At 38.5% G+C, this 288,358-nt stretch overlaps 1 protein-coding gene across 1 annotated transcript; it reads right to left on the reverse strand.

Annotated features, from left to right (window-relative positions):
- Positions 1-34,255: 34,255 nt before the first annotated feature.
- On the reverse strand, positions 34,256-178,115 carry BMP5 (bone morphogenetic protein 5). Its single transcript, XM_005902648.3, has 7 exons — positions 176,900-178,115; positions 103,905-104,097; positions 81,116-81,264; positions 57,449-57,643; positions 42,365-42,441; positions 40,382-40,492; positions 34,256-36,325 (listed from the first exon to the last, which is right to left on the reverse strand). Exons 1-7 carry the CDS (start codon positions 177,387-177,389, stop codon positions 36,176-36,178), a joined length of 1,365 nt encoding a protein of 454 aa, XP_005902710.1. The 5' UTR covers positions 177,390-178,115; the 3' UTR covers positions 34,256-36,175.
- Positions 178,116-288,358: the final 110,243 nt, after the last annotated feature.

A 288,358-nucleotide genomic window follows, 5' to 3' on the forward strand; every position in this document is an offset into this window, starting at 1 on the left:
TGGGTTGCCATTTCCTTCTCCAGGAGATCTTCCCAACCAATGGATTGAACCTGGGTCTCCCGCATTGCAGGTAGATGCTTTATCGTCTGAGCCACCAGGGAAGTAGTAGGAATAATGAGAAAAGCCCTACACTTTTCTTCCCTTCTGCTGCTGCTGCTAAGTCGCTTCAGTCGTGTCCGACTCTGTGTGACCCCATAGACAGCAGCAGAAGGCTCCCCCTTCCCTGGGATTCTCCAGGCAAGAACACTGGAGTGGGTTGCCATTTCTTTCTCCAATGCATGAAAGTGAAAAGTGAAAGTGAAGTCGCCCAGTTGTGTCTGACTCCTCGAGACCCCACCAGGCCCCTCAGTCCATGGGATTTTCCAGGCAAGAGTACTGGAGTGGGATGCCATTGCCTTCTCCTCTTCCCTTCTGAATGATTAAATTACCTGAAATCAGTACAGGTATAACATGAATGACTATGAAATCACCAAGAGTTAGGAGGAAGTATTAGGCACTCTTAATTTCAAACTATCTGTAAGAAACTCTCTGTAACAGATAAAGGAAAAGAGATGGGACAAGAAAGAAAAATATCTAGCTTTGTACAGACTTGTGAACCACATACTTTTGCTTTTTGAAAACTGCTTTCCACAGAGCTTTTTCCTGTACAAATATTATTAATCATAATTATATGATTAATACAAATATAGACTGGGACTAGAGTTGGATATTTAACAAATGAAGTTTATGGGTGAAGAAAAAAGAGATAAGTTTATCTCTAAACACTAGGAGATGCAATGCTTTTTTTCAAACATGGTGCTTCCCACCAAAGTATTTTAGTACTTTGTTAGCATTTTTAAATGATTTATTAGTAGCATTTACTCTAGATATAGTCAAATCCACAGATACTTCTTATGTCTATATACACAGCATTATCACTGTGAACATTTCAATAATTTACAGATTTTGACTTAAATTAGTTTCCCATTTTTTTAATTTAGAAGATCAGTGACTTGAAATCACACTATATTCATTTCTGCACATTTATATACACACAGTACAAAATGTACTAAATGTAGTACAAAAATACAGACTTGACTATAAATCATGCAAAAGTAGAATGCCCTTCACTGCAATGTCTGTAATCTATATAGATGTGACCTTGTGTTTTAAAATGGCTGTTTCACAAAGGGAAACATAATCTGTGTGTGTGTGTGTGTGTGTGTGTGTGTGTGTGTGCTTAGTCACCTCAGCCATGCCCAACTCTTTGCAATCCCATAGGATTCTCCAGGGAAGAATACTGGAGTGGGTTGCCATGCCCTCCTCCAGGGGATCTTCTCAATCCAGTGGCAGGTGGGTTCTTTACCACTAGCACCACCTGGAAAGCCCTGATCTGTGTGAGAAATAGTCAGTTCACTCTATAATCTAACAGAGAAGTAAGGGTTGTGAGTGATCACCTAATGTTGTCTCAAGTGGGCCTAAAGGAACTTGTTAGGGGGACCTATAGAAAGTCTGGCATGGAAAGGACTGTCAGTTGGACAATCTCATTTGACGTTTTCCTTTCAGATGTACCTCTGTTTATTTTTCCCCAACAAACTAAACTGTAAAAATTTGAGTTAAAGATACTATCTTTTCTAGTCTTTGTCCATTGAAAAGAAAATAAAATGAAATATCAGAAGCACTGGATTTTAGTTTTAGTGTTTGTGTTTATTTTCTGTTGCTGCCATAAAAATCGCCACAAATTTAGCTTCAGTTCAGTGGCTCAGTCGTGTCCAACTTTTGTGACCCCATGAATCACAGCACGCCAGGCCTCCCTGTCCATCACCAACTCCCAGAGTTTACCCAAACTTATGTCCGTTGAATCAGTGATACCATCCAACCATCTCATCCTCTGTGTCCCCTTCTCCTTCTGCCCTCAATCTTTCCCAGCATCACAGTCTTTTCAAATGAGTCAGCTCTTCTCATCAGGTGGCCAAAGTGTTGGAGTTTCAGCTTCAACATCAGTCCTTCCAATGAACACCCAGGGCTGATCTCCTTTAGGAAGGACTGGTTGCATCTCCCTGCAGTCCAAGGGATTCTCAAGAGTCTTCTCCAACACCACAGTTCAAAACCATCAATTCTTCTGCACTCAGCTTTCTTTATAGTCCAACTCTCACATCCATACATGACCACTGGAAAAACCATAACCTTGATGAGACAGACCTTTGTTGACAATGTAATGTCTCTGTTTTTTAATATGCTGTCCTGGTTGGTCATAACTTTCTTTCCAAGAGCAAGTGCCTTTTAATTTCATGGCTTCAGTCACCATCTGCAGTGATTTTGGAGCCCAGAAAAATTAAGTTTCTCACTGTTTCCCCATCTATTTGCCATGAAGAGATGGGATTGGATGCCATGATCTTCATTTTCTAAATGTTGAGCTTTAAGCCAACTTTTTCACTCTCCTCTTTCACTTTCATCATGAGGCTCTTTAGTTCTTCATTTTCTGCCATAAGGGTGGTGTCATCTGCTTATCTGAGGTTACTGATATTTCTCCCGGCAATCTTGATTCCAGCTTGTGCATCTTCCAGCCCAGAGTTTTTCATGGTGTACTCTGCATAGAAGTTAAATAAGCAGGGTGACAGTATACAGCCTTGACATACTCTTTCCTATTTGGAACCAGTCTGTTGTTCCATGTCCAGTTCTAACCGTTGCTTCTTGTGCTGCATACATGTTTCTCAAGAGGCAGATCAGGTGGTCTGGTATTCCCCTCTCTTTCAGAATTTTCCACAGTTTATTGTGATCCACACAGTCAAAGGCTTTGGCATAGTCAATAAAGCAGAAATAGATGTTTTTCTGGAACTCTCTTGCTTTTTCCATGATCCAGTGGATGTTGGCAATTTGATCTCTGGTTCCTCTGCCTTTTCTAAAACCAGCTTGAACATCTGGAAAATAAAGTGATTCCGTGAATAAAGTATTCATGGTTCATATATTGCTGAAGCCTGGCTTGGAGAAATTTTGAGCATTACTCTACTAGTGTGTGAGACGAGTGTAATTGTGTGCGGTAGTTTGAACATTCTTTGGCATTGCCTTTCTTTGGGATTGGAATGAAAACTGACCTTTTCCAGTCCTGTGGCCACTACTGAGTTTTCCAAATTTGCTGGCATATTGAGTGCAGCACTTTCACAGCATCATCTTTCAGGATTTGAAATAGCTCAACTGGAATTCCATCACCTCCACTAGCTTTGTTCGTAGTGATGCTTTCTAAGGCCCACATGACTTCACATTCCAGGATGTCTGGCTCTAGGTGAGTGATCACACCATTGTGATTATCTGGGTCATGAAGATCTTTTTTGTACAGTTTCTATGTATTCTTCTTAATATCTTCTGCTTCTGTCAGGTCCATACCATTTCTGTCCTTTCTTGAGCCCATCTTTGCATGAAAAGTTCCCTTGGTATTTCTAATTTTCTTGAAGAGCTCTCTAGTAATTTAGCTTAAACCAATAGAAATTTATTAGCTCTGAATTTTGTAACTCAGGAGTCTCAACTCCTTTCTTTTCACAGGCTGTAATCAAAGTGTCAGCAGAATAGGCTCTTACTAGGATGCTTAGAGTCTAAGAAAGGATCTGCATCCCAGGTGACACAGATTGTTCCCTGTGGGTGTAGGACTGAGGTTCCCATCTTCTTGCCGTTCATCAGTTGTGATCATTTGCAGCTTCTAAAGGCTGTCCATATTCTCCAGCTCATGCCCTCCTTCCTCATCTTCCAAGCCAGTAAAGCTGGTCAAGGGCTTCTCTTCATTTACCTTCCTCCTCCCACCACCCCTGTCCATCTTCCTCTTGGCTGCATTTCTCTGGGTGCCTCTTCTGTCTCCATCTTCTAAGAGTTCGTGTGAATACCCTGGATACACCTGATAGTCCAAGCTAATCTCCCCATTTTAAAGTCACCTGTCTAGCAACCTTAATTTCATATGCAAAGCCTCTTAACAGTAGTGCCTAAATTCATTTATGATTAAACAACCCAAGCAAGGAAAGCTTGGGAGGAAAACACAACTTTGGAATTCTGCCTATAATAATTTTACTAGGAAAAACTTGTGTGATACTGGGCAAAGAAAGAGCCTTCCCTTAGACTCAGTTTCCTATTGCAAAATTAAGAAATTAGACCAAATATGTGTTAACTTTCTTTCCAGTTCTGTGTCTTTACCTAAAATCTCCTGACTTTTGCACAGGACAAACGTTCAGTTAGTATCCAATAAATATTTGTTGTTTGAGATGAAATACATGGCCATGATTGGCAAATACTACCCTTATATCTGTTTTAGTTGTCTTTTATAAAACTACTATAATATAAAAATTATATTAATATTGGTTTTATATTATGTATATATGATATAATATATACATATGTATGTATATATGTATACAATATATATGTATGTATATATTATATAATATATAATATGTACATATTTATAATATGTATATATTAAATACATATTCCATTATGTATTTAAATAAAATACATATTCCATTATGTATTTAAATAAAATACATATTCCATTATGTATTTAAATAAAAATTCTATAACACTGTAAATGAGTAATACTGGCAACATTAAAAAAAAAAGACAACACTCCATCACCCCATTTCCTACCCCTTGGTGCTTTCCCAGAACTGGCAAATTCTCCAGTTTACATCATCCCAATGTTATAGTTATGACTCCAAATAATATATTTTTCTGTTTTGATGCAGAATGTACTTATTGCTTGTGCCATTGTAAAGAAGGAGGAATTCACCAAAACTGCACTCCATTGCCTCCTTTCACTCACATCCCAAGTGACTGTGGCAAATTTTGTTTTCCAAGATAAGATCTTTCACCCCTTATCTGACAGTGTGATGCTGACTCCCCTTCCTTCCACTGAGGTGTGGGATGTTCATTCCCTTCCCTTGAATCTCACATGCTTGTGAAAACAGCAGAAGTAATGTAGCATGACCTTCAAGGGTAGGTCATAAAAGACAACACAGTTTTCTCACGGTTCTCTTGGGATATTCATTCTTGGAACCCACCCACCAGACTCCGAAGAAACCCTGATGACAAAGAGGGGCCATGTGTAGGGGTTCCAGCCAGCAGACCCAGCTGAGGTCCTCGCTGACAGCCAGGATAAAACTCCAGACACGTGAGGAAGCCTTGGAGATTTTGCAAAGTCCAGTCACCATGTGACAGTCATCACTGAGAAACCCAGAGTAGCTGAGTCAAGTCAATACCCAAACCATGAGAGATAATAATAACGTGCTTGTTGTTTTAAGCCATTAGGTTTTGGGTCAACAATAGATAACTGGGACAATTGTATCTATATTTTATATTAAGTGCTATTGTCTCAGGATTCTGGTCAGAAATTCCATCCTAGTTTTGTTGGATTTGATGAATATTTTTTTCTGATTTTATTTTTTATATAATTTTAAAGATTATATTCCATTTATGGTTGTTACAAAATACTGGCTCTATCCCCTGTGCTGTACAATGTACTCTTGACCCTATCTCACAGCTGGTTGTGTGTACCTCCCACTCCCCACCCCTATGTTGCCCTTCCTATGTCCACTGGTAACCAACCATTAGTTTCTTCTCTATATTTGAAGTCTGCTTCTTCTTTTTTTTGTTATATTCACTAGTTTATTGTATTTTAAATTCCAAGTATAAGTGATTTAATAAATTTGTTATCCTGTCTGACTTATTTATTTCACTTAGAACAATGCCCATTGTTATGTCCATCCATATTCTGCAAATGGCAAAACTTCATTCTTTTTATGGCTAACATTCCACTGTATGCTCAGTTCAGTTCAATTCAGTCGCTCCGTTGTGTCCAACTCTTTGCAACCCCACGAATCACAGCACGCCAGGCCTCCCTGTCCATCACCAACTCCAGGAGTTCACTAAGACTCATGTCCATCGAGTCAGTGATGCCATCCAGCCATCTCATCCTCTGTTGTCCCCTTCTCCTCCTGCCCCCAATCCCTCCCAGCATCAGAGTCTTTTCCAATGAGTCAACTCTTTGCATGAGGTGGCCAAAGTACTGGAGTTTCAGCTTCAGCATCAGTCCTTCCAATGAACACCCAGGACTGATCTCCTTCAGAATGGACTGGTTGGATCTCCTTGCACTCCAAGGGACTCTAAAGAGTCTTCTCCAACACCACAGTTCAAAAGCATCAAGTCTTCCACACTCAGCTTTCTGCACAGTCCAACTCTCACATCCATACATGACCACTGGAAAAACCATAGCCTTGACTAGATGGACCTTTGTTGGCAAAGTAATGTCTCTGCTTTTGAATATGCTATCTAGGTTGGTCATAACTTTCCTTCCAAGGAGTAAGCGTCTTTTAAGCGTCCACTGTATGTAGATGTATATATATATTTATGTGAAAGTGAAAGTCGCTCAGTCGTGTCCAACTCTGTCCGACCCCATGGACTATATATATATATACACACTTCACCCATTCATCTGTTGATAAACACTTGGGTTGTTTCCATATCATGGCTATTGTAAATAATGCTACTATGAACATATGAAAATTGGGATGCTGCATCTTTTGTCATTAGTGTTTTTGTTTTTGGATATATACCCAGGATTGGGATTTCTGGGTCATATGATAAGGATGCCCATACTCATGACTTTTTATCCAACATAGTTTTGGAAACCCTAGCCACAGCAATCAGAGAAGAAAAAGAAATAAAAGGAATCCAAATTGGAAAAGAAGAAGTAAAACTGTCACTGTTCTACAGATGGTATGATACTGACCATTTTCATATATAAAGAATAAAAATAAAATTTAGCATATTAGAATTATATAAATATATCATTGCAGAGGATGACAGAGGTTGAGATGGTTGGATGGCATCACTGACTCAATGGACATGAGTCTGCACAAATTCCAGGAGTTGATGATGGACAGGGAGGCCAGGCGTGCTGCAGTCCATGGGGTTGCAGAGAGTCGGACATGACTGAGCAACTGAACTGAACTGAACTGAACCTTAATGCAAAATTAAGAAATGGACTGAAATGCTTAGAGAAGAAAGTGCATTCCTATGTCACTAAGTCCCTGAAACCCACAGGGGAATGTGCCAAACACCAAAGTCCAACATACTCTTTACTAGGCTTTTCAGCTTCCTCTGGTTTTGATAGTCACCATCCGCTGTCACTCTTATCTGAAGGCATCCTCTTCTTATTGTGCTCTCAAATTTACTTGAGAAATTATATCTTTCTTAGGGACACATGAGCAGAAAATATTCTTAGTTTTAAGTGCGTTTATATTGTCCTCCTACTTTCTTGATAACATGGTTTGGTATAGAATTCTAAGTTGCAAATATTGTTTAAAAGAAATTGAAATCATTGCTCTATTGTATCCTACTGCCTGATGTTATCTTTGGTCCATTGGTTGATCCATTGATTGATCTTATCTGTGTGTAATCAATTTCTTGTGTTTAATCAATTTACCGGCAAGATTTTGGAATGTTTTTCTTCATTGGGATTGAAACTATACATGTGTAGACCCTTTTTCATTCACTCCTTTGGGCAATTTTGGGTCCTTTGAATTTGAAGAACCATGTCTTGCCATAGCTTGGGGACATTTTCTTTTATTGTCTATTTGATTGACTTATTCCATCTTCTTGTCTCTTTCACTCTGCTTCTGAACATGTTTTATTTAATAAATTCCTCCATTTTCAATCTTCTCTCAGATTCCTCTCATGTCATTTTTGAATTTTTCTTTAGCTCTGCATTATATGGAAGTTCCATACTTTTAGATAGATCACTCATTTGGTTTTTTAACCTGAACCATTTTATTCTTTAGCTGGTTCACTTAATGTGTTACAGTTTTGGGGAAAAAGGTATTCATTGTTTAAAATTTCTGTCTGGATTTCTAACTTGTTCATTCTTCAGTAGCAATCAATTCTTAATTTATTTATATATACTCTTTCAACTTTCTATGAATCCTCCCAGTGTTGCACATGAATCAGCCTCCCAGGGGAAGTTTGACAACATTTGCTCATCACAGATGAGATTTACTAACTGATATCTAGTGGGCATAGGTCAGAGGTGTTGCTAAATATCCTACAATTTATAGGAACACCCACTAAAAGAAGTATCTGGCCCGAAATGTCCATAGTACCAAAGTTGAGAAACACGGGAATGTACCTGTTAGAAACTGAAAGTTACCTTTGTTCCATATACCACTTTGAATTCCTTTGGAATTAGTTGTTATGCTTTCTTCCATCTATTTCTGATTTGTGTGTGTATCTGTGTGTGTGTTTTCCAAATATGCATTGATCTTCGTTCCTAGTTCACAGTTATTTCATGGATTTTCTCTTGGGTCGTGTTGTCTATCATCCCAGGAGCTTAACTGAGAGACCTAATTATTGGTTTCTGTTAGAGAGTAGGGTCATATCAACAGGTCAATATACTGTAGAGTGCTTGATTATAGAGCACGCAAACTAATTATTATCAATTTAAAGAGAGTTTTCTCTGGGGATAAAGTAATTTACTGTATTTCATACCAGACTGAGCTTTTTTGTCTCTCTCTCACTCTCTCTTTTTTGGTGTTTTCTCAGTGTCTGATGTAAAGGTCTGGAGTCATTTCAAAACCATCTCTACTTCTCTCACGGGCCCAAATTCATTCTAGAATACCTCCCTAGACAGGTATTAGGTTCTATCCTGGAGGCAAATACTGCTGCTGTCAGTCACTGTATCTGCAGATATGGCAAAGGAGAAGGGAGAGGGAATACGTTTCTTCAGGCCCTGTTGTTTCAAAAGCAGTTATTTAATTAATTAATTTCCCCAATGATTCCCAGGACCCTCTCCTCATCTTTGCATTGTCTCTGATCTTAGAATTTCTCATGGGCTCCATTAGGATTGATTGCTTTCACTTCTGGAATCTTGGCTTCGATTCTTCTGCTCTGTTTTCCCCATTAATTCCATCCCACCTGTTTTTTTTAGCTTCTAGGGTTTGTTTAAACTTTCTGGTCCACTGGTAGCTCTATTTCCTGTTTTCCAACATGATTGTGTTTGGGTGCTTTAATTTAAAATGTTGATTCCAATCATTTTCATGAAACTGTGGGTAGGAGGGGAAGTATTTATGTATACCGGAAGCTTTCCTGAATAAATTACAGACCTTGGCTTTAATAGATATTCATCATTTTTTATTTCCAATTGCCCTGTATTTAGTCATGTTTCCCCAAAACATATCCTTAGACAATGATTCCTATGTAAGTGATTTATTGAGGAAACACTGCTCAGGTGGGAGGGAGCTTGTATGAGAGTTGGGGGCAGGGGACGGTCAAGGACGAAGGACGGCAAACGTGATAAGCAAATAATACCCCTTTCCCTCAAAAACGTCGCATTCCATCTCCGGAGCTTATGAGTATGGTTATATCACATGGCAGGAGGAACTTCACAGCAGTGATTACATTAGGGATCTTGAGACAGAGAGATTACCTGGATTATCCAAGTGAGCCAAATGCCATCACAAGGGCCTTTGCAAGTGAAAGAGGGAGACAGCAGTCGGAGACTGAAAGGGAGCTGACAATGCTGGGAGATGGCCTTGAAGACGAAGATAGAGGGAGGGCTCAGAAGCGGAGAAGCAGGACGGGACCTCCTGGCAGAGGGCAGCACTGTTAACAGTCTATTAGCCCGGAGTGTTGAGCCCATCATGTGCAGCTTGTGTAGCTTTAAGCCTCTGAGTCTGTGGTCATCCGTAAAGGGTAATGAGAAACTCATTCATCAGCACGGGGAAAGCGCAGGGAAGCCCATCAGAGACCATCTCTGGCCTGGCCCCACGGGTGTCCCTGCAGTGCTGGAACCGCCTCACACGACAGGGCCTGCAGCTTGGAGATGTTCGCCTGCCCTTGCTGTTTCTTAGTTCATACATGAATCCCCAGGTACTTCTGGCTTTCTGCCTGATGTGAGGAAAACAGAACTGTAGAAAGGGTTCTCGGATAAGCACTGACAAAATTTACTATACTCCTCTTCACTTCATCATCCTTTTAGACACTCTGCCATTGTGTTTTCAGGATTTCAGAGCAGTAACACCTCTCTAAACATCCATTTTCCAAGTCTCACTCTTCAGCAATCCATTGATTTTCTATGATGGTAATTGTTAGTTTTCAATCTTGAACAGCCTTTTTTTTCCCCCTAAGATGTCAGTTTCTATTTTTTTTGCAACATGAGATTTGCACAACACGGCTGGGAAAAAACCTACAGAAAATGTAAGAAATTTGGTATTGGGCATATGACTGAAATAGGGTAGAAGGCAGCAACAGTCTCATTAATATTTCAAGGTTGGAATGAAACAAATCTCAACGTGAACTGATTACATCTGATTAAATGTGTTATCTAGGGACATCAGTTATCAAGCATCCTATGGAGGCAAAGATCTGGGGGTATACTTAGGTGGGTACCAGGGAACAGTATAAATGGTGTAGAGAAATTAAAGACTAAAACGAGTAATACATTTGGATTTGGAAATTTTATAGAGAAAAAACCCCATGAATCTAAAGACTAAATTATAAGCTTAAAGAATAATTCCAGTAACACATATTCTTACACTGCTCTTTACCTAAAAAGTGAAAAAACCTAAATGAGATAGATGATTCCATTCATTCTTTCTTTCATCAATTCATTGACATCTGAGTGTTGTCTATGATATCTTGTCACCTGGGTAGTTGCTAGAAATAACAGGGATACTTCAACACACACACACACAAAACAGTCTTTGCCTTCTGGAAGCTTACAGTCCCATACTGTAGGACAGACATAGAATCCTAAATATAAGATACACACATATATATATATATACATATATATATACACTTATATGATATTTAATACATTCAGTTCAGTCACTCAGTCATATCTGACTCTTTGTGACCCCATGAATTGCAGCATGCCAGGCCTCCCTGTCCATCACCAACTCCCAGAGTTCATTCAAACTCACATGCATCAAGTCAATGATCCCATCCAGCCATCTCATCCTCTGTCGTCCCCTTCTCCTCCTGCCCTCAATCCCTCCCAGCATCAGAGTCTTTTCTAATGAGTCAACTCTTTGCATGAGATGGCCAAAGTACTGGAGTTTCAGCTTTAGCATCATTTCTTCCAAAGAACACCCAGGACTGATCTCTTTAGAATGGACTGGTTGGATCTCCTTGCACTCCAAGGGACTCTCAAGAGTCTTCTCCAAAACCACAGTTCAAAAGCATCAATTCTTTGGCCCTCAGCTTTCTTCACAGTCCAACTGTTACATCCATACATGATTACTGGAAAAACCATAGCCTTGACTAGATGGACCTTTGTTGGCAAAGTAATGTCTCTGCTTTTGAATATGCTATCTAGGTTGGTCATAACTTTCCTTCCAAGGAGTAAGCATCTTTTAATTTCATGGCTGCAAGCACCATCTGCAGTGATTTTGGAGCCCAAAAAAATAAAGTCTGACACTGTTTCCACTGTTTCCCCATCTATTTCCCATGAAGTGATGGGACCGGATGCCATGATCTTCATTTTCTGAATGTTGAGCTTTAAGCTAACTTTTTCACTCTCCTCTTTCACTTTCAAAAAAAGGCTTTTTAATTTCTCTTCACTTTCTGCCATAAGGGTGATGTAATCTGCATATATGAGGTTAGTGATGTTTCTCCTGGCAATCTTGATTCCAGCTTGTGCTTCTTCCAGCCCAGCGTTTCTCATGATGTACTCTGCATAGAAGTTAAATAAGCAGGGTGACAATATACAGCCTTGATGTACTCCTTTTCCTATTTGGAACCAGTCTGTTGTTCCATGTCCAGTTCTAACCATTGCTTCCTGACCTGCATATAGGTTTCTCAAGAGGCAGGTCAGGTGGTCTGGTATTTCCATCTCTTCAAGAATTTTCCACAGTTTATTGTGATCGACACAGTCAAAGGCTTTGGCATAGTCAATAAAGCAGAAATAGATGTTTTTCTGGAACTCTCTTGCTTTTTCCATGATCCAGCAGATGTTGGCAATTTGGTCTCTGGTTCCTCTGCCTTTTCTAAAACCAGCTTGAACATCTGGAAGTTCACGGTTCACATATTGCTAAAGCCCGGCTTGGAGAATTTTGAGCATTACTTTACTAGCGTGTGAGATGAGTGCAATTGTGCGGTAGTGTGAGCATTCTTTGGCATTGCCTTTCTTTGGCATTGGAATGAAAACTGACCTTTTCCAGTCCTGTGGCCACTGCTGAGATTTCCAAATGTGCTGGCATATTGAGTGCAGCACTTTCACAGCATCATCTTTCAGGATTTGAAATAGCTCAACTGGAATTCCATCACCTCCACTAGCTTTGTTTGTAGTGATGCTTTCTAAGGCCCACATGACTTCACATTCCAGGATGTCTGGCTCTAGGTGAGAGGTCACACCATCCTGATTATCTGGGTTGTGAAGCTCTTTTTTGTACAGTTCTTCTGTGTATTCTTGCCATCTCTTCTTAATATCTTCTGCTTCTGTTAGGTCCATAACATTTCTGTCCTTTATTGAGCCCATCTTTGCATGAAATGTTCCCTTGGTATCTGTAATTTTCTTGAAGAGATCTCTAGTCTTTCCCATTCTGTTGTTTTCCTCTATTTCTTTGCATTGATCACTGAGGAAGGCTTTCTTATCTCTTCTTGCTGTTCTTTGGAACTCTGCATTCAGATGCTTATATCTTTCCTTTTCTCCTTTGCTTTTCATTTCTCTTCTTTTCACAGCTATTTGTAAGGCCTCCCAGACAGCCATTTTGCTTTTTTGCATTTCTTTTTCTTGGGGATGGTCTTGATCCCTGTCTTCTATACAATGTCACGAACCTCTGTCCATAGTTCATCAGGCACCCTATCTATCAGATCTAGTCCCTTAAAACTATTTCTCACTTCCACTGTATAATCATAAGGGATTTGATTTAGGTCCTACCTGAATTGTCTAGTGGTTTTCCCTACTTTCTTCAACTTAAGTCTGAATTTGGCAATAAGGAGTTCATGATCTGAGGCACAGTCAGCTCCTGGTCTTGTTTTTGCTGCATTAGATATATCAATTAAATTCTCATAGGCTACCATTGATAAAAATATAATTCCAGCAGTTTGATCATTAATGATAAATTGGCTCAAGAAATACTATGTTTGGTTCAAGAATTACCTCAGAACAATGGGGCAATCAAAATTTCCAATTTAGGTTCAAATTCCTTTCCACCAACACACTGTTTCTGATTCCACAAAATATATCTAACCAGCTTTTATAGAAAAGCATATTATATATCATCTTCACCAGGTGAGAAAGTAATTGCCTATTTCATTAGATCAACGTGGAACTAAAACATGTAAAGATTTAACCAGCTGCTCATTGTTTCACTCATACTCCATTTCCTTTCTTTTCAATTACTATGGAACTTGGGTAATTGCATAATGGGAATTAAAAACTCTCATTGGTTTTGGAGATGAGGTTTGAAATTAATTTTTCATATTAGCACTTCATATGATCTTAGATTTTAAGTTGTCAATTCTAAAATAAGAATCCCGTTTTCAAAATAAAATTATTTTCCTATCCTATAAACTATACCCATTTACATTCCAACTAAAAAACAATCTCAAATTGTATCTATTTAGTGTGGTTGACTAAATAGAAACTACATTTCTTTGGTTATTAGGATTTTCCTTAAAGATATTCAAAGTTAAATTTTAAATCTAAAGCACTTAATTTTCATGGAGTTTAAATTGTATCTGACAATTTTAAGGTAAAACTGAAGTTTTTGTGTCCTAATAAAATGTTTATAAATCAGCTCTAGAGCTCTGGTTTGTCAGTTCTGTTACATATGCTGAAATCCAGATGCAAGAAATTGTGATTAATTTCATTGATTCTCTGTGAGTGAGAAATTCTGGTCAAAAATTTTAAATTTTAATACATTATTTGTAAAAGACTCTCATCTCAATTAAACTGACTGAGATGCTTGGTAAAGTAGATACATAGGTCAGTTATCGATATCGTCTTTCTTTTCTTGTATTGCGTCTAACACCCTTCTTTTTAGCATGTAATAATATATAAAAACTGTTAAGGTCACTTATTTTTATTGAACTCCCTTTTTCCTGGTTTCATATGGCATACAGAGTTTTTAACTAAGTCTCAATAGTTGAGAATTGCTGCTGCTCTTTTGGAGGTTATTTATTGTTACTGTTGCTGTCAATATTGTTTTTATCCTAGAAAACATCATACACAATGTCATTTTTTTGAACTGGAAGACATTATAGCCAGTGGCTCAAGGCCAATGTTTCAGTGCATAAGTCTCTGAGAGTTGAGCCCTGGACAAGGAAAGTACAGTAAGGCTGCATATGACCCACCTATACAAAAATATCTTCCTCTCTGAGTAGTTTCTGTAATTCTTATTATCACACCACTTCCTTTCATATTGTAACTACAGCTTGTATCTACCAGTGAAATCTTGAGTCTGTGGAAGCTGAAATATATTGCTTGAGCTAGGACGAGACATTAAACCGGTGACAGCACCCTCATGAATTCCCAGACATAAACACAAGAAGAGCAGGACCAAATAAAAATGGTAACCTCTAGTATATGGTATGCAGTTGCTTCAGCAGAACAAGAAAGAGACAAAAGAGGTTTCTGGTATCAGGGACATACACAGGCATGTCTAAACCTATGCAGGCATGTCATGAACTCTTGAGGGGTGTGGGTGTACATATACCTGGGACAGAAGTAACCAGAGCTGAACCAGAACTGGTATGATAGTCTAAGAAGAAGATATTGAGGAAGAGTAATGGGTACAGGTGAAGGGCAAGGTAGTCCTAGTTTATCATATTTCTCAGGGTCGAGCAACTCAGCACAGCAACTACTTTTCTCATGTATGTTATTCATCACAGTATGTTCCTTTGGAACATTTTCTGTTATAAGCATTTCTAAAATGAAATGTTTTTCATATGTATCCTATCAGGGGATAAATAACCATTTTTGTCAAAATATAACCTTATTTTCACTAAAACATATAAGGAACAATAGCTATACAGATGTTCATAAAACAAAATGCAGCAGCTGATAGGAGGCAATATACAAGTATCAGAATTCTTCTACTAGTTGTAATTAAACTACAAACTACCCCCGATTTTCCAATAGAATTTTAATTTAAAAAAAAGGTATTTAAAAATTGTGATTAAGTTATTACTCTCCTGATGGACAGAGATGCCTGATGTGCTGCAGTCCATGGGGTCACAAAAAGCCGGACACAACTGAGTAACTGAACGGAACTGACACTGAAAATAATTTCAACAGCAAGTAAATGGTGTTTGTTTAAAGAATATAATAATATTTACCTTTGTGATTTAATAGTCTTATTGAAAATTATCTGACATGTATAGCAAAAATCAGCTTTGGTTTCTTTCTCTTTTATCACAAGGTAACATGAGATGTGATTCTAAGAGTAAATCTTGAGTTTAATTCCCTTCAAAAAAATAATAAACATATGAGACATATTGGACATTGACATACATTTTAGAAAGGGCAATACAAAACAGATCTCTGGGACTTCCCTGGTGGTCCAGGGGCTAAGACTTTGCCTTTCAAAGCAGAGGATGTAGGTTCTATCCCTAGTCTGGGAGCTAAGCTCCTACATGCCTTGCAGCCAAAAAAAATAAATAAATAAAAACAAAAAAAACCCAAAACATAAAGAAACAGAAGCAATATTGTAGCAAATTCAATGAAGACTTTAAAAATGATCCACATCAAAACGAAAAAAAAAAATTCTTTAAAAAAACAAAGAAACAAATAAAAACCAAAACAGATACCTGCACTTGCCCAGAACTAACATTTTTGGGAAACCAAAGCATAGTGATACTCACACTAGGTCTAATCAACAAAATGTGGTTTCTTCAGTGAAGAGAGAGAGATCTCGGAACAAAACTCCAAATGTTTATAGCTCTGTATCAGTGAGCTAAATTCTAAATAATGCTGTCTAAAATTCACCCACAAACATCTCAACAGCATACAGGAATAAGCATTTATTGACTCACACTTCTGCAGTTCACTTGTAGGTTCAGTTCAGTTCAATTCAGTCACTCAGTCGTGTCCAACTCTTTGCAACCCCATGAACTGCAGCACGCCAGGCCTCCCTGTCCATCACCAACCCGCAAAGTCCACCCAAACCCATGTCCATTGAGTCGGTGATGCCATTCAGACATCTCATCCTCTGTCGTCCCCTTCTCCTCCTGCCCCCAATCCCTCCCAGCATCAGGGTCTTTTCAAATGAGTCAGCTCTTTGTATCAGGTGGCCAAAGTATTGGAGTTTCAGCTTCAACATCAGTCCTTCCAATGAACACCCAGGACTGATCTCCTTTAGGATGGACTGGCTGGATCTCTTTGCAGTCCAAGGGACTCTCAAGAGTCTCCTGCAACTTGTAGGTTAATTCATCTAAACTGGGAAAGACTAGCAGCTCTTTTGGTATTGACTGGGCTCTTTCATGTTTCCATGGTTTCCTAGCTCTCAGTTTCTTATCCTTCTCCTGGTCTTCCTTCGTGGCTCAGTGGTAAATAATCTGCCTGCAATGCAGGAGATGCATGAGATACTGGTTTGATCCCTGGAGAGATAGATACAGGGAAGATCCCCTGGAGGAGGGCATAGCAACCCACTCCAGTATTCTTGCCTGGAGAATCCCATGGACAGAGAAGCCTGGCGGCTACAGTCCATACGGCTGCAAAGAGTGGGATACGACTGAAGTGACTGAGCACGCACCCTTCTCCTGGAAGAGGGAGCTAGCCTAAACACATCCTTAGGGAATTGGCAGGGGGGGCAATAGAGAAAACCCAATCATTCAAGTAGATTCCAATGACGTTTTTTCATATCACATCCATCAATCATCCATTAGACAATGTAAGTTATGGGTTCAAGTTCAAAGGCACTGATTGTAGAAACACACCTCACCTTTTAGTGAGAGGAACCTCACAGTTTGATGACACAAGATGTGGATTCTGGGGTGGTGGTGGTGGTAAGTGGATCTGTTAACATCATCTGCCATAACCCCTGCTGTAACACACGGAAATCTGCTCCAGCTTCTCCTCTGGCTTCCTTCCTCTTCTCTGACTCCACAGGCCTGAGGGCTTTCACATTTGTTACTGCTGGTTTTCATTTGCTTTTAGACATATCATGCATTGCTCAAGCCGTTCACAATTAACTTAAATAGGACCAAACCCTTCTTGATCCATAAAGACACCACTGAGCAAACACTTCTTCCAAAAAGCTTATTTGGGGAAGTGGTGAAGGGAACGTGGTATCTGAGGTTATACACATGATCTCTTAGGAATTCTGTGCCTATCAGCATGAAAACAAGCCTGTGTCAGCCTGGCTAGAGACATAGGCCTGCCCACCATATTACTCTTAGCTGACTGCTGGCACTGACCAAAGGAGCTGGCACCGACCAAGGAGCTTGCATCAACTACCAGACACAAATGAGGCTGTCACAGAACATTCAACCCCGGCAGATTCATAGGCTGACTATAACTGAGGAGTGAGTTCAGGCATGATTAGTAGAACAATCACAGCTGAGTCTATTTGAATGGGCTGATCCACAAAACTGTGAGTTAATAAATCATTGTTGTGTCCCACTAAGATGCAAAGGTGTTCTTTTACATAGCAAAAGCTAACTGAAACACGAAGTATGTATACATTTTTTAAATATTAATGAACTCAGCCATAAATTTGCATGCTAAGGCACTTCAGTTGTGTCCAACTCTGTGTGACGCCATGGACTGTAGCCCAGCATTCTCCTCTGTCCATGGGATTCTCCAGGCAAGAATACTAGAGTGGGTTGCTATGCCCTCCTCCAGGGGATTTTCCCTACCCAAGGATCGAACCCATGTCTCTTATAGCTTGCATTGGCAGGTGGGTTCTTTATCACTAACACCACCTGGAAAGCCCTCAATCATGTATTCATACCAAAAAGTAACATTACAGATGGCTCTATTTCAATTAAAACTACTTTCCCATCCCTTTGGGATAATTATTTTCTTGAATTTTGAATATTTGTTTTACTATTTTCTTGCTATTTAACGTACATATACATATATACACCTACAAATATTTCATTCAGAATTTTTTATTTTGAGATTTATAAAATTTACGTCAAACCAGAGTGTTTTACAATGTACTTTGTTTTTTCAACATTATGTTGGTGAGATTTATCGCTTATTCATTTTCCCTGCAGTACAATACGATTTACCTGTCCATTTTCTGTAGATAAACATCTCTGTGTCCAGGTTTTTAGCTGTAACATACAGGCATTTGGTTATTTATTACTATTTGCTAAAGTAAATAGCTTTGTCACAAAGTCTTCTGGTATAGTTTCCCTTCTCAGTGGTTCAATGGTAAAGAATCTGCCTGCAATGCAGGAGATGAAAGCTCAAATCCTGAGTCAGGAAGATCTCCTGGAGAAAGGAAATGACAACCCACTCCAATATTCTTGCTGGAAAATCCGAAGGACAGAGAAACTTAGCGGGCTATAGTCCATGGGGTCACAAAACAATCAGAGATGACTTAGCAGCTAAACAACAAGATAGTTTCCTAGCTCACATCTCCAAAAGTGTTTCCATGATGAATGTTTAGAAAAGGAATCACTGGGTGGTAGAATATGTGAATATTCTTTATGCGATTCAGCTAGATTGTTTTCAAAAATATTTTTACCAATTTACACTACCTGTAGCAGCATATTGATCCATATTTTTTCCAACAGTCAATGTTAAAACATTTCTTGATAAAATTATTTGGCAATCTGGTGTGAAATGTTATTTCATAGTGGTCTTTATTTATCTTTTGGTAAATAGTGTGAAGCTGAACGTTGTTTCACATATTACTTTGCCATAACTCTTTCCTTTTGGGGGAATTGCCTGTTCAAACTTTTACTCATTTTTCTGCTAGATGTTTCTATACCTTTTCTCAACTATTATTCTCATTTCATTTTTTTTTTCTGCAGAGAAATCCCCAATATTGTATTCTTTTTTTTAATTTTTATTTTTTTAAGTTATAAAAGTATGTTGTTGTTCAATCTCTCAGTTTTGTCCAAATTTTTGTGACCCCATCGACTGCAACACACCAGATTTCCCTGTCCTTCACTGTATCCTGGACTTTGCTCAAACTCATGTCCATTGAATCAGTAATGCCTTCCAACCATCTCATCCTTTGTCATCCCCTTCTCCTCCTGCCTTCAATCTTGCCCAGTGTCAGAGTCTTTCCAATGAGTTGGCTTTTTGCATCAGGTGGCCAAAGTAATGGAACTTCAGCTTCAGCATCAGTCCTTCCAATGAATATTAAGGACTGATTACCTTTAGGATTGACTGGTTTGATCTCTTTGCAGTCCAAGGGACTCTCAAGGGTCTTCTCTAGTACCACAGTTTGAAAGCATCGATTCTTCTGCACTCAACCTTCTATATGGTCCAACTCTCACATACATACATGACTCCTGAAAAACCATAGCTTTTACTATATGAAACTTTGTCCACAAAATGATGTCTCTGCTTTTTAGTATGCTGTCTAGGTTTGTCATAGCTTTTCTTCCAAGGAGCAAGTGGCTACAGTCACCCTCTGCAGTGATTTTGGAATCCAAGAAAATAAAGTCTGTCACTGGTCCATTGTTTCCCTGTCTATTTGCCATGAAGGGATGGGACCAGATGCCAGGATCTTTACTTTTTGAATGTTGAGTTTTTAAACCAGTTTTTTCATTCTCCTCTTTCACCTTCATCAAGAGCCTCTTTAGTTCCTCTTTGTTTTCCGCCATAAGAGTGGTGTCATCTGCATATCTGAGGTTATTGGTATTTCTCCCAGCAATCTTGAGTCCAGTTTGAGCTTCTTCCAGCCCAGGGTTTCGCATGATGTATTCTGCACATAAGTTAAATAAGCAGGGTGACAACATACACGTTTACGTACTCCTTTTCCAATTAGGAGCCAGTCTGTTCCATGTCCGGTTCTAACTGTTGCTTCTTGTCCTGTATACAGGTTTCTCAGGAGGCAGGTAAGATGGTCTGATATTCCCATTCTTTAAGAATTTTCCACAGTTTGTTGTTATCCACACAGCCAAAGGCTTTAGTGTATTCAATGAAGTAGAAGTAGATGGTTTTATGGAATTCTCTTACTCTTTCTGTGATCCAATGAATGTTGCCAATTTGATTTCTGACTCCTCTGCCTTTATTAAATCCAGCTTGTACATTTGGAAGTTCTCAGTTCACATACTATTGAAGCCTAGATTGAAGAATTCTGAGCATTACCTTGCTAGCATATGAATAGAAGATAATTGTGCAGTAGTTTGAACATTCTTTGACATTGCCCTTCTTTGGGTTTGGAATGAAAATTGAACTTTTCCAGTCCTGTGGCCACTGCTGAGTTTTCCAAATTTGCTGCCATATTGAGTGCAGCTCTTTAACAGTATCATCTTTTAGGATTTGAAATAGCTCAGTTGGAATTCCATCATCTTCACTAGCTTTGTTCATAGTAATGCTTCCTAAGGCCCACTTAACTGTATTTTCCAAGATGTCTGGCTCTAGGCGAGTGATTATACCATCATGGTTATCCAATTCATTAAGACCCTTTCTGTATAGTTCTGTATATTCTTGTCACCTCTTCTTAATATCTTCTGGTTCTGTTAGGTCCATACTGTTTCTGTCCTTTATATTGCCCATTTTTGCATGAAATGCTCCCTTGGTATCTCTAATTTTCTCTGAGATTTCTAGTTTTTCCCACGCTATTATTTTCCGGTATTTCTTTGCACTATTCACTTAGGAAGCCTTTCTTATCTCTCTTTGCTATTCTTTGGAACTCTAGATTCAGATGGGTATATCTTTCCTTTTCCCCTTTGCCTTTTGCTTCTCTTCTTTTCTCAGCTATTTTTCTGGCCTTCTCAGACAACCATTTTGCCTTTTTGTATTTCTATTTCTTGGGGATAGTTTTGATCACTGCCTCCTGTATAATGTTATGAATACTCTATCCATAGTTCTTCAGGCACTCTGTCAATCAGATCTAATTCCTTGAATCTATTTCTCACTTCCACTGTATAATCATGAGGGATTTGATTTAGGTCATACCTGAATGGCCTGGTGGTTTTCCCTACTTTCTTCAATTTAAGTCTGAATTTTGCAAAAGAGGTCATGATTTGAGCCACAATCAGCTCCAAGTCTTGTTTTTGCTGATTGTATAGATCTTCTCCATCTTTGGCTGCAAAGAATATAATCAATTTGATTTTAATATTGAATAATGACCATCTGGTGATGTCCATGTGTAGAGTCATTTCTTATGTCTTTGGAAGAGGGTGTTTGCTATGAAGTTATGACAACACATTTATGGGAGACTTGGAAAATACAGAACAAAGTTACACATAGTTCCACTATGTATTATTTTTAAATAGATAAATTAAGATTTTTAGTTGGAGTTTCAATATCAAACTCTCAAAAATTAATAGACTGAATATTCAGAAAAGTAGGAGGACACTCACTTCATTTCTATTATCTTTAGAGTGTGTCTCATGTAAGTTTCATAAGTAGCAACTTAAAATATTCCACAAGAAAAGCTTTTCTTAGACCATCAAGAATGACATATGGTGGCAGCCTAAATGTCTATCAATAGATGAATGGATAAAGAAATTATGGTATATGTATACAATGGAATATTGCTCATCTATAAAAAGGAACACATTTGTGTCAGTTCTAATAAAGTGGATGAACCTATTATAAAGAGTGAAGTAAGTCAGAGGAAAACAAATATGGTATATTAATGAATATATATGGAATCTAGAAAGATGGTATTGATGATCCTATTTTCAGGGCAGCAATAGAGATGCAGACATAAAGAACAGACTTGTGGGCACAGTGGGGGAAAGAGAGAGTGAGATGAATTGAGAGAGTAGCATTGAAAAATATACATTACCATATATAAAATAGCCAGTGGGAGATCAAATCTGATGCTCTGTGACAAACTAGAGGGGTGGGAGGAAGGTTCAGGAGGGAGGGAGCATATGTACACCTATGGCTGATTCATGCTGATGTATAGTATAAACCAACACAATACTGTAATCATCCTCCAGTTAAAAATAAATAAAAGTTTTTAAAAAGACCTAAATAAAAAAGGATGATACATGTCAATTTACACAGCCTTTCAGCACGAGCATTTTTCTAATTTTATTTTTATTTTTCACAGATAAAACTTGGGCTTGTGGCACTTATTTCCAAACAGTTAAAGCATTTGTCCTCCTGATTTGATGGTTTGGTCCCTTCCACATCTTCGTGAGGAGAGGTTTAAAAGGTAAAGAGATAAAACAGACTTCTTCAAAATGTTCATTCTAGTTAAACATTCAACACATTCAGCTAAACTCTTCTAAATCAACTCCCACGATATCACGTAGGATAAAGTAGTTCCTAAGAGAGTTGTTAGAAACATAGAATAATAAAACAAATAAAATACAGAATATATTTTAAAGACTTCTCCAGGCTCTGGATACAAAAGCTGAAGCATTGCTATCTAAAGCTAGTAAAACTGAAATAAAAGCTACCAGCACATATTCAAGAAAGGTATCAGAAAAAAAATCCATATATTCTATTTTTATAATTAGTATTAACACATGATATGTGATTATATCTAGTGGTAAATAACACACCTTAACCCAACAATAATAGTGTTCACTTACAGAATAGTTGCATTAATGCTACAACAGCTAGAAAAAACGGACTGATATTCACATTATTTCCTTATAATATAAATTCTTTGGCATTAGTATATTCAGTTGTATAAAAAACAAAGTTTCTTACTAAGTAGGTCTTAATGCAGAAAAAGTTTCAGTTTTATAAGAAGCAAACAGCTATAAATTTAGTTCTAAATAAAAGTGGGTAAATAAAAGAAATTTTAATAATATACAAAGAAATTTACAGCAAAAAGGCAGAATTGTACTTTGTAAAAGTTGAGAGATAGGGATGATGAAATTCAACAGCAGTTCTATAGTCTTTCAAAGTATTTTCTTGGAGAACCTTTTCAGTGTTCAGTAGAATTTTAAATGCCTCCTTATATCTCTCCTAAACCTTTAATGCTATCACTAAAGCTCTTTCCCCTTGTTATTACATATATAGAACTGATAGAAAATGAATTCCTTAAAAACATTTTTAATTGACGTATAGTTGATTTACAATGTTGTGGTAACTTTTGCTGTATATCAAAGTAACTAAGCTTGTGTGTGTGTGTTTCTTTTCCATATTCTTTTCCGTTATGGTTTGTGCCAGGAGACTGGATATAGTTCCCTGTGCTACACTGTAGAACACGGTTGTTTATCCATTCTAAATGCAATAGCTTGCACCCACTAACCACAAACTCCCAGCCTATCCCTCTCCCTCTCCACTTCTCTCTTGACAACCACAAATCTGTTCTCTATATCTGTGAATATGTTTCTGTTTTGTAGATAGGTTCATTAGTGCCAAGATGCATTACTTTTTAATGTGTCCTTTATTAAGAACTCATATGCATATAGCATTTATATCAATGACATTTTATACCAGTGTTCCAGGATACTGCGCTTTGTCTCACTGCCATGTTCGTGATCCCAAAGCTCCTTGGACTCTTAAATGCACAGCAAACATTATCACAAAATTATTTAAATATGTTTAGTAAATTAATACCTACATTCTATTTTCTGCATAGATTTCAGGGAGTTCCAATTGACTGCAAACAGAGATAATGTGATTCAGAAAGCCCCCTGGAAGCCAGAAGCAGAACAGTGATTGCCTTCGTGTCAATACAGTAAGTCCTCTATATATGACTGAGTTCCATTCTGAGAGTATGTTTCTAAGTCCAACAAAATTAGCCTAGGTACTCAGCTAGCACAATGGCTGTACACCCTTGCTTTTATGCTTGCTTCAGGACATTCAGGTCTTGAAATAAAGAAACTCCAGTACTTTGGCCACCTCATGCAAAGAGCTGACTCATTGGAAAAGACTCTGATGCTGGGAGGGATTGGGTGCAGGAGGAGAAGGGGACGAGAGAGGATGAGATGGCTGGATGGCATCACTGACTCGATGGACGTGAGTCTGGGTGAACTCCGGGAGTTGGTGATGGACATGGAGGCCTGGCGTGCTGCAATTCATGGGGTCGCAAAGAGTCGGACACGACTGAGTGACTGAACTGAACTGAACTCTATATAATGCTGTGCTGTGTTTAATCACTTGGTTGTGTCAGACTCTTTGTGACCTCTTGGACTGTAACCCGCCAGGCTCCTCTGTCCATGGGGGTTCTCCAGGCAAGAAGATGGAGTGGGTTGCCAAGCCCTCCTCCAGGGGATCTTCCCAGCCCAGGGATCGAACCCAGGTCTCTTGCATTGCAGGTGGATTCTTTACTGTCTTAGCCACCAGAGAAGCCCAAGAAAACTGGAGTGGGTAGCCTATCCCTTCTCCAGTGGATCTTCCCAACCCAGGAAATGAACCGGGGTCTCCTGCATTGCAGGTGGCTTCTTTACCAGCTGAGCCACCAGGGAAGCCCTGTATAGTAAGGTACACAAAAGCACAACCAGTTGTGGAGGTTGGATGCACGTGACAAAGTACACCAGACACGTGAACTTACATAACTGGACACAGAAACACATATTCACATCTTTGAAAGGTCACAACTTGAAGATTCATATAAAGGGAACTCCTTGTACCTGATTCCCACAGGTAGACCTTGGGTATGAATGAGCTGTGGGTAAGAAGTTGGGGAAGGGTCTCATTCACAGCAGTGTCTCTATCTGCAGTGGTGATCTCTCTGATCACATGGTTTTATTTTTATTTTTATTTTTTTTTTTATTTTATTTTATTTTTAAACTTTACATAATTGTATTAGTTTTGCCAAATATCAAAATGATATGTTGATGACCTATGGATTTATGTCTGGTCAGCCCTGTCTAGTAATCTCAGGTCTCCTGTTTTTAACTACTTTTCTGGATATTTCACTCAGAAATTAACATGCCCCAAATCACACACTCAAGATCTTGGTGCAATCCATCCTCTGCTGAAGCTCGGGAAATTCTCCCTACCTCCTTTCCCCTTGCCCAGGCTGTGTTCATGGGAGAAAGAATCTGGAGTTCTCTTCCCACGGACTACAGAATTCACTCCTCCTGTCTGTGTTCTCTCTGCTTCTCCTCTGTAGGAACCAGCCAGCTCTTCCTACCTTTACGGAGGTCTTTCTCTGCTCCTACAGTTAAGAACTAATCATCCTGTGGGCTCCTTGTGCTCTTTGTTTTACCAGAGTAGAATTACAGGTTCTGGTTCAAGACAGGTGAGATTCTGAATTTACCTCCTCCTAGGGTGCACTGACGGAGAAGGCAATGGCACCCCACTCTAGTACTCTTGCCTGGAAAATCCCATGGATGGAGGAGCCTGGTGGGCTGCAGTCCATGGGGTCGCTACGAGTCGGACACGACTAAGCGACTTCACTTTCACTTTTTACTTTCATGCATTGGAGAAGGAAATGGCAACCCACTCCAGTGTTCTTGCCTGGAGAATCCCAGGGACGGGGGAGCCTGGAGGGCTGCCGTCTATGGGGTCGCACAGAGTCGGACACGACTGAAGCGACTTAGCAGCAGCAGCAGCAGCAGCAGGGTGTGCTCAATCCACAGCTATGTGGGAACAATGTTCACTGAAAAAGACCTAAAAACTGGTAGAGTAGCCCCTACACATGGGGCAAACGAGAGGGAAATCTCTCCCAAGTGGGTATAAGTGGTTGAGGCAGTCTCTCCCTGACCTCCCTAGGTGCAGGGCCCGCAGTTGGCAGGGAGCTCACACCATGGCTTCCCCAGGAGCAAAGCATCCTCCGCTACACCCAGTACCCAAGATAGGAGCCCATAGAATGCAGGGTTTTAAGATTAAGTGGCTCTTGCACAGAAACCCATGGCCTGTGGTGTGCTAGGACACCTCTTCCAAGCTGCCAAAGACTCGGCCCAGGCAGAGGCAGCCCAAGAAAACCACTCAGATTTGATCCAAGAGATCCAAGTGTTTGCTCATTCTGAAGCAATGGTTTGAGGCAGGGTCCTGCTGAGACTCTCCACGGTGGAGGCACAGGCACGTCTCCTGCTCCTGGGCCACCCTGCAGGGACCATCTCTCTCTGTTTTCTTTCTCCTTTTTATTTTCTGAATGATTTTCCTCTTTTTTTCCCCTCTATTTTCCTTATTCTTCAATTTTTTTCTTTCCTTTTCTTCTTCTTTTTAAACTCTTTTCCCCTTTTTTCATTGAGGGCCATCTTAGCACTGCCCCTCTATTTCCCTCTAGCCAATGGGCACCATCTCCACACCATCCAGAGCTCCGATATCTCCAATGTCTGGTGTCCCAGTTTTTACATCTGGTGACCAGGTATCTTGTGGCTGCCCCCCCGGGGGATGCCCTTTCATCACCTGGCTCTGGAGGCCTGAGTGGGGGTGGTGGTTTGGGGCTTGAGTTCCTGGGTCTCAGGGGACTGTGACAATCTGAAAGGTAGTTCTTGGCCAGCTGCAAACCCAGGGCTGCACAGGCAGAGATATACAGCAGCCTTTCTGAGAAAGAAGCCTCTTTTCCATCCAACAGCATTGGCCTGGGGGGATAGGCTCCTGGTTTGGAGCTCTTCTGAGGAGTCTCTTCTGGAGGTCCCATGAGCTGCTCCTGACCTGGGATGTCATCTCTGTTCTCTGCAGAAGGGAGTTCATCTGATGCTCTGATTGCTGTGGGGGCTTCCAGGGCTCACCTCTGCATTTCTGTTCTGGGTGGCCAGCAGGCTTAGGCTTGAGGGGGGTCCCAGGACTGTAAGCTACCTAGAAGGAGGTATCAAAAATCTAGCACCCCCAGGGTTCAGCAAGAGGCCACAGACGCAGAAGCTGTCTTTAAGTGAATGAAACCTGTTATCCCATTGCTATAGCTGCAGCCTGTGTGGCATTGAGAGGGTAATGGGCAGGAAGGCTAGGGTTCTCCAAACTGAGAAAACGGGCTGCAAGTGTCAGACATTTTTTCTCTCTCTGTTAAGTGGCAGGAGGAAACAAACTACAAGTGTTAGATTTTTTTCCCCCTTCTCTATACAAAGGCAAAAGGAGGTTTCTTTTAAAATTCTCTGTTGTCATGAGGACACCTGGTTCCACCTGAACTTGACTTTTCTCAAACCTTGAGCTAACCAATGCGTTTTCCTTATGAAAGTGTTTTCCTTAAACTATGTTAATAAACTGTGTATTTACCCTAGACTCTGTCTTTCTTCAAGTCGGTTCCACCTAAGACTCAGAACCGATAATAACTCAGCAAACCAGTGTGTTTTACTCATGCAATTGTTCTCCTAATCTATGTTAATGAAACTATATATTTGCTTGGAAACCTGCCTTTCTTCAAGACTCATGTCGATCATTTCATGGCCCAGGATGATTCACCTTGTGCCAGTGTTATCTCAATATGCATGTTGCAGGTGAGGGATCTGGTGCCACTCTCTGAGTTTTGAGACATTTCCTTGCTGTAATTAGCAGCCTGCTGGTAGGTATATAACATACTGCTAAAGACTATCAAGGGGGCACTCTTTCTCCCCCTTCTGATGTCTATGTCAGAAGCTTTGTCTATCCCTTTTATACTTTAATAAAACTTTATCACACGAAAACTGTGAGCGATCAAGCCTCATCACTGGCCCCGGATTGAATTGCTCTCCTCTGGAGACCAAGAATCCCAGCATCTTTCATGGCTCAACAACAGCCTTTCATTAGGCTCCTAATGAAGCACACATCCGAGGGCTGACAGTAAGCCTTCCCCGAAAACTCAGAAGGTGGATACCAATTTCACATCAGCTCCTCTGTCTCAGAACACAACATCTCTTGAACAGGAGCTCGTATATGTCTGGTGCCCTGAGTTTTGCAGCCGCTGCAGGGGATGCATCTACATCGTCTGACTCTGGTGCCCAGGGGGCCTTGTGTTCCCTGGGCTGCATGGGGCTGGAACAGTCAGAGAGTTCTTGACTGGCTTCCACCCCAGGCCAGTGCACAGAGAGCAGCCAGAACACACACCTTCCTTTCTACCTGCTGGTACTGGCTTAACTTGAGGGGCAGGCTTCAGAGTCAACAGACATCTAGAGGCTACAAGAGTGCCCTCACAGAACATGGGCTGGGGGATGCCAGCTTCGCACTCTCCCTCTGCCTCAATGCAGCTCACTCCCAGAAAGAAGCTTACACATTCCTATGGAGCCCAAATTTTTGCAGCTGTTGCCAAGGAATAGCTCCAGATCTCCTGACCCTAGTGGTCAGCAGGGCTTATGCTTCTGGTCCCACAGGACAGTGAATAGTTGCATCCCTTAAGAGCTGCTCCCTGAGTGTCAAGCTGCCAATCTGTCTGAATCTAGGTATTGACTGAGATCTTCCCCTTTGGGACACTGACTATCTTGGCTCACCTTCAACTACTGGGAGCAATTAAAGTAAAATGTGTTGCTTGGGCAATGACAGAAATTTGAGAAATGGCCAAGAGCCAGGGCAGGGCTGAATAACAACTTTCATCTTCTATCCAGCACCAACTCTACAAGACGGGAAGAAGGCGGCTGTTTCATGTAATTCATAGAAACCAGCACAGACAGTCAAGCAAAATGAAGAAACAGAAGACCATGTTCCAAGCAAAAGACCAAGATAAAAACCCAGACAAAACCTTGACAAAATGGAGGTTCAAATGCCCGAAAAGTGAAAGATACTTTAGGGACTGCTGCTGCTGCTGCTAAGTCGCTTCCGTCGTGTCCGACTCTGTGCGACCCCATAGACGGCAGCCCACCAGGCTCCTCCGTCCCTGGGATCCTTCAGGCAAGAACACTGGAGTGGGTTGCCATTTCCTTCTCCAATGCATGAAAGTGAAAAGTGAATAAAATAAGAACTCTTGCACCTTTACCATCTCAATGTTGACAGTAGTGTCTTTATGTTTGCTGTTTATTTCCCAATAAAGTAGTACATTAAGCTATGCTTTTCCAAGTCATTTGTAGAACATCAACTCCAAGAATATCTTTATGATAATTTTTAAGGAATTAATAAATTCCTTAAAATGGATATGGTAAATTTCTTCCTCTTACAATTTAGGAGTATAAGGTTTTCCCAAGTAACTATAGTAACTGGCACAATGAGAGGCATGTCTCAGAAGCAAGAGGGCTGCAGTGGCTTATTAACCAGATCAAACACGTGTGGTTTGGTGTATTTGGTCTTTTTGAAGAAATGGCAAATGAGAAGAGCCCTCAGGAATTGGTAGAATGTCAGTGAGCAGAATTTAGGGAAGATATTTCCCAGGAATGGAAAATTGTTATCAAGGTCCAGAATCTATTTATGTATTGGGAATACAAAAGTACTTTATTTTGACTTAATAATAACCCTAGGAGTTTAGTATGAGATGAGATTCATTGGATCCATTGTAGTCCATAGCCAAGACTTTTCAAATAATCTTTTTTTTTTTTTTATCATAGCATCTTTGGATAATTGCTTATTCATTTCCTAATGCTTTATTTCATGTTCTAAGTAGGATAACTTAGAAAGACTTACTAACATCAGCAGGTATTGAAATTCAATTAATAATATTGAATATTATAGACAAGTAGTTTTCAAATGACGTCTTAATAGCCTTAAGACTATGATACTATATGCCAAACTAAAATCATTTTTCTTTACCCGTTTTAAACTGGCAATTTTAAAAGGCATTCTAGAGACCATTTTATGAGAAAGAAAGTGAAGTCTCTCAGTTGTGTCTGACTCTTTATGACCCCATGGACTGTAGCCCACCAGGCTCCTCTGTCCATGGGATTTTCCAGTTAAGAATATTGGAGTGGGCTGCCATTTTGTTCTCTAATTTCCTTCTCTCATTTTACAAGAAGTTATGTCAAAAGTTGAATAGGCAAAAATGCCTTTATATTTTGCATTTTAGTTATCATTTTATTTCTTTTTACCTCATTTCCTAAAATAATGTTATAATTAAACTTTTGTAGATACTTCTAAATTTAAAAAAAGACGTAGTAATACATCATGATTTTGAAGAATGGAGGAAGCACAAAGTATAATAATGTGTTTCCCATCCTCGGATGGTAAAGGATCTGCCTGCAGTGTGGGAAGCCTGGGTTTGATCCCTGGGTCGGGAAGATCTCCTGGAGAAGGAAATGGCAACCCATTCCAGTATTCCTGCCTGGAGAATCCCATGGACAGAAGAGCCTGGTGGGCTAAAATCCATAGGGTTACAAAGAGTTGGAAACGACTGAGCGACTACTAACATCCTTCTGAAGGAATTTAGTGTGTGTGTGGGGGAGACAGAAAAACAATTATTAGTCTAACAATATGTCCTTATATTTAAAAGAAAAGGAGGCAATCTATCCCCACAGCTGTAATCTTTCTAAGGACATAGTCTCTTCTTTATTTACTTGCACATCTCAAAGAAGAAAGACAAGGAAGAGAGAAATTTTTCCAATATTATTGTCACCAAAGTGATTTGACTTAGGAACCTTATTTTTTAAAGTTGCTTGAAATGATCAATTTTCAAAGATTTTCCATATTTTCTGGAAAATCATGTATATTTTTTAATGTTCTGTACATGTTCATTAGTTAATGTTTGTTAATTGGGCATATCTGCTCTAGCTTCACTGATTATCTTTCCTTAGTATGTCAATTAATCAGAGAGATTTGTTAAAATTTCTCACTAAAAAGGTGAAGTTTTAATTTCTTTTCATAATTCTGTCAATTTTTGATTTATGTGGTTCTAAAACATAGAATTCTCTTACTTATTAAGCTGAGAAATGACAATAGTGATTAAAATCTTACTGATATGCTTTGCTTCTCATTTCCCTGAAGGCTTGGTATGCTTATCCAGTTTTGCTCTGATGGATATTACCTGATACATATTTACTTTCATTTTGCTTTCAACCTTCCTGTGTTATTAAGTTTTAAGTGTGCCTCCTTTGAACAGACTGTAGCTGGTTGTTGACATTATTATTTTAAATCCAACCTGCCAATAGTGATCTTTTTAGGCCATTTACATTTAATATTATACAATTATGTTGGATTTAATTCTATCGTATTATTATTATTATGCAATACTTCCTTTTGGTTATGTTTCTTTTTATCCCTTTCTCTCTTTTTTCTCATCTTGTTGAACTGATTTCATTTTACCACATTGCAATTATTCCCTCTACTGGATTAGAATAGAGGTCAGCAAACAATAGCCAATGAGCCATATCCCACTCACAACTTGTTTTTGTAAATAAAGTTTTATTGGAAGAGATCCATACGTACTAGTGTACATATGGACAATGGCTACTTTCACACTGCAGTAGCAGAGGTGAGTGGTTGCAAACACAAAGCATTAAAATTTATTACCACATTTTTACAGAAAGAGTTTGCCCAACCCTGGTTCAAAATATACATTGTTTATGAGTCTAATTCAATCATCATCATTGAGCAAAACTCAAAAGCTATATTTTCAAACATCTACCTTCCAATACATTCTATAGTTGTACAATATTTCGCTATAGCTGCTGCTGCTGCTGCTAAGTCACTTCGGTCGTGTCCAACTCTGTGCGACCCCACAGACGGCAGCCCACCAGGCTCCCCCATCCCTGGGATTCTCAAGGCAAGAACACTGGAGTGGGTTGCCATTTCCTTCTCCAACGCATGAAAGCAAAAAAATAAAGTGAAATCGCTCAGTCGTGTCCGACTCCTAGCAACCCCATGGACTGCAGCCCACCAGGCCCTTCCGTCCATGGGATTTTCCAGGCTAGCCCTACTTAATTTAACTCTCTTGCTGTTTTAAACCACAATTGCTAGACATTTTTATTCTAATCTACTCCATGTTAATTATTTTCTTGTTCATTATATTTGTATACATTACCATTGGGGGTTAATTTTGGTTCTTCCTGAGGTAAAACCTTTAGCAGTGGCTTTACCATTGATGGTAAATTCTAATTTTTATTTGCCTAGGAATGTTTTTCTTTTGCCCTAATGTTTTGTTGGATACAGATAGAGTTGCTGGATACAGACTTCCAAATGACAGCTATTTATCCTGAGCAATTTGAAGATAGTGACTATCTGTTCACTGCCTTCCAAGTTGAGAAGCCAGCTTTGATTCATAGGTCTGCTGTTTGCCCCTAAAGCGTCCCCAGTTCACTGCGATATTGATTAAATGGATATTACAACTTTGTTAACTTTAAATTCTTTTTGACTTTCCATCACTTTATCTGTTTCAATGTTGTCTTCTGGATAATTCTTTCTTATCTGTCTTTCCACCCACTGTGTTTCCCATAACATATCCCATAAAGTTTAAATTCAGTATTATATTTTTCCTTCATAGAAGTTCTGTTCTTCATTTAAAACATTTTGCTTTAAAAAAAATTTTTTTTTGGCCACACCATCAGCATATGGAATCTTTGTTCCCTGACCAGGGATGGAACGTATGCCCCCTTCATTGGAAGTGCAGAGTGTTAAACACTGGACTGTCAGGCGAGTTCCTAAAACATTTTGCATTCATGTTTTTGTGGGCTTCCCAAGCGAGCCAGCAGTAAAGAATCTGTCTGCCAATGCAGGAAATGCCGGAGACATGGATTGGATCCCCTGGAGTAGGAAATGGCAACTCGCTCCAGTATTCTTGCCTAGAAAACTCCATGGACAGAAGAACCTGGCAGGCTACAGTTCATGGGGTCACAAAAGAGCTGGGCACAACTGAGCATGTGTACTCACACTCATGTTCTTATTCTCTCTTCTTTAAAACAATATGTCTTTATAAATATGTGAGTGTGTGCATTTTGTTTAAATAAATACACTTATTTATAAGTGATTGTGTAATAAGTACGTTTTAATGGAGAAAGAGTAAAGATAATCAGAGACATCTTATTGGCCTGTGGCTCAAGGTAGAAAATTATTTTCCTAGTTTGGGCTTTTCCTATAGGTATTGACAGGAAAATAACCAGTCTAGTTCTTTTTTTTTTTTTTAGGTTGGTTCTATTGTATTTCATCATGTCATCAGAGCCACAATGAACTGGGAAGAAAACACCAACCACACCCCACTGAACCATCAGCTTTGGTCTTGTTTCCAGATGCTTAGTCTGGAAGCTGTTTTTGCAGTGCTTCGTCTCATCCTCCTGTACTTGAGCCGCTGGATTTGAGGCTGAATTGCTTCTCCCCATCCTCTACCCACCGACTGGAGGCTAGCTGCCTCTGTAAAGTTGAAACTAAGATGCAAAGGTTAAAGTGTATGTTTTTCAAAGTCTGAAGTTTCTTTGTACTTTTAACGGCTGGTATGATCCTGGTTCTCCTGTCTTTGAAATCCCCATCTTTCAAACAACCTTTAACAAGTATGACAACAGACTTGGAAGTAATCTTGCAAAACTTGGCTCTTTTTTTTTAATTGTTAACTTGAATAGAGTGTCACCTTTTTGCCTACATAAGAGTAAATACTGTCAATGTTACTTTTCCTACTTTTTCCTTTGGTTAAAAAGAAAGCAAACGATAAAATACAGATGTATAGATAAATACGTAGTGATATATATGCTTTATCAACAAAGGCATCTTCACTTGTAACTTTGAAAAGCACCAGGCTCCTCCCCCAAAAATGCAAAAGAAAGAACACAGAAAAGCAGGTAATCTGAGAGCCAGATTGCATGATCGACCGCACAACTGACTGAATTGTTATGAGACAGTGACTTGTGTTTGGGAATGAGGATTTCTTCTGCCTTGAGTGAAGTTACACTATAAGCTACCTATTTATTGTAAATGTCTTGAGAGATGACATTTGCAGGCTATATAGTTGCCCCTAGATGCTGGTTTAGATTCAACACTGGTGATACAGGAATTATTAAATGACAGTTCTTTACTTGAGAAAAAAAATGTTTTTGCATTTTCTTTTCTGTGTGTGTTTTGTTCTTCAATACAGACAAACTTATTTTTGCCTTAGTTTTAAAAAACAATGAGTATTTGTCATTTTTGCCCTTCTAGTATCAAAAATAATTAGGACCACTTTACAAAGCAGAAAAATTAGAAACATACCAACAGAAAAGTCAATGCATAACTAGCCAAAAAGACCTGAGTAGTTTGGATCCTGTTAAAACAGACCAAATTATTCTGATTTCTTGTAATAGTTTGAGTATTCAAAGTAATACTAAGCATTTTCTCTAACAGTTATTTGAAAATAAAGTGACTGACCATATGCGCAGATATTATATATATATATATGCATACATATTTTGAGAAAATATAAAAATACTCATGCTAAATATCTCCCTTCTTAAATGAAAGAGAATAAATAAGGTCAATTCCCACCCTAATCATTTATTTTTTTGCTATTTAAAAATTTTCCGTATTGTTGGAACAGATTAAGAAAATATTTAACTCATGGATGGTTTCTTTGCTCATTTAATAGTGAATTACTTATCAACAACACAAAAACTAGTTTTGGTGATTAAAATCATGTAATCCACAAACATTTTAGATCTGATATGCTTAGAGTCTCATTTAGGACATACTTATACTTTGTATCCCTCTTAAAAAAATAAAAAGCCAAATCAAGAATCACAATAGAAACTAGCATCACAAGTTTAATATATTTTAAAACATAGAAATATATTTAAACAGCACATTTAAAGAATAATATAATAGACTTTCATTTCTTATTCTTATAATGGTATACCATTAATTCAAAAATATATTACTTAATGTACCCCCAATAGAGTTATTATCAAGTTTACTTTAAGATAATCTGTATTTTAAAACAACATTGCAATATTCCTGAATCATGAACAAACCCATAACATTTTTAAGCTATTTTTGATACAAGTTTTACTTAAAAAGTCCAAAAGGGTGATTAATAAATGATGCTTTATGAGTATTTTAGATGAACTGTAAATAATCCTAGCCGTGGAGCCCACATAAATAGCAACTTATGCACTAAATGTCATTCTTCCAAAAGTCAGTGGGTTAAAGACAAGCCTTAAAAGGCAGAGAGAGAAACAGAGAGAGAAAATAAATTAATTTCAGAGGGAAGAACACACAGGCACATACACGCAACAGAACCTTCCCACTTGGAATTATTTGTGCTTGGAGGAAGGTTTACAAAATCCCCCTCCAAAATAAGGTTTTCAATGAGCTCATTCTCCAAGATATGAAAAATGGATTTCAGCTGTTCTTTCGAAATGGCAATTCTGTCAAAGCCATTCTGGGATTTGGGGTAATTTCCTCCAGTTGAGTTTCAGTGCTTTTACCCTAAATAAAATCCCTTGCATCACATCAATCAGCAAACTCAGTTATAAAAGAGAGCTACAGAAAGCGGCTCTGTCGGTCGCTTTGCTCGGGTATATTTTATGCATGCAGTGACTCTCATCTGAGGGGAGGGAAGGGGAGCACGTGTAAATGTTTCTTTATTTTGGACTGTTTTTAAATCTAAAAAAAAAAAAAAAAAAAACACTGCAGTAGTAGTGTTCTAGATAATAGGCAGACATGATTTATTTGAGGTAAGAAGGTTGTACTACGCTTTTTTAGTGTTAACTTGGAAAATTATGGACACAGGCTCAAGTCTGTCTCCACAGAATTCCTGAAGCTTTGAGCTCTTTGCAAAATCTACAACCGGTGAGCCAAGAAGGAACGCTTTCCTACAGCTAAACCAATTCTGTTCAAGCAAACAGTTACAACAATTACGTGCAATCTTTCAGCTTCTGTGTTCTGCTCCCGTTTATTTACTCAAATCGAGCTCAACATTTCACTTTATCTAATGAAGCAGAAACTCTCAAAGAAAAATTGTGTTCCTCCAAGCATTTTTTTTGGGGGGCTGGTTATTTTTTTAAGTTTCATTCTAAATATCAATAAATATCCTATCAGTTTACATTGGCACAGCATAACCAAATGCATTCAGCTTCCTTCAACAATACTTAACAGTCAAAGGAGTTCTGTCTAATTTCAGAAAATCGTATAAAAATTACATTAAAAATATTGAATTGAATTGGACTCAGCATATCCTATTAAAAATTAGACTGGGCAATTTTTTGCATAATGAAGTGAGCTAAAATACATTTTACTGCAAAGGCATCCACAAAAGAGAATATATACCTTTAAATAAATAAAAGTGACTATATACATGCTCTTGTACATAGGTTACAGAGATGAAATGAGCCAGACTAATTTTATTAAATTCCCCTTTTATCTGAAAGGATATTTTTTATTGTAGTCATAAACCTCCATACAGATCTTTTTTCTTATTACCATTATTATGCACTATTAGTGGCAACCACACGAACGCACGACCATATTTCTGTACTTTTTCAAAATGACATTGGAGCTGTCATCAAAGTACAACACAGAGATGGCATTTAGTTTGGTTGGCGCGCAGCAAGGCTTTGGTACGTGGTCAGGAAACATCAGGTGAACCTGGTTGGGTGGGAGGAAGAAAAGGTTTTACTTTTTAAGAAATAAAATAGATATTTTGTCTGCAGTTTTAAGGTGACATTCTTGTTTTATCACTGACGATCAGGCACTCTCTTAAGTTACCTCCCTCTCTTCTATTTTTGCTCCATGGTGAGGTGAGCTGGGAGCTGGTAGTGAAGGATGTGTATCCTTAAGTATTAACACCTAGACTCGACCCACTGGTTCTAATTACATGTTGGGGCTTTGAAAAACATTCTACCAAGGAAGGAAAACTCTCTCTATGGAATATTCAGTGGAAATTTTCCTGGAGGAAAGAACATGGTAACTAGGACTGGGCTGCTTTTAGTTAAAATGGCCACTTCTAGGTACTTCATGAGAAACACGTAAGTTATGAATGCAAAATCAACAAAGCCACAGCACTCGACTGTAGAAAGATCTGGATCTAAGAATTATTCGTAAAAGGATAACTAAACAATAAATCAACGCATTTTTAACAATAAAATTAAAAGCATGCAAATTCTGCATTTCCTTTGGTAAAGGAAGCATAAAAATCACAGCAAAATAAACTCCAGGTAAAAATCCAATACTTGCTTTAAAGCAATGATTTCAACTCTTCTCCCCATAATGTTTTACCAGATTGGCCAGAGTTTAGCATCCTTTGACTTGCTTTCTCCCCTAGACAAGTGCCCAAAATCAAGCTAAGTTCAATCAGAAGAAAGAAGCCTAGATATGTTACAACTTGAATATACATCCCTACCTCTCCCCCTACAAAGCCTGAAAAGGTAGCTGAAACATGGACAGTGAAATGCTTAAGTAAAGGATTTGTTCTCATTTTCTGCAAACTGGCACGTTTACCTCTGATCTTCAACAATCAAAGAAGGAGCCAGAACTCAGTTCCCCCTTTCCACCCGCCTACCCCGGCCCTTCCCCCAGAGGAGTTTATGGGAAGTCCCACTGCAGAGTCCTCGGGGATCGACAAAGAGAAAATACAGCTCTTAGAATCTTGGCTGCAAACCCTCCTGGCTGAAATGATATAGGAGTCCTGCCTATGGACAGACATGGCAGGAAAAATGAGGTGATCCGACACGGACGTGAAATTTCCTAAGACCTCACAAAGCTGCAAGCTGGATGGTTCTCCAAATTTCAGAGGCAGCCTGAAGCCCTCCTTGGCTTTATCCTCCTCAACCCCCTCACCCGTGATGGATGGATAACCCCCTGCTTCAAGGATCACCTCACCCAGCCATTGTTCTGAAAAAAAATGAGATTGTTCTTCCATCATGTCTCAAACGTGTTCGCCACAAACCTGCTTTCCTTTAACAACAAATGTGCCTGTGTTCTTGTTTCATGTCCGTCACAAAATAAACAGAATGCACAATGCCAGGAAAAAAAAAAAAAAAAAAAAACACCGAACTTCCCATGTTCCCTTCAAGTTCTGTGATGACTTATGCTCCACATCCCAGGACAGCGATACAGACGAGGGGCCTGTTCCAAGTCCGTGTCAGCGATTTAAAAAATGTTTGTTTTTAGACGCTGCCTTCTAGACTACAGTCCTAAAAGCTGACAGTATGTAATTATATATTTATTTTTAAGAAAAGAAAAAAAAAGAGAGAGATAGGGGTATTTGACAGAGGTTTTTCAATAATTAAGCTTTGCAGAGCCAGAGCGAACTTGGATGTGTTAGATGCATATCTAAGGAAACAGCGAAAGCTCTCTGAGTCATTGAAATGACAGTACAAAGAGCTTAATTTCTGGGAAATTAAGTGGCATTTCTCTATAAATAGTGGCTGTGTTCATCTGTGACCCTACAGATGGACAGTGAGGAGGGCTCTTCCTCTAAGGCATGAAATGGAAGCATCCTTCTCTCTGCAACGGGCTTTCAGCTGATAGAAGGCTGGACCCCCAGACATTCATCTTACTGGAGGACATCTGAATATAACAACTTTTCTTATGCTGCATACCTGCTCTCCCTGCCCCAACACTGATACCATATATCAGGACGCGCTTATAGGGCTTCCCTCATGGTTCAGTGGTTAAGAATCAACCTGCCAAAGCAAGGGACAGGGATTCAATCCCTGGTCTGGGAAGATTCCACATGCCAAGGGTACCTAAGCCTGCACACTGCAACTGCTAAAGTCCATGCACGTAGAACCTACGCTCTGCAATAAGAGAAGCCACCAGAATGAGAAGCCTGAGCACCGCAGCTAGAGAGCAGCCCTTACTTGCTGCAACTAGAGAAAACCCAACTGCAGCAGTGCACACCCAGGGCAGGCAAAAAAAAAAAAACGAAATAAAATTTGTTAAAGAAGTGCTTATTTTTATGGATAGCATAAAAACATATCATAGACATAGCATGGACATATCAAAACTTAAAATACCCCTAAGAATTGACTCTATACTTGCATATGGGAGGCTCATTGGTCAAAAATCAACAAAAAGAAGAATATTTCTATGGCATTGGCAGCACAAAGCAAGCATGAAAGAAAATGCTGGTTGAAATTTAGACTCCATTTCTTCACTTTAGACAGTGAAATAAGAGCTGTAGCAACCTAAGGTTTTCTTTCAATTTATATAAATTTTGCAATCAAGGAAGAAATAATAGTTTCTCCCCACACCTATAAGTTTGCTGAGTATGATATATTAAAGAAATTTAGGGTGTAAAAATCAGTGTTAGGGAAGGATAGACATGAGCAAATGTTTTCCATTCATTATTAAAAAGCAACTTGATAATTTTACATGATTGTATTCTGAAATAAATCTCTTCAAACTTGGGGGAGAAAAGAATATTTATAAGTGACTACCTTTCAAAATACATATTTGTTTTAGTTCTCTGCTTCCACTCTACTTCAAGGTTATTTCCAAAGTCTTTAACAAAATCTATGTTCTAGTTGCCACAGAGGTGCATCTCTGTGGTCTAGCTATCCGCTAGTGCCTCTGAGGTCAGTAAGATGCCAACAAAACGTCAAGTCAAGGATTTCATCCGTCAAGGTGTATACACCATTCTTATTCAGAAGGGAACTGGGATGTTATTTCCATCAACTTTAACTTTTCAATAAATTTCAAAAGAAGATAACCTTCTGAAGAGTCAACTCTTCACACATTCTAATAGCTGCTCTTTCTGTTGGTCATAAATAAGCTTCACCCACAAGGATAGATTTTTTTTTTCTACAGCTCCTGCTCTCCTACTGTTATCTACCAAATAACTCTATTCCCATCAGTGTCTTGATTCCAAAATTATTTGTTCTCTTCCTTCTGTCCTGATTACTTATAGTTGAAATGCTCCTGTGAACCCAGTTTTGACGTGGGGTCACATCACACAGCCTATGCATCTTCTAGAACCTCTTCCTCGTCTGCCAGAGGCCGCTCCCCCATCACATTAAAAGGTACGGATGTTGGAGTCGGACTCTCAAGGGTTTTCCTGAGCTCATAAGATAAGTACAATCACTGAGAGACCATGAGATTAACATTTCATTATCTCCTTCATAAAAATTAGCCTATATTAGTAGAGATTAAATCACTTACATTCCTAAGTATGGGAGGGAAGAAATGAAGATTAATTTCCACCTTAATGATTATAAATGAAAAAGATATCAAAAAAAAGGAAACAAATCTACTTGTATTCTACACTGAAGAGCTTCCATGATACCAAAGTATGTTATGGAACATTCTTAAACAAGGAGTTTAAAAGCCATCAGATGAAATTCAGCACAGCTATTATTCAAAGTTTTTGTAATGACTGCTAATGAATGGTTAGGTTAGAAACAGCCCCTGCGTGGTTAATCATATTGTCTACTGAAGAAATCAGTGCAAAATACCATTTTGTGTGATTGCTCCAATTTTCCTTGCTGAATCTTTCCTCATTTTGGAATTAGGATTTTTCTTTAGAGCAGCCTGAATTTCCTGACTATATCCACATTTCTTACTCTGGCACAATTTTTACGTTAGGAGTTTGAGAAGAGAAGAAAATGCATTTTTAACTCCAAATAGATGCTTTTCTTTAAAGTAACTTTATAAGAAGCTTGCATCATAAACCACTTTCTATTCTACCAAAAGAAAACTTACCAGAGTCTGAACTATGGCATGATTGGTGGCATTCATATGGGCATTGAGTGGAAAAGAACATTCTCCATCACAATAAAATGCAGCATATCCTTCTGGCGCTATAATCCAGTCCTAAAAATGCACGAAAGCAGAAGAAATAATATCACCAACATAAAAGCACAGAAAAACAATTCTTACAGAATACTTAAATATAATTAATATAATTCAATATAATATAATATTAAATTAAATACTCTGGATTGGTTTCTCTTTTTGGTCCAACAATTATTCTAATAAGACAGGCTCCCCAAAGCCTTTAATTTATGATTAAGTTAAAGTTTACAACAAAAGTATAAATATTTTCACAAGGAATTGTCCTCTGTAATTTCTCCCAGAGGTCACTACATAAGATATTCCTAGCCTGTATTAGCCCATATATTCATGAATAAAGCTGCAATCGTGAAATAGCGTTCTAAATATTGTTTAAACAGGAAATGATGAACTCTGCAAAGTTCAACTGAACCAGAAAGGAAAAGAAGAATAAACTTAATTGAGATAATTCTCATTACTTCTTAATAACTCAGTCCTGCTTTAGAAGCTTGACAACCTCTTAAGGCGCTAAGATTTGTTCCTTGTCCTGTTTTTCTTTCCAATCATGTGTCAACTTTATAGTCTCTTCAGAAGAAATGAGTTGGAGAAAAATCCTAAGCATTGTATACGAAAGATTTTAGGAAGCTAAAACATTGGCACTTCAGATGGTGGCCCTGATTTTTTTTTCCCAGAGATATAAAACTTGTCACTGATGTAAAATTATTGAACAATTAATGTTGAAGGTTTATCATAAAGTTGAAAATGCTCACATGTGACTATGACTTCTCAATATAATAGCTTCTATTCTGAGGATCCATTGTAATGGAATAATCTAACAATTTAATTTAAACTCTTTTGGCATATGAAAATTACTGTGGTTAAATCTTCCTCCTCACTGTTTGTGAAGCTTATGTAAAACACAGCAATATGATTTCTAAGTAAAAGAAAAAATTTTTTCTCTACGTCTAACTTACCACAGACAGAGTCAAGGATTCTACTTCCTATACCAGTAATTTGTGACTGTAGGAGGCAAATGGAAATTGCTTGAGTTAATCTGAAAAATGGGAACTAAAATGGAAATTTGGGTATATTTAAACAACAGGGCTTCTTTTTTTCACTTTCTAAGGTTGCATTTGTTCTTCAGCATAATTTTTTTTTTACCATAAACTCTATTAATTATGTTTCAATAGTGAAAGGATAATGCAGAAATAAAAATGATGTGGATAATCCTTATATGGAACAGTCAATGTCAAAAATAATTGGTATGTTCATTGCAGCACTGTTTACAATAGCCAAGACATAGAAGCAATCTGAATGTCCATTGACAGATGAATGGATAAAGAAGATGTGGTACATATATACAGTGGAGCAGTACTCAGCCAGAAGAAGAAACAGAATTGGGTCATTTGCAGTATGTGGATGGACCAGAGTTTGTTATACAGAGTGAAGTCAGAAAGAGAAAAACAAGTATCTATATACAGAATCTAGAAAGATGGTCCAGATGCGCCTGTTCCTGAGGATAGCAATAGAGACACAGATGTAGGGAAAGGGTGTGTGAACCCAGCAGGGGAAGGAGAGGGTGGGACAATTGAGAGAGCAGCACAGCCGTATGTTCACTACCATCTGTAGAACAGGGAGTGAGTGGGGCTCAGCTCGGTGCTCCGTGATGACCCAGAGGGTGAGACTGGGGGCAGGTGGGAAGGAGGGCAAGGGGAGGGGATACAGGTACACAGATAACTGATCCACGTTATTTTAACAGCAGACAACACTGTAAAGCAATGATACTCCAATAAAAAATAAAATAAATTATAAAAAATAACTGGCTGCTGTATAGGAAAGATTACAAAGATTAAAAGAGATTTAGGATTGATACAAAGCAGAAAAGAAGCAACCAATTTGACCGACCATTCTTACCTGCCATCCCAGATCCCGGAAACTCACATAGAGTTCATGCTTTTTACAGGCTTGTTTTTGTTCACTGGTGTTATAATCTGAAGGTGAAAATCAGATTGTCAACAAATGGCAGTCTATCGGGTATATTAATATTTCTTTTGTGAGGTCACTTATAAAGTCAAAAGGAATCTGTATTTGAAGTTGTAGAACATGAGTTTGAATCTCAAAGCGAAAGCCGCTTACTAACTATGTGAACTTCAAGCAAGTCACTTGTGCTGAGTTTCTGCTTCTGTAAAATGCAGACCTTGAGGGGTCCGGACGAGGATCAGGTTGGGTCCTTTGTGTTATGACAACAGTAGCCGGATACCTGCCACTCAGTGAGTGCTCATTCATTAACTAACTCAAACCGCAGTTGTGCTTACTATACTTAAGCGTATAAAATATTCAAACGCTATGTTTTGTATTCTTTCACAAGGCAGGCACTGGGAAAGTACCAACTGGGATGTTCCAGAGTACATGTTATCTTAATATGTATCTTAAACTCAGGATCCCCAAAGTGGAGCTGCTGATTGCCCCCCACCCCCAGACCAATTTCACCTGCAGATGAACCAATTTCACCTGCGAGCAACTTCCCAGGCAAAACAAACACTGTAGTCAAAACATACTCTGGCCTCTCACCTCCACAACCAATCTGTCAGGAAATCCTTACTCATTTTACCTTCATTTGAAACTCAGCCACCCTCACCAGCTCCATGACTGGCTCTGGTCCACGCTGCTATCCTCTCTTTCCTGAATCACTGCCACATGCTCACTGCTATTCCTCCTGCTCTGCACTGTCCCCATCCCATCAACACAGCCAAGTGGACCAAGCGTCACGCTCCAGCATAAAGTCTCACAGTGGTTCCTGCATCATCAAGGCTCCCAAGGTTCTACGTGATCCAGCCCCATCACCCTCTGGCCCATTTGCTCTCCTTCACTCTACTCCAAACAGCCTCTGCGCTGTTTTGCACACAGGTCTGCTTTCTCTCACCTTAGTTCCTTTACTTTCAACAACCCCACCCTTCCCTGCAATGCTCTTCCCCTGAATATCTACTTAGACAACGCTCAGAGCTTCCTCAACTCTTAAGCATCATCTTGTCAACAGAGCCTTCACTGACTCCCCTGTTTCATATCCTAACCCCTGCTCTCATATTTCTCACCCCTCCTGCTCTGATTTTTTTTTCCATTTTGCTTACCATCCCTTAATATGTTACACCACTTACTCGTTCACCATGTACACCATTTCTTGTCTGTTTCTTCCCTCTAGAATAGAGTGTCAGCTCTCTAGGGGTAAATATCTTGCCTGGCTCCATTTGGTTCTCTGATACCCCAAATGTCAGAAACAGGGCCTGGCACACAGTAGATACTAAATAATTAAGAACTGAAGAATGGATGCTTCAGAATGTTCCAGGAATGGCTTGAAGCAAAGGAAATACACGCTTTCCGTAACTTATTATGGAATATAATCTGAAAAATCCATAACCTTTGATAATTGTTGAAAAAAATTAAGAATTCCACTTGCATCTGGAATAAAGTAAAATACAAAAGAAAAACAGACCATTACAGAAAATGTCTAGTCATGCTTTATAATGGAACCCTTTTAATTATTTCCAATGCAAAAAAATGAAAGAGGAAAAAATTTAGGGTGATGGGAACTGCGAAATAATTTATTTTTAAAGAAGACAGCTAATGTTTTCTTCTAGGAATAAATACTACTTTCATCTGACAGTTGTCTCTGGCAAATCAACATAGAAGTTTGCTATAAAGAGCAGCCTGTTGTAAGGTGTCACCTTCCAGTTTAATTATCCTCAACCTCTAATGAAAATGAAGTCACATCAAAGATCTAAAAGACCTGTCTTAACAGATCCTGTCATCTGCCTTTCATAGTGACATCAGCTAATTATTTAATTAATGTGAGTCTAGCAAAGAAGGTAATGATTAAATCTGAATGCAGAAATCCTTTTACTTCTAGACCAGTGTTATTCCTATGTGTGACTACCTTCATTAAACCATGTAAAACAGAGAGCCAGTAGGAATTTGCTGTGACTCAGGGAGCTCAAACCGGAGCTCTGTGACAACCTAGAGGGGTGGGATGGGGTGGGGTGGGAACAAGGTTCAAGAGGGAGTGGACATATGTATACCTATGGCTGATTCATGTTGATGTATGGCAGAAACCAATACAATATTGTAAAGCAGTTATCCTTCAATTAAAAATAAATTTTAAAAAATTCCTATCATAAAAACACATCAGTCAAAGAAAACATAGAAAACTTGAGCAAGGAAACTCTGACACTTTGTTCATGCATGCATACAATCATTCATGCACTAACTACATTTAGTAAGCAACTACATGCCAACACTGAGCACAGGAGAATGAATACAATTTCTGTCCTTAAGATGCTCACTGTTTTATTAACAATAAACTAAAAGATCTGAAAAAAATAAATATATAGATAATGACAGAAAATGGAGGAAACTGAGCATTTAGCACTCCTCTTCTTTGGGTAAACTTTTAATTGAAATAGCAAAAAAAGTTAACTTTGCCCAAGCAATGAAGCAGCATAAAGTACAATAAGTATAATACCATGAAATGGATAAGTTTGAATATTATATCATTTTTAGGAAAAAGGAATAACTCAAGTCTGGTATTAGTTTGACTAGATAAACTTCTTGATATTTAAAATAAATAAATAAAAATTTTAAAGTGTCAGCTATGCATTAGAGCAAGGGACAGCAATTTATTTTTCCTCAAAAAGGACAGATAATATATATTTCAGGCTACGGGGTTTCCTTCACAATGATTCAGCGTTGCCCCAGTAGCATGAACGCAGGATTTAGGACGTATTGATAAAAGGATGGATGTGACTGTATTTCAAACAAACTTTGCTTATGGGTCCTAAAATTTGAATTTCACATGATTTCTGCATGAAACAAAATATTATTCTAAGTGTTTTTTACACATCTAAAAATGTAAAAACCATTGTTAGGTCATACAAAAACAGGCAATGGCTTATTTTGCCAAATCCTGCATCAGACAGTCATGGGAATATTTATTCATCCATCCTTGTCTTAATAAAAACCATTGAATGTGAATAAAGACCTTATATCCAATAACACATCTGAGTATATGTGAAAAACTATAACTATGTCTATGGCCATTTGAATTCTGTGTTTATAAAAAAAGAAAGTAAAACTTAAAAGTCAAAATAGATCTGTTCCATCTATGCAGCTTTTCATGCAGGCTAAGTGATGTATATACTGCAACATCACATAAAGGTAACGAGCAATGAAATTTATAACAGAATCTGGTTCCAAGAGTCTGATTTCATAGAGCGTTCGGACCATATGCTTAGTTGGTCAGAAATAAAAATTAATGGATACTGAGTAAATGTTGTACCCAAACCAGCAAAGTCTGTAGTTAGCTTTACTAAATGGTTGGCAGAAAAACCTCTGAGAAGAAAGGCAGAGAAATTAGATTTATATTTTTTAAAAACATTGATCGGCAACCCTTCAAATATGAAAATGAGCTGGACATGACGCTGCTCTTGACAAACCCGCCTAGAATTCAAGAGTGTCACCAGAAACTGCTACACATTCTGAAGTCACAGCCAACACTAGAAAAGCATTCCTCAACCACAAGGCAGGTACCACAGACACAGTATTTCTGTTTTGCCTGTTAATGGCAATAATATTGGAAACCAGTGCCAAAACAATGACTATTGTTAAATACTTGTTGCCAATTTGTTTATGATCAATTTCTGGAAAAAAATGCAAATTTATGTTTTACAAGCTATTTGACTATTTTTTCTTCCAGTTTTATTGAGATGTAATTGACATACAGCACTGTACAACTTTAAGATGTACTGCATAATTGTTTGACTTACATCCATCATGAAATGATCACCACAGTAAGTTTAGTGAACATCCATGATCAAGGACTTACAGCTGAACAAGCTGGGTTTAGAAAAGGCAGAGGAACCAGAGACCAAACTGCCAAACATCCACTGGATCATAGAAAAACCAACAGAGGTGGGAGGGGGGTTCAGGATGGGGAACACGTGTACACCCATGGCGGATGCATGCTGATGTATGGCAAAACCAATACAATATTGTAAAATAAAAAATAATAATAATAAAATTTTATTATTATTTATTTTTTTAATTAATTTTATTTTATTTTTAAACCTTACATAATTGTATTAGTTTTGCCAAATATCAAAATGAATCCACCACAGGTATACATGTGTTCCCCATCCTGGACCCTCCTCTCTCCTCCCTCCCCATACCATCCCTCTGGGTCGTCCCAGTGCACCAGCCCCAAGCATCCAGCATCGTGCATTGAACCTGGACTGGCACCTCGTTTCATACATGACATTTCACATGTTTCAATGCCATTCTCCCAAATCTTCCCACCCTCTCCCTCTCCCACAGAGTCCATAAGACTGTTCTATACATCAGTGTCTCTTTTGCTGTCTCGTATACAGGGTTATTGTTACCATCTTTCTAAATTCCATATATATGCGTTAGTATACTGTATTGGTGTTTTTCCTTCTGGCTTACTCACTCTGTATAATAGGCTCCAGTTTCATCCACCTCATTAGAACTGATTCAAATGTATTCTTTTTAATGGCTGAGTAATACTCCATTGTATATATGTACCATGGCTTTCTTATCTATTCATCTGCTGAGGACATCTAGGTTGCTTCCATGACCTGGCTATTATAAACAGTGCTGCGATGAACATTGGGGTACACGTGTCTCTTTCCCTTCTGGTTTCCTCAGTGTGTATGCCCAGCAGTGGGATTGCTGGATCATAAGGCAGTTCTATTTCCAGTTTTTTAAGGAATCTCCACACTGTTCTCCATAGTGGCTGTACTAGTTTGCATTCCCACCAACAGTGTAAGAGGGTTCCCTTTTCTCCACACCCTCTCCAGCATTTATTATTTGTAGACTTTTGGATCGCAGCCATTCTGACTGGTGTGAAATGGTACCTCATAGTGGTTTTGATTTGCATTTCTCTGATAATGAGTGATGTTGAGCATCTTTTCATGTGTTTGTTAGCCATCTGTATGTCTTCTTTGGAGAAATGTCTATTTAGATCTTTGGCCCATTTTTGATTGGGTCATTTATTTTTCTGGAGTTGAGCTGTAGGAGTTGCTTGTGTATTTTTGAGATTAGTTGTTTGTCGGTTGCTTCATTTGCTATTATTTTCTCCCATTCTGAAGGCTGCCTTTTCACCTTGCTAATAGTTTCCTTTGATGTGCAGAAGCTTTTAAGTTTAATTAGGTCCCATTTGTTTATTTTTGCTTTTATTTCCAATATTCTGGGAGGTGGGTCATAGAGGATCCTGCTGTGATATATGTCAGAGAGTGTTTTGCCTATGTTCTCCTCTAGGAGTTTTATAGTTTCTGGTCTTACGTTGAGATCTTTAATCCATTTTGAGTTTATTTTTGTATATGGTGTTAGAAAGTGTTCTAGTTTCATTCTTTTACAAGTGGTTAACCAGATTTCCCAGCACCACTTGTTAAAGAGATTGTCTTTAATCCATTGTATATTCTTGCCTCCTTTGTCAAAGATAAGGTGTCCATATGTGCGTGGATTTATCTCTGGGCTTTCTATTTTGTTCCATTGATCTATATTTCTGTCTTTGTGCCAGTACCATACTGTCTTGATAACTGTGGCTTTGTAGTAGAGCCTGAAGTCAGGTAGGTTGATTCCTCCAGTTCCATTTTTCTTTCTCAAGATCGCTTTGGCTATTCGAGGTTTTTTATTTCCATACAAATTGTGAGATTATTTGTTCTAGCTCTGTGAAGAATACTGTTGGTAGCTTGATAGGGATTGCATTGAATCTATAAATTGCTTTGGGTAATATACTCATTTTCACTATATTGATTCTTCCAATCCATGAACATGGTATATTTCTCCATCTATTAGTGTCCTCTTTGATTTCTTTCACCAGTGTTTTATAGTTTTCTATATATAGGTCTTTAGTTTCTTTAGGTAGATATATTCCTAAGTATTTTATTCTTTCCGTTGCAATGGTGAATGGAATTGTTTCCTTAATTTCTCTTTCTGTTTTCTCATTATTAGTGTATAGGAATGCAAGGGATTTCTGTGTGTTGATTTTATATTGGAAGTTTTGGCCACAGCAATCAGAGCAGAAAAAGAAATAAAAGGAATCCAAATTGGAAAAGAAGAAGTAAAACTCTCACTATTTGCAGATGACATGATCCTCTACATAGAAAACCCTAAAGACTCCACCAGAAAATTACTAGAACTAATCAATGATTATAGTAAAGTTGCAGGATATAAAATTTTAAAAGAAAGAAAGAAATCCACTTCATTGACTACGCTAAAGCCTTTGACTATGTGAATCACAACAAACTTTGGAAAATTCTTAAAAGGATCAGAATACTAGACTACCTGACCTGCCTCCTGAGAAACCTGTATGCAGGTCCAGAAGCAATAGTTAGAACAGACATGAAACAACAGACTGGTTCAAAATTGGGAAAGGAGTCAATATGTGTCAAGACTATATATTGTCACCCTGCTTATTTAACTTATATGCAGAGTACATCATGGGAAATGCTGGGCTGGATGAATCATAAGCTGGAATCAAGATTGCCAAGAGAAACATCAATAATCTCAGACATGCAGATGATATAACTCTAATGACAGAAAGTGAAGAGGATGAAACAGCCTATTGATGAGGGACAAAGAGGAGAGTGAAAAAGCTGGCTTAAAATTCAACATTCAAAAAACCAAGATCATGGTATCTGGTCCCATCAGTTCAGTTCAGTTGCTCAGTCATATCCGACTCTTTGCGACCCCATGAATGGCAGCACGCCAGGCCTCCTTGTCCATCACCAACTCCCGGAGTTCACTCAGATTCACGTCCATCGAGTTGGTGATGCCATCCAGCCATCTCATCCTCTGTCATCCCCTTCTCCTCCTGCCCCCAATCCCTCCCAGCATCAGAGTCTTCTCCAATGAGTCAACTCTTTGCATGAGGTGGCCAAAGTACTGGAGTTTCAGCCTTAGCATCATTCCTTCCAAAGAAATCCCAGGGCTGATCCCATCACTTCATGGCAAATAAATGGGGAAAAAGTGGAAACAGTGACAGATTTTATTTTCTTAGGCTCCAAAATCACTGCAGACAGTGACTGCAGCCACGAAATTAAAAGACGCTTGCTCCTTGGAAGAAAAGCTATGACAAATCTAGACAGCATATTAATAACCAGAGACATTACTTTGCAAACAAAAGTTCATATAGTCAAAGCTGTGGTTTTTTCAGTAGTCATGTATGGATGTGAGAATTGGACCATAAAGGCTGAGCACCAAAAAATTGATGCTTTCAAACTGTGCTGGAGAAGACTCTTGAGAGTTCCTTGGAGAGCAAGGAGATCAAACCAGTCCATCCTAAAGGAGATCAACCCTAAATATTCACTGGAAGGACGATGCTGGAGATCAAGTCTAATACTTTGGCCACCTGATGCGAAGAGCTAACTCATTGGAAAAGACCCTGATGCTGGGAAAGACTGAAGGTGGGAGGAGAAGGGGAACGACAGAGGATGAGATTGTTGGATGGCATCACTGACTCAATGGACATGAGTTTGAGCAAATTCCAGGAGACAGTGAGGGACAGGGAAGATTGGCGTGGTGCAGTCCATGGCATCACAAAGCGTCGGACACGACTTAGCTACTGAACAGTGATCTCGGATATACACAAAATTAAAGAAATAAAAGATGTTCTTGTTTTCTGATAAGAACTCTTAGGATTTACTCTTTTAACAACATTCATATTAACATACAACAGTGTTAATTATATTTATCATGTTGTATCCTTAGTATTTCTATTATAAGTGGGAGTTTATACTATTTGACTGCCTTCTTCCCGTTCCCCCTTCTCATTTCAATAATACAAATTTAACCTTTGTCTTAGTTTGATTTGTTAAAATTCATTTTATGTTAGAAAAAAGTGAAATGCATGGTAAATAAAACTTCTGAGGTCTACACAGGGCCTCAGTGGTTTGTCCACTAGTCCCTGAAGAAACCACCAGATAAATGGACACATGCTAGGTAAGCTGTGAAGAGCACAAAAGAATATCCAAAAAACTCCACAAACAGGTACAGGATTCTTTGTTTTTTTAAAGTCTGGTGTTAGTGTCTTTGAGGAATAAAATATAGTTAAATCTGTAAAAGAGAAGAAAAAAAAAGTCCAAAATAGAATTCAACATTTAAACAATCAACAGCTTAAACTAGCCAAATAGAACGAGATGCTGTGTCTCAAAACAGAGGAAGAGACATCAACATCTCTTGCTTAATACCCTGGGAGAGGTCACAGACATCAGTCTCCACGCTGTAGGAGTTCATTAATTAATAGAAAATGAAAATGTCAAATGAATGAAGGCATGACGTGCCTATAAAGTGGCAGGGGCAGTGTTACTGGAGTATTCAATAATGTAAATTTTGACATGGCCTTTGGGGTAGAGAAAATCATGATAAATCCCAAATAAATAACACCACTCCCAAAGATGAGGCATTTCAAACGCTACTGCTACCCTGGTTTAATCCCCAAGTCCCACATCCAATGAACCCCTCACCGAACTGACATATAACCCAGTAGGAGTCACAGTTATTTATTTGTGTAGGGATTTGTGTACAAATGTGTGACACAGAACAGACACCACAACACAATAACTGTCTGGTGTGTTCGCTTGACTCTGCTCAGAATGTGTCTTTGTGGATGATGCAGAGGACGTGCTCACCTTAGAGCTTGTTGACATAAAAACCCATCCACAAACCTGTCTCCAAATGCCTGCAAGATGTCTCTGCATGAAAGTTTCTCAAATGCCTCCAACTCACTATTTTGGCTTCTGACCTCATACTCTTTCCATTCCTTCTACTTGGTTAATAGGATCTAGTGGCTCAAGCCAGAAAATTTAATAAATACATTTCTTGATTTTCTTTCATTCTCACTCCTACCCAACATTGAATCTGTCCACACTCCCTTTAAGCGACCACCCTCTAGCCTAGTTAACCTATCAGAGTCCTCTGCACTCTTGGGTACCTCGTACTCCCCCAACATCCTTTCTGGGAACTTGGGCCTAGGATAACCCTTCATCCCTGACTCCTCTTTGCTCTCTGACCTTGAGTCTTTTGCCTTGTTGATGGAATTGCTCTTTTTCTTTTGCCTTTACTTAAAGTACTAATGTTCCCAGTGGAGGATCCATCCTTAATGTTTCTCTCTTACTCCGGTTTCTAGTAAGCACTCAGCTTACTGACTTGTGCTCAGCTTCGAGTCTTGTGCTTCATCTAACCACTGGGGCTCAAGGCTGCGTGCGCCTTACATATTCCACTCACACACCCATCTCTGGAGTCCTGCTAACTCCATTCCATGTATTTTGGATCCCACTTCCCTTGTCTCCAATCTATAATCTTCATTGCTTGGAGGGTTAGACTAGATTCCTAATCATATTTTGGCATCCAGTTTCTCCCTTTGGCATACCATCCTTCTTTCTGATGCCAAATTGAACTTTTTAAAAATGCGTATCTGATGGTGACACTCCTTTTCCCAAATGCCTGCATGGAAATACCACAGTTACTGACCATTATGACTTGGTCCCTGCATAACTTTCTAGCTGATATCACACTGCTCTCATACAAGAATACTAGCGCTCCATGGCCATCAGACACTGCTATGTGGTTCTGTAACTGCATATAAGTTCTGAAATGACTTCACCTCCATTTATGAAAAGTATCTATTTTTTCCCATTGGAATCATGCTCTATCCTTACTGATCCCACACTTCCTTGTACCTACTCTAGTAGAATTGATCTCCTGATAATTACTAGCATGCACGTCTTTGCCACTGTCTAAGGGAATGCCTTTTCAGAAGCAAGATTCTGATGCTACCCATCTTGCATGATCATGTAGTTAATGCTGTGTCACACTGTGACACATTCATTTAACAATGAATAAATATTTTGCAATAAACCACACCCAGACATATCATCTCTAGAATTCTCTCTAGATAGAAACTTGACAATAAGTGATCAGCGGAATGGGTACGGATGCAAAAGTCTGAACTCTTTAGGCACCAGTTCGGAAAAATCAAACCATAATTTGGTAATAATGATTATGTTTAACCCTGAATAAGTATACACAGTGTTCTCCATTCTTTATACCCATTAACTCATTTAATCCTTGCAACTCATGTAATTTTATTCTGTGAGGCAGGTATCATTAATGTTCTCACTTTCCAGATGAAGAAATAGATGTAACATGCCCTGTCCAAGATTACACAGCTACTAAGAGGTGGACCCAGGGTTAAATGACAGAAGGAAAGATAAAGGTACAGATGAATGGGGCTTCCCAGGTGGCTCAGTGATAAAGAATCCACCCGTCAAGCAGGAGACACAGGTTCTATCCCTGGGTCAGGAAGATGCCCCGGAGAAGGAAATGGCAACCCACTTCAATATTCTTGCCTGGGAAATCCCATGGACAGAGGAGCCTGGAGGACTACAATTTCATAGTGTTGCAAAGTCAGACACAACTGAGTGTGCGCGTGAACACACACACACACACACACACAGAGATGAATAGATAGATAAAAAGATGGATCGAACTAGATCTAGGTAACAAGCTAACTATTATTTGAGAAGGGATCTTCAAAATTTTGCATATTCAGAGCTTTTAGTGTTAATTACTATAAAACCATGTGGATTAAAACCATTCTCACTGGTGCAGCCTTGCAGGATTTTTACTGCAGCATTGATTTTGAAAGCCCCAATTTAAAAGCCAAAATGTCTTTTTAAGAGTGACATGACTAAATAAATTCTGACAAAAGGAGTGGCGGATTCATTTTGATATTTGGCAAAACTAATACAATTATGTAAAGTTTAAAAATAAAATAAAATTTAAAAAAAAGGAGTGTTGAATATATTGTAGCAGTATAAAAACATGAAGTCACTAATTTGAAAGATGGTTGAAATATGTTGTTTAAAAAATCCATAAGACCAACTATATGATACCAAGAGTGAACATTAGGTAAACCATAGACTGTAGTTGATTGTGATGTGTCCGTGTAGGTTCATCTTTGGTAAGAAATGCACCACCATGGTGAGTGGTGTTGATAGCAGAGGAGACGATGCATTTGTGGGGTAGGGAGTACATGGGGAATCTATGTACCCTCCTTTCAATATTGTGAACTTAACTGCTCTTAAAAAAGTTCATAAAAATAGGAACCCTCCTAGACTGTTGGGGAGAATGTAAATTGGTGCCCACTATGGAGAACAGTCTGGAAGTTTCTTTAAAAAGTGAAAATAGAACTATCATACCATCCAGCAATCCCACTTCTGAGTGAGAAAACTATAATTTGAAAAGGCACATGCACCCCAGTGTTCATAGCAGCACTATTTACAAAATTGAGACACGGAGACAATTTAAATGTCCAACAAGAGGTGAATGGATAAAAAAAGAAGTAATAAACATGTATTGATACAATGGAATATTACTCAGCCATAAAACAGATGAAATAATGCCATTCGCAGCAACATGAATGGACCTGCAGACTATCATACAAGTGAAATAAGTAAAACAGAGAAAGACAAATATTATGTGATACACTTATATGTGGAATCCTAAAAAAAAAAAAAAAGATACAAATTAACTTATGTACAAAGCAAAGACAGGCTTAGATATAGAAAACAAGCTAATAGTTACCAAAGGGGGCTGGAAGAGGAGAGAGAAATTAGGAGTTTGGCATCAGCAGATATACACTACTGTATATAAGACAGATAAATAACAAGGACCTACTGTACCACACAGAGAGTGATAGCCGGTATCTTATTATGACCTATAAGAGAAATGAATCTGAAAAAGAATATGTATCTATATAACACATGATAAAATCATATTCTCCAAAAGTGACGCATATAGGGAGGAAAAAACTTGGAAGTACTTGTATTATGTTGATAACAGTATATCAGCATAACTTATCTTAAAAGAATTAAGTGATTAAAGAAGAATTTTAGCTTTATTTGTGATTATTTTTAAAAAATAAAATTATGTATTAATTATATAGCAACATACTCTAAACAAATAATTTCAATGGATTGTTCTTTCTGGTTTTGATTAAAATGTTTGTCCAAGAGGAATGACTTTACATTGTATCCATTAGGCAAGATATAGCACCTGTCAGAGTTGGGAGTTGCAGGCAGGGCACCAGTGGTCGTGATACCAAGCTTGTGATAAGCACCTTTTCAAGCAGTTCTGCAGTAAACAAGAACTTGCTCTGTGCCTTGCAAATACTTTAAATTTTGAATGCTCTATTGTTTTTGCATACTGATATAGTCCTTCAAATAGCATCTTGCTCTTGGTAGGTGCTTTAAAATCTTATCAACTTAGTGCCTCTCCAACCCAAAGGGTGGTAACGTTAATATTCAGCTATTGCCTACATTTCCTTTCCCCTAAACCCAAGTTCAAAGGAAAATCAACTGTGGTGGCTCATTGTGAAGTAAGTAACATCTCTCACAAAGTGTCTGCTCAAAGTTCTTGCTAAAAACCTAAAGAGCAGCAAAGACAGAGGGTTTCGGCAGAAAGTCTACGGGCAGTGGTTCTATATATGCACAGCTGAAAAAGGAAGCTAGTTCTCCCAGACGGTGACCATGTTAATTTCCTGAATGTGTGTTGGTGCAGTTGCTGTTTTGTGTTGGACACTGTTCTAGGTTCTCCCACAGGGGCACAGAATAGTAAAAGGGCACTAAGAAGTCAGAAGACAGGACTCTTTGAAAGAAGAAAGGGATGAGGTAAAGACAGCAAGAATGACCTGGGTTCTGCACTGTTGGAGATTTTTAACATTTGAGAATATACTTTGCAAAAAAAAAAAAAAAAAATGCAACCAAGCAAACTTCTAATACATCTCTCCATTCTCCCTACTGACCCCCTTTCTTAGTTACAGCATCTTCACACAGTGTTTCAATCATGGATAATTTTAAAATTTCACTAGCATTTCAAGTCTCCTAAGTATCAGATTTTATGTTTATATTAAACCCCTGTCTTTTGGGTCAAATCCTACGAGAACTTTTCCCGTCTGCTTGATTACTACCTATTGAAAGGTTAAGTCTCATACACACAGACCAACTACTTTCTTTCTTCTTATTATCAAAATATGAACATGTTCCAAAACCACCTACTACATATTTCACAGAAATGGGTGCCAATGACACACTTTTTGAAAAGAAAATATTGGTCTATATTAGAATAATTTTGTACTCTAAATGGTGTTAGGAAACTGGTGAAAAGTTACGTGATTTCTGCTTCATGTGTTTTATTCATTTCTAGTTATAGAAGCACATTTGTTACCTGTGGTCAGGAAGGGAAGATAAATAGATTTCACCAATAGGGAGAAAGACTTAGATGATTTCATTTGCTGCAATGCCTCTGCCAGAGTCATTACCAGCTCTAATAATACGCAGGTGACTTTTCCCTTTGAAATTTTCTCAAAAATTATTTACTGTTCTATTCAAGATTTAACAAATCTTTTTCTTAATGCAATCTGCTACATTAAATTAAAAACATTTCAACCCATTTCAGAACCATTCTATATGAAAAGAAAAATATACAACTTTGACAGGCTAGTATTTACAAGGAAGAAAAGTTCTTAGAAAGTTATTTTTCTCCATCTTTCATATTAAGCAATTAAAATTTTTGCCAAACTAAATATCTTGTGAAGATCTTTATAAAATAGCCTTGTAATAAGGTACTAATATCACATTTACTTTCAAGTGAAAAAGACAGTGAAGCTTATTTGATGGAAAATTATTTTAAAGCATGATTTCTGTGTAGAATGTAATTTACTATAATGCAATTTCATAGAACCCTTCCTTGTGCTTCTGTTGCTAGATACATAAAATAGACTTCTCTCTAACACACTTCTCCTGTGCCTTCACTCTAGGAGGGTTCCAGTGAATTCCACTTAGTATTTTTGCTAAGAGTCCCAGGATCAAAAAAAATTCTATATATTTTTGTTTTATTTATAATCATTAATGGCAAACACTGTGTGGATGTGTCTTTCTGGAAGAGCAAAACATTCGTATTTGCTGAAATACCTATGCAGAGGTCATATCTGTTTTGTTCACCAGCTCATTCACGGTGCCTCACAAGTACACTGCATATGGTGGCCATCGACACAGAAGAAGACGCATTTTACAAATGAACAAACACTTTGTACTAACTAGCGATGTTCTAGGGTAAGTTTTCTCCTTCAAATAGGTTTATTTTTCATAGATAAGACAATTCCTAGGAATAAAATAGCCATCATTTTCATCTAAGAACAGCTTATAAAAATTTGTTTGCAACTGAACTAAACAAGGTACTCATTGGTACAAAGTATATAATTAAACTACTTCAGATTTTATCATGTAGATAAGTTCAGATCAAGTGTATTTTTTATCTATCAATTAATAGATTAAATTGCAAGTACAGTGGGATCAACTGTGCATTTACAACATTTTGTTTGATTTTATATGAGCATGTATATGTATACACACACTCAAAGCAAATTATCCACATAACATCTCTCTAAATAATTAATGGGAATATAAATATTAACTTAATTTTCATACAATCTACCCTGCTTCTTTTGGCAGAAAAATTAAGCTCATGATTCACATGTACTGTTTTAAGTACCAAAGGAATATTTTTATTTTGAATTTACTTGTTACCCATCCATATGTGAGATTCCTGGGAAAGGTCAGCTCACAAGTTGTGGAGTTCAGTTTGGACTAGCTTTTGTTGATGTAGCCATTTAATAATTTTATTATTGCCAGCTTGATTTGAATTTGAATTGCATCTTTCAGCAGATTTAGGTAAGTCCCACTTACTTGAAAATGAATTGCTGAATGATTTGCTAATGAAACATTTGGGGGATGCGAGAAACACGGCTGGATGATTTAATAGACCAAATGAGGGTATACCAGGGGGTAAATTTACTGTGGCTACTTGATTTGCAACATACGACCCCATAACTCTCTGTGCAGAACTGCAGCTCTGGTTTTATCTTACCTCCAACACTGGACATTCTAGAGGAGTCCTGATGAGAGCCGGATTTATTGCGGTTTTGATTTTTTCTCTTGTTGGCTGCTCTCACAGATCGGAGAAGTACCTCACTCGCCTTGAAGAAGGCCACCATGAACGGCTGTTTTGACTGAGGCCCATGTCGTCCCACGAGGCCGGCCGACTTCACGTTGATGCTGTGACCTGGAACCAAGGAAGGGGCACTGGGTTTATTAAGAAGAGATGAAGTTCAGCTGCTGAGGGGTGAGCTCAGAGGGTCCGTGGAAAAAGGTAAATGTTTGAAAACACCATCAGAACCTTTTATTTGCGGGCCAAAGAATCTCATAAACGTGGAAAATGTACTGTTACAGACGATTATCCATTCTTGGCTTTCCATTTCGTATCTCCCTTTAGCCACACAACACCCCCAGGCCTTCACTGTTGGGCTCTTTCTCAGACCTGAAAGTTGGTAACGTTCTAAATGGCTTGACCACCATCAGGCTGGAAATGTCCGTGTTAACCAGTGATTTCAGAAATATTAGCTACAGGCACTTCTGCATTAAATGCCTTATAATTTTCCTTTGTGTGATTAAAGCTGGATAGCTGGCTGGGTGTTTCTACTTTTCCCTGCTTCTTTGGAGACTTTCCAGGGTTGATAAACCCCCTCCTCACTTCGGGCCTGTGCCCAGCAAACTTTACAAAGCTGTGATCCACTTAAAGCACTTCAAAGAACCTTCCAGAGGCCCCTGCTGGGCATGGAGCTTTACTTTAAGCACCAGGTCTTTCTCTATGTAGAGGATTTTGAAGCAAACATGAAAACTTCAAAATTTTCTCTGCGCTTGGACACACTTGAATGATGTTTACTGAAAGGATTTCAGAGGATGCAAATCAAGCCTGGAAATGCTCAGAAAGGAGAAAAATTCCAGATGAGCTTAGTCTAAAGCAGTCTGTGTCCTAGAGCCTTCTGAGTCCACTGCGGTGGGTGTTTATCAGAAAAGGAGTGCGCACAGGGTCTGCGCTATAGTGGGTGAGAAGTCAGCTGCCCTAGAGACTAGAAGTAGATGTTGATCACGTGCTTCTCCCATTGGAGTAGCAAAAATAATACTCATCACTATAACAACATCAAATGCATTTGGAGCACTTGCTATGTACACTAGGTATTCTTTTATTTTTTAATATTTTTATTGTGATAAAAGTCACAAAATATTAATATAAAATATACTATTTTAACCATACCTTGCACAGTTCAGTGGCACTAAGTACATTCACACTGTTGTGCGACTCCAACCATCATCCATGTCCTGAATTTTTCACCTTCCTAAACTGAAACTCGTGTCACTATTAAACGCTAGTCCCCGTCCCCCTTCCCCATCTCTTTCAACACCTGCAGCCACTGGCATCTACCATGATACTTTCTGACTCTGTGATAGGCAATTTTCTTAGTGGTTTCCATGCATTATTTGATTTGATTTCACAAATACCTTAGGAGTTAGGCATTTGTTATACATTTTACAATTCACTCTTGTTATGATCTTCTCATTTAAAATAAATATCCCAGAAAATTATATGTGTGTGTGTGTTTTTATGTATGTATGTACATATATATAAAGAAAACTATTGACCGATAAAAATTTCAGTGAAAATTACCCAGAGAGAATGAAGTATTTAACTTTAAGTTGTACATTTAGTTGAAAATTACTCAAAGCTCATGCAAAAACAAATTCTACTCCAGATACAAAAGTTACCAATCTTTTCAGAGTAATATATCATGTGGTTAGAAATACGTGCATGATTGGCTGTGCCTTGCCCCTGGAGGGATGTGCCAGTTTTCTTAAAATATTTATTCAGTCAAGACTGTGCAGCAGCTTCAGTGCATTATAAGACCTAACCCACCTTGGAAGAAAGAAATCAAGTCCCTGAAATGGCATCAGTGGCATTTTAGCAAATAAACTCTTGCTCTTAACACAATTTATTTTGGCAGCATAAACACTTTAGTGTATACTTGTATCGTGCAGGGACCTTCTACCGTCAGAAAACGAGACTGTGTTAAGTGAGGTGGTGCAGCTGTTGCAAGGGACACAGAAGTCCTTCAAATGTGGAGATATTGGTTGAAAAAATGCATGTGTGTCAATGCAGACAGCATTCACTGGTGTCCTCAACAATCGCTCATTGGGAAAACTTGTTACATTCCTACAAACGTGAAAATAGCCGCTCCCTTCCCAAATGCCACTCCACTCCATCCTAGCAGAGAAAGAACTTCAAAATAATCAGAGCAGTAAACCTTAAACAAATAAGCCTATGGGTTTCTCTTTTAAATGCAAACTTACAGTGGCTCCATGCCAGAGTCTATATTTCTTAGAAAACCTCTATCACTGGCATAAATGAAAGAGGCAGTTTGATTTGTGGTCAGAGTAGTTTCCATTCTACTTCCACTGTAACAAATGTATTAATTCAGCTCAGACTTCCTCCTTCTGGCAGCCCTTTTGCTGTAAAAAGAGAAATTAGAAGTTCCAGCCAAATACCATACCTTGAACTGACCCACCTCGATACATAAACACTTTTACAACATGTTTATTCAGGTGTAGCCCTTGAAATTGGTTTAAGATGTTTCCAGTGACAGAGAGCACAGCAAAAGAAAAAAAGAAAACCAGAACTGAGAAACCTGACTGTGATGGACTAGAATAACTGGCGATCTGTTCTTTAAATTTTGGATTTTTTTTTTTTTTCTGTCCTGGAACACAACATAAAAAGTATTTGTTGAGCTTTGAGTTTGATGTTTTAATGAAGTGTTAATTTAACAGGAACGAAATTTTTTACTTGTATACACGGATAACTGCAGAAATCATTTTTAGTAGATGATCTTTCTAATATTGAAATAGGTTGCCACACGACACAGAAATGGAATACAATACAATCAGTTTTCTATTCATTACAACACACTGACCCTATTCTCATGAAATAGGCACTGAGCCCAAAGTTCCAAATGTCTTTGGTTTATAAGAGGGTACCTTTTGTAATTATTTGAAAGACTTTCAATATTTTGATTTTTATCTCTGGAGAAAGAAGATTGCTCTCAAGATTTATGCTTTGAAAACTATAAAGGTGTGTGTGTGTGTGTGTGTGTGTGTGTGACAAATACGGGTTTCTTGGTCTTTACAAAGGGGGACATTGTGTGTGAGGCAAAGTCCCCTTCAAACAAACGTGAACTCCTTTTAAAATAACTTTTGATATTATTAAGTTTCCTCTTGGTTTCCTTTCCACTTCAGCAATGAGGTGACTATTAAGATTCCATAAGTTAATACTTGCTCAGTGGGTCTTGATCTTGAGCCACACCATGGAAGCATTATTTGGCCTTCTCCTTCAGACACATTACACCTCCACTGATGATGTTGACTGAACCTTTTGAATAGGGCTGAACAGTCGTTCTCCTTAGAAGTGCTAAAGAAATCCAGACTCTATTGCAGGTATTAAAAGTAGGGAATCTTTCATAAAGTCTATTTAACAATGCTGACTTTTACTATTTAAGATACAGGGTGATTTAGATACTGCAAATATATCAGTAAAGAAACCTATGTGAAACATTGTGATTTAGGAAAACCATTATGTACGTGGCGTGTATTACAGTGGTTTTATTTTTCAAAGCTAATCCTCATTTTTGACTTCTCATTAGAAAACGTGGATAGGAAACAAGGTCCTGCTGTACAGCACGTGGAACTATGCTCAACACCCTCTGATAAACCATGATGGGAGAGAATATGAAGAAGAATGTATATGTAAATATACGCATTGGCTCAGATGGTAAAGCATCTGCCTGCAATGCGGGAGACCCGGGTTCAATCCCTGGGTCGGGAAGATCCTCTGGAGAAGGAAATGGCACCCCACTCCAGTACTCTTGCCTGGAAAATCCCATAGACGGAGAAGCCTGGTAGGCTACAGTCCATGGGGTCGCAAAGAGTCGGACATGACTGAGTGACTTCACTTTCACTATGACTATACTATATATAAAGAATATATATATATCACTGAAAAATTAAAATATAAAAGAATATAAACTGGAAATAAAAATGACCTGGGGAAATAAAAAGAGTAATAAAATGGTGATAAGGGACACCAACTTGGAATCCACGCTTAATCATTTTAGGATTCAGACAAGTCTAGGCATAGCTAGAAGATGGGTAAGCAAAACATCAGGCATATATTTGGAAGAGAATAGAAAGACCTAAAGGGAGAGAACTCATCATAAGGAAAAGGTGAAGCCCTAGAGTACAGATTCAGAATAATGTCCCAGTGAGTATGAGGAAGCAGGGATTTTGAGTCTGTAACTCAGTCTTCCTTCTGGCCTTGCTCCAATGTTTGCATGATGAATTCCTTAAGAACCAAGGGGATTCATGGAAATCTAACAGATCTATTTTTACCCAAAGTCCCTATAAAATCCTGAGAGAGCAAGGGAGCCCTACTTTGGCGTTTGGTTAATGATGCAACACAAGTGATGGCCAAAGATTCTTCCTACCTCAGAAAAGTGGTTTCCAAGTAGCTCCACACTGGTACAAGACGGCAGCCCCAGGATGTAGGTGGGTTCAGATGACCTACTATAGCAGCGTCAGCTTCAGAGAGTTGCAGCAGTTCAGAGGTATGCCAAGCAGCAATCTGATGGCTTTGGAGGTTTTAAGGTAGATCCAAAACCGTCTCAAAGTGAGGGGCAGGGCAAGTGATGGGAATAAATGGTCCTAGAACAGGAGGACACTTTCTTTATGTCACATCCATGTCCTGATCTTGTTCACTGGAAAGAGGAAATGGGCAGGGTGAGAGCAAGAGAGGGAGAAGAACTTGATTGTTGGGATTTGTTCAAGTTTAAATTCAGTTGGAATCTCCCACACAAAATGGGAGAGGAGATAGAAAAGCTTCTCTGAAGGATATATCAGCATTCCAGTGATTTCACTGATGGCAACGGGACCCAAAAGAACATGGTGCCCAATTATCCCAGGTTTATGTATCACAGAATTCTTGGATTATAAAATAAAAGGGGTGATCAGGACAAGTATGGGAGTCCAGAGTTATCATCTTTCACATTTGAACAAAGAATGCCCATTAAATCTTTCCATGTGAATTTTTTTAGAACTATTCCTATTTTGGCCATCTTGCTTTCATTTCAAAATTACTGTACAGTATCAAGGGAAGAGGAAGAATTTGAGAAGTGAATATTGGGACATTTCTCAGTTTTATTAACTGCGAAATGAATAAAGATGGAGTTAGGATAGTATCTTCTAAGGAAATAATTATTCTTTTCACACAAGAATCATTAGGAAAGTATGCGATGCTGGAGCTTTAACCTACACATTTTGCCATAACTGAAGATAAAGATTCCAGATTTGCTCCCCTGATCTGTATGACTTTATATAAGTCCTGGGTGTCAGAGTATTGTATTCATGTCTGCCTCTGAACACAACTATTTAAAGTTTGGAATCATGCAGAAGGTACACTGGCAAACCAAGGATCCATCCTCAACTGATTCGTTTTGTATTTCAGACTGTTTTTTGGGGGAAAATGTGACTTTTGAAATGTTTATTTCTTTAGAAACAGGGTTATTAAAGGAGCCTCTGACATAAAACAGCTCTTTAGAGACATGTTGATGTTATAAGGATAAGTGGTTCCAAATATGAGCATTCAGTTTCCTCCAGAATACACAATTTGAAAAACATTCATTTGAGGATTTATCAGAGCCCAAACATTGATATCACTGTAAGATGTTAGCATAAATTCCACTGGGTTTTTTTTCCCCCTATAAACCCACAGTAATTGAATGCTTAACCCAAAACACCTGTGATGAAACTTGTGCACAAATTACCTATTCTTCACTTCAGAAGAGCTCACAGCATCCGCTGTGGGCTAGTTCACAGAAAACAAATCACTGCACTGTTTCTTATTCACATACTCTCTTGCTTTTTGCTTAGTTTCAATCTGTGATTAAATTTGATTTTGGTGCTCTTAAATTATAGTTCCCCGGCTCTAAATTATACTGGAATTGTACCTTTTTTAGAAACAGATGATTTAAAATGTGCAGAATTCTCTACCAGGCATATAGACTAAATCATTTTTATATCCGATTTTAAGGAATGTGGGGGAGATAGAATTTTGTCTACTTAAATTCCATATACATTTTAACTCAGTGAAATCTTAAACTAAGCAAATTGCAATCTAGCTATGAATTTCAACTGTGTTATAACTTGATGAAAAATTTGCAGTTTCTATTTTTATAGTAAAAGCACAGACCTATTGCCAGATATTTGAAGTATCATAAATAGAATTTTACATTCATGCTCAGAATTTTCCTGTTGTGAAGATGGTTTACATTGCCTTGTAATCTCAAACAAAAACAAGGAAAAGCTGGGATTTTAAACTATTTCAGTGATACTTAAAACTCCCAGTAATGTGGTATTAGCAAATTACATATATTCTTGAACTTCAGAGTGCAAGGTGGTTAGAATTTTTAGTGATTCTTCATGGTGATTCTGAGCTTTTATTTAACACTATTTAACAAGCCAGGTGCTTCATGCAATCCCTTTGCTATATTTAAATTTAAAAGAGTAAATTAAAAATAACTACTTCATCTTATATTAAGTATTATATATTAGCAATTATATATATATATATTCATTACTAAAAAGTGTCAACAAGAAAAGAACGGTCAAATGTAATAATGTGTGCAAATAAGGAAAGAATTCTGTGGCTGATGATAAAGAGGAAAAGATAACACTGGAGGTATGACACCCACAGAGGACAGCTGGGGAGCAGCTCCTGAGGAGCCAGCATGAGCTGGGGTTGAGTTATACCGGCAGACAAGAAATGCAGTTGCAGTTTTTGGTAACATTGCAATGGAAGAAATTCATTTTCCTCTAGGATTGGGATACGTGAAGGATAGAGAAGTTTGAAGGAGGAAAAGATTTTTTAAGGAGTTTCAATTCTTTGTGAAAAGTTTGTGGAAGGAATCGTTATCATCTACCTGAGAAAATCATGGAGGTGAGAAAAGAAATTGGGATTCTCCGTTAGAAATATGGGTATCATGGCTCAAGGCAAGATAGGGGGAAACTCAAACAGCTGAGACCTGCAGTTCAAGAGGCTTCTGGAGGGGGGCCGGGGCAGAAGGAAGAAAGGAAGAGAAACATAAAGGAGCAGGGCCAGAGGTTTGTGCCTCATGGGGGAAGCTTTCCAGAACGCGCAAATGTTTTATTGTGCTTAGGGTGGGCCTGAGTGATGGAAAAGGATTAGTCTCCTTCCAGGGACATTGTCTGAAACACAGCGGCTCACCGTCTCAGGCGGGACCAGCCTCACAAATGCTTTTTACTGAAGCTCTCTTTTCAGCTAGTGGAAATATGAATCTCAAACTAGGAATTGTAGTTTACCTTCACATAAGCACTTACTTTTTAATAGCTCTTCTCTTTATATATAGAGCCTTTCCCCTGAGGCCCTAAGAGTTTTACAGACATCATCTGTCACACGCCCCCAAAAGCTTGGTTACAGTTGGTCTTACAGGTCTCATTTATTTTAAGAAAGCAGAAACATTCTTTTCACAAAACCATGGGAAGAGTGAATTATTTTTAGTATCTTTTCCAGTTCTTATGTGACTTTTTAAAATAAGAAACGTGTACACACACATACACGTCTTTCCTTTAAAATCACAGGAGAGTTCAATAAAACTATAATGAAAGCAGGATTTCAGCAGAAATCAACCAAAAAGTTTTTAAAAACTATATATTACTACGTGTTAAGATATCAATGAAGAAAAGCTTTTAGACGTCAAGCCTCGTTTGGGTTTGTTTCATAGCACTGAAATTAATTTCAGACGCTGAATTTTATCTGTAGTGGATGAAAGTGGTCTTTGCAATGAACTTAATGCAGTTACTTGGGAAATTTATGAGTCTCTAAAGGAAACATTCTTTTTTACCAGCTTATATGACAGATTATGCAAAAAGAACTTTTATCATATAGAAAAACATAGTTCATTAAATGTTTGACCTTCCCTTTCAATTTGATACATGAACCTATGAAATGATCATAAGCTACTTCTAGAAGCCTTAGAATAGTGCAGAACTACCAAAATGCAAGAGAAATAAATCATTTTGACGCTTAATAAAAAGAAAGAGTGAAAGGAGTAAAAGATACTTTCCAAAATACACATAGTGAAAGCCTGATACTGGATACCTAATGTATATACCATGATAAGTGTCTACTTTTTGTCAAAAAAGAAAAAAAACGGAGTTAAGATATTTGGGACTTAGTTTAATCCTTCACATATGATGGTTGGATCACAAACCATTCTTTTGAGTGAAGAAAAGTGGAGCCTTACTTACACATAAGGGACCAAGTGAGACCTCATGATTCCATGGTGGCCCCCAGAGCAAAAGCATCCTACTGAGCTGTCTGGAAGCAAAATAACAGGTACTTCCCAGGTGTTTACTTACTGGTCCGCTCGAGTCAGAAACACACCTCAACTGTCATGCTTCTATCATTTTATTACCTCCCAGAGAAATCATGTGAGTACCTCCACTCATAAATAGAGCTGATACCCAAAAGTCATAACCAGCAAGCCTTTCAGAGGGGTCAGGGAAACTGGGAATTGAGGAGAGGAGCCAATTCAATGTTTCTAAAGTTAAAAAGGAAGAAGCAGCTGCCATGTTGACATGTGGTAATTTAACAGTTGTTTTACACACAATGTCTTATGTATTCTTCCCAGTAAAATAATGATTATACTTTTTAAAGGAATAAATAAAGGTCTGAGAAGGGTCATGTTTTTAAGTCATCCCTGCCCACTCTATTCCTTTCAGCACACAGAGTGCCCTTTTGTTAGGGATTCTTTAGGGCTAATGCCTTCCTCTTGGATCTCTGCTCCCCACCTTGAGAAGACTGGAGGAAATCCAAACATCTCCTGGGTCTGGCAGTGACATCTACACTGCATCTGTCAAGGATGCTGTGGTAGCTGCTAGTTTTGTGACGTTTAAGGTAGAGGACAGGGAAGCCTGGCGTGCTGAAGTCCATGGTACCACAAAGAGTCAGATACAACTTAGCAACTGAACAACAACAACACAACTTAGCAACTGAACAACAGCAACAACATCAAGAGGGAAGACCACTCAACACTTCCTACATCCACAACACGGGTGGTCCCCCTACCCCTTTCCATTCCTTTCAAATTAAAACTTGACTAGTTTGACTACAGAGAAATTATAACCCATGTTCAAGGATTAGGGACTCGTAATTTTCCTATTGAAGCATCTTCCCTCCAATTTCAAGTTTTGGTCCTCACTTACAATACTCACTGTTGACTTAGGTGGGTGGATGCTCTGGTTTGTTATGATTTTCCTTCGTTCCTGTGAGTGAGCCAAAGTTTAGCCAGGTCACCAGTGACTGTCGATGCCTTTCATGGACTAAGAGCTCTCTCTTCTTCCTCAGCTCATGAACTCTTTATTGTCAAATTCAGACTTAAATTGAAGAAAGTAAGGAAAACCACTAGACCATTCAAGTATGATCTAAATCAAATCCCTTACAATTATACAATGGAAGTGACAAATAGATTGATGGGATTAAATCTGATACAGTGCCTGAGAACTATGGACCTGTTTGTGACATTGTACAGGAGGCAGTGATCAAGACCATCCCCAAGAAAAAGATATGAAAAAAGGCAAAATGGTTGTCTGGTGAGGGCTTACAAATAGCTAAGGAAAGAAGAAAAGCTAAAGGCAAAGGAGAAAAGGAAAGATATACCCATTTGAATGCAGAGTTCCAAAGGATAGCAAGAGGAGATAAAAAAAAAGCCTTCCTCAGTGATCAATGCCAAGAAATAGAGGAAAACAATAGAATGGGAAAGACTAGAGATCTACTCAAGAAAATTAGAGATACCAAGGGAACATTTCAGGCAAAGATGAGCACAATAAAGGACAGAAATGATATGGACCTAACAGAAGCAGAAGTTATTAAGAAAAGGTGGCAAGAATACACAGAAGAACAATACAGAAAAGATCTTCATGACCCAGATAATCACGATGGTGTGATCAGTCACCTAGAGCCAGACATCCTGGAATGTGAAGTCAAGTGGGCCTTAGGAAGCATCACTACGAACAAAGCTAGTGGAAGTGATGGAATTCCAGTTGAGATATTTCAAATCCTAAAAGATGATGCTGTGAAAGTGCAGCACTCAATATGCCAGCAAATTTGGAAAACTCAGCAGTGGCCACAGGACTGGAAAAGGTCAGTTTTCATTCCAATCCCAAAGAAAGGCAATGCCAAAGAATGTTCAAACTACTGCACAATTGCTCTCATCTCACACGCTAGCAAAATAATGCTCAAACTTCTTCAAGCCAAGTTTCAATAGTACGTGAGCCGTGAACTTCCAGATGTTCAAGCTGGATTTAGAAATATTGAAATATTTTGGAAATATTGAAGGTGGGAGGAGAAAGGGACAACAGAGGATGAAATGGTTGGATGGCATCATGGACTCAATGGACATGAGTTTGAGTAAGCTCCAGGACTTGGTGATGGACAGGGAAGCCTGGTGTGCTGCAGTCCATGGGATTGCAAAGAGCTGGACATGACTGAGTGACTGAACCAACTACTTCTTCCCACTGTACTCCATACTCAAGATGCAAAACCAGCACTGCCCTTATTCTGCAATATGTCTTTAAGAAATACATTCAACAATATTCAACTTATAGGGGAAAGAACGATGGAAGAGACAGAGTTAATTTCTGTGCACGATGAGAAAAGGGTAATCTCATATTCTTCATGCCCCTAAATGAAATATTACCACGAAAATATTTACCCTTCAGATCATCAGTCAAAGCAGAGTTAGGGCCTAGAAAAACTGGAATATGTTCCTGACCTTGGCATTTGTTTGGCAAGATGGGTGCTCCATAGTTACTGTTTTGAATTAGGGAAAATCAAAAACAGGAATACAGATGTCGCCAAACGCTTCCATTTCCCTTTTCATTAAGGGAAATCTAAAACATGGTAAAATACCTCTTTCACCAGGTAGTGAAGCAGCACGAACTCCTGTTTGGTTCCAAAACTATTTTTCATGTGTGTTTCTGAGTTGTGATGCTAAAATTTGGATAAGTAAATGATGTTTACCAAGTGGCTCTTATTCAAATATAAACATACTATAAATTAAAACAAATAAGTTGATTTAAATTTTGGTTTTAAAACACTGTATACATAGTGGACATAAAACACCACACTCAAGATTTTCAATTTATTACTGAATATATACTATAGTCAAATCTATTTTTAAAGAAAAGTTATTTTCCCTCTACTGATCATTATACAAAACTCAACTAGGCTATGGAGGCTCATTTCAGATACCAACTAAAGAAAAATATAATAATAGAGATAGCAAAATAGATATTTAAAAAGAAACCATCAGCATGAGTTGTTATATCCAAAAGAACTAAGGGATGTGTAATTTACATTGAAACAATTTTGTTCAAAATATGATGTTTTTAGCAAAGCTTTTATGGCTAACCCAATGTAACTCTGCTCATAGGGGAAAAAATTAGAAAGCAAAGCTAAGCACATTGACAAATTAAAAGTGTGATTCATTGCCAGATACTTTGTCTTTTCAATTTTGGAGGAAAATTTTATACCAATTTGTTGCTCCCCAAAACACAATTCAGGGAATACTCTTTAGGGCTGGCATAATAACAGGTCACCATCAGCCTAGATGCTGGGAAGAGAATTGATGAGGTAAGACACAGGACGAATTTCATACTGAAATTTTGCAAATAATCAATAAACTGTGCAAACTGCATGTTTGACTCACCTCAAGTGAGTTCGTTGCACCGTGATTGAAACTACAAACTTGGGTACCAGTTGAGACTTAATAAAGGATGATGGGAGAGCAGACCTGAGGATTCCATGATGGGAAGTTTGGACTAAGGGTACAAAAACAGAAGGAGAGGAAATGAGGGGTGGGAGGGAGAACCTAGAAAAATACATTAGTGAGCAACCCAGGGCACAAAGAAAAGGAGACGTCTGTTATCAAAATAAAGAAATGGAATTTGACTAAATTTAATTACATGTTGAAGCTGATCACTGGCAGAAAAAGTTACAGTTTCTTCTTTTCAGTCTACAAATTATCAAGTTAACAGTAACTGTGCATGGAGCTATAAGAAATATTGAAGTAGATAGATTTTAAAAAACAAAAAACTGGCCAAAAATGCAGTTACCTTTTGTCGGTCAGATCACAGTTAGATTCCAGGCAGAAAATATAAAACCCAAAGGCAATTCCCAACAATCCAACATAAAGCTCAATTTTGTTCCATAACAAGCATGATTAATCCACTGTTCTGTTTGGAAATTATAAAAGTGCATTGTTTTTCAGTTTGGAATTTATATAAAATTCATCTCATTTGTGAGAGTCATAGTATATAAGATCTGACTTGGAATACAAATCATTTTTAGATTCATGGGCAAGATTCTTGAGCTTTATAAGACTGTTTCCTCATGTACAAAATGAGAAAACAGTGAAAATAAAGCAGACATTCCATTTAAAAATCTCACCAAATGGCTGACATCTAGCACCCTCTCAGGAAATGTTAGTTTCCATAAGTTATTAATATTATATTGGTTGACCACCACTGCAAATACATGTTTGAATGCTTATTTTATATGAGCTACAGATATACTTAGGAAATAAAACCTGAATTGATCATGAAAACTAAAAAAATACAAAATATGAGTATGGAATTATTAAACATACTGACAAAATCAGATTATTAAAAAGCAGTTCTTTGTATAGACAGAAAATGTTTTACTAGGTTGAGTCAATTTGAAAATACATAAAGTATAGTTTATAAAAATAGTATATGACTAAGAGGAGAATTAATAAGATGTTAGGTTGAACAAGGTAGAAATTTAACAGTGCCTCAATGTTTCTGTTTAGTTACTCTAGCCATGAAAGGCATATTGATGACTTTGCTCATTTTTATGCAGTGGGAAAAGAGCAAAAATCTAAAGCCAGGAAAGATTTATGTTCTCTGATGTGCTTTAAGACATAACACAAGTTAGAAAATCCATAGGTCACAGCTTACATGGGTTTGGAAAATTAACAAATACTGATCTTAAACCCCAAAGGAAATCTATGTCATATTTATTTTTAGTAGAAATCTAGTCATTTTTACCATAAAGATACAGAAAAAAATTCTTCTCAATGGAAACTCTTCTAAATCATTCACATAAATTGACCTAGGCAGTTGTTTTGTTTAGCTATCTTCTAAATCTTGCTTTGGCTTGATTCATACAAAAAAAAAAAAAAATTGAAAAATGACATATTGCCATAGATTTATTTATGCTTTAATGTTTTTAAAATTTATAGAAATAGAAGCCGTTTTAAAATGTTTTAGAGAAATTTAGGTTTCCATTGTGGCACTTAAAGAAAAGAAAAAATATAATCCTACTAAATGCTGTAATAAGAGCTCTCTAGATACCTTAATAATTATAGATTTTCAACTGTGAGCTTATCTGGTCCTTCACATGATTAGTTGGGAATCTGTTTATGCCCAAGTATTTTGCCTCTTTGTATACACATACACATTTACCCCAAAAGAAAGTTCATGGGATATCTAACATTTATTTCCCTTTACCTATTTCTCCATCTCTGATTTTATATAATATCTTGAGTTTTGTTTTGAATTCACTGTACCCCCTCTGAATATAATATTGATATATGTATCATGCTAAAAGTATAAATATATGCTTATAAATTGCAGTTATCTGAGAAATTATCTCAGGAGATATAATAATCCCTAGACAAAGGTCAAATAAGCAGTGAATTCTTCTAGTCACATGAACTCACTCCTTCATGATACAAACAATTCCACAGCCATTAACACCCAGGTCTTGGGGCACTATTTTTAATCTAATGCCTTCAACCTGCCCTTTTTCACACACGGATTTAATTTCTGAACTAAGGGGAAATTTTAATTTTACATCTTCATTGCATTTAAGTTTTTGAAGATTCCTTGACTGACCGTAGTGGCTCAAATGGTAAAATCTGCCTGCAATGCAGGAGACCTGGGTTAGATCCCTTGATTGGGAAGATCCCCTGGAGGAGGCCATGGCAACCCAGTCCAGTATTCTTGCCTGGAGAATCCCCATGGACAGAAGAGCCTGACAGGCTACAGTTGATGGGGTCACAAAGAGTCAGACACAACTGAGCGACTAAGCACACACACATGCATTCCTTGACTATCTTCCTAATTTATTCTTAAATGTTCATCGTAAAGTCAAGCAAGTATGCTCTAGTTATCCTCAACAGTAAACAGTACATAAAGAACCACTTCATTTATAGTAATATTTACTGAAAACAAATCATAGGACTATATGTTCCTTTTTCCTATTAGAACATTTAGCAAGATATGTGATTCTTACATTTTCTTGGAAGTAGAGACCCTCATTTATTTATTTGAAACCAATTGTCATCACCATAAATTCAGCAGCAGGGAAGCACATGGTTTTATGAACAAAAATGACTTAATTGCTTTAAAACATCAAGTTCAGATAAGGGAAAAGCTATTATCAAATCTTAAAATGTTTAAGAGATCTTCTGATAAGGGGACATACCTCAACTTTCTGAAGTGAGATGCATAATAATGAGAAACTGTAGTCAAAACAGCAGGACAAAAAGAAAAATATCACACTTGATCTCTGAATTTCTTCTGCTACTTATTAGCACCATGTCAGCTGATATTCAGATTAAGCAGCCATATAGATCATCTGACCCTTAACACAGATAGATAGTCATTGACAACACAGGGGCTTAATTTGGAAAATTTCCCCCTGAAGTAAAAAAGATTGTGTTAGGGAATCCAGGGATAACTCAGCAAACTTATTTAATCAGATACTTGAATTGAAAAGAAACAGATTCCAGGACTTACTAACTTTAAGCAGATATCACATTCAGAACTCCACATCTCTCTCAGACAGAAGTGTTCACATTTAACAAAAGGAAAAGAATGTCAAAGTGAGTAACCCACACATTTGGTTAATGTATGGCAACATGAAAACTTTAGATTCTAGAATAGATTTTTCTAATTAGGGTATATATTCTTTAATTCAAAATATATCATGGAATTTTTGAAAAATCTAATTTTTAAGATAACACATTAAGAAGACCTCACAAATACTGCAGTTTTGGAAAAGAAAAATTTATCAGTATGTTAAATTACTCTGCACCTAAGAAGTGACAATAGAAATAAGCAACCCATTCATATTTTTGGAGAAACAAAATGGAATCCCATTTCTTATTAATGTAAGTGTGGCAGCTATCAATTTCCAGGAATGAACCCTAAAATTCCCACAAGTGAAGAGTAGAGAGCATGGCAAAAACTTGGGTAATAAAAGTTTTAAAAATATGCACTTTCAATTTAATTGCACTAACTCAAGATCTTTTATATAGCTTGAATAATTATGTTGGTGAAAATACAAGAGGATTAAATTGTTGGAGCTTTTAGAAAAGCTCTGATGCTGTTCAGTCGCCAAGTCGTGTTTGATTCTCTGCAACTCCATGAACTACAGCAAGCCATGTAGTGTCCTTCATGGAGTATCCCTGTCCTTCACTATCTCCTGGAGTTTGCTCGAACTCATGTCCATTGAGTCAATGATGCCATCCAACCATCTTATCCTCTGTCACTCCTTTCTCCTCTTGCCCTCAATCTTTCCCAGCATCAGGGTCTTTTCCGGTGAATCGGCTCTGCACGTCAAGTGGCCCAAGTATTGAAGCTTCAATGTCAGCATCAGTCCTTCCAATGAATATTCAGGGTTAATATCCTTTAGGATGGACTGGTTGGATCTCCTTGCAGTCCAAGGGACCCTCAAGAGTCTTCTCCAAAACCACAGTTCGAAAGCATCAATTCTTCCACACTCAGCCTTCTCTATATGGAATAGAGAAGTTTTTGTGTACCAACAAGCAGGAAAAATAGTCTTCCTAGGTGGCACAAGAGAGGGAAGAGACACGGGTTTGATCCCTGAGTCAGGAAAGTCCCCTGCAGAGGGAAACAGCAACCCACTCCAGTGTTCTTGCCTGGGAAATCCCAAGCACAGAGGAGCCTGGCAGGCGTGTGCTCTCTTCATGGGGTTGCTGCTGCTGCTGCGTCGCTTCAGTCGTGTCTGACTCTGTGCGGTTGCAAACAGTCAAACAAGACTGAGCACACAGTAAGCAGAAAAAAAAATTTAAAAGCCATAACTTTACCCCTTTATAATGTATGGGAAATACAGCTGCTAACCAATATGGGTTATAATCTGAGAAAGCAATAATTTTAATAATTCATTTCCTTGACTTTCAGAGAGGTCTTCTATGATGTTTTTCCAATCAATGCATAGAGTATCTTCAATTTTCTGATTTTCTTAATGGAAAATATTATTTATGTAGTGGGGATTTTATACAATTTGCTAAAAATCTTAACACATTAGGAGCTCTTGGGCCCAACTCTTCAACAAAGACAATCAGCGTGTTTTAATCACGTGTTCTATTAAAATACTGCTTGTAATTCAACTGTCCTTGAAAGAAGCCATATTGATGTGCAAGGTTTGTTAATAGTTTTATGAAGAGTGTATGAAGCCAAATGATAGTAATTTACACTGATGTCTCTCTGGGTTGAAATTTTTGTCTTATATAGGTCAGCCTTTTCAGCCTTTAATCAATTATGCTTGTACAATACACATTACCCTATAACAACCGCTGTTTCCCTTATATTCATTGATGTAACTAGTTATTTCCCAAATAACTATATTATTCTTTCTTAAAAATAAAATGGTTGAGTCTTAAAGCTATCATATTATTAATAACTTGATATTTCCTGATGCCTATGAAGACCTAGCCAATATAAGCATTCAATTGATCATGGCACATATCACTGAATGTTCATTTCTGTTGGCTTCATACCCTAGATCTGAATGTACTTAAAAGCTTCCTACCAATAATCATTATGTTAACCGAAGTTATTAGACGTGCACCTAATACATTATGCTTCCAACTCAAGATTTAAGAACATATGTCAATAATCTTGGGGCTTCCCTTGTGGCTCAGACTGTAAAGAATCCTCCTGCAATGCGGCCTCTCTCCAGTGGACTATCATTTGTGAATTCATCTGAAACCGTATTAAATCATCTGTAAAATCTCCACAATAAAAGCACTGACCCTAAATTAAAGGAGTGTCATGTGGAGTAAGTCTTTGTGTATTTTCTCATCCAATTCAACCTAGAGATTTTATTCTTGTCCTACCATGTTTCAGGTACTACTGTCTAATATAACCGTGCAACATTCTTGAAAGGTGTTACCCGTTTACTCATTCAGCTAATGCTATGGCTAAAATGTAAACTATTTTGTCAAAGCCAAAATTTTAATCTAGTTTTCCTAATGATTTCTTCCTAGAATTTGTATTTCCAGAATGGAGCTTTCTATTTTGTTTATCCTCCTTATTTAAATTAAGTATCAAAACCTTAAAATCTAAGTTCTCATACAAGACCTATAAATTTCTTTATATTATATTAAACATTATAATGAATTTAATTTGATAGTTTCATACCTCTGAAATTTTCTTGCCCTTTATTTGGCTACAAAATTTACTAAAACTTTGAAATCCCTGACTTAAAATCTGATTTTTTACCTTGATACACTTGGAAATTATGCCACAAACTTTGTTCAAAGAAAAATGGATTTTAGAGTCTTTTTTTTTTAAAGAATCTTATACTGTTTCTTGGACATTAAACAATACTCTGACAGAACAACATTTTGATGACTTGAATACAAATGAATCAGAAACATACGGGTTGAATTTTCCTTGACATATAAGTGGGTTTGAGTAGAAAGGAAAAAGTCATTGGCAAAATTTACCCTGAGTATTGCCAAACCTAAAACGTCTGAAAACATAGGGTTTTTAAAAAGACATTCTAATGGTCCCAAAAATACTATCTTTGTTTTCCATCTTTAAATTATTCTATAAACCCAAATTTGAAAAAAAAAAAAAAAGAATTAATTTACTTGGACGGTTTAAACTATATAAAGCATCAAACAATGGAAAATTATAGTGTTTGCCGAGAAAACTCAAGTGTTAAAATCTAGAGTAAATTGCTCTCTGGATAATAAACTCTGTGTACATACACTTTTGTCTGTGTGTTTGCATGTATGTGTGAGTGTGTGCATGTTTATATATGTAAAGGATCGTAATTACTGCAGATTTACTAGCAATTTTAATAAAGATCTAACAAGGCACGTAATTAATGTATCTTTATACATCAGGGAACTGAAAATCTTAAATTTTAAGATAGATCTAAACCTAATCATTTCCTGCTTAAAAAAAAAAACAAAAAAGACAGAGTAACTATTTTACCAGGTTATTGACTACTATGAGAGAGTGTTCGAGAATTCTGAAACTAATTTAGCACAATTGGTACAACCACTTGGATGGAATTTCTAAATTTTGCTGTTAAGAAGTAGCAGTGTTTCTTTTCCATTTGCTTGCTCATAAGTTTGCTTTCTTTAGCTGAAACAGACATATGGAACTCAGAGAATTTTCTATTCTGCCTGAAAAAAATCAATAGAATATCCTTAAACTCTCCTGCCAAATCCATGGCAGTTCATTTATCAAATTACTAAAAAGAATATTTTACAAACTGACATACTTTCCACATGTCCTCTGAGGAATCATGATGTTACTTTTGATTTCAACAGTCTTTTGATTTCCAAAATATATTTCGGCTTCTTAGCTGTTTTTTCTTTGTGAGAGCAGGGTAAACAAAATTTAACAATCCGTATCAGTGATTTCCTCCCCACTTTAAGATTGAAGCAGTTTTAACTACTGTACTGTGGTTTGTGGTATAAAGTTCTCCTGTGTTAAACCAAAATTGTTTGGTTAATAATCAACCCAAATTTATAGTTTGGAATTTCTTCTTAAGAGTAACATGTTCATATACGTAAAATAGATAAACACCAAGGTCCTATTATATGGCACAGGGAACTATATTCAATATCATGTAATAAATCAAAATGGAAAAGAAAATGAACAAGTATATTTATATAACTGAAACAATTTACTGCACACCAGAAACAAACACATTGTAAATCCACTATACTTCAACTTAAAAAAAAAAAAAAAAGAATAACATGTTCAAGGACAGGTGGTCTGCAAGAATCTTTTACTTCACAAATTCATTCAGTGATCATTCAGAACATGTTTTTAATACCTACAACCTGCACGGTACCAAATACCAAGGATGCCACTGTGAGCCAGAAATACACATCTATGATCTCATGAAACAGATATTCAAATATGCAATCATGCAAGTGTTACTCTGATTGATTAAAGCAGCAAGTCTAGTTCTTCAATGACTTGTGGTCAAGCTACAAGAATATATACATAAATGTCATGGCTTGTCCATAACTGATCTCCCAGTCCCTTTCATAAAATAACAGCACTCGCAACCGTAGAAATACATGAAAGCTCTTCTAGCCTAGTCTGGACTTCGGGTTTTTCTGAAGGATACCATGCCATTTTGCCATTCTATGGATTTACTCCCACTGTTTCTTCATCCAAGAACTAACTCACTCCTCCTTCCTTACACCAGCTCCACTCCCTCCTCATCTTCATATCTTGAAATCTTAGCCAAGTGACGGAGCCCAAAAAGTCACCTGGGCCGTGGTGCTTTTGGCTCCATTTGGACTTAACCACCTCTCTCACATTTTCCTGTAGTGTCTTGATTGTATTACTATTTTTCGGATTTAAGGCACTTTATTCCTTCTAAAGTAACTACAAATGTCTATCTCCCAGTTCATAGTCTCCTTAACACTTTGCCTTTATTTATTTTTACTTTTTGGCTGTGTCACACAGCGTGTGGGATCTTAGTTCCCCAAGTAGGGATCAAACCCTTGGCCCCTGCATTGGAAGTCTGTAGTTTTAACCACAGGACTGCCAGGAAGTTCCCAACACTTTGTCTTGCCTGGATAGGCACTAGAAGATTTTGTGCCGAACAAATCAATAAATGAATAATGGTCAACAAAAGAATTTGAAAGCTGGCTTTCCTGAGCTTCATTTTTTACGATTTCCAACTACTTTGCTGAGAAGTAAACATGTTCAGAATCCATTATTGCAAATAAAAGATGTCTGTCTAATCCGTTTGAAGCAATATTCCAATAGAACATTGAGAACATCAGCAGTGATGAAGGAGCAGTAATAAGTTGGGGCATCTGGTTATCTATGTTTACAGAAGCATGCCACAAGCCTAGTTTCCATGAGGTTGTAGTTAATAAAACTAAGGTGACCCCAGAGGGTCACTTGCTTTCCCAGAGCCATATATGCTCTAATGCCGGTTAAAATCTGTTAAGTGTTTAAAATTTAAGTATCGCTTAAATACAAAAGGCCAGGTTGCCAGCATATTTAATCCTTTTAACATTTTTGTATCAGACAATACTAAAAAATCAAAGAAAAGCAACATAATGCTGTCTATCTCAAGCCTAACTTTTAAATAAAGAATTTGGAAACCTTTGAAAGAAGTTAAATGTGAGTTTATTTTAGGCCCCAAAAAAGACCCATAAATAATATGAGTCATTTAAAGTAAAATTACTCCTAAAATATAAGAGAAATCAATCAAAGGAAAAGGATAAACAAAATATAAAGTAGTTCTCAAAGGAAAGGATGAATTGGAAGCAAGAAAGAACTAAACAGTTTAGAGTGTAAAGGAAAGAAAACCAACATAGAAGAAGTAGAAAAAAAAATAGAGAAATTTCAGAATTTTCTAGCTGGGAGGGAAGGGTGAGGAAGTTAAAAAGAAACAGGGGTCATATTTCACAGATCTCCTGAGTTTTGTTTAGTTAGACATTTCAGCATATCTCCAAGGAAAAGACTGAGGGAAGCACATACCACTAATTTAATTTTTCTTTGGACCGCATACCAGGGAAGAGACTCCTGGCTCAGCCCCTCCGGGTACATTTCCCTGTCACATTTCTGACCATAAATGTAGAGTAGTTGAACACTGTAAAAATTTAAGGGAGATTATTTAGATGTATGCCTTTCTGTCTACATTTACAATGATTGAACTCTGAAAATCTTCAATGATAGTCTCAAAGCCATTATGGAAAATATCTTATAATTCAAAATATCTTAATTGCTTATGAGAATTTAAAACATCAATATTGTAATTAAAATCTATGGAAAAGTCTGGATTGGGAGCAGATGTCTCAAACTTGTCTGTAACACTTTCAATAAGAGCCTTCCTTTTCTAGCTCAAGATCTGAGGCACGTGAAACCTTCAGTAGACAAACTCTGGAATATGTTTGATTTGTGTCTGTCAACCTCACTCCACATACACAATCTTTGGGGTAACAGCACTGGGCATGGTCTGATTCTCAGGCTACAAATCTGGTTGCAGGTAAAACAATGTTTCCATGAAGTCCAATTGCATCAGTAATGATCCTCCTTGAAAAAGACCCAGGGCAGACCTAACTTTTACTTAACTCAGCAGTTTATTAAGCAAGGCTTTAGTGTAATATAGAAAGGAGAAGGATTCTAGGGCTGATGTTTCTATTGCTGGATCCTGCAAAAAGCTAAAGATAGTAAACTAAAATAGGGCACATTCTCTAATAAATCATCACTTTTATTTTTTTTAATTTTTTTATTATTATTGTTTTTACTTTACAATATTGTATTGATTTTGCCGTACATCAACATGCATCATGTGTACACCCGTGGCGGATGCATGTTGATGAAATCATCACTTTTAAAACCACACTCTGCAGCCATGATCCTACTATTTTCGGGTGTTGAGCAAAAGCATAAGTTAGGCCCACTTGGTAGACTTCTGAATATTTTGAAAGCACTGATCAAGGAAACAAATCATTAAAGGATGTTTTATCCTCCTGTGGTAACAAATATAATTTTAAATGACCTGGAAGTCTAGATTTGAATTTAAAACTTTGGACTCTGAGTGATCAAAGGTGAACAAAGCCTTGCACTCCCTGACCTCTTGATCAAACAGGCCAAAATCCTTCTCATCATAGGCTTTGTGAACACTCTTTTGTTTGCCCAAAATGCCTGCCCTCCAATTTCTTTGCCAATCACATTTTCCTGAACGTTATCATTGCAGCTAGAATTTTCTCACTGTTTGACACTCAGCGTGTAGCGACACGGACTCAATGATATTACGTGCGGACTACTTATGCCTCATTTAGCTGCAAGCCTCAGGAAGCCACCTCTGCACTTGTTCACCATTTTATCTCCAGCATTAAGCCAAGCACATAGCACATCCTTATTCAATGAGTACTTCTGAGCATAAAAATACCTTCTGAAGCTTCTCAGCAAAGATTTCCTATAGACCTGTGTACTAAGAATACCACCTGCCGTATCAGTAAACAAAGGTCGTTGCAGCATCAAGCCATCCCATTACAGACGCCCCAATCAGCCCCGAGGGAACTCAGGGTGGAAACAGGATGCCTCCCTATCAAACTGTCAGCCGCCACAGCCACCCAATCCCCGCAGCAGTGCACCGGAGGAGACTCCGGATGAGAAAGTACAGGATACTGGCCCCCAATAGCTGAGGTGCATATCAGAGGGATGATTTCAGTGAGCCCAGACCCTTGCATCTTCCCATACATAGAAAAGCCCTAAATTCACTAACTTGAGATGTCTTGCTTTCTTTAATTAACAGTAATCCCTTGATATTCCAACTACCTGGCCTTTGTTGTAAAAAAATCTCTGTATATCCTGGCTCCCCCCTTACCTCTTTAGAGCAGTCCCTTAGTCATGCAAGGATGAGATGGTTGGATGGCATCACTGATTCAATGGACATGAGTTTGAGTAAACTCCGGGAGTTGGTGATAGACAGGGAGGCCTGGCATGCTGCAGTCCATGGGGTCACGAAGAGTCGGACACAACTGAGTGACTGAACTGAACTGAACTTAGTCATATAAGAGGCTGCATCCTAGGCCTAAGTCCTCAGTTTTGTCCACCAAGTAAAACAACTCTCAACTTTTAGGTTGCTCTTTTCTTTTTTTAAAGTCAACAAATCTCTCCCAGAAGTGATCCTGGAGCTGTTGTCTTTTGATCAAATATTACAGTATGTTAAGATCTAACTCAGTAACATCTTCTGCATATTCGTGAGTCTTTTGTTCCATCCTCACCCTCCTCTGTGTTATGGTAGGTCATTTGTCTGTTTCCCTATCGCCTGCTTTGATATATATTTCTTTTTTAAGTCAAGTTTTGAGACATTCTTTGACTATGGTAATATTTATTCTTCTTTAGAGTACAGTTCTATACGTTTTTACAAATTACATAGCTGTGTAACCACCACGACAGTTAAGACATGGATCCACAGCACCTCACACATCACTTTCTTTCAGTATTGCTATATTACAGTTGTGCTGTTTATTTACATACAGGCCTTCAACACAAGAATAAAAACCCCAAGACCAAGAAGAGGGCTTAAGTTGTCTTTACCTCCCACAGCCATTGCAGAGCCTGACAATAAATGCATGTTGTTTACAAATCAATTAACTAATCAATATATTGCTCTGTCTTATAGACTGCACCACTTTGCACATTGTGTGTATAAAAAATACATTGGTTAAATCCCACAAAAAGCTGTAACTCTCAATGGGTACAAACCAGTACCACAAAATGTACAAAATTCAGTGCTTACCATCTCCTGTTTCTGCACAAAGTTGTAAGCCCAAATTGTTCTGTGGATTAATCACCCAATGATTGCTGGTCACAGTGATATCAAAGACAAGCCAACCCACATCAAGAGCTTGGGTTTTCCTTGTGTCTAACAAGAATAGATCTGCGTCCCTAAGGAGAAAGAAAACAACAACAAAAACAGTTACAGGTTTGAGTGAAAATCATCATTCCCTACACTTAAGTGAAAGCTCTACAAAACCACTCTTAAAATGACAGGAGTTGATTAAGGAGCAAGGGGAACAAATGACTCAAGTGATGACTAATAAGATACAGGACGTTTTATTGCTAGAATCCCAACCCAAATCTGGTGCAGATTAGGAATATCTGAAAGTAATTTCCATTTTCCTGCTCTTCACTGTCAAGTTTCCTTTACAAACTGGCTTAGTGGTCTTGATTTAGTCCCTGATAATCAGTATTTCCCCTAACCACTACCTGTAAGGAACAGGACACTGGCAAGTTCATGAGCAACTGTTGAACTGAATAGAGAGGAAGCGACAGCAGCTGCTCCAGTCTGAGTGGCTGTGGATTCTCCATGGAGGTGGAGGGCAGGCAGTCTGTGATGCAAGCCTTTCAGAGATCATTTTCTCTTTTAGAGATCATTTTCCTTTAGTTTCCACTTTATTACACTTTTTCCCATTTTTATTTCATTTTATGTTTTTGTTATATAATTATTTTATGGATACCAGGCCAAAAGAAGGTCACCAAATACATCATTGGATTAAGGGAGAAGTCCTATAGATTGGGGATTCCCTGGTAGCTACGTTGCTAAAGAATCTGCCTGCAATGCAGGAGAGCCGGGTTTGATTCCTGGGTCAGGAAGACATGCTGGAGAAGGGATAGGCTACCCACTCCAGAGTTCTTGGGTTTCCTTGGTGGCTCAGCTGGTTAAGAATCTACCTGTAATGCTGGAGACCTGGGTTTGACCTCTGGGTTGGGAAGATCCTCTGGAGAAGGGAAAAGCTATCCACTCCAGTATTCTTGCCAGGAGAAGTCCATGGACTGTATAGTCCATGGGGTCACAAAGAGTCAGACATGACTGAGCAACTTTCACTTTTCCCATGGATTGAGCTATGGATCTACCCTGACTTGCTTTAACATCATCTGTGTGCACAAGTTCCCTGAGGGCAGTAACAGCTATGAATATAAACTTGTATGTTTTAGAATGATCTCCATGGTGTTACTGTTACTAATATTTATCAATCTTAACTTTAGTATTAACTTTACAAATGTATGAGTATCTGTATAATGAATTATTTTATTATTTCCTTTCTATAGGCAGCCTCTGAGGCAAATGCTACATATTTTTGACATTTAATCTTTTTCTAAATTTATTTTATCAAAATATAGTTGATTTACAGTGTTCTTTTAATTTCTGCTATACAGAAACAAGATGCAGATCTTGCTATATGCAAGAGAATATAGCAAGATCTTGCTATTAAGCAGGATCTTGTTGTTCATCCATCCTCTATATATCAATAGTTTACATCTGCTAATCCCAAATTCCTACTCCATCCCTCTGCCATTCCCCCTCATTCTTGGCAATCACAAATCTGTGCTCTATCTGACATTTAGTCTTTACAATAGATCTCTTATATTGATGAAATTGAGGCTCAGGGAGTTTGGTGGTAAAAACAAAGGAAATCCATCAAAGTAGAACAGAAATATACTATTATGCATTGATGATGGTGCTGAATTTGGCAGCATGTCATTCATGAGGAAGATCAGAGCTATGTCATAATAAGTTATGCTCTATTGTTCTATTGTATTTTCCATCAATCTGTATCTTAGAAGTCACTTCAAAGATGGCTTACAAAATTTAAACAATTAATTTTGAGTAAAATCATGTACATTTATTATTTCCTTAGGAAAAAAGTCATCAGTGATCATTAAAAAGTGAACCGTAAAAGAAGAATCTCAGTCAATATTTTAGAGGCTATAGCTCCATTTCTTTACTTAAACTTGATTTAAACCATCCTTCCATTAACCTAGAGAAGTTAAAATAAATGTATTAATGATGCAATCAATTAAATTGACCAGCTACCATACACCCAAAAATGCAGCTTTCATTCTCCTTCACAATTTTCTTACCAAGGAAGGGTTACAGACACTTTTTCACATCCAATACAGGACTCAGTTTGAGTTACTGCAGATATACAACAAGCATATAATACAATGAAATGAAAAGATTAATTTTTTCCCAGTTGAAGTTTAAGGATCTATCATATTCACACTGTGGTTGAACAAAAGTAAAATTCTCCCTGCCTCTCGTAACTTGAAAAATATACCAAATAAACAAATCTAAGAAAAACTGATTATCTTTAAAATTTTGATATATTTTAAAACTATCTTTGAGACTGTTATCTTGGAATTAATTTAATCACATTGCTAACTTCCTAAGAGAAGGATCCACCTTGCAGTTTTGAAACTACTCAAGTGCTATCCTGATTTTATTTGAAATGTGGTAAAGGTGTTCTGAAAGAGATGGGAAAGCAGACCACCTGACCTGCCTCTTGAGAAAACTATATGCAGGTCAGGAAGCAACAGTTAGAACTGGACATGGAACAACAGACTGGTTCCAAATAGGAAAAGGAGTACGTCAAGGCTGCATATTGTCACCCTGCTTATTTAACTTCTATGCAGAGTACATCATGAGAAACGCTGGGCTGGAAGAAGCACAAGATGGAATCAAGATTGCCGGGAGAAATATCAATAACCTCAGATATGCAGATGACACCACCCTTATGGCAGAAAGTGAAGAGTAACTAAAAAGCCTCTTGATGAAAGTAAAAGAGGAGAGTGAAAAAGTTGGCTTAAAGCTCAACATTCAGAAAACGAAGATCATGGCATCTGGTCCCATCACTTCATGGGAAATAGGGAAACAGTGGAAACAGTGTCAGACTGTATTATTTGTGGGCTCCAAAATCACTGCAGATGGTGACTGCAGCCATGAAATTAAAAGATGCTTACTCCTTGGAAGGAAAGTTATGATGAAACTAGACAGCATATTCAAAAGCAGAGACATTACTTTGCCAACAAAGGTCTGTCTAGTCAAGGCTATGGTTTTTCCAGTGGTTATGTATGGATGTGAGAGTTGGACTGTGAAGAAAGCTGAGTGCTGAAGAATTGATGCTTTTGAACTGTGGTGTTGGAGAAGACTCTTGAGAGTCCCTTGGACTGCAAGGAGATCCAACCAGTCCATCCTAAAAGAGATCAGTCCTGGGTGTTCATTGGAAGGACTGATTCTGAAGCTGAAACTCCAGTACTTTGGCCACCTCATGCAAAGAGTTGACTCATTGGAAAAGACCCTGATGCTGGGAAGGTTTGGTGGCAGGAGCAAAAGGGGACGACAGAGGATGGGATGGCTGGATGGCATCACCAACTCAATGGACATGAGTCTGAGTGAACTCCGGGAGTTGGTGATGGACAGGGAGGCCTGGCGTGCTGTGATTCATAGGGTCGCAAAGAGTCAGACACGACTGAGCGACTAAACTGAACTGAACTGAAAGGTGTTCTAATAAACCCTGCAAAGCATTACCAATCCTTGGCATGATATAAATAAACATTTGAATAACAAAACAGGTCACAGAGGTAAGTTCTGAGAGCAATTTCAGCTAGTTAACAAATATCTTTAGGTGAAAGTGAAGTGAAAGTCAAAGTCGCTCAGTTGTGTCCAACTCTTTGCGACCCCATGGACTCTACAGTCTGTGGAATTCTCCAGGCCAGAATACTGGAGTGGGTAGCCTTACCCTTCTCCAGGGGATCTTCCTAACCCAGGGATCGAACCCAGGTCTCCCGCATTGCAGGTGGATTCTTTACCAGTTAAGTCATCCAGGAAGCTTTACCTTTAGGTAGTTATTTATTATTCTTAAATCGTGCTACTTTTTCAGAAAAAAGAATTCCCAAACTATTAACATTCAAATCTCAAAACTTAAGCAAGTCTATTAGGAAAATAGTTTCAGTTTTAAAAATACTTAGAAGACGCATCAGCCAACAGATCCAAGCAAAGCCTAAATACTTGAATTTCTGTGATGCAAATCGCAAGGCACTGGAAGGAAACCTAGGCAAACAGTATGATTTGAAAAATCTATATATTTCTAGCTCACCTCTGAAAAGTTATAAACGTTCAGTTACCTTCATAAGCTTCATGGTTTCCTATTCTTGAGTAAAGCTATTTTATCTTTGACCCTTAACTTCTACTTTTAAATTTCTCCTCTTTCTTTTTGCATAAAGAACTCTTCTGCATTAACTATAGACAAGAGAATATGCTTTAGGAGAATCAAGTCTATTTTTAACAAGCACAATGTTAATAATTACATAATTTTCAGTCATGCACCAACTCTCATAATAGCATCTTAAAAATAAATTCTATCCATTCTATAGAAATCTAGATGTGATTTCTTTAGAAGTATAAAATTACTCCACTAAAGAACAGTACTTAACTCCCTGGAAATAGCAGAATATTTTGAATTGTCTCTTTAAAGACTACTTTAAAATTACCTCTTTAAAGAATATTTGAGTTATCTCTTTAAAGACTGTTTCCAAGTAATGTGACATTCAGAGGTACTAGAGGCTAGAACTTCAACATATGGATGGGGGAAAGAGACGAGCACAGTTTAACCCATAATACTATTTTTGAAAAAAACTTTAAAAGGCAGGAATAATCCTAGATGTGAGCATTCATTTTATTGACATTATAGCAATTATCAACACTGAAATGCTTTAAAAAACAAGGAAGTCAATTTACATTGACCAAAATAACTCATAATGACTAAAATTTGTATTTTTATTTTTCAGGTAAAATTTGAACCTTTGTATTGAGTATGATATAGATTTGCATACAAATTCCTCATAAAGCTAAATTAAGCTATCATGCAGGTGTTAAATATAGAGTCACAGAGAACAGATATAGGATTAGCAGCAAAGATAGATATATTAGATATGAAATATATAGATAAATGTAATTACTCACAGGTGAAAAATAATATGTACATGTGTAGATACAGTTAGAGTTCACTACAAACACATGAGCATATTTTACTTCATTCATGACCAGAGGTTTAAACATGTCTATTCATGGGAAATTGGTGGACTTGTATGTACTGCTTTAGAAGAATACACTTTATTTTACTGACAGAGGAAAGGTTCTTGTACATGTGCCTTGGGAGTCTTGAAATACCAAAAGGGTAGGAACTTCAACTAAGGACTGAGCAGCAGGAGCCAAATTCAGTAAAAGTTGATTTACCATCATCCTAAAGCCACACATCTGCAAATAGTCTTACATATCTAAGACTATGACATTGAGCTTCCCAGGTGGTGCTAATGGTAAAGAATCCAACTACCAATACAGGAGACACAGGAGACATGGGTTTGATTGTTGTCAGGAAGATCCCTTGGAGTAGGATATGGTCACTCACTCTAGTATTCTTGCTTAGAAAACTTCATGGACAAGAGGAGCTGGGAGGCTACAGTCCATGGGGTCGCAAAGAGTTGGATAGGACTGAGTATGCATGCACATCTAAGACTATGACATTAGAAGAGCTAAAACAATTTTTATCATCTTTATATAAATATCAATGTATTATAATGAAGTAAATAAGGATTTAGGGAGCAGACAGAGCTTGAACAATTAAGGAATTCCTCAGCCTCAGTTTCCCCATGCATAAAAAGAGTATGATAATCCCTGCCTTAAAAGAGTGTGTGCAGACCAAATGTAATATAATCTGGATCTCTGTTTGGAAGAGAGGAAAATTATAGTTGAATCTTTTGCCACAAGAGGAAAAAATGAAATTGAAAACATCAAAAGGAAGTAAAGTTATTTATATAATCAACAATAAAATGGTGAAAGAGAAGTAGTCTTCATATTGTTACAGTTTCAAACATATGTACGCATGTATATGTGTGTGTGTGTGTGTGTGTGTGTATATATATATATATGCGGCTAAGTCGCTTCAGTTGTGTCCGACTCTGTGCAACCCCATAGATGGCAACCTACCAGGCTCCCCTGTCCCCGGGATTCTCCAGGCAAGAACACTGGAGTGGGTTGCCATTTCCTTCTCCAATGCATGGAAGTGAAAAGTGAAAGTGAAGTCGCTCAGTCGTGTCCGACCCTCAGCGACCCCATGGACTGCAGCCTTCCAGGCTCCTCCATCCATGGGATTTTCCAGGCAAGAGTACTGGAGTGGGGTGCCATTGCCTTCTCCGATATATATACATACACACACACAAATATGTATATATAGAGAGAAAGAGAGAGTAACAGAGAGAAGATGAAGAAGAAGCAGTTATCCAGGAGCATAAACATTCTACTGTCTAACCAAAAAGCTCTAAATCTGGTCAAGAAAAGTTTTGGGAAACTGTCTGGAAGATACAGAGATAAATTTCCAGGCAAAAGTTGAAATACTCTATTTCCATGAGGCAAGAACCTTAAAGAGCACAGTGATAGCTCCACTTTTCCCAAACTTTCTCCATTATAACTTTTTCAACTCTTTTCATCTCCTTTGTCTCTGAATAGCTTACCATGGCTAGTAGAAATGGAATGATTACCACCTAAGAAGAAAGCATACATCTTTTTCTGGGTATCCGACTGTAAATACACACCATCTGAGGAATGTGACATGCGGTTCAAGCATGGGACAAATTAACAATGGATGCAAATGTTATTCTCTGGAGTTTATAATGTCGACAGTTTCTATCATGAGCAACTTTAAAAGTGTTAGAATTTGACTTTGGTATTTTCAGACGGTAATTGTTTTTTCTCCCCAAACAAATAAGAAATAATAAGCTTCTGTAAATCTCACAGAACACCCATTTTCAGATTATCTAATTCAATGCTGTGTTTACACTGAAAAGGAATAGATACAAACTGGTAAAATAGTAATATAACATGGACTCGAATGGCAAAAATGGAAAACAAGCTGAATTCCCATTATGAAAATTCAACCACTTTTCTCTTTGCAGATTTTTTTAAATTGCCAAGATAATGATAATATTAGTAGGATTCCTGGCACTACACCATTTCATATTTTTCCCTTGCAGAGAGATCTATGCATGGGCTACTGAATACACACACACATGCACAGCATGAGAGAGTCCCTCACTCAACAAGAAACAAAGAAGTGAGAGTATTACATACACAAACGAACTACTTTTAACTTCCCTAATGAATGAATGATATACCCCATTCAAGTTCCTAAGAATTCTTCTATGCTATGACTCTTATGACCCCAATGGATATGAAACAGTCAAGGAAAAAAATGAGTTTTTAGGGCATGAATTATTCCCATTTTTAGCTTTATAACGTAAATCTATAGCTAGAGCAGCATTTCTCGACCTCAGCATTATGGACAATTTTGACCAGATCGTTCTCTGTTGGGTGGGGGTACCCTGTTTATGGCAGAAGTTTCAGCAGCATCTTTTGTTACCCCAGCGTTACTACCCGTTGGATGTCAGTAGGCCTCCACCCTCGCCAACAGTGAAACCCAAAAATGCCTCCAGACACCACTAAATGTCTCCTGGGGGTGAATCCTCTCAGTGGAGAACTGGAGCTAGAGCTTGATCTCTGCAAGTGCAGGAACGCAAGTCATGCTTGGGTGCTGTCCTGTATTCTCAGAGCCAAGGGCACCGCCCATCTGAGTGTTATTTCCACCGCTCTCAAGAGCCCATGAAATCCCCCGCGTGTTACTGTCAGTGTGCATCCTGAAGTACGTCCAGAGAAGAGTCACAAATCCTAGAGAAGCCAGAGGGGGAGATGATGTCAATGTGAAACTGACTGTGGATTGGAATGATGACAGCTCAACTAAATATATCCAAGTAGGGGAGGTGGCGAATGACAGCCAGCAGGCCGGCTTAAAATGTGTTTGCAATGGGGCACAGACATTTATATTCACAGTAGAACATTAGGAAGGGGTTGAATTCTACACAGCACATTTTCTTTCAAAGAAAATGTGTATATACTTGTGAAAAACATTAACTCAAGGAAAGCACTTAGCACAGTGCTAGACGCACGGTGAGTACCCCCTAAGTGGACACGTGCTGACTGCTTTGCTTAGTAGTAGGACTAGTGGCATTGTTCTTACCATTTAATTATTCAATTCTTTATGTACTTAGACAGGTCAATGCTTAGGAATATTTCTCTTAGGATCTCTTTCACATCTCTCCCAACCACCACCCCACTCCCTTTCATTATAGAAGTTTCTCCTACACTACTGATGGCAATATAAGTTGGTAAAGCATGGGGGTTTCTCAAAAAGCTAAAAATAGATTTACTATATGATCCAGAAATCCCACTCCTGGGGATATATCCAGGAAAAAGCTAAAGTTCAAAATGATGCATGTGCCCGTACGTTCACAGCAGCATTATTCACAATAGCCAACACATGGAAACCATCTACACGTCCATGGATAAGGGAATGGATAAAGATGTGGTACCTAGATACAATGGGATACGACTCAACCGTAAACAAAACCGTGCCACTAGCAGCAACGTGGATGATCTAGTGAATATCATACGAAGTGAAGTAAGCCAGAAAGAGAATGACAAATCCACACGGTATCAATTATGTGCAGAATCTGAAATATGACACAGATCAACATATCTATGAAACAGAAATAGACTCAGTCATAGAGAACAGATTTGTGGTCGCCAAGGTTGAGGAGACTCTGTGGGGAGGGAAGGAGTGGAGTTTGGGATTAGCAGATGCAAACTATTATATATAGGATGGATAAACAACAAGGTCCTCCAGTCTAGCACAGAGAACTGTATTTAACATCCCATGATAAACCATAATGAAAGAGGATATGGAAAATTATATATATATATACACTCACACATAACTGAGTCACTTTACTGCACAGTAGAAATTCACACTACCTTGTAAATCAGCTATACTTCAATAAAGAGTCAGAAAAATATACTTAGACATTAAAAAAGTTCTTACTCATTTTCAAAGGCCCAACTCAGGGGTAAATGCCTCCCAGTGGCTTTCCCCAAGGTTCTTCACCCTCCAACATGAATTAATTACCCTCATTTGTATTTCCACAACGCTTAGTACATACTTACATCATACTGCTTAGCGCGTTGTTTTACAGTTATTAAAGCCTGTGTGTGGCAAGCCCACCTCACCCCCAGCCTCAGGCTATGAACTGTGGGAATCTTACTTACTAGGCTTGTGTGCCCTGCGCTGGCCCTGTGCAAGGTGCTCAGCAAAAGCCCGGTCAACTCAGATGTATTATCTGGAAAATTCAATCATGTGGAAACCTCATTTCCCAATAATGCCAGATATATGAGGTGTGACTGAAAAGTGATGCTTTCTATACAGAATATGAGGCTGTCTGCCTCACACGAAAAGATTAAATAAGTGAAATGATGCAAAGCATGTTACATTTTTACCAAGAAAAATAAAGATTTGGATAAATATCAGAACACTCTTTTAAATGGCACACATTTAAATAAGAGTATGAATAAATGAAGGAGGTGGGAGATGATAGGAATAAAATATATAATTTTAAGTGTTTTGGATCTTACTAAGATAAATAAGTGTGAAAAGAGATGACATCATGTGTCTGTCTCTTTCATATTTGATTACATAACACTATCAAAGTATTTATAGAGTAGAGGGTTAATAGATCAGACAGTGTCTTGAACATAAAATATATCTATAAAGCATAAACCTAAATTACTACAAGGACCCCCACCCTGACACTCCTAGACGATACCTTAGGGGAAGTAAGCTTTAAATTTGCGAAATTATATATATGCACACACATACATGGGCTTCCCAGGTGGCGCTATTGGTAAAGAACTTGCCTGCCAATGCAAGAGTCATAAGAGATGTGGGTTTGATTCTTGGAGGGAAGATTCCTTGGAGAAGGGCATGGCAACCCATCCCAGTATTCTTGCCTGGAGAATTCCATGGATAGAGGAGCTTGGCGGGCTAAAATCTATAGGGTCACAGAGTCAGTCTGACCGAAGCAACTTCGCACACAGACACCTACATACACACACACACACACACACGTGCACAATTGCAATATGAAATGCACTGCCTTAAAGAGTACAGCCTGCATTGACTTTTCAGTTCTTTCTTGCTGCTAAGTCACTTCAGTCGTGTCCGACTCTGTGCGACCCCATAGACGGCAGCCCACCAGGCTCCCCCGTCCCTGGGATTCTCCAGGCAAGAACACTGGAGTGGGTTGCCATTTCCTTCTCCAGTGCATGAAAGTGAAAAGTGAAAAAAAAGACGCTCAGTCGTGTCCGACTCTTCGCAACCCCATGGACTGTGGCCCACCAGGCTCCTCCATCCATGGGATTTTCCAGGCAAGAGTACTGGAGTGGGTTGCCATTGCCTTCTAGAGTTACACTATTACAATCATTGATCATATATCGAACTATACATTTGATCAACTGCTTCAAGTCTAGTCATCATTTCCGTTGAAGGCTCAGTCATATACTTGGTAATACAAGAAATAATAATCTTGTGAAACAAGCAAAATGCAAATGGTATAGTTAATAACATTAGTGGAATTAAAAGTAAATGTTTTAGCCATGAGCCTCCCTCACTAGTGTTTTTTAAAGATTGTCAAGACTAGGGAATGGGTCACTTAGAGCAGAAATCTGATTTTTCATGTTGTTCAAATGTGTTGCATTAAAGGATTTATCAGGTACAAAAATACAGCATTTAGTTTGAATTATATGCCTCTTGATGAAAGTGAAAGAGGAGAGTGAAAAAGTTGGCTTAAAGCTCAACATTCAGAAAACTAAGATCAAGGCATCTGGTCCCATCACTTCATGGCAAATAGATGGGATAACAGTGGAAACAGTGTCAGACTTTATTTTTTGGGTCTTCAAAATGACTGCAGATGGTGACTGCAGCCATGAAATTAAAAGATGCTTACTCCTTGGGAGGAAAGTTATGACCAACCTAGATAGCGTACTCAGAAGCAGAGACATTACTTTGCCAACAAAGGTCCGTCTAGTCAAGGCTATGGTTTTTCCAGTGGCCATGTATGGACGTGAGAGTTGGACTGTGAAGAAAACTGAGCGCCGAAGAATTGATGCTTTTGAACTGTGGTGTTGGAGAAGATTCTTGAGAGTCCCTTGGACTGCAAGGAGACCCAACCAGTCCATTCTAAAGGAGATCAGCCCTGGGATTTCTTTGGAAGGAATGATGCTAAAGCTGAAACTCCAGTACTTTGACCACCTCATGCGAAGAGTTGACTCATTGGAAAAAGCTCTGATGCTGCGAGGGATTGGGGGCAGGAGGAGAAGGGGACGACAGAGGATGAGATGGCTGGATGGCATCATCGACTCGATGGATGTGAGTTTGAGTGAACTCCAGGAGTTGGTGATGGACAGGGAGGCCTGGCATGCTGTGATTCATGGGGTCGCAAAGAGTCAGACACAACTGAGCAACTGAACTGAACTGAACTGAATAACACAGATGATGCTGTAAGGTGTCAAGGGTCTTGCAGTTGTGTAGCACTGCCTTTCTCATCATAGAGATCTCAGAATTCAATAGGCTGATAGCCCGGTTACTATCATTTAAGGCTTATTGTCAAGGCTTAGATATAGTCAATTACATCCTCCAACCCCATTGAAGGCACACACACACACACACACAAGCTGCTAAATGGTCATACCAGTATAATACAGATCTTTGACCCATTGGGATCATACCAATGGTAGACTGGTTGTGGTTACCTGTAATTTGTTAATATGTACGACCTTAAATTCATGGGAATCCCAGACTACACCTTTGTATCATCCCTGTAGATGTCAAGGCCATAATTTAGTGCCACAAATCCACTGAGTTCTATACCAATCACTCTCTCTAAGGGTAATAACAGGCATAGTTCATAAAGCACCCAGCCTTGTCTCATAATTACTAGATTGATCATTTTTAGTATTATTTAACCGTTCCCAACATAGAGGAGCCTTTAAACTTAAATGACCATAGCCTGGTGTTAACCATATAGATCCTCCCCCATAATTGTAGGAGTTTTCCTTTTAATAGATGAGAAGTTAATTTTTTTCTTAGTTGAATTCAAAACACTATTACATCTTATACTATATATGAGACAGAAGCCTACAAGGACCTACTGCATAGCACAAGGAAAGTGCTACAGTTAATATATTTTAATAACCTGTAATAGATGAGAATGTAGAAGAAGATGTTGGGCTTCTCTGGTGGCTCAGATGTAAGAATATGCCTGCCAAATAGGAGATACAGGTTGATCCCCAGGTTGAAAGAATCCCCTGGAGAAGGAAATGGCAATCCACTCCAGTATTCTTAGCTGGGAAATTCCATGGACAGAGAGGACCCTGGCAGGCGATAGTCTGTGGGATCACAAAAGAGTCAGACACGACTTAGCAACTAAACAACAACACATATGTATGTATAAATGTATGACTGAATCACTTGGCAGTTCACTTGAAACTAACACAACATTATAAATCAACTGTATTTAAATAAAAAAAAAATTTTTTTTAAACACTAAAGGAGTACATCAAGGCTATATATCGTCACCTTGCTTATTTAACTTATATGCTGGGTACATCATGAGAAATGCCAGGCTGGATGAAGCACAAGCTGGAATCAAGATTGCTGGGAGAAATATAAATTAACCTCAGATACGCAGAGGACACCACCCTTACTGCAGAAAGAGAAGAGGAACTAAAGAGCCTTTTGATGAAACTGAAAGAGAAAAGTGAAAATCTGGCTTAAAACTCAACATTTGGAAAACTAAGATTATGGCATTCAGTCCCATCACTTCAGGGCAAATAGATGGGGAACAGTGACAGACTTTATTTTCTTGGGCTCCAAAATCACGAAGATGGTGACTACAGCCACAAAATTAACAGACCCTTGCTCCTTGGAAGTATAGTTATGACCAACCTAGACAGCATATAAAAAGCAGAGACATTGTTTTGCCAACAAAATTTCATATAGTCAAAGCTATGGTTTTTCCAGTAGTCATGTATAGGTGTGAGAGTTGGACTATAAAGAAAGCTGAGTGCTGAAGAATTGGTGCTTTTGAACTGTGGTGTTGGAGAAGACTCTTGAGTGTCCCTTGGACTGCAAGGAGATCCAACCAGTCCAGACTAAAGGAAATCAGTCCTGAATATTCAATGGAAGGACTGATGCTGTAGCTGAAACTCCAATACTTTGGTCACCTGATTCAAAGAGCTGACTCATTGGAAAAGACCCTTATGCTGGGAAATATTGAAGGCAGGGGGAGAAGACAGAGAATGAGATGATTGGATGGTATCACCGACTCGATGGACATAAGTTTGAGCAAGCTCCGGGAGTTGGTGATGGACAGGGGAGCCTGGCGTGCTATAATCCATGGGATCGCAAAGAATTGGACACAACTGAGCAAATGAACAGCAACAACGAAGTACATACATAAAACCCACATGCTTGACAACAGAAGTTTTAAGAGGTGACCAAGACTTGAAAGTGTCTGAAAGTACTAGTTTCTTTTCCCATCTCCATTTCAGTTCTTAAGTTGAGAAATATATGAAGCCACAAATAATTAATACTCCAGAACTAATAACAGCAATTCAGTATTAAAATTAGTTTTTCAAATTGAAATTCTTTGCATTTTAACTGTGATCACCTGATAAATAAAGTATTTTAAATCCATTCTTCTCACTTTCAGAGAATTACAGACAAGGTTTTTAATTGTCAAGAACATTTTCCATAAAAAATGGAAAGAAATAAATTATCTGTGTTCCTCCTAAGCCTCTCGTAGCCTAAGAAAAATAAGAGAAACTTTTTTTTTTTTTTTAATCCTGATGTTTTGTTCAGTTTAGTTTAGCTCTTTGCCTTTGTCTGCCTGGAAATGTTGAATTACTATTTTGTAAAGAAACATGTAAACCTGTTTCATTATCTTCTTTCACTCAACAATGCTTATGCTTGCTTCTGATTATAAAAATAATTTTTACTATAAAAATTTAGAAAGTACAGAAAGGGGACTGAATTAAAATTTAAAGTTACCACCAAGCTGTTCATGAAAGCTTGCTGCTTCCTTTGTTTTGCACATGAATTTATTTTAACTAATATATGTATAATGTATAAATAAAATTTGTTTCATACTTTTATTTAATTAACATTACAGCCTAAGCACTTTCCAGTGTTACTATTAAATAAAATATCTTTAAAACATAATTTCTTTTTTAAAAAAATAAATAAAATAAAACACAATTTCTACTTGCTGTATAAAGTGTAGCATTTCAGTATTTCAGAAAACAAAGTACAACTTTTTCTCTTCTCTTTAAAACTGAAATATTCTCAACTTATGCAATGGTAAACAATGATACTGTGATAAACATTTATATGTGAATCTTTGTCTAATTTTCTATATCTCCGATATTTCTGTAAAATAAATTCATCGATAAGCAGTCTCTCATCCGCTTTGACTGTATTTTAGAGGAAAATTAGATTATTTATTTAAAACTTGGGTTTTCAGGAACAAGCTCACAAATAGCTTCAACTGCTCATAAGCTGGATGGTGTTCATTTCATTATTAGACTTAAGGATGTACCATTACCCTTAGTATGAATCAAAGATCAGGTAATTTTTTAAACAAAGTCAACTATCATCATTTTGCTTACTTTATCATGACATGCTGCTGCTGCGGCTACTGCTAAGCTGCTTCATTCGTGTCCGACTCTGTGCAACCCCACAGACAGCAGCCCACCAGGCTCCCTCATCCCTGGGATTCTCCAGGCAAGAACACTGGAGTGGGTTGCCATTTCCTTCTCCAATGCGTGAAAGTGAAAAGTGAAAGGGAAGTCACTCAGTCGTGTCCGACTCTTAGCCCATCGGGCTCCTCCATCCATGGGATTTTCCAGGCAAGAGTACTGGAGTGGGGTGCCACTGCCTTCTCCGTTATCTTGACATATAAGGAGCTGTATACAAAGGGTAACAAAAAGCAGGTGGTTACTATAATAACAGTAGCTACCATTTTCTATTATTTATCTTGACATAAAAGGTAGCTACTGTTATTATAGTAACCACATACTTTTTGTTACCCTTTGTATACAACTCCCTAAATCCTAATAAAATAGATGCTCCTAGAAAGCTGTTGATATATTTATTAAGTATCAACTCTGGTCTTAGCACTGTAATAAGCACTAGTCCTTCCCACAACATCTGAAATATGTTTATTGTTCTCAAATGGTTATTTTTGCTTAGATTTATAAACTGAAACTTCAAGATGTACTTTCTCCATATGGGAATTCTGAAGACTGTGCTGTTATTACTATGCACTACCATCATCTACAATGACTTTGAAATCCTATATAGAAACGTGAAATACACTACCAAGTGTATGTGCCCTTTCTTTTTTTTTTTTTCCTTCCTCTCTATTTTTTTTTTTTTTTTAAACTTTATTTTATTTTTAAACTTTAAATAATTGTATTAGTTTTGCCAAATATCAAAATGAATCCACCACAGGTATACATGTGTTCCCCATCCTGAAACCTCCTCCCTCCTCCCTCCCCATACCATCCCTCTGGGTCGTCCCAGTGCACTAGCCCCAAGCATCCAGTATAGTGTATCGAACCTGGACTGGCAACTCGTTTCTTACATGATATTTTACATGTTTCAATGTCATTCTCCCAAATCTTCCCACCCTCTCCCTCTCCCACAGAGTCCATAAGACTGTTCTATACATCAGTGTCTCTTTTGCTGTCTCGTACACCGGGTTATTGCTACCATCTTTCTAAATTCCATATATATGCGTTAGTATACTGTATTTATGTTTTTCCTTCTGGCTTACTTCACTTTGTATAATAGACTCCAGTTTCATCCACCTCATTAGAACTGATTCAAATGTATTCTTTTGAATGGCTGAGTAATACTCCATTGTGTATATGTACCACAGCTTTCTTATCCATTCATCTGCTGATGGACATCTAGGTTGCTTCCATGTCCTGGCTATTATAAACAGTGCTGCGATGAATATTGGGGTACACGTGTCTCTTTCCCTTCTGGTTTCCTCAGTGTGTATGCCCAGCAGTGGGATTGCTGGATCATAAGGCAGTTCTATTTCCAGTTTTTTAAGGAATCTCCACACTGTTCTCCATAGTGGCTGTACTAGTTTGCATTCCCACCAACAGTGTAAGAGGGTTCCCTTTTCTCCACACCCTCTCCAGCATTTATTATTTGTAGACTTTTGGATCGCAGCCATTCTGACTGGTGTGAAATGGTACCTCATAGTGGTTTTGATTTGCATTTCTCTGATAATGAGTGATGTTGAGCATCTTTTCATGTGTTTGTTAGCCATCTGTATGTCTTCTTTGGAGAAATGTCTATTTAGTTCTTTGGCCCATTTTTTGATTGGGTCATTTATTTTTCTGGAGTTGAGCTGTAGGAGTTGCTTGTATATTTTTGAGATTAGTTGTTTGTCAGTTGCTTCATTTGCTATTATTTTCTCCCATTCTGAAGGCTGCCTTTTCACCTTGCTAATAGTTTCCTTTGATGTGCAGAAGCTTTTAAGGTTAATTAGGTCCCATTTCTTTATTTTTGCTTTTATTTCCAATATTCTGGGAGGTGGGTCATAGAGGATCCTGCTGTGATGTATGTCAGAGAGTGTTTTGCCTATGTTCTCCTCTAGGAGTTTTATAGTTTCTGGTCTTACGTTTAGATCTTTAATCCATTTTGAGTTTATTTTTGTGTATGGTGTTAGAAAGTGGTCTAGTTTCATTCTTTTACAAGTGGTTGACCAGATTTCCCAGAAATAGAAAATCTTAACAGACCCATCACAAGCATGGAAATTGAAACTGTAATCAAAAATCTTCCAGCAAACAAAAGCCCCGGTCCAGATGGCTTCACAGCTGAATTCTACCAAAAATTTAGAGAAGAGCTGACACCTATCCTGCTCAAACTCTTCCAAAAAATTGCAGAGGAAGGTAAACTTCCAAACTCATTCTATGAGGCCACCATCACCCTAATACCAAAACCTGACAAAGATCCCACAAAAAAAAAAACTACAGGCCAATATCACTGATGAACATAGATGCAAAAATCCTTAACAAAATTCTAGCAATCAGAATCCAACAACACATTAAAAAGATCATACACCATGACCAAGTGGGCTTTATCCCAGGGATGCAAGGATTCTTCAATATCCGCAAATCAATCAATGTAATACACCACATTAACAAATTGAAAAATAAAAACCATATGATTATCTCAATAGATGCAGAGAAAGCCTTTGACAAAATTCAACATCCATTTATGATAAAAACTGTCCAGAAAGCAGGAATAGAAGGAACATACCTCAACATAATAAAAGCTATATATGACAAACAAACAGCAAACAGTATCCTCAGTGGTGAAAAATTGAAAGCATTTCCTCTAAAGTCAGGAACAAGATGAGGGTGCCCACTTTCACCATTACTATTCAACATAGTTTTGGAAGTTTTGGCCACAGCAATCAGAGCAGAAAAAGAAATAAAAGGAATCCAAATTGGAAAAGAAGAAGTAAAACTCTCTCTATTTGCAGATGACATGATCCTCTACATAGAAAACCCTAAAGATTCCACCAGAAAATTACTAGAAATAATCAATGACTATAGTAAAGTTGCAGGATATAAAATCAACACACAGAAATCCCTTGCATTCCTATACACTAATAATGAGAAAACAGAGAGAGAAATTAAGGAAACAATTCCATTCACCATTGCAACGGAAAGAATAAAATACTTAGGAATATATCTACCTAAAGAAACTAAAGACCTATATATAGAAAACTATAAAACACTGGTGAAAGAAATCAAAGAGGACACTAATAGATGGAGAAATATACCATGTTCTTGGATTGGAAGAATCAATATAGTGAAAATGAGTATACTACCCAAAGCAATTTATAGATTCAACGCAATCCCTATCAAGCTACCAACAGTATTCTTCACAGAGCTAGAACAAATAATTTCACAATTTGTATGGGAAAACAAAAAACCTCGAATAGCCAAAGCGATCTTGAGAAAGAAGAATGGAACTGGAGGAATCAACCTACCTGACTTCAGGCTCTACTACAAAGCCACAGTTATCAAGACAGTATGGTACTGGCACAAAGACAGAAATATAGATCAATGGAATAAAATAGAAAGCCCAGAGATAAATCCACGCACATATGGAGACCTTATCTTTGACAAAGGAGGCAAGAGTATGTGCCCTTTCTACCGCTTCTGGCCCTTAAATGTCTTTCTTTGGCAGAGAAACTGGAGTGCAAAAAGGGGGTCCTAGACTTACAGACAATGGCACAGTATAGGATTTTGCATTTATTACACTGTGGCTAGGGCTTCCCAGGTGACACTAGAGGTAAAGAACCCTCCTGCCAATGCAGGGGACATAAGAGACACTGGTTCCATCCCAGGGTCTGGAAGATCCCCTGGAGAAGGGCATGCCAGCCCACTCCAGTATTCTTGGCTGGAGAATCCCATGGACAGAAGAGCCTGGCGGGCTACAGTCCGTACAGTTGCACAAAGCTGGACACAACTGAAGCGACTTAGCACACATGCACACTGTGGATTAACGAACCATTGGCAGTGGAAGCATGTTTTTTTCACATATAAGGAAGGCATTTGCAAGAGATTCTCCCACCTGGACAATGATACATAAAATTGAAGTGTCAGGCATGCATGTGTACATTTGTATGTTTCAGAGATTTAAACAAATAATAAGGAACAAATTCCATACATATTAGCAAATACACAGAAGACAATAAGTATAGCATAACCCTACAGGAGAAAACCGAGAACTTCCAGATATTCAAGATGGATTAAGAAAAGGCAGAGGAACAAGATTAAATTACCAACATCCGTTGGATCACAGAAAAAGCAAGAGAGTTCCAGAAAAGCATCTACTTATGTTTTATTGACTACGCCAAAGACTTTGACTGTGTGGATCACAACAAACTGGAAAATTCCTAAAGAGAAGGGAATACCAGACCACCTTACCTGCCTTCTGAGAAATCTGCATGCAGATCAAGAAGCAACAGTTAGAACTGGACATGGAACAATAGACTGGTTCCAAACTGGGAAAGGAGTATGTTAACACTGTATATTGTCACCTAGCTTACTTAACTTATATGAAGAGTTCAGTTCAGTTCATGTGAAATGCCAGGCTGGATGAAGCACAAGTTGGAACCAAGATTGCCGGGAGAAATATCAATAACCTCAGATATGCAGATGACATAACCCTTATGGCAGAAAGCGAAGAGGAACTAAAAAGCCTCTTGATGAACGTGAAAGAGAGTGAAAAAGCTGGCTTAAAACATTCAGAAAACTAAGATCATGGCACCCAGTCCCATCACTTCATGGCAAATAGATGGGGAAACAGTGGAAACAGGTGACAGACTATTTTCTTGGGCTCCAAAAATCACTGCAGATGGTGACTGCAGCCACGAAAGGAAAAGACACTTGCTCCTTGGAAGAAAAACTATGACAAACCTAGACAGCCTATTAAAAAGCAGAGACATTACTTTTTCAACAAAGGTCCATCTAGTCAAGGTTATGGTTTTTCTACTGGTCATGTATGGATGTGAATTTGGACCATAAGGAAAGCTGAGCACCGAAGAATTGATGCTTCTGAACTGTGGGGTTGGAGAAGACTCTTGAGAGTCCCTTGGATTTCAAGGAGATCCAATCAGTCCATCCTAAAGGAAATCAGTCCTGAATATTCGTTGGAAGGACTGATGCTGAAGCTGAAACGCCAATACTTTGGCCACCTGATGTGAAGAACTGACTCATTTGAAAAGACCCTGATGCTGGCAAATATTGAAGGCAGGAGAAGAAGATGGAAAATGAGATGATTGGATGGCATCACCAACTCGATGGACATGAGTCTGAGGCAAGCTCCAGGAGTTGGTGATGGACAGTGAAACCTGGAATGCTGCAGTCCACTGAGTCACAAAGAGTCGGACAACTGGTCAACTGAATTGAACTGAACTGGACAGGAGAAAATCACAAAGGGCAACAGTACTTAATAGTAAATATTAAAAAATGTGAACTTGGTAGAACTGAATTAATATTCAGTTGAATTCACTGAGTTAAATATTTCAAAAAAATGTTCATTAAATTGAATGGAATCCTATCCAAGCTATGCCATTCTACAGTCTGGAATGGTAGGGTGAGAAAACATCAATCAAGGAGATACATGTAGTTCAGATTTCAAAAATCATTTTCAAAGAATTAGGAAAAATATTAGTGAAATTCTGGATCTTACAGTAGATTTAAACACATATTAAAATAAGTAAAGACTTAACCAAATTATACCCAAGAATAGTGATAGAGCAGTCAGACAGAACACATGTTTATCAGCTATAATTAGAGAAATACCAAAGTTTCAAAATAGACAAATGTTTCATTTTTGGAGAGAAATGAAAATTTCCAAAACTATTATATCTGATTAAGCATCAATACTCATAAATATTTCAAAATGTATTATTAATAAAACTCAGCATATGTTCATTCATAAATAAACCTATAAATATCAATGAATAATTATTAAATTATAAATATTAGCATTATTTTCTAATTACAAGTGTATTAGTCCTTTATTTTCATCATTGTTATTATGTCATAAATTATGTAACTGTAGTTACCATACTTACAACATAGAATGAAAACAAGCTCAGAGCATAGCTAGTTCAGTGGAGGACATTCAAAAATATCCTGAGCAGATAGAACAATGGACCTAAATAAAGTTAGGACCTTTAACTGTGGTCAGTGTAAATGTCTATATTTAGATTCAAACAAAGTAATAGGGGCCTGGTGTACAAACAGTTCCTGTAAAAAATACTTGGCATGTTGAATAACCAAGTACAGATTTAACATACATAGTAATACTTTGCAAATAGTCAAAAAGTAAGATAATTCAAGCATTTTAGGATATGTCCATGGACCAAGTAGCTGCAGTCCATGGGGTTGCTGAGCGACTTCACTTTCACTTTTCACTTTCATGCATTGGAGAAGGAAATGGCAACCCACTCCAGTGTTCTTGCCTGGAGAACCCCAGGGATGGGGGAGCCTGGTGAGCTGATGTCTATGTGGTCGCACAGAGTTGGACACGACTGACGTGACTTAGCAGCAGCAGCAGCAGCATGGAGGAAGTACCCCATTCGTGGCTAATGACAGTTTCAAAATTGTAAATCATATCAAACAAATTCATAGTTGTGATTCTAAAAAGAAAAAGTTACTTAACACACTGTCCCTTTTTTCAGGATGTCACAAGCCCAAATGTCAAAACAGACATAGTTAAAAGAGAAAATAAATGAAGGATTTATTAACTATGGCAATATAATTAAATAGTATTTGAATCATTATTTTCAATTCTATTCATTTAATTTTAAAAGACACCACCATTATTTAGTATTTTTAAAAAATAAAGTAGTGAGAAAATAATTAGTATCTTTTTATAAATGGAACCACCAGACTGAAATTTAAAACAAACAAAAAAAACTCACCCATAAACAAGCAGCTAGTATGTGTTACAGCTGAGAAAAGAGCAGAGAGATTTGTTTCTGCTTTGAGATCACTGCTCTGAAAATAACAGTGTACAGAGCTAAGCTTCTATTAAGGTGTGTCCTGTTGAACTAGTGTTTCATAGGATATTAAGGATAACCAAAGGAAAAGATTCTGTAGTTGATTAATTTTGAAAAAGACTAGGTAAAACTAAATTGACAGGTTTCTTTGCTGACAAGACTTTACTATTCTGATATGAACGGTGAAGCACCTAAAACACAGCCTGACAAGTAGACTTGTGAAATGCATTTGACCCCGGAAGCATTTTATTCTGTTCTTTCATTGAGTATTATAAGGAGTTAGTTTCTATGGAACACTCACTGGAAAATCCTGTACACTCTAACACCAAAAAAAAAAAAAAAAGCAAATGTCAGGAGCTAGAAATATTCAATAAGGAGAGAGAGGCCTCAGCAGGTTCATGATAGCTGTCTCTAAATGTTTGTCTTGTCAAAGAAGGAATAGTATTTCATTAAAGTGGAAATCTAGATTTAATGAATGGAAAACAAATTCCACCTCAACGTAATATCTCAATGAGAATTAAAAAGTAAGAGCAGTCTAACAAAAGTGCTTATCAGTTGTCAAAGGTTTTATATAAATAAAAGGTTTACCAATTTCTATATTGGTAGAAGGTCTGAAAATACCACTAAAGTCTCTTTCTAATTCTTATATTTGATAGCTCATTTGCAGTAATTATCAGCTGAGGTTTTCATACATTTCATATTTCAGATTCTTCGTCCATTTTTGTACCATTTTGAATTAAGCATTTTATAAACAGAAGACACACAGATTAGCTGTCCGAATTTACTGCAAATACAAAACCCACATAACAAGTATACACAGTTTACACTTAACACCAGGAAAAAATAAAGTCACTGTAACTTAAAAGACAAGTGATTTAAATAATGTTAATCATAAATTCCATATGTGCAGAATTAAAATGGAAGTTTTCTCATTTTAGAAACGAGGCAACAGGCCTGGAGAACACATACAGGGGAGCATAAGACCATAGAGCACAGATGGGTGTCGGGAGTACGAAAAAGCTGTGAAATATACGAGGCACGTTTCAGTCAGTTACATGCGTCTTCTACGTGTCTATACATGCCTTGGTGCCACCACATGCAAACAAGCACGATTCGACACATTACACGGGTTATCAACGGATTTTACTACAGTGTAATGTGCATCTGCTAGGATAATAAGCCAGATGAAATACTGATACCTATTTGCGTATTCCTTGATGATCTGATATATGCTAATCTTAATCGTTTCATTTTCAAACCGGCCGTTGCTCCTATCCTTGTATATGCGGAATTCGGCAGCCGTCACTGCTTCTCCTTGAGGAATCTGCGTAAGATCGAACCGGAATTCTTTGTAATGCCTTCGCTGGTGCGAAAAATCTTTGTCTCTTTCAACTGAAACCAACAAACAGAAAAGGAAGTAAAACGTTAGTCCTTTATTAAGTATGGAAATTAATGGTAAATTCTTTCACTTTGGAAAACAAACAAGCAGGATGTTATAAAACTGGGAAAACACTAAAACCACAGACTCATATGTGTTTCTAGTTAAAGGAAATTCCACAAACCAACAGCCTTTAGTTCAAAAGCAATATAACCTCTGCGGTTTTATACAAATTCCTGGCTCCTAAATGGAAAGGTTATCCAAAAATGTTTTTTAAAGGGATGGTTGTAAAGTTATTACTAGTGTGTGTATCCAGTACCGGAACAGAGGAGGCTTCATACAAGAATTAGGACTCTGTGATAGAAAGCTCCAGAGTTCCAGGTGAGGTCAGCGGTGAGATTTAGTACAGCCAAGGGAGGAAAATCGGAAGGCGGCCCAGGGAGCTGCCGGCACAGCGGGACTGTGTTTATGAAATTTTAGAGGTCAAGGAAATAAAACAAATTCATTTTCACAAGGAAGATTATTTCTAAAATGTCTTCCCAGGAGAGTTTTTTCCTCCTTTTAGCAAATGCAGTGCTCTATTTTTTTTTTTTTAATGCACTTTCATTAGTTCTTAGTGGTTACTGAGTGCAACCTCCCCAATTGCGCCCCCCTCCCTCCGCCCCCGCCTCTGCACCGGTGGTGCAGCAGCTTCCAGTCTCCCAAAGCCCTCCGCCTGTTCTTAGGCTCCGTAATTGAGAGAGGAACACGATTCTGCCTTCAGCAACCTTCCTACCAAAAGAGGTCAGAGAATTTTTCCTCTTGGGAATGTGAAGGAGTGTTGAAGAACTCAGGACAGGAAGTGTCAGGCATATCATTACATAATCTGGCTTTATAAAATGCTGTATTGCTTGATACAGTCTATGCTTGTTATCCACCAGGGGTCTTGGCCTTCCCTAATCAATAGAAATTGATCAGAGGTCAGACAAGAAATTCAGACAAGGCTTTACTGGGGCCCCTGTTACAGCAGCAGGGAGCAAAAGCAATAGATGCCCTTGCTTCCTGCTGAGGGGAGGGTGGCAGTGAGCCGGCTCCTTATAGGAGCTGAGGGTCCAGGGTCCAGAAGTCAGGCCAGAGAAATGGCTCAGACAGGTGGTGCTGTGTGCAGGGGACATGTGCAGGACCCTGCTTTTGCTCTCAACACCCTGGTTTTGCTCCAGGCTCTTTAGAAGTGGCAGTTGAGTTTTTGATCTTTTTGTATTTGTTGTCTCTATTTTGCCCCAACTGGCATACACATAGTTATTTTTAGCCCCTTATAGTTTCTTTGTATTTTTTTACTCAAGGAGACCAGTCCAGGCGCAGCACTGCAGTGAGGAGTCCTGCAGCCCACCTTGTCTCATGCTGGGTACCAAAGTCTTTCTTAAAGAGCCACCTAATGAAAGGGCACATGTTTAGTAATGACATATCATTTGATGAAATTAAGTTTCGCAGCATTGGTAGGTTTCTTAAAATCTCAGTTATCTCAGATAATATTGGACAGTGAAGCCTGGCAGATGATGGTCCAAAGAGACATGACAGAAGCAATTTAGCACGCACAGGACAGATTACAAAAAATCCACTGCAAAGTACTGTGTTCCAAGTGTCTCACAAACCTACAATAATATTTTTTACCTACATTCAGTGATATTTCATTGCTAAAATGTCATTAAAGAAGATAAAAGATGTATGCTATAAAAACAACTCCCAAAGTTTGTTAATGGCATTAAGATACAAGAATATCTTTAGGAGATTAATTAAAATGTCATTACCAACACTGCTGGAAATTTATGACATTGGGGTCCTAAACCAGAGGAAGGTCAGGATTAAGAAAGAGAGAAGGTAGTCATGATCATTGAGGAGTGATTTTGGGGAACCAAGGCTGCTTAAGTACCAGCATCAGACAGGTTCCAAGTCTGAGAGGAAACTCATGATAAAGAAACCCACAATCTTTGCCTTTATCCTCTAAAATAATCTCTGGTTTATTTTCCCTAGAGGAGTAGCAGGTGGTTTAGGAGAGCAAGAAACTCAGCCCCACCTCCACCTTAGATACCTACCCCAGCAAAAAGGAAAAGGTAAGCTATACCTGGAGTCATCTTCATCCCATGAACTTGGAGAGAACGGTGCTCTCAGGCTGCCTGGCTACACCAACACTATCTCCCATGACTCATGAACTTCTGTTTTATTTAAGTATCATTATCTTGGTCCTAAGGGCTTCCCCTGTGGCTCAGCTGGTAAAGAATCCACCTGCAACGCAGGAGACTTGGGTTGGATCCCTGGGTTGGGAAGATCCCTGGAGAAGCAAAAGGCTACCCACTCCAGTATTCTGGCATGGAGAATTCCATGGACTGTATAGTATAGTCCATGGGATCACAAAGAGCTGAACATGACTGAGCAACTTTCACTGGTCCTAAAAGAGGTTCATCCCTGGAGAAATTAATTAACCTTTCCCTAAATAAGAAAGATGACTGCATTTTTAAGATCCTATTGTGTTCCATAAATTAAATCGCTTTTATGTTTAAACTTCAGCTGACTATAGTATAGTCTGCTATGAACATGTCTCCACCTCAAAAGTGTAAGCACAGAAAATTACCTACAAACTGGACTTCTAATAGCTAGAGTGTACATATGAATTTAAAATTGGCCAAAACTCTTTTTTTACACACTACGTTTCATTCACTGTAAACGTCTTCTTTTTTGATCCTCATTGAGACAACACAGATATCATGAAACATATTTAAATAAAACTGGTTTAAGTATTTTATTAACATTAACACATTACACTTCATAACAATCTGTGGGGTAGGTTCTATTATCATCCTAATGTTGAAGATGAAGAAACTGAGGAGGCAAAGAAACTTTGAAAATAATTTGAATCTGTGAGGTAGAAAGTTAGGCATCAGCAACAAGCAGTGTCCTGTCTAAAGGGATGCAAACTGATCTCTAAACTCCATGCCAGGCACACCCAGGAGAGCTCACAGATATGCTTCAAAGTAATCACACAGACTTTTCCACTCCTGCACAGGCACCCTAGGTACACAGGCAGTGCAAAATAACCACAGGGGCTTCTCTAAGTAACTTTGGGCAGTAAGGAGTCCATTAAGGGCTCATGAATATTTTACATTTAATTATAACAGACTGAATTATGGGAAGACATAAACAACACAGCTTGTTGTTATATAACTTGGAATTGTCAATTGGCCTTGAGGGTATGCCCATTTGAATTTCCTTTCATTAATTGGTGGTGGGTACAAGTCCTGCTTTGCACAGGGCATAGCCAAAAGTAGGAACTGGAAGTATGAACGGGGAAAGCCAAGAGGGATCGATAGGAAGGATGAGAACTCCTTCGGGGTCAGCCTGCTCCCGTGTCTTGGGAGTGTCTGTCTTATAAAAGATCCATGAGCTGAACTGAGCTGTAACTTGTCTGTTGTTCTACACCTTTTACTCCATTGCTCCAAATTTTTGATGTGACAAGATAAGAACTGAGGAAGAGAAATAAACTGACCTGACAAATCCAAGCACTTGAACCAAACTGTGATTCTTAACACGAGGCTGGGCTGCTTGTGCTAAGAGACTGTTACTTTGTCCTAAGTATTTATGCTTTAATAAAGATCAGATAAATTTGAAATTTGGGATTAACAGATACACAGTACCATATATAAAATAAGTAAACAACAGGACCTACTCTATAGCACAGGGAGCTATACTCAATACCTTGTAATAACCTATAGTGGAAAAGAATCTGAAAAAGGATATAGATATATATATATATATATATATATGCATACATATATGTATATATATGAATCATTTTGCTGCACACTTGAAACTAACACAACATTGTAAATAAACTATATTTCATTTTTTAAAAAAGGAAATAAAAGATCTGAAATTTTGCATTTACAAGTCCAAAATCCAAAAAACTCTGTAAACTGCAATTTTGGCTTTAGCTTCAATTGGCATAAAAACTGAAAATTAACCAATTTGAGATGATTTTTAAAGTCCCCATTTATCCCCACTTTATATTTATTGCTTTGCTGCAGAAGTGTTCTGTTTGTTTGAGTGGGTGGCACTGATCCAGACTCTGCTTGAGAAATTCCACACTTTAGACTCTAAGCACTCATCAGTCATTCAAAAGTATATATTCTCTATTCTGAAAGTCAATATTCAAAATTCTGAGTGATAACAACCATTATTCAATTTTCCATTAACAATCAATTTTGCATTTGAAATTTAGACAAGAATAACTGTAATTTTGAACATCAGAACTTTGACATGAGTTTGTTAAGGTCCAATCTAGAGCATGCACCTGCATGATGCAGATGAGTATTGAATTCATATTATGTAAAGTCATCTACTGTTCTGGAATCCCCTGTGAGATGTTAGTGTAATAAAGTGGAAAGCTAGAGTTTCAGCTGTTATTATAAAATTTCAGTTTTCTAATCCAGGCTCTTTAACCTAACCCCTTAAGGGGGCAGATTTTCAAAGAGTTTAATAAAATTTTATATTAAATATACCACACAGAATAAAGTTGCAGTGCAGATTTGTCCAGCAATTCAAATTCCTATATCCTACTGCTTTGAATTATAATTGCACCAGTAAATTCCATGGGACATGTTGCAATGAGTAATGGAATAAAAGTAGTATTTATATAGCCTTGCACTCCTAATGATGCTCACAAATATTCACAAGGTAATCTCAGTTACCTAGGGAAGTGTCAAATACTAATATCCCCAACTTAAGAATAAGAAATTGGGTGATGACAGCTAGGCAGTAACAGATGTCCGTCTTCTAAAGCTCATTATAAATCTTTGTTCAATATCCATACCACCTACATAATGACATCCTACTTAGGGACTAGTTCATTGTTAGTACAGGTGACTCTTGAACAATGCAGGGGCCAGGAAAACTGACCTCCTGCACAGTCAAAAATCTGTGTTTAAGTTTGACTCCACAAAACTTAACTACTAATAGCCTACAGTTGACTGCAAGCCTTACTTATATCATAAACTTTTGATTAACACATATTTTGTATGTTATATCTATGTATATTGTATGCATTCATGACATACTTAACTTTTTCTTAATTTTTCTGATTTTTCTAGGTTATAATGTTCATGTCTGAGCTTTTTCAAACTGCTTCAGATCTCCGAAAATGTTTCCAGCATGTTTATTGAAAAAATCTGCATATTAGAGGATCCATGCAGTTCCAACTGTGTTGTTTTGGGGATCAATTGTATATTTCAACAATCTTTATCAACAATACACAAAAATGTGGAGGACAGGTGAAGTAGCAAGGGTTTGATCACCAGTGTATAATCAGCATCTAACCCAACAAAATATTGATTTAAAGAAATCTCCTAATAAACTTTGGTTGAATGAAAGACTATGAATAGATCAAAGGCTGTTTCTGTGTTTTCCCTCAGAACCATCAAGCCACATTGCCCACTGACTGAGGGCATCCAGATTTATTTGCCTCTCATTTGAGGGGAGGGGGACATATATTTTATTTAATCCTTGCAACTTATGTCCGTAAGTTTCTCTTACTTGCTCAAGAGCCCACAGCCTATAATCGGGAGAGAACAGATTTCAACCCAAGATCAAGATGTCAACTTCACAAGCCCCAACAAGCCACTGTGTGTTAGCTTTTCCTGGATGTCATTTTGTTTGTTCATTTTGTCTAATTATCCCTCAGGAGAGTTGATCTTTCAATGCTTTCGTTCTCCTGTATGAGATGTTCCTACCCTAGAGAGGATGCCTTACATTCTGAACTCCACTCATTCTAGAAATCACTCCCTCCAACCTTTATCTTAGAAAACTTTATATTATATTCACTTTTTTAATACTTACTCCATTTCTTATCCAAGGAAATGTTTATGGACAAGCAAGCGATTGTATTCACAAGTTGAATTAATATTATATAATATTTCTTTTTCTTTTCTTTTTTTAGCCACATTGCATGGTTTGTGGGATCCCAGTTCTCCAAATAGGGTTCCAACTTGTATCCCCTGCAGTGGAAGACAGAGCTTAACCACTGGACTGCCAGAAAAGCCCTTATATAATATATCTATTAGCAAACAAGTCCATCCTTTTCCTACAACTACATTTTAAAATGATTGTAACTCACTAGCTGTTAGCTTTCTCCATCTGACCTACTACTAAAACACTTCCAAAATAGATGAACGAGAACACATACATCTCATACTCTTTAAATGTAAGCTTTTTATAGGAGCTATCTTTGCCTTGTTCATATTGTGATTACTTTTATATTAAATATATTGTGTTTCTCTGTATATTACACTGTGCTACATAACTCAATGCAATTGTAAATGGCTTGGAAAGCTTAAAAGATAATAAAAAAGTAGAAAAAATCATTGCAATATGTACAAAATATTTGGAGGTTTTGATTTGACTCACAATGTATTAAATATTTGGAGCTTTCAATTCATTATTTTACTTCTGTGTTAAATCAACAAATGCTATGCATGAGTTTCCAATACAACCTTATTATCATTTCTAATAAAGTCTGCCTTATAAGATTAAGATCTGCCAGATCTTATAAAAACCATAACTGTCAATACATTCCTATTCGAGAGTAGAAAAGATCTCATTGCCAGACAAGACAAATAAAAACAAAAAGTGAAACAAAGCAATAAAAAAGAAGGGTGAGCTCACTCAAGTCACACCAAGACTTGTCCAGGGGGATAAAATGATGCAGGGGTTGAAATAGGCTGAGACCAGGAGGTTAACACTTGTTTCTGGGGGGGATCATCTCTTCATCCCACAACACTTCACAGTTTCTCTCATATGAAATGCAAAAGAGAGTATACGAACAAATATGTGCTCAATCGCTCAGTCGTGTCTGACTCTCTGTAACCCCAAAGACTATAGTCCACCAGGCTCCTCTATCCATGGCGATTCTCCAGGCAAGAACACTGGAGAGGGTTGCCATGCATGCCCTCCTCAAGGGGATCTTCCCAACCCAGGGACTGAACCCAGGTCTCCCGCATTCCAGGTGGATTCTTTACCATCTGAACCACCAGGGAAGCCCAAGACTACTAGAATGGGTAACGTATCCCTTCTCCAGGGGAACTTCCCAACCCAGGAATCAAACCAGGGTCTCCTGCATTGCAGGTGGATTCTTTATCAGCTGAGCTACTTGGGAAGCCCTTAGGAACAAATATAGCTAGATTTAAAACATACATCTTTATCAATTGACTCACCTTTGAAAATTGTATTTAAAAAGAGAAGAGGACAACCTGCCTAGACTTCTATTTTCTTATCTGCTTATGTATCTAACCAGACCAAGGGGTTATATTTTGCCAAACAGCCATGCAAATACAACCCAAATGCCACAGGCTCCTCTCCCACTGTCGTTTGTGATACACTCTTGTTTGGAAGACTGTTACATGAAAACCGGCGAAGATCATCATATATTAAACAAGTGCATCAACACAGGGTTGTTTATTTAACATTTCAGCTGATGGTGGCCCACAGCGCTCTCTACAAAAATTAAAGATTTGCTTCCTGCACACACACACACACACACACACACACACACCCTCAGCTCACAGAAAAAAAAAACATCAAAAAGTCAGCAAAATTAATACAGCTTACCACTCAAAACAGAATTATAATGGTGATGGGAAATGCACCTCATTCTGCTTTCAGAAAGCATGTTTTGTGTCTTCCAAACGTTTCCATCTACAAACCACCTAGAACAACTGAAAGGTCGCCTACACTGGCAGAAACAGAGAGTGGATTTATTTTTATAGTTTATTTTAAAAGTGGCAACATCAAAGCATGCAAGAGGTAATATATGAATCAGAAGATTCACATTCCATGAGTAATGGGCTGAGAGTGAAAAGAAACAGGATCGCCTTTATAGAAACCCCAAACTACATTCTAAATGCTCTAAATTGTCAAAGTTCTGCAAAGATTAAGCTTCTTGTGTTTAAAGACAAGACATACACTGAGGCATTTTCTTGTTGAGATATAACTTTCCAGAAGTCAATGACTGATGGCATTCCCTTTTTTTCCAAACAGACACCTCTCTGAATGACTTTATCATAAGTAGAAATTGGATAGAAATGTCCTAACTAAATATTTTGCTGTCTGCAATATCTGAAGAGTAGGGCTAATTAACAGAGAATTGCAGTTTTATCTGTTTAGTGATTTATCTGCCGTTTTAAGGGGATGCATCCATGGGTAATCAGTCTTAATCTCCCACACAGGGCTGTAACTTGGAAGATTCAAACAGAACCAGTAGCTGCAAGACAAAGATAGTGTTTTCCCAGGAGCACAGCCAGATGTTGAAAGAATACAGATCATTGTTTGCTGCTGAGTGCAAAAAATCATTAAGAGATTACTCATAGAATTATTAATCTGTATTACATTTTAAAGTGAAAAAAAAAAATAGCAAAGCTGTCATGTGACTACTGAGATGCCTCACTCTGCAAGGCATTCTTCACTGACTAGTCCACCGAGAAACATAAACTTGGGCCTACAAAGGCCTATTCATTGGTCAGTGAATGCACATGTTACATGTTTCTTTGAAAGGATAACCATCCCAGAGAGTGTGGTAAACTCCAGATTCCAGAAACCCTAAGAGCCTCTTAATACCGTAGCCATGTGTGACTTGAAAAAGGGAAAACTGTCCCCCGGAATGGTCTGTTGCAAAGAACAATTTCAATTGACTTTTGAATGTCCTATAGTTGAAGTCTTCTTACTGGTGCTCATAAATGCTTCATGAATATAGTTTTATAAGGAGGAAAAATTGCAAAACAATAGTTAGATGGTTAAATTATTTAAATCTTGTCCTGTGATAGGTAAAGAAATTAATTTCCTGAACTAATTAAAACAATGCTGCTCATAATTTTGAAATTGACAAAATTAAATTACTGATCCAATATTTATATATTACTTTGCTTTAAAAATATGAGCGATTTAGGGACCCAAAGAATTAAACCTGAGATATACAGAACAGACTTGTGACTGCCAAGTAGGAGGGAGGTGTGAGAGGGAGGGAGTGGGAGTTTGGGATTAGCAGGTACAAACTGTTATACATAGGCTGGATAAACAACAGGTCCTGCTGTAGAGCACAGGGAGCAAAATTCAATATCCTGTGATAAATCATATGGAAAACAATATGAGGAAGCATGCTGCTGCTGCTGCTAAGTCGCTTCAGTCGTGTCCGACTCTGTGCGACCCCATAGACGGCAGCCCACCAGGATCCCCCGTCCCTGGGATTCTCCAGGCAAGAACACTGGAGTGGGTTGCCATTTCCTTCTCCAATGCGTGAAAGTGAAAGGTGAAAGTGAAGTCGCTCAGTCGTGTCCGACTCTTAGCGACCCCATGGACTGCAGCCCACCAAGCTCCTCCGTCCATGGGATTTTCCAGGCAAGAGTACTGGAGTGGGGTGCCATTGCCTTCTCCGATGAGGAAGCATATATATGCATAATTGAGTCACTTTGCTGTAGAGCAGAGATTAAACACAACCTTGTAAATCAACTATAATTCATTAAGTCTTCTACAAAAAGAGCTTTGGAACTGGAAGGAAGACTGTCTTAAGGTTTCCTCTCACTTCTCAAACTGGATGGGGCCCAGCACTCAGCCATCAGTGGTTATTAGAATTCAATAATAATAGTTAAACCAAGCATTGGAATAAAAATTGATGTGTTCAGTAATAAACAGTAATAGCAATAAATTAAGCACTTGTTGATTTCATAAGATGAAGACATTTTCATTTTTAACTTTTTCTCCCTTCCTTGATCCAATCCCAGTCCTGGCTGTCAGGGAGCTGCTTTTCTCTCTCTGGTCTTCCATATACACACATCTTGATTATCCTGAAAATAGCCACGGTACTACCTCTAACTTTAATCAAGCCAAAAATATTAATTGGATAACTGCTCTGGGTCAGAGATCTCAGAAGCAAAGAGCTAGGAGCTCTGGATGAGAACAGATGTGGAGAAGCACCATGTGGCAGAGTGGGGTGGGGTTTTGAGGAAGACATGTGTGGGGACAGAATAAGGAAGGAAGGAGCAACACAGGGTGCAGGAGGCTTCAAGGGAGGTCATTTTGAACTTGGCCTTAAAGAATCATCACCACATAGAGCAAGGGGTTTGTATAGGTGGAATTAGATGTGAAATTTAGGGCCACAGGAGTGAATAATAAGTAGTTCATTGTGCTTGCACACAGTGGGTTGAGGGTGGACCTAGATCCTAGACCTAAGATCCTCTAAGACACTTCCCGCATGTTCAAAGTCCAAATCCCACTGCTTAAAATCTCCTACTTAAATATCCTTAAAATCTTCTATTTAAAAGGCAATGCCAAAGAATGCTCAAACTACTGCACAATTGCACTCATCTCACACACTAGTAAAGTAATGCTCAAAATTCTCCAAGCCAGGCTTCAACAATACGTGAACCGTGAACTTCCAGATGTTCAAGCTGGTTTTAGAAAAGGCAGAGGAACCAGAAATCAAATTCCCAACATCTGTTGGATCATCGAAAAAGCAAGAGAGTTCCAGAAAAATATCTATTTCTGCTTTATTGACTATACAAAAGCCTTTGACTGTGTGGATCATCACAAACTGTGGAAAATTCTAAAAGAGATGGGAATACCAGACCACCTGACCTGCCTCCTGAGAAATCTGTATGCAGGTCAAGAAGCAACAGTTAGAAACGAACGTGGAACAACAGAGTGGTTCCAAATAGGAAAAGGAGTGCGTCAAGGCTGTATATTGTCACTCTGCTTATTTAACTTATATGCAGACTACATCATGAGAAATGCTGGGCTGGAGGAAGCACAAGCTGGAATCAAGATTGCCAGGAGATATATCAATAACCTCAGATATGCAGATGACACCACCCTTATGGCAGAAAGCAAAGAAAAACTAAAGAGCCTGTTGATGAAAGTGAAAGAGAAGAGTGAAAAAGTTGGCTTAAAACTCAACATTCATTGATTTGTAGATATTGAAGAATCCTTGCATCCCTGGGATAAAGCCCACTTGGTCATGGTGTATGATCTGTTTAATGTGTTGTTGGATTCTGATTGCTAGAATTTTGTTAAGGATTTTTGCATCTATGTTCATCAGTGATATTGGCCTGTAGTTTTCTTTTTTTATGGCATCTTTGTCAGGTTTTGGTATTAGGGTGATGGTGGCCTCATGGAATGAGTTTGGAAGTTTACCTTCCTCTGCAATTTTCTGGAAGAGTTTGAGTAGGATAGGTGTTAGCTCTTCGCTAAATTTTTGGTAGAATTCAGCTGTGAAGCCGTCTGGACCTGGGCTTTTGTTTGCTGGAAGATTTCTGATTACAGTTTCAATTTCTGTGCTTGTGATGGGTCTGTTAAGATTTTCTATTTCTTCCTGGTCCAGTTTTGGAAAGTTGTACTTTTCTAAGAATTTGTCCATTTCTTCCACGTTGTCCATTTTATTGGCATATAATTGCTGATAGTAGTCTCTTATGATCCTTTGTATTTCTGTGTTGTCTGTTGTGATCTCTCCATTTTCATTTCTAATTTTATTGATTTGATTTTTCTCCCTTTGTTTCTTGATGAGTCTGGCTAATGGTTTGTCAATTTTATTTATCCTTTCAAAGAACCAGCTTTTGGATTTGTTGGGTTTTGCTATGGTCTCTTTTGTTTCTTTTGCATTTATTTCTGCCTTAATTTTTAAGATTTCTTTCCTTCTACTAACCCTGGGGTTCTTCATTTCTTCCTTTTCTAGTTTCTTTAGGTGTAGAGTTAGGTTATTTATTTGACTTTTTTCCTGTTTCTTGAGGTATGCCTGTATTGCTATGAACTTTCCCCATAGGACTGTTTTTACAGTGTCCCACAGGTTTTGGGTTGTTGTGTTTTCATTTTCATTTGTTTCTATGCAAATTTTGATTTCTTTTTTGATTTCTTCTGTGATTTGTTGATTATTCAGCAGTGTGTTGTTCAGCCTCCATATGTTGGAATTTTTAATAGTATTTCTCTTGTAATTGAGATTTAATCTTACTTCATTGTGGTCAGAAAAGATGCTTGGAATGATTTCAATTTTTTTTTAATTTACCAAGGCTAGATTTATAAAACTCCTAGAGGAGAACATAGGCAAAACACTCTCCGACATACATCACAGCAGGATCCTCTATGACCCACCTCCAAGAATATTGGAAATAAAAGCAAAAATAACCAAATGGGACCTAATTAAACTTAAAAGCTTCTGCACAACAAAGGAAACTATAAGCAAGGTGAAAAGACAGCCTTCAGAATGGGAGAAAATAATAGCAAATGAAGCAACTGACAAACAACTAATCTCAAAAATATACAAGCAACTCCTACAGCTCAATTCCAGAAAAATAAATGACCCAATCAAAAAATGGACCAAAGACCTAAATAGACATTTCTCCAAAGAAGACATACAGATGGCTAACAAACACATGAAAAGATGCTCAACATCACTCATTATCAGAGAAATGCAAATAAAAACCACAATGAGGTACCATTTCATGCCAGTCAAAATGGCTGCAATCCAAAAGTCTACAAGCAATAAACGCTGGAGAGGGTGTGGAGAAAAGGGAACCCTCTTACACTGTTGGTGGGAATGCAAACTAGTACAGCCACTATGGAGAACAGTGTGGAGATTCCTTAAAAAACTGGAAATAGAACTGCCTTGTGACCCACAATTCCCACTGTTGGGCATACACACTGAGGAAACCAGAAGGGAAAGAGACATGTGTACCCCAATGTTCATCGCAGCACTGTTTATAATAGCCAGGACATGGAAGCAACCTAGATGTCCATCAGCAGATGAATGGATAAGAAAGCCATGGTACATATACACAATGGAGTATTACTCAGCCATTAAAAAGAATACATTTGAATCAGTTCTAATGAGGTGGATGAAACTGGAGCCCATTATACAGAGTGAAGTAAGCCAGAAAGAAAAACACCAATACAGTATACTAACGCATACATATGGAATTTAGAAAGATGGTAACAATAACCCTGTATACGAGACAGCAAAAGAGACACAGATGTATAGAACAGTCTTTTGGACTCTGTGGGAGAGGGAGAGGGTGGGATGATTTGGGAGAATGGCAATGAATCATGTATAATATCATATATGAAACGAGTCACTAGTCCAGGTTCTATACATGATACTGGATGCTTGGGGCTGGTGCACTGGGACGACCCAGAGGGATGGTATGGGGAGGGAGGAGGGAGGAGGGTTCAGGATGGGGAACACATGTATACCTGTGGTGGATTCATTTTGATATATGGCAAAACCAATACATTATTGTAAAGTTTAAAAAAAAAAAAAAACTCAACATTCAGAAAACTAAGATTATGGCATCCAGTCCCATGACTTCATGGCAAATAGATGGGGAAACAGCGGAAACAGTGTCAGACTTTATTTTGGGGAGCTCCAAAATCACTGCAAATGGTGATTGCAGCCATGAAATAAAAAGACGCTTACTCCTTGGAAGGAAAGTTATGACCAACCTAGACAACCTATTAAAAAACAGAGACATTATTTTGTCAACAAAGGTCCATCTAGTCAAGGCTATGGTTTTTCCAGTAGTCATGTATGGATATGAGAGTTGGACTATAAAGAAAGCTGAGTACTGAAGAACTGATGCTTTTGAACTGTGGTGTTGGAGAAGACTCTTGAGAGTCCCTTGGACTACAAGGAGATCCAACCAGTCCATCCAAAAGGAAGTCAGTCCTGAATATTCATTGGAAGGACTGATGTTGAAGCTGAAACTCTGATACTTTGGCCACCTAATCTAAAGAGCTGACTTATTTGAAAAGACCCTGATCCTGGGAAACATTGAAGGTGCGAGGAGAAGGGAATGACAGAGGATGAGATGGTTGGACGGCATCACTGACTCAATGGACATGAGTTTGTGTAAACTCCGGGAGTTGGTGATAGACAGGGAGGCCTGTCATGCAGCAGTCCATGGGGTTGCAAAGAGTCAGATATGACTGAGCAAATGAACTGAACTGAACTGAACTTAAAATCTCTAGTTCGAATTCTTCAAAGACTACTTCGAAATCTCCCCCAAATTAATTTCTCCTGCTGGAGGCCTTAGTTCCCTAGCTCTTCCCTGGTGACTCAGATAACGAAGAGTCTGCCTGAATTGCAGGAGACCTGGCTTCAGTCCCTGGGTGGGGACAATCCCCTGGAGAAGAAAATAGCTACCCACTCCAGTGTTCTTGCCTGGAGATTCCATGGACAGAGAAGCCTGGCAGGCTACAGTCCATGGGGTCGCAAAGAGTTGGACACAACTGAGCGACTAACACATTCACTTTAGTTCCCTAATCTATCCCTTGGACAGCAAGGAGATCAAACCAGTCAATACGAAAAGAAATCAACCCTGAATATTCATTGGAAGGACTGAAGCTCTAATACTTTGGTGATATTAGAAGAGATTTTCAACATCCCTGAGACTTTATTTATCTATCTTTAACATGGAGATCGATCAGGAAAGGCTTTCTCCACAGTGTACTATAGAAGTTAAATAATATTTGAGAGAGAGGATCATTACATAGTTTCTAAAACAGAGCAATTTCTCAAAAAGATGTAGCTCTTGTGTGAATTACTTTCCATTTACATTATAATTATTATATAACTTTATATTAATCCCATTGAGTAAGATAGTTTAGAGGAATATCCATTTGTCTTGTCCCTTTTCTTTGTATTTATACATATATCACCAAAACAGTAAATGATCAATAAAAATTTGACTGTACAAAATTGCTACCTGGTCTGAAACACAGCTATGCTGATGATCTAAAAGTCCATTTCTATATCTGGACTATAGACATGTTAATAAAGGTGATGACTATTATCAAGTTTTAATTTTGTTATAATGTTTAACTTTGTTATCAAATTGAAAAGACAAAATTTTTTGGTTTCTAATTTTGCTATGTAATTTTGTTACAGTGTAATAGTTTTTTTAACTTTTATTTGTTTAGTTATAGTTATATAATTAAATTTTCATATGTTGCTGAAGTGGCATTAAGAAAATCAGAGCAACCTGTATGCAGAACAAAGGCTTGTATGCAGGACAAGAAGCAACAGTTAGAACCGGACTTGAAAAAACTGGCTGTTTCAAAGGTGGGAAAAGAGTACATCAAGGCTGTATATTGTCACCCTGCTTATTTAACATCTGTGCAGAGTACACCATGTGAGATGCTGCTGGGCTGGATGAAGCTCAAGCTGGAATCAAGACTGAGGGGAGAAATATCAATAACCTCAGATATGCAGATGATAACACCCTAATGGCTGAAAGCAAAGAGGAACTATCAAGAGCCTCTTGATAAAGGTGAAAGAGAAGAATGAAAACCTGGCTTAAAACTCAACATTCAAAAACCAAAGATCATGGCATCCAGTCCCATTACTTCATGGCAAATAGATGGGGAGACAGTGGAAACAGTGACAGACTTTATTTTCCTGGACTCCAAAATCACTGTGGATGGTGACTGCAACTGTGAAATTAAAAGACGTTTGCTCCTTGGAAGAAAAGCTATGACAAACCTAGGTAGCATATTAAAAAGCAGAGACATCATTTTGCTGACAAAGATCCATATAGTCAAAGCTATGGTTTTTCCAGTAGTCATGTATGGATGTGGGAGTTGGTCCATAAAGAAAGCTGAGTGCTGAAGAATTGATGCTTTCAAATTGTGGTGCTGGAGAAGACTCTTGAGAGTCCCTTAGACAGCAAGGAGATCAAACCAGTCAAGCCTAAAAGAAATCAACCCTGAATATTCATTGGAAAGACTGAATCTCCAATACTTTGGCCACCTGATATGAAGAGCTGACCCACTGGAAAAGACACCCCCGATGCTGGGAAAGATTGAAGGCAGGAGGAAGAGGGGGTAACAGAAGATGAGGTGGTTTGATGGTATCATGGATTCATGGACATGAGTTTGGGCAAACTCCGGGAGATGATGAAGGACAGGGCTCACAAAGAGTCAGACACAGCTTAGTGACTGAACAACAGCAACAAAGAAAATCAGGCTAGATTTTTACAACTGTGGGTAGTTAGAAAATAATTGTATTTACTCGATATCTTGTTTTAAATATTTCACATCTACAAGATAGAGGACACAGCAGCATACATTTTGACATGCACGCTCATTCGACATACTCATTCATTACTCATCAATCCAGTCAAATTAGCAGGTCCTGAAACATTTCCTCCTTAAAGGAGTCTGAAAGTCACTTAGCTTTTTTACCCTTGAAGACAATAATGCATCCTGACATGTAGAAAATATTTTGTTGTTTTTTTATTATAGATGTTTTATACAGGAAATAATTATTTGGACTTTAAAGCAAATATTCATCTTTTGTGGGTTGGATGTTAATATTAAACTTCAAAAGTCAGTTTAGAATTAATATCCCCAGAGGATGGTACCTGATTAATTCATTCTGTGTAATAAAAAATGATTACTTAATGGTGAGTGAATATACTTAGTATGTAAATAATGGATTTCAGTTAAGCTATATACAAATATTTGAGAAATTTTGTGTTTACCTACAAGAAGTCAATGTAAAAACACAACTATCTGATAATCACCTTTTGGTAAATATTTATCTTGTGTTCTTTAGTGGAAAAATCTGTGGACTTTGTAGATTGCCTGGCAGCTAGAGGTCAACCATCCCAATCACACCAGATTTTACTGAATGACCTCATGAATCCATCTGCTCCATTGGTAAAATAACACAGTTCATTTTTAACCACCTGAAGGTGATGGAGGTTACAGTAAATGCTATAAAGCAAAGAGCCCTCTTTTACATCTTGGATACCATGAAATGAAATGATAGTTTATCTACAGCAAATACTTGTGGTTATCTGACAAAAACAGGTCAAAGGTTTTGTGAGTTTTCTCTGAAATTGCTCAGGGTCTTCTCTAATGACTGATAATTGGAAACAGAGGCTGGACTCCCAAATGTGATGGGTGACAGATGAGCAGTAGATTAATGTCAATACTTGGTTAGGAGACACTACGAGGTCAGGGGTTACAGGAATTAGCCATTGTGCTGCTGTGAAAAGGCAAACATCAAAAGTCTATTATCCCCTTAAGAGCTCTTCTCCAGGCCTGAAATCCATTCTCACTTGCTTTGGTTATAATTGAGAGATATCGTGATGCCATGATATATGCGAGGTCAAAGTGAAACCACCCACCCTAAGTGTATTAATCGTTAGGGTTTGCAAGTTTTTATTTATACAGTAAAGAAATACTGTTTTCATATCACATTTTTAGTGTACTCAATGTTCATTTTGGAGAATTTCAGAAACATCTTGTCCAGGAAAAAATAATAATAATCATCCTTAGTGGAAAAAAAGGAAAACTAGAAAACTTGCCATTAAGTGTGTTCAAAATTTCTCTATGGGGGGAAATGAAGGGAGTTTAAGACGTTTGCATTGTTTTAAGGATATGAGAATTTCTGTAGCTGAACAAATGTGTTTCTCGAGTGAGCTGCTTTAAATTTGAAATCAGTATGATAACTTTTATAGAGTTCACTCAAGTTCAGTCTGTGGTTCAAGCCGAACTACATTTTTTCTGCCTAATGGGTTGCATCAATGAAGTTTGGTATAGGAAGGAGGACACAGAGAAATGTGATTGGACTTAAAGCCGTATCAAGGTATCAGAAACACAATTATGTGGTTTTACAGGTTTTTAATAAAGGAATAAAATGGTATATATGAATGTATTACCTATATGCTCTATAACTAATTCATCTGTTCTGCTTGGGCAAGGCCCATTCGTGGTCATGGTGGCCCAAGTCTGTTTCCTATAGTTGCTATTGCTGCCCCTGGCACCAGATTTTAAGCTTGACAACAACAGTTCTGCTTGTCTCATTGCTGTGCACTCCATTCCTTCTTCAATCTCTGATACATAGTAGGTGAGGAATATACATAGGAAGAGAATGAATGTGAGAATATAGGCATTTATGTCTGATTCTATTTCTTTTTGTTTGTTTCAGGAGGGAGAATAAATACAGACTCCAATGAACCAACTGGGCTTTCCTTTCAGCTGGCAAAGAATCTGCCTGCAATGCAGGAGACCTGGGTTTGATCCCTGGGTTGGGAAGATCCCCTGGACAATGGAAAGGCTGCCCACTCTGGTATTCTGGCCTGGAGAATTCCATGGACTGTATAATCCATGGGGTCTCAAAGAGTCGGACATGACTGATCCACTTTCACTTTCACTTTTCCATTGAACCAACTAAGCCCCTCAACCATTTGTTCTTTTTCAAAAATTTGAAGTCTGGTTGATTTATAATTTAACCATTTATTCTTAAATGAGTCTTTCTCATGTTTCAAAATAGTATTCTTCCTAATGGTATATTTATTTTCCCTTTCTTCTTTGAAAGGGATTCAAATAAGTAAGGATAATTTATAACCCTAATATTTTATATTTATTTTGTTTCCACCAACTAGAATGACACTTAAAGACAAATGCTGAAATAATAGAATCTCTTATTCTTCAATGGATATATTAGGAAAGAAGAAAAAGGTAATAGAAAAATTAACATTGGTCTATTTTATGGTTATTAATAGAATTATACTTAAAATAATTTGCAAAATGAATCATGTGCTGTAGAAAAGAATATGTATTTAATATAATAATTTATATATTCTGTTAATTTTTCTCTATTTATATAAAAACATGAATTTCTCCTCTGCAATATGTAATATAAACAAATATTTGGTAACATGTTCATAATATTTTTAATCTTCCAAAAATAATGAAAATAATTGCTTCTTTCAGAAATATGCTTTGTTTTTTTAGTTTCTTTTTCATTATAAAAAATTATTAGAACTGTTTTTATTTGGTATGTTTTTCTAGCATCAGCCTTGAAAGTGAAAGTTCATTTCATCAGTCTGAGTGTTTAAAGATAGGAACTGGAATACATAATACATGACTTGTTTAAACATTTCTTTGCAACACATTATTAAAATTGTGTTAAAGGAATCAATACATTGTATTAAAAATGCTTTTTATAATTGGAGACCTACTTAAGAACATGTGCTAGATTTAATAAAGATGTAACAGGTGCCAGAATCAATAAAGAAATCACATGACCTTCCCACATTTATGGAATGAGACCACATTGTAATTAGAGTCAAGGGATTCTTAGTGGTCTCAGGTCACGGAGTTTTCATATGAACAGTTTCATATTTTGGTTGATCTGGTTTCACACTCCTGGGTTTTTCCTTTGTTTTGGGATTTCAGGTCAACCACAAAACTCAGAGCAAAATTCAGTGAAGAATCATTGAGCAGTATCTGGTTTTGAGTTCAAACTATACAAATCCTCCAAGATTCTTCAGACGCACACCTGGAGAAAAAATAAGTCTTCTGAGATCCAGCTCAGATGATCCCATTTTAGATTCAAATTTAATAACTTCCTGAGTCTCCAATTCAATTTTATATTAATTATCAGATGAACTGTTTTCTGATGCTTTTATTGCTAATAGTTTGATTTGTTCTTAATGTTATTTCATAATCCATCCAACTACCCATATATGCTGTCACATAAAGAACAAAATTCAGCCATGAGAAAAGCTGGATACCAACCTCATTTAACCCACATATTCCTCCAAATGGCAGCACTTGGTGAGACCTAATACCTAGAAGTGAGTGCACAGAACAGGTGTGAGAATGCGGCTAAAGCAAGAATGTTTAAGTATTAGACATTTAAGAAGCTGGTGGGATCTAGATCACCCTCCATACCTGTGGTACTTAGTGCTCTGGCCACATGGGGAGAAGTTCGGAAGTTTTCTGGAGAACTGGCATCACCAGCACAGTTGAGAATGTCGTATTCTGCAAACAGAGGAACTAGACCAAACCATGCAGACTGATACTGAGTCCTAGGCTTCTTTCCCCACTCAGTTTCCAGAATGTTGACAACCAGGCCCGTGCCTTCCAGACAAGAGGATAAAAGAGCCCTCTTATTGAAATCTGACCCTTCCTAGCAAAAAGAATGTCTCCACAAAATGGCAATGCAAAAATATCTTGGAAAATAATACCAAGTTCCACCCTCATGCTAAGAGTCTCTAAGATGTACTTAGTCCCTCAGTCATGTCTGACTCTTTGTGACCCCAAGGACTGTAGCCCCCCAGCCTCCTCTGTCCGTGGGGATTCTCCAGGCAAGACTACTGAAGTGGGTTGCCGTGCCCCCCTCCAGGAGATCTTCCCAACCCAGGTCTCTCACATTGCAGGTAGATACTTTACTGTTTGAGACATCAGAGACTCAGCCACCCACTCTCTAATCAGCTTTTTAATCTCTTGAAATTAAGTAAGAGCTAACAAGCAAAGATTACTAGATAGCTGAGAAAATTCTCTCCCTTTAAATATAGAGACGAGGAGACTTTTTTAAAAATAAACTTGGAGGTATTTCAATAAAAGAAAAAAATTACTAAAAAATACTAAACAGCCTTTGAGAGTTAAGAGACGCTTTTGTATCCATGAAACAAGATGCTATGAAAGGCAAATACTCGATGCTAAAACATCTCTTGAAAATGAAGCTGAAAATCAGTCTCAGCTTGAAAGATTAAGTTGAAGAAATTTTCAAAAAGGAGAGCAATTAGTCAAAAGAATGAAAAATAGACGAGAAAGAAAGGAAAGATGGAAGACATTAAGAAAGCAAAAATAAGGGGAGTCGTTCAGAATGAGCCCTAATAATAGTGGTTCCAAAAAGAGAGATTAGGAAGTGACAAAGAAATCATCAAAGAAATAATTCAGTTCACTGAGCCAAATGCAAAAGTTTCAAGATTGAAAATGTCTGCTCTGTCAACAAAAAGAAGTTTCTACATGTTTCCAGACACAAAATATAAGTTCCATACATGGGGATCAGGAATCAAAAAGGATTTAGACTTCTCAAAAACAACATTGCCATCTACAAGACAAGGAGACAATAACTTCAAAATCACGATGAAAATATATTTCCAATTCAACTCAAGTACCCATCAAAATGAAGGTATAACAAGGATACTTCCTGATGTGCAGGGTATCCAAAATTTGATTCCCATAAAACATTTCTCAGGAATTACCTGAAGACTTTGCTTCACCAAAAGCATCCCACTAAGTGAAGTCGGACAGAGAAAGACAAATATCATATATCACTTATATGTGGAATCTAAAAGACAAAAAAAAAAAAAGGTACAAATGGATCTACTTAAAAATAGAAACAGACGCAGAGAGATATGATAAAAAAAAAAAAAAAAAAACTTGTGGTTACCGGGGGAAGAGTGAGAAGGGAGGGATAGATTGGGAGTTTGGGATTGACATGTATATACTGCTATGCTCGGGGCTGGTGCACTGGGATGACCGAGAGGGATGGTATGGGGGAGGGAGGTGGGAGGGGGGTTCAGGATGGGGAACACGTGTACACCCATGGCAGATTCATGCTGATGTATGGCAAAACCAATACAATATTGTAAAGTAATTAGCCTCCAATTAAAATAAATAAATTTATATTAAAAAAGTAAAACAGATAACCAATGAAGACCTACTGTCCTTGAATAAAATAAAAAACAAATTTAAATAAAAAGTTCTTCTCAAATAAAAAAAAAATCTTAAAAACAAACAAACAAACAAAAGTATCAGCCAGAAAGAAGGTGAAGGCATAGGCTACAGGAAAAAAGGAGGTTTGATGTGGGAGAAGCAAAGATAATTCCCAGAATGATGATGAAGGAAATCCCAGGATGACAGCTGTGCTCTGGGCACAGAGGCGAACAGTCCATATTGGAGCAGTGTGACTCCACAGAAAGATACTTTAAGGCTAAAGATCTCTTTTCCCATTGGCACCAACCTTTGACCTTGACAAAGTCTGAGTGAACCCGAGTCACACTTGGACACAGACGTACCCTTCCTGACATGTATTTATGAAGTTCCTGCTCTCTCTTCAAAGTCCTGCTGCCCAAGTCAACTGAGAATACTCACTTTTCCCATAAAAATGTTTTGGGTTTTCTTTTGCCATATCCCTCCAAATTGGCTGTTGACACTAAACCTGGAAGCTGAGATCACGTCACAGCCCATACTCCCTCTTGGCTTCAGTGGACTGGGTTATACCCGGCCTCCCCACCTTACAGCCCCCCAAATTCCCAGGACACCACTCCCTAAAAAGGGCATTTAAAAACCCCCAAGCAAATGAACCATAAGTTACTCATAGGCGTGCTTAGCTCATCTTCTGTCAACATTCACCAAAACGCTTCCACTTAAATAAGGAGCTTGTGTTTCCTATTAGTTTTAATAATAACTGGTTTTATATTTACTAGTATATGAAATACATCCAATTAAAACAGAAACTCTCATTGAGATAGAGAAAAGTATTTATTCAAGTTCACATATACAGTGATTCTTAAAGTATGGATTCAAAGGCAGGTCTAACCACCTCAGCACCTCTAAAGAAAAGTTCCAAGAGGCTACAGAATTTTTTTTTTTTTTGGAACTTTTACCTTTATCCTCTGCACCAGTATTTATATTAATTCCAAAAGTCTACTTTTTCTCACGTTTCCTTTGGACATATTTCCTTTATAAAGGAACCATAGTGTGATTTGGAATATCTAACACTAGGAAGGATTTTCAGCCATCCTCATGCACTGATCACAGCACAGAATATTTAATATTTTTTTCTGTTTTAAATTTTTTTTAATTTAAATTTATTTATTTTAATTAGAGGTTCATTACTTTACAATATTGTATTGGTTTTGCCATACATCAACATGAATATTTAGACTCTGCAAAATGCAAGTGTTATTCCTAAATCACACTTAAGTACAGCAAGAGTGGCTCTTACATGCAAACAGAAAATACACTTGAAGTTCTGTTTTGTCTCTCATCTTTAGATGCACATTCTCAAGGGCAACCAGAGCGTAACTCTGAAAGCATAGGAACGTCACCAAGCAGTTTTATTCTACATTGCTCTTAACACACTGAAAACAAAAGTAATCCCAAAGCTAAGATATGTTTCACGCATTTCCAGTTAAATTAGCTACCTTTTTTTTTTTTTTTTTTCCTGAAGGAAACCAGCTAAAGTTGAAAATAACCATGGAAAGAATCATTCACCTAAAGAGAGCCGACGACAGTCATGGAAATGGTTGAGGAACCCATTTGAAAGAGAAATTGCATGTGAGAGAGTAACGGGTTAATAAGGGTTATTAATATTCACGACCTGATACTTTCAAGCAAGGATGTCAAAAGAATATGTCAATCAACAGCAACATAGAAAAAATAAAGCAGCGTCTGTGTCAGGATCTCCTTTCTTCTCACTGTATTCAATCACGCAATCCTGATGAACTTAACGAAGATTAGTCTCAAAGCCTTAGACTATTCAGACTAAGTAGTAATAAAAATTATTATAAACTTATAACTAACATTTATGAGACTTTATACCCAATGCACATAATCTTATTTAATGCAATATGTATTTAGTGAGAGAAGAGAGAAATTCAGCTAACATTAATTGAATGCTTATTATTAGTCACCATTTTTAGCAGAGACAGTTAGGGAACAGAAAGGAGACCAAGGAGGTAGAAACAAAAAGTTATCAATGGAAAAAGACTTGTAGACATAGAGAGGACAGGAAGTCGGAGAGGGATGGAGTAGGAGTTTGGGATTAGCAGATGCAAACTATTATATACAGAATGGATGAGCACCAAGGTCCCACTGTAGAGCACAGAGAACTATGCTCAGTATCCAGTTATAAACTGTAATGGGAAAGCATATGAAAAAGAACACATATGCATATGTGTGTACACATACATATGTATAAACTGAGTCGCCTTGCTGCACAACAGAAATTAACACAACATAGTAAATCAACTGTCGGTCAATAAAATAAAGCTTTTTAAACGTTCTCTACCTGTAAGTGTCTACTTATACTCCAATGTTGTTTTGACTAGAAGAAATAAAGATCACAGAAAGTAACAGGAAATTCCTGTTAATTAAATCAGAGCACCTTTTCCATCTGTGACGAGTGCCTTGATTATTGAAACATGAAATTGTGTGTCCTCTTAGGGCTACTTTCAGTTAGATTTCACGCTCAAACACTGCCTCTCCTTTGTCCTAGAATCCTGCTTTTCTTTCCCTCCTAGTCATATTCTGAGAAAAGAATTCAATAAAAGTAAATATACTTGATGTTATGGAGATTAAATGGGTAAGTGAAGCTAAATCCTCCTGTGTTTAACGTAACTAGTCTCCTGTTTCTGACACAGAGATGATTAGGACAATTTCCCTACTTGACAGGGAAATAGTCACCTTTTACTTAATTTACCATCTAAAAAAATAGTTGTATGAGAACCAAGACCCTATTCCAAATTGCCTCCACCGAATTCCAATGAATAGATAAAAGAATGCAAGATTTCATCAAAAACAAGTGTAACATGGATTGGGGCAAAACTTCCTAATTGAACAAGGGTGATCTCTTTGACTTTAAATGCACATGTACAGGACAACTTGGATTTGGTTAAGTGATGCTGTTTTACCTTTTGCATTACTTACTGCCTTGAAAATAAGTGGCAAAGTGAATTTCACTCATATTTACTTAGCACCTATTTTGTATCCGTTCCTCAACTTGAAGTTGCGGAAGGGGCAGTGGAATATATGTTATAAACACTGCTTTGGGGTTTGAGACTAAATTACATTGTTCAGGGCTCAAGGGTATACAGTTCTATTTTCCCGTCTCCCTCTGTCTGAGTCTCGGCTTCCGTCCAGTTTTCAGGAACCTGTTTTTCCCTTCCAGAATGCCAGCTCCGGCCTTCATTGTGTTCAAGAGTAAAGGCAGCAGAGAGAGCAGAGTTGCAACACTTGAAAAACACTTCGGTGGCAAGGGACTGAGAAAGGAATTTTCTGTCAGAAAGTATTTGGGGGAAAGTGTTACAAACAGTTTTCAATTTCAATTTAAAGCCAAAGTGAGAGCTGAATTTAAAGTTAACTGGTACTAGTTTAGAAATTAAAAAAACAGACAGATCATCTCCACCACTCTTGGTATGTTTGCAATACATTTTGATTTTACACAAATAAAGTACTGATTCTGTTCTTTCTTCCTTCAGTAGTAAGTGGAGTAATAACACTGTAATGTTAATTACTTAAGTATAGCCTACTCAGTATTCCCTCAGTATTCCCAACGAAAACAAAAGAAAGCAAAAACAAATGTCAAATTGACACTCTGTGAAGTTGAATCAGGGAATGAATAATTATTATAATTACAAGTGTTTATTGAGCATTTAAAGTAAACTATGCAATAAATTAAAGGTTATAAATGCCTTTTTGTTAAATACTGTATAAAATCTATAAAATTAAAAATAACCTTAAAAGTGATTGCTATTACATTTTTGCAACAAAACTGTTAACAATAAAGAGTAAACATTAACCACGTCCTGGATCTTCTACACACATAGAACTTTCTGCAAGGACTACAGTGCGTATTTCAAAAGCAAAACAAACAAACAAACAAGCACCTTTCTTCAGAGTAGCAATATCCAGACTGAAAATCGAATCTAATCTTGGTGAATGAAGTTTTATGATGAATCAATAATAAGAATGAGATTTTTGTCCACTGACACCAGATTCCCTGTTGACAGGCTCTAAGCTGTAGAGATTTAACCCCTCTCCCCACAAACACACACAAATAGGTATCACTCATTGGAAGACCTCCCAGATCATCTAGTTTGCCCTCCTTCCTTCAGCCTGATGCCAACTAACATTCCAGAAAAGTGAAAGTGTTAGTGGCTCAGTTGTGTCCTACTCTTTGAGACCCCATGGACTATAGCCTCTGTCATGGAATTCTCCAGGCAAGAAAACCAGAGTGGGTTGACATTCTCTTCTCCAGGGGATCTTCCCAACCCAGGGATCAAACTTGGTCTCCCACTTTGCAGGCAGATTCTTTACCATCTGAGTCACCAGGGAAACCCCAACATTTCAGAAAGCACTGCCAATTCTGGACTCACGTGGCTGGACTTTGTAATTTCTTATTTCAGTATGAAACATCAGTGTTAGGATGGTCACAGACCTACCTTAAGTACTGTTTTACAGCACAATTTAAAAAACACTTTTTCCATTGTACTTGAGGTTTACAAAAATTCAAATCAGAAAAAATATCATAGAAGACTAGAATAAACACACTATAAGCAAAATTCTTTAAATTAATAGAGCAAAATGTGCTTTTTTTTATATTGAGAGTATGGGAAGAAATACTGAAAACTCTATAACTGCAAAACATTTTTAAATAGTCATTTACATCTTATAAATACAACTAATTTAGATAGGTAAATGAATAGATAGATGTTAGATATGTTAGATAGTTGAATGGATAAATAGAAGATGGAAATACAGATAAAATAGGTAGTTATTTTGAACTAAATCAGTCCTATCTTTTTAAGCTGTCACATTAAATAATGTTTTAAGAAATGCTAGAGGTGTTCTCCAGATCTATAACTCCAAGTTATTCATATCTTTAAAAAATATATCTCTTTGTCTCACTATTAGCTTGGAGAAATATGAATAAATCACATACTTCATGGTGCTTTTCCTGCTGCATTTCTGTGGAACTTTATAAATTATAAATAACAACATGTTCCATATCCCTTTTCCTTTTAATTGCATTTTGTAATTTCACACAACTCAAAAAAAAGAGAAAGCTTTAAAAATATATTTATAGAAATGACAGCAAGGATAAATTTAGAATAGAACTATTAGATTGAATTATTTTGAAAAAAGAATCCTTCAGTGTTTGAAGTGTACTATGGCATTTATGGGACTATTTGACTAATTTTCCCAATGTAACATGTTCACCACAGGTTCTTTAACAGTTATTATTCCATTTGATGTTTTAATCTGTCTCCTTGATTAGACTGCCTTAAATATTTTCTAACACGAAAAAGAGGGAAAACCTGAAATGATGAAGACAACAGTATTTGTTTTCATCCTCATCACTGATACATATTCCATTTTCTGTCTATTCCAGTTCCTAGGTGACTTTTAGGACATACTGCTGCTGCTGCTAAGTCGCTTCAGTCGTGTCCGACTATGTGCGACCCGATAGACGGCAGCTCACCAGGCTCCCCCGTCCCTGGGATTCTCCAGGCAAGAACACTGGAGTGGGTTGCCATTTCCTTCTCCAATGCATGAAAGTGAAAAAGTGAAAGTGAAATCGCTCAGTCGTGTCCGACTCTTCGAGACCCCATGGACTGCAGCCTATCAGGCTCCTCCATCCGTGGGATTTTCCAGGCAAGAGTACTGGCATGCTGAGTATCATCTATTGTGTAAAAATACTTTTAGTTTTATATTTTTGTGTCAGTATTGTTATAAAGCTTTGTAATGAATTGAAATGTTGAGAGGTCAAGAAAAGGACAGGGGATATAAAGACATAAAAGTTGCTGTTAGTTCAACAAACTCAGAAAATAGTAAAATGACACCTACTAGAGGCTACTATGGAGAAGGCGATGGGACCCCACTCCAGTACTCTTGCCTGGAAAATCCCATGGACGGAGGAGCCTGGTAGGCTGCCGTCCATGGGGTCGCTAAGAGTCGGACACGACTGAGCGACTTCACTTTCACTTTTCACTTTCATGCATTGGAGAAGGAAATGGCAACCCACTCCAGTGTTCTTGCCTGGAGAATCCCAGGGACGGGGCAGCCTGGTGGGCTGCAGGCCATGGGGTCACACAGAGTCAGACACGACTGAAGTGACTTAGCAGCAGCAGCAGCAGAGGCTACTATGGGGAAGGTGATGGCACCCCACTCCAGTATTCTTGCCTGGAAAATCCCATGCCTGGTAGGCTGCCACCCATGGGGTCGCTAAGAGTCGGACACGACTGAGTGACTTCACTTTCACTTTTCACTTTCATGCATTAGAGAAGGAAATGGCAACAACCCACTCCAGTGTTCTTGCCTGGAGAATCCCAGGGACAGGGCAGTGTGGTGGGCTGCCATCTATGGGTCGCACAGAATCAGACATGACTGAAGCGACTTAGCAGCAGCAGCAGAGGCTACTATGGGGCTTCCCTGGAGGCTCAAATGGTAACGAGACCTGGGTTTGATCCCCGAGTCAGGAAGATCCCCTGGAGAAAGGAATGGCTACCCACTCCAATATTCTTGCCTGGAGAATTCCATAAACAGAGGAGCCTGGCAGGCTACAGTCCATGGCATCGCAGAGTGCACGTGACTGAGAGACTAACACTCACTTTTATTCATTCGTTCAAAAGCTTCTATAGGCCATCCACCCCTCAAAATACCTCCCTCTTTCCTTCCCTCTTTCCCTCTCTCCACTCCTCTTCCTTCCACCCTCCCACCTCTCTCTCTCTCTCTCTCTCTCTCTCTATATATATATATATATCAGTTCAGTTCAGTCGCTCAGTCATGTCCGACTGTTTGCGACCCCATGAATCGCAGCACGCCAGGCCTCCCTGTCCATCACCAACTCCGGGAGTTCACCCGGACTCATGTCCATCGAGTCAGTGATGCCATCCAGCCATCTCATCCTCTGTCATCCCCTTCTCCTCCTGCCCCCAATCCCTCCCAGCATCAGAGTCTTTTACACACACACACACACACACACACATATATATATATACACACACACGTGTGTGTATTAGTTATAAAGGAAATTTCTTTGTAGAAAAATTTATTCCAAAGTCTACATATTGATAATTTCATTTAAAACATTTTGTTCTAAGCACATGAGTAGTCTCACTCTTAACAACATGCTTGTTTTAATCAATGGTAGAGGGGTATTTAACCACCCATTCACACTGTTCTAATCTATATAAAAGAGATAGGGGGTTTAATTACTTAGTTCTTTCAGAGTCATAAAGATACTGTCCTATTTTTGGCTAGAAGCAAGATAATTTAACTTCCTTTAATTCTAGGGTCCATTTTTAATTATCAATTAGTATTGTATGGTGTGAGACAGGAACTGAAGCTCATTTTTCCTAGATGTTTCCCAATTGTCTCAGTCCTGTTGTCCAGAAGACTATCCTTTTCATTGAATTTCCTTTTCTCCTTGGCACCTTTGTCAAACAGTCTTTAATGTAATCCTGTGGGTTTGTTTCAGCATCTGTTGTTCCTTTACTCTATTTCTTAGTTCTTCTTCCAATACCACACAGCCCTGATCATTGTAACTTCACACTAAACTCTGAATTGAATAATACAAGCTTTCCGTCTTTGTTTCTCCTTTTCCCAAGATCATTTTGGCCATGCTAGGTCTTTTCTGCTTCCATATACATTTCAGAAACAGTTTGTCAATTTATATTTTTTAAGACCATTGGTATTCCATTTGTTGTAACGTTGAATACATAATTCAAGTAGAGGAAGGTTGTCGTCTTAACAATATTGAGATTTCGGTGAGGTCAGTCTACGCCTTCATTTGTTTAAATCTCCTTAATGTATTCCAGCTATGTTTTATACTTAAAAAAAATTTTTTTAATCAATTTATTTTTGGCCATACTGGGTCTTTGCTGCTTTGCATGATTTTTCTTTAGTTGTGGCAAGCTGTGGCTACTCTTCTTTGTGGTGCGCAGGCTTCTCCCTTTGGTGGCTTGTCTTGTGGAGCACAGGCTGTAGGTTCCGGGGCTTCACTGGCTGTGGCTCACAGGCTGCGGCTCACAGGCTGCAGAGCGCTGGCTCAGTGTTGGGACCCGGGGGCTCAGTTGCTCTGCAGCGTGTGGACTCTTCCAGACCAGAGAAGGAATCTGTGTCCCCTGAACTGTCAGGCAAATTCTTATCATTTGCACCACCTGGGAACTCCCGATTTATACTTAATAGATACAATAATAAAAGATTAGATCTGATAGGCAGAGTGCCTGAAGAATTGTGGATGGACGTTTGTAATGTTGTAAAGTGTGAAAGTGTGAAAGAGTATAGTAGGCAATGATTGAATCATTTCCAGAAAAAGAAATGCCAAAAGGCCAAATAGTTGTCTGAGGAGGCCTTACAAATAGGTGAGAAAAGAAGAGAAGCAAAAGGCAAAGGAGAAAAGGAAAAATATACTCATCTGAATGCAGAGTTCCAAAGCATAGCAAGGAAAGATTTAAAAAAAAATTTCTAAGTGAACAATGCAAAGAAATAAAGGAAAATATTAGAATAGGAAAGACTAAAGATCTCTTTCTTCAAGAAAATTAGAGATACCAAGGGAACATTTCATGCAAAGATGAGCACAATAAAGGACAGAAACAGTATGGACCTAAAAGAAGCAGAACATATTTAGAAGAGGTAGCAAGTATACACAGAAAACTATATAAAAGATCTTAATGACCCAGATAGCCACTATGGTGTGATCACTCACCTAGAGCCAAATACCCTGAAGTGCAAAGTCAAGTGGCCTTAGGAAGCATCGTTACAAACAAAGCTAGAGGAGGTGATGGAATTCCAGTTGAGCTATTTCAAATCCTAAAAGATGATGCTGTGCAAGTGTTGCACTCAACATACCAGCAAATTTGGAAAACTCAGCAGTGGCCACAGGACTGAAAAAGATCCGTTTTCATTCCAATCCCAAAGAAAAGCAATGCCAAAGAATGTTCAAACTACTTCACAATTCCCATCATTTCACATGCTAGCAAAGTAATGCTCAACATTCTCCAAGTGAGGCTTCAGCAGTATGTGAACCAAGAAATTCCAGATGTTCAAGACAGATTTAGAAAAAGCAAAGGAGCCAGAGTTCAAATTACCATCAGCTGTTGGACTCTTGAAAAAGCAAGACAATTCCAGAGAAACTTTTACTTATGCTTCATTGACTATGCTAAATCTTTGACTGTGTGGATCACAACAAACTAAGGAAAATTCTTAAAGAGATGGGAAACCAGACCACCTTATGAGCCTCCTGAGAAACCTGTATGCAGGTCAAGAACCTTAGAACTGGACATGGAACAATGCACTGGTTCTGAATTGGGAAAGGAGTACATCAAGGCTGTATATTGCCAGCCTGCTTTTTTAACTTATATGAAGAGTACATGATGGATGTACTGGGCTGGATGAAGAACAAGCTGGAATCAAGATTGCCGGGAGAAATATCCATAACCTCAAATATGCAGACACACCACCCTTATGGCAGAAAGCGAACAGAAACTAAAGAGTCTCTTGCTGAAGGTGAAAGAAGAGAGTGAAAAAGCTGGCTTAAAACTCAACATTCAAAAAATGAGGATTATGGCATCTGGTCCCATCACGTCATGGCAAAGAGATGGGGAAACAATGGAAACAGTGATAGACTTTATTTTCTTGGGCTCCAAAATCACTGCAGATGGTGACTGCAGCCATGAAATTAAAAGACGCTTGCTCATTTGGAGGAAAGCTAGGACAAACCTAGACAGCATATTAAAAAGCAGACATATCATTCTGCTGACAAATGTCCCTAGAGTCAAAGCTACTGTTTTCCTAGTAGTCAGGTACAGAAGTGAGAGTTGGACCATAAAGAAGACTGAGTGCCAAAAATCGATGCTTTTGAATTGTGATGTTGGAGAAGACTCTTAAGAGTCTTTTGGACAGCAAGGAGATCAAACCAGTCAATCCTAAAGGAACTCAATCCTGAATATTGACTAGAAGGACTGATGCTGAAGTTGAAGTTCCAATATTGTGTCAACCTGATGTGAAGAACCAACTGATTGGAAAATATTGTAGGCAAAAGGAACTGGGGGCAGCGGAGGATGAGATGGTTAAATAGTATCACCGACCAAATCAATGAACAAGAATTTGAGCAAATTCCATGAGATCGTGGAAGACAGGGGAGCCTGGTGTGCTGCAGTCCATGGGGCCACAGAGAGTAAGACATGATTCATCAACTGAACAACAAGAACGACAAAACATTCCGTCATTCTTTCTCTAAGTATCTTTAGTTCGAATACATGATTTTAAGACTGACTGATAAAAGATTAGCTTTGAAAGCAGACTGGCTGATTCACTGGATTGCTTGGTACAAGTATAATTTTTTTTAAGTTTCTTTTAAATAGTTAAGCATTTAAGCATTTTATAAACTGTATAAATTAATACCTTTCTGCAGTCAAGAAATATAGCCAACCAAAGCATAAGTGTACATCTCTATAATGACATTTGGAGCAAAAATTTCAATTACTTGCATACTGGCATAACCGTTTGATCTTGCTTGATGTAATGTTTTTCTCCCAAGTGCAGAATTTATATTTTTTCTGCATGACTGTAATATATATGTCCTGTATTTCACATTGGTTAGGCTGCCTTAAAGAATGACATGATTCCTAAGTTCAATAATTTAAAAATATTAAAAGCTATAAAATTTAAATAGATATAAATATATTTGGATAAAAGTGTTTGTAGTAAGTCAAGTTACTGCTGAAGATAATTTGAGCACTATATGAATTTGATACATTTATTTTCTAGGTTTTGTTATTTCAACATCACTAACTGAAAAACACAAATGGATACTAGACAAGTATCTACTTTGGTGAATTTTTTTTATTCTAATAACAACAAAAATTAGGCACTAGTTTTGAGCTAAGGCTTTATATAATTATTTTATTTAATAAAATGGAGGAATTAGTATTCACAGTGTACAGTGGAGTAATCTGATATTCAGAAAAAAGTAACTAATTTGAAATAGAAATGATTTGTTTAGTGTTCTATCATACCAAGTGCAATCGTTGATACATGGCATTCACTTAATGAATGAATTTTCAATAAATTAACAAGGCTTTTCAATACTGCCTGAGACGAGATTCAAATGGAGGTTTGCATGACTCAAAATCCTCCCTGAATAATATCCTGCAAGAAGCTTGAATTATCTGAATAGTTTAAAAATTCAGATTATTGTTACTTTTGTGTTTTAGTAAAAAAGGAAATCCTTTAATTTACTTAGGTCTTAGTGAGCAGGTTTTTAATGAAAGCCAAACTTGACCCTCAGTAGCTCTTTTCATGTCTCTACCAACACATACATGAGGGAAAGGGTCGGGGGGAGTCTTCAGCGGAATCAGTATTTACACTACAGGATGAGTTGCTTTTAGTTTAATGAAGTTTCCATCCGCCCTTGGATAAAGCATCTTATTATTTATCTGCACAGCGGGAGCCAAGGAGTTGATTGCTCTGTCTTCTCCATTAAGTTACTTTCCCCACTAAGATTTTGCATTCATAAGTTTTGCAGCCAGAGTTTGGAGACAGTCCCCTGATAATTTATCAGTTCTTTTAACTGCACTGCTATCACCATGACTCATCAATCTAATTTTGATTTAGATAACTGAATAAAAACATCCTCAGGTTTTCTTCTCTGTGACATCAATCTAAAAAGTGCAAACTTTTTCAAAATTCAAAACAAAAACTATCAGATGAGGAAAGATACAGTATCATGAAGTTATGTAATTTTATACCTGCAACAGATTATGTGTATTTCTGAATTCATTTTTAAGGTTATGTATTTAAACTAGAAGCAATTTCCTTTTTATGATGACCTTTTTCCATGAGAGTGATATTTTTAATTCTTCAAATTGGAGATTACATTGTTTTCCAAACTTCAAACCCCAAAAAAGCTCACAGCAGATTGTTATAATTCAATTGCTTGTCAGTAAATGCAATAGTAATACTTTTTGTTAACAATTTTATAAATTACATGATCCATTGAAATTTTGTTTCCTTGCCCTTTAAAATCTAGTTAATGTACAGTCTAACTCTTCCTATAAGCAATTTTGAAATTATACAGATAAATACTTATGATTTCATACCAAATAATATTTGGCATGAAACTTATCTAAGAAAAAAAAGCAATAATGCTGTTTAACACCTACCAAAATATTTTCCAAAAGACTTAAATGTTTAGCTAAAAAGGTACATTTTGAAATATTGATTTTGACATGCTAATTTCATTTTAAGTTTATTTCAAAAGCCAAAGCATGACACCTTGTATATATCACATAGCTTCAGTTTAATTCACCATGTACATGACTGTCAGTTGTATTTATTATTTCCTATACATGTGAAAAAAACTATAAACAAATGCTATTCTGCAAGTTATTTGAAACATACTAAAATTTGAAATCCCTAGAGGGCATTCACCAAATGTTACGGCTAATGTCTTTACACTGCACATGCAAGTAATAAGCAACAGAGCTGTCATATTTACTTCAATGGACATTTATAATGAGATTTCTGTTTTTGCCAAGAAATCCAAGTTTCACAACAAGTCAGATATGCTGAGACAATGAAAAATAAACATGAAACCTTATAAATTATTCCAAGATAAAATTTTACCATACAAATTATTTGACATCTGTAAGTAACTGAATTATCCTGCAGCAAATTCACCTGAAAAATTAAATGAGTCTGTAAACCAACTCTTGAATCCAAGTTATGTATAGTCTGGATGGTTTGATGGAAAGATGCAATCAGGATATGGAGGGATTTCCATGAATGTGTGGATATACAGTGCTTCATTTAGTATGAAGATGAGTGTCTTCTACAAGCTTAAGATGATTTTTCACTTACTGAGCAGACCTACAGATGATAGCAATAGTGTACTGCTACTTGAAAATTCCTTAAATAGCCAATATACTTATTTGGATTAAAATATGAGGTTGGTCATATCACAAACCTGGAGAAGGTAGTGGCAACCCACTCCAGTATTCCTACCTGGAGAATCCCAGATAGAGGAGCCTGGGGCATGGCGGGCTACAGTCCATGGGTCACAAAGAACTGAATACGGCTGAGTGACTAACACATATATCACAAAGTAAGAAGCCTTTCAGAGAAACTCAGGAAAGTGAGAATTGGTTTTTCTCTCATACAGGGACAAGGCTATGTTGCTTCCATCCTTCTGTAATTTGGAGGGAAGACTATGTACCCTCTTGACTCAATGTATTGGATTTCCGATTGTCAGTCTTCTTGGAAAGCGTATATTGTTTCATTGCTTGTGTGCTAAGTTGCTTCAGTCCTATCTGACTCTTTGTGACCCTATGGACTGTAACCCGCCAGGTTCCTCTGTCAATGTGATTCTCCAGGCAAGAATACTGGAGTGGGTTGCCATTTCTTTCGCCACGGGATCTTCCCAATGTAGGAATCAAACCAATGTCTCTTACATCTCCTGCGTTGGCAGATTGGTTCTTTACCACCAGCGCCAACTTGGGAAGCCCATATTGTGTCATTAGGTAGCTATTTTAACTCATCGTTCTTATACTTTAATGGAATCAAGTATTTGGGAAGAAGGACATGAAATCCAATTCCTTCTCCTCCCCAAAACCCTCCTTACAATGTTCTAATGAGACAGGCTGGGACCTGGGCCCCTTTGCTGTAGTGCTTGTACTTGGACAAATGTCTCCTCCAGCAAATAGAAACTGGGCATTCTTCAGCACATAATAAATACTGAACAGTTTTTACCATAACTTACACAAAGTGATCAAGACCAAGTGAAGTCGTTCAGTCATGTCCAACTCTTTGCGATCCCGTGGACTGTAGCCTACCAGGCTCCTCCATCCATGGGATTCTCCAGGCAAGAATACTGGAGCAGGTTGCCATTTCCTTCACCAGGGGATCTTCCTGACCCAGGGATCAAACTGGGGTCTCCCAGCATTGCAGGCAGACGCTTTAACCTCTGAGCCACCAGGGAAGCCCAACTTACACAAAAAACACCAGTAATTCAGCAAAAGTTCAACACAGAAAGGGAAGTCTAAGTGGAATAAAGGCAGTATCTTGAAATTAGTGAAGTATTATAGTGAAGTATGGACTTGCTACTCTATACTGTAGCCAATGTATAATCTAAATGCTATGCATTGATGGTAAAATAAAATAGAAAGGAAAATGCAAGTGTTAATTGGATAAATTTTGCTTTTTCCTATTTTGCTTATTATTTCTGAGGACACATGATAGTTGTTTGGGAGTGTCCTCACTACATTATTAGAGAGAAATGCTGACCACCTTAGGCAGGCTAGAACAGATGGCACCCCAAGGGGCTCACAGGAGCATTGTTTACATTCTCACTGGGAAGATTTTAATAGCCCCTCATTTTCTCCATATCAACAGTTGGTAATTTTTTGTGTGTATGTCTTCAGTTAAACTTGAACTCTGAGCCACACACTTATGACCATCCTCCTTCTCTTATCTTGTGCACGCGGTTCAGTTTCATGTCACTTTATACTACTTAACAAGCTCCTCTTTCCCTGAATATCTTCTCTTTTATTTCAACGTGTTTTTTTTTTTCTGACATCATGTCTCTTCAATTTCAATATTTTCATTTCTAGTAAGTTCAAGCAACTATTTTATTGCTTCATCTATTGAAGCAAGACTCAAGTTTTATATATCTAAATATATAATATTTTGAAAGTTTTCATTTTATTATTCCTATATATATCAACCACATTTAAACATCTACTGACATTTTATAATTAGGTGTAGGTAGATTATGTTATGGGAGAAGGAAATGGCAACCCACTCCAGTATTCCTGCCTAGAGAATCCTATGGACAGAGAAGCCTGGTGGGCTGCTGTCCATAGGGTCACAAAGAGACGGATGTAGCTGAAGTGACTTGGCATGCATGCATGCATTAGAGAAGGAAATGGCAACCACTCCAGTATTCTTGCCTGGAGAGTCCCAGGGACAGAGAAACCTGATGGGCTGCTGTCTATGGGGTCACACAGAGTTGGACACGACTGAAGCGACTTAACAGCAACAGCAGCAGCAGACAATGTTTTGAGATGCTTTTCATTCCAGAAAAGTAAATATTTGGAGTTAAAAGGTAATTTCAACATGAAATCTCTGCTCTAAAGTAGGGAGAAGTGACCCCTGATGGCTAACTATGGACCAGGCATGCCCCCAGCCTTGTGTAACCACAACTCCATTATCTCCTATAGTGAGAATTACATTTCTATTTTGTAGGTGTAGAATCTGAGGTTCCAAGGGATTTATTTGTCCAGGTTTGCACTAGAAAGTCCTGAAGCTTGGATGCAAAGTCAACGCATTCTAAAGTTCACCCACAATGATACAGCAGTTAGGACTCTGTACTTTCACTGTCAAGGGTGAAGGTTCAATCCACTGTTGGGAAACTAAGATCCTGCAAGTTTCAGATATTTAAATTGAAGAAAGTAGGGAAAACCACTAGACTAGTCAGGTATGACATAAATCAAATCCCTTACAATTATACAGTGGAAGTGACAAATAGATTCAAGGGATTAAATCTGAGAGAGTGCCTGAAGAACTATGGATGGAGGTTCGTGACATTGTATAGGAGGCAGTGATCAAGACCATTCCCAAGAAAAAGAAATGCAAAAAGGCAAAATGGTTGTCTGATGAGGCCTTGCAAATAGCTGCAAAGTGAAGAGAAGCTAAAGTCAAAGGAGAAAAGGAAAGATATACCCATTTGAATGCAGAGTTCCAAAGAATAGCAAGGAGAGATAAGAAAGCCTTCCTCAGTGATCAATGCAAAAAAATAGAGGAAAACAATAGAATGGGAAACACAAGAGATCTACTCAATAAAATTAGAGACACCAAGGGAATATTTCATGCAAAGATGAGCAAAATAAAGGACAGAAATGGTATGGACCTAACAGAAGCAGAAGATACTAAGAAGAGGTGGCAAGAATACACAGAACTATACAAAAAAGATCTTCACGATCCAGATAACCATGATGGTGTGGTCACTCACCTAGGGCAATCTGGAATGTGAAGTCAAGTGGGCCTTAGGAAGCATCACTATGAACAAAGCTAGTGGTGGGGATGGAATTCCAGTTGAGCAATTTCAAATCCTAAAAGATGATGCTGTGAAAGTGCTGAACTCAATATGCCAGCAAATTTGGAAAACTCAGCAATGGCCACAGGACTGGAAAAGGTCAGTTTTCATTCCAATCCCAAAGAAAGGCAATGCCAAGGAATGTTCAAACTACCATACAATTGCACTCATCTCACATCCTAGTAAAATAATGCTCAAAATGACCAACCTAGACAACCCACTAAAAAGCAGAAACATTACTTTACCAACAAATGTCCATCTAGTCAAGGCTATGGTTTTTCCACTAGTCATGTATGGATGTGAGAGTTGGAGCATAAAAAAATCTGAACACCAAAAAATTGATACTTTTGAACTGTAGTGTTGAAGAAGACTCTTGAGAGTCCCTTGGACTGCTAGGAAATACAACCAATCAACCCTAAAGGAAATAAGTCTTGAATATTCATTGGAAGGACTGGTCCTGAAACTCCAATACTTTGGCCACCTGATGCGAACAACTGACCCACTTGAAAAGACCCTGATGCTGGGAAAGATTGAAGGTGGGAGGAGAAGGGGAGGACAAAGGATGAGATTGTTGGTGATGCCATATCACCGATGCAATGGACATGAGTTTGAGCAGGATCTGGGAGTTGGTGATGGACAGGGAGGCCTGGTGTGCTGCCATCCATGGGGTTGCAAAGAGTTGGAGATGACTGAGCGACTGAACTGACTAAACTGATAGTTTTCATAGCGATCACTAATATTCTCAATAAAGAGTACTTTTAATGTTATTCCAATTAATTTTCCTTAGAAGGATAAATGATTCTAACATGCAAGGTTTGATTCTTAAGCTATTATTTTTAAAACAATTTTTTAATGACTCCTATTTGCTTTTGAACTGTGGTGTTGGAGAAGACTCTTGAGAGTCCCTTGGACTGCAAGGGGATCCAACCAGTCCATTCTAAAGGAGATCAGCCCTGGGTGTTCTTTGGAAGGAATGATGCTAAAGCTGAAACTCCAGTACTTTGGCCACCTCATGCAAAGAGTTGACTCATTGGAAAAGACTCTGATACTGGGAGGGGTTGGGGGCAGGAGGAGAAGGGGATGACAGAGGATGAGATGGCTGGATGGCATCACCGACTCGATGGACGTGAGTTTGAGTGAACTCCGGGAGATGGTGATGGACAGGGAAGCCTGGCGTGCTGTGATTCATGGGTCACAAAGAGGCAGCAGACACAACTGAGCGACTGAACTGAACTGAACTGACTTACTTTCTTAGTCAAAATTTCTGGGGTAGCCTAAATTCCATTTAGACTTCCCAGTGTGAAACCAAGTTTCAGCTTTCCAACCAGAACGCTTCTTTGTATATACTTCTATAATGCTGCTTGTAAAATGTTCTGTTTGTTGTTCTGTTTCCTGGAAGACCACCCTAATGTATGAATAAATATCCTGTGAAAATTCAGCTGACTCCTGGTTTCTGGTTGACCAATTGCTGTCACTTTGGTGTAATCATTCAAAGGCCAAAAGAATGCAAATCTGTAAACAGAGAAAACATTGCATTCCAGTCGCTACATTCTATTCTCTATCTTTTGTTTTAATCATAACACACAAAGTTGAGTTGATTTGTCCACCACTCATAGTCTGATATATTCATCCAGTTCATAAACTCAATATAATTATACACATACATTTTGCACACATATGTAAGTCTGGCTTCCAAACGACGGATGGAATTTCAATGAGAAGAAAGTTCTTGTTTATCTCATTCCCTGCTGTAACCCCAGGACTGAAAGCAACGCCTGGTGTAATTGGAGCTTAATAAATGTTTGTTGTTGAGTGAGGAGCCAGGACTTTATCTGTGGTTGGTGGATGGCCACAGAGGGATTGCAACTTCATTTTCTATAAGATATCTCTTGTCTGTCAGCCCTAAACTGTTATGGTTCTGACTGTGCTGTGGAAGGCATTTTCCTCTTCTACCCAGTCATAAAAGACTGGGGATTAAATGAGCTTTTGATGTTCCTCTAGTCTGAGCAGGATCGTGTATAAACTTTAATTAAGAAGTTAGGCAGACACTGCTTGAACATCCTTGGTAACAGGGAACAAACACTGCCCTAACAGTGCATTTCATCTTTGACAGCTGGGACTATTAGAGTCCTTCTTCATCTTGAGCTCTACTATATAATCTGATTATGTCAGATTATACATCTGTACAAAAGCAATTCAAATATTTGAGGATAATGCTTAGCTTCGCTGCATTTTCCATACTCCAGCCTGATCATTTGATCAGTCATTTATTCCTCCAGGAAATATTTATTGTGAGCCTACTGTGTGCCACACAGTAGGGCTTCCCTGGTGGCTCAGAGGTTAAAGCGTCTGCCTCCAATATGGGAGACCTGGGTTTGATCCCTGGGTCAGGAAGATCCCCTGGAGAAGGAAATGGTAACCCACTCCAGTATTCTTGCCTGGAGAATCCCATGGACAGAGAAGCCTGGTAGGCTACAGTCCATGGGGTCGCAAGGAGTCGGACACGACTGAGAGACATCGCTTTCACTTTCATTTTACTGTGTGCCACACTCAGTTCTGGGGGTTGGAGGGTGATACAGTTCAGTTCAGTCGCTCAGTTGTATCTGACTCTTTGAGACCCCATGGACTGCAGCACGCCAGACTTCCCCGTCCATCACCAACCCACCGAGCTTGGTCAAATTCATGTCCATTGAATCAGTGATGCCATCCAGCCATCTCATCCTCTGTCATCCCTTTCTCCTCCAGCCTTCAATCTTGCCCAGAATCAAGTTTTTTTGTTTTTTTTGTTTTTTTCCATTGAGTTGGTTCTTCTTTCAGGTGGCCAAAGTATTGGAGTTTCAGCTTCAGCATCAGTCCTTCCAATGAATGTTCAGGACTAATTTCCTTTAGGATGGACTGGTTGGATCTCCTTGCAGTCCAAGGGACTCTCAAGATTCTTCTCCAACACTACAGTTCCAAAGTATCAATTCTTCAACACTCACCTTTCTTCATAGTCCAGCTCTCACATCCATACATGACTATTGGAAAAACAATAGCTCTAGGGGTGGAACAATGAAAAATCCCAGTCTTTATGGGGTTCAAGTTCATATTCTACTAGCGAAAGCAGCAATAGCATTGACTAAGAATTGATGAATACAGAAATAACATCAGATGGTGATAAATGCAATTTATGGGTGTACATATACATACATGTATATATGCATACATTCACAAAGGATAAGTGAATAGTCAGTAACACAGGGGCTATTTTTTTTTTCTGATCAAGGAAGGGCTTTCTGCAGAAGTGGCAATTTAGTAAGGTGAATATAAGCCACATACATACATTTGGGGAAGAACATTTAGGTGATGTGGATGACAGGTGCAAAGGCCCTGAGGCATGATGGTGTTTGACTCACTCAAGGGAAATCAGACGAGGGTCAAGTGAACTGCAGGAAGAGTCAGAGGAAAATGTAAGAAAGCAAATCAGAAACTGAATTACTTAGGGTCTTGTTGAACAGACGAGGAGTTTGAATTTTATTCTTTGTAATGGAAAGCTTTTTTATTTCTTTCAAGCTCTCCTGAACTAACAAAATGACTCACATCCTGCAGTGATCTCCCATGAATTTGCTGAACTATCTTTACATGTCTTTTATTTTTTTTTTTAGTTTTTAGTTATTTTTTTAAATTTTATTTTATTTTTAAACTTTACAATATTGTATTAGTTTTGCCAAATATTGAAATGAATCCGCCACAGGTATACATGTGTTCCCCATCCTGAACCCTCCTCCCTTCTCCCTCCCCATACCATCCCTCTGGGTCGTCCCAGTGCACAAACCCCAAGCATCCAGTATCGTGCATCGAACCTGGACTGGCGACTCATTTCATACATGATATTATACATGTTTCAATGCCATTCTCCCAAATCTTCCCACCCTCTCCCTCTGCAACAGAGTCCATAAGACTGATCTATACATCAGTGTCTCTCTTGCTAAATCATGGGGACTGGAAGGTAATGAAAACAACACTAATTTCTCTGATCAAAAATTATAATAGGACTTGCGTTCTCAGTCACTCAGTCATATTTGACTTTGTGACCCCATGGACTGTAACCCACCAGGTTCCTCTGTCAATGGAATATCCCAGGCAAGAATACTCAATTAGATTGCATTTCCTACTCCAGGCGATCTTCCCCATTCAGGAATGAAACCCACATCTCACATCTCCTGCACTGGCAGGCAGATTTTCTACCACTGCCCTACCTGGGAAGCACCTAGAATAGGACTGTTTCCACCCAAGTTTTGATCATCTATTCTATTAATAAAGTTTAAATTGTATTCCATTGAATCACATTTACTTTCTATCAAGTGTTTTTTTTATTGAGCTTATGGTCAAAGAACATTCTGGAGTCTTTTGAAACACACGTGGTAATTGTCAAGATCTATCAGTGCTGTATTTTCCTTCTTGTTTTCAACCTAGAGTGAAGCTTCCAGTTTCTCTTGAATATATCTTGGAGGACTTGGATTCAAATCAGAGTTGACATTTACTAGTTGCCATTTCCCATGACTTAACTTTTCCAATCTCATTTTAATTATCTGTAAGAGGAAGATTAACAATTGTAGTTATATAATAATGATGCTGTTGAGGATTGTAATAGTAGATATAAAATGCTTAGAACATGCCTGTTGAATGAATGATAAGCAATAGATAAAAGTTAATTTCACCTGACATGAAGCCTATTCATATATAGGGATGGATTTATGTACATTTATAGATAATGTGCTCAGTTGCTCAATCACGTCCAACATTTGCAGCCCCATGGACTGTAGTCCATCAGGCTCCTATGCCCATGGAATTCTCCAGGCAAGAATACTGGAGTGGGTTGCCATTTCCTACTCCAGGGAATCTTTCTGACCCCAGGATCTAACCCACATCTCTCGTATCTTCTGCATTGACATGTGGATTCTTTACCACTAACACCACTTGGGAAGCCCTTATAGACAATATCTGCATTACAGATTTTTTATATGCAAATCTATCGATCTCCCTCGTAAATCCCTAACCAGGGGTGCTGGCCCCATTCATGCATGCAACACTCCTGTACTTCCATGCCACTCTGCCCCACAGAGCTCTGCTCTTCCCATCCAGCTTAAACCTGACCCCACGTAAGCCTGATTCAGTGTGTGTTTTTCACCATCTCCTCTGTCTACTCAGCAGTATGCTCTTTTCCAACAAAAGCACTCACAATTATTTGACAGCAGCACTGTCATATGCTATTAACTATGTGTTTATTATCATAAATTCTTTCATCAAATATTTATTTAGCATCGACTCAATGTATATATCTCGAGGCCGTTTGCCATGGGAATGGGTAGAATAATTTCCAATCCCATCTTCTTAACCTATGGGTAGTGTGACTTTGGGCAGTTTACCTGGCTTTTTCAAGCCTCAAGTGCTTCATCTGCAAATATGGCATAAGCACCAGGACTTACATAACAGGATGGGAACTGGTTCAAAGGATAAAATGTATCTGCAACATCAGTCACTTTGTGGATTGCAAAGCCAGGGGCTTGTTAACAGGTGGTTATTACCAAAGTTATAGTTTTTATCTTTCTGTTGTGTTTTGCTTGCATATTTTTCTATTTTAATAAAGAAAAAAATAAAGCCATTTATGATTTTCTTCTCTTAATTTTCCTCTCCCCATTCCAAGAAGCTATATAGGGCTTTATGCAAACTTCTCTTTCAGGGAATGATTGTGTTTTATGACAGCAAACAAAAATCCCTTCCTGGCTTTTTTAGGCTTATAACTTAATGCTATTGTTGGGATTATGCTAAGTATGTCAGATATGAAGACACAGAGGCTAAAAAAATGCTTCTGAATGGAGATGGACAGGCACCACAGGCAGAGCAGAAAGATTCCCCAATACAGTGGAAGGGGTCCAGAGCCAGGTCCTTCTTGGAGCCAGCAGGTGGTAACATCTCTGAAAGGGGTATGGGAAGTCGGCTTTCAATCCCAGGGAATGTTCTTGGAATCTTTCTCAAGAGACAGACTGGCACAGGGACATTGCACTTTATAGGAACCTGTGGGCTTGAAAAATAGAGCAGGTTTTTCGTTTTAACAGGGCTTTGCCTCATGGTTTAAAACGTGCATGTATAATTTTGGTAAAAATCAAAATCAACCGAGAAGGATTAAGAATTCCAAAGGTACTTGTTCATTTTAAGCACTAAGCATATCTATAGTGTTATTACACTGATCAGATGTCATTGAAAGCATCTAAAAAGAGTTCATCTACCTGTTTCTTACAGTAAATTTAAAAAATGACTTTAAAATTATAAAAACCTTTAAGATTGGGCTTTGTCAGATTTTTAAGAAGTATATTTTATTGAAACCTATCCTGTGAGCATAAATTTACAAAAAAGGTGAAGATTCTATTGATTTCCCAATAAATTCAGGAAAAAAAAGACACCTAAAATTTCATATCTTTTTATCAATTTTTTAAAAATAAATTTAAGTACCAGACATCTTTAGTACAAAAACATAAAAAAGAAAAATTTTGTTTATATATCTGCCCTCACTATATTGAAATTGATCCAATTCAGTAAATATGACGTATAAAATCTTGCTTTGAAACAATTTGTTGTTCAGTAGCTGTTAGGTCCAACTTTTTGCAACCCCATGAACTCCAGCCCACCAGGCTTCCCTGTCCTTCACTGTCTCCCTTAGTTTGCTGAAACTCATGTCCACTGAGTCAGTGTTACCCCAACCATCTCATCTTCTATTGTCCCCTTTTCCTCTTTCCGTAAATCTTTCCCAGCATCAAGGTCTTTCAGCTTATCACATCAGGTGGCCAGAGTATTGGAGCTTCAGCTTCAGCATCAGTCTTTACAATCAATATTCAGTGTTGATTTCCTTTAGGATTGACTGGTTTGATCTCCTTGTTGTCCAAGGGACCCTCAAGAGTCTTCTCCAATACCACATTCGAAAGCATCAATTCTTCAGCACTCAGCCTTCTTTATGGTCCAACTCTCACATCCATACGTGACTACTGGAAAAACCATAGCTTTGACTGTAAGGACCTTGGTCAGCAAAGTGATGTCTCTTCTTTTTAATATCCTGTCTAGGTTGGTCATAACTTCTCTTCCAAGGAGCAAGTGTCTTTTAATTTCATGGTTGAATCACCATCTGCAGTGATTTTGGAGCCTAAGAAAATAAAGTCTGTCGCTGTTGCCATTGTTTCCCCATCTCTTTGCCATGAAGTGATGGGACTGGATGCCATGAATCTTCGTTTTTTGAAAGTTGAGTTTTAAGCCAGCTTTTCCACACTCCCCTTTTACCTTCATCAAGAGACTCTCTAGCTCTTCTTCACTCTCTGCCATTAAAGTGACATCATCTGCATATCTGAAGTTGTTGATATTTCTCCAGCAATCATCACTATTGCTTGTGAGTCATCCAGCCCATCACTTCATATGACGTACTCTGCATATAAATTAAACAGAATGATAATATATACAGCCTTGATGTTCTCCTTACCCAATTTGAAATCTGTCCATTGTTCCATGTTCAGTTCTATCTGTTGCTTCTTGTCCTGCATAGATGTTTCTCAGGAGGAAGGTAAGGTGGTCTGATGTTTTCATCTCTTCTGGAATATTCCACAGTCTGTTGTGTTCCACACAGTCAAAGGATTTAGATTTTCTTTGGAATTCCCTTGCTTTTTCTATGATCCAATGAATGTTGACAATTTTATCTCTGCTTCCTCTGTCTTTTCTAAATCCAGCTTTTACATCTGAAAGTTCTCAGTTCATGTCCTGCTGAAGCCTAGCTTGAAAGATTAGAGACAGAGTGCCTGAAGAACTATGGACAGAGTTTGTTAAGATTATACAGGAGGTGGTGACCAAAACCATCCTACAAAAAAGAAATGCAAGAAAGCAAAGTAGTTGTCTGAGGAGATTTACAAATAACTGAGAAATGAAGAGAAGGGAAAGACAAAGGAGAAAGGAGAAGAATATACCCAACTGAATGCAGAGTTCCAGAGAATAGCAAGGAGAGATAAGAAAATCTTAAGTGAACAATGCAAAGAAATAGAGGAAAACAATAGAATGGGAAAGTCTAGAGATCTCTTCAAGAAAATTAGAGATACCAAGGGAAAATTTCATGCAAAGCTGGGCACAGTAAAGCACAGAAATGTTATGGACCTAACAGAAGCAGAAGATATTAAGAAGAGATGGCAAGAACACACAGAAGAACTACACAAAAAAGATCATAATGACCCAGATAACTACAATGGTGTGGTCACTCACCTAGAGCCAGGCATCCTTGAGTGTGAAGTCCAGTAGACCTTAGGAAGCATTACTACAAACAAAGCTAGTGGAAGTGGTGGAATTCTAACTGAACTATTTTAAACCCTAAATGATGATACTGTTAAAGTGCTACATTCATTATGCCAGCAAACGTGGAAAACTCAGTGGTGGCCCCATCACTGGAAAAGACCAGTTTTCATTCCAATCCCAAAGAAAGGCAATGCCAAAGATTGTTGAAATCACTATACAGTTGCAAATAATAAGTGATCATTAAAGAAGAAAAAAACAGAAGGAAAAAGATATGGAGTAAACTCTGGAATTTATATAAAATAGAGAAAGTAAAGAGATTTTTCTAAAATAGAGTAAAATAAAAGTCCATATAGTCAAAGCTATGGTTTTTCCAATAGTCATGTATGGATGTGAGAGTTGGACCATAAAGAAACTGAATGCCAAAGAATTGATCGTTTTGCGCTGTGGTGTTGGAGAAGACTCTTGAGAGTCCCTTGGACTGCAAGGAGATCAAATCAATCAATCCTAATGGAAATCAGTCCTGAATATTCATTGGAAGGACTGATGCTGAAGCTGGAGCTCCAATCCTTTGGCCACCTGATGCAAAGAACTGACTCATTGGAAAAGACCCTGATGCTGGGAAAGATTGAAGGCAGAGGAGAAGGGGATGACAGAGGATGAGATGTTTGGATGGTATACCCGACTCGATGGACATGAGTTTGAGCAAGCTATGGGAGTTGGTGATGAACAGGAAAGCCTGATGTGCTAAAGTCCACTTGGTCACAAAGAGTTGGACATGACTGAGTGAACTGAACTGAAAGAGACTTTGGTGTAGGTATTTTTTAAAAAAATTATTTGTAATGATAAAAATACAACCTCATTATATTTGGAAAAAACAGTAACAAAGTATATAAAGAATAAAATTAGAAAATCACTGATTCAATTTCCAGAGATTGATCTATTTGAACTTGGTTCATTTTTTTTAGGGATTCTGTGATATATTTTTTAAATCTTATTAAGAAGTAGTTATATATTTAATAACAGTAGTTTGATCCATATCTATAATACATTCCCTCTTTTTTCAGTTAGAGTCTTGGTGTTTATTTTTATTTATATAAGCTCATTATACAGCTAGCATGCAAATTTTATATTTTATGTTGATTCCAGATTTTTTTAATCCAACTGGTTATTGATCTTCTTTTTCTATTTCCCTTTGCTCATTTGTGATATAGTTAAATCTTACTTTTTTCCAAGTTTTTTTCACTCCCACTAAGAGCAGAACTTCTTCCTTCAAAGTAAACATTAATATGTACAGCATGGTGAGTACAGTTAATAATAAATCTGTAAAAGACAATTCTTTACATCTCTTTTCATTCAGAAATAGCTTGTCCCTGAATTGATTTATACCTTTTTTAATACTATTTTTTAATTTATGTAAAGCTTTTTATTCACAAAGGCTGCACATGTTTCCGTTGAGGGGTCCATTGAACCTTTTACCTCATTGTGTTGTGTGTGGCGTTACTTCTCCTGTAATTGGGATATAATTTTTCATTATAGATTCTAACTGGCTGCTGTTATTTTCAAGAAGTAGGCATGATTTTCATTTTATTCCTGTTCATTTAGCTGAACCAATTTATCCTAGTACCTTTTCAGTTGATTTCTAAAGTGAGCAATAATGTTAATGGTGTATGGTTAGACTTTGCATTTTCCAGAACTCCCAGACTTCTGTTTATTATTCATGATCATAACCAGCACGGTTTGTTTTTGCTGTTGTGGTTTTCTTGTTTAGTTTGTCCTTTTTTTAAAAAAAAAAAAGACTAAAGTGTTAAAATGTTGTTCTTGATTTGTGATAGATTCTATCATGTGACTAAAATATCTTTCTATTCTCAGTTCTCTCTCTCTTCCTCTTGCTCTCTAACAGGATTGGGAATTGAATTTTATTGTACACCATTAATTTTATGAAGATCATTGGTGTACCAAGAGCAGGCAGTTAGAGCAATCTACAGTGGGTCTAGAAAAGAAAGGTATTCATTAAGGATAATAATAAAACCAACTATAAATCATTCTGCTTTTTATTATCACCATGCTTCACAATTCTAAACAGTGTTAGTGACAGAATATTCTTCATAGAAAAAATGTTGTATTGATCAATGTTCAAAAAATTGCTATTACTACTGTTGCATTTTCATAATACACATGTAAGCCTCAAATGAGCACATTTTTATTATATATCCTTTAATAAACATTTTATCCTGTGGATGTTAATGTGGAGAACTACTGTTTATACAGTGAACCCTAATGCACATGGGTGAGTAAGAAATTAAGTACAATTACATATTTTTCTTTATATTCACTGCACATTTATACCAAATCTGCTATTTAAATGGAGACTATATAGTATCACATGACTTGGAGACATAAATAAAACCCAGACTGAGCTTGAAAAATTCTGAACCATTATGAATTTCAGAAGATTTTACCAAATATAATACTAATACTGGTCAGTATTTTTATTTTCCTTTATTTCAACAAACTCTTTAGTGCAATTTAAAAGTGTTAATCCAGTACCTCCTTTCTTGTTATTTCTTCTTATTATTTTTTTTTATTATTTTAGTGACATAGATGTATATATATACACGAATCATTCAATAAGGAAATTGTTCACTGTATTTTCTTTGTGGTCTTATTTTGATGAATTCATTTCATGATTATTATTGAATATATTTTGTCAGAGGAGCTAGGTATCATGTACTCTGAGTATCAGTATTTTCTGTGTGCCATCAATCAAGATTATGTAAGTCTTTGAATTGACAGATTTCCTGGTATTAAATATCCATTCGTTTTTAGAATCAAACTCATTTCATAAAGATTATGGCTATTTTAAATTAATTTCAATTTGCACATATTTTAATTAAAATTTTGCCACAGCATTCTTTTTTGATTTGCAAGTAATTTTAATTGAAAATTTTTAAAAAATTCTGTTTCATATTTTCTATCTACGTTTGTTAAATTGTTAAAAATTACTCGATGACTTTTTTGTTTAGTATTCTGGACCAGTTTATTAGCATTTGCTTCTCTGATTCTTAATTTTTTCACTTCTCTGCCCCAAATGACAAAGTTCCAAATCTCTGAAAAAAATATTTTGATCAAATTTTCAATAATTACCAATGCTTACCTATTCATATTTCTCATTCTTAAGGTATTTCATTTTCAACTTATTGGCATAGAATTAATGTAGTACTCCATAAAGTGTTAAATTTTATAAATAATTATATGTCATTTATCTATTTTATTTCCATTTTAATAGTATTTATTAGAAGTTCACTGATTACTTCATCTTTCAAACTAATAGTTTTAAATTAATCAATTCATAGTCTGTCTCCTATTCAGTGTATTTTGTTTTTTATTTCTATATGTTATACTTTTAGGACTTAATGGGGCATGTTCAATAAAATGCTTAATTCATTAATCTCCCTTCATTTCTATTCTTTTCCTTTTAGTGTTAAAGCTCTAAAGGCATGAATTTATCCTAGAGTATAGCTATGGCAACCATTCTTATGTTTTGATAAAGTTTCATAAATGGTATTTTTATTAAAACTTATGACCAATACCACCAGACCATCTGACCTGCATCTTGAGAAACCTATATGCAGGTCAGGAAGCAACAGTTAGAACTGGACATGTGGACGTGGAACAACAGACTGATTCCAAACAGGATAAGTAGTACATGAAGACTGTATATTGTCACCCTGCTTATTTAACTTATATGCAGAGTACATCATGAGAAACGCTGGGCTGGAGGAAGCACAAGCTGGAATCAAGATTGCCAGGAGAAACATCAATAACCTCAGATATGCAGATGACACCACCCTAATGGCAGAAAGTGAAGAGGAGCTAAAGAGCCTCTTGATGAAAGTGAAGAGGAGAGTGAAAAATTTGGCTTAAAGCTCAACATTCAGAAAACGAAGATCATGGCATCTGGTCCCATCACTTCATGGGAAACAGATGGGGAAACAGTGGAAACAGTGTCAGACTTTATTTTGGGGGGTTCCAAAATGACTGCAGATGGTGATTGCAGCCATGAAATTAAAAGACGCTTACTCCTTGGAAGGAAAGTTATGATGAAACTAGACAGCATATTCAAAAGCAGAGATATTACTTTGCCAACAAAGGTCCGTCTAGTCAAGGCTATGGTTTTTCCAGTGGTCATCTATGGATGTGAGAGTTGGACTATAGAGAAAGCTGAGTGCCGAAAAATTGATACTTTTGAACTGTGGTGTTGGAGAAGACTCTTGAGAGTCCCTTGGACTACAAGGAGATTCAACCAGTCCATCCTAAAGGAAATCAGTCCTGGGTGTTCATTGGTAGGACTGATGCTGAGGCTGAAACTCCAATACTTTGGCCACCTCATGCGAAGAGTTGACTCATTGGAAAAGACCCTGATGCTGGGAGGGATTGGGGGCAGGAGGAGAAGGGGACAACAGAGGATGAGATGGCTGGATGGCATTACCGACTCAATGCACATGAGTTTGGCTGAACTCCGGTAATTGATGATGGACAGGGAGGCCTGGCGTGCTGCGATTCATGGGGTAGCAAAGAGTTGGACACCACTGAGCGACTGAACTGGACTGAACTGATTGCTTAAACATCTAATTTCTTCTTAATTTAGTCAGGGAATTTATGTAGTTATTATATGGTTTATGACTATTCAGTTATAAATATGACATGTAAACTATCTGCCTGTTTGCAATTTATTTTCACAAATAAGCTGCTACTAGCTCTGTGGCTTTTGACAAATGCAGAAGTTTGTAACCACCCCCACAATATAGATTCACAGAACTCCCTTCACTATTGTAGCTTCTCTGTAATCAAACACTTCCTATCTTTAATTCCTGGCAAAAACTCATCTATTCCCCATCTCCATGGCTTTGGTTTTCCTGTAAAGTGAAGTGAAGTCACTCAGTCGTGTCTGACTCTTTGTGACCCCATGGACTACAGCCTACCATCCTCCTCCGTCCATGGGATTTTCCAGGCAAGAGGACTGGAGTGGGGTGCCATTTCCTTCTCCATGCTTTTCCTAGAATTATATATAAATACAATCATACAATATGTAGCCTTTGGGTCTGGTGGTTTTACACTTAGAAAAATGTAATTTAAGTTCACCTGTATCTAAGTATGTGAAGTTGCTTCAGTCATGTCATATTTTTCCATGGGATTCTCCAGGCAAGAATATGGGAGTGGGTTGCCACGCTCTCCTTCAGGGGATCTCCCCAACTCAGGGGTCAAAATCAGGTCTCTTGTGTCTCTTGCATTGACAGGTGGGTACTTTAACATTAGCGCCACCTTGGAAGCCCCTCTATCTTAGCATGTATAAAATAGTTCTATCATTGAGAATTCCACTGAATAGATATTTAACCATTAATTAATCTTGGCATGTATAAATAGTTCTACTGTTGAGAATTTCATTGAATTCTCAACAATGGTTAAGCCATTGAAGAACATTTAAATTCTTTGTACTTTAGGGCAATTATGAAGAGTCTCTGTAAACATTCACATACAGATTTTTATGTACGGGAATTCAGGTACAGATTTCATTTCTCTATAATAAATACCTAGAAGTGATATATTTGGGTCACAGGGCTAGTGTATGTGTAATATTATGAGAAACTACCAACATTTTTTTCAAAGAGGCTGTGTCATTTTGCATTCCTAGAAGCAATTTATGAGAGTTCCATATCTTTACCAGTACAGGCACAGGGAGGTTTTGTTGTTGTTGTTTTCCCCTTTTCCCATTTTAGCTTCTTCTATGATGTGTAGTGCTATCTTATTGTACTTTTAATTAGCATTTCCTTAATGGGGGTGAACATGGTTCGTGCCTGCTGCTAAGTCGCTTCAGTCGTGTCCGACTCTGTGTGACCCCATAGATGGCAGCCCACCAGGCTCCCCTGTCCCTGGGATTCTCCAGGCAAGAAGAATGGAGTGGGTTTCCATTTCCTTCTCCAATGCGTGAAAGTGAAAAGTGAAAGGGAAGTCGTTCAGTCGTGTCCGACTCTTAGCGATCCCATGGACTGCAGCCTACCAGGCTCCTCTGTCCATGGGATTTTCCAGGCAAGAGTACTGGAGTGGGGTGCCATTGCCTTCTCCAGGTTTGTGCCTATCACTTACCAATAACTATTGTAATATTTTGAATGTTATGTGTGCTATCAAATTAGTGATTTATGTACACAGTCCACTAAATTTTAGAAAAAGTATATACACAACTTGATACAACTAAATGTATTTCAAAGTACAGTCCTTGAGGTAATTCAATTAATTTAACTTTATTAGCTGTGTTATTCAAGTACATCATTGTTTTATATTTGTGTATGTATGTATTCTGTTATGCAGTTTTAACTGCATGGTAAGTTTTAATACTATAACTTTGCTTCAATTTTTACTTACACTTCTAACAATTTTTATTCTATGCATTTTGATTTATTACTTCACATACAAAGATTTGGCAAACCTGGAGCTTGGTCAAGTTTTATACGGTCCATGTTATACTGACTTGCTCTGTTTTATGTCATTCATTTTCCCTTGCATCTTAGACTTGCTAACATAAAATTACGACCCCTGATTTTTTCTGCTTGTATGTTTCTGATATACCTTGTTTGTTGATTCAGAATTTATCTAATTATTTGATATTGTCACTTCAGCTGAGTAATTTTTGCAGTTAGGACACCATTGTACTAATACTTAGATTTCTAGGGCTTCCCTGGTGGCTCAGAGGTTAAAGTGTCTGCCTACAATGTGGGATACCTGAGTTTGACCCCTGAGTTGGGAAGATCCCCTGGAGAAGGAAATGGCAACCCACTCCAGTATTCTTGCCTGGAGAATCCCATGGATGGAGGAGCGTGGTAGGCTGCAAAGAGGTCACAAAGAGTCGGACACGACTTAGATTTCTAACTGTTGCATAAATGTCTTTTTTTAAAAACTACACTATGATATAGCATTGAACTTTTCAGGGCTAAGAGATGTTGATAACATGATGAACACGTGTAATGAAAAATCATGATGTAGAGACCAGATTTAGCCAAAACAAAAGTGTAAGCATATCCTATACTTTCTTAACCTCAGATCAGTCTAGAAGATGCTAAAGAGGCCAAGCTAAAGAAAGTGGGTCATGGCTTTCTTATCCATTCATCTGCTAATGGACATCTAGGTTGCTTCCATGTCCTGGCTATTATAAACAGTGCTGCGATGAACATTGGGGTACATGTGTCTCTTTCAATTCTGGTTTCCTCAGTGTGTATGCCCAGCAGTGGGATTGCTGGATCATAAGGCAGTTCTATTTCCAGTTTTTTAAGGAATCTCCACACTGTTCTCCATAGTGGCTGTACTAGTTTGCATTCCCACCAACAGTGTAAGAGGGTTCCCTTTTCTCCACACCCTCTCCAGCATTTATTGCTTGTAGACTTTTGGATCGCAGCCATTCTGACTGGCGTGAAATGGTACCTCAGAGTGGTTTTGATTTGCATTTCTCTGATAATGAGTGGTGCATATACACAATGGAGTATTACTCAGCCATTAAAAAAATACATTTGAATCAGTTCTAATGAGGTGGATGAAACTGGAGCCTATTATACAGAGTGAAGTAAGCCAGAAAGAAAAACACCAATACAGTACACTAATGCATATATATGGAATTTAGAAAGATGGTAACAGTAACCCTGTATACGAGACAGCAAAAGAGACACTGATGTATAGAACAGTCTTTTGGACTCTGTGGGAGAGGGAGAAGGTGGGATGATTTGGGAGAATGGCATTGAAATATGTATAATATCATGTATGAAACGAGTCGCCAGTCCAGGTTCGATGCATGACACTGGATGCTTGGGGCTGGTGCACTGGGAAGACCCAGAGGGATGGTATGGGGAGGGAGGAGGGAGGAGGGTTCAGGATGGGGAACACAGGTATACCTGTGGCGGATTCATTTAGATATATGGCAAAACCAATACATTATTGTAAAGTTTAAAAATAAAATAAAATAAAATTCCAATTTAGAGATACACTTTAAAAAAAAAATAGACTATCTGTTCTTTGAAGATTTGACAAAAATGTACCTATAACATTATCTTTGTTTTATCTGTAGTTATATCTATCAATCATTCAAAATAGCATTATTTATCTTTATCTCTCTTTTCCTCGATAATAGAAGTTCTTCCAGGTTATTTGTGATATTTTCTTTGTCCTGTATGTTACAAATAATATTTTCTAATTTGTCACTGAAGCATCTATTTTGTTTATGGTATTTTTCATGCAAAAGAAGAACTTTAAAATTTATATCTTTGATTTGTTTATTTTTACATGTTTACATAATCTCTAGTATTATGTACTTATTTTTTAAGCATTTTGTATATATAAAGACTTTTAAAATTTAGTTTATATTGGAAACTATGAATTTCCAATAACTTCCAAGTGTTCCAGCATCAATTATTGAATCTTCACTCCATTAATTTGAAAAGTGGGTTTATTATTTCCTAAATTCTATTTATGTTTGACTCTGTATCTCTTTAAATTCATAGATCTGTCCTACTGCATTATTAGTTTATATTTTATAATATGCTTTTATATGAATGAAAGTAAAATGATCTCCTATTTTCTTCTTTTAAAAAAAAAAAAACGAAAGTGGGTCATGAATGTTCCTCATCAATATGATCATTTAAACAACAGCTGGTGGCAAGAAGTGATTCCAACACATCCTGGGATTCTGTGAAAAAGGTTTAGACCAATAATCAAACTTGAGACTAAACTAGAAGGTATGTAATTGTGGGTAAATGCAGGCAATGGATAATCAATTAAAAATAATTTGTGTAGAGACCACCTTGGTGGTCCACACAAGTTTGATACATGGTCCAGGTAGATATCACATGTCATGGGGCAGCTAAGCCTGTGTGCCCCAACAAGAAAAACCACCGCATTGAGAAGCCTGTGCACATCAAGGAAGAGTAGCCCCTGCTCTCTGCAGCTCTAGAAAGCCCGCGTGCGGCAATGAAGACACAGTGCAGCCCAAAATAAAACAATATTTTTTTTCATTTGTGTGTTTACTTAGTGTTCCTCCCTCCAGTCCCCAAATGCCACCTTTAAATAATAATAAATGAGACACTTACACCCCTCTGCCATCCCTGTTCTTAGGTTAGCTATAAATGCATGTTTTATAATTAAATTATAGGAGATTATTAGGGCATTAGTTTATTTAGGCCAAAATTTATTTCTTCTGCTAAATTTTATTCTCAAATATGGTTCCTTGAAGACTATGTACTTTCCATTCTTAGTGATTTCTATTCCAGTAATCAGCTGCATGGCACCTTCAAACAGTTATTTCTGGAGAGGGATGTGAATGAAATATTTTCCAAACTGTTAAATAATGGAAGTGTTTTTCAGTTTTTCTGAAATTTTTTAATTCAGAAGAAATACAAATTCAAAAAAAAAAGATTTAAGATAGTTAAGAATGTAAATATATTCAACTTAATTTAGATTTCAGTATGATAAAATAGTCTATAGAAGGGAATAGCAACCCACTCCAGTATTCTTGCCTGGAGAATTCCATGGACAGAGGAGCCTGGTGGTCTATAGTCCACAAGGTCGCAAAGAGTCGGACACAACTGAGCGACTAACACCCCCCCCACACACACACACATGATAAAATAATACTAGCATTTATGGTTGGTGCAAATAGTAATTGAAACAAGTTTACTGAAAAACAATTTAGTAATATTTAGTAATATTTTTCAGAAGATTTAAAAGATAATTTTATTCTAATTCAATTTTAAAGAATACACTCTAAGAAAGTGATCAGAAATTGTCAAAAATGTTTATGAACACTTATATAAAGATGTTCATTTCAACAGATTACATAATAGTGAAAACTGGAAAAGGGCTTCCCTGGTAGTTCGGCGGTAAAGAATTCACCTGCAATGAAGGAGACACAGGTTCTGTCCCTGGGTCGGGAAGATCCCCTGGAGAAGGAAATGCCACCCCACTCCAGTATTCTTGCTTGGGAAATCCCATGGACAGAGAAGCCTGGCGGAATACAGTCCACGGGGTGGCAAAAGAATTGGACACAGCTACTAAACAGCAGCAATAAACAACAACAAAAAAAGGAAAAATTGCATGCCAGACTATAATTATTCAGCTGAAAGATTATTGTCATCAAAATATGCTCATAAAGAGCACATGAAGAAATGAGAACAGTCATATACTAAAAAAAATCAAGACTAAACTAAGAGCACAACATTGCGTAAACATTGCTTAATTCTAAAAAAGTGAATGCTTGTAAAGTATGGAAAGAAATATTAAAACATCAACCATAGTAGTTCTAGATAATAGATTTAAACTTTTTTGCTGCTTCTTTTTAATTTTGGAAATACAGTGGTCATGGTGTCAACAAACTAGCTTATCATAATTCTTTGCTTGCCATTGTTTCCAAAAATGATTTCATATAATAGAATTTCCTCAGGAGGAGTGTTTCTCAGAGTGAGATCGCTGCAACACTGGGGATCCATGGCTCTGTCAGGAGAGCTCCAGAGTTCATGTGCCTTGGAAACCTCATAACCCATATCCTCCTTGCAGAGATACACAATGCTCATTGACATAATAAAGATACTGAGAAGTCTTCTCTTGGAAATATCAAACCTTATTTAATGACTGTTTCTCAGCACAGTTCAAATTTATTTGACTGTAAAATTTCAGATCCACCCCTTATAGAAGAACTTAAAACACTTTCAAGGAAATCCCCTTACAAATGCTAAGAATTCTGATTTAAAAGAGTCAGTGATTGAAGGTGTCCAACAGATTTAAACAATCATGTTTCAGCAGGGGGTTGAGTTATTAGAGATACCAAGGGAACATTTCATGCAAAGATGGGCTCAATAAAGGACAGAAATAGTATGGACCTAACAGAAGCAGAAGATATTAAGAAGAGATGGCAAGAATACACAGAACTATACAAAAAAGATCTTCACGACCCAGATAATCACGATGGTGTGATCACTCACCTAGAGCCAGACATCCTGGAATGTGACAAGTGGGCCTTAGGAAGTATCACTAAAAACAAAGCTAGTGGAGGTGATGGAATTCCAGGTGAGCTATTTCAAATCCTGAAAGATGATGCTGTGAAAGTGCTGCATTCAACATGCCAGCAAATTTGGAAAACTCAGCAGTGGCCACAGGACTGGAAAAGGTCAGTTTTCATTCCAATCCCAAAGAAAGGCAATGCCAAGGAATGCTCAAACTACTGCACAATTGCACTCATCTCACATGCTAGTAAAGTAATGCTCAAAATTCTCCAAGTCAGGCTTCAGCAATACGTGAACCGTGAACTTCCAGATGTTCAAGCTTGTTTTAGAAAAGGCAGAGGAACCAGAGATCAAATTGCCAACATCTGCTGGATTGTCGAAAAAGCAAGAGAGTTCCAGAAAAACATCTATTTCTGCTTTATTGACTATGCCAAAGCCTTTGACTGTGTGGATCACAATCAACTGTGGAAATTCTGAAAGAGATGGGAATACCAGACCACCTGACCTGCCTCTTGAGAAACCTATATGCAGGTCAGGAAGCAACAGTTAGAACTGGACATGGAACAACAGACTGGTTCCAAATAGGAAAAGGAGCACATCAAGGCTGTATTTTGTTACCCTGCTTATTTAACTTATATGCAGAGTACATCATGAGAAACACTAGGCTAGAAGAAGCACAAGCTGGAATCAAGATTGCCGGGAGAAATATCAATAACCTCAGATATGCAGATGACACCACCCTTATGGCAGGAAGTGAAGAGGAGCTAAAGAGCCTCTTGATGAAAGTGAAAGAGGAGAGTGAAAACATTGGCTTAAAGCTCAACATTCAGAAAACTAAGATCATGGCATCTGGTCCCATGACGTCATGGCAAATATTTGGGGAAACAGTGGAAACAGTGGCTGACTTTAAATCACTGCAGTTGTTGATTGCAGCCTTGAAATTAAAAGACACTTTCTCCTTGGAAGAAAAGTTATGACCAACCTAGACAGCATATTAAAAAGCAGACATTACTTTGTCAACAGAGGTCCATCTAGTCAAGGCTATGGTTTTTCCAGTAGCCACGTATGGATGTGAGAGTTGGACTATAAAGAAAGCTGAGTGCCAAAGAATTGATGCTTTTGAACTGTGGTGTTGGAGAAGACTCTTGAGAGTCCCTTGGACTGCAAGGAGATTCAACCAGTCCATCCTAAAGGAGATCAGTCCTGGGTGTTCATTGGAAGGACTGATGCTGAGGCTGAAACTCCAATACTTTGGCCACCTCATGCGAAGAGTTGACTCATTGGAAAAGATCCTGATGCTGGGAGGGATTGGGGGCAGGAGGAGAAGGGAACAACAGAGGATGAGATGGCTGGATGGCATCACCGACTCAATGCACATGAGTTTGGCTGAACTCTGGTAATTGATGATGGACAGGGAGGCCTGGCGTGCTGTGGTTCATGGGGTAGCAAAGAGTCGGACATGACTGATCGACTGAACTGAACTGAATGAGTTATTGTATATCAATGAAGTTAGTGGAATTAAAATTAAATATGATTTATGACCCAGTCATAAACAATAATTTTATCTTCTGACCTTCTAAGTATTCTGCTGCTGCTATGTCACTTCAGTCATATCCGACTCAAGCATATCTCAGTGTAAATAATTAGAAATCAGCTACTGAGATTGTTCATACTTCCCCTTACATTACAACTGTGGATTGATTGGGTGGGAGTGGTCAGGTAAAGGGAGGAAGAGAGAGAGAAAGAAAATAGAATTTTTAAAAACAAGCAGGTTCCATCCTAAATGTTCATCTTTATGCTGCAGCTACTTCTTGATTTGCCTTTCAAAGCAGAGATTAGTCCTCAGGTTTATTGCTGAAATTTGATACATAAATACACATCCTTGCTTTTTACAAGTCCTTTTTTGATTTCTTGGCTTGGTATTAAGACCCAGGGATCGAACCCAGGACTCTTGCATTTCAAGCAGATTCTTTACCATCTGAGTCACCAGGGAAGCCCACTGAGGGCTGGGGGCAGCTGAGAGTCCCCAAGCACCTTGTCCCAAAGATATTTTTTCTTGAAAAACAAGAGAAAATAAATAAACATTTATTTATTTAAATACTTATTTAATATTTATTTAAATAAATATTTATTTATTTAAATATCCCATTGCAACCACATGGACTGTAGCCCACCAGGCTTCTCTGTCCGTGGAATTCTTCAGGCAAGAATGCTGGAGTGGGTAGCCATTCCCTTTTCCAGGGGATCTTGCCAACCCAGGGATCTCACCCAGGTCTCCCATACTATAGGCCGATTCTTTACCATCTGAGCCACCAGATGGAAGCCCTAAATATCCCAAGGCCTTAGCTTTAAATTCATAAGATATGTGAAAAGCAGAAACAATAGATTTAGCTTTGGTGTGATGTAGGGGCCATGAATGAGCTGTGTGAAAGGCACTCACTTTACACATGCAAGAGATTAGGGCTGTAGCTGCTACAAATCAGGAGACGTGCTTTCTATGTGGAGTGTTCAGTGTTATATAGAACACGGAGGAGACCTCGCCATAACCAGCAGGATGGAGCAGAGGCTAGCTGCCAGGGCTCCCATCTGCAATCACAGGGATTTCCTAACCTGTAGGTTCACGGGGTCCTGCAGCCCAAACTTCCAGTTTAATAGGTTCTTCATGACATTTGCTAGCCAGTCTAGGATTGGGTCACAAAAGCTGTGACAAGGCCTTCATCCTAGCTGCAGGGCAGACCTGTTACTTGCCCTTCTACACTGGCCAGCAATCTGGTAGTTTTCCAGCATCCAAATGAACTATTATTTATTCCACCCTCCGACCTCTGCTTTTGAGGCCTATTAGTGTTTACAGCTTTGACAGTCTACCTCTTCTCTTTCTGGCCAAACATTACTCCCGTTCCTCCTAAGTCTGACTTTTGAAGGTAAGACTCAACACAGATCCCCTTTCCCTCGTTCATTACTGGCCAACTGGTCAAATGCCACAAAGGTCAGCATCCCTGGGGTCTGCAGACTGCTTGCTTCCCTCTGCCTTGAGAGTGTCATGAAGATCTGCCTTCTTCAAAAGGCCACGCATCCCCATTCAGAAGAAGGCTTAGAGGAGCCCAGCTCCAGGGAGAAGACTTTGAGTAAGCTCATTCCTAGGGATTTTTCCCCTCTAAATTCTAAAGCATTGCTAATGAAGTGAAACTATCCCAAGTCCAATATAGGAAATGTTGGAAAAATATACAGAAGTTTGATAGAGTTCAAACCATGCCCCAACCAACAGCCTTCCTGACAGCATTTACAAAGGAGAGACAGCAGAGCAGGGAGAAGCTTGCACTCTGAATCCACGTCCTCCTCTCACAGGATGTAGGACTTTGGACCAGGGACAACATCTTTGGATCTCAGTTCCCTCATCTGTAAAACAAGGTCATTTTGTGGGAATTAAATGTTAGCACTTGAAATACTATTGGCACACTGGCCGGCACCTTAGAAGCACCGAGTAAGTGTTAGCCGAGGAAGACAGTGCCTTCCGCTAGAGCAGAAATCAGGGTGAGTCTTAAGTCCTTCCTTTATGATTTCACTTTGACGATCTGGTGTTTTGTTGATATGAATTCTTGGGTAAGCACCAATCACAGGGATGGCGTCCCAGGAGACTTAGATTTACTTTTTGCAGTATATGTTCATTTCACGATCACAGAAGATCGCTAGTAAAGAGTCAAGCGGTGGTAAAATACTGAGCAATGTTTCTCAATAATCAAGTTGAAATAATAATGGTCTACTGCCCAGGATCCTGAGAAGATTCAAAGCTTCATATCCAAAAGTTCTGTATACCAGTTTTTTGAATTTTTGTTATTCTGCACGTGACAAAGTGTGTCTTCATTGACTGAGTATATCTTGAATCCATACTATGTGCAATATGTACAATAACAGAGGAGATAGCAAACACAAGCTTGTTAGCACACGTGTGAAAAAGTAACATAGGGTCCGGGGTGAAAATTCAGACACATCCAATAATCTAATGTTGAAAAATTGTGTGATCTTTACCCCTGTTTTCTAAGCACAGCACAATTCCTTCTCCAAGCACACCACAATAAATAATAAATGTTTAAGCCACACTTCTCTGGAACATACAGTAAGCATGTGGTGCAAAATATGAATCTTCGTTTGAAATATTGCCCCTAAAATCACTGGACTTTCACATAGTAAGGTCCTATGTGATACAGAGCAGATTTCAGAGAGAGCCTCTAAGCTGTGCTGAAGCCTCAGGCTACCTCTGCATTATGCTTTTTGGACTAACGGGCTTCCTTAGGTTCTGTTTGCTGATGAGAAGCTTTTTTTCTCTTCTTTTTAAAAACTTTCTTTAAAAGGGATGGAGGTTTGAAAACTTTTTCCTGTACACTAGAGGTTAATTCTACCTGGTTAGTTCAACAACAAAGGAACACATTGTTTTAGAGAATGTTTGTTAATGCTTTTCTTTTAACTTGGGGCTGGAATTTTTGTGATTTTTTGAAAGTAGGTGACATTAAGCAAAAAAGAAAAAAAAAATTCCTGGCATAAGAATCAAGAGCCTGGACCTCGAGTGTCTTGCCCTGTGATCTTGGCAGTGGGACAGGCAGTCTCTCCACTGACCCAGTAGTAGGCAGTCAGCTGCATTGGCCCAGTCACTGAATGAGTAACAAACGTCTCAGCTCTCCAGTGCCCACAGATGTGTACTGTGGTCCTATCTGCTTCCCTGAGTGCTGGATGCAAGGATGGTGTACAAAAGCGCAAACCATGATTATTATTGTTAGAAGTTTCACTGCTGTCTATATATTTCAAAAGTAGGTTACCTACCTAAAGAGCAGTGGCAAAGAACAAAAAAATGAATAGCCAGATTGTGGTCCCCGTACTGATTCTGCCTTTATCAGCTGAGTGAACTTTGTAAGTTATTTAACTTCTAATGAGTCTCAATTTTCACACCAAAAAAAAAAAAAAAAAAGGGAACAGAAAGATATTTACCCATAACAGTGGGTTTTAGACACAGATTAACTGAAAAAAGGCATGTGAATCACTTAGTCCAGTCCAGGCAGAGGAATTATATTTAATTGCTGTTATTGTTGATTTAATGACTGCTGCTACAACTATACTATCATTTAAAATTTTGTGACAGGGACTTCCCTGCTGGTCCAGGGGCTAAGACTCCATGCTCCCAATGCAGGGGCCCAGATTCGATCTCTGGTTGAGGAAGCAGATCCCAAGTGCTACAACAACTAAGAGCTCACATGCTACTTTAACTGAAGATCCCACATGCCGCAACTAAGACCTGGTGTAGCAAAATACAAAAATGATTTTTTTTTTAAAGTAAAATAAAATTATGTGACAATGTATAATTTATATGTATCACATACACAAAAAAAACAATGATAACCAGCTTGCTTAATTCTGACAAATTCTTCCTCCAAGTAAACAACTGTAAAATGCTGACCATTTTTGATATGACACTGTAGAAGAAAAAAATCTTAATTGTTGATTTGAACATGTCAGAACATGTCGGAATCCATATCATAAGAACTTAACTCATCACAATGAAAACTTTAGCAAAGAGCATCATGATGACTTATCTTTCAGCATGTTATCAAATAATGAAAAAACAATAAATCCATATTTTTCCATTCAACATATCAGGAAATAACAAAAGTCCATGTGATGACTTTACAATATGGATAGTGTAAACACAAGAGGTCCACATTCATGCAAGGCCTTTTGTGCGACTTTTTGGATAAAATCCATGCATTCCCATCTTGCTTTAAAATATTAAAACAAGAAACAATTCAAGAAAAATTAATAAAAAGATCCAACTGTCATCTGGAAAAAAAGAAAACAAAACAAAATTCAAACTCATAGTCTAGAAAAGTCAAAATGCTTCAGGCTGGATTGCGTGAAATAGAAACAAAATTTCAACAATGATACAAACAGTAATGAGAACAGCTAGAAATTAGAAAATCATAAATTCAAATATGATCTGAGAAACAGATAACACTCAGAACACCAGGACTGCATGATTATTTGAACAGAGTGGTTTTCCTTTTTAGAGTTCAGAAGTTTATTCACTGAGATTTTCATCATGAGTCAACTTTTTTTCAAAATTAAAAGAAAATAAAAACAAAATGTTAGCTTCTGAAAACAAACTCAAGATTTTTTTCCATCCTTTCAAAGGGTCTTTTAGAGAGTGGCCACGTCTTCATTACAACACTAGCCTACCAGCAATTTCCCCTTCTCCATAACAAGCAAGGAAATGGAACAGGGAATATCTGGAATGAAAGTAAAATGTTGGGTTCCTTCTAGGAATGGGTCCAAAAGTAATTTAAAAGCATCTTTCAGTAGCCCCTCCCAGAAAGCATTGCCTTCAGATGATCACAGGGAGACTTCCCAGTTACCCAAAAGTTCAGCTGTGGACTGACATTTCCCTGGACACCCCAAGGACTGAGCAGAGTCCATCAACTGTCCAACTTGAAGACAGAGTCCCTGAAAATTCCAGTTCATTTTCTTTTGGATAGAGCAAAATTCATGTGCGTAACGTCCCACAGTTTCAGTTAGAAAATGATCTGATGATATCTGGTGGACTGGGCTTAAAACACCAACCCCAGCATTAGAACCCCGTGGACCTTACTCGAGCAGAAGTTGTTACAGTAGCTGTTAACTTCATCCTTAGCTCATGTTGGCTCAAAGAGCTATAATCCCACCTTGTTAAGTTCTAACTATTAATACAATTCTGTATTATGATCTCCACTTTACAGACAAGGCGACAGTCCCAACGACGTGAAATAATTTGTTCAAAGATGTGTGTGTGTTACTGTTCAGTCGTATCTGACTCTTTGCGACCCCGTGGACTGTAGCCGACCAGGCTCCTCTGTCTGGGGGATTTTCCAGGAAAGAATACTGGAGTGGGTTGCCAATCCCTTCTCCAGGGGATCTTCCTGACCAGGAATCAAGCCCAGGTCTCCTGCATTGCAGATTCTTTAGCATCTGAGCCACCAGGGAAGCAGCACATGCAGGTATTAATGCAAAGTTGGTATTCAAGCCATTCCGACTCCAAAACATTTTACTGAGATGGTTAGGAGACTAAGTAACCTGTCCTCACTCTCAGCAAAGAAAACATCTGCAAAATATTAACCATAAGGCCCATATAAATGATGACCTGTACTATTTCCTCATGAAATTAGTCATCAATGTCTACATGAAGATTATCTGCTGAGAAGCCTACAACATTTCCAAACGGAACTCTCTTCCTCTGCTTTTGACAATTATAGAAGTAAACTCAGGTTAAAATCAACCATCCTTCGGCAATTTAAAGGGGAGCAGGGTCTATACTGGGAAGAAGCTCTTCTACTCGATGCTCATCTGGGATTAAAGGATAGGGGATGCTCTGGCCTCCAGGCTTAGAGGTTGGTTATTTATGAGAACTAAATAGCAGACACACCTGTTCCCCCATGAAATTACACATCTGGGAGTCACAGGAACTCTGCCAGGGGGGAAGAGAGGTAGCAAAGAAAAAGACAATTATTCTAATTTACCTCCTCCTGAAATGATTTCTGCCTGCAACAGGAACTGTAGATGGTATCATGTGATTCCACTCAGAATTTAAAAACCTGTCACACACTCATGGGCCATGTGAGGAAGAATGACATAGGATTGAGAATCAACAGACCTGAGATTGCAAACATATACTGCTCTTTATATTTTCCCTGCATTTATGCTAGCATTTTCTATACTGAGTTTTTATGATTGGCAATGGTAGTCTACTGTTTATATTGTGGGTTTGTTTTCTGCTTTTTTTTTACTACTTGTTTTTAATTAAAAAAAAAAAAAAAAATTGGCCATGTCACCTGTCACGTGGGATCTTAGTTCCCCAGCACAGATAGGGCCCACACCCCCAGCGCTAGAAACTTGGAGTCTTAACCACTCAACTACCAGGGAAGTTCCTGTGGGTCTTTGATTTTAATTTTAGTTTGCTATACAATACTTTTAATGTATAATATAAAATGACAGATCCAGATACAATTTAAGAACTTTTTTCAGCATCCCATGCCTGTTTTTGCCACTCAACCAACTTGTGATGTAATCAGCTCTCACAGTAAATCATTATCTCTTAAATTTTGCAATTAACCTGTACATTGGCCTGATTCTAGAACTCTTGTTGACTAAACACTCAATATGCATTTATCCATTTGTCCCAGAGATCTTCAGTTTATGCCTCAAGATCCACTCTCCACATTTCTCTGCTCAGCTGTCTGCACCAAGAGGCTGATTTTTCGGGAGCCGATCCAATGGGCCCCATGACCCTGGGCTTTCAGTGACCACCAGCCAACAGGAGAGACAGCAGAGGAGTGAAGTCTGCTGTTTACTCCCAGGCCTCGCTCCCTGCTGAGCACCTAGAGTTGGCTGCCTGGCACCCCTCTCACAAAGACCACCAGTCCCACTAGGGTGCCTTCTCCTACAGCTCTTCTGCTGGTAGCTGTTTCTGCTCCCATCCCATCCCAGCAGTTGACAAGGAAGGCTCCCCTGCAAGTCTAGGTGCTGCATTATCTCCAGTTTTTCCAGAAAGCCCCACCCACTACATTAGAAACATTATAACCTTAATTAAATTCCCCACAAATGCCTCAGTTTGTGCAAGTTGTCTCTTTCCACTGGGGATAAAAATAGATGAATAGGGCTTGATTCCTGCTAGTGTTACATGTCATCAAATATGCACTTAGGAGGGCCCTATGCTGGGTCTAATACCCTGCAGCCACCATCTTGGAAGTCTTGATAACTTTTAAACAAGTGGCCCCACATTTTCATTTTACATTGGGCTCCACAAATTACTTAGCGGCTCCTGCAAATGCAATACAGATGTTGGCTACAAATGCAATTCCAACAACAATCACTGCCATTTCAAGAGGTCTAAGGAAATGGCAACCCACTCCAGTATTCTTGCCTGGAGAATCCCAGGGAGGGGGAAGCCTGGTGGGCAGCCGCCTATGGGGTCTCACAGAGTCCGACACGACTGAAGCGACTTAGCAGCAGCAGCATGCTCCAACTCTTCTTAAAATTGTATGTAATTAACTCATTTAATTCTCTCAACACTCAAGGAGAAAGGTGTTATTATTATCTTTAGAACTTCTTAGTCAAAGAACCAGAGGCACCTTGAGAATGTAAGCATTGATAACTTGCCTGAGGTCACCCTGAAAGAAAGTGTAGCCTATGGGATTCTAATACAGGCATTCTGGCTTCTTCTCTGCTACTCTGCAATTAGATTCCATTTATAATTAAACCTAATAGCTGTTTGAGCAGTAATATACCATGGACTTTAGGATTCTGCAAATAGACTCCATCTCCCTGCATAGGAAGGCTAATTGCAAAGTTACACTAAGGACAGGAAATCTGTGCACAACAAATAATATTGAATTTCTTATATCAAGACAGCATAGCTGAAGGGGTTTGTAAATGTTAATAAATCTTTTAATGTTGACATGTCTTCTAGGCCTGCATAAAATCTAAATGAGATTTGCATCTGACCTCTTTAAACTATTTTCTTTATTGCAAACAACTTCAAGAAAGCGATTAAACCACAGGCACAATAAAAGTTGTTCTTTACTTCCAGAAAGAAGTTAAATAAACACAATATGTAAGAGATAATGTAATTAGATGGATTTATTTCTAAAACGCAGCATTCTTTTTGTAACGCAATTCCCAAGACTGCCTTGTTTAGGGAAAATAGAGTGCAAGGACACATCATTGTGAAGCCAAGGATCTTCATCATCTTAGAAATTATAAAATAATTAAACCTTGGCTTAATTTCTATACCAACCAAACAATTCAACTTTATACAAGATCTGGGTTTCTACGTTCTCTACAATAGGTGGGTAGTTCACTGCTTTCCAAGTATAGTATATGTGCTCTCTGGTTATGAAGGTTTATTTCCTTTTCTCCTCAAACCACTAAGCAGACTTTTTACTAACTTACAAATGATTTTTTTTTTCAATTTGAACATTGTACTTTTCAACAGATTTTGTTTCTATAATACCTTATTATATTATCAGTTTTATCACAGCCATTAAAACAAGACTCTCACAAACCTGGGTTACTATTTGGTTCCATAGATTCTTGTAAACATCTCTGAAAATGGCAGGTGAATACTCCCACTACGATTTTTATCTGAGTTGTAATTTTAAGACCCAGGACTGGATCTTAAACATCCCCATCAGACATGGGCATCTCAGCAGCTCCCTTTCCCTCTACCCGAATAAATGAGCCAGTTGTCAGGACTAACTGGTGTATTTTAAAGGCTATCTTAGCCAAGGGTATTATTTTAAGGGATGAGCAAATGGGGAAACCCCACAGCCCGGCCAATAAAATATGAACTGAAGGTGCAAAGAAGCACTCATAAATATTCCCTAGAACAAGGGACGCATTGTTTCCCTCCCACCCTTTCAGTGGCTCCTCTGATCTCAGCCCCTCTCTGCGTCAGGGAAGCCTCTTCCTTGAACCTGTGGTTTTTTCAAGCTGAGTTACTACATTATTTATGACTGCAAATGTGAGTGGCCCGTCTGTGTGCTCCTTCTACACACACACACTGAGTGCCCCCTCCCTCCGCCCCGCTTCGGTATTCCAGTCTGCAAGGATGAAAGGGCTTCCCCCGGAGCTGATGCGGTTGGGGATGTGGCGTGAGCTGCCATCTCAGGATGAGGCGGACGGAGGGTTTCCCCACAGCCTCCACCTGCGAGGCCTAGAGGCGGCCCCTCACACTCATTCCATTCATTTTCCTCCTTTCCAGGGCTTTAGAAAAATACTTTTTCTTTCTCCGTCTCATCCTCCCTATTCCCTGCCTCCACCAGTTTATTCTTGATCTCTTTATATTTTCTCAACATCTCTCCTCAACTCAAAAAAGGAAACCATCACTCTTCAGACATGCGACGTGTATTCCATAAAAACTTCTATCAGTCAAAGGGTTTTCTAACGCAAAAACGAGTTGCATTTTTGATGAGCGTGATTTTTGTTCAGTGATGCGGTTTTTCCCTTTTGAAACACTTGTCCTTGAATCTCCTCCTTTTAAATTTTAATAGTGTTATAAATTAGAAGAGGCACAAACAATTAAATATAGTCCAGAGATCTTCAGGGAGAGGTGAGGAGGCAAGGAAGAATGGGGATGGTAGAGAAGCAATTAAAGTGGAGTCAACAGCCTGCTGGAGAGGTTCCGATGCCCTGGGGAGCTTTGCTCCTGATGCGTGGAGGCTGCCATGGGCCCTTAGTATCCTTTTCCTTCTCGAGGAGAGAGAAAACAGGAGACCGTACCTCAATTATGGAGCTGTGACAAATTGATTTTCAGCTCATATAAGCCTCCAGCCATGAAGAAAGAAGGACCAAAGGCAGACCCCAGGAGAGGTGGGGCAGTGAGGAGAGGGATGCCAAGACAGCCTGGAGCTGGAGAGGCCCTAGAACTCCAGGGGAAAGGCCGAAAGACAGGGGTGGGGGAGAGGGGAGGCCAAGAAGAGAGGGCGGTGGTACTGCAGACATGGAAGGATGCAAGGGAAGGAGCTGCAGGCGGCGTGTGAACCGCCCCAAGCCTTCCCGAGTGGGTCGTCATGTCAATACCTTCTCTCCAACCGGGACTCCTGATCGAACTTCGAAAATTAGCAATTTGTGAGTGACCATTCAAACCTGCAAAACACTTCTAATTAAACTATGGTTATAATTATCTCTGCAGCCATGCCGTCCATCAACAAGGACATAGCACTAGAGAAGAACAGGGTCCCCCTGGGGCATGGTCAAGAATGCCAAGAGTTCACGGAGAAAAAAAGATAAAGGTCTCCACCCTCAGCAATTTCTTTTCAAAAGTGAAGAGTGGGGAAAAAATGACTATTTCACCCGATATTAGTGTTTGTTATTCCAGGCATAAACCTTGAATATGTACTATAATGGTTTTAGATTTTTTTTCCCTCCCATCCCCCCTTCCTCAAAAAAAGAAAAAAAACTTGCGTGTGTTTATAGGTGTGTTTATGTTACACAAGTGTTAATAACCCTGTTGGAGGGACTACATAGATAGGCTTCTTTAGGTAGATCTGTGTATAAATTCCTCTCCACTGGGCACTTGAGTCAGCCAAAACCAACAATAAATATCAATGATGTCTTTCAAATCTGTCAACTGAGAGTATAAGCACATTTTTTTCTTCCAGTACCAGGAGAGTTTAATGATTGGGGAGAGTAAGGGAGAAGGCTTTCATTGAAAATTGTGAAACTATTTTTCTATTTCATACTTTAACATGCTAAACATGTAGTTATAAAATACAAAACAAAAACAAATGTAAGCACCACATTTTCATACTTTTATGCATGAGAATGAGTTTACGTTCTTGAATTGTACCTAGGTATTTGACTCCAAGCCAACTGATCAAAGCCCATTAATAAGCCTAAAGTTCTTTATCAGGGAACTACATGTAGACAAAGAGTAATATAGAAGTGAATTTCCTGTGTTTGCTGTTTTCTGTACTTTCCTCTGAAATGTCTACAAATGTTACATCATTTTAATTATACAGTAACCAAGCAATCAAGTGAAGTTAGTTTCTAACTAAAAGGTCTTAGAAATGCACTGCTTGTTTCTCTTTATGTGAACTAGAGATGTACTCAAATATTGCGAACAAGCTACCTAATTATTCCTTTCATTTGCAAAGATATTTGATATATAAACTAACCCTTAACATTTTTGAAAAAGTGATAGCTAAAAAAAAATTACCAGAATGATGTTTTTGTCACTAACAAAATAATGTGGAATTGAATAAGCAAAATTCCACTGATATTAAATAGTTTTAAGGACAAACCAGAGAAATCAGTCTGTAAAAGCTGTTGACTAGGAGACTGATAAAAGTTGGCCTAAGAATAATGAATAAAATTAGGCAGAAAGTTTCTCTTCACACAGTTAATAATTAATATTTGTTTCTTCAAAGTGAACAAATCACAAAAAATAACTTAAAGGTCAGATTAGAATAATGTGTTTAATTTCATATTTAGTTATTACATTGCCTTTGAGGCAATTTATTCACATTTTATTTTTCCTTCTAGTAATTTCCAATCTGTTTTCTGCTTATAAACATAAAATTAATCACAGTTTGAATTAAATTTAATTGTTCTTGGGGAGCAAAACTTATGTTGGAAAAAAAAAAAGTGTTTCTAAATGACAAGATAATTGTAGAAAATCCATTATGTAACTTGAAAATGACCCAGGCAGGCATGAATAACAAGGATGTTACTAGACCCTTTTTATATAATTCAACTTATGGTGGGAAATATCAACAGATTCTTTTCACATATTTAAATATCAGGTGGCTTCCTCAACACAAATCCCTTGCCTCTTGCTAATTTGATCATTTGCCCTCAGTCTCCACTCTATACATATTTTTAAAGACACTAAAAAAATAAAATAAAATCCTCTTGAGTCTTTGTTAATTAATGTTACCATAAGAAACACTGAAATTCTTAGCACAGTTAATAATGATATTACACTTTTACTTTTTATAAGTATGCTTTGACCTATTTTATTACAGAAGAAATACAGGAGTCAAAGCTTTTTACTAAGTAGTGATTGAGTTCAAGCTTTGGCTGTATTAGAAGGCATAGTCTAAAGAGAATAAAATAAAATTGTGGTTTAATTTTCCTCAGAGATTCCTAGGAAAAACTCACTTAGTATCACAATTAATTAGTCAATAATTTCATGTGAGACATTTAGTTTGGAATTTTTAAAGAAAAAGTAACACAGTTTATTACTGAAGATAAATCATTACTCAGCAAGTTAAGCATGATATGAATAAATAAATAAACATTTTCTGAAACTCATACCCAGTATTGTCTCTTTAGTGTAAAATTAATACTTATATTCATAATATAATTAATTTACTGCTCTGAAATTATAATCCAAGTAATGAAAATTTTATTGATCTAAAAATATAAATATGCTTTAATGATAAAAATGGTCCCAGAAGTCCCTGAATAAAACTGTTTATTATTATTGTTGGCTTTCTTATTCTATGTAAATTTATAAAAAGCAATGGAGCAAGGGTTCAAAAATAGTATTTCATTCCTTTCTAAAAAAACAAATACACTTCTCTTGTGAATGATCAAAGTATTCAATTGTAATATAATATATTACTAGGACAGATTCAAGACTTAGCCATTGTTTTATAAATCAATAAAACAATCACTGCTTTTTCAGTGATTTATGAATATATAAATCATGCTAGATTGTACTTTTTCTATAAAAATATTAAAAAGAAAGTTAAGTTATTGAATAATCTTGAGAAATTGCTACAAAGTCAAATATACCATGAGTCAAATTTGCATGTCACTCCTATGAGGAAAAAACAATCAAACTAATTTAGAATTAAGACATATTTTGATGGCTTGAAAGTTCCAAACGGAACCTGTTAATTACATAGAGAAGAAAAGGCCCCCAGGACACTTGATTAAGGCAACCACCAATGACTTACTACAGCTTATAATGAGAGCTTTGTCTCTTATAACATGAAACATATGATTTATCAGGCACCTTATCCTTCCTACTAGGATTGCTCAGAGCAAATGAACGGGGCATATTAAGCAACACATATTATAAAAGCTTCATGTGTCATTAAGATTTGTTGCTATCTGACTTTTCAAAGAATATTTTTTTGATATATGAGGAAGTTTTTAATTAAGTGTCTAATAGAACATGTCAATTTTAACTCCAAGCAGATTGCACTTTAAAACAAAGTTTTAAAAACTCTTAACATTAAGAATTGATTACATTTGTTGATTCTATTTAGTTTCTTTTTCAGAGTCTAAAGATAGCAAACTTTTACCTTCAGTGGCTACCAAAAAATTTAAGGAAAACCACAGCCCTTGTAAAATCATTTTAAAGTGAAGACTCTTTAATAATATTGCAAGATGAAAACAAGGCATTAATTTATCATTTGATATTGTCAAGATCAATTTTTTGGTATTGTCAGTATCAGCACTCAGTAAAATATAATTTAAAAAATTATTCTCTAAGAATTCTGTTAATTAAATAATTTTTTGATTGACATATTTTTATCTTATATGACAAGGAAAGTTTTATATAGGTAAAGACCATCATAGCATGTTTTGCATTTCTCTTGCCTCTGAAAAAAATCAAGTAAGTATGATGTATTTTAATCATTCTAGTAAAAAAATGTTAGAGTGAAAATTATTTTCCAAAATATTTTTCACAGAATTTCAGAATCTGTCCTTGAAAGTCTCTGATAGTAATCTTTTACAATATTATTTGATCTTAATTAGTTTCACATCAATATTTTCACAGTAGTTTCTGCCCTGAAATGAGAGTTAAGTGGCAGTTAAGTTACATTTATATGCTTTTTAAATTACTAAACAAACAAAAAAAAGGTTCAGAATGTCACTTTTACCTTTCCATCTGTAAATATCTGCGTTATTATTATTTGGCCCATAGATTAGCTGTCCTCATAAATTCTTTAGACTATTGTCTGTTTATGCATACATTTAAACAAAATTGAAATTTTAACAAGATGTGAAAAGACCCAAATCTACCCAAACCACATGTTTAATTTTAACTATATTAAAATAATATATATATGTACATATGACTCTGTTGCCTAAGGCAAAAATCTTATATTACATCAACGAAAAAAAGGAAACAGAAGCTGGAGAGGAGAGTTATAGAAAATGACTTTACATAAACATGACCACCTACCAAGCAGCTACTTAGCCATTAGGAAAACCTCCACTTTGCGATAACATAGATGAACAAATAAATGAACAACATACCTAAATTGACAAAGCTCATGACCATGTCAGCATCATTCAGAAAGTTGGCATCATGTAGGCTGGCTAGCGGAGGACTCTGGGTGGTCAGGGGAGACGCTCGAGACAACTGGATGCGGCGAGGGTACCCATTGGGAGAGGCTGGGGAGCCCTTCCTGGCTCCCCGGGAGTCTGCAGCCAGGGGCGCCCTCACGGAGTACTCCAGCTCCTCGGGGTTCTCCTCACTGGCCATGGCGTTGTACAGGTCCAACATAAAGAGAGGTGCAGAGGAAGCTTGTTTTCCAGGTGAAAATGGTCTGGGTCTGTGAGGCAAACCCAAGATAGAGAGAATTTCCCTCTGTATTTCCCGTCTTTCGTGGTTCCGTAGTCTTCTATAAATAAAACTGGAGTGAACATGATTGTCTCCCAAACTTCCTTTTGCAGAACCCACTAGAACCCAGCAGCTCCAGAGGAAACCCACAATACCCCTAAGTAAAAATACAGTCAGATGCATTTTTGTCCAAAAGCAAAAGTTGATATTTTTAGTCCTTCTTGTCCTCTTACCAGAAAGAAAAAAAAAAAAAAGATCTAAGTTCTTAGGAGGTATATTTTCCCAGTAGCTGAAAAACAAATTTACCTATTCTTCATTTCTGAAGTGAGAGTGACATTTCTGAACACACATTCTCACTGATTTTCCTGCTCTATTTTCAGTATTTTGAAATATGTCAAGAGTAGTTATTTCTAAGAAAGCTGAAACTCCAATTTCCAATTATCCACAGTTGTTAAGAGCTTTTGCTGCATGGATGGAGCAGAAGGCGGCTAATATTATTTGATCAGATGACCTATGCATTCCTATATCAATATATGATAATCAGGCCTTTGGTATTGGAATGAACGAAAGTTGATCTTCTAATAAACTGTAGTTCCCACAGTGATCTTCACTTGCTCTTGAGTTCTTCTCAACCCTTGAGCTCTTTCCAAGATAAATCCTGATTTCTGAATCACAGATCTATGCTGATCTGCACCTTGGTGTTGGAATATATATTTGTCCGGCAGCTTGGTGATAACTTTAACATCTTTTGTGTCGTCTTAGTGTAAAACAAGACTCAAGGTTGTACTATTCAAGTCAATGTGTTTTCCTGAATTTACTTGCAAACCTTCCTGTAAGTCCCTTCACTCTCTTTCTCCTTCTTAGTGTTAATTCCACCTCCAGCAGACACAAATATACCAGCCCTCTTCAAGGGAGATCTAAAGAGTAATGTAAGCACAACCCTGCTGGGAAAGAAGAGGCTTCTCATTGTAATTTGAAACTGGTAAAGCAAAAAGAACTTAACCCCTTTGCTACCAGAAAAGCCTCCATTTTCACAATTTCATAGACACGCATCTCACACAGCACAGGGATGCATGGAGCATGTAAGTTCTAGTGGGGGAAAGCCAGTTTTCAAGCAGCAGACTGAAAATTTGGTCACCAGTTTTATAGAGGACCCTTTCAGATCTTTTTTTCTAATAGTACACATTTAGTGCATTTCTATATTAAGTCTCAGGTCGTGGCTGAATTAACATGAGATGTCTCTATCCTATATTTGAGGTTGTTTCTAGTTTTTACAAGTTGTTTAAGTTTACTTCTTACAAAAGAAAAGGAAGTTTCATAAATGAAGATTAATTTGTTGTTTGTTAATGACAGCCAGATCTTTTCAGAATAAAATACAGTAGAGAATTCATCATCAGTAAATATATTCTAGTTCCCAAAGCCGTAGTTATAATAATTCAATAATGGTGATGAGAGAGCCCGGCTTTAGTGATCTTTGAATATCAAGATTTTAAGCAGCAAAGTATATTCATACTTCCCTAGTTAATGCAGTGCATTTGAAATACAAATAGCCTAAGATATAGTGTCATGACTCTTAACTTTCAAGTCATTTCAGTTGAAATATAAGCAGATTTACAAATTAGATATTTCCCATATGTTGTACTCAGTATTTTGATTTGCCTTAACCTATACAAATAAACAGAAGTCAAATATGCTTTCTGACTACATGCAGATTTGCATTTTCAAAATCTGATGGGCATAATGGGGTACGTGCACACCTTTCTAACATACCCCACTTAATCCAGGGAAATGAGCAAAGTGCGTGTTTATCCTTAATGTTTAATGCCTTTAAACTTTGGAAGTCTACAATGTTTCTGTGCAGCTATAATTTTCCTTAGAAGCTCTCCCTTAACCTTAGGGCTCACAGCGCTTTCATTGTCTGGGAGGATATTCTGATACCAGTGTAGATTTATCAAACAAATTCTCAAACTATTATGAAATTTTAATGTTTTTCCTTTACCTAGAGGTGCCTGGTTTCTTATTTAATTCTTTTTAAATATTTCCTCTGAGGGTTTAAAGCAAAGTCATATTTCTCATAAATCTACAATTTATTGGTGAAGGCAAGATACCAAAAGGGCTTGTGGAATCTTATTGTCTGCATGATTTTTCTAATACAAACTTACTGCATTCAAACTTGATGACGCTGTTGAATATTTGCCCTACTGACAATACTTTATTAACAGCCAAGTAGCATGCCCCAGGAGCAGACCCAAATACTGACACACTTCTATAACATAGCTATCCCATGAATAGCAGTAGTTCAGCTTGAAGGTGAATTAAAGCATACCATTTCAGTAAGAAATGATTGAAACCACTAAACTCCTTGATTTCACATCCAAAACAAACTAAGATTTTTTTGGCCAATGGTGAGGATTCAAATCAATTACTTGTAGATAAAAACTTTCTCCCCTGAATTTATTTAACATGTCCCCAGATAAAAGATACTGCAGTTTTTCTCTTTACATTTTAGAAGAGATGGTCAAGGTTATGAATTTGCTTCCTGTCTCTAGAGCACAGCTTAGAGTTACAAGTGAAAACTAGCTACCCTAGAGGAAGAAACAACTCTTATCTTCCACAAGTGCTGATTTTTCTCCTAAGATGTAAGTGAAAAATGAGTCTAGGTGTCACCAGTCCCCAAACTCATTTTCCCAAAGTCTGATTTATAATATCAATCAGTGTAATTGTAATTTAATTGCTTCACCAGGCACAGAGCCCACCTCTAGACTAGAAATCAGTTGCTAGCGTTCTTAGTCAGAGCTTTTCGTATCAACTCTTCCCCACCTCCCTTCCAACTCAGACCAGATTTGGCAAACATTCATTTTCAAAAGGATCAACATGTGTAAAGAGGGAAAGAAAATAAAGAAGAAAAAAACCTACCAGAAAGAGAGGGGAAATGCTAACCACAAAGCGAAAAGCTAGATTTATTCCAACTTACAAGTAAAGGTGTCATGCCACATCATTGGATTTCCAGGTGGGTGTGTATCTAAGTATGTAAAGGCAATTTAGAAGATTAAGCATTTTGCAGTGGCAACGTATCAATGTTCCAAATTTCAGAGCATATATTTAAAAGCTGCATAAGTCATTGAACAGACCGAAGAAATATATTCAGTATGGAAGAAGTTGGGACAGGAGAAAAATCCATGGCATCACAAGAATTGTTCCTAAAGATAAGCACATTCCAAGAAGAGGGGCCTTGGTAAAAACCCACCTCTCACAGAGTAGTCTTTGCCTAGGGTATATGCTAATATAAGTGGCCTTCTGGTTGGAAACAGAGAAGATTGAATACATGGAAGAAGTCCTTCCCAGGAGGGAACAGTCCCTCCTGTTCATTTTTCTCTATCCCTCACAAAAATTGGACACATTTAGTCCACAGGTACGCAAACCGACAACATTCAGTAGACAGATCCATTTTCCCCAGCCTTTCAAAAGAAGGTTGCAGTATCTATAAATCTGTGTGGTTCTGGAAAGGTCTTTCTGTTTCATTCCATCTGACTTGGACACGTCTGCAGTAACCCAAAAGCGATATTAATTGTGGATATAGCCTCCACCTTCTGCTGGGTTAATAGTTGTTAAAGAAATATTGAATGTGAATAATGAAAGATAGTGACCCAAAAGATTTGAAACTTTTGGTTGGTATTATTTTTAATGAATGGTGACATTATTGAATATTTTTAAGTGAAGAGAACATACATCAATACGCTTTGGTATTAGCCCATGTTCCTAAGATTGTTTTATTTTATTTCATGAGAGTAGGTAGTCTGGTAGTTACTTAAGGAAGAATGAACCAACATTTAATCATTAGAAAGAAAACACTGTTAATGAAATACTGATCTAAGTGTTCATCTGACAAACAGACTCCAATTAACTGACCCTAAGAGACTGGTAAATCAAATTACTAAGGCAGAGGATTTATCTGTCATCCAAATTGACAGATTATTTAAATAGGTAGATTGAGCATTAAGCTGTTATTTAGTTAACCATTAAAGAATAATTTCATTTATAAAGTACACTTCATAATTTTAAAAACTCATTCACAATGACTGGACATTTGGAATAATTTATTAATTCAACAAGCATTTATTGAATGCCTATATATGATTATTATGTGTTATCTGTTTTGCATATACAGTAAAATCAAATCAAACAATATACTTGCCTTCAAAAAGCTTACAATCATGTTTTATAGATTCAGTTGATTTAAGGGCATAAAATTATTATTTAAATGTTATTGTTACTCAAAAGGTAATTTCACTTTTTGCTTGAGAGTTTAGCTAGAATACAAGCACCATAAAAGCAGGGGCTGAGTTAATTTTGTTCATCACTGTTAAACAGTACATATTAGCAGCTCAATTAATATTTGTTGAACAATTGACTTTTTAATAAAGATGAACAATATTTCAGGGATTTTTTTTTAAAGAGCAGTGTTCTCTGGAAGCATTATAAATTGTAAGGATTCATAGACATGCTGATGCTGCAGCTGCTAAGTCGCTTCAGTCGTGTCCGACTCTGTGCGACCCTATAGACGGCAGCCCACCAGGCTCCCCTGTCCCTGGGATTCTCCAGGCAAGAACACTGGAGTGGGTTGCCATTTCCTTCTCCAATGTATGAAAGTGAAAAGTCAAAGTGAAGTCGCTCAGTTGTGTCCAACTCTTAGCGACCCCATGGACTGCAGCCTACCAGGCTCCTCCATCCATGGGATTTTGCAGGCAAGAGTACTGGAGTGGGGTGCCAACGCCTTCTCCGACATACTCATCGACAAATTCCCCTATCTCTTAATAGGAAGCCTCACCTACAGTACCAAAGGCTCCTTTTGCAAGGAAACTAGCCTATTATAGGCCTCATCCCACAGCCAAGAATCAGAGTGCAAATATCTAAAAGCATCATATAATGAGTCACATTAGGGCTTCCCTGGTGTTTCAATGGTAAAGAATCTGCTTGCCAACAGAAGACACAAGTTTGATCCCTGGGTCGGGAAGATCGCCTGGAGAAGGGAATGGCAACCCACTCCAGTGTTCTTGCCTGGAGAATCCAATGGACAGAGGAACCTGATGGGCTACAGTCCATGGGGTCACAAAAGAGTCAGACATGACTTAGCGCCTAAACAACAGTGAATTGTGTTAGCATTTACAAAATATCTTGGTCTGTCATCACAGGGAGCTCTGATGAGGTGAGTGCCCATTGAATTAAAGTGGTCCTTCACCCAAAAGAGCAACTTCTGTTCCTGTCAATTAATACCGCCTTTGGCTTGTAATGGCTTATTTGTTTTGAGTTTGCGTGCTGTTTTATGACACATATTACAAGAAGCCCTGAAGGGGACCACTTTTTGTTTAACAGACATTAGCAGTGAACACCACACCTGCTAAGATTCAAGTAGGTGTAGAGTGTTGAGACACACACTGGGATGAGGTCTGAACACACGTGGAGGGTGGAAGAGGCATTTGATAAAGCAGGTTGGGGTGTCCAAAAGTCAAAGTCTTTCAACCCATGTTTTCCATCCTTCACACTTTAGCAGGTGGAAGACTCTAGAAGTATCTCACCAACATACTAACCAATTCAAAATTTGTAGGTGTCTCACAGATGAATGGAAGGCATGATTGCCAACATACCCCTGTAATTCCCACAAATGGTGCTTCAGTCCTCAGTGGAAGATATAACCTATAAGTGTTCTTCCAATCGATACATTCAAAATGAGACAGTTCAAAGGAAATTTTTAAATTACGTTACCTAATGCAAATGTTCCTTGACAGCAGTAGTGCTTTAATTAAATAGCCCTGTGTGCTGCTAAGTCACTTCAGTCCATAGGGCTACCCTATGGCCTGTAGCCTGCCAGGCTCCTCTGGCCATGGGATTCTCTAGGCATGAATACTGGAGTGGGTTGCTGTGCTCTCCTCCAGGGGATTTCCTGACCCAGGGATCGAACCCACGTTTCTTACATCTTCTGCATTGGCAGGCAGGTTCTTAACCACTAGCGCCACCTGGGGAGCCTAAATAGCCCTACTTTTCCATATTGTCTTTTTTAAGGAAATAGACACTATTTCATAGCATCCTCATCAGTAGCTTTAGGGTAACTCTATAGGACAAATTTAGAGCCTCACAAATTAGCCCCAATTATATCACAAAAACTGTCCAACAGCAACAACAACAAAAAGACCTGTGTATATGTCACCCAAGACCCATTCCTATTCTGCATCATTAGAGGATACAAACTCTGTTCCCTAAGACATAATATGACAAGGAAATAGAACTAATAATGAGAAGGATGGACAAAAATGATTGATATCAAGTTGTAAGTGTATAACACTAACCCTGTAACACAAAAGTTCTCAAGCCAGGTTACATAACTACAAATGGGGAGCAGAGAGAACTTTTGAGAAATACTATTGATGTTGTTAAGGGAGTAGATCTTACTAGACTAGACTTTAATGATCATTTTGCAATATATACAAATATTGAATCATGTTGTATATCTGAAGCTAATATAATATATATCAATTATGCCTCAATTTAAAAAAGAAAAAAAAATACTAATGACTGGGTCACTAGTCATTAGCATGACTAGGCCAGAAGACCAACTAAATCGTATCTCTTAAGGAGGCAGTAGTATTTTTTTTAATACTTATGAATAAGCAGCCAAACTTAGAACCCATAACAAATAGTCTTGGCAGCTTCCAACCCATTATACACATGAGGATGTTTCAGTATCATAATAGAGTTTCCAAATTAGAACAAGGCTTTTGATTTTTCCTTGGTTGCTGCTGAGTCCCAGGTAAGCAATACATTGTTTAAAAAAATACACAATGCTTGCATCCAGAAAAATGTTTGCACTTATTTACATACTAAATACAATTTATTCAGCATCTGCTATAGCAACGAATAAAACACACAGTGTCCAATCTTTCCAAATTTGGAGGTTAGTTGTTTCTAGAATGATTTCCTTAAGTATTTATACTTGAATGCTGAGCTTAAAATGCAATTTCTTAGACACACAGATGGAAAGAATATATCCTTCAAATGGTATCTGTTTATCACACTTTCCTCTTTGCTCGCATTTCCAGTTCCTTCCTGTATTATAATGTAAGGTGAATCGCAAGGCCTGCTCCATTATGTAACTCTTTAAAATTCGACTGAAAAAAAAAAAAAAGTCATCTGAAATCACAGAGCAGATGCCCCTCATGCCTATCCCCAGTAGGTTCAGTTCTGAATATGCCGTGCTGCTGTTAGAGAGTTGTGTATATTCTGTGTCTGTGTGTGGAGGCACTGGCGCTCCTCAGAGGAGCACATGCACTTCTGAAGCTCCGTCTGGCACTGGGGCTTCTGTCGTCTTCTTTCCCAGATACTTTCTATATTTAAAACCTTGCATTCTCTTGATATCTTTTGTTCTTCCATTTTACAATAAACTCTTTATCTCAGTGTCTCCATTTTTAAAAACTTTATCCTGCCTAGTTTCCTTATCTAGAACTCTCTTTCAAGTGTGTAACTGCTTCCTTTATCTCTTACCTTTCACCACCTCTCTCTTCCTGCAGGGTAATCCTGCTCCCCTCCCCACCACCACCCTCCCCACCCCCTCCTAATCTCCACTTCTTTCTTCCTTCTAGAAGAGTTGCATTTTCCATCACTGCATGTTCATTAGCAAGGCAGTGATAACATCAAATGGTGGTATAATAATATTCTTCCCATTAGACAAACTCACTTTACTTTTAGGTTGCTTTAGGAGAACCAGAAGTAAATTCTGTAGCCTGTCAATCCAACAGTGTTTTCAGATGCAGATACAAACACTTTACATTCACAAATTTCTATTATTTATGTCTAAAATGTTAAAAACAAATAATAATAATTATGATTTTGAATGTGTATTCAGCATTATAGTGAAAATACAAGAAAATAATCTAAATAGCTATAGAAATTATACCTCATTGCCAGTCCATACCTCACATAATGGATAATTACCTTTGAGTCCAAAGCATTAATTTCTTAGTCTCAATGTCTATATATTCTGACATGAGATACACTGTTTTTAATAGGAGGCTTTGATTATATATGCAATATAATTTAATATTATCTTTTAAAATGTCTTTTAATACTTTTCTATAAAACTATCTAGATATAATGCTTATCAATTGTATGTTCCAATTATTTTGAGGAAATAAAGTTAAGCCAGAGCATATATAATTTCTAACATAATCCAAGAATCCCTTATATGTAGATATAAAGCTCATTTACATAAATTTTCAAACAAGCTTCCTGAATCAGTGAAAGACTCATTAGGTAAAGATCAATCTGATAAGATCCCTTCCTTAAACAGAGCTGCTTAAATGCAGTGTTCAGGACTCCTTAAGCTTTTCGAGTGTTTTCTAGGTGGCAAAAGTTATTTCTTTGGAAGTCTGGAGTAGTTCAGTCACCCTGAGCTTTTCTCTTCCAAATCTATAGATGTTAATGGATGTTTGATTCTATGGGAATTTGTTGGCATAATCCCTCTACCAAAACAAAGTAGTGAATTATTTGGAACTACTTATAAGGATAAAATCAATAACTACAGGGCATGAGCTTAAAACTCACTGCCCATGCTATTTTCTTGGCAAGTTTCCAAATGTCATCTTGAATGGATGCTTGAATGTTTTCCTAGGGATCCACTATATTTTATCACTTAACTCATGCTCAGAGAATGTCAGCCAAGAGCCTAGATTTAGATCTTGGTTTTGCCACTTTAGCTGTCCGAATGATCTTGGGAAGGTCAAATTGAAATAATCCAATCAGAGAATAAACAGGAAGGAGTCACTTTCCGGAATCTAAATTTCTTCATCTGTGAAACGGGAAAAAAAAAAAAAAAAACACCTCACCATGGGTAAGACTGAGCCCATTAAAAGAAGAGACTACATGAATAAATGGTTCATAAAGGTTGATATATTTCTTAACTCATCATGGCCACATAGCCCAAAAGAATTCCATCTGTAAGCTTTTCCACTAGTCGATGTACATTTTGTATTCCTATTGAATCACTGGATGGGGAGAAAAACACTTCAGAATTATTATAGAAAGATCATTCCCTCAATGAAGGTTGTTATGTCTACAAATAGACAAAGCTAGGCAAAGCCAGGAATTTCACCCACAATCTCCTACCATCTCAAAGGCATGAAGGCTCTCTCTCCTTGGTGACAGCCTCTTCTCGCTCCTCCTTTGATCAGTCCATTTCCATCGTGGTTGTTAGTATCCCAGTGCGGTGGCAAAAAAAAAAAAAAAAAAAAAGAGCTTTGATTGGCTAACTGCTCCTCCACTGTGCAAGAAAGAAAATGTAAAATGCACATCTACTTTGAGGTTTTCTGCTTGTGTTAATGGAAATTTGGTGAGTGAAACGATGGGGAGAGTTAGCCTGCTCAACTTTGACTCAGATAAGCAACACATAACTGAGGACTTGGACAGAGGGCTGTCCAGAGCACACTGGCACAGATGAAAGACTGGGGAGAGGTTTGCTCTATACAATCTAGAGCACTGTGCTTTGAATCAGGAGAATTAATTCAAGCAGAGGTCTCTGTGCTGCCCACTTTGTTCCAGGTAAGAAAGCTCGCCTAACACCCCTGCTTCAGTTACTTCATCTTTTTTTTTTTTTAACTTAAAAAAATTTTTTTGGCCATGCCACTTGGCATGTGGACCTTAGTTCCTCAACCTGGGATCGAGCCTGTGACCTTAACATTAGAAGCTCAGAGTCTTAATCCCTGGATCACCAGGGAAGTTCCTCAGTTATTTCACCTTGAAGGTGAACGTGAACATGAAGTCGCTCAGTCGTGTCCAACTCTTTGCGACCCCATGGACTGTAGCCTACCAGGCTCCTTTGTCCATGGGATTTCCCAGGCAATAGTACTGGAGTGGATTGCCATTTCCTTCTCAAGGGATCTTCCCAACCCAGGGATCAAACCCGGGTCTCCCGCATCTTAGACAGGGAAAATGACACCACATTTACTACTCAGAATTCTGTCATTGAGAATGAACTGACAATTCTCACACCTTTACAGAGAGATGACCCAAAGCATTTAGCAATAGAATAAGCAAAGATATTTTAATTGTGCTGGTGATGAAGAGGAGTTATAGTATACAGTATTTTCCAAGCAAATGTTACCATTTTTCTAAGGAGCTGATTACTATTTTGAAAAACATCCTAGGACTGGTCTGCAAACAGCACATTTTGGGAAAGAATTAATCTGTGTCTTGTTATCGTTGGAAAGACAAGATAAAACAGTGATCAAGAGTCCAGCCTCAGAAATCAAACTGAATTTGATTCCTGGCTCCACTATTTCCTAGCTGTATAACCAGACTTTGTCTCAGTATCCAGATCTGTAAAATGGGGTTCATCAAATTTCCTCCTACACAGGATTTTATAAGGATTAAATGAGTATATAAGTGTAAAAAGACTTGGCATAGGGCCTGGCACATAATAAATGATAAATGCCAATTACCATTCGATTTCACTGCTTAGTGACCAGTTTCTGGAGGACAGGGCTTTCTTCTCATGTCTCATGAGACCCCCACCCCACACCACCTCCTCCATGCCTGTACACAGCATTTGGCACATAAATACCCAATAGAATGAATGTTCATTCATCTGTTTCAAAAACGTTTACTAAGCATATATCTGTAGGTAAACAACAGTGACTATTAAATCAGTAGGTATTTACACATCTAATTACCTGACCCACATAGCTGCAATCTAACTATAGGCCATGATTGTGACCTGTCCACAGAAGTGTTTCACATTGATAAAGCAGCACCACAAAGTTTATCCCACATTTGAATACACAAAAGGTCCAATGCTTATCTCCTAAAGGACGTTTTCTTGTGCCAGTGTGAACTGTACCATCACTAGTCAAAGGCGACAGATGAGCTATAACAAAAGAATCTAGAAACACATGCTTTTAACGGTAGTGTTCTTATGTTGGAAAGACAGTTTTACTTTTTTTAATTGTATAAATACCAAGAGAAACACTCCATGGGGAAAAAAAAAAACAGTCATAATATGAGAACAAGGTAAGAAAAATCAGTTCGTGACTTTCACTTCTCTTCTTTTCACTGACAAACTGCAGTCAATTTTACTATCACTTGCATTCTTTCAATTGGGAAATAAGGACTCAGAAGAAAATGGAATAAGAATTAGTCAAACCTGTTCTGTCCTACAAATTTTTTCTTAGGTTAGATGGTAAAGGAGCTTCAAAGGAATAAGTCAAGTCATTTAAAAGGACTTTGCCACTAACACAGATAACTGGAAAATAAATGTTTACTCATCTTGATAAAATCAGGTATAAAAACTAATTTGGTTTACCAACTAAAAATAGCTGTTATTTAACTACCTGAAGGCTGTCTTTAAAAGTCATTTTAAAGTGAAAAGTACTATGAATGTTTCACTAATTTATATTCAGTATTATTTGCCAAATATAACCAATTATAATTTTTTATATATAGTAGGTGAACAGAGATAAAATCTCCAAGTCCAAAAATGTAACCATAATAAATAGAAGAGTATTTCCCCCCCCCACACATTTATAAGAATAAAAATGAAAGTCTTCTGGTGTTCAGACCAAACTCCAAACAAAATTCCTAAACTTCTGTTTTAGAATTTTGATGCCAAACTTTGGCTAAGGAAGTAACAATCCGCAGCACTGTTGCAAAGTTCTAAAAAAGAGGGTTTTATACAAATACTGACAGGCTCTGATCACCAGTGGCAATAGAAGGCGCCACCATAATTGCAGTCTCCTTAAGACAGAACTTATTTCAGGCTAAGAACGACAGCCAATATTTTGTATTTTAATTAAGAAAGCTGGACTTTGTTTATAATAATTGACTGTTAGGTCAATTCTTGCCAGGATACACTCATAAAAGAATTTTTGCCTCATGTAAGCTTTCATTTAAGATTTTGGAGCAGATTTAGGATTTGGGGTTGAAAGCTTTTTCAATTGCTTATTGTAGTTGCTTTCACTGTAATATTAATAGCTTAAGAATATATTTGCATATATTTTCAACCTATTTGTCAAGGGCCATAAATATTTATTATTTGTTTCTTGAAGAAAATTTTTAATCATGGTGATGAAAACATATTGTCTTCTGTAAACACAAAAGCCACATCGTTTCCCTCATTAATTTGTGAGACCTGGAAATGAATCAATCTTCCACAGTGTTATAACATCAATCAATCAATATTTAAGAGAGAGTAGACCAAAGAGATAATCAAATAACGAATGAAATATTTGAGATATGACTTACCAATAGGCTGATCTTTAAAATGTCTATCTTTTTTTATTTTGGCTGTCCAGATTAAAGTATTCTATACAATAAATCCTTTAAAGCTCCTGTCGTCAAAAAAAATTTTTTTTCTTCTCAATCATAATTATCTTCTGGCACATGTGATAATAGTAATATTGCTTAATGTTTGTTTTAAAAGTAAATTAGAGACAGAATATATCTAAAAATTATACCTCTAGAAAAATGAGGCTCAGGAGGAAACCAAATGGAACACTGCCACCTTTTGGTTATAGAAATGGTAAGGTTGCAGGAGTTCACTGCTAGTTTTTCTCAGTCTAAATCCGTAGACATACTTCCATCTTTTAGAAATAGTAATGCTCTCTCTGTTGGCATGAAAACACCCATCTTTAGACTTTCATTCTTTTGGTCCTTCACTTTTTAGGCATTTCAGTCTCCATTTTGCAAGTTTGTCCCCAAATTCTTCAACTTTAAACCTGGAAACAATTCTTCCTGTTTATTTTGTTTAAAAAAAAATGGCAAGTAATGACCCAGTAATGAAAAACACAATGAGACTTTTCTATCCTGGGGCTCTGTTGTGAATATTTCTTTTATTTCTCTTTGTACCAAACAACACCGCTACTCTGTGGAACAGGATTTTGAAATGTCACACTCAAATTCCCCAAATCACTAATTGCATTTCTTTCAGCTAGAAGGATTTGTGTCTTCTCACCCATAAGTGTTTTATGTATACAGTTTTAAATTATAGGGTAAAAGAAGTGATACAGTGGGTGCCTAGGTGCATATAGGGGATAATTGGCGGATGAGAAGAAATGAAGGGCTACATGGAGACATAGATTTCATGTAGGGCAGGATCTGAAATTATGATGTTTTTCTAAGCATGGGGACAAAACAAGGAAAATAAAGAGTAGACAGACTTCACAAATAAAGTAAAGAAAAGAACTGGTTGAACAGATGAAAGTGATGAAAGCGAAAGTCACTCAGTCGTGTCCGACTCTTTGTGACCCCATGGGCTATAGAATCCGTGGAATTCTCCAGCCCACTGGAGTGAGTGCCCTTTCCTTTCCCCAGGGGATCTTCCCAACACAGGGATTGAACCCAGGTCTCTCACATGGCAGGCGGACTCTGTACCAGCTGAGCCACAAGGCAAGCCCAGTTGAACAGTATATTATACTATTTTTTTTCAGTCCAGTTATTACCCAGTCCTCTGGCTATAAAAGTGGAAAAACAGTATGCAACATATAATCAAAATAATAATTAAAATATACATATGAGTTCCCTGGTGGCTCAGATGGTAAAGAATCTGCCTGCAGTGCAAGAAACCTGGGTTCAATCCTTGGGTCAGGAAGTTCCCTTGGAGAAGGGAAGGGCTACCCACTCCAATATTCTTACCTGGAGAATTCCATGGACAGAGGAACCAGGTGCACTACAGTCCATGGGGTCAGGAGGAGTTAGAAATGAATGAGCAACTAACACTGTCTTTCCTGAGTTTAAAGAAAAGAAAGAGAAGTCCCTGAGAGCCAGTAACAAAGAAATGTAAAACAAAAGCTTTGTAAAGTGACTCAGTAGATGTTGAAGGGGTTATTAGACCCAAATGAAACCTCATTCTTAGATGCAATGGATTAGATGTCTATTTGGGATAAGAACATGACCTTGGACATATGTGAGCTTGGGTGAAGGACCTGAGATCCCTGTAAAAAGCCAGGAGAACGGAAGAGTGACTCCTGAGTGGCAGAAAAGTGAAAGTCGCTCAGTCGTGTCTGACTCTTTGCAACCCGTAGACTATACAGTCCACGGAATTCTCAGGCCAGAATACTGGAGTGGGTGGCCTTTCCCTTCTCCAGGGGATCTTCCCAACCCAGGGATCGAACCCAGGTCTCCCTCATTGCAGGTGAATTCTTTACCAGTTGAGCCACAAGGGAAGCCAAGTAACAAGGGTATTTGATTCTGCTTGAGGATCTAAATAGGAAAACAATATTCCCTTTTAAAAATTAAAACAAATGACTTCACAATACTAATCTCCAAGTTCAGTTCAGTCACTCAGTCATTTCCGAATCCCCAAGGATTATAGTGAAATCCTCAAGTCTAGGAAAAAAAAAAAACTAGTGTGAAACCAATTGAACAAGCATGAGTATATAATATCATATCCTAAGGTACACAGTATTCCAACAAAGGAATTGAAGAGAACTTCAAAATCATAAATTGCAAACTGCACTAGCAAACCATCTAATAATTAGCAGGAGCCCTTAAATAAAACAGCTTAGAGGCGTCACCCATGCCAGCCTGGAGGAAGTAAAGCCATCTGAAATAGACTGTTTTAAAATATGCTTAAAATGGTGAAAGAGATAACAGAAGAAATAGAAATCATAATTTTTAAAAGCAGAACATAGAAAAGAATAGGATGATTTAGGGGGAAAATTTAATTAAAAAAATTTAAATTATTACCATTTTAAAAAAAAAATCAGTGAATGATTTAAACAACCAACCAGACACAACTGAAAGAAAAAGGAATGAACCAGAAGATCTACCTGGGAAGTCTACCCCAAGGCACTCAAAATATAAAGCGAGAAACACATGCAAAAAGGAAGTGCTGGAAATCTCTGCAAAATATTATGGCAAGTTTCTCTTCAATAAACTTAGGGTGTTTTTCTCAATGAAAAATTTATAAGCAGATTTCAGGAATAACTCCTCTGTTTATCACCACTGCTGTATCCTCAAATATTACTTGAAATAATACGAAAAGAATTTATGTGCAAGTTGCCAAATAATGAATGCTTTTTAAATTACTGAAGTTAAGAATTTTTACATGCTCTACAATGTAGAAACTTGAATTCTTCAAGATAATTCTAGCTTTGCCATTAGGTCCCCTAAATATAATGGGAGGTCTCTAAAATAGCTTCTTCTGTATTTGTGCTCAAGCGCAACTGGTTCCCTGAAAATGTGGATTGATCACATTGACTTGCCCTTAAAAGTAAAAGAGATCGATATTTAAAACAGACATTTCGAAATTAGGGTAACTCTATTTAAGCCTGTCATTTTACAGGCTGGGTATAAAGAATAATGTTATCAAACTGCTGACATTTTACGTATTTTATGACTTTGTAACTTAATAAATGCTAATGCAATTGATATCAACTTATGGACATTACACAAAGGCAACATTATAAAATAAAAAGAATATGAAATTTTTGTACAAAGACTCAACTCACTATCTTGAAAAACGTTTGAATCTAAAGAGTAATTTATATTAGTGGTAAAGGCTATATATATTCGTATAGTTTTAATTAACATCTCAAATCTAAAATATTCTTTGTATTGCTGGGAAACTTTTAAACTCTGAATAGATAATAAAATTAATATGGTTTAAAAAAAAAAGAACTAATGGGATCTTGCTTCCAATATTAGGTTATAAAAAACTATAGCTCCATTGCAGGGCTCTCTCTCCCTCTCTGGCTCTCTCCCTTGAACCACCAGCAAGCTGTCCTGTTGTGGGGACATCCCATCAGCCTATGGGGAGGTCCATGAAGTAAAGAGCTGAGAGCTTCTAGCAGCCACATGAGTGAGTGTAGAGGCATCTCTCTCCCCTCATCCATCACCATCAAACCATCAGAGGATCCCACAGCCACGACCACCAGGTTAACTGCATCATCATGAGAGATCTCTAGCCACAGACATCTATGTAGGGTCAGATTTCTGACCCACAAATACTATGAAATAGTAAATGTTTTTGTTTTAAGCTTCTAACTTGGGGAGCTATTTGTTATGTAGCAGTGAATAGTTACTTACATGAGCAAGATGTCATTTAACTTAGGAAAGGTACTGGTACCAGTATCTCAACATCAAAAATGTAATGTGAAGTGTTATCACTTGAGAGTCTAGTTCTGAAGGTTTGAATCAGCCATCAATCAACTTTACAGATATCAATTCTTCAAATAAATTAATATCAAAATCTGATTTCTTATTTTTAAAAATAGTTAATGAACAAGCTAACTTAGAAAAAAATCATCTGATGGACATGCCATCCATTCACTCCTTGAGAAAACTTGATCTAAGCATGAGGTGTAAAATAAACTATTTTAGAATAAAGCTTCTCTGATACTGATATTGAGAACATTGTCCATCTCTCTATATATTCCTCTTAAAACATCACATGAAATTTTAGTTTTAAAATTTAGTAATGGGGGAAAATAATTCTTCTGTAATTACATTGATTCATTTATTCAATAAATATTGTATTTATTATCTTATAGTACCATAAGTTAGGCATTTATGTCCATACTGGGAATACATTTGTTAGGAAAAAATATGTTTAAGGAAGAAGCAGACATTAAACAGTGGATCACAAGTTAAAAGACAATAAGGTGGAAGTTTCAACCAACACCTTAAAATGACAAATATCAGACATCAGATGTAAAATATTTTGAGGGAGGTCTACAAACACCAGTTGCTGCTGCTGCTAAGTCACTTCAGTCATGTCCGACTCTGTGCGACCCCATAGACGGCAGGCCACCAGGCTCCCCGGTCCCTGGGATTCTCCAGGCAAGAACACTGGAGTGGGTTGCCATTTCCTTCTCCAATGCACGAAAGTGAAAAGTGAAAGTGAAGTCGTTCAGTCCTGTCCGACTCTTAGCGACCCCATGGACTGCAGCCTACCAGGCTCCTCCATCCATGGGGTTTTACAGGCAAGAGTACTGGAGTGGGGTGCCATCGCCTTCTCTACAAACACCAGTTAATCATCCCTAAAGTCCTCCAACCCAAGAGTAGTCAGTGGTCAAAAATAGAGAAAACTGTTGTGTGTTGAAGGTCCCTCCTTTTCAGAGGGAAGAGTCGGACATGGTGTCTGCTTCTAACATCAGACTGAATTACAGATTTAAATGAGTCCATCAGAGAACTTGATGTGTGTTCCTTAAAGCTGGGGGTTGTAGTAGATGGTGTGTTACTCCCATCTTGTTGTTGCTCGGTCGTTCATTTGTGTCTGACTCTTTGCGACCCCGTGGATGGTAGCACTCCAGGCTTCCCTGACCTCAACCATCTCCCAAAGCCTGCTCCAACTGATGTTCATTAAGTCAGTGATGCCATCCAACCATCTCATCCTCTGTCGTCCCCTTCTCCTCCTGCCTTCAATCTTTCTCAGCATCAGGGTCTTTTCTAAAGAGTCAGTTCATTGCATCAGGTGGCCAAAGTATTGGAGTTTTAACTTCAGCATCGGTCCTTCCAAGAAATATTCAGGACTGATTTCCTTTAGGATGGACTGGTTTGGTCTCCTTGCAGTCCAAGGGACTCTCAAGAGTCTTCTCCAACACCACAGTTCAAACACATCAATTCTTCAGTGCTCAGCTTTCTTTATGGTCCAACTCTCACATCTTACATGACTTACATGACTTAGTAAGTCATCTTAGTCTTACATGACTAATGGAAAAACCATAGCTTTGACTAGATGGACCTTTGTTGGCAAAGTAATATCTCTGCTTAAGATATGGGAATACCAGACCACCTGATCTGCCTCTTGAGAAATTTGTATGCAGGTCAGGAAGCAACAGTTAGAACTGGACATGGAACAACAGACTGGTTCAAATAGGAAAAGGAGTACGTCAAGGCTGTATATTGTCACCCTGCTTATTTAACTTATATGCAGAGTACATCATAAGAAACGCTGGACAGGAAGAAACACAAGCTGGAATCAAGATTGCCGGGAGAAATCTCAATAATCTCAGATATGCAGATGACACAACCCTTATGGCAGAAAGCAAAGAAAAACTAAAGAGCCTGTTGATGAAAGTAAAAGTGGAAAGTGAAAAAGCTGGCTTAAAGATCAACATTCAGAAAACGAAGATCATGGCATCCTGTCCCATCACTTCATGGGAAATAGATGGGCAAACAGTGGAAACAGTGTCAGACTTTATTTTCCTGGGCTCCAAAATCACTGCAGATGGTGACTGCAGCCATGAAATTAAAAGACGCTTACTCCTTGGAAGGAAAGTTATGACCAACCTAGATAGCATATTCAAAAGCAGAGACATTACTTTGCCAACAAAGGTTCATCTAGTCAAGGCTATGGTTTTTCCTGTGGTCATGTATGGATGTGAGAGCTGGACTGTGAAGAAGGCTGAGTGCCGAAGAATTGATGCTTTTGAACTGTGGTGTTGGAGAAGACTGTTGAGAGTCCCTTGGACTGCAAGGAGATCCAACCAGTCCATTCTGAAGGAGATCAGCCCTGGGATTTCTTTGGAAGGAATGATGCTAAAGCTGAAACTCCAGTACTTTGTCCACCTCATGGGAAGAGTTGACTCATTGGAAAAGACTCTGATGCTGGGACGGATTGGGGGCAAAAGGAGAAGGGGACGACAGAGGATGAGATGGCTGGATGGCATCACTGACTTGATGGACGTGAATCTGAGTGAACTCTGGGAGTTGGTGATGGACAGGAAGGCCTGGTGTGCTGCGATTCATGGGGTCGCAAAGAGTCGGATATGACTGAGCGACTGATCTGATCTGATCTAGGTTGGTCATAGCTTTTCTTCCGAGGAACAAGAGTCTTTCAATTTCATGGCTGCAGTCACTATCTGCAGTGATTATTGGAGCCCAAGAAAATAAAGTCTGTCACTGTTTCCCCAACTATTTGCTATGAAGGGGTGGGACCAGATGCCATGATCTTCATTTTTTGAATGTAGTTTTTAGCCAGATTTTTCACTCTCCTCTTTCACTTTCATCAAGAGGCTCTTTAATTTCTCTTTGCTTTAAGGGTAGTGTAATCTGCCTATCTGAGGTTATTGATACTTCTATTGGCAATATTGATTCCAGATTGTGCTTCATCCAGCCCAGCATTTTACATGATATACTCTGCATGTAAGTTAAATAAGCAGGGTGACAGTATATAGCCTTAACATACTGCTTTCCCAATTTGGAACCAGTTCATTGTTCCATGTCAGGTTCTAACTGTTGCTTCTTGACCTGCATACCGATTTCTCAGGAGGCAGGTAAGGTGGTCTGGTATTCCCATCTCTTGAAGAACTTTCCAGTTTGTGTGGTCCACACAGTCAAAGGCTTTGGCATAGTCAATGAAACAGAAGTAGATATTCTTCTGGAATTCTCTTGCTTTTTATGTGATCCAACAGATGTTGGCAAATTGATCTCTGGTTCCTCTGCCTTTTCTAAATCCAGCTTGAACACCTGGAAGTTCTTGGTTCACATACTTTTGAAGCCTAGCTTGGAAAATTTTGAGCATTACTTTGCTAGCATGTGAAATGAGTGCAATTGTTCAGTAGCTTGAACATTCTTTGGCATTGCCTTTCTTTGGGATTGGCATGAAAACTGACCTTTTCCAGTCCTGTGGCCACTGTTGAGCTTTCCATCTCCCATCTAATGCTAAGTCGCTTCAGTCGTGTCTGACTCTGTGTGACCCTATAGACGGCAGCCCACCAGGCTCTGCCGTCCCTGGGATTCCTCAGGCAAGAACACTGGAGTGAGTTGCCATTTCCTTCTCCAATGCATGAAAGTGAAAAGTGAAAGTGAAGTCGCTCAGTTGTGTCCGACTCTTCGCAACCCCATGGACTGCAGCCTACCAGGCTCCTCCGCCCATGGGATTTCCAGGCAAGAGTACTGGAGTAGGGTGCCATTGCATCTAGGAAATATTAAAGGCAAGGAACCATTGGTTAATTTCTCCAATGATGGGAAAAGTAAGGAGAGTGTCTGACTTGAGATGGGCTCTTATTCCAAGAATTTAATAAAGCAAAAGCTATTTGAGGATTTTCTATAGGACAGATTTGGGCCACAAATGGTGTAAAAATAGTGTGCTGAACTGTGTTGTGGACCAGCCCACAAAGGCTACCTAAAGAGTGATCTGGCTGTATAGACAGATCTTAGAAGTCATAATCCTGTATGACTTCATCTTAATTAATTTTATCTACAAGGGAATTTACATTTCCCAAAAAAGAGACATTCTGAGGTTCTGGGTGGTTATGTGAGCTTTTGTGACAAATTAAACAGAAAATAATTTACAGAAATGTTGGTACGGCAATAAGGGCAGAAGATAGATAGATGCATATGAATGTGCATATATATTTAAGCTTAGGGATTAATATAATTTCAAAATGTGCTTTGTTAGGGAAACTTTATTTTATTATTCTAAGGTTTTGCCTTTTCTGATTGTTTTTATATTAAAATGCACATTTTATTTTTTTTTTTATGGAATTTATTTATTTTTTTATTCTTCCAATTTTATTTTATTTTTAAACTTTACATAATTGTATTAGTTTTGCCAAATATCAAAATGAATCCGCCACAGGTATACATGTGTTCCCCATCCCGAACCCTCCTCCCTCCTCCCTCCCCATACCATCCCTCTGGGCCGTCCCAGTGCACCAGCCCCAAGCATCCAGCATCATGCATCGAACCTGGACTGGCAACTCGTTTCCTACATGATATTTTACATGTTTCATTGCCATTCTCCCAAATCTTCCCACCCTCTCCCTCTCCCACAGAGTCCATAAGACTGTTCTATACATCAGTGTCTCTTTTGCTGTCTCAGTACACAGGTTAATTTATGCACATTAAAATGCACATTTAAAATTATGTTAGCACATTATAGTGAGAGCATATGGCAGGTTTTTTTTTTTTTTTAAACAAATTTTAATTAATATATTTATTTTAATTGGAGGCTATTTGTTAAAAATAAGTTTAAAAATTTAAAACCTGGCAACTTCATGTCAGTAAAATTTGAAACTTTACTCGTTTGTGAAATCTAAAAATCTGGGAGTCATACAGAATCTGAGGATAACATTTTCATATGGGCCACTGGAGGAGCAAAAACACAGAAAAATACTCATCAAACAACAAAGCAACTCTCATCCCACTAATACTATTTCCTGTTACCCTGTGTTTTTACTATTTCTTGCCACTGATTTCTACACTGTATTTCTCAATCCATTCACTCTTTGTTGTCTTACTCATAGTTAAAAAGATCGCTTACTTCAGGGCCACTATCCTCATCTCCTAACCATTGTTTTAATTGAATAAAAGGTTATTTCAATTCTATAGTGTTTTACAATTTTCAAAAGTTTCACACACATGATTTCATGTCATTCCCTAATAACCCTTTTCCCCCTCCCCCACTATGTTACCCATCCTTTTTTCACCCTCTCCCCATTGGAAACCCCTAGTTTGGTCTCTACATCTGTGAGTCTGATTCTTTTCTGTTTTACTCACTAGTCTGCTGTATTTTGTAGATTCCACATACAAGTGATATCACACAGTATTTCTCTTTCTCTGTCTGACTTATTTCACTAAGCATGATGCCCACCATAGTTTGTCCCTGATGGTGCGAATGGCAAAATTTCATTCTTCTTTATGGCTGAGTAACAGTTTGTTTTATATATACAACAGATATATGTATCTGTTCGTCTACTGATGAATAGTTAAGTTGCTTCCATACCTTGGCAAGTGCTACTATAAACACTGGGTTGCATGTATCTTTTCAAATTAGAGTTTTCCTTTTATTCAGATATATGCCCAGGAATGGAATTGCTGGGTCATATGGTAGTTTTATTTTTAATTTCTTGAAAAACCTCCTTACTATTTTCAACCATGGCTGAAGGAATCATGCTCCCTGACTTCAGACTATATTACAAAGCTACAATACCCCAAACAATAAGGTACTGGCACAAAGACAGAGAGATCAATGGAACATCTCCTTAAATCAACATTCCCATCTAGCAGATCTATTTCCTCAGGTCATGTCCACTGCCTGTTCTCTGTTTCTCTTCAGACCACCATGCTCTATCAAGTGGGCCCTCATCACTGCACCGCACGCCATTCATTGCAGATTGCTGGCCCTGCGCTGCGAGTGTTCCCAGTGCTTCCTCCCCTGGTCTAGTCTCCTCAGTCTCCCACTCCAACTCTGTACTCATCTTGCCCATCTTCAGCTGATATCATAAATTACGGAGAACTTTTAACAAACCTGAAATGAGTCCTCAGTTTACCCCAAGATGGTTGCGTGCCTCTCTCTACTTTCTTTCTCTTTTTCACGTCCTGTGAAAAGGTGCCTTGAAGCCCTCCCATCGCCTCCACTTGCACTTGCATCCTACTTTGCCCAGTACCATCCTGTACCACTCATTCCTTTTTGATGTTTTCCTACCATCAGCGTTGTCAATCATTGAACAAATACATACCCCTTCCAAATATACATTGGTCTCAATATAAGACAAACTCTTTGCTTTCACCTGCCAATCCCTTATCATTCAATCTCTCTCCTATTCTGACTCCCACCATTAAATCACCATGCATTTGTCAACTATGATATTAAGATTTTTGTCTCCACGACTTAGCTGAAACTATTTCCTTACATGTCAACTCTAACATCTTAATTATACTAAACATGGATTTTCTCCATTCTTGACATCTTAGATAGATCTCAACAGCATTTGACACTATAATTATAGTATTTAACAATGTTGGCCCATTATTACAACATGAAACTTTTTCTTCTGCTGAATTATATGGGACTGATTCTCTTCTTTGTATTTTAGGAAAGTTTCTGACCTTTTTTACTACCTCTTTGTCTTCCACTGTTTCTGTAAACACATACAATATATATATTCAATTATATAGAATTTTATAGTATATTAATATAATATACAATATATGAATTTTACTTGCATTCAGTTATATATATATATATATTTTTATACTAATAATATAGTATGTTATATATAATGCCTATAATTTAATAATATGCTTTATATATATATATATATATGTATGTATGTATATACACACATACATATATGTATTTATCTCAAACTTCTGTTATTTGGCCTCTTTCAGCTTCACTTTGCCCAAAGAGATAAAGTCTACTTTTCATGCGTCAGCTAACACCATCCTGAAGGTTACAACCAAACCAATATTTTTAGTCCTGAATTGTTTCTCAACTTCAAGTTCTACATCTCTAGCTGTCCACTGAGTACTTAAAACTGGAATAAACCAATGACACCTTGGTTTCACCATGTAAAAAATGAAAGTTATTTGTTCTCCTTTAAAACCAGAATCCCCTATATTCCATAAAGTCACTCATATACAATAGGCATTGCCTGGTAAATGCTCTCCACTCTGGTGCAAACCGGAGAAGGCAATGGCACCCAACTCCAGTACTTTTGCCTGGAAAATCCCATGGATGGAGGAGCCTGGTAGGCTGCAGTCCATGGGGTCGCTAAGAGTCAGACACGACTGAGTGACTTCACTTTCACTTTTCACTTTCATGCGTTGGAGGAGGAAATGGCAACCCACTCCAGTGTTCTTGCCTGGAGAATCCCAGGGACGGGGGAGCCTGGTGGGCTGCCATCTATGGGGTCGCACAGAGTCGGACACGACTGAAGTGACTTAGCAGCAGCAGCAACTGGTACAAAGTCTTGAAATACCAAAATGTGATACAATGTCTATCTTAACAACTAACATAGTTTCTACCTTAGGTTTGGTGAAGACAGAAATATACCATGTAGTCTAATTCATAGAGCTAAGCCCAGATGGCTGTGAGTACATATCTGGGACTTCAGATGATCTAGATCTCCTGAAAGGATGATCTCTAAACTATGTCCTGAACAAAATGTAGATCATTAAAGAAAAATCTTGTTCCTTTTTTCTTTGAGATTACTTAACAGTAGTACTCAGCCTTGTGTGTACATCACAGCAAACTCTAGAACTGCTTTTCAAAATTGAAATGCCTAGACTGCAACTGACAATTGTGATCAGCAGGGTAAGAGTTGTGCTAAAACCATTTTATTTTTCCAAATTCCGCCACTTTAAGTCTTTGTACTGCCACTGCTAAGTCACTTCAGTCATGTCCGACTCTGTGCAACCCCATAGACGGCAGCCCACCAGGCTCCGCCATCCCTGGGATTCCCCAGGCAAGAACACTGGAGTGGGTTGCCATTTCCTCCTCCAATGCATGAACGTGGAAAGTGAAAGGGAAGTCACTCAGTCGTGTCCGACTCTTAGGGACCCCATGGACTGCATCCTACCAGGCTCCTCCGTCCATGGGATTTTCCAGGCAAGAGTACTGGAGTGGGTTGCCATTGCCTTCCATTTAGAATATTACTGATTGCTCCCTTTTTGAAAAGAACCACAAATGGGGAGTTTCCTCTGAACATGGAAAAGCAGTTGATTACAAAAGCTGGAAGAATGCCCTGAAAAGTTCACCCTTAGACAAAGCATTCCAGAGCCATTTCCTCAATTATAAGGGATACCACCTGTGATATAACTCTATCAATATCAGTAAGGGATATCTTATCTCTTATGCTTGCCTCTTCCAATAGACAACAAGTTCCTTGAGAGGAGGGAGTTTTGCTTTTTCCTAAAATGTTTATTAATTAATTAATGCAAGTTAACCAAATGAACTGGCTATGAAGTATTCTATGAAAATGTAAGAGCAAATAAAGAGTCTTGGAGATCAGAAAAATCGTGCATTCAAGGGTAGGATATAAGGATGTTTGTGGCCAGACATAAGGCTGGGGAGGTGAGCATGACTCAGGTTGTAAAGGGTCTTGGATCATATGCTACAGCTTTGGGGCCTTATCCTAAAGGTTATGAGGAGCCTCTGAAAAATGTTCATAAGTATGTTGTAATTAAACAAATTTAAAGTCATAATTCAAGGCCATATACTCAGGGAGTCAAAATTTAACATCATTTGTCTATAATTTCAATCTCCATTTTTAGTCTACATTATCATACTGTAGTCAATTCTACGGAAACATGATTATTCCTAATTTAAATGCCTTCTACTCAAAAATTTCCTCCCACTCTACTTTCTCTTCAGAGTTATTTAATTTTATGCCATGAAAAGAAGGCATCTGGTCTGTGGCCATTGGTATCTGTCCACGCTGTCATCCACTGAAATGTAGCCAACCATGGCTCCTGGGGTCCTAACTGGATCAACTAGATCAGTGATATTACCATGCACCATACCATTCACCAAGAAAGAGGACAGAAGAATAAGAACAGGCCTGAGGAGGAATTAGAATAGAGAATGCTATCTATGCAGAGCTGGGGAGACAAGAGATTAATTAACTTGTGCAGGCAGCTCTGGAGCCTGGAGCTCAGGAGAAAGAGCCACGATGGTGGAGCGGGATTCATCAGTGCATGCCTGGAAAGGGTAGTTTCTCAATAAACACTTGTCTGCAATGCATGAGAAGTGACAGCTGAAACCATGAGAATGCAAATACATACAATAATAAGGTATAATGACTGAAAACAGGAGGTTAGGAAACACCAATATACATTGTTCTTTAAAGATCCAGGTATGTTGGAAAAGAAACAAGGAAACACTGATGCCACAGAACCCAAGGCAGCAGAGAATGCAAATGGGTGGACTAGACACAATTCTCAGTTTCGGGAGATCAATTAAGATAAGTAATAGAAATCACCTGTCCTTTTAAGCCACAAACTGATCATCAAAAACCTTTACCTAAAAATTTTCAGTGGGGGGGCTTTGATGGAAATCAGATTGCGAAGTCCACACAAAGGGAAATAATTAAAATAATAAATTAGAACAACTATTTTGTGAAAGTCTGAAAAGGCAAAAAGATAGAGATAAGTTTTCTACCAAGCGAAAGTTTAGAGTAAAAGGAAGTTGGATATTTGATCTCCTTTAGAATTAAAGAATATAATTTTTTCACTACCCAGTTTAATTAGTTTCAGATATCTGGTGATAATCTTTTCTTCATTCTCTGTCTATATCACCTATATCAAAATCACTTGCTAAATGCTGTGAGTGACTATTTCGTTCTCCTATCAACATGTCTTTAAAGCATGAAGGCTTCTCTATCTTCCTTAGTCATCTTACCCAACTTTACATTATCTTACTAAAGTCTTGCTTTGGTTGAACCATTTGCCTTCACATTTTTTTTTTTTAGTGCCTTCCTATTGCCTATCAAATAAAGTAAACACTACTTTTATTTATGGAGAGAAAAAAAAACCTAAAAATTGTTCACTCACACAGTGCAACATTTCTACAAGATACCAGTTTTCATGCCATTTCCTCTGCCTGGAGATAACATCCTCTCTTTTTTTCTCTACTTATCCAAAACTCCACTCACTATCTAAGGCTCAGGCCAGATGTCAAGTCAACAAGGATACTGGCTTTGATCTCCTCAAGTGAAAGAGTGATCCTTCTTTCCCAGGCAATCTGGCAGTCCTAGATTTTGACAGCTTCCATCACACTTTTCATACACTATATGTGCTAAAGTTACTGCTGTGTTTAACTCTCCTAATCAGATGGAAAGAGCTTGCAAATAGAGAATGCAGCTTGTGTATTTCTCAGCCCTCAGAGAGCCTTAGACAATAGATGTTCAATAATACCAGGAAATATGCAGATCCATCTATACATAGTGTTACTGCAACAAGAATGAGGGGAAAGATCAGATACAGAAGAGTGGAATAAAATAATTTTGTTGTTGCTGTTGTTCAGCCACTAAGTCATGTCTGACTCATTGCAGCCCCATGGACTGCAGCATGCCAGGCTTCCCTGTCCTTCACTATCTCCTGGAGTTTGCTCGAACTCATGTCCATTGAGTCAGTGATGCCATCCAAACATCTCATCCTCTGTCATGCCCTTCTCCTCCTGCCTTCTATCTTTCCCAGCATCAGGGGCTTTTCCAATGAGTTGGCTCTTTGCATCAGGTGGCCAAACTACTGGAGTTTCAGCTACAGCATTAACTCTTCCAGTGAATATTCAGGGTTACTCTTTAGTGACTACAGCAACTACCTCTATTAGATTTTCTATCATTTTGGACTTTCAAAGATCATCATAGGAACAAAGACTTCTTAACTAAGGCTGTGAAAAATAAGTTTAAAAAGGAATCCCATACACATAAATAATAATATTAATAGTAGGGTCTCCAACATACATTAAAAACACCATGAAGGACTTCCTTGGTGGTTCAGTGGCTAAGACTCCAAGCTCCCAACACAGGGGCCAGGGGTTTGATTCTTGGTCAGGGAGCTAGACCCCACATACTGCAACTAAGAGTTCAAATGCTGAAACTAAGGATCCCATGTACAGAATCAAGGTACAGTTTCTGTACCTTGGTACAGATACAGAACAAACAAACTGGTACAGTTAAATAAATAAATCAAACTAAAATATAGTTTTAGAAAAACAAATACTATGAAACTGTGAGCTATGAAGGAATTCTATGCCTTCTGGGAAGTGCTGCATTTTTTACCCTGAAGGAATTTAATGGTTATAAAGAGGTGATTAGGAATAATGGTCCCATGGAAAGTTGCTAAACTAAGACATAATTCCCACTTGATTCAGAAAATAAGTTTCTGGCATATTTTATGTCCAAAACATTTTGTATTAGCATGCTGCTGCTGCTGCTAAGTCACGTCAGTCGTGTCCGGCTCTGTGCGACCCCATAGATGGCAGCCCACCAGGCTTCCCGTCCCTGGGATTCTCCAGGCAAGAACACTGGAGTGGGTTGCCATTTCCTTCTCCAATGCATGAGAGTGAAAAGTGAAAGTGAAGTCGCTCAGTCATGTCCGACTTTAGCGACCCCATGGACTGAAGCCTACCAGGCTCCTCCGTCCATGGGATTTTCTAGGCAAAAGTACTAGAGTGGGGTGCCATTGCCTTCTCCATTGTATTAGCATAGTATATAATAAAAATATGATAAGTTATAGGACCCCCCCTAAGAATCTTATAGTCTAATAAGACAGACAGAAAGTTGTTAACAGTGGGAGTTTATTGCTCTAGATTCAAAGGACCCAGCATCAAACTTAAGCTGTCCATGGTGGTCAACAGGGATTCCAGTACCCAAAGAATCCCCCAGGATCCCACATCCCACTGTGATGTCCAACGGGTTGCCATCTAAGCACATTGGCCAACACAGCCGGAAAAGGAAGTCCCCACTGGACAAGCCCTGCAGTTCAGCTATGGCTCTTCACCAGCTGTAGTGCAGGCCTCCCGGGAATGATGGCTGCATCCCAGGGGCAATGGCTACAGCTCGGCACAGAACCCCGGCTCTGCTTCCATCCTCCTTCCTCCACCTGTCAGAGTTTATGTTGTCTCCTCCCTTCTCATCCTGGACTAATGCCCTTTAACTCAGATTTACTATAGATTAGAGCTGTCCAGTAGAGACAGAACACAACCTGAGTGTGCATGCGTGCACACTAACTTGCTTCAGCTGTGTCCAATTCTATGTGACCCTATGGACTGTAGCTTGCCAGACTCCTCTGTCCATGGGGATTCTGCAGGCAAGAATACTGGACTGGGTTGCCATTCCCCGGGAGCAACCAAGGCATTGAACCCATGTCTCTTAAGTCTCCTGCATTGACAGTTTCTTTACCGCTAGCACCACCTGGGAAGCTGGAATGCAACTCAGTGACCCACATAAGTAATTTTAAATTTTCTACTAGCTACAACTTTAAAAGGTACAATGAAACTAGTGAAATTAATTTTGGTAGTGTATTCATTTATCCCAATATGTCCAGCATATTAAGATTTCATCTTGTCAAAAATGTATTTTTTAAAAAATTTTATTTTGTTTTTAAACTTTACATAATTGTATTAGTTTTGCCAAATATCAAAATGAATCCACCACAGGGATACATGTGTTCCCCATCCTGAACCCTCCTCCCCTCCCTCCCCATACCATCCCTCTGTGTTGCTCTTTTTATTCTGTCTTTGAAATACAGGATTATATTTTACGCTGGCAGTACATTTCAGTGCAGACTAATGACACTTCAGCCACATATACATAGTAGCCACCATATTGCAGAGTTCAGCTCTAGACATCTGATATCCATGGAAAGATTGAGGTAGGAAAATACTCAAGACACTGGGTGTCTGCCATCCCCCCCCTAGACTAGCCCAGTTACTGGATTCTGGCAGGGGCATGTGGTTCTCTGAGCCCTGACAGTGGGAATTATCACACACACTTATCTTTAGGACCTGCACATCCTAAGACAATACTGAGTATAAAATAAAATAAAAAAACAGAACATTCCTCTTATTCCTGATCCAAAAAGTAGTGTATATATAATAACACTTTTCTGTTAAGTGTAATTGCTCTAGATGATCGCTATGTACTGTCTTCTCTTCCTAACTTGCTAAGGTCTTTTTTAAAGTCATCAGTGGGCTCTAAATCTTATTAAATAATGATATATTTCTATTAAGAAAAGCATCTAGATTTTTTCCCTTTCTTAACCTATTAATGTGGCAAATTCATTAACAGACTTTATAATATCAAGCCAAACTTGAATTTCTGAAATATTAGAATTTCAGGGTTTTTTGGTTTGGATTTTTTTTTCTTTCTTTTTTTTTATTGTTTTTTTACATCATCTAAATTCAGTTTTCCAATATTTGGCTTGGAATTTTTGACATATACGTTTAGGAGTAGATTCAGTTCCGTTCAGCTGCTCAGTTGTGTCCAGTTCTTTGCAACCCCATGGACTGCAGCATGCCAGGCTTCCCTGTCCATCACCAACTCCCAGAGTAGGGTGGCCTGTGCTTGACCTTTCTTTTATTGTCTTTATCTACTATTGATATGAAGGTTATTTTAGCACTATAAAATGTGGAACAGAATATTTCCTGGTTTCTATTATCTTGAAATTTTTATATGACTGAAATGATCTATTCACTTAAAAGTTTGTAGAACTCACTTTATAAAATTGCCTAGATCTGAAATTTTCTTTTGTGCAAAGATTAATGTTTTCAGTTCCTTTAAACACTGTAAACTACTCAGGTTTTCTATTTTTACAGGGGTGGGATGGGGAGGGCGATGGGAGGGAGTTTCAAAAGGGAGGGGATATATGTATACCTATGGCTGATTCATGCTGAGGTTTGACAGAAAACAGAAAAATTCTGTAAAGCAATTATTATTCAATAAAAATAAATAAAATTTTAAAAGTCCATAAGAAAAGACTGACTGAAATTAATGCTTTACTGACGATGAACACCTAACTGTTGTGGAGCCATCACGATGAAGATTGCTAAGGGGAAATGGAAAAGAGATTGCAACCCTGACCAATGGTTAGAAAGAGGAGTGGGATGTGGCAGAGAACCATCTCTAGGGCTCCCCCAGGTGGGGCAGAGGAAGGGGCAGAGAACTCACACAGCAAGTCTCCTGAGCAAAGTTTCCAACTGAGGTTATTCATTCGTGGAAGAGCAAGTGGTCCCGCTCTGGGTGTTCTGCATGGCAAAATATAGAACAGTATGAAAAGCAGCCTGGACATTTGAATTCAGAGCTTGTGTTTGGACCTGATCTTGATAATTATGTGTAGGATGTCAAAATAGAGCTGCTCCCTTACCATTGATCTTCGGCAGAGTATAGTTGCGTGATGTAATTATGAATTAGCATGTACCACACTTTTCTAGGCTACTTTTCTCAAAATTTATCTAAGCTTTCTATTGTATTCTGAGAAAGGAACTCTCCAAGGGACTAGCCAATAGTCATATCACATCTTGAGAGTCTTTGCCTTCTAAATTTCATCTGAAAGGAGAGAATCAGACCCATGATTAACCACTTATTTCCTGGGATAAAGTAATTAATTTATCCAGAAAATAGTAATTTGATCTGGGCAATAAAGTGTTAATGCAAAAGTGTAAAAATATACAAGTTGCTTCTAAAACTGATGAAATATACATCTAAACTATTATTTTTTTTTCACTCTGTCATGATTTTAGCATTGTTTCTATCATCGTCTGTTTAATATTAGAAATCGCTATGAAATATTGTGATATGTAAGGAATGAAATTCTAGCAGATTCCTGCCCCGAGGAATTTAGCAGCTTGATAACTGCTGAGGGAGGGGAAGAGCACAGTTTATTGACCACTGGTATGTGCCAAGCACTAAGCTAAGTGCTTTGTGTATACAACCTTACTCACTCCCCATGGTAACTCTCTGGGTTAAACATCATCATTTCCTTACATTAATGATGCAGTTTCAACATTGAAATGTACACATTCAATAAGTTATTTTAAATCTAAAATGAACTCAAAAGTAAATAAATGGCAGGTATGTTTTAAAAATATTTGTTATATAAAAATATTTAATACTACATGCAAGGCCATATGCATACAACTTAGCAGGCGTACAATTGAACCCAGGTCTTTAATCCAAGGATCACAGTCCTAAACATTGCAGCATGGCTCATGAAACACAGTACTGACTGACATAAAGAGCTGCTTATTATTTGATAAATCTAGATTTCTTATATGTCCATAAACTACTTAACACAGCAGTAGGCACATAAAAAACAATCAATTGATTGTGGTTATTATCACAGTAAAATTAGTATTATTGATTAAGACAAGCCTAGTCAAAATATTAAGCAGTAAAGTTCCTATTTAAAAAGTTAAATTACTGTGCTGGAATTCACCAGATGACTATAAATTCTTCACTGTACTGTGGAATAAAAGAGCTCTGGGGAGAAGGATCTATGTGACATAGACATGGAGGATTGTGTGTGCTGCAGAGACATAGAAAGGTTAGGAGCCAGGCATTTTTAGAAAAAGTTCTGAGTATTTGTTTTCCTTTTCCCCAGGCTCAGATTTCCACAGGCCCCAAACATAAGCAAAAGAAGAAGGGGAAAAAAAAGAGCTGAAAGGTAAGGTTCAGATAAACATGACTCGTTTGTTCAGAGAAAGAGGTTAAATTCCAAAGAGATAAAGTCAAAGAAGCAGCTCTGAGGACCAGGGTGTTCTGAGAAGGGGCTTGGGCAGGGTCTGGGTTTTGAAAAACCATGGAAGCAAATGTCTGTTATAGCAGAAAAGCCAGCTAGAGATTCTAATGGCAGGGAGTGCTTATAAACCAAGAAATAATTCAGAATGAGTCAGGAAGCCCCTGACAACAGAGAATGACACAGTCTCCTTTCCCAACCAGATGGCAGCCAAACTAGAGTGTTCAACAACACTTGGCAATAGATATCAAGATGGAGGTTTAAAAAGTACACAGACTGAAATAAGCAATATTTAAGATAAAAAATACTTGCTTGCCTATGAGGTGATGTATGGAGAACAGTGTGGAGATTCCTTAAAAAACTGGAAAGAGAACTGCCTTATGACCCAGCAATCCCACTGCTGGGCATACACGCCGAGGAAACCAGAATTGAAAGAGACACATGTACCCCAATGTTCATCGCAGCACTGTTTATAATAGCCAGGACATGGAAGCAACCTAGATGTCCATCAGCAGATGAATGGATAAAAAAGCTGTGGTACATACACACAATGGAGTATTACGCAGCCATTAAAAAGAATACATTTGAATCAGTTCTAATGAGGTGGATGAAACTGGAGCCTATTATACAGAGTGAAGTAAGCCAGAAAGAAAAACACCAATACAGTATACTAATGCATATATATGGAATTTAGAAAGATGGTAATGATAACCCTGTATGCGAGATAGCAAAAGAGACACTGATGTATAGAACAGTCTTTTGGACTCTGTGGGAGAGGGCGAGGGTGGGATGATTTGGGATAATGGCATTGAAACATGTATAATATAATATATGAAATGAATCACCAGTCCAGGTTCGAGGCATGATACTGGTTGCTTGGAGCTGGTGCACTGAGATGACCCAGAGGGATGGTATGAGGAGGGAGGAGGGAGGAGGGAATAGGGTTCAGGATGGGGAACACATGTACACCTGTGGCGGATTCATGTTGATGTATGACAAAACCAATACAATATTGTAAAGTAATTAACCCCAATTAAAATAAATAAATTTATATTAAAAAATAAAATAAAAAAGGGGAAAACATAGGACAAAAGCAAAACTGTATCTTTGCACTATTCTCTTAAGTGTCCATCATCAGAAGAGAAGCAAATGAGAGGGAGAAAATAAGTGTAGTTAATGAAAAAGGATGATGCCAAGCCCACTGACTCTAGGAAAAGTTACTTCAATGCCTAATTCAAAAAGAATGATGATAAATACAAGCAATGAAAGCATTGTACCAGGAAAAAAATTATACCTGTTAAAATCAATCAGTAGCATTAAGTAACTATTAAGTAACAAAGTATCTAAAGAGAATTACTTTAAAAAACAGTTTTAAAGCAACCTATTAAGGGTCTCAAGAAAGAGATCTCCTAATTTAATCTTGCTCCAACTGAAATTTGAAATAGAACATTTCCCACACACTTAGAAACAATCTATTAAAAAAAATCAGGCGTCTTGCGAATGTAATACACCTGTTCATTTTTCCCCCCAATTAGAAAATCCCAGGCACTGCAGTCAGTCTCCAGGGAGTAATGAAGGACAAAGGACCTGAGCACAACCCAGGCCTCCAAGGTCCTGCCCAATAAGAGTAAGTGGGTATGTTTAAACTTTTCTCTACAAACTCTATTTCTGTTCTCTCTCTCTCTCTTTTTTTTTTTTTTGGAGTGGAGGGAGGGGATTGAATTTGAACATTACTTTGTGAGTGGTGTTTTGTGCGTGTATAACATAATGAAACCAATACCACAGTAATCACTGTTGGAACTCATGCTGCTGCTGCTGCTAAGTTGCTTCAGTTGTGTCCGACTCTGTGTGAACCCACAGACGACCTCCTACCAGGCTCCCCTGTCCCTGGGATTCTCCAGGCAAGAACACTGGAGTGGGTTGCCATTTCCTCCTCCAACGCATGAAAGTGAAAAGTGAAAGTGAAGTCTCTCAGTTGTGTCCGACTCTTAGAGACCTCATGGATTACAGCCTACCAAGCTCATCTGTCTACGGGATTTTCCAGGCAAGAGTACTGGAGTGGGGTGCCATTGCCTTCTCTGGAACTCATACATATCATCAATAACTTTTCCTAATTTGATCTGAGTCCTCAAGGAAGGCTTTACTCTTTATTACAGTATGGTCTTTCTTTACCTGAAAAGGTCACTCTTCAACCTCATGCTGGAGCTAGAATTGGGACAGGGAGGAGAATTAGGAAATCTCCTTAGCTTCTAGATAAATCAATTGTCACGACAGATTTTGCAGACTTTTTGTCCTGCATGGCATAAGTTCTCTTGGAGGAGATTGACATTAACTCCACCATATAGCTGCCAGAACTTACACAGAACTGGGAAATAGACTCTTGGAGGGCAAAAACAGAACCCTGTGTTCACCAGGACCCAGGAGAAAGGAGCAGTGGCTCCACAGGATACTGACCCAGACTTGCCCGTGAGTGTCCAGGAGTCTCCGGTGGACACACGGGTGGGTGGAGGCCTGCTGCAGGGCTGGGGGCACTGAGTGTAGCAGTGCCTGCATGTGACCTTTTGAATGAGTTTGCCATTTTCTTCATTACCTCCACCATAATTGGCCCAAGTAAATAACAGGGGGGAAAACACAGCCCCACCCAAAAAACAAGACCCAGTTTCCCCCTCAGTCAGTCTTTCCCATCAGGAAGCTTGCACAAGCCTCCTGTCCTTAACTGTCAGAGGGCAGACAGACTGAAAACCACAAACACAGAAAACTAACCAATCTGACCACATAGACCACAGCCTTGTCTAACTCAATGAACCTATGAGCTGTGCCGAGTAGGGCCACCCAAGACAGATGGGTCATGGTGGAGAGTTCTGACAAAGTGTAGTCCACTGGAGAAGGGAATGGCAAACCACTTCAGTATTCTTGCCTTGAGAACCCCATGAATAGTAGGAAGAGGCAAAAAGATAAGACACTGAAAGATGAACTCCCCAGGTCAGTAGGTGCCCAATATGCTACTGGAGAAGAGTGGAGAAATAACTCCAGAAAGAATGAAGAGATGGAGCCAAAGCAAAAAAAAAAAACAAAAACAAAAAAACACCCAGCTGTGTATGTCACTGGTGATAGAAACACAGTCTGATGCCGTAAAGAACAGTATTGCATAGGAGCCTGGAATGTGAGGTCCATAAATCAAGGCAAATTGGAAGTGGTCATACAGGAGATGGCAAGAGTGAACGTTGACATTCTAGGAAGCAGTGAAATAAAATGGACTGGAATGGGTGAATTTAACACAGATTACCATTATATCTGCTATTGTGGGCAAGAATCCTTTAGAAGTAATGGAGCAGCCCTCATAGTCAACAAGAGTCCTAGATGTAGCACTTGGATGCAGTCTCAAAAATGACAGAATGGTCTCTGTTCATTTCCAAGGCAAACCACTCAATATCACGGTAATGCAAGGCTATGCCCTGACCCGTAACTCTGAAGGAGCTGTAGTTGAACGATTCTATGAAGACCTACAAGATCTTCTAGAACTAACACCCAAAAAAGATGTCCTTTTCATTTCAGGGGACTGGAATGCAAAAGTAGGAAGTTAAGAAACACCTGGAGTAACAGGCAAATTTGGCCTTGGAGTACAGAATGAAGCAGGGCAAAGGCTAACAGAGTTTTTTGAAGAGAACGCATTGGTCATAGCAAACACCCTCTTCCAACAGCACAACAGTAGATTCGACACATGGACATCACCAGATGGTCAATACCTAAACCAGATTGATTATATTCTTTGCACTCAACAATGGAGAAGCTCTACACAGTCAGCAAAAACAAGACCAGGAGCTGACTGTGGCTCAGATGATGAAATTCTTATTGCAAATTGAGACTTAAATTGAAGAAAGTAGGGAAAACCACTAAACCATTCAGGTATGACCTAAATAAAATCCCTTGCAATTATACAGTGGAAGTGAGAAACAGATTCAAGGGACTAGATCTGATAGAGTGCCTGAAGAACTATGGACTGAGGTTCATGACATTGTACAGGAGACAGGGATCAAGACCATCCCCATGGAAAAGAAATGCAAAAAAGTAAAATGGCTGTCTGAAGAGACCTTAGAAATATCTGTGAAAAGAAGAGAAGTGAAAAGCAAAGGAGGAAAGGAAAGGTATATCCATTTGAATGCAGAGTTCCAAAGAAGAGCAAGGAGAAATAAGAAAGCCTTCCTCAGTGATCAGTGCAAAGAAATAGAGGAAAACAACAGAATGGGAAAAACTAGAGATCTCGTTAAGAAAATTAGAGATACCAAGGGAATATTTCATGCAAAGATGGGCTCAGTAAAGGACAGAAATGGTACTGACCCAACAGAAGCAGAAGATATTAAGAAGAGGTGGCAAAAATACAGAGAAGAACTATACAAAAAAGATCTTCATGACCCAGATAATCATGATGGTATGATCACTCACCTAAAGCCTGACATCCTGGAATGTGAAGTCTAGGCCATAGGAAGCATCACTACGAACAAAACTAGTGGAAGTAAAGGAATTCCAGTTGAGCTACTTAACACCATACACAAAAATAAACTCAAAACGGATTAAAGATCTAAACATAAGATCAGAAACTATAAAACTACTAGAGGAGAACATAGGCAAAACACTCTCCGACATACATCACAGCAGGATCCTCCATGACCCACCTCCCAGAATATTGGAAATAAAAGCAAAAATAAACAAATGGGACCTAATTAAAATTAAAAGCTTCTGCACAACAAAGGAAACTATAAGCAAGGTGAAAAGACAGCCTTCAGAATGGGAGAAAATAATAGCAAATGAAGCAACTGACAAAGAATTAATCTCAAAAATATACAAGCATCTCCTGCAGCTCAATTCCAGAAAAATAAATGACCCAATCAAAAAATGGACCAAAGACCTAAACAGACATTTCTCCAAAGAAGACATACAGATGGCTAACAAACACATGAAAAGATGCTCAACGTCACTCATTATCAGAGAAATGCAAGTCAAAACCACAATGAGGTACCATTTCACGCCAGTCAGAATGGCTGCGATCCAAAAGTCTACAAGCAATAAACGCTGGAGAGGGTGTGGAGAAAAGGGAACCCTCTTACACTGTTGGCAGGAATGCAAACTAGTACAGTCACTATAGAGAATAGTGTGGAGATTCCTTAAAAAACTGGAAATAGTACTGCCTTATAAGCCAGCAATCCCACTGCTGGGCATACACACTGAGGAAACCAGAATTGAAAGAGACACGTGTAATCCAATGTTCATCACAGCACTGTTTATAATAGACAGGACATGGAAGCAACCTAGATGTCCATCAGCAGATGAATGGATAAGAAAGCTGTGGTACGTATACACAATGGAGTATTACTCGGCCATTAAAAAGAATTCATTTGAATCAGTTCTAATGAGGTGGATGAAACTGGAGCCGATTATACAGAGTGAAGTAAGCCAGAAAGAAAAACACCAATACATGTATAAACACCAATGCATATATAATGGAATTTAGAAAGACGTTAAAAATAACCCTGTATGCAAGACAGCAAAAGAGACACAGATGTACAGAACAGTCTTTTGGACTCTGTGGGAGAGGGCGAGGGTGGGATGATTTGGGAGAATGGCATTGAAACATGTATATTATCATACATGAAATGAATCGCCAGTCCAGGTTCGATGCATGATACAGGATGTTTGGGGCTGGTGCACTGGGATGACCCTGGGGGGATGGGATGGGGAGGGAGGTGGGAGGGGAGTTCAGGATGGGGAACACATGTACACCCATGGTGGATTTGTGTTAATGTATGGCAAAGCCAATACAATATTGTAAAGTAGTTTAGCCTCCAATTAAAATAAATAAATTTATATTAAAGAAAAGAAATCCTAAAAGATGATGCTGTGAAAGTGATGCACTCAATATGCCAGCAAATTTGGAAAACTCAGCAGTGGCCACAGGACTGGAAAAGGTCAGTTTTCATTACAGTCCCAAAGAAAGGCAATGCCAAAGAATGCTCAAACTACCGCACAATTGCACTCATCTCACACGCTAGTAAAGTAATGTTCAAAATTCTCCAAGCCAGACTTCAACAATACAAGAAACGTGAATTCCCAGATATTCTAGCTGATTTAGAAAAGCTGTAGGAGCCACAGATCAAATTTCCAACATCCACTGGATCATCAAAAAACAAGAGAGTTCCAGAAAAACATCTATTTCTGCTTTATTGACTATACCAAAGCCTTTGACTGCGTGGGTCACAAGAAATTGTGGAAAATTCTTAAAGAGATTGGAATACCAGACCACTTGACCTGCCTCTTGAGAAATCTGTATGCAGATCAGGAAGCAACAGTTAGAACTGGATGTGGAACAACAGACTTGTTCCAAGTAGAGAAAGGAGTACTTCAAGGCTGTATATTGTCACCCTGCTTATTTAACGTATAGACAGAGTTACATCATGAGAAACGCTGGGCTGGAAGAAGCACAAGCTGGAATCAAGATTGCCAGAAAAATATCATCAACCTCAGATATGCAGATGACACCACCCTTATGGTAGAAAGCAAAGAAGAACTAAAAAGCCTCTTGATGAAAGTGAAAGAGGAGAGCGAAAAAGTTGGCTCTAAGCTCAACATTCAAAAAACGAAGATCATGGCATCTGGTCCCATCACTTCATGGCAAATAGATGGGGAAACAATGGAAACGGTGACAGACTTTATTTTTTTAGGCTCCAAAATCACTGCAGATCATGTCTGCAGCCATGAAATTGAAAGAGGCTTGTTCCTTGAAAGAAAAGTTATGACCAATCTAGATAGCATATTAAGAATTGGAGCCATCACTGTGTTAACAAAGGTCTTTCTAGTCAAAGCTATAGTTTTTCCAGTAGTCATGTATGGATGTGAGAGTTGGACTATAAAGAAAGTTGAGCGCCAAAGAATTGATGCTTTTGACCTGTGGTGCTGGAGAAGACTCTTGAGAGTTCCTCAGACTGCAAGGAGATCCACCCAGTCCATCCTAAAGGAAATAAGTCCTAAATATTCATTGGAAGAACTGATTGATACTGAAATTAATACCTTGCCCACCTGCTGCGAAAAACTGACTCATTTGAAAAGACCCTGATGTTGGGAAAGATTGAAGGCAGGAGGAGAAGGGGATGACAGAGGATGAGATGGTTGGATGACATCACCGACTCGATGGACATGAGTTTGAATAAGGTCCAGGAGTTGGTGATGGACAGGGAGGTCTGGCATGCTGCAGTCCATGGGGGTCACAAAGAGTCTGACACGACTGAGTGACTGGACTGAACTGATCAAAACTGATCCATAAGAATTTGATAAGGGAAGAAAAGTATGAGGAAGAAGTTACCTGCACTCATACAAAAGCTTAAGAATATTCACTACGTGCCCCCAAGACCGTTAAGTAGCTAAACTGTAGAGCATGTTTTGAAGCACAGAAAGAAATGTAGTCAAGAAGGTGGGATGGTGCCATAATGTTAAGTTATCTTGCTTTCCGTGCAAGAACATTTAGTCTGTCTGAACTGGGAAGTTTTGTTTTGTTTTGTTTTGTTTAGCAGAGAATTTACAAAGAGAGAACCCTACTACACTGTTCGTGGGAATGCAAATTGGTGCAGTCCCTTTAGAGAACAGTTTGGTAATTCTTTTAAAAAACTAAAAATAGACCTACCATATGATCCAGCAGTCCCACTGCTGGACATGTATCCAGAGAAAACCGTGGTCCAACTGATATATGCATCTCAGTGTTCTTTGCAGCACTATTTACAATAGCCAGGACAAGGAAGCAACCTGGATGTCTATCTGTAGAGGAATGGATAAAGAAGGCATGGTTTATATACAGTGGAATTATACTCGGTCATAAAAAGAATGAGATAATGCCATTTTCAGCAACATGGATGGAGCTGGAGATTTCCATCCTGAGTGAAGTCTGTCAGACAGAGAAGGAGAAACATCATATGATATCCTTTACATGTAGAATCTAAAAAAAGGTAATACGAATGAATTTATTTACAAAACAGAAACAGATTCACAGACATATAGAACAAACTTATGATTGTGGAGTGGGGGGCAGGGGGAAAACTGAGGGGAAGCAATAGCTGGGAGTTTAGAAACAAGCTGTACACTCTGCTATATTTAAAAAGGATTACTAACAGGATTCTACTGTAGAGCACAGGGAACTCTGCTCAATGTTATGTGGCGGCCTGCGTGGGAGGGGAGCTGGGGGAGAATGGACACATGTATGTGTATGGCTGAGTCCCTTCGTTGTCCACCTGAGACTGTCGCTATCAGCTATACTCCAATACAAAATAGTTTTTAAAAAAAACAAGTAAAAGGCTTTTAATCTTTTAAAAAAAACAACCAAACGTTGGGAGTTAAAAAAAAAAAAGTAATTTCAAAATACCAAACTAATGAGTAAAGAATCAGTTACTCAGAGTTGGCCTTAAAAAGTGATATTCAAAGAATAGTAATGGAATTTTTATCCAACTGAGGAATTTAATTAAAGTACCTCTCTAAATAGTGACCTGTAGAATCATAATTATACAATACATTTCTTTAAAATGTATAGCTCACCTAATCTATATGGGACTTCAAATATCTGATAAATGCAACTATTTATTACATGACAGAATGGTTGGAATTTAAATCCCAGAAAATTAAACTTCATACAGGAAAGAAGCTGATAAACACTACCAAAATATGGTCTTATATCTTTCTTTCAACTAAGAATTTAAAATTTAGTACAAAATTGCCTGCAAGCATCATTTTTTTTTAAATATTGGGGAAAATTCTACATCAACCATTTAATCTTAAATTCTTGAAAATTCTGTCGTCCACCATTTCATTTTTTTTTCTAATTTTATTTTATTTTTAAACTTTACATAATTGTATTAGTTTTGCCAAATATCAAAATGAATCATTTTAAACTTTCTATAATCAGACTCTTTCAAGCTGGTATTCAGATATATCCAATTAGATTTTCAATCAGACTCTCAGGCATGTAAGTCATCGTAGTCCCCAGTAAAGCGGAAGTCCGTACTGGCTTCTTTGAAGTGCCTATTAATGACATCATCAGTTTTTAAACCATAGTAATTCATAGTATCAAACTATAAGTCAATAGAGAAAAATACACCTGACATGAGCATTGGTAAATTACATACACATTTTCAAATATGTTCTATTCATGTATACAAATGTTTTAATGGTATAATATTTTACATACTGTTCTGTGACCTACTTTATTACTTAGATTGTGAATTTTTCCACATTCAAGTATATGAATTTCTATTTTCATTTTTGATGACTCTATTTTGCTGAATTATAAATTTGTCTTAATTTTATACCTCAGAAACAAACCAGTAAAACGTTTGCTCATACACTTTAACATGCTTGTCTGAATAATCCCTTTAAAGTGAAAGTTGCTCAGTCGTGTCCGACTCTTTGCGACCCCGTGGACTACGCAGTCCATGGAATTCTCCAGGCCGAATACTGGAGTGGGTAGCCTATCTCTTCTCCAGGGGATCTTCCCAACCCAGGGATAGAACCTAGGTCTCCCCATTGCAGGCAGATTCTTTACCAGCTAAACCACCAGGGAAGCCTGAGGATACTGGAGTGGGTAGCCTATCCCTTCTCCAGGGGATCTTCCCCACCCAGGAATCAAACCAGGGTCTCCTGCATTGCAGGTGGATTCTTTACCAACTGAGCTATCAGGGAAGCTGAAATAGTCCCTTAATTATTACTAAAGGTGGAATTTCTGGGAAAAAATACTGTACTTTTGATTTTATAGTTTCTAGTGTGTGCATGCTAAATCTCCTCAGTCATCTCTGACTCTGTGACCTTGTGAAGTGTAGTGACCCTGCTCCTCTGTCCATGGGATTCTCCAGGTGAGAGTACTAGAGTGGGTTTCCGTGCCCTCCTCCAGGGAATCTTCCCAACCCAGGGATTGAACCTGGGTCTCCTCTGTCTCCTGCATTGGCAGGCAGGTTCTTTACCACTAGCACCACTTGGGAAGTCTGCGATTTCTAGTATGTATTATCACATTTCTCCCTTAGAGATTTGTATTTCCATCAGCAACAAATGAAAATTCCTCTTCACTAAAATGTGGGTCTTTGACAAATGGTGTTTTATTCTTTTTGTTTATACTTATGTTAATGTTACTTACAAATACATATTGTCTCAATGAGTCATTGCAACCTTTCTTCCAGCCAGCATTATTGTATGTGTCTGCTTTACCTACCACCATGGTGACTATGTAACATATTAACTGATCCCAAACTTCCAACTTTTTACTCAAATCATTTTACAAGCTTTCTCTCCCTCTCTTTCTCTTTTAATATTAGAAATCTAACCATGTTATTCTCACATTTAAACTTTAAGTGTCTTGCTTTGTTTGGCAAATTAAGTACAAACTCCTCTGTATCACATCATTCATAAGAAATGAATTTAAGAGGACCTAAGATTGTTGATGGCACCCCACTCCAGTATTTTTGCTTGGAAAATCCCATGGATGGAGGAGCCTGGTAGGCTGCAGTCCATGGGGTCGCTAAGAGTCGGACACAACTGAGCGACTTCACTTTCACTTTTCACTTTCATGCATTGGAGAAGGAAATGGCAACCCACTCCAGTGTTCTTGCCTGGAGAATCCCAGGGACGGGGGAGCCTGGTGGGCCGCCATCTATGGGGTTGCACAGAGTCGGACACGACTGAAGCGACTTAGCAGCAGCAGCAGCAGCTAAGAGTCGGACACGACTGAGCGACTTCACTTTCACTTTTCACTTTCATGCATTGGAGAAGGAAATGGCAACCCACTCCCGTGTTCTTGCCTGGAGAATCCCAGGGACGGGGGAGCCTGGTGATATCCCGTCTATGGAGTCCCACAGAGTCGGACACGACTGAAGCGACTTAGCAGCAGCAGCAAGATTGTTGACACACATAGCCATATGGCAGGAAAAAAATCAACTCTCAGGAGCAAAGGATAACCTCAACCAAGGTCTCATTCCCCTCTTGCCCTTTCCCTGGCCCCTCCAAACACATACATGAAGAAACTACGGGAGAGAATCAGCACCGAGGGGGAAAAAAAAGGCAGATCTTAACTCACAACACTTGAGATATTGAAATCTTGAATACAAAACATTAACATTTTGAATATTTAAAGAAATTTAAAAAATAAATTTAAAAGATGAAGCAATTAAGTCTACCAAAAATGGACCAAGTATATTTGGAAAGAACTAAATAGTTTTTCTAGAAACATAAAAACATATAATCATTAAAATTACATAGGTATTTAATAACATATTAGTTAAAATTATTTACTTTCAATATGTGAAAGTAAATATTTGCAACTTATATTCCTTACAAAGACATATATTCAAGATATGTGACTATTTCTTCAAATCAATAAGAGAAAGGCAAACAACTCAGTGACGTCAACAGACATTTTGCAAAAGAGGACAACTGATGGCTAAGAAGCATATGACAGCCATCAAGGGGATGAAAAGCATAACTTGAATGAGATTCCACTTCCTACTTTCGAGAATTCCTGGTGCTGACTATAAGAACTCTCACAGATTGATTGTAAAAGTGTAGCTGATATAATATTTTGGGAAAGAGGTTCACATCACCTTCTAAAGTTGAAGAGAACTATGATCCATAAGATCCACTACTAGGTATAGACCCAAAAGAAATACGTACACACACACACATACTGAGAGACAAGATAAAAATGTGGACAGTAACATTATCTGCAAGAGCTTTAAACTAATAATGACTCATTTCCATCGATGAAAGAATGTGGTTTATTCACATGATGTCATGCTCTACTAAAAATTAACCAATTCCAGCTATGTGCAACACTGCAGGTGAATCTTACCAGAACAATGTCCAGTGAGAGGATACAAAAACAAAAGAACATATACTGTGCAATCTCATTTGTATAAAGTCCAAAAAATAAATAAAGTTTAACCTATGAAGGCAGAATTCAGAAAATAGTTACCTTTGAGGAGGAGGGTAGAGACTGAACAGAAGTAGATTTGTGCTGAAATAAACTTCAGGCCCCTCACTTACATGGACCCCTTTCAATGTCCTAAGGAGACCAAGTCAATGTGCTCACATAATCATAATGTTTTTGTAAAATGTTTAAAATAAATACATTTAACTGCAGTTGGTTCAGACATATGGTTCATTACTGTCCAAATTCACCTCGGTCACATTTCCCATTTCGCTGGATGCCTTTAGACAGGGAATGGTCTTTCAAGGGATCCATCTAGAATGAAGATGAGCTGACTGTTCACTGAGGTTGACAGTAGTGTCAAACTCAAGTGTCTAGTATCTAGTACATTTATTTTGTTCACAATTACTTCTATGAATGGTTAAGTTATTGCTTTCATTCCAGTGCAGGACTGGCTTCTAGGAATACTTCTACCACTCACCCTGTTGACTCCTTAAATTCTGTGACCTAACAGCGGAGAGCCAGAGGTCATATAGCAATTTAAGTGTATCCTACAGTACTAGCCAGTGGAAATATTTGGGTAATGGAGAGGAAACCAGAGGTAAAGCATCTGCCTGCTATGCAGAAGACCTGGGTTCAATTCCTGGGTTGGGAAGATCCTCTGGGGAAGGAAATGGCAACCCATTCCGGTACTTTTGCCTGTAAAATCCCATGGACAGAGGAGCCTGGTAGGCTACAGTCCATGAAATCGCAAAGAGTCAGACATCACTGAGCAACTTCACATGGTCATAGAGAGGACACAAGGTAAAATAAACAGAGTAAAAAATCTAGTCCATGTAAATTTTTCCAGTCATGATGTATAAAACTACAGGCAGAGAATTTATTTCGTATTGATGTCTCATGACGTCGTCTCTCAACAAGAATGTACCAGATAACACAACATAAAAATTTATAAAGGCACCATAGTGTTGTTTTTTTTTTTCCTTTTGTGTGGGGAATTGAGACAAATAGAGTGTATTAAAATTCTCAGATTTGGGAAACTGAATGAATCCTAGTAGAATTTAAAAAAAAGGAAACCTACTGTCACTGAAAAGCAAGTCTGTGTGCCCAATGCACAGTGAGGCCAGTTCAGTTCAGTTCAGTCGCTCAGTTGTGTCCAACTTTGTCAAACCATGGACTGCAGCACACTGGGCTTCCCTGTCCGTCACCAATTCCCAGAGCTTGCTCAAACTCATGTCCATCAAGTCAGTGATGCCATCTAACCATCTCATCCTTTGTCATCCCCTTCTCCTGCCTTTGATCTTTCACAGCATCAGGATCTTTTCAAATGAGTCAATTCTTCGCACAAGGTGGCCAAAGTATTGGAGTTTCAGCTTCAGCATCAGTCCTTCCAATGAACACCCAGGACTGATCTCCTTTAGGATGGACTAGTTGGATCTCCTTGCAGTCCAAGGGACTCTCAAGAGTCTTCTCCAGCACCGAAGTTCAAAAGCATCAATTCTTCGGTGCTCAGCCTTCTTTATAGTCCAACTGTCACTTCCATACATGACTACTGGGAAAACCATAGCTTTGACTAGCTGGACCTTTGTTGGCAAAGTAATGTCTCTGCTATTTAACGTGCTGTAGGCTGGTCATAGCTTTTCTTCCAAGGAGCAGGCATCTTTTAATTTCATGGCTGCAGTCCCAATCTGCAGTGATTCTGGAGCTCAAGAAAATAAAGTCTGCCACTGTTTTCATTGTTTCCCCATCTATTTGCCATGAAGTGGTGGGACCAGATGCCATGATCTTAGTTTTCTGAATGTTGAGTTTTAAGCCAACTTTTTCACTCTCTTCTTTCATTTCATCAAGAGGCTCTTTAGTTCTTCTTCACTTTCTGCAATAAGGGTGGTGTCATCTGCATATCTGAGGTTATTGATATTTCTCCTGGAAATCTTGATTCCAGCTTGTTTTTTTTTAATTTAAATTTATTTATTTTAATTGGAGGCTAATTACTTTATGATATTGTATTGGTTTTGCCATACATCAACACGAACGCTTCATCCAGTCTGGCGTTTTGCATGATGTACTCTATATGTAAGTTAAATAAGCAGGGTGACAGTATACAGTCTTGATGTACTCTTTTCTCAATTTGGAACCAGACTGTTGCTCCATGTCCAGTTCCAACTCTTGCTTCTTGACCTGCATTTAGATTTCTCAGGAGGCAGGTAATGTCCCATCTTTTAAGAGTTTCCCACAGTTTGTTATGATTCACACAGTCAAAGGTTTTTGATACTTTGACTGTGAGGCCAAAGAATATCAAAACATTAGAGTTTGGAACAGAAAAAGTTTATTGCAAGGTCATGCGGAGGTGAGTGGCTCATGCTATAAAAACTCCAAACTCCTCAAAAGCTTTCAGTGAAGCTTTTTATAAGAAAGGTGAGGGAAGGGTGTGGTTAGTTGTTGCAGATGTCTTGGTGTCAGATCTTTTGTTCCCGAGGTCGGGTCATGGTCAGGTACAATGTCCCTGCAAATCTCTATCAGACAAATGTTATTCTCGGACAAGAAAGGGCAAGGTACCAAGGCACAGCTTTCACCCTCCAGGGTCCTGGTCCTGGGCAAGAGGAGGCAGATCTCAGCTGGTGGCTCCCGTAGGGCCAGGTCCTCGCTGAGGGGGCCAGGCCTCCGATCCAGCTGGCCCTCGGGCCTCAGGCCACCCACAGCATGGTGGCGCAGGCAGGCCTCGCAGACCGTGACCCAGGTAGACTGCCGTTGCTCTTACTTCACAGAGACAGGCAGGTGCGGAGGTTCACTGCTGCTGCAGGCTTGGGCTGAGGCCAGGGGTGGCCATGGTGGGGGCTCTGGAGCCCGACAGGAAACAGATTCCGGCCTGTCCCCTGGGCCCCAGCTCACCCACTGAGCCAGGGCCAGGAAACAGGCTGGAGGGCCCCGAGGAAAAGGCCAGGATCACCACTTACCTCACTCCCCACCTGCTGACCAGCACCCCGCCAGTCTCTGGCTGAACCCTCTCACGAAATGTCCCTCAGTGATGGTTGGTTGCTTGTGGGCAGGGCCTCTGAAGCACCATCCAGCAGCTGAGCAGGGCCACTAAGGGCCGCTTACTGACGGTTGCTGGTGCGTGGGGATTGCTGTGGTGCTGACCAAGGGCTGAGCAGGACCTTCCGCCTGGTGACGGGTGCAGAGCACTGAGGCACAGCAGTGGTTATCTGCTAAGAGCTGCCCTCAGGTGCCCGGTTACACACTACTAGGAACATAGTGGCAAAATAAACAGAACCTAAACGCCGTGAGAAGGAAAGGAAAGATTCCTGCAGAGGAACAAAAACTAAACCTTCAGCTGAAATGTTCAGCACAACACAGGAAATGATAAAATAGTGGAATCCCTTCAAATCTGGGGAGAAGTGTCTCTCAATAGCTCAGTGCACAATTGTGTTTTCAACAAAACTGTTTTTCAGAAACACTCGGGGTTGGGGGGGGGTAGGCTTTTCATTCAAAACAGACTTTTATGAAAAAAATAATAATAATAATTCTTAGGAATGACTTAAAAGAAACGGAGAAGATTCCAGAAGGAAGGCTTGTGATGCAGGAAGGAATGAGCAGAGAAACTGGTAAAAGTGTGAATATATACAAATAAGCCTTGCCTTGTGAGGATGAAAGAGAAGAAGGAAAGAAAGAAAGAAAGCTAATACTAGATAACAAAAGCCTAAGAGAGTAAAGATGCTGATTCACTTTATAATTCACTATTTTAGGCTGCATGTTATAATTTATAGGATACTGATTAAAAGACTAGAGAGCAAATAAATTACCTCTCAGCCAGAAAGAGAAAAAGGTGAAACAGGGGGACCAAAAATAACATTTAATCTGGAAGATAGCAAGAAAGAGGGAAAACAGGATTTAAAAAAGGAGACACCAATAGAAGAAAAGGAAGAGATAAAAAAGGAAAGAAGAAAATGAAGGAAGAAGGGAGAGAAGGAAGGTTGATTTGTTCAAGGAGAGGCAGACGCAAGTTACAAGGGAGATGTGCTGAACGCAGAAAACCACTCCAGATTGAAAGTTAGAGACAAAAAGCGTTTTAACCGGCAGATACCAAGTGCTGGCTTCACAGTGAGGCAAGAGCTACTTTCAGTGAAGATGTTACAATAGCAACAAGTCAGGAAAAGGAATGCTGTTCTTCAAAAATTCTTTGAGTTGCCTCTGATATCAATTCACATTCCAGTCCCCTAATTATTGACTGTCCTCGACCTCAGAGTCAACCTGGGGTCATGGTTTTTAGTGCATCATTGGAAGATTCTTGTGGCCCCATCATGGTCATCCATTGATGGATGATACTTGCTCCCCAACAAAATCTCAGATCATAAAGTGAAGTATCAACCATACGTAATAATGGAAAAGATTTCATTTTCCCTAGTCCTAACCATCGCATTACATGGAATTTTATGCTGAAATCATATTATTTTGGAAAATGGAAGGCAATTTCTTAAAATAGTTTAAAGGAAAATATATTTTTATAAAGATACAAATTAGAGAAGCAAATGATACTGGAAAAGAATCATTCTCTTCACTTCCGTATTAAAGAGAGACAATGATTAACATTTTCAGTTATAATTTGGGGTAATATTCTAAGCTTTTGTAATTGTATGAAAAAAAGAATATATTAGCAAAATATATCAAGACACATAATCAAATATAAAATACTAAGGGTTTTATATAAATCAATAAGCATGCAAATATGCTCCATAGGAAAATGTATACATGAGTAAGTAATTAATTACAGAAAACTAGAGGGGCATGAAACATGATAAAATCTTATTTTCAATAAAAAGTGAAGGAATGAAAACTAAAATGGATACCATTCTCAAGGATCATATTTGATTAATAGAAATGTATTATGTTATCCAGATATTTTTTCATAATTATAGTTTATCATATATAAGGGTATTTTTATGTGGTCAAAATAAATAATATAGCTGAATTATGATTTATTTAACATTTTTAGCTTATGAAATCTCTTTGAAACTAGGCTCATTTCCAGTTGCTTACTCAACACCTGAAACTCAGCATATTAAGAACTAAATTCATATTTCCACCAAGTCTTTTCTACCCACCATTTTCCCCATCTTAGTAAATAGATACCCAATCCTCCCAGGTCTCTGGTCAAAAACCTTGCCATCATTCTTTATTTCATTCCCATATCCAATATGAAAAGAAATTCTGTTGGCTCTCCTTTCAAAATCTATGTTGGACTGACAATTTCTCATCATCTCCACTGCTGGTGGGATGTCCAAGCCACCATCATTTCTCATTAGTGTAATTGCACTAGCTGCTCACCAAGTCTCTCCATTTCTGCTCTTGTACCTCTGTGGTCTGGTACCAACAGAACAGCCAGAGTGAAACTCTTGAAATACAAGTTAGATCAAATCACTCCTCTGCTCAAAACCCTTCCCTGGCTGCCCATTTCACTTACCTTCAAAGGCAAAGTCCTTAAAATTTCTTCTGCATTAGTCAGAGTAAGTAATTATAGTTTGCAGTTTAAAAAAGAAATTTTGACAGCATAAATGTCACAATGTGATGGAGGTTGCGTGGCTCTCCTAGATGTCTCTCCTCCCAGGGAACCTAATCATCTTTCATCAAGGGACTCTACTGTTCTCTAAGGCCATCTTGGAGCGCTCTGCGCGATCTCCTCCAGCCAACTGGCCAATAAAATGCACAGACAGAGAGACAGTCAATTCTATTGGCAAGAATTAATTTTGTGTCCCCTCCCAGACTACAGGGAAGATAATCTAGCTATGTGTCCATGGGTATGGGGCACCAGCTCTTTCCTCTTCCTGGATCACTGCTCCTCAAGCAGTGATTAAGTATTAAGTATTAATTAATTAAGTATTAATTAATTAATTATTAAGATGATGAAATTTTTCATCTTCTTCAAATGTTTGCCCAAAAGTCACTTTCTTACCGAGAGCTTTCAGACCATCCAATTTACAGTTGCAACCTATAATTGCAATCACCTTTTCCCTACTTTGCTTTTCCATTTTTCCAAAGTATACATGTATATCATTTCCTAATACAATTGACCTATTTCTTAATGGTCATTGCATGACAAGGTATCATATAATCTCCACCAGGGCATATACCTGAGTCTGTTTAGTACATTGATGTATTGTCTAGAATAGTGTTTGGCACTGAATAAGCACTCAGTAACTAATTTGCAGTAAGTATTATAAAATGGTTATGATCTCAGGACTATCATTTTTAAGTTTAAGCTCCTTACATGTAAGTTCTCCGAAGTGTGACATTTTAAGTATAACTAGTTAAAATTTTATATATATTTTCTTATGGAAAACAATTCACTTTACTTCTATTTCTCATTTTTTAATGATTTCTGTTACTCACTTCCGATTTTATGCTTTGGAAAATTACCATCATATTTTCTTATCCTTTAATGTTTTCTAAGAATTTCATTGCAGTATTTAATTATTAGTCACTTATTTTCATGCTTATATAATTCTTCCATCCGCTACTCCTTCCAAATCCCTGATATGCTGTCAACAATATCATCTGATATTTTAGATTCAGTACATTATTGTTAGTTTTCAGTGCATTTCACATTTTTATTTTTAACTTAATAAATTTATTTTAATGGGGGGCTAATTACTTTACAATATTTTGTTGGTTTTTGCCATACGTTGACATGAATCAGCCATGGGTGTACATGTGTCCCCATCCTGAACCCCCCTCTCACCTCCCTCCCCATCCCATCCCTCTGGGTTGTCCCAGTGCACTGGCCCTGAGTGCCCTGTTTCATGCATCAAACTTGGACTGGTGATCTATTTCACATATGGTAATATACATGTTTCAGTGCTATTCTCTCAAATCATCGCCTTCTCCCACGGAGTCCAAAAGTCTGTTCTTTACATCTGTGTCTCTTTTGCTGTTTTGAATATATGGGGTCATCTTTACCCTCTTTCTAAATTCCATATATATGCATTAATATACTGTATTGGTGTTTTTCTTTCTGACTTATTTCACTCTATATAATAGGCTCCATTTTCATCCATCTTATTAGAATTGACTCAAATGTGTTCTTTTTAATAGCTGAGTAATATTCCATTGTGTATATGTACCAAAACTTTTTTACCCATTCTTCTGCCGACGGACATCTAGGTTGCTTCCACATCCTAGCTATTGTAAACAGTGTTGTGATGAAAATTGGGGTACACATGTCTCTTTCAATTCTGGTTTCCTCAGTGTGTATGCCCAGCAGTGGGGTTCCTGGGTTGTATGGCAGTTCTCTTTTCAGTTTTTTAAGGAATCATCACACTGTTCTCCATAGTGGCTGTAATAGTTTGGATTGCCATCAATAGTGTAAGAGGATTCCCTTTTCTCCACACCCTCTCCAGCATTTATTGTTTGTAGACTTTTGGATAGCAGCCATTCTAACAGATTTTGGCTCTAAAATCACTGCAGATGGTAACTATAGCCATAAAATTAAAAGATGCTTGCTCCTTGGAAGAAAAGCTATGACCAACCTAGACAGCATATTAAAAAGCAGAGACATTACTTTGCCAACAAATGTCCATCTAGTCAAAGCTATGGTTTTCCCAGTAGTCATGTATGGGTGTGAGAGTTGGACTATAAAGAAAGATGAGCACTGAAGAATTGATGCTTTTGAACTGCAGTGTTAGAGAAGATTCTTGAGAGTCCCTTAGATGGCAAGGAGATCAAACCAGTCGATCCTAAAGGAAATCAGTCCTGAATATTCATTGGAAGGACTGATGCTGAAGCTGAAACTCCAATACTTTGGCCACCTGATGCAAAGAACTGACTCATTGGAAAAGACCCTGATGCTGGGATTGAAAGTGAGAGAAGGAGACTACACAGGATGAAATGGTTGGACGGCATCACTGACTCAATGGACATGAGTTTGAGTAAACTCCGGGAGTTGGCGATGGACAGGGAGGCCTGGCATGCTGCAGTCACTGGGGTCGCAAAGAGTCAGACATGACTGAGCAACTGAACTGAACTGACTGATTCTGACAGTATTCTTACATTTTCATTTTGCACATAATTGCAATCATTTTCATTTTTAATAGCATTTATTATTTCCTTTCTAACTTAATAGCATGCATGTTCATTGGAGACAACTAGCAATACATAAAACCATAAAATAAGAAGTAACAATCACCTATAATCCCCACCCCCTAGAGATAACCACCATTAGCATTTTGATACATTTCTTCCCAGTGTCTAAATATTTTTTTAAATTAAACTAGAATTGACCTACAACACTATATTAGTTCCAGGTGCACAACACAGTAATTTGATATTTCAGTATATTACAAAATGGTCATCATGATAAGTCTACCATTCATCACCATAGAAAGATATTACAATTGACTATTTTGCTCATGCTGTATATTTCATTCTCATGACTCAATTATTTTTTAAGTAGAAGTTTGTACCTCTTAATCTCCCTCACCTATTCTCTCCTCCCCCACGCTTTCCAACCACCCGTTAGTTCTCTGTGTCTATGAGTCGATTTCTGTTTTTGTTACCTTTGTTTGTTTGTTTTGCTTTTTAGATTGAACAGGTAAGTGAAATCATACAGACTTTGTCTTTCTCTGTTTGACTTATTTCACTCAGCATAATACCCTCTGAGTCCATCCATGTTGTCCAAATGGCAAGATGTCGTTCTTATTTACGGCTGAGTAATGGTCCACATCTTCATCCATTCATCCATGGTATGCCCTGAGGTTATGTCCATATCTTGGCTATTGTAAATAATGCTTCAATGAATGCTAGGTCCATATATCTTTTCAAATTAGTATTTTTCTTTTCTTTGGGACATCATGCAGAAGTAGAATTGCTCAATCATATGCCAGGTCTATGTTTAATTTTTTGAGGAATTTCATGCTGTTCTCCACAGTGACTGCCCCAAGTTACATTCCCACCAACATCGCACAGTTTCCCTTATCTCCACATTCACACTGACACTTGTTATTTGTTGTTTTTTGATAAAATTCATTTTGACAGGTATGATGTGACTTTTCACTGCAGTTTTGATTTGCATTTTGAACTTTACATGTGTCTGTTGACCATCTATATGTCTTTAGGAAAAGAAAATTACAATGATTTAAACTTCATTTCACTTTTTTCTTTCAATTTTCACTGCTTACTATTTTTTATAAAAGATATAATTTAAATGAATAAAGATTCAGCTGGTAGCAAGATTCTAGATCACAAGTTTTCCCTTAAAAAATACTGTTTCAGTACTTCCTTATATTTAAAGTGTAGATTTTGGGTTGATCTGGCTTAACTTACTTTGATGTTAATAGGTTTATTTCATTCCTCTGACCAAACACTATAGATTTGTTTCTCTGATATCCAGATTCAAATATTTCAATAGATTTTTTACTTTATTTATTAACTGTTTGTTTTTCATTACTTTTAAAGTTATCAGCATAGAGCTATCAATATAAATAAAGTTCCCATCATATGGCAGATCTACAGTTACCTGGGATATGTGGATTCTTGGATGCAGGTCCTTGTAAATGCTTTAAATTTCAATAGTAAGGATCCAAGTAGAATGTATCTTTCCCTCCCAAGGGTGCTTTCACCCTCTGAAGGGGTTTTCCAGATTTTTCTAGGCTAAACTACTTGATCAAAAGGCAAAATTTCTAATTTGGCTCTTATTCCTGAAATGTTATGACAAACTTACTGTATTTTTTCCTAGCTGCCAGCATTAATTCTGGCTTCCTCTATTATTTTGTCATTAAAATCAGAATATGAGGGAAAACTAGAAATCAGTATTCAGGTAATCATTTTATATGAAAGGCTTTTGAATAGATTGTCAATTAAATATTTTGCAAAGTGTGGAATAATAAAGTTAAATTTATAGAGAGTTCACATCATTGACGTTGGTCTCTTTCTCTTATGTTATAAACCCAGCATCAAGAAAGACCAGTGTTATCAAAAATCAGTTATATTTAGGGATATCAGCCTTCTCTTGGCTAAATTTTTCACTCAGAAAATTTGGGAAATGAGCCCATCTAAAAAGTTCAATCTTGAGGATTTATCATGATGATTTTAAAAGTGAACCACCCAAATATTTAGTAACACTTGATAGGCAAGCCTCTATGGCAAAGGACTTAATGCCCCAAAGTACCTACATCCACCATTCTCTTCTATAGACTCATGATAATCTGAGATGGTTATATGATTAATCAGCCATTTTCCCTCATTCATACATTTCCCAGTGTAAACCACAAAACGCTACCTCTGCCTGAATGAATCTCAATTTTCAGTAATCTGTCACACCTTCCTTCTGTTCAGTTCAGTCGCTCAGTCATGTCTGACTCTTTGTGACCCCATGAACTGCAGCATGCCAGGCCTCCCTGTCCATCACCAACTCCTGGAGTTCACTCAAACTCATGTCCATTGAGTCGGTGATGCCATCCAACTATTTCATCCTGTGTAGTCTCCTTCTCCTCTCACCTTCAATCCCAGCATCAGGGTCTTCTCCAATGAGTCAGTTCTTCTCATCAGGAGGCCAAAATATTGGAGTTTCAGCTTCAACATCAGTCCTTTCAATGAATATTCAGGACTGATTTCCTTTAGGATGAACTGGTTAGATCTCCTTGCAGTCCAAGGGACTCTCAAGAGTCTTCTCCAACACCACAGTTCAAAAGCATCAATTCTTTGGTGCTCAGCTTCCTTATAGTCCAAACTCACATCCATATATGACTACTGGAAAAACCATAGCTTTTTTTTTTTTAATCTATCTAATTTTTTTTAATTTTATTTTTAAACTTTACATAATTGTATTAGTTTTGCCAAATATCAAAATGAATCCACCACAGGTATACATGTGTTACTACATGGACCTTGGTTGGCTAAGTAATGTCTCTGTTTTTTAATATGCTCTCTAGGTTGGTCATAATTTTCTTTCCAAGGAGTAAGCGTCTTTTAATTTTATGGCTGCAGTCCCAATCTGCAGTGATTTTGGAGGCCCCCAAAATTAAGTCTGCCACTGTTTCCATTGTTTCCCCATCTATTTGCCATGAAGTGATGGGACCAGATGCCATGATCTTAGTTTTCTGAATGTTGAGCTTTAGGACATTTTCACTCTCCTCTTTCATTTTCATCAAGAGGCTCTTTAGTTCTTCTTCACTTTCTGCCATAAGGGTGGTGTCATCTGCATATCTGAGGTGACTGATATTTCTCCAGCAATCTTGATTCCAGCTTGTGCTTCATCCAATCCAGCATTTCTCATGATGTACTCTAAATATAAGTTAAATAAGCAGGGTGATAATATACAGCCTTGACATATTCCTGTCCCAATTTGGAAACAGTCTGTTGTTCCATGTCCAGTTCTAACTGTTGCTTCCTGACTTGCATACAGATTTCTCAAGAGGCAGGTCAGGTGGTTTGGTATTCCCATCTCTTTCAGAATTTTCCACAGTTTATTGTGATCCACACAGTCAAAGGCTTTGTCATGGTCAATAAAGCGGAAATAGATGTTTTTCAGGAACTCTCCTGCTTTTTTGATTATCCAGTGGATGTTGACAATTTGATCTCTGCCTCTGCAATTTGATCTCTGGCAAATTGGTTCCTATGACTTTTCTAAATCCAGCTTGAACATCTGGAAATTCACAGTTCACATATTGTTGAAAACTAGCTTGGAGAATTTTGAGAATTATTTTACTAGCATGTTAGATGAGTGTAATTGTGTGGTAGTTTGAACATTCTTTGGCATTTTCTTTCTTTGGGATTGGAATGAAAACTGACCTTTTCCAGTCCTGTGGCCACTGCTGAGCTTTCCAAATTTGCTAGCATATTGAGTGAAGCACTTTCACAGCATCATCTTTTAGGATTTGTAATAGCTCAACTGGAATTCCATAACCTCCACTAGCTTTGTTTGTAGTGATGCTTCTTAAGGTCCACTTGACTTCAAATTTCAGGATGTCTGGCTCCAGGTGAGTGATCACACCATTGTGATTATCTGGGTCGTGAAGATCTTTTTTGTACAGTTCTTCTGTGCATTCTTGCCACCTCTTCTTAATATCTTCTGCTTCTGTTAGGTTCATACCATTTCTGTCCTTTATTGAGCCCATCTTTGCATGAAATGTTCCCTTGGTATCTCTACTTTTCTTGAAGAAATCTCTAGTCTTTCCCATTCTATTGTTTTCATCTATTTCTTCGCATTGATCACTGAGGAAGGCCTTCTTGTCTCTCCTTACTATTCTTTGGAACTCTGCTTTCAAAAGGGCATATCTTTATTTTTCTCCTTTGCTTTTTGCTTCTCTTCTTTTCACAGCTATTTGTAAGGCCTCCTCAGACAGCCATTTTGCTTTTTTGCATTTCTTTTTCTTGGGGATGGTCTTGATCCCTGTCTCCTTTACAATGTCATGAACCTCAGTCTATAGTTTATCAGGCACTCTGTCTATCAGATCTAGTCCCTTAAATCTATTTCTCACTTCCACTGTATAATCTTAAGGAATTTGATTTAGGCCACACCTTCAGACATAAAGAAAACAAAGGGACAACTATAATCACCTCAAATTATACGATATTTTCAATGTGCAGCTCTAGAATCCAGTGTAATGTCAGCCTCCTTTCAAGTGCTCCATAATTATCCAGAATCTGTGCCATCACAGTGGCTTCTCACCCTTAACTCTACCAAACTGAAGTGAAGTGAAATTGCTCAATCATGTCCAACTCTTTGTGACCCCATGGACTATACAATCCATCAATTCTCCAGGCCAGAATACTGGAGTGGGTAGCCTTTCCCTTCTCAAGGGGATACTCCCAACCCAGGGATAAAATCCAGATCTCCCACATTGCAGGTGGATTCTTTACCAGCTGAGCCACAAGGGAAACTCTAACTCTACCAAAGACATAGTCAATTCCAATTTTCTTGAAACTTCTATCTTGTCAGTGTTCTTAAAAGTGATTTAAGGGGGTAGGAGAGATGTCTTTCCACCCAAGGTCTAACCTTGATTTTACTAAAACAGTCATTTTGATTTTTTTTAACTTTTATACCTACATGGTACTGAGAAACATTTTAAAATATTTTTTAATTTATTTATTTATTTTAATTGGATAATAATTACTTTACAATATTGTGATGGTTTTGCCATACATCAACATGAATTGGCATAGGTATACAAGAGTCTCCTCCATTTTGAACCCCTCTCCCACCTCCCTACCCATCCTATCCCTCTGGGTTGTCCCAGAGCCCTGGCTTTGGGTGTCCTGCTTCATGCATCAAACTTGCACTGGCCATCTATTTTTCAAATGGTAATGTACACGTTTCAATATTATTCTCTCAAATCATCCCACCCTCACCTTCTCCCACTGAGTTCAAAAGTCTGTTCTATATGTCTGTGTCTCATTTTCTGCCCTGCACGTAGGATCGTCATTACCATCTTTCTAAATTCTATATATGTTAATACACAATATTTTTCTTTCTCTTTCTTACTTATTTCACTCTGTATAATAGACTTCAGTTTCATCCATTTCATTAGAACTGACTCAAATGTGTTCCTTTCTATAGCTGAATAATATTCCAGTGTGTATATATACCACAATTTCCTTACTCATTCATCTGTTGATGGGCATTTAGGCTGCTTCCATGCCCTAGCTATTGTAAACAGTGTTGCAATGAATATTGGGGTACATGTGTCTCCTTCAATTTTGGTTTCCTCAGGGTGTATACCCAGCAGTGGGATTGCTGGGTTGTATGGCAGTTCTATTCCCAGTGGTTTAAGAAATCTCCACGCTGGTGTCCTTGGTGGCTATAACCAATTTGCATTCCTACCAACAGTGTAAGAGAGTTCCCTTTTCTCCACATCCTCTCCAGCATCTATTGTTTGTAGACTTTTTGATGATGGCCATTCTGACCAGCATGACATGATACCTCATTGTGGTTTTGATTTGCGTTTCTCTAGTAATGAGCAATCGGAGAAGGCAATGGCACCCCACTCCAGTACTCTTACCTGGAAAATCCCATGGACGGAGGACCCTGATGGGCTGCAGTCCATGGGGTCACTAAAAGTCGGACACGACTGAGCGACTTCACTTTCACTTTTCACTTTCATGCATTGGAGAAGGAAATGGCAACCCACTCCAGTGTTCTTGCCTGGAGAATCCCAGGGACGGGGGAGCCTGGTGACCTGCCATCTATGGGGTCACACAGAGTCGGACACGACTGAAGCGACTTAGCAGCAGCAGCAGCAGCAGTAATGAGCAATGGTGAGCATATTTCCATGTGTTTATTAGCCATCCATATGTCTTCTTTGGAGAAATGTCTGTTTAGGTCTTTTGCCCACTTTTTGACTAGGTTGTTTGTTTTTCTGGTATTGAACTGCATGAGCTGCTTTTATATTTTGGAGATTAATTCTTTGTCAGTTTCATTTTCTATTATTTTCTCCCATTCTGAGGGCTGTCTTTTCCCCTTGCTTATAGTTTCCTTCATTGTGTAAAAGCTTTTTAGTTTAATTAGGTCCCGATTGTTATTTTGTTTTTATTTCCATTACTTGGGGAGGTGGGTCATAGAGGATCTTGCTGTGATTTATGTTGGAGAGTGTTCTGCCTATATTTTCCTCTAAGAATTTTAAGTTTCTGGTCTTACAATTAGATCTTTAATCCATATTGAGTGTCTTTTTGTGTATGGTGTTAGAAAGTGTTCTAATTTCATTCTTTTACATGTAGTTGACCAGTTTTCCCAGCACCACTTGTTGAAGAGACTGTCTTTTCTCCATTGTATATTTTTGCCTCCTTTGTTAAAGATAATGTGTCCATAGGAGCATGGATTTATCTCTGGACTTTCTATATTGTTCCATTGATCTTTATTTCTGTCTTTGTGCCAGTAACATACTGTCTTGATGACTGTAGCTTTGTAGTATAGTCTGAAGTCAGCAAGGTTGATTCTACCAGTTCCATTCTTCTTTCTCAAAATTGCTTTGGCTGTTTGAGGTCTTTTGTGTTTTCATACAAATTGTGAAATTATTTGTTCTAATTCTGTGAAAAATACCATTAGTAGCTTGATAGGGATTGCATTGAATCTACAGATTGCTTTGGGTAGTGTACTCATTTTCACTATATTGATTCTTCCACTTCAAGAACATGGTATATTCCTCTATCTATTTGTGTCATCTTTGATTTCTTTCATCAGTGTTTTATAGTTTTCTGTATACAGGTCTTTTGCTTCTTTAGGTAAATTTATTCTTAAGTATTTTATTCTTTCTGTTGCAATGGTGAATGGGGTTGTCTCCTTAATTTCTATTGCTGATCTTTCATTGTTAATGTATAGGAATATAAGGGGTTTCTGTGTATTGATGTTATATCCTACAACTTTACTGTTTATTGATTAGCTCTAGTAATTTTCTGGTGGCATCTCTAGGGTTTTCTAAGTAGAGGATCATATCATCTGCAAACAGTGGAAGTTTTGCTTCTTTTCCAATCTGGATTCTTTTATTTCTTTTTCTTCTCTGACTGCTGTGACAAGAACTTCCAAAACTATGTTGAATTATAGTGGCGAGAGTCGGTACCTTTGTCTTGTTCCTGATTTTAGTGGAAATGTTTCCAATTTTTTGCCATTGAGGATAATGTTTTCTATGGGTTTGTCATATATGGCATTTATTATGTTGAGGTATGTTCTTTCTATTCCTACTTTATAGAGAGATTTATCATAAATGGGTCTTGAATTTTGTCAAAGGTTTTCTTTGCATCTACTGAAATTATCATATGGCTTTTGTCTTTCAATTTATTAATATGGTGTATCACATTGATTTGCAAATATTAAAGAATTCTTACATCCCTGGAATAAAGCCCACTTAATCATGATGTCTGATCTTTTAATATGTTGTTAGATTCTGTTTGCTAGAACTCTGTTGAGGATTTTTGCATCTATGTTCATCAGTAATATTGGCCTATAGTTTTATTTTTTGTGTGTGGCAACTTTGTTTGGTTTGGGTATCAGGGTGCTGATGGCCTTGTAAAATGATTTAGGGAGTTTTCCATCCTCTGCAACTTTCTGGAAGAGTTTGAGTAGAGTAGATGTCAGCTCTTCTCTAAATTTCTGGTAGAATTCAACTGTGAGGCCATCTGGTCCTGGGCTTTTTTTGTTGGCAGATTTTTAAATACAGCTTTTATTTCTGTGCTTGTGATTGTTCTGTTCAAATTTTATTTTTCTTCCTGGTTCAATTTTGGAAGGTAATGCTTTTCTAAGAATGTGTCCATTTCTTCCAAGTTGTCCATTTTATTGGCATATAGTTGCTTATAGTAGTCTTTTATGACTTCCCTGTAGCTCAAATGGTGAAAAATTTGCCTGCGATGCAGGAGACCAGGGCTTGATCCCTGGGTGGGGAAAATCCTCTGAAGAAGGATTTTCCACTCCAGTATTCTTACCTGGGGAATCCCAGAGACAGAGAAGCCTGGTGGGCTACAGTCCATGGGGTCGCAAAGAGTCAGACACGACTGAGCAACTTACACACACACACACACAAACATTAACATTTGCACAGAATGTGTGCAAATGTGAGTGATTTCCTGTGAGTTCGCAGTCTTTTGTGACCCTTTGTATTTCTGTATTGTCTGCTATAATGTCTTCATTTTCATTTCTAATTTTATTGATTTGAGTCTTCGTTTTTTTTTTTTCTTAATGAGTCTGGCTAAGGATTTGTCTGTTTTATTTACCTTCTCAAAGAATGAGCTTTATTCATCTTTGCTATAGTCTCCTTCATTTCTTTTTATTCTATTTCTGCTCTAATTTTTATGATTTATCTCCTTTTATTAACTTTCGGGGGTTTTGTTCTTCTTTTTCTAGTTGCTTTATGTGTAAAATTAGGTTGTTTATTTGATTTTTCTCTTGTTTCTTGAGGTAGGCTTCTATTGTTATGAACTTCATTCTCAGCATTACTTTTACTGAATCCCATAGGTTTTGGGTTGTCATGATTTTAATTATCATTTGTTTCTATGCATATTTTGATTTCCTTTTTTATTTCTTCAGTGATCTCTTGCTTATTCAGAAGCATGTTGTTTAGCCTCCCTATGATTGTGTCCTTTATAGTTTTTTTTCCTCTAGTTAATAGTTACTATTACAGCATTGTGACTGGAAAAGATGCTTGAAATGATTTCAATTTGTTTTTAATTTACCCAGGCTAGATTTTTAGCCCAGAATGTCATTTATCACGAAAAATGTTGCACGTGAACTTGAGAAAAAGGTTAAATCCATTGTTTTGGTCTGAAATGCCCTGTAGATATCAATTAGGTCTAACAGGTCCAATGTATCATTTATAGCTTGTGTTTACTTGTTAATTTTCTGTCTGGATGATCTGGCCATTGGTGTGAGTGGGGTATTAAAGTCCCCTGCTATTACTGTTTACTGTCGATTTCCCCTTTCATAGCTGTTAGCATTTGCCTTATGTACTGAGGTGCTCCTATGTTAGGGGCACATATATTTAAAATTGTTATATCTTCCTCTTGGATTGATCTCTGATCATTATGTGGTGTCCTTCTTTGTCTCTTATAATGCTCTTTATTTTAAAGTTTATTTTATCTGATATGAGTATTGCTACTCCAGCTTTCTTTTGATCTCCATTTGCATGAAATATCTTTTCTAGCCCTTTACTGGAAGGAACATACACTGAAAGTGTGTATGTTTCCCTAAGTTTGAGGTGGGTCTTTTGTTCAGTTCAGTCACTCAGTCATGTCAGACTCTTTGCCACCCCATGAATCGCAGCATGCCAGGCCTCCCTGTCCATCACCATCTCCCAGAGTTCACTCAGACTCATGTCCATCGAGTCAGTGATGCCATACAGCCATCTCATCCTCTTTCGTCCCCTTCTCCTCCTGCCTCCAACCCCTCCAGCATCAGAGTCTTTTCCAATGAGTCAACTCTTCACATGAGGTGGCCAAAGTACTGGAGTTTCAGCTTTAGCATCATTCCTTCCAAAGAAATCCCAGGGCTGATCTCCTTCAGAATGGACTGCTTGGATCTCCTTGCAGTCCAAGGGACTCTCAAGAGTCTTATCCAACACCACAGTTCAAAAGCATCAATTTTCAGTGCTCAGCTTTCTTCACAGTCCAACTCTCACATCCATACATGACCACAGGAAAAACCATAGCCTTGACTAGACAGACCTTTGTTGGCAAAGTAATGTCTCTGCTTTTGAATATGCTATCTAGGTTGGTCATAACTTTCCTTCCAAGGAGTAAGTGTCTTTTAATTTCATGGCTGCAATCACCAACTGCAGTGATTTTGGAGCAAAAAAAAAAAAAAAAGTCTGACACTGTTTCCACTGTTTCCCCATCTATTTCCCATGAAGTAATGGGACCAGATGCCATGATCTTCGTTTTCTGAATGTTGAGCTTTAAGCCAACTTTTTCACTCTCCTCTTTCACTTTCACCAAGAGGCTTTTTAGTTCCTCTTCACTTTCTGCCATAAGAGTGGTGTCATCTGCATATCTGAGGTGATTGATATTTCTCCCGGCAATCTTGATTCCAGCTTGTGCTTCTTCCAGCCCAGCGTTTCTCATGATGTACTCTGCATAGAAGTTAAATAAGCAGGGTGACAATATACAGCCTTGATGTACTCCTTTTCCTATTTGGAACCAGTCTGTTGTTCCATGTTCAGTTCTAACTGTTGCTTCTTGACCTGCGTACAAATTTCTCAAGAGGCAGGTCAGGTGGTCTGGTATCCCCATCTCTTTCAGAACTTTCCACAGTTTATTGTGATCCATACAGTCAAAGGCTTTGGCATAGTCAATAAAGCAGAAATAGATATTTTTCTGGAACTGTCTTGCTTTTTCGATGATCCAGCGAATGTTGGCAATTTGATCTCTGCTTCCTCTTTTGTAAACAGCCATATATAGGGGTTTTGTTTTTGTATCCATTTGGCCAGTCATTGTCTTTTGGTTGGAGAATCTAACCCATTTACATTTAAGGTGATTATTGATAGGTATTGGAGAAGGCAATGGCACCCCACTCCAGTACTCTTGCCTGGAAAATCCCATGGGCGGAGGAGCCTGGTAGGCTGCAGTCCATGGGGTCGCTAAGAGTCAGACATGACTGAGCGACTTCACTTTGACTTTTCACTTTCATGCATTGGAGAAGGAAATGGCAACCCACTCCAGTGTTCTTGCCTGGAGAATCCCAGGGACGGAGGAGCCTGGTGGGCTGCCGTCTATGGGGTCACAGAGTCGGACACGACTGAAGTGACTTAGCAGCAGCAGCATTGATAGGTATGATCTCATTACCATTTACTCTAATGTTTGGTTCATTTTTAGAAACCTTTTCTATGTTTCCTGTCTAGAGAAGACCCTTTGGCATTTGTTGAAGAGCTGGTTTGGTGGTGCTGAATTCTCTCAGCTTTTGCTTATCTGTAAAGCTTTTGATTTCTCCTTTGAATATGAACAAGATCCTTTCTGTGTAGAGTAATCTTGGTTGCAGGTTTTTCTCTTTCATCACTTTTAGTATATCCTGCCATTCCCTTCTGGCATACAGAATTTCTGTTGAAAGATCAACTGTTGCCCTTATTGGGATCCCCTTTTATGTTATTCATTGTTTATCCCTTGCTGCTTTTAATATTTGCTCTTTGTGTTTAATTTTTGTCAGTTTGATTAGTATGCATCTTGGTGTGTTTCCTCTTGGGTTTATCCTGTATGGAACTCTCTGGACTTCTTGGACTTGGGTGACTATTTCCTTCCCCATTTTAGGGGAAATTTCAACTATTATCTCCTCAAATATTTTCTCTTGCCCTTTCCTTTTGTCTTCTTCTTCTGGGACTCCTATGATTCAAATGGTGGAGTGTTTAACATTGTCCCAGAGGTCTCTGAGGCTGTCCTCATTTCTTTTTATTCTTTTTTTCTTTATTTATTTCCACCATTCTATATTCCAGCTCACTTATCCTTTCTTCTATCTCAGTTACTCTACTATTGTTTCCCTGCAGAGCACTTTTAATCCGTTATTGCATTATTCCTTATTGATTAACTATTCTTTATTTCTTCTAGGTTCTTCTTAAACATTTGTTGCATTTTCTCAATCCATGATTCTAGTCTATTTATCTGTAACTCCATTTTCTTTTCAAGATTTTGGATCATCTTTCCTATCATTATTCTGAATTATTTTTCAGACTCCCTTTCTCTTCTTCTTTTGTTTAGTTTGGTGGGTTTTTATCATGTTCCTTCACCTGCTGGATATTCCTCTGCTTTTCATTTTGTTTAGTTTGCTGTGTTTGAGGTCTCCTTTCTTCAGACTGGAGTGTCATAGTTCCTCTTAATTGTGGAGTCTGCTCTCTGTGGGTGGGGTTGACCATGGCTTGTGAAGGTTTCCTGGTTGGAGGAGTTTGTGTCTGTGTTCTAGTGGGTGGAGCTGATCTCGTCTCTCTGGAGGGCAATCCAGTGTCCAGTAGTATGTTTTGGGGTATCGATGGGTTTGGTATGGCTTTGGGCAGCCTGTGTTTCAATGTTCAGTGCTGTGTTCCTGTTTTGCTGAAGGATTAATGTGTGGTGTCTTGCACTGGAGCTTGCTGGCTCTTGAATGGAACTTGGTATCAGTGTAGGTATGGCAGCTTTGGGGTGGGTTCTCATCTATTAACATTCCCTGGGGTCAGGAGTTCTATGATAGCCCAAAGTTCTGGAGTTGATCCTCCTGCTTTTGGGTTTTGATTCCCCTCTTACAGTAGCTTCAAGGCTTCTGTATCCACACAGTACAGAAGACAGAACCCTTAGGTTAATGGTGAAACAATTCTCCACAGCCAGGAACATCCAAAGAAATTCACAAAGTTATATAGAAAAGAGAAGAGGGAAGACGAAGATAAAGGTTGCCAGGAGGACAAAAGGAAGAGTCAAAAGGGAAGAGTGCAATCAAGCCAGTAATCAAATCCCTAAATGAAAGTGGATACTAAAAATTAGACTCTTAAAGGTACAAAACTAATAACAAATATGAAAAAGCAAAAAAAAAAAAAAAACCTAGAATAGAGTTTCAGACTCTTAAAAGTGAAATACAAGAAAATTGAACACAAACATTTTTTAAAATATGGAATTTGTTTAAAACATAAGTTGTTTTTTTTTTCTCTCTCTCTTGTTAGAAAGGTAATAATAGGCTCCTCTGGAAACATGGAAACACACACTGCTACCAGGAGCACCTGCTGAAGAAAGGCAGCCAGGAGCACCAATGACTGGAGGCTCCACTCAGAACTTGGTCTCAAAGAGCAGCCCTTCAGAGCCAGCAGTGTGAACTGGCCCTTTTTTGCCATGTGGAGGTCAGTCTTCTGATAATGTTAATTTCAGGAAAATGACCATCCATCACATATGCTCATATTGCATCTCCACTACAGAGCCAGAGACAATTCGGGGCTACCAGGCTCAGGGATACACACGCCAAGGCACTGCAAGCCCTACAGCTACGATACTGTCTGGCCCAGCCATGCCAGACATTTTGCTGTCTTAGGAATGTTTTAAAAAATTTAAAGAATTAAAAAATTTAAGAGTATAAACTTAGTTTGAATCAAAATGAATCCTATGATCATTAACTAAGTATAATGAAAATGTCAAGGGCCTTTTGAAATCCTTTCTCCCAGCCTACAAACAACTTTTTAAAGTGACTAATTTAATTTAATTTTTTTCTTTTCCATTATGATTTATCATAAGATATTCAATACAATTTTCTGTGTTATACAGTAGGACATTGCTTTTTATCTTTCCTATATATAATAGTTTGCATTAGCTTATCCCAAACTCCCAATCCTTTCCTCCCCGAAATCCCTTGGCAACCACAAATCTGTTATCTACTCTGTGAGTGTGTTTCTACTTTGTAGATAATTCTGCTGGTGTAAAAAGACTAATTTTAGAGTACTTCCCATTGTGTTATAAACTGAAAATGTTTATATTTATGCAAATAAACTGCTTGAGCCATAAAGATAGTTTTAATTTGAACTGAACATGATAGTATCTATGATTTTGGAAAGATGGGGGAAAATTAGTCATTGTATCCTATTATATGTACACAGTATCTTTATTTCTAGATAGCTTCAAACTGCAAAACTGCATCAGGATGGAGAAAACTGGTTTCTAATAACTGTGGTTTTCTTGAACAGGAATATATAAATAGGTTTACTAATAAAAGTGGTCTCACAGTACCAGCAGTTACTTTAGTTTTCCACTTTTTGTTTTTGTTGTTTAGTCACTAAGTCATGTTCAACTCTTTTGCAACCCCATGGACCGTAGCCTGCAAGGCTTCTCTGTCCATGGGATTTTCCAGCAAGAATACTGGAGCAGGTTGCCCTTCCCCTCTCCAGCCAAAATGGTGTTATATAGTGTGCTTTGGTTTTGAAGAAACTTTACCAAAAATCATGTAAGGGCTAGCTTTGCATCTGTCAGCATCAAATCTCTCATGAAAGTTCTAATCTTATACTGTCATAAAATTCTAATCCAATTTTATGCCTTCATTTATGTATTATATGTCCTGTGCAAAATATGGAAGACACAGTGAACAGAGTCAACAGGCCAGTGATGTGCCAAGAGATGTTTAAAATCTGTTTTCTGAAGGGTGGAGAGGAGGGAAGCTCTGATATATATTGTATGCAAATTGTTATGGTGTAAGTATTTCTGGGTCTATCTTTAGCTAGGGTGCAAAACAGATGCCACCAATTAGATGGACTTGCAAAGCATTTAGAATAGGAAGATTGAGCCAGAGCCCAATTTTATGCACTGGAAATCTGTTGTAAGGTTGTGAGATGTTCCTGCAAATCATGTCACTGTTCCCTGTCCAGTTGCTGGGAACCCAGAGTCTTCTGTGGCAGCAGCTGCCTGATTCCTGGATTCCATTTCCCTTAGGTAGTTCAAGAACTTTGTAGTACCCACAGCAATCTTAAAGGAAGCATGAGAAGATTCCGGTGAGTCAGTTCTGTGATGCTCTATGAGTTTTTCCTGAAGGACCAGCTTAAGGTCCACCCCGTCAGCCCTTCCATGCATTGAGTAAATCCTTAATTCTCTCTGTTAAGTCCTTTATGTTTAAAATTTGCCACATAAACTGGATTTCCTGTAGGTTCCCACTTAGAACGTGAAATTCTTAACTCAGAAGATCTGGCCATATTCTCTCCTCAGTTCTATAAATGGCAACTACAATATCCATTTGTGAAATCTTCTTAGACAAAGGTTTCCTTTTCCTTCTCTGACATTCTATAACACTGTTTGTTCTTATGTTACAGGAATCCCATTTGCACATGCTGCTGTTACTGCTGCTAAGTCACTTCATTCGTGTCCGACTCTGTGCAACCCCATAGATTGCAGCCCACGAGGCTCCCCCCCATCCCTGGGATTCTCCAGGCAAGAACACTGGAGTGGGTTGCCATTTCCTTCTCCAACGCAGGACAGTGAAAAGTGAAAGTGAAGTCGCTCAGTCATGTCCAACTCTCAGCAACCCCATGGACTGCAGCCTACCAGGCTCCTCCATCCATGGGATTTTCCAGGTAAGAGTACTGGAGTGGGGTGCCATTGTCTAAACTGTCCTTATTTTAGGATTTAGACAAGTTCAGGACAGATAATGTCGGCACAGTAATGCATCTGCATAAAGACAATCTGTGGGAAGGACATTAATCTAAGGGAATGACAGGCATGCAAAATTGGGCCAGTAACAACACACTCGTTATTAAACAATCTCAGCAATTCTGATACAGACTTCCTTCCCCACCCCTGAAGATTCAAATCTGATCCCAGGAAGAGAGATAGCTACTGGAAAGTAAAGATTACTGACAGTGTCAGTAATCCGTGGAGCCGTGGAGCCTAAGGACCATACATTCTCCCAGTATGGGGAAAGTTGCTATAGCTCACAAAGCAGCTGCCACTGTAACTCTTTGGCACAGAATTTTCAGCAGCGTAAACAACATGCCTGCAGATCCAGGAAAACTCTCTGAATCATATCAATGTCTTTGCTACTTAGAGTTTCGGTGGTGAGGGGAGATGCAGGTCAGGAAGCAACAGTTAGAACTGGACATGGAACAACAGACTGGTTCCAAATAGGAACAGGAGTAAGTCAAGGCTGTATTTTGTCACCCTCCTTATTTAACTTATATGCAGAGTACATCATGAGAAACACTGGGCTAGAGGAAGCACAAGCTGGAATCAAGATTGCTGGGAGACATATCAATAAGCTCAGATATATAGAGGATACCAGCCTTATGGCAGAAAGTGAAGAACTAAAAAGCCTCTTGGTGAAAGTGAAAGTGGAGAGTGAAAAAGTTGGCTTAAAGCTCAACATTCAGAAAATGAAGATCATGGTATCCGGTCTCATGAGTTCATGTCAAATAGATGGGGAAACAGCATAAATAGTGGCTGACTTTAATTTTGGGGGCTCCAAAATCACTGCAGATGCTGATTGCAACCATGAAATTAAAAGATGCTTACTCCTTGGAAGGAAAATTATGACCAACCTAGACAACATATTAAAAAGCAGAGACATTACTTTGCCAACAAAGGTCTGTCTAGTCAAGGCTATGGTTTTTCCAGTAGTCATGTATGGATGTGAGAGTTGGACTATACAGAAATCTAAGTGCCGAAGAATTGATGCTTTTGAACTGTGGTGTTGGAGAAGACTCTTGAGAGTCCCTGGGACTGCAAGGAGATCCAACCAGTCCATCCTAAAGGAGATCAGTCCTGGGTGTTCATTGTAAGGACTGATGTTGAAGCTGAAACTCCAATACTTTGGCCACCTGATGTGAAGAGCTGACTCATCTGAAAAGACCCTGATGCTGGGAATTATTGAGGGCAGGAGGAGAAGGGGACGATAGAGGATGAGATGGTTGGATGGCATCACCAACTCAATGGACATGGGTTTCAGTAGACTCTAGCAGTAGGTTATGGACAGGGAGGCCTGGCATGCTGTGGTTCATGGGGCTGCAAAGATTCAGACACAATTGAGTGACTGAACTGGAAACTGGTGAGGGGAGAAAAGTCTTCCCAAGGCAGAAAATGAGTCTGGTGTCTTTGAGGATGAAAAGAGGCAACAATTGTATATTCTTGCCTCCTTTGTCATAGATTGGGTGACCATAGGTGCATAAGCTTATCTCTGGGCCTTCTGTCCTATTCCATTGATCAATGTTTCTGTGCCAGTGCCATATTGCTTTGATTAATACAGCTTTGCAGTATAGTCTGAAGTCAGGGAGCCTGATTCCTCCAGCTCTGTTATCTCTTTCTGAAGATTGCTCTGGCTATTTGGGGTCTTTTGCGTTTCCATACAAACTGTAAAATGTTTGTTCTAATTCTGTGAAAAATGTCATTGGTAATTTGATAGGGATTGCATCGAATCTACAGATTGCTCTGAGTATTATAGTCATTTTCACATATTGATTCTTTGATCCAAGAACATGATATATTTCTTCATCTGTTTGTGTCATCTTTGATTTTTCTCATTGGTGTCATAGTTTTCTCGGTACAGGTCTTCTGCTTCCTGAGGTAGGTTTTTTCCCAGGTATTTTATTCTTTCTTTCTGTTGCAATGGTAAATGGGATTTTTCCCTTAATTTCTCTCTCTGATCTTTTGTTGTTAGTGAATAGGAAGGAGGAGATATACATATAGTTGATTCACTTCATTGTACAACAGAAATTAAGGCAACATTGTAAAGTAACTATACCCAAATTAAAAAAACAGAAAATAGGCAACAAAGGCAAAATAGATTATCAAAAATGACCTACTGTGTAGCACAGGGAACTCTACTCATTATTCTGTAATAACCTATATGGAAAAAGAATCTGAAAAAGAATGAATATATGTATATGTATAAGTGAAACACATTGCTGTACACCTGAAACTAACACATTGTAAATCAACTGTATTGCAATATAAAATAAAAATTAAATTAAGTATTTTTAAAGAATAAGAAAAAAATGAGGCAACTAGGGGTACACACATACAAATGAAGCTTTTGTTGTTGACATTCAGTAGCTCTGGTGATTCGTCAACAGTTTTTTGTTTGTTTGTTTGAGCGCATGTAACCAAATCTTTTCAGGAGGAAAATAAAAATGGCAGATGATTACTGTACTCAAAACATCCTAATCTTGGACAGTGTTTAGCCCCTAACATATCCTAGAAATAGTTTTAATGTTAGGGAGCATAGTCTAAGAAGCAATATTTATTCAAAATATGACCCTGTATTTACTTCCAGGCTTTTGTGGCTTGGCATTAAGATTAAACAATGGTTATCCTGCAGTGATGTGAATGCATACTGTCTTCCCATCTAATCCAGCTTATACATGCCTTAAGACTCTGTTGTAAATTCCACACAATACCTAGCACAGTGCCTCATACATAATAGGTGAGCAAGATGTGTGGTAAATGAGTGAATACCTTTTACTTTTACACCTTTTCTTTTCTTCCAAACACTCACACACATACACAAACCCTGCCAACACCACAAATTACATTAATACAAACATTACCAATGTAGAAATTGTAACAGGATTTGATAATATTTTATCCTGAACGAACTGAAGAACTTTCAAATTTATTTTCTAATTTAAAATCATAAGCTTTTCTCAGGTGGTAAAAATAGTGGTTGTCAATTTCATGGTACAAATGAAAATTTAGTATCAACCATTTAAATTATTTCTTTCCATTTATTCAGTTATTTCAGAGAAAAAATTAAATTGAATAATGACAATAAGTTTTATGCTAATTTCTCTAAAATAAGCTATGTTCTTGAATGTCCACAATACTTCTAATTACGGCTTCTTTTGAAAAATATTTAGAGGGGTCAAAATGATTTTAAAATGTAGATGTATGGATGTAGCAGTAAGACATTTTTTTCCTTGGTAGAGTAATTAGAGTTCCCTTTTGGGAAATAAAAAAGCAAGTAAATACATTGGCAATTCCAATCAGTGTCTTTAAACACTAGCTCTGCTAATTTCCAAAGAAGCCAATGGTGCTGTATTTTGCCTTTATGCCCTCAAGAGAGAGCAACCTCATATAAGACCTGTCTACCTTGAAGACCACCTAATGTTTTACAGCTACAATTTCTAAAGAAAACCATGACAAAAATATGGCCTGAGGCAGTACCATTTTATGAACAAATGTTCCCAAGTCACAGTGAATATTCCACATGACCAAATTTTCATGCCTTTTGTATTGCCCGTAACAGTAGCCATTAATACTATGGGATAATATATACACATATATATACACACATTTCTCCTTAAAATCAGATCCTAAGAAGTTCTTTAAAATAATATTCTTTAAAGAAGGAGCTCTAAATTTGTATTAAAAAGAAAAAAAAAAAAAAAAGAAGGAGTTCTGATGAGGTTTGAGTCAGAGTGAGAGAAAAATCTGTTAATCTCCTATCAGGCAGAGTTAAATAACAATCTTATTAGAGACTTTGATGATTTTGGAGGAAAATTTAATAATGATATAAATCAAATGTTAAAATAATCCTCTAAGGAAACTTACTTCATTTGAGAGAAAAATAAAGTTTCACCAGTAACCATAGTGAGTTGATATTATTGCAGTTGTTTTTATAAGTTGTTGCTATGACTTTTTTGACTTTGGGGCTAGAGTTTACTTCAAATACAACAGATGGCAACGATTACACTTCTGTAACTTTTTTTTCTTGAATAACTAAACAGAGCATAATAAAATAAACAGTCGTATACACCAGAGAGTTTTGTTTTGTTTCACATTTTATTAAAACTAAAAGTGAACAAAGTAACTCAAAGCAAATATAAAATGAGGCCTCCATGTATTCCAAACTTTACCTACAAATTGAAAAATATTAAGATATTCTATTTTTTTACTTCTCTCATGGTTTTAAGGAAACTAAAACAAAATGGAACAAAAAGATAGTAAGAAAGAAAGTTTGCAACATCGACAACTCAAATCAGAAGCAAATATTAAAAGCCTAGGAGAAAGCTTCTCTTTATCTGTCTCAGTTTGGTTCAGTTGCTCAGTCATGTCTGACCATGTGGACTACAGCACTCCAGGCTTCCCTGTCCATCACCAACTCCCAGAGCTTGCTCCAATTCATGTCTCTCGAGATGGTGATGCCATCCAACCTTCTCATCCTCTGTCGTCCCCTTCTCCTGCCTTCAATCTTCTCCAGCATCAGGGTCTTTTCTAATCAGTCAGCCTTTTGCATCAGGTGGCCAAAGCATTGGAGCTTTAACTTCAGCATCAGTCCTTCCAATGAATATTTTAGGATTGATTTTCTTTAGGATTGACTGGTTTGATCTCCTTGCAGTCCAAGAGACTCTCAAGAGTCTTCTATACTCCCACAGTTCAAAAGCATCAGTTCTTCAGAGCTCAGCCTTGTTTATGGTCCAACTCTCACATCCATACTTGATTACTGGAAAAACCATAGCTTTGACTATATGGAACTTTATCTATCTTACTTGCTACAAATTGGAGAAACCAGAATATGATAGAATTAAAATCTGAAAAAAAAATCTTATAATGAAATTTTTATCTCAGAGATGTTCAAATTTTTTTCTTAGTATTATGTGGTATCTGTCAATACCCTGAATTTTCCTTTTCATGACCTCTCCAAAAGGAGAAGATTTGGGTAATTTTCAAAATTCAAACTAAAGCTTACAAACAAAGCTAGATAATGATTACCTTTCACATAGCAATATTTTACATTAATTAATTCTATAAGGATTATTTAATCAAAATGACATAGTTGATGGGAAATGACCTCTAATGTACAAGAACACTGATGTCAAGGACCAGATTCCCATTTCCAGATGTTTAAAATGTTGATATGTGTCCTTGGGTTAATCATTTGACTTCCATTTTTTATTTTCCCATTCTGACAAATGAAGGCAATAAATTCTCTGATAAGATAGAATTTATATCATGCTGAAATGTTGATATGTTATAATTAGATAGGGACTTTAATGCATCATAATAATATCAGTGATGGAACTCTTAGTCATGGTGATTTCTTTGGCAGGGATAAAAGTCTGTCTTCAATAGTGTGTGGAATGGTTTCTCAATTGCCAAATTGCCTTTTTAATGATCTCACCATGATTTCATCCTTTGGTTAAGAGCTTGAGAATTCAATGAAATAAAGTGTAGTGACTGAGCAATACCCAAAGTATTTGCCTATAAAATTTTTGTTTAAAAAAAATCTTGCAGAAATTCAGCAGAATTACTAAAGAAGGCCAGCAAAACCAATCTTAGCAATGTTGAAAGATCAAATATCTTAATAAGAATCATTGATACTACAAGTCAACGAATTATTAATTATTGCAGACCCGAGGCTACTAATCTGAGAACAAAGAGACTGAAGTTAATATTCAAGGCATGTTTCCCAACTGTAAAAATAATGCTTGATGATGATTTTTTATTTTTTTATTTTTAAATAAAAATGATTTTTTATTTTTTAAATAAATAAAATGATTTTTTAAATTCATAAGAATAGAAAGAGTAAACGAGTATAATAAGCATGCATAATGTCCCCTCAGAAAATGACTATACATTTACCATATATGCTGTCAGGTTTTTTATTCCTATGCATATCTAGACAGTCCTCTATTTACATGTCTCTTTCCTGGAAAAGTATTTAAAAGTTAGAGGCCTAAAATAATCAAATTTTTAAACAGTACATGTAAATAGATCAGGTTATATTTGCAAAGAATTAAAATCATACATACACACATATATACCAAACACATGTTGCAAAGTTTCCTTATTACAGTTCAGATGGGCCCAGGTAGATAAGAAGATGGCAATGCAGGGAGGCCTCCAAGAAGACCCATACATTCTTGTCCAGAGCAGGCCTTTCCCCCCACCAGTCCTTCTGCAGGGCCAAAAGCAAGAGTTCCTCACCCTCCAAGCCTGGATAAGCTGAGTGCCTGGATGAGTGGTGGGGAGAAGGGGCTGGGCTGCCCTTGCACACACTGTGACCTACTGGGTCTCAGCCAGCCCTGCACACTGTGATCAGCAACATGAGTGTCCCTTATGAGCATGAGTGTCCCAACTCGGCTGCCTGTACGGGAAAACCTAAGGTCATCTGCCACTCAGCCGACCCTCATCCTGCCCTGACTCCACCATGCAAGAAGCACGTACAGTAGGAGCAAAGTTTGAGTCATCTGCTCAGTTAGCTGAGGGCTTCACGGAGCTTCCTTAGCAGACAAGATGAGAGCATCAAAGAGCAGGACAACACGGAAGGCTGAGTCAGGTCTCTGTCTGCAAGACAATGGGCCAGCAGCACCAAGGACAAACCAAAGCACGTTTTCAAGGCTGTGGCAATCTGCCCTTTCCTGGTGTCCTTCTACAGAAGAGCTTAAAAGCATTCTGCAAAATTACCTCTGTTCAAAACTATACATGTACATTGATCATAGAATGTGTGTGCTGAACAAATACCATATAATAAATAGGATTGCGTATTAATATATTTATCTGTATACTTATATATGTTAATTATAAGATTGGATTATGCAAACTAATTTTTTAATATTTATTCTTTATGATGCTCATTGTATTAACTTACTCTCACTTATATTAAGAATTTTATCTTTTCAGGGTATACAGAAAAAGGAATGCTTCTACACAGTTGATGGGAATGTAAATTAATCCAGTCCCTTCGGAGAACAGTATGGAGTTTCCTTAAAAACTAAAACTAGAAATACCATATTATCCTACATTTACACTCTCAGGTATAATATCAGAAAACTTTTAATTCAAAAAAAATACAAGAACCACTATATTCACAGCAGCACAAATTGCAATAGCCAAGATATGGAAGCAATCCAAATGTCTACTGACAGATGAATGGATAAAGAAGACATGCTACATTTTGTTGTTGGTACATATATACAATAAAACATTGCTGTTGCTGTTCTGCTGCTAAGTCCTATCAGACTTTTTGAGACCGCATGAACTGCAGCATGCTAGGATTTCCTGTCCTTCACTGTCTTCTAGACTTTGCTCAAACTCATGCCCATTGAGTCAGTGATGCCATCCAACCATCTCATCCTCTGTCACTGGTGGCCTCTTGCTCTCAGTCTTTCGCAGCATCAGGAACTTTTCCAATGAGTAAGCTCTTCTCATAAGGAGGCCAAAGTATTAGAGCGTCAATTCAGAATCAGTCCTTCCAAAAAATATTCAGGGTCAACTTCCTTTAGGATTGACTGTTTGATCTCCTTACTCTCCAACAGACTCTCAAGAGTCTTCTCCAGCACCACAGTTTGGAAGCATCAGTTCTTCAGCACTCAGCATTCTTTATGGTCCAACTCTCACAATCATACACGATTACTGGAAAAACATAGAATTGACTATACAGACTTCTGTCAGCAAAGTGATGTCTCTGCTTTATAATACACTGCCTAGGTTCAAGGGATTAGATCTGATAGACAGAGTGCCTGTAGAATTATGGATGGAGGTTCGTAACATTGTATAAGAGGTGGTGATCAAAGCCATCCCCAAGAAAAAGAAATCCAAAAAGGCAAAATGGCTGTTCTGAGGAGGCCTTACAAATAGCTGAGAAAAGTAGAGAAGTAAAAGGCAAAGGAGAAAAAGGAAGGTGTACCCATATGAATATAGAGTTCCAAAGAAATGCAAGGAGAGATAAGAAAGCCTTCCTCAGTGAACAATACAAAGAAATACAGGAAAACGAGAGAATGGGATACAGGAAAACAACAAAATAGGAAAGACTAGAGACCTCATCAAGAAAATTAGAGATACCAAGGGAACATTTCATGCAAAGATGGGCACAATAAAGGATAGAAATTATATGGACCTAACAGAAGCAGAAGATATTAAGAAGAGGTGGCAAGAATACACAGAACTATACAAAAAAGATCTTCATGACCCAGGTAACCAAGATGGTGTGACCACTCACCTAAATTCAGACATTCTGGAGTGTGAATTCAAGTGGCCCTTAGGAAGAATCACCACAAACAAAGCTAGTGGAGGTTATGGAATTCCAGCTGAGTTTTTTCACATTCTGAAGATGATGCTGTGAAAGTGCTGCACTCAATATGCCAGCAAATTTGGAAAACTCAGCAGTGGTCACAGGGCTGAAAAGGTCTGTTTTCATTCCAATCCCAAAGAAAGGCAATGCCAAAGAATGTTCAAACTACCCTGCAATTGCACTCATTTCACATGTTAGCAAATTAATGCTCAAAATTCTCCAAGCCAGGGATCAATAGTACATGAACTGAAAACTTCCAGATGTTCAATCTGGATTTAGAAAAGGCAGAGGAAATAGAGATCAAATTACCAACACCCACTGGATCATAGAAAAAGCAAGAGGATACCTGAAAAAAACATCTACTTCTGCTTCATTGACTACACTTAATCCTTTGACTGTGTGGATCACAACAAACTGTGGAAAATTTTTCAAGACATGGGAATACCAGACCACCTACCTGCCTCCTGAGAAACCTGTATTGCAGGCCAAGAAGCAACAGTTACAACCAGACATGGAACAAGGAACTGGTTCCAAATTGCAAAAGGAGTACTTCAAGACAGTATATTGTCACCCTGCTTATTTAACTTACATTCAGAGTACATCATGCAAAATACTGGGCTGTATGAAGCACAAGCTGGAGTCAAGATAGGTGGGAAAAATATTAATAACCTCAGATATGCAGACAACACCATTTTTAAGACAGAAAACAAAGAGGAACTAAAGAGCCTCTTGATGAAAGTGAAAGAGGAGAATGAAAAAGTTGGCTTAAAACTCAACATTCAAAAGATGAAGATCGTGTCTGGTCCCATCACTTCATGGCAAATAGATGGGGAAACAATGTAAACAGTGAGAGACTTTATATTCTTAGGCTCCAAAATCACTGCAGATGGTGAATGCAGGCATTAAATTAAAAGATGCTTGTTCCTTGGTAGAAAAGCTATGACAACCCTAGACAGCATATTAAAAAGCAGAGATATTACTTTGCCAACAATAAGCATGTATGGATGTGAGAGTTGGACCATAAAGAAGTCTAAGAGCTGAAGAACTGATGTTTTTGAACTGTGGTGTTGGGGAAGACTCTTACAAGTCACTTGGACTGCAAGGAGATCAAACGAGTCAATCCTAAAGGAAATCAGTCCTGAATATTCATTGGAAGGACTGATGCTGAAGATGAAGCTCCAATATTTTGGCCACCTGATGCAAAGAACTGACTCACTGGAAAAGACTTCGATGCTGGGAAAGATTGAAGCCAGGAGGAGAAGGAGATGACAGAGGATGAGATGGTTGGATGGCATCACCAACTCAGTGGACACACATTTAAGCAAGCTCTGGGAGATGGTAAAGGACAGGGAAGCCTGCTGTGTTGTAGTCCATGCAGTCTTAAAGAGTCGGACATGACTGAGCAACTGAAGAACAACAAGGTTTGTCATAGCTTTTCTTCCAAGGAGCAAGTTCTTTAAATTTCCTTGCTACAGTCATAATCCACAGTGATTTGGGCGCCCAAGAAGATCGTCTCTCACTATTGCCATTTTTACCCATCTATTTTCCATGAAGGGATGGGACCAGATGCCATGATGTTAGTTTTTTGAATGTTGAGTTTTAAGCCAGGTTCTTCACTCTCCTCTTTCATCTGCATCAGGAGGCTCTTTAGCTCTTCTTCAATTTCTGCCAATGGAGTGGTGTCATCTGCATATCTGAGGTTATTGCTATTTCTCTTGGCAATCTTAATTCCAGTTTGTGTTTCATACAACCTGGCATTTCACATGGTGTACTCTGCATTGAAGTTAAAAAAGCAGTGTACCAATATACAGCCTTTACAAACTCCTTTCCCAATTTTGAACCAGTCCTTGTTTCTTGCCCTGTTCTAACTGTTGCTTCTTGTCCTTTCCATTAAAAAAAAAAAAAAAAAGATGTTCTTTCCATCATAGGGGATTGGAATGCAAGAGTAGGAAGTCAAGAGATACCTGGACTAACAGGAAAGTTTGTTCTTAGAGTACAGAATGAAGCAGGGCAAAGCCTAACAGAGTTTTACCAAGAGAACACACTGGTCATAGCAAACATCCTCTTCCAACAACACAAGAGAAGACTCTATACATGGACATCACCAGATGGCTAACTAATATGGAAATCAGATTGATTCTATTCTTTGCAGCTGAAGATGGAGAAACTCTATATAGTCAGCAAAGATCAGACCCAGAGTTTACTATGGCTCAGATCATCAGCTCCGTATTGTAAAATTCAGGCTTAAATTGAAGAGAGGAAAACCACTAGGATGTGTAAGTATGACCTAAATAAAATTCATATGACTACACAGTAGAAGTGACAAATAGAATCAAGGGATTAGATCTGGTAGACGAAGTGCCTGAAAAAGTATAGGAGGAGGTTCATAACACTGTCCGGGAGGCAATGACAAAAACCACTCCCAATGAAAACAAATGCAAGAAGGCAAAGTGGTTGTCTGAGGAGGACTTAACAAATAGCTGAAAAAATAAGAGAAGTAAAAGCAAAGGAGAAAGAAAAAGATATACCCAACTGAACGTAGAGTTCCAGAGAATAGCAAGGAGAGAGAAGACAGCTTTCTTAAGTGAACAATGAAAAGACAGAGGAAAACAATAGAATGGGACTGACTAGTGTTCTCTTTAGTAAAATTGGAGGAGGAACTATCTCCTTTGCTATTTTTTCGTGCAAAGATGGCACAATAAAGGACACAAATAGCAAGAATTTACCATAAGCAGGAGAGATTAAGAAGAGGTGGCAAGAATACACAGAAGAACTATACCATAAAGGGCTTAATGATCTAGATAACCGTGATTGTGTGGTGGTGTGGTCACTTACCTAGAGGCAGATATCCTGGAATGTGAAATCAAGTGGGACTTAGGAAGCATTACTACAAATAAAGTTAGCTCAGGTGATGAAATTCCAGTTAAGCTATTTCAAAAGTTATTTAAGGTGATGGAATTCCAGTTAAGCTGTTTCAAATCCGAAAAGATGGTGCTGTGAAAGTGCTGCTGTCAATATGCCATCAAATTTGGAAAATTCAGTAGTGGCTACAGAACTAGAAAAGGTCAGTTTTCATTCCAATTCCAAAGAGAGGCAATGGCATAGCACCTTCAGACTACCATACAATTACATTCATTTCACAGGCTAGCAAGATTATGCTCTAAATCCTTCAAGCTAGGCTTCAGCAGTATATGAACAGACATGCAGATGTACAAGCTGGACTTAGAAAAGGCAGAGGAAGCAGAGATCAAATGGCCAACATCCACTGGATCATAGAAAAAGCAAGGGAATAGCAAAAAAAAAAAAAAAACTACTTCTGCTTCATTGACTAAGCTAAAGTCTTTAATTGTGTGGATCACAATAGAATATTATTCAGTCATAAAAATAATGAAATAATGCCATTTACAACGTGGATAGACCTAGAGGTGCTCATGCTAAATGAAGTAGGCAGACAAAGAAAGACAAATATCATACAACATTGCTTACATGTGGAATCTAAAATATGATACAAATGAACTTATTTAGAAAACAGACTTACAGACATAGAGGACAAATTTATGATTACCAAAGAAGAAAAGAGGTGGAGGAAGGAAAAATTAAGAGATTGGGATCAATGGATACACACTACTATCAATATAAATAAAATAGATGAACAACAAGGTCTATTGTATAGCTATTGTTGTTCAATCACTAAGTCATGTTCTACTCTTTGAGACCCCATGGACTGTAGCAAGAAGGTTCCTCTAGCCTTCACTGTCTCAGAGTTTGCTCAAATTCATGTCCACTGAGCTGGTTATGCTATCTAACCATCTCATTTTCGGTTGCCCTCTTCCCTTTCTGCCCTCAATATTTCCCAGCATCAGGGTCTTTTCCAATGAGTTAGTCCTTTGCATTAGGTGGCCAAAATATAGGAGCTTCAGTTTCAGCATCAGTCCTTCCAATGAATATTTGATTGGAAATCAAATTAGGTTTGATTTCCTTTAGGATTGATTGGTTTGATCTCTGTGCAGTCCAAAGGACTCTTTAGAATCTTCTCCAGCATGACAATTCAAAGCATCAATTCTTCAGTGTTCTGCCTTCTTTATGGACCAACTCTCACATCTATATGTGACTACTGGAAAAACCATCCCTTTGACTATACAGATCTTTGTCAGCAAAGTGATGTCTCTGCTTTTTAATACATTGTCTAGGTTTGTCGTAGCTTTCCTTCCAAGGAATAAGCGTCTTTTAATTTCTTGGCTGCAGTTACCATCCACAGAGATTTTGGAGGCCAAGAAAAAAATTTGTCACTGCTCTCACTTTCCCCCTCCATTTGCCATGAAGTGATGGGACTTGAGTTTTAAGTCAGTTTTTTCACTCTCCTCATTCACCCTCACCAAGAGGCTCTTTAGTTTCTCTTCACTTTCTGCCATTACAGTGGTATCATCTGCAAATCTGTGGTTGTTATTTTTCCCAGCAATCTTGATTCCAGCTTGTGATTCATCCAGCTCAAATTTCATGATATATTCTGCATATAACTTAAATAAGCAAGGTGACAATATACAGACTGTTGTACTCCTTTCCCAATTTGGAACTAGTCAGTTGTTCCATGTCCAGTTCTAACAGTTGCTTCTTGACCCTCATACAGGTTTTTCAGAAGACAGATAAGATGGTATTCCATCTCACTTTAACAATTTTCCACAGATTCTTATAATCCACATAGTCAAAGGCTTTAGTGTTCTCAATGAAGCAGAAGTAGATATTTTTTCTGGAATTCCCTTGCTTTCTCTATTATCCAATGAGTGTTGGCAATTTGATCTTTGATTTCTCTGCCTCTTTGAAACCCAGCTTGAAATCTGGAGGTTCTCAGTTCACATACTGCTGAAGCCTAGCCTGAAGGATTTTGAGCATAATCTTACCAGCATGTGAAATGAGCACAATTGTATGGTTGTTTGAACATCCTTTGGCATTGGCATTTTGGGGATTGGATTGAAAACTGATCTTTTCTAATCCTGTGACCACGGCTCAGTTTTTTCAAATTTGCTGACATACTGAGTGCAGTACTTTAGCTGCATCATCTTTTAGGATTTGGAATAACTCAACTGGAATTCCATCACCTCCACTAGCTTTGTTGGTAGTGATGCTTCCTAAGGCCCATTTGACTTCAAACTCCAGAGTGTCCAGCTCTAGGTGAGTGACCACACCATAGTGGTTATCTGGATCATTAAGACCTTTCTTGTATAGTTCGTCTGTGTATTTTTGTCACCTCTTCTTAATCTCTTCTGCTTCCTTATCATCTCTGTCCTTTATCATGGCCTTCCTAGCATGAAATATTCCCTTGACATCTCCAATTTTCTTAATGGGATCTCTAGACTTTCCCATCTATTGCTTTTCTCTATTTATATTGTTCATTTAAGAGGGCTTCTTATCTCTCCTTGCTATTCTCCGGGACTCTGCCTTCAGTTGGGTATATCTTTCTTTTTCTTTCTTACCTTTTACTTCTCTTCTTTCCTCAGCTATTTGTAAAGCCTCCTCAGATAACCACTTTGCCTTCTTGCATTTCTTTTCCTTAGGGATGGTTTTGGTCACTGCCTCCTGTACAGTGTTACAAACTTCCTCCCATAGTTCTTCCGGCACTCTGTCTACCAGATATAATCCCTTGAATCTGTTTGTCCTTCCCACTGTTTAATCATAAGGAATTTGATTTAGGTCATATGTGAATGGTCTAGTGTTTTCCCTACTTTTTTCAATTTAAGCCTGAATTTTGCGTTAAGGAACTCATCATCTGAGCCATAGTCAATTCCAGGTCTTATTTTTTCTGATTGTATAGAGCTTCTCTATCTTTGGCTACAAAGAACATAATGAATCTGATTTCAGTATTGACCATCTGGTGATGTTCATGTGTAGAGTCGTCTCGCATTGTTAGAAAAGCATGGCCAGCTATGACCAGCATGGTGTCTTGCTATGGTGTCTTGAACAACTCTGTTAGCATTTGCCCTGATTAATTTTGTACTCTAAGAACAAGCTTGCCTGTTATTGCAGGTATCTCTTGACTTCCTACTTTTGCATTCTAATGCGCTGTGATGAAAAAATACATCTATCTCTCTCTCTTTTGGTGTTATTCATAGGACTGGTCAACTTCAGCTTCTTCGGCATCAGTGGTTGGGACATATAGTTGGATTACTGTGATATTGAATAGTTTGTCTTGGAAAGGAATGGAGATTGTTCTGTCATTTTTGAGATTGCACCAAATCTACATTTTGGACTCTTTTGTTGACCATGAGGGTTACTCCATTTCTTCTAAGGGATTCTTGCTCACAGTAGTAGATAAATGGCCATCTGAATTAAATTCACTCATCCCCATCCATTTTAGTTGACTGATTCCTAAGATGTTGACATTCAGTCTTGCCATCTCCTGCTTGACCATGCCCAATTTACCTTGATTCATGAATCTAACATTCCAGGTACTTGTGCAATATTGTTCTTTACAGCATTGGACTTTACTTTCATCATCAGACACATCCACAGCTGAGTGTTGTTTCTGCTTTGGCCCAGCTGCTTCATTCTTATGGAGCTATTAGTAATTGCCTTCTTTGCTTCCCAGGAGCATATTGGACACCTTCTGGCCTTGGGGGCTCATCTTCTGGTGTCATATCTTTTTTTTACCTTTTCATACTGCCCATGGGGTTCTCCAGGCAAGAGTACTGGAGTAGGTTGCCATTTCCTTCTCCAGCAGACCACATTTTGTCAGAAATCCACTATGACCCATCTATCTTGGGTGGCCCTGAAGGGTATGGCTCATAGTTTGATTGAGTTATACAATTCCTTCACCCCAACAAGTCTATGATCCATAAAGGGGTAGTGTATAGCACAGGGAACTGTATTCAATATCCTGTAGTCAACCATAATGGAAAAGAAAATAAATATGTATATACATCTGTTGTTGCTTAGTTGCTAAGAAGTTTCTGACTCTGTGATCCCATGGACTGCAGCCCACCATGCTCCTCTGTCCATGGGATTTTCCAGACAGAATACTGGAGTGAGTTAACATTTCCTTCTCCAGGGGATTGTCTCAATCCAGGGACTGAACCTGCATCTCATGTGATGGCAGGGAGATTCTTTTATCACTGAGCCACCAGGAAGCCCGTATACATACAAACATACAGAACCTAATCACTTTGGTGCACATCAGGAACTAACTCAACATTGTAAATCAAATATACTTCAATTTTAAAAATAAATTTTAAAAAGCATTTTATATTTGCATCATTATGTCTTCCAGGGGGAATTCTATTTCTACAGTTGATGAAACATATCATATTTGTTAAAAGCCAAGAGAGCTACTTGAGGAAGATGAAAGTGCCTACTTAAATATTCCTGATATAACATCCTAGGACATGATGGGGAGGAATAAATGATTCCTATACTGTTTCCAGAAGAATTGGATAGGAATTTGGAGGTTGGAAATCTAGGGTGAATCTTTCTAGATCTTAATGGACATGAGCTCTTGGAAATGACACTTAGGTTTCCCTTTCCTCTGTTTCCTTAAGATTTATTTGTTGATCAAATAAGTCTTTACTCTTTCCTAAATACATTTAAAATGCATGGGAGAGAAAAATTCATAGATGAAGACAAAACAGGCCAGGGAAAGAATAAGGCTGAACAGGGCAGAAGGGGAAACGGACACATCCACAAATGGTCTCTGGGGGAAAGAAGCCAAAGAGATGGAGGAGGCAGCCCTGAAGCAGCAGGAAAAAGGGATAAAGTGTTTCAGAAAGGAAAGAGGGTGTCTTCCAGAAGTCGGGAAGCAGAAGAGAACAGAAACCGTCTGCTCTCATTTTAGTTCTATCTAAACAAAACCTTGATGGCAGTGGAGGTGACGATCACACACAGTTGTTTTCAGAATTTTTAATGTGAAAGAAAGAGATGGAATTGTGTCTGTGAGCCAACTGACATCTATAGTTTTTTTTTTTTTTTTTCCTGAAGAATGGAAGGAGATCGGGGATCTTTACTATTAATTAATTAGTCATTTCCCATTTTATTCAAAGATTCCCCAACAGAATTCAAAGAAGGTGCCCCAACCTGCATGAAGCTCCACCGTTACGCAGTTATCTCAATCATATACACAGCTCTAAGGACATAAAGGACAACAGCAAGCTCTTCAAAGCTGTGTGGCTTATCTCTGTAGCTTCAGAAGCTGTTACAGGGCCATTTTGGAGCCTTCAGGAAATGCTTAGGGCTCAACATCATCATGTGATCATTTGTATCACAAAACGATATCGGAAAAAAAAAAAAAGCTCAACAAAGGGTTTGGGGATTGTTTATTTTGTTTTTATTATAGGTGGATGGCAATTTAATTTGCTTCTATGCACCAATCCTGGTGGTTCAGTTGGTAAAGAATTGCCTGCAATTCAGGAGACCTCAGTTCGATCCCTGAGTCAGGAATATACCCTGGAGAAGGGAATGGCAACCCACGCCAGTGTTCCTGCCTGGAGAATTCCATGGACAGAGGAATCTGATGGGCTACACTCCACGGGATCACGAAAGAGCCGGACTGAGTGACTCTCCCTCATTTTCATTCACATACAACAATGAAACAACAGAGAAACATGACAATGAAACAACCCGGAGAAACACAGAGAAGAAAAGAGGAGATTGCCAACAGCCCAAGACCACCAAGAAGGTGACAGAGGATGGGATCTGAGGCCCAGATAGAAGAAGAATTCTTTCCACGGAAGGGAGGCGTGATGGAGATAAGGACGTGTGCAGATGCAGACAAGGCTCTCCGGGACTGAGTGGGAAGAGTGGAGGAGGGCGACAGGAAGGAATTTAGAGGAGTTTCAGTCCATAAAGAGGGCAGTTTATCTGCTGAGTGTGAGTGGAGAAAGGGGCACAGTCTGACTTCAGCGGGGCAGTAGGCTGTTTGAAATTAGTAAATGAAAGGACTTTCTATGTTATGAAGCCAGAGAGATGCACTAACTTAGGTTCTTTTCTTTTTTTTTTTTAATTTTATTTTATTTTTAAACTTTACAATATTGTATTAGTTTTGCCAAATATTGAAATGAATCTGCCACAGGTATACCTGTGTTCCCCATCCTGAACCCTCCTCCCTCCTCCCTCCCCATACCCTCCCTCTGGGTCTTCCCAGTGCACCAGCCCCAAGCATCCAGTATCGTGCATCGAACCTAGACTGGCGACTTGTTTCATACATGATATTATACATGTTTCAATGCCATTCTCCCAAATCATCCCACCCTCTCCCTCTCCCACAGAGTCCATAAGACTGATCTATACATCAGGTTCTTAATGCTATATATCAAGATGTGGTCACATGATGTAATGTAAATGCAGTTGCAATGACAAACCAAGTTTATTAATTTAAACATAGGAAGATTTCTAAATTGTATAAGAAAATAAAAAACTAAAATAGTAAATGTGTAAAACCTCTGAGCATACTAATCATAAAAGAAAAAAAGAAAGAAAAAATTGGCAGAAATTCTTCAACTAATCGGGAATCTAATAATAAAAGTTAACAAATTATTTATGCCTTTTAAATCAGCAAATTGTTTTCTTCTATAAAAATGACCATGTGAGCAATATATATTCATCTAATAAAACTATTAAAAATAAAAATGCTGCAAAAAATAATTCAAAACCACTTGAAATTCAACACTTGGAGATAGTCACTTTTTAAACTTTGCTGTATCTGCTTTCCTATGCATACATATGTATAAATGCATGCCCATATTTAGAAATATGTAGATGTATCACATATATTTTCCCAAAGCATCACATAAATTTTCACTTAATATACCATATCTTTTTATGTTAATAAATATCCATGTGATTATTATTCATAGCCATTTACTATCATAATATAAAACAAAATCTGTTTAGCAAAGCCTTTTTTGGATATTTTGACTGTTTATAATAGTTACAATTTGTTCCTATTACAAAGAATCTTTCAAGGAACAGTTTTCTACATAATTATTTGCTAAGGGAAAAAATTTTTAAGTGAAATTTTTGAGTGAAAGATTTTGCCCATTAAACACTTGGAAACTCTGGAAAGGTTATGACAGTTTTTACCCTGAGAGCAGTGAGCATTTCCCTACAATTATGCCCACCTAGGTATCAACATTTAATCCTTTCTCAGGTAATAAAATATGCTGTTATTTAATTTACATTTCTTTAAAAACAAGTGAGATTGTAATTTTTCAACTTTCTTTAATGGTCATATGTATTCTTCCTTCCTAAAATAATAATTAATATTCTTTGTCTACATGTTAGTCACTCTGTGGTGTCTGACTCTTGCAACCCCACAGACTGTAGTCTGCCAGGCTCCTCTGTCATGGGATTCTCCAGGCAAGAACACTGAAGTGGATAGCCATTCCCTTCTCCAGAATATCTTCCTGACCCAGGAATCAAACCTGGGTCTCCTGCATTGCAGGCAGGTTCTTTACCATCTGAGCCATCAGGGAAGCCCATACGGTATACATACTTACATATATATGTACATACATATGGTAAATATTTTTAATATGGTTAATATTTTAAATGAATTTATTTATTTTATTGGAGGCTAATTACTTCACAATATTGTAGTGGGTTTTCCATACATTGACATGAATCAGCCATGGGTGTACATGTGTTCCCCACCCTGAACCCCCCTCCCACCTCCCTCCCCATCCCATCCCCCAGGGTCATCCCAGTAGCCCTGAGCACCCTGTCTCATGAATTGAACCTGGACTGGCGGTCTGTTTCACATATAGTAATATACATGTTTCAATGCTATTCTCTCAAATCGTTCCACCCTCACCCTCTCCCACAGAGTCCCAAAGTCTGTTCTTTACATCTGTGTCTCTTTTGTTATCTCACATATAGGGTCATCATTACCATCTTTCTAAATTCCATATATATGCTTTAATATACTGTATTGGTGTTTTTCTTTCTGGCTTACTTCACTCTTTTTAATAGACTCCAGTTTCATCCATCTCATTAGAACTGATTCAAATGTGTTCTTTTTAATGGCTGAGTAATACTCCATTGTGTATATGTACCATGGCTTTCTTATCCATTCATCTGCTGATGGACATCTAGGTTGTTTCCACGTCCTAGCTATTGTAAACAGTGCTGCGATGAACATTGGGGTACACATGTCTCTTTCCCTTCTGGTTTCCTCAGTGTGTATGCCCAGCAGTGGGATTGCTGAGCCTTATGGCAGTTCTATTTCCAGTTTTTTAAGGAATCTCCACACTGTTCTTCATAGGGGCTGTACTAGTTTGCATTCCCACCAATAGCGTAAGAGGGTTCCCTTTTCTCCACACCCTCTCCAGCATTTATTGTTTGTAGACTTTTGGATAGCAGCCATTCTGACCAGCGTGAGATGGTATCTCATTGTGGTTTTGATTTGCATTTCTCTGATAATGAGTGATGTTGAACATCTTTTCATGCGTTTGTTAGCTATCTGTGTGCGTTCTTTGGAGAAATGTCTGTTTAGTTCTTTGGCCCATTTTTTTTTAAATTTTATTTTATTTTTAAAGTTTACATAATTGTATTAGTTTTGCCAAATATCAAAATGAATCTGCCACAGGTATACATGTGTTCCCCATCCTGAACCCTCCTCCCTCCTCCCTCCCCATACCATCCCTCTGGGTCGTCCCAGTGCACTAGCCCCAAGCATGGCCCATTTTTTGATTGGGTCGTTTATTTTTCTGGGATTGAGCTGCATGAGCCGCTTGTATATTTTTTAGATTAATTCTTTGTCAGTTGCTGCGTTTGCTATTATTTTCTCCCATTCTGAAGGCTGTCTTTTCACCTTGCTTATAGCTTCCTTCGTTGTGCAAAAGCTTTTAAGTTTAATTAGGTCCCATTTGTTTATTTTTGTTTTTATTTCCATTACTCTGGGAGGTGGGTCATAGAGGATCCTGCTGTGATTTATGTCAGAGAGTGTTTTGCCTATGTTTTCCTCTAGGACTTTTATAGTTTCTGGTCTTATGTTTAGATCTTTAATCCATTCTGAGTTTATTTTTGTGTATGGTGTTAGAAAGTGTTCTAGTTTCATTCTTTTACAAGTGTTTGACAAGTTTTCCCAGCAGCACTTCTTAAAGAGATTGTCTTTTCTCCATTGCATATTCTTGCCTCCTTTGTCAAAGATAAGGTGTCCATAGGCGTGTGGATTTATCTCTGGGCTTTCTATTTTGTTTCATTAATCTATATTTCTGTCTTCGTGCCAGCACCATACTGTCTTAAGAAATATTTTAATGGTGATAATATTCAGTGCAAACATCAGCAAATATTAGTGCTGTTGTGATTTCAATCATTGTTGCCTTAGCTATGCCTCACATACTGTTTAACCCATTCATTGAATTTCTAATTTCAAAAATTTTATTTATAGATGTTCCTTTCATGGTTTTTTATTTTTGCTGATTATTTTCTTTCCTGATTTCTATTTTGTCTTTTATTTCTTCAAATAATTCATAATTTAGGTCCTTGACAATCTAATTAGTTGTTGTTTCCATTTACCTTTCCATGTTGACAGTTTGTTTCATTTAACATTTGGTAACTTTTGAATGTGAGTGTCTCTAATGCACAAAGAGCTTGAATGCAGGGAGGAGGGAAGGAAGTGAGCATTTTAAAATAAACCACAAGACACAATGTGCCTCTATTCTTGTTAGAAATTTTCTTAACTTAAGCTGGTAAAGAATCTGCCTGCAATGCAGGAGACCCCAGTTCTATTCCCGGGTCAGCAAGATCCACTGGAGAAGGGACAGGCTACCCACTCCAGTATTCTTGGGCTTCCCTGTTGGCTCAACTGATAAAGGATCTGCCTGTGATGCAGGAGACCTGAGTTCAATCCCTAGGTTGGGAAGATCCCCTGGAGAAGGAAAAGGCTATCCACTCCATTATTCTGGCCTGGAGAATCCCATGGACTGTATAGTCCATGGGGTTGCAAAGAGTCGGACACGACTCAGCAACTTTCACTTTCTTAACATATGTAATCAGTTGCAAAAGGTGTTCAGAGTCCTGCCTTTGTTTCAACTGCAGAATCAGAGTCAAGATTTGTGAATGGAAGTGACTAAGGATGCTGGTACCTCAGGCCCGTAATGAAGTATCCCATGCCCTTGCTATGCTTCTTAAGACACTGCTTCTCCTTCACTTTCACATTTAGAAACTCCTATAAACTTTTCAGGCATGTGTCCTCAGGGAAAAGGCAATGCCTGTGTGTCAACCCACAACAATTTCATCAGTATTTTCCTTAAGTCTGTGAAACCACCATTCAAATTCAGGGTTCATACCTCCAACTTTTCTCCCTCATTATGAATTGGAAAAAGGTCCAAACTAAGAGTTGGAAAACCCTCTGCTTTTTGAACTTCAAACAGTAAAAGATAAGACTGAAAAAGTTTATGAGAAACAAGTCTTAACAAAATAACATGTAGACCTAGTGCAATGGCATTCCTGCCCAGATACAACATTTGAGAGAGCATCAGGTAAGCACCCATTCAGTGGTCAGGAAGGCGGATAAGAAAGCAACACCTTAAATCAGCTTGGGAAGTAGGTGCAGAAAAGAACTCTAACTGTGCTGGTGGGCAGACAGAAAGGGGTGGATGCAAGGAGCTCAGAAACCCAAAGGGATTTGGAGAAAAATGTGTTATCTAAACAAAAAAGAGTCCAGATGATGAAAAAGAAAAGTAATTGACTGAGACTTAAAATTCCCTGTGGGATATATTGTTTATAGACTTTTTGATGATGGCCATTCTGACCGGTAGTTGTAGTTTTGGCTTGCATCTCTCTAATAACTAGTTCTGTTGAGTACCATTACATGTGCTTTTTGGCTCTCTCTCCGTCTTCTTTGGAGAAATGTTTACTTAAATCTACCACTCATTTTTATAGGGTCACTTTTTTTATACTGAGCTTCACTAACTGTTTGAAGAGGTTGTGGAGAAAAGGGACCCTCCTGTGCTCTTGGTGGGGATGCAAATTGGTGCAACTATTATGAATAACACTATGGAGTTTCTTAAAAAAAAAAGCTAACAGTAGAACTACCATATGACCCAGCAATCCCACTCCTGGGCATGTACCTGGAGAAAAACACAATTTGAAAATATACATGCACCCAATGCTCATTGCAGCACTATTTACAGTAGCCAGGTCATGGAAGCAACCTAAACGTCTATTGACATATGAATGGATACAGAAGATGCGGTACATATAAACAATCACTCAGGCACAAAATAAACATATGAATAAACATATCACTCAGGCATAAAAAGAACAAAATAAAGCTATTTGCAAGAACATGGATGGACCTGAGATTGTCACACTGAGTGAAGTAAGTCAGACACAGAAAGACAAATATCTTATGATATTGCTTATTTATGGAATCTTCTAAAATGGAGTACAAATTAACCTATTTATAAAACAGAAGTAGAGTCATGGATGTAGAAAGCAGACTTAACAGTTACCAGAGAATAAGTGGGTAGGGGGATAAACTGGGAGATTGGGAGTGACAAATACACATTACTACTACATACACAATAGATAAGTAATAAGAACCTACTGTAAAGCACGAGAACTATACTCAATACTCTGTGATGGCCTCTTTAGGAAAAGAATCTTAAAAAAAAGAGTGGATGTATGTATACTGATTCTCTTTGCTGCACACCTGAAGCTAATACAACATTGTACCAGCTATACTCCAAAAAAGAAAAAGTCTCTATTGGGCCCTAAACTTTCACTAGGAAGCGGCAGGTGTTAGGGAATATGCAGCCACCTTTAAAGCAGTCACTTCAAACATGGATAAGGAGGATGTGGTTAAGCGCACTTTACAAAAAGAGCCTTCTGCACAGGATTCCGGTGCTGCTGTGAACCCGTGACTTTCAGGGTTCATCCTTTCTACCCTTTTTCCAGTAAGAGGTTTGCTAAACTTATCGTATCCTGTTCATCGGGTGCAGGGGTGAGGAGAGGGAGAGGTGATGTGTTATGTTAGTGTATAGATAAGGACCAAGAAGGGCTTCCCATGTGGCACTAGGGATAAAGAACCCACCCACCAGTGCAGGCGATGTAAAGAGACGTGGGTTCAGTCCCTGGGTTCGAAGCTCCCCTGGAGGAGGGCACGGCAATCCACTCCAGTATTCTTGCCTGGAGAATCCCATAGCCAGAGGGGCCTTGCCGGCTACAGTCCATAGGGTCACAAAGAGTCGGACAGGACTGAAGCAAGTTAACAGGCACACAAGAATCAAGAGGAGGCATATGAGGACTTCATGGAAAAGATCACAGAGCCCCGTGGACCTGGGCTTCGGGATGATACAGTCACTGCCTGGGGTTCCACACTGCCCCCTGGAGGAGAGCATCAGTGTGGTCTGTGTGACAGAGGGGAATCCACCTGAGCTTTGGTGTCCAGTGGACACAGTGGCGGCCTCGTTCATACCCACGTGTCGCTATCTATTCCCTAGTCTTTCTTTTGCTGTTATTGCTCAGTCACTCAGCGATGTTTGACTCTGTGACCCCATGGACTGCAGCACGCCAGGCTTCCCTGTCCTTAACCATCTCCTGATACTTGCTCAAACTCGTGTCCATTGAGGCAGTGATGCCATCCAGCCATCTCGTCCTCTGTTTTCACCTCCTTCTCCTGGTTTCAATCTTTCCCAGCATCAGGGTCTTTTCAAAAGAGTTGGCTCTTCCCATCAGGTAGCCTAGATATGAACTTTATTGAAAAAGTTATATCGTCTCTTGAGAGATCCCTGCACATATATGCGGAATTGATGCTGCTTCTAAGTCTAACCTCAAATGTCTCTTGAATCCGCTCAACTTTATCTTCATGGCTGGGACCAAAAACTTCTGAGATGGAGTCACAGGTGAATGGAGGCACAGTCCCTGAGTGGCCAATGTGAAGATAGCCACTCAGTTGGTCTCAGATTGCAATGAGACCATTAAGACACGATGGAGAAGTTGATGTTATTTACTCAATAATACAAAGCAAGCTGTTTGGCTGTCCCAGACCAGGTCATATGCCCTGTACCTGAACCAACAAAGTGTGATCCACCATCGACACTAAACTTTTAGAAGTATGTTACTGGGGGTTAAACGTGAGTGCAAATAAACCTGTAATGGACTTACAACCTCCTTCCAGAGGACCACTGGATTGCAGCCTTAGAGAAGGAGAAGCAAGGAAGCAGGTATGGGGGGCAGAGTACCTGAAGAGCTATGGACAGAGGTTCGTCACATTTTACAGGAGGCAGTGATCAAAACCATCGCCAAGGGAAAAAAAAATGCAAAAAGGCAAAATGGTTGTCTGAGGAGGCCTTACAAAGAGCTGAGAAAAGGAGTGAAAAGCCAGGAAGAAAAAGAAAGATATATCCATCTGAACGTAGAGTTGCAAAGAACAGCAAGGAGAGATAAGAAAGCCTTCATAAGCGATCAATGCAAAGAAATAGAGGAAAACAATAGAATGGGAAAGACTAGAGACCTCTTCAGGAAAATTAGAGATATCAAGGGAACATTTCACGCAAAGATGGGCACAATAAAGAACAGAATGGTATGGACCTAACAGAAGCAGAAGATATTAAGAAGAGGTGGCAAGAATACACAGAAGAACTATGCGAAAAAGATCTTCATGACCCAGATAACCATGATGGTGTGAGCCAGACATCATGGAATGCACAGTCAAGTGGGCCTTAAGAAGCATCACTTTGAGCAAAGCTAGTGGAGGTGATAGAATTCCAGTTGAGCTATTTCAGTCCCTAAAGATGACGCTGTGAAAGTGCTGCACTCAAGATGCCAGCAAATTTGGAAAACTCAGCAGTGGCCACAGGACTGGAAAAGGTTTGTTTTCATTCCAATCCCAAAGAAAGGCAATGCCAAAGAATGTTCAAACTACTGCACAATTGCAGTCATCTCACACCCTAGCAAAGTAATTCTCAAAATTCTCCAAGCCAGGCTTCAACAGTACATGAACCGAGAACTTCCAGGTATATAAGCTGGGATTTAGAAAAGGCAGAGGAACCAGAGATAAAATTGCCAACATCCCCTGGGTCATGGAAAAAGCAAGAGAATTCCAGAAGAACATCTACTTCTGCTTCATGGACTATGCTAAATCCTTTGACTGTGTGGACCACAACAAACTGAGGAAAATTCTTAGAGAGATGAAAATAGCAGGCCACCTTACCTGGCTCCAAAGAAATCTGTATGCAGGTCAAGAAGCAACAGAACCATACATGGAACAACAGACTGCTTGGCAGATGGTGACTGCAGCCATGAAATTAAAAGATGCTTGCTCCTTGGAAGAAAAGCTATGAGCAACCTAGATAGCATATTTAAAAGCAGAGACATTACTTTGCCGACAAAGGTCCATCTAGTCAAAGTTATGGTTTTTCCAGTAGTCATACATGGCTTCCCTGGTGGCCCAGAGGTTAAAGCGTCTGCCTGCAATGTGGGAGACCTGGGTTCGATCCCTGGGTTGGGATGATCCCCTGGAGAAGGAAATGGCAACCCACTCCAGTATTCTTGCCTGGAGAATCCCATGGACGGAGGAGCCTGGTGGGCTACAGTCCACGGGGACAGGGTCACAAAGAGTCGGACATGACTGAGCAACTTCACTTTCACATATGGATGTGAGAGCTGGACCATAAAGAAAGCTGAGCGCTGAAGAATTGATGCTTTTGAATTGTGGTGTTGCAGAAGACTCTTGAGAGTTCCTTGGACTGCAAGGAGATCCAACCAGTCCATCCTAAAGGAAATCAGTCCTGAACATTCCTTGGAAGGACTGATGCTGAAGCTAAACCTCCAATACTTTGGCCATCTAATGGGAAGAAGTGACTCATTAGAAAAGGCTCTGATGCCAGGAAAGATGGAAGGCAGGAGGAGAAGGGAATGACAGAGAATGAGATGGTTGGATGGCATTACTGACTTAATGGACATGAGTCTGAGCAAGCTCCAGAAGTTGGTAATGGACAGGGAAGCCTGGGGTGCCCATGGGGTCGCAAAGAGTCAGACATGACTGAGCAACTGCACTGAACTGTGGTGGCAGACATGGAACACAGGAGTGGCTGTCCTGGACTGAATATGGAATAGGCAATTTTTCTAAGTTAGCACATGCTTTGCAGGGAAAAGCAGGTCCATGGCTGATATACCGATACACCTTACCTGGCTCCAGAGAAATCTGTATGCAGGTCAAGAAGCAACAGAACTGTACATGGAACAACATACTGCTAGGCAGATGGTGACTGCAGCCATGAAATTAAAAGATGCTTGCTCCTTGGAAGAAAAGCTATGACAAACCTGGACAGCATATTATTGCGGCAGCTTTATTATATGCAGGAGGTCACCTGAACATCTGGGAACGGCTGAGCTGTGGCAGACATTTAAAGAACCAAGGCAACCAGCATAGATGTTGCTACTTTCTGGAAACTTTAGGATTTACAAAGATCCTGTGGGTGCCCTGAGAGGCATCTGTGTCTAGAGTCGCTCAGTCGTGTTCGAGTCTTTGAGACCCCATGGACTGTAGCCTACAATGCTCCTCCATCCATGGGATTTTCCAGGCAAGATACCAGAGTAGGTTACCATTTCCTTCTCCATCATTTGACCACAAAATGGTGAAAATGGAAAATTTTGAAGACATGAAGATAAAGAAGAGTTGTGGAAACTTCCTAAGCCTCCACTCTTGAGGATGGCTTGTGGTTTCAAAGCTACAGACGCATCCATCAGGCTCATGGCAGCTCATATGCCTTATGGCAAGTCCTTTACTCTGTGGGGTGTCAAATACAGTAATCCTGCCAGAGTTAAAACCTGCACGCTCTAACTTGGATACACAAAAGCTGCACTTCTACAATTCAAAGATGATGTTTCCTGTCTCAAGTTTTCATTGCCACTTAGTAGACAAAAAAATCTTGCAAATACTTTTGAGGAAACTTCATCCTTATAGGTTCGCCAGACTCTTGGGGTATTAGTAACTGAGTTTTTTTCATTATACAAACTCACTGAGGTTTTAATTAGTCTCTTCCCCATCATTCTTCCTGTTTCCCTCCCAAGAGAACTTATCAAAGGTTAAGCTACCTCCCCCTGCGATCACGCTTAACCCAAAGAATCATGTCACCGAGGATTTTCTGCCCACATCTGCTGAGATGAGCTTGGTCCCACCTGCTTCATTTGGTCTCTGTGCCACTGTCAGTTACCAGAGCACACCCTCACATAACCTGGCTCCTTGAAGCACATCTGTGTCAGTCGGCAGGGAGCACGGAGAAGTTGTGGGTGGCTGGGACACCATGCTCAGTTTGCGAGGCTGTGGGATCTCATTTCAGCCCAAACATTTACCTCGACCAGTTCTAAGGACTTGCCCTTCCTCATCATTCTCAAAACATATTGAGTAGAGAGCTCAAAATTTCCCAAGGTCTGTCCAGACACGAATAGCAACCTTGCCTCCCCAAGATTTTCCTGTACCTTGCCTCCTCCCACAGGGAGAGGAAGCATACACCCTGAATTCTTTATCACTGTCTGAATCCCTGCCCTCTCTCTCTTTCTCTCCAGCACCCTTTGCCCACCCCGCAGGGGATGGGAGTTCCATTTCCCTTCCCTGTAAGATAAGAATTGCCCCGATGATATATTCTTCTCGGCTGCAAATGAGCCTTAGTGCAGAATACTTGCAAGGTTGCAGAAGAAACAAGGTAACTGATGCTGAAGGCTCTTCTCCTGGCAGAAGGGACTTCACGGTTCTGAAAGAGGACGGAAGGGAGCAGGCCCCAGTTTTTAAAAGAATACCATAGCCATAAAAGAGGAAGAAAACTAGTGAGAACTAGGTCCAAGCTGGTGCAATTTTCCACTTCCAGTGGACTTTGAGCCTCATTATACACTCACTGTAATACATTATTAGCTAAATGATACGCTCACCAGCGCCATGCCAGTTCCGAGGCCAACCATCAAAGACCAAAAAGTGGGAAATAGCCCAGTTCCTGAAAATCCCCACCCCTTTCCCGAAACAGCTGGTCTATACAGTTACCCAGCCCACAGAAACTGACCAGGCCATATTTGGGCCTGCTCTCGCCTTCCAGGAGGGCCCACACTCTGTGGAGGGCTTCTCTCCAAATAAACCCACTTCTTACCTATCACTTTGTCTCTCACTGAATCCTTTCTGCGATGAGACATCAAGAACCTGAGCCTCATTAGACCTTGAAACCAGATGTGTGATCTCAGTTACACGACTGTAGGTTTAAGTCCCAATCTGGCTTTTGGCTATGTTTTGAGTCCCAGCCACCTAGATTGAAGTCCCAATGTGAGTTACCCTGAATTTGGGTAACAATGTAAATACTGGTAGCAGATTTCCAAGGGAAATGGATACCTACTTTCCTGCTTACAGAGGTGAAGTGAAGGCATTATAAAGTCACAAGCAGAGGCTGCTCTGAGCAGCTCACCAGCAAACTCAATCAAAGATGTCAGATGCCCTTTACAGTGTTAATGCAAATGCAAGTGGGGCAGATGGAAGAAACACCTGGGGGTAAGTTGTCACAAACGGTTACAGAAATCATTTCTTATACATAATATCTAAGGGCAATAAATCCTTTATGAGGAAAAAGAACCCATGACATGCCCTTTTATAATTTTAGAGGATTTAATAAAATTTATATAAGTATAGAGTGTGTATTCAGTCATTCTCAACATATCTAGAAGTCTTTGAAAATCTAAGGTTAAATTCCTGATTCAAAAATGTTTATAAATAAACACTTAAACTAGGTAAATCAAATCAGATCAGTCTCTCAGTCGTTTCCGGCTCTTTGCCACCCCATGAATCACAGCACACCAGGCCTCCCTGTCCATCACCAACTCCCGGAGTTCACTGAGACTCACATCCATTGAGTAGGTGATGCCATCCAGCCATCCCATCCTCTGTCGTCCCCTTCTCCTCTTGCCCCCAATCCCTCCCAGCATCAGAGTCTTTTCCAATGAGTCAAATCTCTGCATGAGGTGGCCAAAGTACTGGAGTTTCAGCTTCAGCATCATTCCTTCCAAAGAACACCCAGGGCTGATCTTTAGGATGGACGGGTTGGATCTTTGCAGTCCAAGGGACGCTCAAGAGTCTTCTCCAACACCACAGTTCAAAAGCATCAATTCTTCAGTGCTCAGCCTTCTTCACAGTCCAACTCTCACATCCATACATGACCACTGGAAAACCCATAGCCTTGACTAGACAAACCTTTGTTGTCAAAGTAATGTCTCTGCCTTTGAATATGCTATCTAGGTTAATAGATCTGACAATTAGAGTCAAAATTCTGGTGGCTAGTGGCAGCAAAACTAGATAAATAGTTCCCCTTAGAAATGTCTTAACCCTCAGTTCTCTCCAACCATTTGGGTGTTCTTGATTTTTCTACAAAAATAAGTAAATAAGCCTTCTTCAGGGCCTTTGCAAATGCTGTTCCCTTTGTCTGAAATGTCCTCTACCTCATAGATCACAGAATTATCACACTCCCTTCACTCAGGTTTCTGTTCAAATATTAGCCCATCAGAAAAGCATTTTTCGGATCACATTTTATAAAACAGAACCTCTTTCAATCTGTACCCTCTTGCCACTTTTATTTTTCTTCAAAGCATCAATTATTACCTAATGACTGAGTGACTGAACTGAACTGAATGTAATAGATATGTATTTATCTGCATATTGTATTACCTACAAGAACATAAGTTCCATGAAGGCAGAAACACGATCTATCTTGTTCTTCTGCATTTATAGCACACAAGAAATATTTGTCAAATACATGAGCTATATTATATCTTCCTGCAAAAGCCCCATATTACACACATATGTGGTAAAAGAATTGGGGAGCATCAAAATATATGGGAATAGTCGTGGTGAGTTTATACATAGGTTCTCTTGTATTTTTTAAAGTTTAGAATCTACACAACCAAAACTGTAAGATTTTATGAAACTGAAGAAGATATAAATCAATAGAAAGCTATCCATGCTCATAGATTAGAAGAATAAATATTGTTAAAATGTCCATACAACACAATCTATAAAGTTAATACAATTCATATCAAAATTCAAATGGCATTTTTCACAGAAATAGAACAATCTTAAAATGTATATGGAACCATAGAAAAAAGAAAGAAGTTGAAAGTATTGAGGATCCCTAATTTCCGTCTATATTATCAGTCAGTTCAGTAGCTCAGTCATGTCTGACTTTTTGCGACCCCATGGACTGCAGCATGCCAGGCCTCCCTGTCCATCACCAACTCCCAGAGCCTACCCAAACTCATGTCCATTGAGTTGGTGATGCCATCCAACCATCTCATCCTCTGTCATCCCCTTCTCCTCCCGCCTTCAATCTTTCCCAGCATCAGGGTCTTTTCCAGTGAGTCAGTTTTTCGCATTAGGTAGCCATAGTATTGGAGTTTCAGCTTCAGCATCAGTCCTTCCAGTGAATATTCAGGACTGATTTCCTTTAGGATGGACTGACTGGATCTCCTTGCAATCCAAGGGACTCTCAAGAGTCTTCTCCAACACCACAGTTCAAAGCTATCAATTCAGCGCTCAACTTTCTTCATAGTCCGACTCTCACATCCATACATGATTAGCAGACCCTTGTTGGCAAAGTAATGTCTCCGCTTTTAAATATGCTGTCTAGGTTGGTCATAGCTTTTCTTTCAAGGAGTAAGCATCTTTTAATTTCATGGCTGCAGTCACCATCTGCAATGATTTTGGAGCCCAAGAAAATAAAGTCTGTCACTGTTTCAATTGTTTCCCCCATCTATTTGCCATGAAGTGATGGGACCAGATGCCATGATCTTAGTTTTCTGAATGTTGAGTTTTAAGCCAGCCTTTTCACTCTCTTCTTTCACTTTCATCAAGAGGCTCTTAATTCTTCTTCACTTTCTGCCATAAGAGTGGTGTCATCTACATATCTGAGGTTATTGATATTTCTCCCAGCAATCTTGATAAAAGCTATGGTCATCAAAACAGTATGGTATTGGCATAAAAACAAACACATAAATCAATGGAACAGAACACAGAGCCCAGAAATAAAGTTTAGAACTTTAAATAATGATAATTACATAACTTGGGACAAATAGTAGTACTTTCTCAGTCCTCAAAAGTGTTTTTGTAATGATCAAATAAGATAATAAATGTAAAATTGTTCTGAAAATGATAAAGATTTTGGTTAATAAAAGATATTGCATTAATGTAATAATATTTAAACAAAGGTTATATAGCAAAAGTAAACTATTAAGATAATTAACAACTAATAAATGATAGAGAATGCAAGCAGATTTTGGAGTCCCTGAATAATCCATATTATCTATCTGCACTCACTGGGTTGTCTGTCCTTTTCTCTTATCTATCAGGATATAGCCTTAATTAACATCTACTTCCTTCTGTTTCTCAGTGTGCCAGATAGACTTTGATTTATTTCCTGGATTATATATTCTCCAAGCTACTTCCATAAAAATAGGTCTCATGTGTAAAGGAAAACCAGAAATATATTCTACTAAATATTATGACTTCTAAATTTAATTAAACCATGTTGAAGAACACAGGACATCTTTTTAGATTGCATATTTTAAGCAGAAACAGAAATCTTATTTTACAACTAATGACAAAGTAATGCTCAAAATATTAACAATGATATGGAACTCCAGTGCAATAAAAGAAAGAATAGACTGAAACATCAGACACAACAACACGTTTAAGTGAGAAGCACTCTACTTCATACGTGACTCCTCAGGGTTGGAAGAAACCCCTAAAACTTGAATAGCTTCTCTAAAATTTTCTGCATCACCCGTAACACTTCTTATTTTATATTTAGGTAAATAGTTTTCCTTCTCCAGTTTTCCTATCTTTTGAACACACTGGCCTCTTCCCAGAATATTTAACTAACAGCTGTAAAATCCATTATAGTATCATTTATGGCTTTGAATTCAAGCACAGAAAGCCAAGAAACCTGAAAGTACACTATTATTTCTTAGAAATACAGGCTTATTCATATGAGAAGGTAGGATGAGTAGCACAATTACAATACAAATGCCAGTGATCTAAAAAAAAAAAAAAAAAAAAAACAAAGTGAATATTTTGTCCTTGTGTTATTTTTACAACCAGTACCTGGTATTCCTGTTAGGAACTATTGGGCCAATCAGCAAGGTGTTTAATGAGCTTAGTGAAGTGCCAATTATGTGATAAAAAGCACCTGGTGGAAAAGCTCCTCCGGAACCTCCTTCTTCCTGGGCAGGCTCACAAGCCTTGAGCTCATACATTTGGATCTAATATTATTTGCTGAATGATCGCTTTACCTTTGGCTTGTTTTTCTCTCATTACGAAGTTAGCACATGCTTATAGTAGAAAATGAAAATAATATAAAAGGACTATGTATTAATGTAATATAAAAAGATGAGTATCCTCACCTTTAAAATAATGCAGGTTGTCATGGGACCTGCTTCGAAGGTAGCTGAGAGTCTTCAATGAGTTAAAACATGTAACATACTTTCAATAGTGTCTAGAGCTCCGTAACTGTTCCATAAATGCTAGTTGTTACAAGTATGGCCAGTATTTTTGGTAATAGCATGACAGCTGGATGGCACTTAGGAAATGTTTGTAGAATTCACAGCTGAATGAAAAACAGCCTAGTTATGAGCCACTTGGTTCTTTGGTAACAGTGATAGTTCTCAGGAGTGTCAGGATGGCCCCCAGCTTGAGAAGGCAATGGCACCCCACTCCAGTACTCTTGCCTAGAAAATCCCATGGACGGAGGAGCCTGGTGGGCTGCAGTCCATGGGGTCGCTAAGAGTCGGACACGACTGAGCGACTTCACTTTCACTTTTCACTTTCATGCATTGGATAAGGAAATGGCAACCCACTCCAGTGTTCTTGCCTGGGAAATCCCATGGACAGAGGAGCTTGGCGGGCTACAGTCCATGGGGCCGCAAGTGTTGGACACGACTTAGTGACTAAACTGCAAGATTTAATAAAGGACGTCTCGGGGCACCATTCTTGCTCTGTGACCTCATAGCCAGGGGGTCTGAGCATTTTGCACCTGATGAACCTGTTTCCTTATGTGTAATATAATGAGGTGACACAAGAGCCTCAAAGTGCTGGGATAATTGTTGGTACTCAAAGAAGCTTTGCTTCCTCCTTTTAATTGCACCATAGAAATGAACAACTCCCATCCCTAAACAAGTAGGGGCCAGGCAGAGGCAGAATGGATCTGTTACAGTCACTCTCTGCCAAGCTTCTCGACAGTGAGACAAAGGAAAGGCCTCTAATTCAATCCAAGCACAGGAACATTTTATTAAAGCAAGCCTCTACTGCCAGGAGAGAACTCTTCAGTGCCAAGATGCCAAGGCTCACACTGCTTTTGTCAAAATGCATCCACCTCATACAACTTTATTTAAAATGGGTAACTAACCAGAACCTACAGTACAGCACAGGGAACTCTGCTCAATATTCTGTAACAACCTAAATGGGAAAAGAAGTTGAAGGAGAACAGATACATGTATATGTACAACTGAATCACTTTGCTGTGCCTGAAACTACCGCAATAAAATACAATTTTAATTAAAACATTTTAAATGCATGGAATATAGTCAGCGATGAATGTGCAACAGCAAAAATAAAGAAAGTTTAAAATTAAAAAATCAAAACTTCATCCACCTCCTTTTCAGCCTGCGCTCCTTGGGAGCGTCCTCATATTAGACCTCTGCTGGTTTGGGGTCACTGCTAAGCACTCACCTCTGTGACTGTCTTTCCTCTTCCTGTGTGATCATCTCTACACGGTTAGGTACTTCACCACAATCCATTTTTCCACCATCCTCTTCGCAATCAACTACAGTTAGCTCTGGAACAACACAGGTTTCAGCTGCGCTGGTTCCACTAATATGCACTTTTTTGTTTTGTTTTTAACTGACTGCATACTACAGACCTATACTACTCTTGGTTGGTTTAATCTGAGGATGCAGATGAGGTGCATGTGGAGTGCTGACTGTAAAGTTGCGTGTAGATTCTGGATTTTCCTGGGGCAGGTGCCCGTCCCCTCCGTGTTGCTCAAAGGTCAGCTGTATGTGTTTAGTGCAGACCTTCGTTCTGTTTAAACTGTGTGCACCCTCATCAACCCTCCCCAGCCTGCTGTGCGCCTGCCTAGTTCCTGCCACAGCCTCCCTGGTGGTAACTTCCTCTCCACAACCTAGCTCTTCGCTGCTGCATGTTCACATGCAGGGTCTCTGCTCCTCTGAAGCTTGCAGCTCCTTACCAGGACAGTCCCATATTCTCCCAGATATTTTGCCGTCAGACTCGTAGTACTCCTTCCTTCCCACCTGTCAGGTGCAGAGCCCACCACACTGTAAATGCTGATGCTGCTACATCTGTCTGGATCTATTCACATCTTGCTCAGTACACGTGTCCTGCTGGCTGGCTTATAATCCCAGGTTGTCAGTTACAACCCACATGCCCAGCCCCCTAAATCTATTTCTCTATTCCATATATTTTGATTCCCGGACACTATAAATGCCTCCATTGAAGCATTCTGCAAGCAGTTCATATTGAAAGGCTGAGAAAGGACTACATGTGGCCCCACACCTGTAGCTGTTTATCTCAGTGACAGGCTTCACCACGGTTCAGCTGTCCGAGTCCTGTCAATAAACGTCAGCCTGATGTGTCCCCTCTTTCTTCATTTTCCAAACCTGAGCAGCCACTGAGTTCTGAGAACTGCATTTCCTTATGCTACCCACGTCATAGACCTCCTACCACTGCCTTCCCGTGCCTCGCTAGAATATCCTCACAGCCAGCCTCCTTTCTCCTGATCTGGGCTCCCTCTAATCCATTCCCCACTATGTGGGAGTTGGCTGAAACTCACGTCAGTTACTAACATTTTCCTGCTTAAGATCTCTAGTGGCTCTTCCAAGCTTTAGAGAAACTTCCAAACACCTTAGCATGGACTGAAAGGCCTTTGCCGGTTGATCCCCTTCATACCTCACTAGACTCGGGGGTCTACTTATCTCCTCCAAATGTGCCACCTCTAAACATTTCAACAGGCTAATGCACGTTTCTCTCCACCCTCAGCCTCTCTTCCATCCAAGTCTGGCTAATTCCTGAAAGATGCTTCAGTACTCAGGCTGAATCAGATTTCACCTTTCCAGGTAGCTTTTGCCCAAGTCCATCTCCTCTCCTACCTAGACCACTTCACACTCGGGGTCAGATGCCCCTCTAGGCAGCCCACTAGAATCCTGTGTTTAATTCTAGCACAGTGATACCAGGCTGCATTGAAATAGTCTGTTTAGTTTTCAGTGCCTCGAATTCTCTCCTCTTTCAATCCAAAGTGTCAGTTCCTTGAAGTTGCAAGTTTGCCTGACTCATGTAACTCTAGCATCATGCCTAACATTTGGTTAATAAATATTTGATGATGAAGGAAGAGAAGAAGATGAAAGGAAGGAAGGAGGGAGGAACCTGGTTCTCTGGAGCAGCTGAGATCTGGAGATATTCCCAGAGGTCCTTGCAAACATGTCAGACCCAGAGGGAGCCCTCATCAAAACCAGCAGGAGAGATCAGCAACACCAGTTAACCAGAGGCATTCTATTTGGCAAACAGTGCTATCACTTTTATCATGTTCACAGTGTGATAAATGCTACTCTGAGTTTCTTACATGTGTTAATCAATTTGATTCTTACAACCATACAAGGCAACCATTTTGCAGAGGGAGAAACCGTAGAAGTGACATAAGCTCCTCAGAACATACTGGCGGTGGGCATTGGTGGGGCGGGGTGGGGGGGAGTGGGGGCCACAGCAGTGGGCGTGAGGGGGGACGGCGGTGGGCGTGGGGGGTGGGGAGGGCGGGGGGGCGGGGGTGGGCGTGGGGGAGACGGGTGGGGGGCGGGTTGTGGGCGTGAGGGAGGTGGCTGGTGGGCGTGAGGCGGGTGGCTGGTGGGTGTGGGGGAGGCGGCTGGTGGGCATGGGGAGGCAGCGGTGGGCATCGGGGGCGGGCACTGGGTGAACACAGGCATTCTGACTTCACAGCCCATCTTCCTCACAGCTGTGCCCATGTCTCTTTTATTGACATCCATTCATATGGAATCACTATCCATCACTGATTTCCACAACTCTTTGTACAAATTGTTTTTATTTCATATTTGTTTATAATACGAGCCAAACGAAACATACATACGCACACGTACAAATTAAGAACCAGCTGAGAACTGAGCAGCCAGGAGTTACAGTAAGGAGTGTCAGATACAAGGATGAAGTGCTGGATGCAACAGGGAGCTGGGGCTGGCCTCTCACTTTCCTACAGGTAACACACTGCTGCTGCTGCTGCTGCTAAGTCGCTTCAGTCGTGTCCGACTCTGTGCGACCCCATAGACGGCAGCCCACCAGGCTCCCGGGTCCCTGGGATTCTCCAGGCAAGAACACTGGAGTGGGTTGCCATTTCCTTCTCCAATGCATAAAAGTGAAAAGTGAAAGTGAAGTCGCTCAGTCGTCTCCAACTCTTAGCGACCCCATGGACTACAGCCCACCAGGCTCCCCCGTTCATGGGATTTTCCAGGCAAGAGTACTGGAGTGGGGTGCCATTGCCTTCTTCAGTGCACGTTATTATCAGAGTCCTTCAGGAGCTGTGCTCAGATGGAGACTCAGCCCTCCTCTTCTCGCTGCTGGTGAGTGAGCCAAGGCAGAGGACAGGAATACTCTTAGAAAGTCAACATGTACAGATAATCTTTCTAAGCAACCAGCCAACCTTCTAAGATTGTACATTGATTTTCCTTCAGTTCAGGTCTACCTTTTTACAAATGATGAAGAGTTACTATTTCAAAGAAATGACGTTTAACCAATTTTCCACCTTTACCTATAAGATAGCTTATCCTATTATTTTCCAGACTCACACTTAATGACTGATTAAATGGAAGATGCTCCATTTTTATAGAAGATTTGTAAAATATGTATTGCATTAATAGTTGCCTTTATATTGTCTTTCTACTGTTAATGGAAGATATTCAATTCCTCAAATGCTTGTTGATGTACTATAGTTTTGTAGCAAAACTAATAAAGATTATGGAGATTATAAAGCACTTCTTGGTGGCTCAGATGGTAAAGAATCTGCCTGCAATGCAGGAGACCTAGGTTCAGTCCCTGAGTCGGGAAGAACCCCTGGAGAAGGGAATGGCAACCCACTCGAGTATTCTTGCCTGGAGAATTCTATGGACAGAGGAGCCTGGTGGGCTACAGTCTGTGGGGTTGCAAAGAGTCGGTCACGACTGAGAGACTAACACAGTTATATATACAACTTCTCAGGGTCACTTTACCCAGCCTAGTGGCTTAGTCGGTGTAAATTCACCCACAACCTGACTCTTTGCAACTTTAATGTCCATCCATGGCATATTGCATCAAATAATTTGGGAGCAAACACTGGAAAGCTGAAAATAAAACATGAAATACTTCTCTCATGAAATAAACATTAAATAGACAAAGTGATGAAAAACATAACTGATTTTTAACTTCAAAATACCTATCACATGGGGAGTATTGTGTGATTTTTGTCTGTCTTCTTTTCAGAAAAATATTTTTCTTTTTTTCTGAATTGTTCTTTGGTTTCCAAAACTTTGGACTCCACTCATACTGCATGCATTCTTGCAAGGATCCTGTGGAGACCCATAAAAACACGCTCTTGTATCCCAGATGGCCCCCCTTTTTTTTGTTTTTCATTTTTTAGAGGCAGTACTACTTAATAGCTGATGGTTAGCAGTCCCTCTTCTGAGTGGACTGTTTTTAGTGTTTAACAGAGAATATAATTCTCCAAGGATCCATGCTTAAGGAGAAATACAAAAGCTACCTAGGTATATTTTAGTAGTAAATTCTGTATTTGCTAAAGCCTGAAGAGTTTTTATATTAATGAACATCCAAGAAATAGTTTCGAAGTTGTACACACACACACACAGACACACTTTAACCCATGACATTAATTAGGCTTGTCAATATTTTTTTACATGTGCAAGGATTAAGAAAGAAATACATTTTTACATGTGAGATAAAACAGAGCCAAATCTTAGAAAAACCAATATTCCCAAACAGCTTTAAAGCCTGAGTCCAGGCCTGGGTGAGTCCAGGCCTGGGTAACCACAGGTCCAGTTACTGACTCTCTTTTTAATGTAGCAACAGGTCAGGGCTGGTGTCCAGGATTCCTGCCCAGGGTCCATTACATAACACAGCCTCATTAACCCATTTTCTTTAATCACCTCCCTACTATAACCCACAGATGGCAGTAAAGCCCATCCTGGACTGAATTGTGTACCCCTCCCTCCCCGGCCACAAACTCATATGTGGAAGTCCTAATCCCTAAGGACCTCAGAATGTGATTGGAGTTGGAAGCAATTGAGACAATGAGCAGGCCCTAATCCAATGCGACTGGCCTCTTTGTATGAAGAGGAGGGTTGGGACTTGGGCATCAGGGAGCACAGAGGAAGGCCCTGTGAGGACACAGGGAGATGATGGCTGTCTACATGCCACGGACATGGGTCTCAGAAGAGACCAGTCCTGCCAACAGCTGGACCTCAAACCTGCAGCCTCCAGAACTGTGAGACTCTCTGTTGAACAAGCCACCCGATCTGTGGTTCTTTGTTATGAGAGCCCAAGAAGACCAGTGCAATGTTATGAGAGCCCAAGAAGATCAATGGTATATCTGTATCAGCGTATACAGGAAGGTCTGCTCCTCGAGTCCTAGCCCAGAGCATCACACCACCAGTCACATTACCTGTTTTCTTTCATCGCCTGCTCAGCTGGTCATCTGCAGAAGGCAACACAGTCAAGCTGACTTTGAGCCCACAGCATACACACAGCTTCAGACAATAGGAACTAACTGATTAAGAGGAATCAGCAAAATATTTTTGAAAATCAAAGGCTAGGCTCTCTCTTCAGTAGTTAAGAATTTCACATAACCCCAGTTTAAAACCACATGAAGAGGATAACAAGAAAACGAATTCATCTTATTTCCAGTGAGCATATTGTCAACAGCAATATTGGCAACATTTTCGTTTTCATCTCTGTTTTCTATTTCTTGCAGATTATTTGTTCCCTAGTCTTGATAAGAACCTTGTGTGGGAGAGTCTCTCATCTTAATTGTGCCTTCTTGCATCGCCTGTGTCTACTGCAATCCCACCAGTAATGACTAAGATGCTGGTTCTAATAACTGTCTTTGAAATGGAAACTCTGACTCGTTGATTACTAAGAAAATACCTTAGAATTGCATGGGACTGTAAAAGCTGTTTTAGCACTATAAAGTTAAATCCGTCTCATTTAGCCATCTACAGTTGCTTAGTATAATCTATTCCCAAGGTCGTGAAAAGAAAGTAAGTAAGTCCATAAATACTCGGGTGGTTTGTAAGTCACAGTGAACAGCAGTTCAGTGAATCAGGAGAGACCCCTATTGACCTTTTCAGGTATTATGAGAAATCTGCAACTAGGATAATGCTTCCTTGCACGCCCTAGTGTTTGTGTTTGTGTAAATCAAGGGCACTTGACATCTTGAGATTGGTGGTCATGTCTGATTTCTCTTTGCTTCCTATTGCCTACTACAGAACTCAGTCACTATTAGCAGCCCAGTGATATCCATTTTGCTGCTTCAGTTGCTAAGTCCTGTCCAACTCTTTGTGGCCCCATGAACTGCAGCACGCCAGGCTTCCGTGTCCTTCACTATCTCCCGGAGCTTGCTCAAACTCATGTCCATTGAGTTGATGATGCCATCCAATCATCTCACCCTCTGTCACCCCCTTCTGGTCCTGCCCATTTAGTAATACTGAACTGGACTGGCTGGAAGTGAACTGTTTACAAGTAAGAGGCTCCCACTGAGACAAGATTAAATGCAAGGGAATTTGTATTTATAGAACGGATGCAGGAACTTGTCACAATTCCAAGAGTGGCACAGAGCTGGGTCTTAGATTCAGCTGGAAGCTGGCATCTGAATGAAGTCAGGGCTCTCTCCGTCTCTGCTGGGTTCATCTCTGGCCCCTCTTTCTTTTCTTCCCCCTCTGTTCACTTCTTCAGCCCACTCAAAAAAATTACTGGTAGACTGGCAGAAGGGTTTTAAATGCTACAGTTTTTCACTGTTTGGAAAGCCTGCTTTGATTGATCACCAGCCCAGATTCTCTAGCGCAGTTTAAGCAGGGGAAACTGCAAGCCTTAGAGGAAAGCAAAGGGCAGACAGTCCCATTTGGCATCAATTCTGTAGAAGAACGAATGAATGAACAAATGAATAGTTTTTAGCACCAGTATATTAAAAGACCTTGAGAAGTCACGAACGTATAAAAGGACCAGTGCATGCTTAGTCACTCCGTTGTATCTGACTCTGTGACCCCATGGACTGTAGCCCACCCGGGTCCTCTGTCCATAGGATTCTCCAGGCAAAGATGCTGGAGTGAATTGCCATGCCCTCCTCCAGGGGATCTTCCCGACCCAGGGATTGAATCTGTGTCTTTTATGTCTCCTGCATTGGCAGGTGAGTTCTTTACCACTAAATGCCAACTGGGAAACCAAATAAAGAAAAATTCTTTTTAAATAAAAAAGTAAAAATTTGCTTAAGAGCCAAAATTTTTTTAAAAAGCTGAGAGATTTACTTAAAATGTGGACTGATTAGACTAAAATATTGGAATATTGGAAAACAGAGAAGAAACCCCCTTTCTGTTGAACATCTGAAAAGTTTGCTTTAGTTTTATGTACACTGTTGCTGGTTTACCCCCAAGCAGGCTGAGTCAGGTTGGGTGTGGATTTCATGATTTTTTGCACAGGATATCTCCCTGCATCACAAATCTTTGAGGCATGGCTTTTGGAAGTTTTCTGAAGAATCCAAACAATTTTTCAGCATCACCCTATTGCCTGCTGTGTAGGTTATCGGTAGATATTTGTTGAAGACATGCATCTCCTCCGCTTATTTACTCAACTCTCTGCAGTTTTCTGACAGATTTTGAAGTGGAAAAAGAAGGGGTTGACCAGTGAAGTGTAAAGAGGGTTTACATGATTCTGAAGGTCAGGGAATTTTATGTTAAAATTCGAAATGGCTATGGAGTCTACACTTAATATTTGGTCTACGCTTTAGATCAAATTACATGTTCTGGGAAGCGCTGACATCATAGAATGGATATCTATAGGCCTGGATGAATCTGCAGCAGTTGAGTGATGCCTGAATGCTCCTGTCCATCACCTAGAACTAGAAAATGTTCAAGCCACCGACCTGTGTCAGCAGAGACCAAATCACCAGAAAATTTCAGAAAAGAGCTCAGTTCTTTAAAATCTTACCTGAGAATTTCTAGAAAATAAGGTCACTGGGAAATTTCCAAAGACAGACATCTACCTCATCCTCATCTCATCCTCGTCCTGATGAAATGCAGGTGAGAAGTCTGCAAGGTGAGCTAGAAAAACACCATCCCTTGGTCTGTGTTCTGCATTTTTCCTGTGTATTCCTAGGTTGAATGTGATAAGGTGAAAGTATACCTTCCCCTCCCCTCCTCCACCTTCTCCGGACGTTCTTGCTTAGAAATTCTATTTCTCCTCCTCTTCTTCCACACAATGGTCCCTTTAAACAAATAATCTCTCATTTATCCAAGAAAAATCCTGGATTATGATTTGCATTTTCCTTATTTTTACTGAATAAGAGGACTGAAGTATTACAAATCCTACCAGTTTATCTTGTACAGCTGAAGCGTTATTAATAAGGGGCATGATTTGTTTATGTGGAGATAGATTTCACTCCATTTCCTCTTTCTATTTCATCTGGAAACTGGGAATTCAATAACTGTTCTCTGACTAAAGCTTACATGGTTCCACCAACACAATTCAAAGCAGGCATTAGCTTTAAAGATCCTATATAATAAATTTTAGTTCTCAGTTTCAAATCCCATGAACCATCCAAATAAACTTTAAATGATTTGCTTAAATGTTCTCTTTCGGGATATTTATTTAAAGTGTACAATAGCTAATGTGCTATGTTATACTTGATTAATGTCCAATTAAATACTCCAAATTATAAATTTGGCATATTACCCAGGAGTTAATTTTCCCTATAAAATACGGTGTATAGTCCTATTTCAGTCAACATTTTCATGTATTTTATCTTTGAATTATATTATCAAATTGCATCATTATTACTGAAGATGCACTGAGCTGTTAAATTTCCATTATGCAATCAAAGATGAAGTCACTATTAACACCCATTTTAAACTCTCAGCTTCAACAGACATATTAACTACTCATTTTTGTTTTTCATTTTCTTTAATATACTTCTGAGGACTTCCCTGCTGGCTCAGGGGTAAAGAATCTGCCTGCAATGCTGAAGATGCAGGAGACATGGGTTCTATTCCTGGGCCAGGAAGATCCCCTGTAGGACGAAATGGAAACCCACTCCAGTATTCTTGCCTGAAAAATGCCACGGACAAAGGAGTTGGGCAGCTACAGTTCAAAGAGTCGCAAAGAATTGGCCCTAACTAAGCAGCTGAGCATGCACATGCGCAATATATGGCTGACTTAGTCTTCAAAGGGATTTTAAATGATTTTCATCCTACTCACGATATCCACTCAATACCCACTATATTGTATATAATCTAAAAGGCTTAGGTATTGTCTTTACTTGGTTGTTCTCCTATGTAGACATAAGACCCCAGGGCATGTTGATTTATTTGATAATACATTTTAAGTGCCTTAATAGTCTAAGCTACTGATTTTTTCACTTCATTTAGAACTGATCCCAAATGAATCAAGCCTACATTCAAACATTCATACTGCATATCAGGACTAAGGAAAGGTGTTATGTATAAAGAGACTATACTATCTCTTACTTTGATAAACAAACAAACAAAAAAAAGTAGATGATATTCTCAAATGACTTAATTAAATCTTTTGAATGAAGGTTTAATTAATTTTCTAAGATACCTAACATGTCCTTGGGTGATTTATTATTGGTTTCAAATTTCATCTAAATATTATAAAGGTAAGTTCAGTAGCTAATAAAGCTCACTAATTTATCAGATTAGATCAGATCAGATCAGTCGCTCAGTCGTGTCCGACTCTTTGTGACCCCATGAATCGCAGCACGCCAGGCCTCCCTGTCCATCACCAACTCCCGGAGTTCACTCAGACTCACGTCCATCGAGTCAGTGATGCCATCCAGCCATCTCATCCTCTGTCGTCCCCTTCTCCTCCTGCCCCCAATCCCTCCCAGCATCAGAGTCTTTTCCAATGAGTCAACTCTTCGCATGACGTGGCCAAAGTACTGGAGTTTCAGCTTTAGCATCATTCCTTCCAAAGAAATCCTAATTTATAAAGTCACACAATTTAATTACTAAATTAGGAACTTTAATACATGCAACTTCATACCAAAATGTCTTCTAAATTCTTAAAAATTTTTTAACTCTGTACATTCTTAAAAACTCCTTTCTAAA

This window comes from Bos mutus, chromosome 23 (assembly GCF_027580195.1).
Source record: "Bos mutus isolate GX-2022 chromosome 23, NWIPB_WYAK_1.1, whole genome shotgun sequence".
In the NCBI taxonomy this organism is placed as follows: Eukaryota; Metazoa; Chordata; class Mammalia; order Artiodactyla; family Bovidae; genus Bos; species Bos mutus.

What these genes read in the sequence shown, in the direction of transcription:
- BMP5 (XM_005902648.3), bottom strand. Translation starts at nt 177,389, where the DNA reads ATGCATCTGACTGTATTTTTACTTAGGGGTATTGTGGGTTTCCTCTGG. An exon ending in TCCGGGATCTGGGATGGCAG is followed by an intron (nt 40,493 to 42,364) that starts GTAAGAATGGTC and finishes GTGCATTTTTAG; the next exon opens with GACTGGATTATAGCGCCAGA. An exon ending in ATGCCATAGTTCAGACTCTG is followed by an intron (nt 36,326 to 40,381) that starts GTAAGTTTTCTT and finishes CCACCCAACCAG; the next exon opens with GTTCACCTGATGTTTCCTGA.